The sequence below is a fragment of the Anopheles nili genome, chromosome 2 (genome assembly GCF_943737925.1).
Source record: "Anopheles nili chromosome 2, idAnoNiliSN_F5_01, whole genome shotgun sequence".
NCBI classification, from domain to species: Eukaryota; Metazoa; Arthropoda; class Insecta; order Diptera; family Culicidae; genus Anopheles; species Anopheles nili.
This window is the reverse complement of record NC_071291.1, coordinates 40,886,380-41,170,237: the sequence shown is the minus strand read 5'-3', so window position 1 is coordinate 41,170,237 and position 283,858 is coordinate 40,886,380. Positions and strand designations below refer to the sequence as shown.

General features: G+C 49.0%; 19 protein-coding genes across 19 annotated transcripts; 7 read left to right on the top strand and 12 right to left on the bottom strand.

Moving 5' to 3' along the window:
- Positions 1-69,637: 69,637 nt before the first annotated feature.
- Positions 69,638-80,739, bottom strand: LOC128721315 (BCL2/adenovirus E1B 19 kDa protein-interacting protein 3). Its single transcript, XM_053815056.1, has 5 exons — positions 80,149-80,739; positions 72,514-72,869; positions 71,800-71,870; positions 71,546-71,719; positions 69,638-71,451 (listed from the first exon to the last, which is right to left on the bottom strand). Exons 1-5 carry the CDS (start codon positions 80,279-80,281, stop codon positions 71,400-71,402), a joined length of 786 nt encoding a protein of 261 aa, XP_053671031.1. The 5' UTR covers positions 80,282-80,739; the 3' UTR covers positions 69,638-71,399.
- Positions 80,740-82,644: 1,905 nt separating this feature from the next.
- LOC128721980 (annexin B10-like) lies at positions 82,645-84,375 on the bottom strand. The gene is made up of 3 exons (XM_053815790.1): positions 84,200-84,375; positions 82,990-83,880; positions 82,645-82,916 (listed from the first exon to the last, which is right to left on the bottom strand). The coding sequence occupies exons 1-3, from the start codon at positions 84,215-84,217 to the stop codon at positions 82,860-82,862; spliced, it is 966 nt and encodes a 321-aa protein (XP_053671765.1). The 5' UTR covers positions 84,218-84,375; the 3' UTR covers positions 82,645-82,859.
- A 958-nt stretch (positions 84,376-85,333) lies between these two features.
- On the bottom strand, positions 85,334-86,814 carry LOC128721975 (annexin B10-like). Its single transcript, XM_053815786.1, has 4 exons — positions 86,692-86,814; positions 86,404-86,580; positions 85,612-86,325; positions 85,334-85,536 (listed from the first exon to the last, which is right to left on the bottom strand). The coding sequence occupies exons 1-4, from the start codon at positions 86,707-86,709 to the stop codon at positions 85,480-85,482; spliced, it is 966 nt and encodes a 321-aa protein (XP_053671761.1). The 5' UTR covers positions 86,710-86,814; the 3' UTR covers positions 85,334-85,479.
- Positions 86,815-88,106: 1,292 nt separating this feature from the next.
- On the top strand, positions 88,107-90,114 carry LOC128721534 (annexin B10-like). Its single transcript, XM_053815296.1, has 4 exons — positions 88,107-88,235; positions 88,374-88,550; positions 88,659-89,372; positions 89,751-90,114. The coding sequence occupies exons 1-4, from the start codon at positions 88,218-88,220 to the stop codon at positions 89,805-89,807; spliced, it is 966 nt and encodes a 321-aa protein (XP_053671271.1). The 5' UTR covers positions 88,107-88,217; the 3' UTR covers positions 89,808-90,114.
- A 76-nt stretch (positions 90,115-90,190) lies between these two features.
- LOC128720095 (WD repeat-containing protein 91) lies at positions 90,191-91,339 on the bottom strand. The gene is made up of 3 exons (XM_053813741.1): positions 91,096-91,339; positions 90,855-90,995; positions 90,191-90,792 (listed from the first exon to the last, which is right to left on the bottom strand). Exons 1-3 carry the CDS (start codon positions 91,337-91,339, stop codon positions 90,191-90,193), a joined length of 987 nt encoding a protein of 328 aa, XP_053669716.1.
- A 571-nt stretch (positions 91,340-91,910) lies between these two features.
- Positions 91,911-92,503, top strand: LOC128732139 (ER membrane protein complex subunit 6). The gene is made up of 2 exons (XM_053825307.1): positions 91,911-92,119; positions 92,194-92,503. The coding sequence occupies exons 1-2, from the start codon at positions 91,981-91,983 to the stop codon at positions 92,400-92,402; spliced, it is 348 nt and encodes a 115-aa protein (XP_053681282.1). The 5' UTR covers positions 91,911-91,980; the 3' UTR covers positions 92,403-92,503.
- A 10,008-nt stretch (positions 92,504-102,511) lies between these two features.
- On the top strand, positions 102,512-110,444 carry LOC128730986 (protein glass-like). The gene is made up of 6 exons (XM_053824081.1): positions 102,512-102,551; positions 103,909-104,039; positions 106,584-106,717; positions 108,532-108,654; positions 108,742-110,268; positions 110,372-110,444. The coding sequence occupies exons 1-6, from the start codon at positions 102,512-102,514 to the stop codon at positions 110,442-110,444; spliced, it is 2,028 nt and encodes a 675-aa protein (XP_053680056.1).
- A 1,165-nt stretch (positions 110,445-111,609) lies between these two features.
- Positions 111,610-114,503, bottom strand: LOC128730908 (E3 ubiquitin-protein transferase MAEA). The gene is made up of 3 exons (XM_053823997.1): positions 114,414-114,503; positions 112,982-113,955; positions 111,610-112,915 (listed from the first exon to the last, which is right to left on the bottom strand). Exons 1-3 carry the CDS (start codon positions 114,450-114,452, stop codon positions 112,744-112,746), a joined length of 1,185 nt encoding a protein of 394 aa, XP_053679972.1. The 5' UTR covers positions 114,453-114,503; the 3' UTR covers positions 111,610-112,743.
- Positions 114,504-116,257: 1,754 nt separating this feature from the next.
- LOC128721358 (uncharacterized) lies at positions 116,258-153,841 on the bottom strand. Its single transcript, XM_053815102.1, has 8 exons — positions 153,818-153,841; positions 135,096-135,319; positions 121,409-121,840; positions 120,430-121,326; positions 120,141-120,365; positions 118,591-120,075; positions 117,990-118,517; positions 116,258-117,918 (listed from the first exon to the last, which is right to left on the bottom strand). The coding sequence occupies exons 2-8, from the start codon at positions 135,244-135,246 to the stop codon at positions 116,897-116,899; spliced, it is 4,740 nt and encodes a 1,579-aa protein (XP_053671077.1). The 5' UTR covers positions 135,247-135,319; positions 153,818-153,841; the 3' UTR covers positions 116,258-116,896.
- LOC128721359 (uncharacterized) lies at positions 138,986-140,209 on the bottom strand. Its single transcript, XM_053815103.1, has 2 exons — positions 140,035-140,209; positions 138,986-139,962 (listed from the first exon to the last, which is right to left on the bottom strand). The coding sequence occupies exons 1-2, from the start codon at positions 140,134-140,136 to the stop codon at positions 139,054-139,056; spliced, it is 1,011 nt and encodes a 336-aa protein (XP_053671078.1). The 5' UTR covers positions 140,137-140,209; the 3' UTR covers positions 138,986-139,053.
- Positions 153,842-183,653: 29,812 nt separating the features above from the next.
- On the top strand, positions 183,654-223,530 carry LOC128720673 (filamin-A). Its single transcript, XM_053814358.1, has 17 exons — positions 183,654-183,954; positions 190,294-190,780; positions 191,376-191,390; positions 192,247-193,788; positions 193,897-194,135; positions 194,228-194,794; positions 195,141-196,273; positions 196,369-196,502; positions 196,588-196,720; positions 206,418-206,594; positions 206,686-206,905; positions 220,388-220,698; positions 220,785-221,733; positions 221,805-222,044; positions 222,131-222,324; positions 222,406-223,054; positions 223,130-223,530. The coding sequence occupies exons 1-17, from the start codon at positions 183,669-183,671 to the stop codon at positions 223,312-223,314; spliced, it is 7,461 nt and encodes a 2,486-aa protein (XP_053670333.1). The 5' UTR covers positions 183,654-183,668; the 3' UTR covers positions 223,315-223,530.
- A 2,365-nt stretch (positions 223,531-225,895) lies between these two features.
- Positions 225,896-226,711, top strand: LOC128730300 (probable U3 small nucleolar RNA-associated protein 11). The gene has a single exon (XM_053823339.1). It carries the CDS (start codon positions 225,941-225,943, stop codon positions 226,700-226,702), a length of 762 nt encoding a protein of 253 aa, XP_053679314.1. The 5' UTR covers positions 225,896-225,940; the 3' UTR covers positions 226,703-226,711.
- Positions 226,712-226,865: 154 nt separating this feature from the next.
- On the bottom strand, positions 226,866-228,655 carry LOC128730299 (DNA-binding protein Ets97D). Its single transcript, XM_053823338.1, has 2 exons — positions 227,254-228,655; positions 226,866-227,176 (listed from the first exon to the last, which is right to left on the bottom strand). Exons 1-2 carry the CDS (start codon positions 228,653-228,655, stop codon positions 226,881-226,883), a joined length of 1,698 nt encoding a protein of 565 aa, XP_053679313.1. The 3' UTR covers positions 226,866-226,880.
- Positions 228,656-229,120: 465 nt separating this feature from the next.
- On the top strand, positions 229,121-231,075 carry LOC128720552 (uncharacterized). Its single transcript, XM_053814226.1, has 2 exons — positions 229,121-229,216; positions 229,293-231,075. Exons 1-2 carry the CDS (start codon positions 229,121-229,123, stop codon positions 230,901-230,903), a joined length of 1,707 nt encoding a protein of 568 aa, XP_053670201.1. The 3' UTR covers positions 230,904-231,075.
- Positions 231,076-231,184: 109 nt separating this feature from the next.
- On the bottom strand, positions 231,185-235,059 carry LOC128731285 (alpha-tocopherol transfer protein-like). Its single transcript, XM_053824392.1, has 4 exons — positions 234,972-235,059; positions 232,773-232,957; positions 232,530-232,689; positions 231,185-232,458 (listed from the first exon to the last, which is right to left on the bottom strand). Exons 2-4 carry the CDS (start codon positions 232,945-232,947, stop codon positions 231,795-231,797), a joined length of 999 nt encoding a protein of 332 aa, XP_053680367.1. The 5' UTR covers positions 232,948-232,957; positions 234,972-235,059; the 3' UTR covers positions 231,185-231,794.
- A 3,039-nt stretch (positions 235,060-238,098) lies between these two features.
- LOC128723159 (uncharacterized) lies at positions 238,099-239,177 on the top strand. The gene is made up of 2 exons (XM_053816877.1): positions 238,099-238,132; positions 238,197-239,177. The coding sequence occupies exons 1-2, from the start codon at positions 238,099-238,101 to the stop codon at positions 239,168-239,170; spliced, it is 1,008 nt and encodes a 335-aa protein (XP_053672852.1). The 3' UTR covers positions 239,171-239,177.
- Positions 239,178-239,234: 57 nt separating this feature from the next.
- LOC128731058 (traB domain-containing protein) lies at positions 239,235-241,478 on the bottom strand. The gene is made up of 2 exons (XM_053824153.1): positions 241,078-241,478; positions 239,235-240,999 (listed from the first exon to the last, which is right to left on the bottom strand). The coding sequence occupies exons 1-2, from the start codon at positions 241,184-241,186 to the stop codon at positions 239,651-239,653; spliced, it is 1,458 nt and encodes a 485-aa protein (XP_053680128.1). The 5' UTR covers positions 241,187-241,478; the 3' UTR covers positions 239,235-239,650.
- A 3,803-nt stretch (positions 241,479-245,281) lies between these two features.
- On the bottom strand, positions 245,282-245,599 carry LOC128723148 (G-box-binding factor-like). Its single transcript, XM_053816867.1, has one exon. The coding sequence runs from the start codon at positions 245,597-245,599 to the stop codon at positions 245,282-245,284; it is 318 nt and encodes a 105-aa protein (XP_053672842.1).
- Positions 245,600-245,875: 276 nt separating this feature from the next.
- LOC128730724 (metastasis-associated protein MTA1) lies at positions 245,876-278,418 on the bottom strand. The gene is made up of 13 exons (XM_053823803.1): positions 277,728-278,418; positions 271,304-271,465; positions 264,912-265,019; positions 249,584-249,810; positions 249,083-249,403; positions 248,791-248,979; positions 248,396-248,668; positions 247,968-248,299; positions 247,613-247,875; positions 246,908-247,540; positions 246,710-246,837; positions 246,520-246,635; positions 245,876-246,437 (listed from the first exon to the last, which is right to left on the bottom strand). Exons 1-13 carry the CDS (start codon positions 277,753-277,755, stop codon positions 245,876-245,878), a joined length of 3,342 nt encoding a protein of 1,113 aa, XP_053679778.1. The 5' UTR covers positions 277,756-278,418.
- Positions 278,419-283,858: the final 5,440 nt, after the last annotated feature.

Below are 283,858 nucleotides of genomic sequence, written 5' to 3'. Positions count from 1 at the left end.
ACACGCCGTCCGCGTGCTGCCGCCCAGGATCGTGTCGTGTCGCGCGGCTGATCGGAGACAGTTGGCCATTTTCGGGGTCTGGTTCGGGATGGAAACGAGGCTAATGATACAAAACCCTCAGGACCCGTGCAGGCACCATGTGCAGGCGATGAACCATCGCAGCAGCCCTCGAAAAGCAGCCCTGGGCAACTTCTAGAAGGCCCTTTTAAATTGATGAACATTGTTTACACTCGCTTGTTCGACGCTCCGTTTCGCGTCCGCCATCGGTTGGGCTGATGTTTTTTTTCCCCTAACACGCTGTCGCTGCGATGCAAAACACGCTGAATCAATAAATCATGAGCCAACGAGTAGCAGCCACCGAGCTGCATCCATCGATCCTAATCCCCGTGCTGGGTGTGAGTTTTCATCTTCCCTTTCGGGTGTATGGGTCCCTATCATCTTCTGCTTCCTCACACGGTTTTTTTTATTTGACTTTCCCAGTCAACATTCCGAGAGCGCTCATCTCGCGAAAAGTGCAACGCAGTGATGGAAGCTCATCGATTCCGTTGTTTACAGTTTGTAATCGGAGTAGTGCTCCGAGGATGGGCGAGGATGTTTAGATTGGTATCGTCCGGGCCAGGTGCAACCTTCGCACAGAAACTGTGGCCTGGTGATGTGATGCCGAACCCTCGGAAAAGCGCTCCTCGCAGAATGCCAATACACTTTCGGGTGTAGCGTTTCGGCTTGGGGGCAAATGTTTATGCTTGAGCTATGATCGCAAATAGGAGAAACAAGCAAAAAAAGAAGACGAACAAACTAGCGGCTTCGAGGACAAATTTTGTTACGTCCGCTTGATCCCACTTTCGGGTAGGGTTTTTCGGGTGATGCGCAGTTGTTTTTCGTTTATGATGCTGTCGAAAAGGCATGCTTCAGGGCGGTGGTGATCGTAGAGCTGAAATAAAAATACATTTCATGTTTGTCAACCTAACCCATCGCATGAAAATATGCAACATAATCCCAGCTACGTTTGAATGCGTTGCAAACAATATTTCTTACCGAGTCCGATCAACTTTGTGCAATATTATAACCATATTATTATGATATTGAAGGTTTAACATTTTAATATTTGAATCGTGCACTAACAATCTAGCGGTTTGATCTTGTTTTTCATCACATTTAACACATAACATTCAACCGATTCAGCCCGGGAAAAGGCACACAGCGACTGTTGGGAGGAAATGCCTTTTCAGTCCAGAAACAATTATTTAAATCGCAATACCAGACCAGGCCGTCCTTAAATAAAAAATAATCACATCACATACATTGCTGCACTCCATTCAACCAAAGCCAAGCAAACTATTCTGTTAGATTATGCCTTTTTAGTTGGCGAATGCTGTACCATAAACGATAATGCTATAAATATTATGTTTGATGATTTTGCAATCATCACCTACGTTCCTTTGTGCTTTGCATCTCCGAATCCGGAATAACACGCTTCGTAAAGTGTTAGCTTTCAATTAAACGTTTCCTGGTAAAATAGACACATCGTTAAATGTAATTCGATCAAAGAGCATGGAATTTCAACCGGGAGTTTATTAAAACATAATTCAAATGAACCAATAATGCGTACCATCAAACGATTGGTATATAATTTCAATCTCACGCTTTTCCATCACGGGCTTCCATCAAAGTTAATCTGAAACCCTATCAATGTTTTTTTTTATTAAATCAAAATCCATTCAATCCGACCAGGCAGTCTTTTTAAAATTTATCATCCTACACTCGAACAAGCCACCGCCACTTGCTAGGAGAATATTGTTGGTGGCGACTCCTTTTTCTCTGTCGATTTTTTTGTACAAAAACCCCACCGTTTTCTGCCGCATCATCCACACCGCCATTAGACGCGATGGGCGCGATGGATGTTCAATTAGATTCACGCCCGCCCTGAACGGGTTTTTTGGCTTCGAGGCAGCCTCAAGGCAGCTCCGCTTTGAATAAATGCTAATTAGCTGCCGGCTGTCAGCCCGACGCAAACGACGAGCCAAAAAACAAGTTTCCCAACAAACCCACCGCCAGCTAGGGGGTTTTGCCATAATCACCGGCCGATTACCGAACAGTGGCCACTCCAGCTCCGGACAGCAATTGGGCAACCATTGTCGAAGCAGGTCGTTTAGGTCGCCGGTATTGAAGCCTTCCCCAAAGGCAAGCCATCGAACAGCGTCGTCTGAAGAAGGCTTCTACGTACGCACCCGGAACGCATCGTTCTAGCATTGGGCCACGGCAAGCGAACCCAAAAGGTGGCAGATCCTCGTGTCGTATTTGGATACAGATTTTTTTCTTTTTTTCTTCCACCGTTCCACCAGCTGCCGGCATCACATCGCACGAAAAACCGCCTTTGCCACCCATTTATCACTCCGACTGCGGTGAGCTGCCATGCCATTGGATGCTATTTATTTAGCAGATTAAACGGCGCTCGGATACGGTTCCGATCCGGTGCTAATGAGCGGCATCGACACGATAACCCACCTCCCTTCCTGGACCAAGTGGGAGTGGAAATGGAAATGAAAAATCCACCTCCAAAGCGCCACTCAACCGCCAACGCCAGAAGGACGGCTTGGTGCTGGCGACGCACCAAAGGGTCCGGTTTCACTCGCCGGGGGTGCTGTCAAACAGTGGCCATGTTTCAACGCTTCTGTTTCCGCCGAGCGAGAGAGAGAGAGAGAGAGAGAGAGAGAGAGAGAGTGAATAAAAAAAGAAAAGCTCAGTCACACAAACACACCAGAACCCAAATAAAAACCGGCCTCAGAAGCGAGCAAATATGGCATGATTTAAGGCCCTTCCGACTTTCCCGTGACGGGTCTGGTCCTTGAGCCCTCACCCAAACTCCTGGGTCGCCCATCGGATCCGGTTCCCACACCACGCACGCAAACGTCGAAGTGGATGTAATACGCTAATGGGTGTTTGTTTGGGAACGAGAATTTAATGATTTCCAAACAATTGAATTGGGATAAGCACTGTTTGCAATGGGCAGTGGTTTAATGCCCCTTCGCCGGGTGATATGCTGTTCGCTAGTTTTCTCTCTCACTCTCTCTCTCGGTAGGGTGTTCAGTTTTTCACGGAAAGAAACGAACCAAACGTGTCGGTCAAGTGCACTCGAAGCTACACTTCCAAGCAAACATGGCAGCTAATTCAACGGACAAACCACAGCCATCCTCGAGCCATTGCTTCCCGGAATCACAACCGTGAAGCCGTTCGGGCAATAATTATAGTTCGTTAATTAATTACTCACCGCTCCGAGCTAGATGGCGGCCATGATGAATTTCTTCCGACCTCTCGATGATGGTGGTTCTTGGTACGCCTTTGTAACACCGCAATGTAACGCCGCGATGTGAAACGCCACCGATTCGCAACGATAAGACACGTTCGACCGGTCTGGCAACAGTTTCACTACCCCCGAAAAAACTCACCCTTTGGGGGGATGCTTCTTTTCACGACTCGATCCTGACCCCGTGCGAAATACACACACACAGAACAGAAAAAAAAACAAGGACCCACCCCATACAGGGCCACAACCAACCAAACCCCGGGGCTGATGAACATCCATAAGTCATCGCAACTGGTGCCACGTGCGGGCACTTTATTCGTCCGCACGAACCGTCAACGGCGGAAGCGGTACGTAAATTGTCACTATAAATCGTGCCCAACCTGGTCCCCGCCTGTTTGTAACAGTAATCCAGCCTCTCCTTCCGATAAATCCATGGACCATTTTCAACTTCAACACGTCCGAACGAGCGAGCGGGTTGTCGCTGAATTATCGCACAACGCGTGCTACTCTCGTAGCTGTTAATATTGCGCTTTTCACCCCCACACCGTTTTGCCGATGCGTATCGAGGCGATATCGAAAGGATATATCGTGCGCTCCACGAACGACGCACCACGTGGGGATCGGTGATTTTTTTTTTCGCTCTCCATGCACTCTCGGGGACTCGTTGGTGTGGACTCGCCTGTGGGGTCGTCTATTGTGCGCCGACGAACCAATGGTGAAGCGATTTTGGCGTCCATCGGTCGATAGACCCAAGCTGGGTCTCCCAACGAGCCTGGTTGAGGTTAGGGATTCGCAAGTGCTGCGTTAAATTGCACCCGCAGATAGTCGGTCCGATGGATTGTGAAGAAGATTGTGGAGAGGCAACAAAAAATGGCCAAACCGTTGGGTAATACGTGTTTTTCTTTTGTGTATTGTGTGCGTTTGCGATTCCTTTCTTTTTTTGTTGGCATTTTTGCTTTCCAAACCCGAAACCATGCCTCCACCAGGCAATATGAACCCGTTGTGCATATAAAATTTCAATTTGGAGCAATCGTGGCGCGAGATCGTTTGATGTGTTTCTCTTTGTATGTTTTTTTGCTGCTTAATCTATGTTGCAAAAGGGAAATAAATATTGCTTCGAGCGTACGGCACGAATTCGCGCAACGCGAGTAAACATATTCGCTAGCATAATTTGCGCTCGATTGGAGGAAAATTGCAGAATACAGCCTTGCCTCTTCGTATGTAGATTGTACGTTTATTACAACAATATCCAGCACACGATCCACAAATTTGGAGATCGGGGTTTTTCAAACACATCTCACCGTATTTTGAGAACCTTGTTTTTCTATTCAGCTGTCAACTACACAACACACACACACGAAAAGGACCTGTCAAACAAAAGGGGCTGTTGAGCTCCAAAAACAAAAATCCCATAATAAAATCGTCGCTTCCGCTCGCTGCCGTTTAGCGTAACAATAGGCTATCGTAACAACAACAACAACAACAAACGTGAAAACTCCACCATTTCCCAACCCCATCGCAAACAGGCGCAACCTGAGCAAAACACCACCATCGACGTGCTGCCCTGTCCGGTGCGGGCCTTCAGCTCATTCATCATCCACCGACCTATCGAGCGTAATCCAGTCCGTCGTCGTGCACGCGGTCAGTGTTCCGGTGGGCCGTTCAATTTGTAGCAACCGAATATTGGCACTGAGTCGGAGTCGGGGAAAAATACTCCGGTTAAACATTGCGCCGTATCGCCAGCAAGCAGGTAAGAGTGAGAGAAAGCCCCCAAAAAGCCCCCCTTTCAGCACAAACCAGCAGCAGCAATGGCGGCGGCACTCGATCAAACGCGCCCCCCGGAAAAAGCGTGGTAAAAAGGCACCCTAAGCGGAACCCTCCTTGGCCAAGCCCAGCAGTAGCGGTGTAACGGGTCGACGCAGAAAGCTGAACGTTCATCAAAAAATGGCCGACCACGGGCGTTTTTCATCGGGCGATTTGGTTTTCCATACCCGCGCTCCATGCCATTCATGCCAACTCGGTCCGGTTTTATTTTTGTCCGATCCGCTCGCGGTGCATGAAAAGCCAGCAAGGAAAGGAGAAAAAGAAGAAGCAAAAAAAAAAGACGACCTGGAGAAGCAAAAAAAGCACCCCCAAAACGCAACCGAACGGTGCTTGCGGCCAGTGACCGGTGTGGCACGGACTTTTGCCGCGTACCGGAAGATGGAAGGATCCCGTGATTGGGCGCAACGTGGGATGAAAATGGCGGAAAATTATCGTTTTCCAACCACGGGACCGGAATGTAACCGGCCAACGTGTGCTCGAGCCCGCGCCGATGGAAATATAAGGATCACGGCGAACGCAAGCGAGCGAGAAAGAGAGAGAGAGTGAAAAAAACGCCAGTGAGAAAGGTACGCCATTCAGGCGAAACGTGAAGCGAAAATTCGTTGACCGATGATGTCATTAAGGGTGGCCGCGTGATGGCCGAAAACCTTGGGTGCTGGGGCGATGTAATCTGTCGCAAATTTTTCGGTTAAATATTTGATAGATTAAATCTTTCGCAGCGCCCGCGGGGGCTCCATCGTGGTGGTCCTCTAAGCACCACGGAACGGACCGGCCAGCCAGGGCGTGTCACACCAATCAGGAATCATTTATGCTCGCCGGTTCGCGTTCGGTGTGGGAATTGGGAATACGAATTATGATAAACGTACGCCCTCGACGGTGCTTTTCGCTTTCCAAGGACCTGTTTCGGGGGTGATGGGATTAAAAAGTTTGAGAAAACCCAAACAACACACAGCACAGGAAAATGGACCATTGGGGATGCTTTTACAGTGCAATTAACAGTCTGGGGGATATAAACTGCCTATTTTATTCTCTCTCTTTTTTTTTCGGATGATCGTTATCGACATTAACCCAGGCCAGTGTGGCGTACATTATGGTTTTTGCTTGATTCGTTTAATGTAAAACAACCGCAACCGCACGGGTCGCTCGTTGGCGAAATTGCACCAAATTGGCGTTGATAATTATGATCCGTTTGTTGGACGCGTGGAATGCGTTCGAACGGGTTGGGAGTTTAATCGAAATTAATTTATTACATTCGCGACACACGAAATGAGCACCCGTCGAACGGGTCAATTGAAATAATGCTTCCATTATGTGTGGGTGGGCATTTATTGAGGGCGTGGAGAGAAATCTGAAATTGAAATCAAAGTTGCACGGAGCAAAAATAAAACAAAAAACCCCAACGCCCACGGAATCCAACCCCGGGCGAGCAAACTTTCCACCAATGCAATTGGCCACAGCGCACTGGGCACTCGGGCCGAAGCTTCGTGGCCCAATCTCCCGGTGGAATCAGCCGAGACGAATTTATGGGTACGTTCACGTTTTGGGGGGTTTCGGAGCTGGGAAAAAGTTGATTTAGATTTAAATTGAAACCGAACACGGACCCAGCAAAGCAGCATTGGTAGTCCATCGAGCGGTGGGTCTGTTTATTTATTTATCTGTTTATTTTTACTCCAACTGCGACATCAACGATGGGTACAGGGGCTCATACCACACACACACACACACACACAAAGGATCCTTCCCCGGGGCCGAAGACAATGGACCCGGTACTATGTTGCGACTTGGAGTGCCGAGCAGCTCGCGCGAAACCGAACCGGGAGGAACTCGATTTCGTACAAGATGGCACACCACGCGCTGGGAAATGCCGCCGGTGGTGAAGATTTATTTGACACTGATTAAATCTGAAAGATGGGTTTGTTATTTCTCGCCCAGCGTCTCCCGGTGATCCTGTGCGCATCCCTTCCTGGATGGGAAAAACCCTGAACGAGATAAACGCTTCCCATCTGTCGATCGAGTGTGCTGCCGGGCGGTGGAAAATGTCTGTCCACCCCAAAATCGTCGAGGGAATCGACGAAAGAGGGGGAAAACTCCCACACTGTAGACTCACCGTTTTCCTGCCTGGTGTCCTTCCGGTGGGACCGGTTGGTGAGATTGTTTTGTTGCACATTTTCAGGTGATTTTCGGCTCGATTGCCGCGCTGACGTTTGGTATGTTCGAAGAATAAACACGACGTTTGTTCGAGAAGGGAAACGAGCTCAGCTTAGGGCCGTTTATGGAGCATCACTATCGGTGTGGATGTGTGAAATTTCTGCCGTATTTTCACAATTGAGAAGGTTGTTTTTTACCCCACAAGGAACGAGACACACTGTTGTTTTTTCTGGTACCGATTCTATCGCAAACTCAATTCATCAGAAACCTTCCATATGCATCAGTGCATGAGTCGCAAGCTCGCAGTTTATTTCAATTTCCAAGCTCGGTAGTGAAATTATGATTTTTTGTTTAAACTGTGCCGTAACAAAATTGAATTGAGTATCTTCGAAACGATGGCCAGTCGATAACAAGAAGGCAACGCATTATAATCGTTATCAACTGTCAAGCAATTTATAAATTGCTCATAAACCATTGCAATCGAAAGCAGCAATTGATGATGGAATGGCAAACAAAGCACAAAATTCCTACGAATTGCCACAGTACAATACCGTTCGAATGATAGCTTGTGGGCAGACCAGACCGGATCGGATGGAAAACTGCGTCCTTTTGCCCGTTCGTCGGAAAAATACCCTCGAGAGCTTTGTTCGGTGAAGCTCGAGCAGAAAACACGGTCGGGAAATAACTCCTTTCTAGGCCCCGGAGCCAGCTTCGAAGACTCCAAGCGATTGTCTGTCGAGTTAACAATGATATGATGCAATCAAAAACAAAACAAACAAAAAAAATGGGAACTCCAAGTGCACCTGAACTCGTATCGCATCGAGTCACAGCTGCGTGCTGCTTTCGCAACCCATCGCTAGAGGGCGCTCGTGGCAGGCTCGTCAAATTCGTCGCCAGTAGCCTAGGAGCAATTTGCTGAAACAAAAAAAAAGAAACTATAAATATTCCACGCATGCCTTCGACGTCCCCTTTTCTCACTTCCCACCATTCCACCTCCCTAGTCGAAAAACAAAATGCGTACGCGCGCGAATGAATAAATGATGGCCACCAAAGCCAAAGGGAATGGGTCGCGAAAAATCTCGCTCGCATTCGGCATACCAACCTGTAACAAGGCTACCCGCGAAGCGTCATCTGCCGCACAATACCAATCACCGCAAGGGATATTAATCCGGGATGTGTAATAAATATTGCAATCATGCATTTTATTGTTTCATTCGCGCACCAGCGTTGGTGGCGCGCTTTTTACTGCGTCCTCGCGTCGTGGTGGTAAACCGAACGAACCGGGGCCGCGCAAACGGTCGCAAACAAATGTAGCTAATTATTTTTACGTGACAGCTCGCCACCGGCCGTAAATGAGTCTACCCTTCGGTGACGACTTCGCGGCGAACTCCCGCAGTTGGCGTTTTCCAGACCCACTGTTGTTTTGCGGTCACCGTGCCACTAATCAGACGAAACGCGAAACCCTTCAACCTTCGTTATGGAGTGGAGCCTTTCCGTTCATCCGTCAACACGGTGCTGGTGGGCACGGGTTCGGTTTGGCCACACGAGTTGGGCATCATACGCGATGGCATCGATTTACATGATTGCGCCCGTGCCAGACGAACAAAGGCAACCGACGACTTCTGATCGGGCGCTCGACATCCCATCGCTTGACCGCGCTTTATTCGATTGATTAATGGTACGTATTTATGTTCGGATAAATCATCGCTTAATTATGAGCCGATCGGTTTATCGGGGGGTGGGATTGTGGGTGGTTTGGGTGGGGATGATCGCCATCATTAGCACGGCTCGGTGAAGTTAAGCAACTTGACTCCCGCCCACAGTCTAGCGCGGGTTCGAGCGCTCAAACCCCGTCAATCTATTATCCCATCCAGGGATCCCTTTTGAGGTTGGGCAGCGAACTTCAGTCGAAGGCAAAACACGACAGGGCGTCTGGGTGGAGGGTGGCCTTCCCACTGACATATTAGCATCAATCGACGGGCGAGATGATCGGCGCGATTCAACCCACCCAAATAAGGCCACGTTTCCAGAGAACGCCCCTTTGTTTATTTATGCTACAGCGATATGTTGTGTTTGTTTGCTGCCCCCGGAGTGCTTGAGAGACGGTCTTAACATCTTGCGTGCCGCGTCACTCATTTTTGGGTGACGACAAAAACGTTTGATTTTAGAATGTAATTTTTGAATATTTAAAACAGCTATTATTCTTAAATATCAAATTTAAGACTAAACAGAAATACGAATGAACATAAAACAAGACAAAAATTCATCACAAACTTAGAACATGAAGAATAAAAGCCGGTGCAACTGTGGCAATGGCATAGGAGCAAGAAAACGCTTGAATCGTGGCATTATGTGGAATTTCCTGAAAAAAACGCTTAGCACGCAAGGTCTTAAGGATGCCGACACACATTGCGCTGTTGAGCCAGATGCCCATTTCGCATGGGCTTAAAGCGAGTGCGTTCACAAAATGAAGTTTCTACAGTTTAAAAAGCCTCCAAAATGGTGAAATGTTCCGCACATCCAACGATGGTGGAACTTCGAGAGTAATGAGGTACGCTTTCACGCACTTACACCACTACCAGCTGTCATGGAGTCCTTGCGTTCACTCGCTCGAAGTTGTCACCGAAATAATAGCGATGAGCAGGCCACGGTATCAAACGCGCTTGCGGACTCGATCGCAGCTCGATAAATGACTCCAGCGCATTATTTCCATCCGTAGGTTAACCTGCACCCCACGCGAGTCGTTACTGGCGATGCTGGGTGGAAAAACAACGCCGGGAAAATCCACCTCTCCCGAAAATGGGCCTCACATCCCGATACAGCCGAGCCTCCGATCGAGAGGAAAGATCGCTTCTGCTAATGGGGCGGCTCGTTAGCTGTCAATAATGCGCTCGGCAACGGAGAAAAGGACTCCGACCCATGGGTAAAGCCAGCTTTTTCGGCCGGGAGCTCGAAATCGATGGGTCGCGTGACCCACTCCAACGGTTAACGGTAACAAGACAGTAACGATTCCACGCATGCGGAAGGATGGATGGTTTTAGCGGCTGGGAATGTCCTGAATGTCCTCCCAAACCGAACTCGATCGAACGCGTGCTCCATATCACCATGGTGAAGGTTCTCGGAAGGATCCACGTTACGATAATCGAACCTCGGACGCTCGGTCGCTTTGGTGATGTTCGTCCATCGGTGTTGCATCCGATCTGTGGGGAGACCAAAACTTTGCCCCCCCATTGGGCTGAGCAAAAGTTCCGAGGGTGGATTTTTGTTTCATTTTCCAGCCGCACGCTGTTTTTTTGTTCTCGCTCTCTCGCTCTGCCCTTCATTTTGGCACTCAAACCGAGCAAAGGAAACACCCACGAGATAATAGGATTAATTTTTAATACGAAGGAATTATTTTAGGATACGCATCCGAAGCAAAATTTATAATGCAAAGTCCTGTCCCACAACCGCACGCCCTTCTATTCGTCCTGCTGCGGTTTCGGGGGAACAAAGCATCGTTTTGGTGCGTTGAGGGTTTTTACCTCGATACCGGCACAGACAAAAAAAAGAGCACACAACCTCCCGCCTGTCCGGATGTGTTTTCTTTCCTGTGCAATGTGACAGCTTCCTGGCCGGCCGTTTTTCCGGACCAACCAGAGGGGTCAGGCTTAATAGCGAAGCCACAAAAATGCTATCATAATAAAATAATTGAATATTCCGAAGCACCCTCCCAACGTCCTGGACGGCCGGATACGCCCGAACCTCCGGAAACCATCGATTCGATGCAGGGAGTCGGCCCTCGTTTCCGGTTCAACCAACCCTGGGAGGAGATGATCGAGAAAATTGACCTGTTAACGAGTTTGAAATGTTTTCCGAGCGAGAAGGTTGGTCCATTCTAATGAAGGATTATCGTTCGGAGATTGCGGTACGGTCAACTTTGGCTTCCTCGCTGGCTGATGAAGGAACTCCTGTACCTGAGCGTTGGAAAAGGCCGTGGTATTGACGCGTGGAACCATCCATCCGGGTCACCGGGGCCTGCGTTCGGTTGAGTATCTGGAGTCCAACGCATGCCCTATTTGCTTAGGTTGCCTAGGAAGTTTTTTCTCTGGCCCCCCAACTGCTACTTTCCCGATAACGGAAGCGAGTGATAATGCGCACTCCTTACTGGCCTGCCAGGTCAGGAATTCCGGTCTAATCCAATGAGAGCTGTCCTGGTGGAGTTGTTCGCTAACCAAAACCAGAACAAACTGCTGCCAACCCACGCGTGCTTTTTTTCACTTTTTTAAGATCCGATTTCGAGTTTTTGGCATTTCGCTTGAGAGAGAGAGAAAAGAAAAAACACGCGAATGGCTCCGATGGCTGGATTACGTCTGGAGATAATTATAAAAAATACAAAGTTACCACCGTTGCGTGATCGGGATGGGTAGTTGTTTGTTACATTTCTATTTCGTTCTAATATCCCTCGAGGTTTGAGCATCGCAACCACGGACTCCGAATCCAATTACCTTTATGAGTTTTAGCAGCACCAGCACCCAGCACCTCAAAGCTCTGGATTATGTCGCCCGCTGGAAGGTGGCCGGTACAATTAGCCGCTGATGAGCTTAGCGGGAATTTACGCTGCGTGGTTTGCCTGTTTTTAATACACACACGCTCACGTTTGCTACCGTTGCAATGGGTTCGTTTTCTATCGTTGAAATGGGAACGCGGTTTGTGCGATTTGCTCTGATCTCAAGCGCGACCTGATTAGAATAATTTCAAAAGCTCTACGACAATGTAGGCTCTTAAAAGTTCATGCTCTACGTGACTTAGAATAGGTTTCTTTCCACAGAAAAACGACTCCACGAAGGCGAAGCTTGACGAAAAGTTTACCTAATTTAATAATATTCCGCTCAAATCTCGCACACATCACGTTCGGCGCTCATTTTCGTTCATCGTGCTCGATAAAAGATTCATTTTATCACCGATCACGTATAATTAAAAGCACTTTTGTGCAGCGTGTTACGACAGATTGAACCACCCGGTGGCGTGTAGGTTTACGATAACACACAACCACCGGGCAGAGCCTCGGTTGTTCTCGGTTGCTTCCTCTTGAATGAAATGAAACCCCCGAGCAGCCATTTTGGTTCGCCGGCTGGCACACAAACCTGGCCACCGATGCCCTGACAAGTTAATTTCTAACAAATCTACGCTCGCAACGCTCCGATGAAAATGAAAAGTGGCAAACTTTTCCCAACCCTTTCGCTTCCTTCCGGCACGGCATCTTTGGCCGCGTGTTTTCGCCCAGGCGCCCTGACGGCGAGCCTTCGAGCCTTTTTCCCGGAAGTGCCGAACCAACGAACACAGACCAACCGACGGAGCGTACCACCCAGGAAACAGGGCGAAACTGAGCCGGTGCGAGACACGCGGAACGAACGAAAAACGTTTAATATTACTTTCCCAGCACTCTCCCAGCGAAGCCCAGGCACGCCTCATTCATCAACGGTGGGCAACGATGGCGACGGTGGAAACACGTGAAAACTAGTTAGGCTGAATTGGCCACCGGCAACGCTTCCGATGCCACACTTTGCCCGACTTGAGCATGGGGTTTTAGCTTTGTGAGTCGTTTGTTTTCTTTTTCCTTTGTTTGTCTTTTCTTTGCGCTTCTGCTTTTCCGCTTGCTAAAGAATAAACAAACGCGCCTTACGGATGCGGCCATGCCGGGGCCACGGGCCACACGTCGGTGTCAGTTTGCGAAGCGGCAAACTTTCGAAATAAGCGCAACTGTGCAACCGAACGGAAATCTCTCTGCTCAAAAGGAACGCCGAACGGTGAAGCGCACCATGCGCCTCCATCGAGCAGGAGCTTTTCCAAGCGCGCCACGAACGCGACGAACACACCTTCCCGTTGTCATGTCACGAAAATCAGTTCCTTCCTCTGCTACCAGGAAGGCCAGAGGATGCCACAGCTGCCGAGCGACCGCACAACAAGAACACATCCAAATCACGGCCCAATCGGGAAGTGAAACCGGCACAGCGAAACTTATGATTGCGTTTGTTGTTATTCAAAGTTTTTTGCCGGTGGCTCACTGCCCTGGCTGGCCGCTGAAAATGGGCCTTTTCGTACGTATTCCCGGGCTCGGCTTCCCGGGTGACCAGCTTTGGTCCTCGAGGTCAGCCCCCAAGCGGGAGGAAGTGTTAATGCGGCTAATAGCGGGAAGATAAGCCAGGACATTCATAACGTTTGATGCACCCATAAATCATGGAAAAAGTATACAAGAACTACCTACCCGAAAGCGCACCGGTGGTTCGAGAGGGCAGTATCGGTAAGAGCAGGCAAAAGGGGCTCAAAATCCCGGACCCGGCCCGATAGGCTCGACGTTGCTCTTTCTTGTCGGGTTGTGCTTGAACCGAACCGTTCCATTCCGGTGAACCATTCGCTTTCTCTCTCATTCTCTCTGAGGTGCATCTGAGCCTCGGTAGGACACCGTGTAGAGTCCTTTTCACGCGATCCACCGGACGATGTCGTAAATTACGGTAGTCGCTACCCCGGTTTGGGGTCGTCCTTGTTCGTGCCGTGTGAGGGCTCGTTGCGTGGTTGGAGCCTTTTGCTAGGTTAATGTAGGTACTCGGGGTTTTGCCATGCATCCTGTAGCTCGATCGTATCACTTCGCGGTGCAATCGTTCGTCCTGGAAGCGCCGGGGAATTGTTCTACGATTCTACTGCAAAGTTGTGACGGGGAGGAAAAAAAGCTGAAAATAGTTGCGATTCCGAGTGCGTTTCTCGATGGAATAGAGGTCGAGATTCTATTCGTCGAATCATCATAGTGAACATTGGCTCGTGCTTTTGGTGCATGTGGAAATGCATCAGCTGGTAGTCCTACACGGCCATTACTTCATCCTTTGGAGAGCAGATTTGTGTGCTTATCGTAAATACACCTGTTGGCAGAGAGAAGATTCCCAGTGGGTAGAGGATTTTGATCAAATTGTCGCTATCAATTGACTGTGTTTGTTCACAGGATTATTTTCCTTTAATATGATTAAATTTCATCTCTAATTCAATCTTCAATCTCTAATTCAAGCTGGTTTACAGTATGCTCGGGGTAAGCTGACAACGTTAAGACACGATGAGCACGGATAAGACTGGCTTACAAGAGTGAAACAAATTACAAATCGATAGCTCATTAATCGATATCGAAAGCCTTTCATTAGGAATACTATAAGACCCGCGTGGATTTGAGCTTCACGAAGACTCCATCTCAAAAACTATGCCATCTGATATAACGTCCACTTCATAGAGTAAACGCCCCATGCAATGGGTTTGCATATCTGTCCAATAAATTCACACAAATGACGCATCTTCTGAATATCATCTTCGATCGGCGTGTGCCAAAAATAGCCCACCACCATCAGATGAGCTCCACAGCGGGTCCTTGCAGCATATGACAACGATCCCGGTGCACCTGAGCCGCCCGAGCAGCCGTCTATTAGCGGCACCATTATTCCTTGCTCGCGTGGCTGCACGCATGGGATCCATTCGACCGTGCCGTCATCGTTGGGGCTGTTTTTCTTGCATCCGATTTCACAGTTTCCACTGTGGCACGAGCGCAGTATCTCGTTTCGGCATAACGAGCCGGCACCGGCCACCTACAAAGCTACCGTCGACAAACGTCAAGTGTCTTCATAACGCTCGACCTTCCGCACGCTTCGGAAGCTGAAGCAAAAAGGGAAGCTTTTGCAATAAACACCATCAACGCGCGACACCCGTTGTACCTTTATCGCTCCACCCGGTTGGTAGACATTTTCCTTTTCTTTCCGTGTTTTTTTTCTCGTTTGCAGTCTCACATAAATCACAATCATCTCTTCGGTGCCACCGAGCGTGCCATGGAGCGTGCAAGTGCAGCCATGTAACGTGTGATTGGATTTCACCTGGCGGATCGGTGGAAAACGCCATCCTTCGACGCTCAGCAAAAGCAGCGTTGGACTTTTTTTTCTCACTTACCAGCCACGCAGTGTACCACCGGGCCAGGATTCGTTTGTTGTGCGAGATGCAGCTCGGATGCAGGCGAACAAATTGCTATCCAACCACTCGAGCACACGCGCTCATGGGTTGATTATTGTTACGCAGGCACAAAACGCACGCGAAGCTCCATTGTCCAGTGGCACTCTCTTTTTTATGCGCCAGTTTGCGGTTTATCTAAGCGCAAGTGAAAGAAAACGCACCCGATCGATGCGCGTTTGTTGCGTTTGAGCTGGTGTAAAGAGACATTCGCAGAAAAAGGCTGTCAATGCCGATGCTTTATTTGTGCGTCTAAACAACTCATGGAAGGAATTCAACAACTGATCCGTCCATCTGAATTATCGAAAAGTCATCCCCGGAGTGACTAAAATCCACTAATTCACACGAAACACAACGACAAGATGGTGACGAGACACCAACATGCGAAAAGCATTAAAGCAAACTGAAGCAAGCAGAAAAACTGACACAAAAATATGTTGCATAATGTAGTGCCGCGCTCGAAAACAATGCGAAATATTGACTCGAGCCATTTTCTCCGACCAGCGTCACGAACGCTAGCGGAAGTTGGGCTAAAAATTATGGCTCCCGATGGCGCACTAAGCGTTCCGAAAATAAATTATGTTTCAATCAAAAACACATCGCCCTTATGCGCGCCCATCCATTCATCAGCGATCGCTCGCGCGCGAGCACGCGGAGCTTAAGTTTCCCGCCCGACATAATGGATGTCGCTTTTCCACCCACCCGTGCCCGGCTGTGCCCGTGTGGCATTAATAGCGGCTCCCGGGACGGCCCGGCACAACGCTCCTAATTTGATTAACGTCACGTCTTAAGCAGCTTTATAATCAATATCGTGTCTATCATCAATGCCCGGTGTCACGTTTCACGAGCTCGGCCTCGGCTCCGAAGTCCTTAGGCCACCATTCGCTCGCGGTGCGTTCAAGTTCTCCACTTACACCAAAAACGAGGATCCAATTTATCCGCCGCTTTGCCGCTTTGCTCTCCATCCCCAAAAACCCACCCACTCGACCATCAATCTTTTGCCCAGGCCCAGGCGAGGGAGGCCCTTTCGGGAAGGACATAATCTTCCGTTTAACCTGCCGCTTCCGCACTTGTCACAAGGGTTTTGCTGTAACATTCTTCGGCACTGGGTAGGTTGGCCATGACCGCGTGAGAACTTCACGACCCCCGATGGTTTGGGAAGCGAAAACGAGCTTGAAAGAAGAAAAAAGAACTACAGACAGACACGAAAAGAAAGAAAAGTTTCAACAAACACAAAGTGGCAGCACACATACACACACATGAAAATGGTGCGGATGGTCGGTGGAACGAGTGGCCGAGGACACGTAACGGTGCTACAAAAATAAAACACCGACCAACGCGGAAACCAACGCGTACAAATGGCAGTCAATTTTTCAGATCACTGATTTTGATTGGGGTTTCGGTTCACGCGCGGCTCGAGTGTCCTTGCTCGAATTCCCGCCAGCTCGCGCTGGAACGTGGCTTATCTCCTGCCCGGTGATGATCTGCCCGGGCAAGGGAACCGACTCCGGCCACCGGGCTCTAATCCTGATAAATGCTAATAAATGTTTTAGGGCTTTGTCGCTGCCGGGCTCCCCGGGATGATTCGGCACTCTTACGGTTGATCCGTGCCTATGAATCATTGTTGACGTTTTGGGGCCCGCGTTTTGTGTGGAAAAGCCGCTCGATTTGCCGGTGATTCGCGCTACGTTAGCGACTGAGTGTTTAGGGGAAAAAGAAGCACCAAAAAAAACACGGCAAGGTGGATGAGATTACCTGCAGACTTTGAGAATTTCTAAATCCAATGTAGCCGAGCCCTGTTCGAAACTCTAAATAGCCTCACTCCTGAAAGCATGATGCAACGTGACATGTTGTTAATTGCTTCGCGTCAATTGATTCTTATTTTCTTCACTATATTCTTCACTAGAGCAAAATGAAAGACGTTCATTCGAGTTGGCTAATTATCAATCATTTTGTAAAATAAAACGTTTTCTTCCCTTTGCTAGACCATCGTCAATGTCGGCGTGGTTCGGTCACTCGATCGGACACATTACTTACGCCAGAAGGTGTTGATCGTCCAGACGATCGCTGGAAATCTAGAAGTGATCTTCTATACTCGTTCGTTGGAGACTTTGAGGCCTTACCATGGGTAGGGAGACACTAAAAGCTTTGGAATTAAAACACAAAGTATTAGGTTTACCTTCTGGACCGCTTCTCTGTCAACTGTTCAGATTTCTCTTTATTTGTGCTCAATCATAGTTTTGGTATATCCAGCTTGTTTATAAACATAGTAAATTTTGTGTCATAATAGTAATAAATGTTTTGGTTTGAGAGCAGGAAATAACTCCGTTATGATCTGCTTGAGGAAATCCTTATCTGGCTATTTGTTTAGGTGCCTACCGTGGGGTTAGTGTACCACTTTACATTACTGTATTGATCACCTTTTTTGTATTCTTTACTTGAGTGTGGGAAACGGCGAAATGGTTCAGGTTGAAAGTGTTTTAGTAGCGAAACTGTTTTCATTAAAGTCGGGTGTTTATCAGGCATGCTACAATTAAAAAGATCACAGTTGTAGTACTGCTTCAGCGCCACCTTGGCTGTGATTTTAAAGTAAAACATTACCAAAACAAGCTTAATGTATGGATTAGTTGATTGAGAGCTGCTTCAGAGCCATGTTACAGTTTTTTTTGGAATATTATGAATTGCAAAATTCTCTCCTGTAGCAAACAGCACCTTCCTCAAAAAGGCTCCTCGAAAGCCAGCGTTGAACATTGCATCGCCGATGTGCCTTCCCCACTTACTAATGCAAATCCTTCGGCTAGCAGTACCGAAACTCGATGGACAACAACGACCCACGCCGTGTGCTGTGGGCCACATTTTACGTCCAATGTCGTCGCGCACACCACCATAATGTCCTTCGAACGGTGCAGTTCGCCGAGATTCCGGGCGTCAGTGCATCATACAAATGGTAGCCGTTATGGTCGTGGTAAGACACGGTAATAAGGGATGATTTCGCCAACTCGTTACGACCGGCGCATCACTCGGATGGCAGTTAAAATAGCATTTCAACTCCACAGATAGCAGCTGTCAAAACATTCGCCCAGCACCAGCGCCGCATTCGAACGGTCGGTTCGGTTCCGGGAGCTAGAAGGCATCCGCGAGAGGGAGTGAGAGAGAGAGAGAGAGAGATAGAGTGAGGGGGGGGGGGAAAGGACCACCCAAACGCCCGAGAAAAGTGATAGCACTCGGGGAGCGGAATAGTTGATAAAGTTGAATATGCAAAGTATTTTATTATTCCTTGTTATTATGCAGTCAAAACTTTTTTCACAGCCACCGATGGGAGACGCAGTCACGCAGCTCTCCGCAAGCCCCAAAATGGCCCCAACCTTAAAGCATCCGAGAGAGAGAGAGAGAGAGAGAGAGAGAGAGAGAGAGAGAGAGAGAGTGTCGATGCGGACGCGGTTCGTCGGGGGAAAAAAAAGCTCGCCTTTTCTCGCTGCACTTTAATATTTCTGCGCCTGCAGAATGATTGCACATTTCCCGCATTCCATTCGCAGTCACAAACTAGACCTCGTCAGTTGGCGTGAGCGTGTGTGTATGTGTGTGTGGATCATGTTTGCCCCTGTTGTTTTTTTGTCTTTTCCGGTTTCAACCGCGCGCTTTTTGGCGTGTGATGGCTTTCATTTTCGCTTCGCTGCAACTCGCGCCCAAACGACCGACTTTTTTGCGCGTAGTACCATTTTCCAACATATGCAAAAGCCAAACTTTCTCCTTTTCGGTCGCGTTCGCGCACGGCCATGGACGAAATGCGAAGAATGTGCCGCACGTGAAAGGGAACGAGGGCACACGCGCGCGCAAAAAGAAAGAAAACATGTCGAAAATGGCACCGGGAAAACTTATCCACACGCGGGTGCTTCGAGGCGCATGTGGAACCGCGGGACAGACATGTAACTGGAACGGAATTATGGCCCCGGCGTGTGTGATGCATCCTGGAGCAAACGAACATCCCGAGAAAAAAAGCCCCTGCACGCCATTGTGGTCGTGATAAACGGTTGCGAATGTCTGGCGTGATAAGTTTTCTTTTTGGCTTCGTTTTGTTCGCCAATCGATCCATCCTTTTTGGGTGGTTTCAGCGTCGAGTGGCAGCTCCGGCGGTGTGCTTTTTTGGTGATAAATGCACCGTGCAAAGTGGGGTGAGAAATAACGGATAACATTAGTTAACAGCTTTTCCGGCACCACGATGCGATTGATTCATGCACCGGTTCATGGTGTTGCGACAATTAGTATGGTCGTATCTTCGCGAGAACAATTCACCACGACGATGAGTCATGACGATTCAGCTACGAGGAATTAAAAGTCATGAAAGCTTTGGCTCTAAGCATAGCAAGGTAGGCCATGGAATTACGACGTGCTCAATTGTGCGTGCGGGTTAGTAAAGAAGCAGAAGTAGAGTCATTGGGCTATTTCTATTTACCTTTAAAAACTCTTAGCCTACTTAGATGAATATGAACTACTGCAGTAATGCTTAAACGCATCAATCGCTTGCGAATTAAGTTGCAAAAGCTTCACTGTTTCCGCCCACGAACAGTGGAAAGCTTGGTCAGACCAAACCCCACGCTGCCGGGGCGATTAAATTACTACGTTTTAAGCAGCCAAAAAGCTACCGGTAACAATTAGCTACACCGAAAGTGCCCATTAAAAGCGCATCGCAAAGTTTGTACATTTATTCACTCAACAATTGTCATCATTGTCAACAGGCTGGATGCGTCGAGGGCGAGTAACAACAATTTCCGAGCCCCGGGGAACCACCCCTAAAGGGTGTAAATACTTTTGCACCTTGCAGTTGTAAAACTGTTACCGACTAAACTACGCGCTCTCTCTCTCTCACTCTCTCTCGCCCTCTCGTTCTCTTATCATCATCGCTTTTCCGACGGGGTTTTCGCAAAAACCGCACCGTCAACTGGCGTCGATTGAAGGGAATGTGCGCTCCGAACGCCGCCGCAGGAATGTTGCTGCTGTTTATGAAGTGTTTGACGCAACCGGGCCTTTCCCACTGCCACTGTGGGAACTCGGTGTGGGTTTGCTGCAAAATGGTACGTACACGCAGCACCAAACACCGACGCTGCAAAACGCTGCAGCATTTCGAGCGTCAGCTGTCACCGGCAGCTCCGGCAGCTGCACCGACAAAACGCCCGGCTGAACCAACAAACCGGCCACTCCGATGCACCACCCACTCACCCACCCACCCATTTTCCATCCCTTCTCCGAGTGATACCCACGGGTGCAAGTTAATGAACGCCCATGACTGCCGTTTGCCAGCGCCGCAGTCTCGGCAAAACGGCAAAGCATAATCCCATCGTCTTCGGCTCGACTCCTCCTGCTGCCACGCAACCGCAAACAATAAAAATGGAACCGGATTGGAGAAGGAAAGCACCGAGACTTGGGAGGACGAACGCCCTATCGCGTCGTTCGCCGGGAATTGCGCCATTAAACAAAATGTCACTACACAATGGTAAACAATATAAGATAAATATAATTTTAAGAACATCATAAACCAAATTACTTCTCTTGTCTGCCGGGTCTTGTGGCTGGGTGGCTGGTTGGGTCCTCCATGCGACTCGAGCCACATCGTCTTCGGGCGTCATCATCGTCATGTTGGTGTTCGAGCATCCCGTTGTGGTGCCGTGAGATATCTCTTCGAAACGGTGAAAGGGCTGCCTCGGGAAGGATGTTGTTCGTACGCGCGGCGCTTCGTCGGTCGAAATAATCGTTCGAAGGCAAATCCTGCTTCGTGCTACCACCAGCTATTGTCACCTTGCATCATCAGCAACACCGGTGGCTTCAGTTGACCCGCTTTCGGGCGCTTTAAAGCTGCCAAATGGAGCGGTGAAATTTTAAAAGCCAGTCACCGAGTTGCGATGGAGACGCCCAATACTTTGTACTCTGCACTAGCGCACTGGCATTTTCCCAAAAAATGGCTTTCCCTCGCTCCATTCCTCCCCCCACTCCTTCCCATGATGACGGATGAAACCCACACACCCACGCCCCGGCGTCATCGGCGGCGACAGCTGGTTCGCTTCCGCAAACCGGTTTCAGATCGCGACGCTCATAAATCATATTAATACACCCGTAAATGATTGAGGAAATAGCTTTTCGGGTGCGTTTTTCTTTTCTTTTCGTTTTCGTTTTTTTCGTAATCATTCTCTCCGCCGGAAGTGAGTGGCGAGCCGCGTGAAAAGCAACACGTCAGACGATGATGATGATGATGATGATGATTTGTCGAACCGATCAGGCGACCCGAAAGTGAACGTCCGCCATTCGTCGTCGTTGTTGGCTGCACCAACGGCCGGCAAAGAGACTAGTTTTCACGCGCAAACACAAACAAACCCACACGGCGCGATGCGGCGGGTTATAAAAATTTATGCTAATAAAATGTGATAAAAATTTACACCAACCGGCATCGGTTCGGCTCACACTCGACACGGAAGCGGCACAAAACAAACGGCACCCGCGCGCGCGATGAAGTGATCGAAATGAAAAATTCATACCACACACACATGGGGTGGGTTCCGATTGAGCCGCTCGTGCCCTTTCGGCACCGGTTGGGGTTGTAAAACTTTACGACTGTCACCCTGGACGAGCCGGGAATATCGTTCATCAGCAGGCACAATGTCGAGCAGCGGATCAGTGGTTATAAACCGCCCCCTAAACGGTTCGGTTCGCCTCGGTTGTAACTATTCACACTATTTACACAAAACGGGACCCACCCGGAAACGGCTGACTGGTTTTATGACAACTCCCACGAGCCTTTTTATGCGTGAGGTGCCTGACTTTAGAAAGCCGTGCCGAAAGTGCCGGAGAAAGCCGTCGTTCGTCCTGTCTGGCTGGAGATGGAAATGGCCGCTTCCATCATTCTCTTGCAAAAAGGATACGAGCTCGAGTGCAAACCCCGTTCGGTATTCTGTATCGGCATTCCTTTCGAGCGCATCTTCATTAGGCGTACGTCCATTAATGGTTGCGTCGGATTGCTTTCAGGCACCAAGCACCAAGGTGGCATTCCGGGCTTTCGCATGGAAATGCATAAAACATGCAGCGCCGGCTTTTCTTTTAATCGCATCACGCCCTCAAGCATGTGATTGGGACATGACGTCTTGTTTTCTCCATCCGTTAGTCGGTCCATTTCTCTGCCGGTGGTTTCTTCCATTTTTGTGAACTGCAGCTCGAACGAAACATATCATTAAAACCGTAAAATGGCAGCCAGCATCGAAAATGGCAGCAACCAGACAGGCAGGCAGGCAGACAAATTGAATTCGTTGCAAAACCGAATATGCTTCCTGGGGGTGGCACCAAGAAAAAAAAACGACGGGGGGCAAGCTTACGGCATCCGAAGGCGTTTCATATCGGTTTCCGTTCAGGGTTCCTCTTCCGGGAAATGCAATTTGTTGCCAATAACCTAGCCCCAAGCTTCCAAAGGGCTCTACCAACCGACGTTCTCTTCCACGCTCCCACACAATACGTCAAACAAAATGGAGAGGCTCGCAAACGCAACGTAGCCGCTCGCTTTTCGCGTGTTCTCCTTCCGAAACATGCACCGGTCCGATACACCGGTTCCTTACCAAATCACCCACAGCATGCTGCCTCTTCCTGCGTTCCGGTTACTTGATTAGAGTAACGAACTGGAAACGAAGCTCGCATGTGTGTTCGCGATGTTGTTCGAATGCCGCCCACGGAATGCAACGTCTCCTATTTTGCCAACAGAAAACAGAATGGATTCGGAAATCGATAAGCAAAATCAGATACCCGTTTGCTCACATTAGCCGGGGCCACGGGAAAACGAACCCTCCGAAGGGAAGGTCCTTTGACCAAAATTCCATCGGGAGCAGCGTGGAATGAGATTAGCGTTTTCTCGATTTCCTCGGTAACATCCCAACGCGGACGCTGGTGGCCAGCAGCGGGGTTTGGGTTAATGTTTCATCCGGGAAATATGAACCCCCATCAGTCCGGCTCAACCTGGCCGTCGTGCCTCGTAGCAACGTCGGAAGCTCGTCAGAATTCGAAGCCGTAAACCGATCACGTTCGTCACGACCCTTTCGGTTCGCTCGGGTCCTTCGCTTCCCGGGGGATGCTTTTGCTTCCATCTCGTACCTTTAACCTCGCGCGAACAATGCAATATCGATGGGTGATCCGCCATTCCACCATATGCGCAGTAAAACAAGCCGCTTCCGGACGGCAAACCAATCCGATAGCCATCCTGCACTGAGGTTTTGCTGAGGATCGTAAAAACGGGAAAGCACACGAAAAAAAGAGAGAAGGAAACAAAAACGGGCTCGCGCATTCGCCGTTGGGCCAACCTCCCAAATCCTTCGATGGGAATCGATGATTAAACCTCGCGATTGTCTGATTCGTGTGACGATTCGCACCAATGCGACCTAGCATTCGTCATCCAGAACCCGTTCCAGAGAGCCGACTCTTTTGCTTCCCCATTTAGGCTTCCATTCCATTTGGTGCTCGTGGCGAAAAGAGTAATGTCATATCCGAACCCCGAACGGAATCACAAGCCTCGGAAACCCTTGCGTGACAACGGTCGCGATACATCACACCGAAACCTTCGGTCTCCCGTCGGATTTAGGAGCTCCCGTGGAGTCGTTCGGCTGTGTGTGAGGTGAGTGTTGCTTGCTTTCTGTCCCTCATTTTTTCTCGTTTTTGTTTTCCTTTGCTCCACATATTTTAGCAAAACTTTCGCTCGCTAATTCCCACGCAGCACGAAACTTTTGCTCACGAAACACACGCGTGCCGGACTGGGCGAAGGATGCAGCAAGCAAAAAAAAGCTTTACAATCCGCTTTGGCTAAATCTCACAGTTATTTTTCCCATCGTTACGAGTTTTTTTCTCTCCTTTTTCTCCCTCGTCGAGTAATTGATAGCACCGGGTGGCTTCAAGTGAAGGTGGCGGTCTCCTTTGTTGGGTCATTGAAACTAATGAATTATTTTATTCCACCATCAACCGCAGCCCTTCGAGTGCGTTCCCGGGCAGCTGAAACAACCTTTTTCTCGGCACCATGATGGAGCCAGTGGCATAATTGGAGTGCAATTGGCAATTAGCACAATCGCACTGAATAAACGCACCCGCTCGATAAGACCCGCGTGTACGAGTTAAAGTATGATGGCATGAGCTTTAAAATGTTCGCAAACAGAAAAAGGCCACCCTATTTCCATGCGACTCATCCCCGCGGAGCACAAAACGATCGTTGGATCGAAAAACAAACCAGCCCTTGCCGGGTTGTTTACTCGCTCCCAGCCAGACTGGTGACTTTGCGCAAAAGTAAACCTAATCACGAGAAGTTCTTCCGCGCGGCCACTGAAGCAACTCCAAGTCGCGTGAGCGTCCTGGCGAAGGATACGCTTTTAAAACGAATGCATAACCGGGCGAGAATCTACCCTGACACGTGTTTCGCTCGAGTTGTGCCCGAGAAGCTTAAAGCGAGGCAAAAAGCAACAAATTGAATCACGCCCTCTTGCTCGTACTCCCACGCTTTAGATTTGTTTGTGTACGTGTGGGCGATTTTCTGTGCTTTTTTTTCATTTATCCACCCACTGGTCTTACTGCAAATGTAGGCCATACTCATCCACCCACCCACACGTTTTATCGTGCTGATTTGATTATAGATAAATTAACGAAGATCTGCTGGTACGAAGCAACCCCCATATTGGATCCTGTTGCCGATCAGCGTCCTTGTCTGCCCGCTCGAGGCGCTCCGGTTTCCGCTCCGTCAATCACTGCGCTGTTTCGCAAACTTTGCCTGCTGCAATTGTAGATATCCGACCCGGGGGGCTTTTTCTTTTTCCTATCCGCCACGCCACGGCGTACGTTCCTTTCTGCTCATTTCGTTTGCGCTTTGTTTCGCCCGGCCCGGTCGGCAACAATTTCCGGTGCCTGTCAGAGAATGCCCGGACTCGGACCCGACGCTTATCGGTGGGTGTTTTTCTTGTTTTGTTTTTTTTTGGTTGCTTCTTTCTCTCACCACCAGCCAGGGGTTAGTTTCGATCCGTGGCGCAACTCCCCAAACGGCTAGCTGGCGAAATCTGGCGCGAATAAGCTTAATTAAATTCACTTTAACAATACCACGCCAGCTCGAAGGGCAAAGCAAACAATTCGAGAGAGAGAGAAAGAGAAGGAGGATAGATTGGGAAAATAATCACCCCACCGAGTGGCGAGTTTAGCCATTGAAGTTTCACCGAGAATAAGGGGAGAAAGCACAAGGACAGAAGCGACACTTCGTCGAGCTATAAAAAAGAAAAATCACCACAACGCACATTTAACATCCATCCGGGGGAGATGTCGCGATTTGCGAAAGCTCGCACAACCCCGGATGTCGCCCCCGGGGTCGAACCGTGCTCGAGAAATTAACCATTCGGAACCGGTGCTTCCGAGAAGCGGCCCCTTCTGTTCGCCAGAAGCGCAGGACCCATCGAACCAAAACGGACCACCATCGAAAACGTTGCCACTAGCCGTCGTCGTCGTCGTCAGGAGGCGAACGCATTTCCGCTGGAAAAATAATTAGCCAATTTTCCACCCGAGCGCGCGTTTGCTTTTCATTGCATCAAATCCAGCAATTTTCATAACAAAAGAAAACTTTTCCCATCCCATTTGGCAGCCAGCTGCGTTCTCTCTCTCTCACTCTCTCTCTCGGCTCGAAAATGCCCTTCCGAAAGGCTGATGGCTGATCGTCGATCTCGTGCGCCACTTCCGGGACTTTTGCTTGCTCAATTTCCATCTCCCCGTTTGGTTGGGTGGCTCTGGAAAAAAAAACGGAACGGAAAGAATGAAAAGAAAGAAACATCACAACTTCCCCGTCGACGGTTCGCCACGGTCGGCACGGTGGCGCATTAGGATTGTGCGCGCGAATTCCAAACCCCACCGTCGGTCGGTCGGCGTGGGCTGCGTAGGGAAAAACAAAACGTGTGAACCGCAACTGGGGTGGACGAAGGACACGCGAAACGCCACATTCCGGTGGTCCTCGTCCTCAGGCACGTCCACGTCCTCAGGCATGGCTGATGAAATTAAATTTCGGCTTAACGATCGGTCGAGATAAATTCGCCACGCTGGCTGGCAAAGAATGTGCGTCCGGTCGAGTCGGGTCGGGTCGGTAGCCATCCGCGCGCTTTTCAGCCACTAAAATGCACGCTTTCATGGGCTTCCTAAAGGGCCGAGCGATGCGTTGGGTTGTTTTTTTTTGCTGTTTTAAAAAGGACCCTAAAGGATGTGTGGTGACATTTTTCGTGCGCAAAATATTTCAACGCAACAATGTCCCCACCTAACGCATCTAATGCAACTCAGTGCATGCTAGGCGTCACAATGCACCGAAAAAATGTGATGAATGCAGCCGTTCGGGAAATGCCACGGGACATGCCGATTTCATCTCGGCGCTGGGATTATGCGCGCCAACTTTCGTCCTATTTGGGCCCATTATCGTGCCACAGTGAGTCCTTTTTTGTTTGTTTGTTTGAACGCCACAAAATTGCCTATGCCAGCGTAATCGATTGTTTTCGTTCTAATCAGACCCGCTTTAGGAGTGTTTAAAAAAAGGCACTATTTGGAAAGCATGCCGATGCACCTATTTAAAAGTGATAACGATAGGATCGGAGTTACACCGCTTTCGAGTCCAACTAAACGTTTGCCAGCTGCATATAAACATTGTTCAAACAGTAAGTAAACATTTGACGTCCAAGTAAAATGTAGGTGTCTCACTGAACTTTGTTCAAACGCAACTAAACATTGTTTAAACGCTACTATACATTATGTTTCCACAATGTTAATGCACGTTTATATTGCCGGGTCTGTTTCATGACTTTTCATGTACTTTAGACAATGAATGATCACCTACAATTTCGAGGAAGATGCATTAGACATGCAAATAGCGATAATGAAAAAATACCATCCCGAAATCCATGAAAACGTAAAACGACTTCCAACGAAGATCGAGAACGTTTTGTGCTGGCAAACGAAAAAAGCAACAGCGTTGCTACAATTGCAGGGACCTTAAAATTGTTTACGTAGAATCCGCCTGAATTAATTTGCTTTCTATTTCCATTCCAATGAACTTTGCAAATAAAAGCAAATAAACGAAATTAAAACTCGATCATGTAAACGAATAACTTTGGATGTTTAGTGGCGTTTGGCCTATGTTCAGTTAGACATGTACATTTTACTTGGACTTGAAAATGTTTACTCACAGTTGTTACAGTGTTCTTATGCAGCTGGTAAACATTTACTTGGACTCGAAAACGGTGTAAAAATGTAGCGTAACAAACTTCACGATGTCCTTCCGTAGTAACAATTGACTAATACTTTCGCTTTATTACACAAAATCAATTGATATCTGATCTCTGTGCACTGCACTGCGCAGCCTCTATGCAGCCTTTCGTTATGCATACGACATTTCGCACAAGGAATGAAGATTGAGAGGACAGTGACTTGTGACAGGCGTTGCCCGGCATTCATTTCCATTTGGCTTCATTTGGCTGCGCCGCGTGTGTGTGTCCGTGTCTAAGCAGCGGGCGCAAATTAATACCGCCGCCAAACCCGGTCCGGTAATTAACTCGATTTGAACGCTGTTTCTGCGATCGCTCGTGTGGCCCGTTGTAATTGCCATCAATCAGATGCGAGGCGTAAAGGGGGCAGCCGCCGGACGGGCTTAATGCACTTTCCGAGTGTCGTTCGGAAAATTCGCTTAAATTATGAAAATCATTCGCGTCATATTCACCGCAACGTAACGCCAGTGCCGGTCTCGTGGCTGGCAACAAAACGCGCCAGGCAGGAATGTAATTATCATAATTGATTGAAATTGTAAACCTTTAAAATAGGCACTTTGGCTCTCGTGGCTAGCCCGTGGGGGTAGCTAGGGGGGTTTTATATTATCTCCACGGGTGAGAGAGAGAAAAAAAAACACTCAACAACATCACCACCGATAGCGAGTTCCATTTTCGCGAAACGAAAGAGTGAACAAAAAAAAAAGGAAGCCCCCATTTGTGCCGATGATGCCGCTGATGATGGTGGCGATTATGGTGTGCATTACGTCGAATTCACTCAGCCCTTTTGCCAGGGGGGGGAGTCTAAACGGGAAGAGCGAATGGGAGGCCACCCCCAGTGGCGTTCCTCGCACAAACTAAATCCACCCGATCCAACCGCATCGCGCAAAAGGATTGAATTTCAATCCGCGTTCTGTGGTCGCCCACCAAGCCGGACGATATTTTAATGCTTTTCCCTGCTCGCCCAGTGACTCGGACTTTTTTGGGAGCTGCTTTTCCTTCCCGAGCAGTGGTGGCACAACAACCAAAACAAAAAAAAGTAGGAAAAGAAAACAACGAAAAGCTACCAAATACCGAGCTGCCCGAAGCCGGAACGTTTTGATTGGTGAAGCTCAAAACACGAAGCTTGGGGCCAGCTTTTCCCACCCCCAGCAAGCTCCCACCCACCCCACTGGCACTCCCCCTGGTCAAACCCCACAAAAGGCCCCTCGATCACACGGGCCACTCGAGTGGCCACTTCAAACGCTGAAACACGACGACGGACGGTCGCCCTCGATGGTGTGATGATAGCGTTATTATAATGTCATTATTTCGTCGATTCGTATCGACCCGCCGACCCAAGTCGGAACCATCGACCAATTACCCACCCTACCGGGCTCGATTTACATAACGAAGGACGAAATTGATTCGCCCAAAATGAGTGAACGAACGAACGAACGGAGCCGCGCTTTATCACGCGGTGCACCGCGATCATTTCTTCCCACAGGGTGGCGCGGCACAGGGTGTCGCGAGGAAGGGATGGTTTTTCCATTCCACCCACCAACCCACCTTCTCAAACCCGAAATCACGGTCACCACCTGGGGGGGAGCATTTTTGTCGTAAATAATTGAATAAACGGTTTGCTGAGCTCGCACCTGCGATTGTGAAGTTAATGAACTGATTATGAAAGTGCTTTAACCGGGTGGTCACCTGGGGTGGGTGTTTCGAATTCGGGCTAACTGTTGGCCAACCGAATGGACGTTTGATCCCTGACGAGCGAGTCCTAACTAACAATGCACTAATTGATAGGCAAACCCGATCGATGCTGGCCCAATTCGTCAAACTGGCCCCCTTCGGTGCATTCACAAGTACGATTGCTGATCGACCCGTAGGAAAAGGTGGGGTCATAAATCTCGACCATACTGGGACTTTCTTGAAGCCCTGTCTCTCTCTCTCTGGTGCAAAAAAAGGCATCAAAGCCCACGCGGCGTGTTGTGGCTTTCGAACGTACAAAACTTGCGGCGCACTAAGGACACGAAGCCCTACTACGGGTCCTATTTACGGTTGCATTTTTCATTCGAACCGCAGGTGCACGAGGAAGGTTTGCTTTTTATTTCTTTCGTTCTTTTTCATTTCTCATTCCATTCACCGGACATTCCATGCCGACACGAAAATCCCAGCCCGTCAATTTGCTATCCTGCGCCACACAGGGACTGGGACTCAAAGCACGCCACCTTGTTCCCGGGCGAACCGTTTACTCAGCCACCAGGGAAAGCCGCGCGGGAACCGCAAATAGAAATAATTGTATTTCTCTCCATCACCCCTGTGGCTATAGAGAGAGAGAGAGAGAGTGCTTTGGCGAGTTTTCCCTCACTCGAAACCGGGCCCGGAAGCGAACCACAGCCGGCAGGCAACGTCCATCGGCAGGACGAGCGAACTCGCGCACCTGTAAATACAGCCCAGGTATTTGGTCTGTTGGCTGGCCTCCGGGAGGTCAACCCAACCCGTGAAAGCCCGAAAGGAGCCCTTGGGTCCTGGCAAGTGTGCACGGAACGAGCCAAAGTCCGCTTTATCACAGTGCCAATATTTGCTGACGGAATGAATGAAACCCGTCTGTGGTCCGTTGGTTTCCGGCGGGCGAGATATTGCGATGCAGCTGGTCAAGCTGGCCATCCCAGCTACCCATCCCAGGAGAAGTCCTTGTAACCTTCCCGAACCGGTCTGGAAGCGTGTCGTTCGATCCGACGCACGACGAATGCCCTCCCTCGTTGGCTGGAGCAGTCATCGATTTTTATTTTTTAAGCTGAAGAGTTTTGCTGCTGGGCGGGTCGTTTTTTTGTGTGTGCTTTTCTTTGGTGGGATTTTTAACGAGATTTTTAAAGATTCTCTCTCTGGTGCTCGCGCCAACCGGACAGGGCTATCGTCTGGCCGATAATCAATCTCCAACAAGCGCTTGCTTGTAAAAATCGCTCCTCGATCGCTGTGGAGCGGAAAGTCAAAATGGGTATTTGATTGCTGATGTCCTTTTTCGCCGCCGCAGGGACGTTTCGGCTTCTCTTTTTATTTTGTTGCATCCTTTGGGCGATTTATTACGTGTTCAATTTTGCACCACACATGTCGGTTGTCGGATTTTACGAGTGCTGCTGCATATGTATTAGGAGTGAAGGAGCTTTAAGGACGGTTAGAGTGACGAAACCAGGAATTAAGACTGATGTGGTGCCGAGAACGTATCAAGGAGCAATCTTTCATTGTCCTTTTTCGAACCGTTCTCTACACCGTCTTCAAAAGCAATCTTGAACAAATATGTTGTTCTGCTACGTATATGCTAGCCTATTATGAAACTCCCAGGAGTGTAAATTTAGGACCCACGTGATTGAGCTACCCTTCGAACTTTCTCAACCCATTCGCTTTAAAGGACATCCCATCCATCCATCCATCCATCCTGGACCGATTTCGCTCCATCAAAATCACGCAGTTTCCGCACGACTAATCAGCCGGTGGCATTTTCCGCTCCGAATCTCTCGGCAAAACTCCCTCGCATGGCTTTTTGAGGCGACTTTAAGCGCTTTAATCGCAACGAAAAGGGCGCGCTTTCAAAACGCTCGCTCGGCTTTAGAAGCCATTTGTCACTTTCGCGCCGTCTCACGGACGAACCTATGTCACATACGTCACATCACAACGGTCCTTTCCGTCAGCTACCGTCGTGGTATTTCGGGTACCGTCAGTCGTCCATCCACACCTGCGTTCGATGTTTGATCCTTTTCCCATCGCAGTATCGCAATGCAGGGAGGAATCACTTAAACACACGCGATTTGCATACCACACCGTGTGATCTCAACAGGTTAGCCGCTCAGGTGACCACCGTAAGGCCGTGGAAAACAGACAACAAAACTGACCCATCCCCTCGCAAGGACACGAAGAAGTTCATGGACCACCAACCAGCACAAAGGGAATAAAAGAGAGGCCCGAATTGGGGGTCCTTCTTTTTTTGTTTAATTACATCCTCGTCACGCCCGAGTCAACGCGCGTGTGGTCACATTATTCCACCCACAATCGCTCCCTTTAGAAAGCCATCCTCGTTATGTTTTTGTCTTTCCTTTTCCCGCCCTTATCTGTGTAGGTGATACACGAAATCCCATCCCGGTTTTGTACCGATTCCTCGAATCACCACACCGAAACCCAAACGGGACGCTTTTCTTCGACCACCCATTCGACTTCGCATTTCCCGCATGAATGTTTCAGCATCCACACCAACCACAGGCGACCTCAGGCGCATTAATTTGCATCACCACGAGGCCAAGGAGCAAGAATCTTAGGGCCAGGGCTAGAAAATAACACACACCACCGTCTGGCACAATAGCACAACTCTAAGGGAAATGGGCGCATTCGCGAGCCCATTCGGTAATTCGACGGCCGCTTCGGCCAGCAAACAAATCACACATCCATTTCGTTTGATTTCGTTCGGCTTTTCTCTTTTTCCTTCTTTTTTTTGCACGCCAATTCCCCCGGGTGGAGCCATCGATTCGCTTCTCAAGAGCACGGGCACGCCGAGGCGTACCGATAGCGTCCTGGCACGGCTTCATAACAATAACCGTAAACTGAGGGAAAACTAACAGGGCAGCACTTCCGGACCGGGTGTACTGGTTTTTTTTGTTGCTTGGGCCTTCTTTCTTTCATTCGCTCTCCCATTTACTGATGGTCTCCCGGTCTCGGGTAAGTGCTTCGGTGCGCCTTTCAGCTTTATCGTTCACCATTAGCCCTATAAAAGACTCATTTTCCGAATTCGTGTCCGGGGGAAGGAGCGAACGAGCCAAAAACACAAAAAAAGCCAGTCAGCCAGCCTGCCGGCACAAGGAGCTTCTCAGAATTGGGCCAGAGACCCCTGCATAGACGCACGCTAGACAACGCGCGTTATCGTTGGCTTGGCGTGTCGTCCCCTTTGGTGCTACAACCGACCGGAAGCTGGTACCGAAAAGCGCCCGAGAGTCGGTACACTTCCCCGGCATGGATAATGACCGATTCGCAGCCGTGTTGCAGCTGAAGGAAATAAACCCCCGGGAAGGCAAAGAAAAAACCAGCCCACGTGCCAACTTCGAACTTCGCCCACAATTAGTGGGAGAGAGATCGAGCGAGCGAGCGAGAGAGGAGATGATGAGAAAAAACGAATTCTGCTAGCCACCGGTCCCAACTGTCCACCATGGGACACGAACAGGCAGCCGGCACACGTACATCCGCCGGGATGAGCAACCATGAGGGCTGCCAGGACGAACCGTGCATTCGTAATTTGCAGCTGCCGAACGCGTTTTATTACACTTGAAATTATTTCGAATGTGACTTTTACACTCCACCTGCATTGCCCCGGGATGGCTAGGAAAGTTTTGGCCTAATTTGCACTTCACGTACTCGATTCAGGATAATGCAATGGTTGGTGCAGAAAAAAAGGACGATCTCGATTGCACCTCGTAGCGTTCCGGGGATTGTTCGGGTTTAAAGTACCCCCGGCCAGGAGCTGAGTTTTAAAGCATGCACGTGTGTGTGATTTGTGTGTGTGTGTGTGTGTGTGTGTGTGTGTGTGTGTGTGTGTGTGTGTGTGTGTGTGTGTGTGTGTGTAAGCACACCCAAATCGATTTCACTTTCGATGCCTCCGTTCTGAGTCGGCACAGCCACATTGAAGTGAGTAGATTACCACCCAAACCGGTCCCACCGAGGCAGGTGGATTTCGTGAGAATTTTTTTTGGCTCTCTCACCTTATTTCCCTCTCTGTGCGTTTTCCCCGATTCACCTCCTTGGCAGTGTTCGAGCACTTAGCTAAAAGCGAAAGCCACCGTTCCACCGATCGTGCCAGCCAAGAAGCTCGCAAATCCTCACACCCCCAAGTCGAGCTGAATGTGCAATAAAACGCTCCTCTACGCGGTGGTAAAGAAGAAAAACAAGCGCTCCCAAAAAAAAGAGGGCCCAACCTGAATCCATCGCTTCACCAATTCAGCCCACCGATGTCTCACCTTGCCAGAAACATCTCCCGAAGCGCCACCAATCCTACAGCCAACAGGACCAGGCGGGGATGATTGAAAAGGTGAACCAAAGTGCGGTATGGGAGGGCAACGCATAGATCTGGGAGGGTTTGGGAAAACCGCCCGAGAAAAGCCCCAACTTCACCGGGAGGTCGAGCAGCGAAAAATTTCCTCCACCCACACGATTGGACCCTCGAGAACTGAGGCGGCTAACGGTCGGTTGGTTGGAGAGGAAAAGCCTCGGAAAATTCCGAAAAGTAGGCCCGCACACCGCACGCGTCTCTTCAAACCGGGTCCCTTTTTCCTTCCCCATCACTCTCAAGTTAATAGATCAACCTGTTGGAGAGCCATCGGAAGACACAGGCCGACCGGAATTACCTCCAAAACCCGGGCAAACGAGAGCGAACGTCCACGCGCGCGCGCGCACAAGAACGGTGAACGATTTATTACATTAATAATGAAACAGAGAAAATCGATTAATGGTTCAGTTGGATGGTAGGATGGTGGGATTTTCCTTCACATCCCTCGGGAGCAGTAATAGTTGAAGCCGCGGGGAAAATGAGCCCACGATAGGCGGAACTGGTGGCCAAATATTTGCGCAACGAATTTCAGCGTCGGGACGCGCGATAACTTTTACCAAGTAGTGTAGCGAGGTGTAGGTTTTTTGTTGCCTTTTTGCTCCACCGATTGTACGCAGCTTATCCCATCGATTTTAAACGCGTTTTAAAGACCCGGAGCCGTGAAGGTTGAGTGATCCGACCATCGGCCAGAGTGGGTGGGAAAAAACCAATTACTCCCACCCTATTTGATGGCAGCTGGGGCTGGGATTGTGATTGGCTCGTAATGGATCTGTCACCGGTCGCGAGCAGCCACTATTAACCAACGCTTGAGCCGCGCAGCGAAGCGCCAGTAATTGTCGAGTAATTATTTTCCTACATACCCAGGCCAAAGGGCGTGCCAAAGGGCATAGGAAAAAAAGAAGACGACGTCGAGGGACACCGGCAGCTGGGATTAACACATCTTTTGCATTAAGCGATTGTCATAAATCATCCCCACGCAGCCTTCCGGCTCGACGGTGTTTCTCGACCGATCGCCCTCGAGGCTGATCCTCAGCCTGTGTTGGTTTTGTTTTTAAGTTTCCATGGTGAAGAGAAAAACAAACCCGCCTTCGGTGGTGTTCCGATCGATCCGAGATCGCCTACTGCGATGGGGACGGAAAAAAATGGCATCGCTTGACGTAAACCTGAACGCGAGTGTTAATGAAACTTCGAGCCGCAACCACTAGCACTAGGTCTTTCGCTTGCGAGATTAATCGACCATCGGTGCATCCATCGCCTGAGGCATTTCGCGAGAAGAGAAATCCGTAAGCAACCGCCGAGCAACCGTTGGTTTCAGGCGTGGCGTGGCGTGCCGCAAATGGACATTGTTCCCAGACACGCTGGGGCTTCTCGCCAACAGCCAGCGATTTCCGCAAGGGATTCCCGGCATCCCGGTTGGAGCAAACAAATCACGAACCGGTCGGGAATCAGATTACGGCGCGGGAAACACGCGCTCGGAAATGGAAAAAACCGCTTCGTTCGTAAACGTAACGGGCGGCGTGTGGATGGAGAGTGGCAAAGCGAAACCGAAAAGAAAAAGAACCGTGCGAACGGAATTAGATTGAGATTTATTCCTCGCGATGTGTTCGTCGGCCCGAGAAGGGAAAGACGTCAGGTATGAAGTTGCAACAGGCCCTTTTTGAAGGAAGAAAGAAGGGCACAGGGCTCGACCACGAAGACGGCCACACACTCGGTGAGAAAAGGGAAGGCAGACCTGGCAGGGAAATCAAGTTAAAATAAATATTAATCTAAATTTAAATTAAATTGCCTATTGGTGTAACTTTAGTCTTTAGCCGGGCGCGTGGAGCAATAGTAGGCGGGTTTTCCTGTGTCCGTTTGTGTGCACGTTTATATGTGTGCGTTTGTGTGCCGAGCATTTTCGTCTCGAACAATTTCAAACTTTTTCCCTCCGCAATCGGTCTGCCACCTAGCTGGGACTTATCTTTTCCCGGCATTCATTTTTTTTTTCATCATTTTCCCCACCCCCAGATCGTGTTTTGGTTTTCCACGCCAACCGCCGCGAGCCCTTAAGTCATCCGATGAGCGGTTGTTTATGCTGCAGGGTTGGAAGCATCGTTCCATCAAAGCTCGCCTAGTTTACGCATAGTTTGGGGATGTTTCGTCGAAACCAGCCGGCCATATCGGCGGCGATATGCTCTGAGCGTGATTTACGGTCCGCGTGCCACGTGCCTTCTCGAGTTGTTTGTATTTCGCTGAAGCTGAAGTTGTGTTTTGTATTCCCGGGAAAACCTTCACACCGCAACCCAACCGGTGCTGCTCGAGTGACCGGTGGGTGGTGCATTAGATTGCGTTGGTAGCGGAAAAATAAAAGGGAAAATGTTGAAATTGAACACTGTTAGAGCGGTGGAAAATCGCCTCGTTTCTAAAACACCCCCATTTCAGGCTGGCTCGAGATCAGTCGGTAGGTAATTTCAATCGCCATAACGATTAAGTTTTTAACCGCGTTTGATGAGCTGGTGAGAGACAGTTTGCAGATTTACAGCTGCCTGCTCATTTGACCCAATTCCGATAAAACTAATGCCGCTTTTTCGGGCACACATCGAGCTCTTTGAGAAGCACCATAACGTGTTTCTCGAAACCGCTTTCGAACGCTGATTGACCCTTTGCACCTTTTGGTCAACGATTTAACGCACATTTGTGATGGCTCGTTCGGTTTTTGCAGGCCTGCACCTACATTTGCGTTCGAGCTGTGATGCTTTTGTCTTGTCAACCGAAACCAGCACAGTATTTCATTACATTTCTAAACAATTCCACGAATCTGGTATCGTGCCTTATCATGTGCATACACGACGGGCGAGCTATGTTGACCTATAAATAATTCAATGCTTACAAGTCCCCTTATTGTTTACCCTTCGATTCTGCGAGAGCACAAAACAAGTTGTTTCAATAACGAACGGTGAGGTTGCACATTCGCATCCATCATTGGCTAAATATGCTATCAATTAGAATGCAAGCTAATGAAAAAGAATGAACAACGAATTGATGAAGTTCCTCGCCACGAAGTTTGCTTACGTATCGCTTAAAAAAGGCAGTTAAAATTCCCATTCAGGCACGGTATTTTCAATCGTCCGTTCGCGTGCTAATTTAACCTAATGGCGAGTAAATAGCGAATCGCGCTCGGTGCGATAAATTAAACTGATCCTTCGCAAACACACCGCAACTCATCGTTCACCCGCAGAGTGCCACGCGAAGTGCTCGGGAAAAGTGCCAATTCATCACTCGAACCAAGGATCAAGGATCTCGGGGCTTCTCTTCACGCGCAACCCACCAATTATCACCGTACCTGATGAGTTTGCTCACACGCGGTTTGCCCAGGCGTGGCGACGAGTTTCCCCCAAAAAACCACACCCTTTTAAGTGGGTGGCTCTCCGGGCAGAAAGCCTTTTCCAATCGAACGCCCGATTACCGTTCAGGACCAGATCGCAGATGAAATAATATCATTTATTACCCACGAGCCCACCATTTGCTTCCAACCCAACTTTTAATTGGTCTCGGGTCGAGAGGCAACCACCGAGCTAATTACGAGGCTCCTGTATGTGTGTGTATGTGTGTGTGGGTGTATCAAAGGCACCTTTCACATTCTCCCTGGGCCGATCCCGAATGGCATCGTGACTCCTTCCCGTGTCTTCTCTCCACTCCACAGCGTCACAAAACCACGGGCCAATCCTACGAAGAATCGAATTAATTTAATTGCTTCCACGAACAGAAAAAAAGCCCAAGAGCCCATCCGACACCGGAACGGATCCTTGCCTCGCCAAACCCAAATGGGTGGGTGGTGGAAAAGCCGCCGGTTTGCCAATCACGCTGGACGGAGAAAAATCGGTTTCCGGTCGTCCGGTCTCCAACAGGATCGCAAGGATGCGTTTGTGGACGCGGAAAAACTTTCACCGACGGGGTGGTTTCGCGTGGTTTCGCACCCCACGCGCATTAGCGTAATGTCGTTTCGTGCTAATGGAGTACGAGCAGCACAGCGGTGGTTGGCGTTGGGAAACCTTCGCCGGAAAACCTGATCTGGACGGCTCATCGAAGCGAATGGTAAATAAGTTTTCCCTTCATCCTTCAAGTGGTGGAATTAATGCGCTCGGAGTCGGTGAGCGACACAACACCCCGGGGAGAAATCTCGGGCTCAAATGATAACAAACGGACGGTTGGCGTGGGAAAAAAAAACAGTGTCGACGTAGGAAGAAAGAAAAAATAAATCCAAGAAAGAAAAAAAAGGTTCCGAAAATCTCAACCGAACCCCGACGGAAAACATCTGTCAAACGCCTTCGGATCCTCGTTAAAAAATTGATTCATTCCTATTTTATTAAATGTGTGCGTTCCTTGTTTTTGCTGCTTCTGGATATTTTTTTTTCTTTTGCCTTATGTTTTCGAGCGCACGAGAGAGACTAAGAAAAACTCCTCCAACCAACTAATTCCTCGACCCATTTCCGAGGCCAGAAACCAGGCAGACCAGGCAGAGTCATTAAGATGACATTGCAAACACGCTCAGGATCGATGCCGAACGCCGGAAAAGCGCCGATTGAGTGACAGTGCTGCGAAAAGCTTCGACGCTTTTCCAGCACCCCTCGTTCGGCACCTACTCCCCCAGCGAAAAAGGTCACAAAGAACAACAACCCGTCGTTGGGAAAAGCGAGAAAACAAACCTCGAGCGACAAATCCTGCGCGCAAGGATGCGAGATCCGTTGAGGATGCTCATGGGGGGAGGATGGCCAACGAATCCGCCAGTGGGTAACGATCGCAGGGATGCAAGTGAGGCGGAAAAAGTTTTCCCGTTTCATCCCCACTTGCTCCACCGGTCCCTTCGGGTGCTTGATAAGCGATTATAATCAACTGTCGCCCGAGAAAGGTGGAGGATCTGCCCGATAATGACAGCTGCGTGGCCGGGGTCGTCCTCGTCCTCGTAGGTTCAATTCCGTGTCGAACGGAAGGATGTGAGCGGTGACAAAAAAACAGCCAGTCCCACATTAGCGAAACAAAGCAAAACGGAATGGGAAAACGGTGGAAATGACAACAATGCGATGAATTTTCATCGACTTTCGGGCGGAGGGTGACACCGCGACCCCACGGGTGGAGCTTGATTTTTATCAATTGATTTTATCCCGTGTGGGAAGGGACATCGTTCCATCGGTCGACTGACAGCGCTGAAAGGAGGCAATAATCTCTCCGACCGGGCCCGGCACGGGTGACTGTTGCGGGTGTTTTTGTGTCTCGTATCCTTTTCTTCGTATCCTCCCACCAACGATAGGCGACAAGAGAACCCGATTGCCATTAAACGGAATGGGTTTGAGATGGGCGTCTTGGATGGGGTTTTGGGAGGATTCGGAACGGCTTCATGGAAGGCCGTTAGGTGGATGGTATTGCGAAATATGGCCGCCGAGATCGTTTGCGATCCCGTGGCGACGTTCAGGCGCAAGGATCTGACGCAGCAACGTCCTGGGAGCGTCCCCTCCGAATCAGTGTAAAAAAATTTAAATAAACTGATCAAATTTTCATTAGGCTAAATGGTGCTGCTAACCCCAGCTGTAGAGAAAACAAGCACCCGAGCATAAAACCGGGCGACAATCGTTACATGATTTCCCGCTAACGGCTTGGAGCGCTTGGAGATTGGCGAATTAATTAAACCCCGTCCGAGGTGGTGTTTTAATATTTAAAAATCATTTTTTCCATCTTCGTTCCCATCCCTCAACGGAAGAGACTCGGTGCGCTTTTAACCGTTCGTGTTTAATCAACGCAAGATAACGCCTCTAAAGCGTGCTGGAAAAAATATCAATCAAGCAAAGCAATCGCCGTTGCGAGCAGATTGTTTTGCGCCATCTTCTAATTGTACCCGATGTTTTCTTCGAATCGCATTCGACTGATCGAAACATTCGACGCCTGCTTGATGGCGTCCATTCGTCCTACCAGGAAAAAAACGTCAACCCGAGTAACCATGGCAACGGTGACAGCCGACAGAAGTAATTCATTATCGAGCGTACTTTCGCAACCACGCAACGGTGGTGTACTAATTTTCCACCCACCGGAACTACCTAATTTGCATGCCACACGCGCGCAGTTTTACGTTCTGTTTGATTTGTCTGGCTCCATCGTGCCAGTGTGGCACGTTCGGTAATGCCTCTTAACCGACTACTCAACGTCGGTTTACATTTCCACTTCCGGCCAGCATACACGCGCGGAAGGTGGCCGAGGTTTTTGTCACAAAAGCTACGCCACCACGCCACAGTGAAAAAAGAAGGTGCCATTTTCTTGTTTGAATAGTAAACAAATTACAACAAGCTGTCGTAACGCAATTACTGTCCCGCCGAGCCATTCAGGGGGAAAATTATGGACAAATTCATTCTCCTCTGTCTCTTTCTCTTGCCTTCTTTCCCCCCAACCGCCTTCGGAGCAACATGGAACCCAGTTTCGGCAAACAATTGCGTCCCGGCGGGGTCCCGAAGCGGACGAATTTCTTTGTTTGATTAAGTCGAACCCAAGAAAAACACCCGACTTCCCGAAATTGACCGACCCAAGGCAGAAGGTGGAAAAGTGAAGAAAAGCGCCCGGCGGTGTTTTTTTTGTGTGTTTCCTCCGCACCCACACCCGTCCGCTGCCCTCGCAGCAAACGTGCCGCATTTTTAGCGATTGTATTTGATTCCTTCTGTTCGAATAATCGGACCAAATCGGGAACGAAATCACCCTCCGGGGCTAGCAGGACACACCGAACACGATGACAACCGATGATTGGTCCAGTCTGTGGGGGCGGGGTGGGGATGGTTGTAGACTCTCCCCCTCCTCCTCCCCCACGGTGCCCAAGATTTCCTCCCTTCACAGACGAACAAACAACGGACCCGGACCACGGCAGCGGCAGGATCTTCCGAGTACGAATCGTCGCATCGAATTCCCGGGAATCCGGCGCAGATTGTCGATCGATTGAAGCGAGGTCACCCGCCGGAGGGCAAAATGGCTGAGGGATGTGAGGGAAAATGTCTTCAATTTTAAATATTTATTCCACCCGATCCGATCGTCTGGGTGCCCAGGTCCTGACCCCGATTCAGAGGCTGCCCGTGACTCGAGGCTCGTTCGAAGCCCTTCGATAAGAAACCTATTTCGTGTCTCATTTTATTCCTTCTTCTGGCACACATACACGCACATACGAACGCACGTCCGACGGCCGGGAACGAGCCTGTGCCACATTGTTGCCGGCCGCCGTGGTCTGAAGGAAAAAAAAAACCCCAAAGGAAACGCAACGCATCGAGAGCGCGCCAGAGACTCAATAACGCACGGACGCTCGACCATATTTTATCTCGGACCCGGGAATCGAAAACCGAAAGGGTATGTTTTATTGATTATGACAACAATAAACAAACAAAAGCAGCCACCCTCGGGGACAGGGTCGCGGAACAGGGACCGTTAGAACGGTGGCAGGTCGCCTGAAGCATCGACGGGAATAAAGCATAAATTTCCACTCTGGTTCGTTTCCCGTGGGCGGTCCTCACGCCGAAAACACCAATCCATCCATGACAAATGGCCTGCACGGCACTGGACAGGGTTGCCAATCGAAGCTCCGGTGCTCATCACTTGCCAGACCTCGGCACCGGAACCGGAACTGGCGCGTTTCCCGGAGACCGAAAGTGATCCCTTTCTGGCGTAAGGCGATTTTGTCGACCAACGAACCAACAGCGAGGCAGCTTTGGCCCGCAAAGTGGGACGACATTTTTATTTCTTCACCCTTTGTCCTTTGTGGGGAGGCCCTCACCCACGTCCTCCGTCGATGGGAGGCTGTTTATCGAGCCCGGTCCCGTGAATGGGAGAGAGAGAGAGGACAAAACCCTTCCGGATTCCGGGAGGCTTGATTTTTCCCACATTTTCCTTGTTGCTTCCATTCTGCCGGCTGTGCGCCTTTGAACGCGGCCCCCTTTTGCCCGGCGGGGAGTATCCTTTGCATAAAAGGATCGTCCTTTCCCGGTGGGTGTGATGTAGGGAAAAGCCGGCCGAGGAATGGGGCCGACCTGGGAAAGCCGATTTTCCTCCGGTTCCAATTCCGTGCCACGGGATGATGAAAATAATGATAACAGTCGTGTATTGATGTGATGAAGACATTTCGAGATCGAGCGCTTTTCCACCTCCCCCTCCCCCTTCCCTTTCCCTTCCCTCTTTCTCTCCCTCATCCCGGTGCCATCGGGGGCATCTTTGCGGGGGAGTTTACGAATTGAGTCGTGTTGCAAAGCAAACAAAGCACTCGACAAAAAAATAGGGCAATGGGCGGAGAAAAAAGCAAGCCAAAAGGATCCAAACACACACACACACCCACACACACACAGTGGTTGATGTCTTTGACATGTTTTTGAACTCCTTTCGGGGCCAACCTGCCCTGACCCCATTCGCCCAGGGTGCGTGGCCCTCGTGCAAAAAGGCCAGCGCGGCCTCAGGAGTCGTACATTCGGCCCCGGAAGGATTGTTATTTCGGATTGCTCCATTCCCGGATCGCATTCCCGGCATTCTCGGGCTTGGCCGGAGTGCCGGGGTGTGTAAGTAAAATAAATTGGCTTCCAAAAGGGCTTTGGACACGGAAAAGGTAAGCACGGATGGCCGCGCGTGAACCTGAGAGTATGCTACTGTCAGGAGGCCGCCTTTAAGCTGGCGAAGGACCTCATCGTTTATCTGCGCTGCGTAAAGCGTTGGGACGATGATTCACTTCAACGCCCTGGCACAATGTGCGGGACGGACTTTCCTTTTTTTCTTTTTACTCAACCCAAAGTAGAAAAACGTCCTCCCCAAAGGATGGAAATGGTGGTTTAATTTGCATGAGTGATCGTTTTTCGAACCGATATAGTTTCACTTGTCACTGGGCCTGGTTGTGGTGGGCTTTAAGCTGCTAGTTTTCCTTCCACAAAAGCCTGTTAAGGGTGGAGTTTTTCAGCAAGATTCAAGCAAAAAATTAGCCTCACAACAAGTGCTCCATTGCGTCGTTGAGTGAGGTCTGCCGGAATTCGAGCACTTTGCAAATTACGTATCGCTTTGTAATTTGCCGGAATCCAAGCAGCACAAACAAACTGATAAGCGTCGTCCGAATGAATGCGTCGCTTTAGTGTAGCAGCATCCGTTAGTGTCCATCCATTGAGCGCACATGGGAAAATGAAAGGCTTTGCTTTTTTTGAATCAGAACCCAGAGGATACCATCAAATGTTTGTTAAGCTAATCCCGAAATCAAATTTCAGTTACCTTTTGAAATAGAACCAACTTTGCAAGAGCGTTTAAACGATAGAGTGCCCAGAGTTAGGCATTCGTCTATTCAAACGTGAAGGGGCATTTCATCGCATGGATGAATACAACTCAACAGAACAGAATTTATAGTGAACAGCCTCGTTTTAAAGGGAACCAAAGGGCCGCATATTAGGCACAAATTCGAGCGCATCTTTGCTGACAGTTTTGTTAAAGAATCTTACACCCACGCCACCGGCACCAAAATTGGCTTTAACTTTCAACGAAGCGAACTACGGATTACAACCATTTTCGCACGTGACGAAAGCCATTCGATCCAATCGAGCCTACGATTCGTGCGACCGCGAACAATGGGCGCCCAAACAGCGACGCGATTTGTTAAGAGGATTTTCCTCACATTTTTCTCTGCTGTCCTTTTTGGGATGATGGCAGCAGATTAAATTTAGCCCATTGTCTCTGCCAACGACGTGCGACAAAAAGAAAGCAGCGTACGCTCAGTACAATTACCGCATTTTGATCAGTTTCACCAAGCGTAGCCGGGCTCAGCCTCGCTGCCTAGCCAAAAGAAAAGGAAAGACAAAAAACACGCGACCGAGTGACGGAGGCGTTTCACGGAGGGTAAGCCACTGGTGTCACCGAAATAAAATATCCGATGAAGGATTGGAACCGTTTTCAAACGAATACCCTAATCCGCGATTGCCAACGGCAAATGCCAAATCACAACGCAACAATCGCGCGTTGTACGCGTGGGGGAAGGCCACCCTCAGGGTTTGCCGGAAACTGGAAAACTCATACCCACACACACACACACACGCAGACACACGGTCCGGAAAAACCACATCAATATCCTCTCGCTCGGTTCGGGCCAACGAAGCGGAAGGAAGCAAACAAGTAAACCCCATTGCGCCAAATTGCAAACGAAACCAAAGTAAATAAACGACCGAATCCTGCGAACGGAGGACCCATCACCACTCCAGCATCCCAAGCTTTCCTTGCTTTCCACCCACTCGAAAGAGGATGACAATTTTGCAGAAACGACACCCAAAAAGCCCCATTCGATCCCACCGGACCCGAACGCGAACGCTGAATGTGAAAGCAGGACGGGAAAGTGGCTGCACAAACAATGGCTGCATTTTTAAACAAATTTCAATTGCGGCTCGCTCGCTCTCCTCCATCGAAAAAAAAAATGCAGGGGGGTCCGAAAAGCCGCCTGCTAGTTTGGTGCAGATGGGTGTTTTTTGCTTCTTTTTTTGTTTCCACCCGCTTCAGGTTTTCGACCGATCGCACGTTTTACGGGTCGCACGCTGACGAAATGCACCGCCGTTCGGCAAAAAAAACGGCCAGGTGACAGGTGTTACCGTTGGAATCTGGATGCTTCACGTGCAGCCGCACAACAATGGCAACAATTGGTGCTTGGGCGATGGGGAAACAAAAGCGCACAAACCAGCAACAACAACAACAACAAAAAGGCACACAAAAGCGCCATCGATTCATCATCGGATTGTTCAATCAATTCCAGCGTGTGAGCGCCTTTTGGAAGGGACACAAACCCCGGATGGGAAGCTGGCTGGCAAAGAAAGCCTTTACCATCGCGTATCGTGGTGAGAGCCACGCGTTCTTTCTAATTCCCGAAACAAATAGCGCTTCCAGTGGCAGGTCCAGTCGCAATGCCCCGTGGGTCAACGTAGAAAGCCGGCCCTCGAAGGCTTCTCGAAATTTATTCCATGAATTTTAAACTGCACCAAACAACTGTTTAAGACTAAGACCAATGGCGGCCCGCGGCCAGCGAATTATTAGTATTCTGCCCATGCCAAGTTCGACGCCCACCCACGCACGAGCTTCCGAAAGGATCGCCGTGGGCCACCATGCGAATGTAGTCAGCTGTGTGTAGGCACGCGCCAGTCCGTTTGGAGCGGCGATTTGCGTTCTGGTTTCTCCCAAAAAAAGAAGAAAAAACAATAAATAAACTGAACCACGGCAAAGGCTTGACCTGGGTTTGGAAGGTTCTCGGTTTTTCCATGAGAATGAACACCCCTGCAAAAGGATAAGCTTCGTTCATGGACCGTTCGGAAGATGGAAGCGACCGAGCGAGACGGATGTCTGTTGTGGGAGAATGCAAACATTTCGTGGAGTCGATGAAATTTTTAAAAATGTGTCCCAAAGCAGTGGATCACTTGCCTGAAAGTCCTGCCACACTGCAATCGATCGTTTTCCAACGCGATAGTGGGTGGATTAAAGGGGGCGGTAATACTTGTAATGCACGTAGGAGCAAGGGCGGTCATAAGTCCCATATTCAAGAAAAAAGCTTGTCAAAAAGCTCAAATTTCAGCGATTCAGTACCCACAATTCAACTAACTATTTTAGTTGTACTTTGAGGAGCAAAATGGGTAAATTATATACCATTACTAACATAAATTAGTCCAATTTTGAATACATTTTTGAATCAAACAAAATCAACAACAAAAAACAAAAAAATTCAAATAAAAACACGTTTTTTTAACTATTGTAATGAAGAACAAAAATGTATAAAATTGTTTATTTTCTATTTTTCTTAAAATGTACTTTAACATATAAAAATGTAATGGTGGAACGCTCCGGACCCACTTCGAACTGCAAATATGTTAAAAATTATTTTGTTTCAAATAATATTTCTCTTAATGTTCAATCAGATGCAAATGTATGTGTGTTTCATCAATAACATAACCTTTTTGCATATTTCATTGGTCATTTCACTGTATAAATTCATATGAACAATATGATATCCTTGCTGTTTTAGTTTTAACAACATTTTTAGTTTTTTTTGTATTTTAGTGAAACATTTCTAGTTATTTTGTATTTTTGAGACGATTAAAGCGTTCAACATGTTTAGGATTCAAAGTGAAAGCAAAAATCGTTGTCAATAACACTATCACCTTTAGGGATTGACACAAAATGCACATTGAACAAGGAAAAACCGTGCACAGTGGCGTCCTCTGGATGTCCAAAACGTCAAATAATACTTGGTTTCGTTAAAAAAAGCGCTTTCAAACCTATTTTGTTGTAAATTGTTGCTTAGTTATGGAAAAAAAGGCTATGACCCCCGTTTGTTCCGGACTGCCCTTTAGCGCAATGTTTTTTTTTTCCAAACGGTCTAGTTTGATAGCAACCGCATCGCGTCCATTGTAGTTAAAATAGCTTAACAACATCGCAATACAATATCATTAGTTTCCTTTGTTTGCTAAAATGAACCACAGATGCGTTAATTTGTTTTCATTGCTGGCGTTGATAACGAAATCAAAACCCCGTTTAGCCGGTTTTTTCCTGTTTTTTTTACTTTCAACATAATTACCATATTACGTTACTTCTGATAACAACGGTTTACATCCGTCAGCACACAATTATTAATGCATTCAGCATGAAATGGAAATTTCAACTCGAATGTGGCTGTAACAAAACAGCCGTGAAACGAGGCCCCATTTCGAACGCCCACATGTACAGATTAAATTCAGCAAATTAAGCCCTCGGCTCCAGCCCGACTGCAACAATGTGGGCATGTAAAATTACGGTGATTTCGAGGTGTCGATCGTAAATAGCCGCCAGTGCTGCAGCAGAGTGGGTCTAATTTTCACCCGGCAGTCATTTTTTCCACCCGTGCCCGGTGAAATGATACACGGACTCGTCGCAAAACAGGCACTTCCCTGGGAAAGGCGGGTCGGAAACATTCGCATTACAAACCATTTAACACGTTGGGCATAAAAGTGTAACATCTCACTCACTGCAGCCGGCGTGCTAGCTTGGGGCGAGTTCACGGCCAGCTCGCCGGAAGCGTAATAAAATGGTAATATATTTTATTCGAACCGTCTATGCCGTCATATCGATAGTAATTTAATTGTGCTTGCCCCATAATCAGCCGCCGGACGACGGCATCACGACGATAAAGCCCATCAATTAAAAGCTCCGGCAATAATTTACGACTGTCAGCGGCACCATCTCAGCCAACTAGCCAGTCAGCCAGCCAGCGCGGAACAAAATATAAAACATTAAATTCGGTTCCATTCCACTGAAGCACCCAAAGAAAAAAAAAACAACCCGCTCGTTAGCCGCCAGATTCGCTCCCGTGCCGCCGTATCGATGGGGATGATAAAATGCCCCCGACGGCCGCCAATGATCCCGTTGGTTTCGTTGATAATCGTTCAACATCCCGTGGCAATGTGATTCGCCTTCACCCCGTAAATGAGCTAGCGCGACTCGAAACGCGCGTAATCGAAAGCCACAAGATCGAAAGCGCGCGCTCGAACCTCGAAAAAAAAAGGAAAAACAACCCTCGCGTGGGAGGGAAAGGACCCCAAACCACCCACCCACCCACCCCCATCAGACGGTTTGGCGATGACAGTATCCCGCCGGGAGTCAATTAACGAAATTTAAAACATCATAAAATTGAAGCTTTATTAACCTTTTGCTTTCCACACATAAAACCCGGCCGACCATTGGGCTTTATTGTCTCACCATTCGAGAGAGAGAGAGAATCAAAAAGAGAGAGAGAGAATGAGTGAGGTTGCGTTCTTTTTTTTACGATCCTCACCTGTCCAGCCACCCACCCACCAGGAGGGAAGCGCATCTCCCGTGAGTCTTTCATGCTGGGCTCGGGCCCTTCACAAACATGCTTCCCAGCACGAGCCCTCGATGCGGTCCGGTAATTATAAATGCCCTTCGGAACAAGGCGAACAAGCAAGGCGTCGGCTCGAGTTGTTAATCATCTTTCGGATTAGCTGCCGGTCGTCCGTCCGTTCCTGGTTCCGTGCGGTCACGGTTCTGTTTTCGCTTGCCGGCGATTTGGCTTTTAATTTCTTGTCTCGACAAATTTGACGTACCATCCCCACAGGGATGGCGGCTGCTCGACCCAACAACCCCAACGAGCGGGCGTTCTGATTAAGTCGTGGTACCGTCGGTAATGAGATGAGCTTCAAAGGATGAGCTTTTGCAGGCAGCAATGCTCGGTCGAAGTGGATCGCGTTTCTAACGCTGATTTCAACCGACCGACAGGTTTCACCCAGGGATTGTGCCCTTCGTATCCTTGGCTTATCGTGGTTTCCTTCTCAGCCAGGTTTTGCCGGTGATAATTTGCTCGCGCGCCAGATTAACGCCCCACGCCGGTGACGCGTTCCGTTGTGTCGGCTAAACCATCCATCGTCTCGGGATGACTTTGCGAGGCCGAATGAAGCGCATCTTGGACGCTTGGGACACTGGCAAACCGATCGCAAGGGACGCATCACCGTGCAGCTGTTAAAAGTGCCACGAATCGCTCGTGTTTGATGATTATCATAAAGCTGTTAATGGTCCACGGTCGAAATGGCTTGGCGATAGCCTGGTGCCCCTTTAGCCCTTTTTTTTGGCTCGCCGCGGGTTTCATAATCGTAAAAACCTTCTCGAGCGCGTTCGTTCCCGATGTGAAGTTTCGGATTATCGTTAGTTCAGTTTTCGTGGAGGTTTTTTCTTTCTTCCTCTGGTTCACTTCACACTTGTGAACTTGTCGAACGACACGCCGTTAGAGGGCTGTGGCAGATTGAGCGTTTGGCAGTGGCTTCTTTTCAAGCACCATTACGCGGATTTGGCAACGTCAAGCACCGATGTCGCGGTACCGCGCGAGAGAACCACTTTTCACGCGGCTTTGGAACGGAAAATATATGTACACATTAGCAGGCAAAACTTTACAGCTAAAAGGTGCCGCAAATGGGTCGTGTCAAATCATCATCACGTGCTCGTTCTCTCTGTCTCTCTCTGTTTGTCTCTCGCTCGTCTGAAGCGTGCCTGCAACTGCAACGAGCTGCACGAGTCCTTGAACCCTTATGAGTTTCAACCCAATGTCGAAAACCTCCACTCGAAAAAGCTCACCAGCTTCCGAAGTGGTGCTGCTTTTGCATGGAAAAAGGACTCCCACACACGCGTACGTAATTAATTCGATAAAATACTGTCGGCCCCTCGTGGCGGGGGATTTTATTTGCGTACAGTTGCGTAAATTGAACAAAACAAAATGTGTAGCGATTAATTTAGAGTGCGGATGTTTATCTCCCATGCCGTGTGTCTATTGCAAATAAAACCCCGGGCTCAAATTGTTGATTTGTTCCGAAACTGGACGCACGTTGGTTGATTTACTAGCGCCAAACGGGGTTCGTTATATAATGTTGCACCGGTTGTGAGATGGGAAAATGTAATTACGCGTGTGTTTTCAAGACAAACTGCTCCGTTGGCACCGAAGCGCACACAAATGCACGGGCCCCATTGTGTTTGCATTGACGGACGCATTTCCTTTTCGAGCGCAGGTTGGCTCAGGCGCTATTTGATGGGTTTCTGTCAAATTTCATGTCACACGCGTCTCTTTGCACGCTGCACAGAAGCATCACGCGAGACTACTATTATCCTGCGAGCCATCCTTGCACCCGCAACATGACACTCGTAGGGAGAAAGAGCACAAAAAAAGCTGTTCTCCTCCAACAACTCGTCTGCTTGGAGGATTGCAGCCCCAAAAGAGTGATTAAATTCCCAACGAGGAAGCTTTCCACGAGCAGCTACAATGTGGGACCGTTCCACCTAACCATCGCCGGTGAACGCGGCCGCGGGATGATTTTCCATCTTTTCCCTGTGACGTCACGCGGAAGCTCAACCAGTTTGGTTGTTTAATTAAATACAGCGTACGAACCGCGGGTGACGGAAAGGCCCAGAACGGTGCAGATAGCTAGTAGACTCGGCGTGCTCTAGTCGTGTTGTTTTTTTTGGTTCTTTTGCTTCCTTTCATCGGAGCAAAATCAAACAGATTGGTTTGGGACGGTACTCGACTTTTCTTTTAACGCTCTGTTCCACTTTTCCCGGCCGTGGCTGCCGTTGGAGGGCGAGCGAATTCAAGCTACAGAAAAAAAGAAGCACAGCAACAAAACAAGCACTAGCTCTTTTCAGTGTCGAGTCTTCGGTGTCTATTATGTGCGGCCTCCACACCGGAAGCACACGAGAGCGCGTGCTCACCCCGGAACAAGCTGCCAGGGTGAAGGAAAATTGGCCCGGCACATAAAAGGCGCCGGCGAAAGCGACAGTTTGAAAATTGCTCCGCTGCACCGAAGGTATCCCGGTGAAGAAAAGGCATGCCGGTGAAAAGCGCAGCCCATACGAAGGAACAACACGGCTAAAAGAAAGGAGAGAGGCGTATGAAACCAAAAAAAAAGAAAAAAAAATATCTACGACAACAACTTGGAGGAAAACTACCAAACGGGCGACAGCAGATAGCATCGTGCAAGCGCACGAGGAAAACCCAGCACGCGCTAAAACTGGCCGCCCGAGCCCTGGTGCCAGCCCTGCTCTGTCTCAGCAAGCCGTGGAATATGAAGAAATTAGGAAACATAATAAATTTAATTAAACTATACAACGTCCATCTTTGCGGGTCCGAATCGCAGCGCTTCGACGGGAAAACTGCTCGAAAGGAAAGCGCGTTCCGTGCTTTCCGGCAAAAAGGGCCATCCAATCTCGGCGACACTCGAGACCGGGAAATTGCTGTTGCTTCGGAAAACCTCCCGTCCTTCGGAAAACTCCGCACGGTCCTCTTGTGCCTTAATTGAATACGGATGAAAGGAGCAACTTTTTGTTCCCGGCGAATATCCTGCCGCCCGGGCCTTGATCCAACCCCAGGCCAGATGCCTATTGCCGGTATTTCTCCAATAAATAAACTATCGTCAGCAGAAATCCCTCCACCGCGGTACCGGCGACGGCTGCGGCCTTTTCCTATCATCATTTGTGAGAGGCTTTATTATAAGTTGCTCGGTCACACCGATCGTGGGGTAAAGCAATCATGCCGGAAGAGCCTGGTTGAGGCTGAGAATTAAGACAGCCCGCATTCTGCGCCCTACGGAGGCGTGTGTACGTTGCACATTTTCCGTCGCCTGTGAGCACGGAAATGGCAGAGTGGGTGGCACGCGAAACGGGTGCATTTTTCTCTTTTTGTTTCGCCACGCGTGCGTTTTGTTTCTTTAAGCCGGGAGGCACAATAACCACGTGAACCGGGTGGTTCCTGATCCATCGAGCTTCGGGGATCGTTCACCGTAATTAAAACGCCACGCGTGAGGATGAATCAGGAGCACCGAACGAGTGAGGTAGATAAACCAGTCACAGGACACAATTAGGTCCGTTTCATCGATGAGAAGCGAAATCCAAAAGCCGAAGCGAGTGAGAGAAGAAGGAGAGAAGAAAAAAACGCGCCACCAGGCGGAATAGCAGCAGCTCTAAATGCATTCACGACACCGGGCGAAGTTCGGTTCTCTCGTAATCCGATTTCGACCATTTCGCCGGTGGATTGGGTGGCAGAATCCTTTAGTGCTACTTTTTCCCGACCACCGGTTCGCCTTTTCACGGGTTTGCTTCTTCACTGGGCAGTTGGTGAGGTTTCTTTGGCCGAAACGGTACCAACGGGCAAGTTTTAATCTCTCCCGGCTGCTGGCGTGTTCAGCTGGGAAATCGCGGGAAACAGCACGGACCCAACTCTTGCCCGGGAACTCGGCTATTTGAATAGATTAGTTCGCATATAAAAATTAAGCCGATTGGATCCATTCGTGCACCGATCGATTCACGGTGTGATCGAGTGGGCTCAGGGGAGTTTGGTGGATAATTTTTAGCAAATAATTTCTTTTAAAAATGGAAATGTAAGAGCAATTATATATACACGTGATCTTCGTTTTTGTGATGTACGAGCAATGCGGTTTGCGTGCATTCAGGCGCCAAACATGACGGGATCAAAATCCATCCAAAAATCCCGCGATATCCGGTATCAGAAGAGTCAGAACCAGACCATGGTTTAACCAGACCAGATGGAAACCACTGCACTTGAAAGCCTTTTGCAACACATCCCCCACGACAGGAAGTGGGCACCATAAAATCGGCTCATCCGCGAGCGCGTACTCGCACGAACTTATTACGCAAACCCATTACCCGGATTACCAGCCGCCAAAATTCGGAGTTCACCGAACGCCACCAGAAAAAGCGAGCATGAAGCAGTGGCAATATCAACAACGTCAAAAAAAACTCATTAAAATATTAAAATGAACACACAAAGCACACGGACCGGAAGCGTGGGCTACGAATTACACCCACCGTGCCGAAGCTCACTAACCCAACCCGTTCATTGTGCCGCAGCCGAAAAGTGCATCCGGAGTTCATTGTGCATCCGGCGGCGGAGAAGTGGGCTCAATTTGCCGGAAACGCGCAATAGACAATGGTGCCATCGGTGGCTTCCATCCGCACGGTGCATCCCTCCAGGACCCAGGAGCCCATTGTCCGCATTCCTCCATTTCGGCCGCAGCAGGTCCATCCGGTCTGGCCGAGGCAAACCATTAACACTCGTGTTGTAGCACAGTGTCATTATGAGATTTATGATGCGGTTTGCACCCGCACACTTGCACTTTTGGGGTTTTTCGGGTGCATGCGCAGGCACGCTGTTGCTGCTGCATTCGGGCGATGCTGGTGACGGTGGAAGAGGAGGGGAATGCATCACCGCGGGGCTAGGGGAGTCGGGACGGAAAGCTATTAAAACTTCCGGAACCGAAAAGCTCGCCAGCTGGAAACGTTCCCACAATCTTTTGGCTAAGCTGCTAACTTCCCGAGCTGGCCCGAGGATGTGTCTTCGGGATGGAATCGAACCCCCCTTGAAGTGGGTGAGGAGGAGGGGTGAGGGAACTCAAAGAGGGGAGGGGGGGGGGGGTGTATTGGACGAGCGAACCAGCTGTTGTATCGATGCGGAATGGAACTTGTAGAACTTTCTAAGCCCAACCTTTCTCCAGCCTCGCTTGATCCGATCACGGGAAATTATCGAGCAAAAACCACGTTAACACCCCGGCACTGCGTCAGTGTCGTTAATCGATTGGCATAATCAGCGTTAAACAGTGCCAAAAGCCGAACCCAAAACAGCACAGCTGATGCAACGGTTCCCGGCACATCATTATTGCGTCGTTTAAGAATTTATTAGCCTTGCATTGACGCGAGCGCCCTCTGGTGGTACTGACAGGAGTTAAACTAACGACGTGCCCGTAGTGGCACAGGAAAGGACCTCCCTTTTGGCCTATCGATTTTGCACCCTTGACCAGACCGGACCGCGGCAACTCGGAAGGTCATCGCACACAACCTCATTACCGCCAGCTGTCGTGGTCTCATTTATAGCGTCCTTTATTTTATGGTTGAATGGTTTTTTTCACGCCGCTTGGGTGTTTTTGGGGTTGGGGTTTTTTGCTCCTTTGCTTTTTCCTTCTTTCTCCAGTCGCGTTTCACCTCTCACACTTGGAACGGGAGCAAAATCACACCAGCAGCTCGGATGGTGCGAGATGCGAAAACGAACGCGCAATCGTCCATTTTTATGTCAACCCATTTGCTCTGCGGCTCACGTTAGAGCCACCCTGTCACAGGGTGAAGTTGATTTGTCACGATACCGGAAACGAATCCGAGCAAACCCTCCTTTTGAACACACCCCCAAGGACACCCCCCGACCGATCGATTCGCTGCCGCGTGCATAAACAAAACGGCGTGATTTATTTCCATCATATTTTTCTTGATGTCTCCTTTCAGGGCCGTTGCGAACGAGATTTACTGTCACAATCATCGGGCAGCGCACGGTAATGGTTTGGCGTGTTTGGCGACGGCGACGATGACAACCGATTTCGCAAGGCAGATCACGTGGAGCCCATTCGGTGTCATCTTGCGATAAGGATATGTGATTTATGCCGTGCTCCTTTGCGAGCTGGGCCTTCACTCTCGGGTACCAGCAAATGGCACACGTGGCGAGGCACGTTCTGGCCACTATGGTGCTGCTTTATGGTGGCGCTGGATCGAGAAAGTGAAACCGCACGCCGTCGGTACCGGTTCAGGATCGGTAAATCGACTTTTGGTGGCAATGATCGTGGCCATGATGAAGCGGTCTGCATGTCCTTTTTGAATATATCGTTTTTTGTGGGGGGGTGAGTGTAATTATTTGTTTATAGCGTTCCAGTTTCATTTTTTTATTGTGTGCTTCCTTTCATCCCCACGTCTGTCCGATGGGGATTTATTGATAGTGACGAAAAAAGGGCTGTTGTTGGTAGGCTTTCATAGGAATCCGCAGTAGATACCCAGCTATTGGATTCGTAGAAACAAAAAATTCCCCTGCAAATCAAACATCAATTACAGTTTGCTTTCACTCGAAAAGGATGCGCTTTTCACAATTTATTGTGCCTTTTAAGCTCAAAGTGGATGCATAATGCCCCGTTTTTTTTGTAAACATAATTCCATTTCTCTCAACTCAACAACTTCCACTAATTGTGCAATTATTTTTAATCAGCATTGAAACCCAATTCGAACGAAACGGTTTTGAACGATCCATTCCATCCAACAAAGGAACCCATTTTATGTCATGAATATCTCTCTCACTCTTTCTCTCTCTCTCTCGCAACCTAGTACTGTCTCTGTCGCACGCCTTTCACATAAATCAAACAGCAACACAAAAGAACACCGCTTGAAACGCTTTGCACGGGAATATGTTCAATGCCGGATGCTCCTTCAGCATGCAATTAATTTCTTAAGCTCACAACCTTAATCCACACGTGAAATTTGAGGCTCCACGTGGCGCAATGTGAGAAAAATAATTGCTCTCCGAGACACCGCATCGAATCCTTTGCCCGGAACGACTCGAAAGCATCGGCCACGGACACCAGGACACCAGGGGACTCGAGATGCCGGATTTATCGGCTTCTCCCGTTACAGGCTGCCTTCTTAACAGAATTAATGTCGGCTTCAATTGGTTACCAGCCAGTCCACCCGGGGCCAAACGGTTTCGGGTCCAATTTACGGCTTACTCAGGCCTTACCCACTGCGGACGGATCAAGAAATCACGATAATTGTTTTAGCAAATTTCCCATGCATCGGTGCAGTGACACAAGTGCGTCCCAGCCAGCCAGCCAGCCCGTTGGTGTCCATTGAGATGGTTTGTTCAAAGTCCCAAGCACTCGGCTTACTACCGGACAGACGGACTGCAACTCAACCAAACCGGCAGCCCTTTGGAAGCGATCTAATGAAATGCCGCCCTCATACTCAAGGGACTAACGCCGGACGACTGGCCTGGTCTTTGTCCTGGCATCCTGGCGGTACATTTGCATTTGTTTGTCTGCCAGCATTTTGCAACGGACTCGCATTTCAGACCAGGGCGGCTCGGTTCCAAACGACCGGAAGCATACGCTGGCTCCGGTTTCCCGTGTTCGAGTTGTTTGTCGGTGGATCGGTGCAAATTGATTTATTTTACGCAAATGAATCCGGGGGAGTTTTGCTTGTAAATTTAGATACTTTTCTCCCAAGCAAGCGCACCAGGGATACGTCGTGTTTGGTCAGGAGTCCCTCAGGTGTACGGTACGAAGCGAGGGACTTCAACTGCAACCAGCGTTCGCAAAGGGGTTTGATTTTCGAAACGAAAATTCCCTTTACATCCTTCTCGTCGTTGTTGCTGAGTCGTCAAGGAAAAGGGGACACACAACACACACCAAACCCAGTGCCGTTCTCATCGAAAGGTGAAGCCACACGTCACCAAGAACGAACCGGTTGTGCCATCTTGCATGAACCATGGCCACGGTCCCGGAAGCCGTCTCGCTCAAGACGCTAATTTATTTTCGCTACATCGCCCCAAGCCATTTGCCTTGCCAGATTGGTCCCGGATCACCTGGGTCTGGTTTGGTTCATAAATCTTGCACCCATCCGACGTTTCATCACATCTCGACGTGGTTTGAAACCGAGTCACCCGTTGAAGGGCGCTGTCAAAAAAGAAAGAAAAGATATACATAAATAAATTGAAAAAGAAGTGATTATTTGTTTTTAATTTCCACCGTTTTAATTACCTCCAGCTGCTGCTCGTCGGGCAGCCTCACCAGGTGCACATTCGATGGCTCGAACCGGGTAGGTTGCTCGTAAGGGTGAATCTCAAGGGCCACCGGTGAAACTCCGTGCACGAAAACTACCAACCTACCTGGTAGGCGTGGGTTTATTCCATTTATCTCACCACGAGCGTGTAGCTCATTAACATCCATCTCGCATTGGCTACCGACGTTCAGATTGCTGCCCAACGAAAGGTCGGCGTCGTTTTAATTTTTTCCTCCCTGGTGTGGTGTGGTGGAGATGGGTCCAAAGAAGGGCCAAAACCCCACTTTGCAGGGCGTTGAACAAAAAAAATATGCATCAAATTCCTCTTGCAGCATCGTCAAATTACTGAGTCACAATTCCGCTGGTGAACATCGCAACGAATCACTGGAGAAACTTTGTCCATCAAACATAACGACATTCCGTTTGCCCAAATTGCTCGATTCCAGGGAAATCCTGCATGGTTTCTGGAACCAACCCGCTCCACACGATTGATAGGATTCATCAGCGGTATCATCGGAAAAATCACTCATCATTCAGGTACGCAACGTTGTTCCAGCATGTTGCTAAGCTTCACCATAAAACCTGCAATCGTTGGCAGGGATAAAAAGCACCCAAGCTGGCGATAATCGTTGCTATCGGGTGATGCCAGGCGCACAACGATCGTGTCACAATTTCCGGGAATCAGCAGCCTGCAACTGCAACCGAAAATTGTCCCTTTTCCCTGGCACATCTCCACGATTCCGAGCAAAACCATTCCAGCATCCAAGCCAGGGATCAGCCGCCAGGCCTTTGGTTGTCCGTCGCATCCTAATTTGACTTTAAAATTTATTTCCCTACCCTTGGCGTGATCCAAAGCAGAGATTAGGGGCTTTTTTTTGTTGTCTCACAGAAACACAGAACAGAAGAACTGACTCGGGAATCCAAATCGTACGGCTCCGTTTGACCGCTCGGTCGCCTCGGATGGCCCGACAGGACCAAAGGTCACTCCAGTCACCACCCAACCCGTGTGTGTATGTGTGTATGTGTGTGTGTGTGTGTGGAAAATGGGAAGTTTGAAACAACCACACACACACACACACACACACACACACACAGGCCACTCGCTACGTCGACATAATGCATGCAGGCAGAAAATGCATGTGACGGAGTAAGTACAAAAGGCTTCTAACTGGATTTATGCAGCAAAACTATGCGGCCATGAATCTTGCCCCCCCCCCCCATTTTCGCGCCTCCTATCCCTCCCCTCCCCTTCCCTCCCCCTACCGGTCAGTGTCCGAAAGGCGCCGTATGCCACCGCTGATCTTTTACACCCTTCGTCCGCAGGATATTTGGCGTTTGGTTTTGGTTTTTTCTTTCATCCTTTTCCTCAAACACCAAGTGCACACCCTGCACTTTGTTTGTTGGTTTTTGTGCGCTGCCGTGCATTCCTATCACTCCTGCGGGATCCGTAAATGGGGGGTTTTATTTTATGCTCGGTGTTCTTTTTTTTTGCACGTGTAGCAGTTTGTGTGTGTTCTTTTCTTGTCAGACTGCCCTCAGTTCCGGGAACGCCGCAAGGACTCCGGTTTCGAGTGCGGGGCATTAAATCTTGCTCGCTTTTAATTCCACCGCGTGTGGCGCGCGGTTTATCGTCCGTTTTTTTCTCTTTTTTGTTTAAACTCCATCAGCGATGGTCGTCGTCCTGTCGTCGCTGGATTGTTTCTGACAGCCCGGTCAAGGGGTTATGCGCTCACCGGCCACAACTACCCACGGACGGAATGTTTTGGGTGCGTTTCGCTCGCTTAGATTTACATTTTGCCCTACCATGCGACCATGTGGCCGAAGGGCCCCTACTCGACGTGTGTGTGTGGAGCGTTTCAATCTCGTGTGGACATCGTTCGAGTGGAGCACGAAATTGCAACGTTTTGTGATGACCAGCGGGAGGGATTTTTCAGTTGGGCAAGTGGATCAAGATTCGCGAATTATACGCCACGCGGTTTGTCGTCGTCACCGCCGAGTCAGGCAGGCTTTTGATGTTTTTTGTGTTAAATTAATGGCAAGCCCCTCGAAGCAAAAGGGAACAAAATGGGCCCCGAAAAGGATGTGGCATGTGAGCAAGCAGATTACAAACTTCCGCAACATGGAACCGAATGCTCGTTGGGGTTGTGACGTTTGAAAACAAGACTCTTTGTAAACAAAATGTCAAACTTACAACTTTGCCGTGTAAAAGGAAAAGCTCTCGTCGTTGCTCCGAAAGCAAATAAATCGAAACCCGGTAAGGAGTCGCCAAGGAGTCCTCGGTAAGGAGTCTGATTTTGCCATATTTCCGTTCTGGTCGTACGAAACGGCAAACCCACCACCCGGAAAAGCGTCTTAGTGACTGTTTGAACTCCCTTTCCCACGCTCGGAGCGTGTGCCACGCCCGTGCAGCTCATTAAACTTTACGTGAATTCATTATAACTTTGCCCCAGGCGCTAGCTCGATTTCACCGCAGCGATCTTAGCGGAACTTTCCACTTTCTCCGGTGTGTGTGCGTTTTTTTTCTCTTCTCTTATTTCATCCTCCCTCCCCGAGAGACGTCTCTATCAGGTGCGTTGGTTTCCTTTCTTAGCCAAAGCAGACTCTGCCACACGAGCGCCTAGAACGAACCGTTTCGCCTACGGTTTTGTGCGCCCTTTTTTAGCGCAAACCGAGCTTGATGCCACATCTGCCTTCGATTGGCTGCATTTCACTTAAAAGCCCACATGGTTGGGAGGTTTTGGCAAGCATTTGCGTAGAAGTCAGTGGCAGGCCAAACCTAAGCTACTAACGCCCACGCTGCATGGAAGTTTTTGCCAGCTAGTTTCTGATCAAAAGCGGCACCCGAATCAGACACTCTATTTCAACCTCTGCCATCGTAGGGAGCATCTGCCTCCAAATACGATCACGATCACCATCTCGGCCAAGCATCGACAACGATAATGAGCTACAAGCCAGGGGAAGTGTTTTATCAATTCATCAAAAATCCATTCCAAAACACATCACAGAAGCACCCGTTTGATCTGGTGTAGTTTAAATAAAAAAAATAACCACGCTCGCGCTGGTGTTCAAACTTCAAAAAGCCAAAGAACTCCTTTCGCCACGACATCGTAATTCCCAACGATTGGCCGTTTAAAACTCGCCCCAAATGGGAACCGCCCGAGCCAACAAAAAAACAGTTGTCCCTGGCACAAATGGTGGATTTGTTTCGGGTTAATCAAATTATAGACACCACGTTGCGGCGTTCCCTTAGGATGCTTCCCTGGCCCATCCCGAAACCCTGTGCGCAATGGTGGCAGCTGCGAATTCAAACCCAGGCAAGGGCGCGATGTTGTTTTCCTCCGGCAAACTACATCCGTTCCCATCATCGTGATAAATGGGTTTTAGAAAAGTTTTGCGCCCTGCCCTGGGGCGCGCGCACGAGTGGTTCGCGGCCAGCTCATCGGCACCCAGTGAAGGCAATAAATAAACGTGTAAGCGGTTCCAACAACTGAGCTTCACTTCACTAGGGCTTACGCAAAGGGCCACCATGCCCAGGCGCAATCGACGCCATAGTTGAAAGAAGCGCACATACACACACCCACAAAAAAGAGAGGAAAAAAAACACAGCACCCTCAACCCTCGCTAGATGAATCGATGTAGTGGGAAATACGGGAGCTGGGGTATCTAAAAACACGGTATCGATTATTTATGTGATCGTGAGCAAATTTATTGGGTGGTGTTTCTTTTGCTTGCGCCCGAAAGCGCGGTTGTGACCGCGCAATCGTCCACTCGGCAGCCCATAAATCGCCGACGCCAAAGGATCCCGACAAACGGCCGAAACAATCATCGGAACGGGGCGCCATAAATTGCATGCCCGAAAAACCCGACGAGGCGCATAAGCGCTTGCGGGGTGAAAAGAAAAAAAAATAGGAAAAACTGAGGGAAGGAACCGCTAATGCAGTTGACCGCAGATCGCCAAAGGGCCAGCGTGGCGTGGTAGAAGATTCATCAAACGATCCGAGCGCGATCAATCAATACAAATTGGGGTGGCGCGTTTTCGGACTGATTTTCCGCGACATTTCGGCCGTTGGTGGGAAGGAAAGGCAAAAACAGGAACGAGCGAGCTGGCAGCGAATGCAAGCCTTTAGTTGCAGTTTGTCTTGCGATTTCTGGGGTACAACGAATTCAAAGCGATCTATTTTTGGTTGAACGACAAAGAAGTTTACATTCTGCGTTCATCATCAGACGCAAATAGAATCATCATTATCTGATTTTCAGATCATTATTCCTGGCTTAACTATCACTTTGAGAGTTTTAAAATTGTTCTTAGACGACTAAATAAATAGCTGAATGTCAAAAAAGAGAGGATATGTCTCTAAACCCACGAAATTATTAGGTTTGATTTACTGGTTTTTTTGTTGAGACAAAAAGAACGTGGCCTACTACGATGTTAGAACACAAGGCTCACTACCTCGTATTCTAACACCGTAGTAGGCCACATTCTTTTAGCCTGAACAAATAAAACAAGAAAAAAGAAACCTAATAATCGAAATATGATTAAACAAATGCATTATTTGTTAAGGTTTCAGGCTTTAAAAACAAACCATTCTCTCTTGCAATCAATATGTACCCGTTCTAATTGTAAGGCACCTCGTATCATCGTATGTTGTCGAGGCGCATTAAAAATACAACACGGGTTTCGTAAGACTGCCACTTCAATTCCCACCACGGTAGTCCATTTTTTTCTTGTAGATAAAAGAAAGCATGTGGCATTAACTCCAACCCCATCGAGTGATCACTATTGCCATTTAGTGAACCCAACCCCACCGCAAAATGGTTATTATATCCCTACTGCAAGCAATGCTCTCACAAACTGGCTAATTATCGCTTCATACTCGTTTGCCCATTATCTTTCACATGCTCCACCCAAAGATGCCTATACTCACTCGTCCTTCAACCATCGCGCCACCCAAAACCGCACCATATTGAAGTGAAATCCCTTCAAACTGCCTCAGGACGAAGTAAACAGCCGGGGCTCTATTTCCACGGTGCTTTACAAATAACGCTGCCATAATTATTAGGATGAAATTCGTCCGAATTTCGCCCCCAACACTCCGGGCGTTTGTGCATCGCAATGAGAAATTCACCCCCAAACGCAAGCATTCGATGGCGCTCCTTTTGTGTCGAGGATGCAGCACAAATTTCACCCCACGAACTGGGCTATGATAACACACACACACCGGGGGCCATTCCGGGGCAATCACAGTAAAGCAACAGAATGCGTGTACAAACCCACCCTTGTTTTTGCGCCCTGCCAGAGGGAAAATCGTCGGACAGTGATTGATTACGATGCAACCGGGTCCGGTGGATGGGTGGCCCATTACTTGCAGCTTAATTTGCGCGACTAAACGCGAGAGATCAAACGCGTGAGTTGGAAAACGGACAGCATGCAGACCCTCGGGGGCCGGTTAAAACAATCGAAATTCCTCCAACGCACTAAACAAAGAAACCCCTTCATCGAGCGTTTGAACGCGCTTTGTGCGGGCATAATAGTCGAAAGAAATGCATCGAATAGCAGTGGGCAGAAGGACCTTTTCAGCCTGGGATGGGATGAATGCAACCCATAATACAATCATCACCGATCGCAGAGCAAAGGGTGCGTTTTTTTGTTGCGTTTTCCACGCGGCATGCTTCCTTTTTTGCGAGCTCGCTCTTATTGTCGCTTTCATGTAATCAGCTGAGTGTAATTGAAATATTTGCGAGTTATTGTTGTGCTCGTTCGCGTGCACTGTCGATTGATGTGAACGCGTGTTTCCGTCGAACGATAGCCTAGTTGAGGGTCTTCTTTTTTCCCACCCACCGAACTGCATTTGAGCCTAACTCAAAGCTATTTGAAGTGAATGGAGTATGTAAAGTTTGTATGCCTTTAACACATTGATCGCCTGCATGTGGGGGCAATATTCATTGAACGATGAGTTGAATGGTATTGTTGAATGCAAAACAAAATGGAAAGAGATGATCAGTGAGAGAAAAATATGCTGCAATTTCTTTTTACATTTTTTTACAAATCTCTCTACAAAAGTCCTTTTGTCCGCGTGCCTTGTTGCTGAATTAACTTTGATTGAGATGGTTCTACTCGCTGCTGTTTTCAATTTAGAAGCAGAGAGGTTTCAAGGAGCTTTAAAAGAGTACACGAACCTATCTCTTAAAGCGATAAAGAATCTTCCAAAACTTGTGCGAAGATATTCGCCTAGCAAACGTCGTGTACAAGATGTACTCTTTAAAGCAACCACTTGGGCAGCGTCAATGAAAAAAGCGTGATGTAGCACACAACAACAAAAAAACACCACAATAAAAGCATTACCAACGCCATTGTTTGCCACGCGTTGCACTCACATCACACCAACTGCAATCGCCGTCGCAATTCCGATGAACGTGAGCGAAAGAAATTGATTAATGTCTCATTTTCCCACCGCACGGTTGCCTTTTCGAGTTTCTTCCGTTCCAGTGCGCCCGGTGCTTCCACTGGTTTCACTTATCGTTTCTTTTCCCTCTAGTTGGATCCGCCACACCAAGATCTGCACGTTCGGAAACGGAACAAGTGCCACTTGCACTTCGATGGCGACTCGCAAACCCGCGTGAAATGAAAACAAACTCACCGCCCGCTGCACGTTTGCGTTTGTTCTTCTTCTTTCGACACGAATTGCACCCACGGGGGAGCATTTCCACTTAAGCTACCCGCGGGTCCATGGCGGGTCCGTTTTCCCAGCACCCTGGGTCCCTCGCTTATCGATTTTCGATCGGATTATCCCGCCACAGGGTGGTTTTGATCGCAAGCGAACAAACTCACACACTTCACCAAAGCGCAGCTCGCCAATAAATCATCCCTTTCCGTCCGGCACGGGTTTTGGTGGAAAAATCCACCCCTTGCGTGTGTGTGTGTGTGTGTGTAAGTGTACAGCCACTCGCCCATCCACTCATTCGGGTTGTTGACAGATGCGCTCGTAAATGTAACAACAATATTTACTCAAGAGCTTGTCCAGAACCGTCCACCGTCCGTCGGTCGTCCTGGCCATACTGGACGTTTCGTGTCGTCATTAACGTCATCCGTCGGTGCTGCCAGCCATCATTGGGCTCATCATTGGGCCACCACCACCGTTACGTACATTTATTGGCACGTGAGCGAAAACCCCAACGCTGGTTCGGTCCTTGGAACCTACGCGATTCCCAACCTCGTAATCCTCCTTTGCCACTGAGTGGTTTACTTACCTTTCAACCCTTTTCCCTGGCTTCAACCGGCCATCGTTCCGGATATGTTCCGGGGAGGCTTCGAGTAATCTTACCACGACCAGCACCAGCACCACCGACTCTTACCGGTTCCGGTTCGATGGCAACAACACAAGCGAACATTATCGTGTCCATCGTCCTGCCTCTTCTGCTGGCACCGGTTGTAGGTGACTGGGGTGGTAGGTGGGGTGGGTGGGAGGGTGTGCTCCACCAGCCCAAAATAAAGGTGCAACCAAAGGTCCGTCCGTCCGTTCGTCCGAGCGAACCGCCCAGAAGCAGACATGCTCGCATCCATCGCAATATGCGCACGAGTCCTCGGGCATGTCCTTCTGTCCGGTGGCGTTTTCCCGCCGGGGAATCGAACCACTTCTCTTCTCCCAATCGACACCCACCCACCCACACCACCCCCCAAACTCGAGATGCGTCATAACCGGGGAGCCAAGCAAGCGTATCAGTGTTCCGGTTTATTTCCTGCCCATCATCCTGTTCGCATCGCATTCGATCCTTCTCTCTCTCTCTGTCGAGTTCTCACAGGAGCACAGGACAACTTCCGGTCGCTGGTGGTGCTGATATCCTGACCGGTCGATCCCCGACCTGCATATGTGCCACCCAACCACCCAACCACCCACACACACACGTAATCCGGTGACGTATGGGGGAAGATAATGTAAACAGATGAAAACTACATCCGAAGATTAGATTTTCCGAACGGGGTGGAGGTGAACCCGGATGGGAATAGTCGGGAAATATTCGGCCCGTAAATAAGTTTGAGGAAATCATTAAGTAATGGAGCGCTTTCGGTATGAAAATTGAATCCCGCCAAACCCACGAGGATCGGGTTGGCGGAACGGAAAACCGCTTTCCCGCCGGAAGCCTGGCCCTGGCCTGGAGCTGGTAGGTGAGGTAGAAAATTGTCTTCAATTCCTATGCCGGTTGGATTGCCCCGGGAAAGGCCGTGTACATCGGTCAGCAAACGGTCCAGGCACCGGCATTGTTGATTTATTGCCACGCGCCGGGGATTAGAACCAAAAGGGAACCATGAATGCTGGATCCTGGATCGGGATGGTCCTGCAGATGGCTTTGCGGATAGTACAGTGGGTTAGGCTGCTCGGGTGTGCTGTTTAATTTTGCCCACCGATAATACATTATTTATCATCGCCGCAACGGCAAACGATCTCGCTGTGCTGGGAGAATGGAACGACGGTCCCAGTGCATTGATACGCATTTGTCCACCACTTGAGCTGCTCATTTTGCGAACCACAGCACGAGACAAGGAACATTGTCCAGCGATCGGTGTTTGGCGCATTTAATCGGCACTGGTTGACACACGAACGGAACCAGCTGGATTGTGGCCAAACGCAAGCGTGAACATGAGCGTGTTTGATGTTTGCCCCACACACACAGCAGCCGAGAGACTTTTGTTCGGTGAAACATCCATCGGGTACAATGAGCGTTTGATTTCTTTACGTTGCGTTGGGTTAATGGGGCGAATTCTTTGAATCCTGGCCGAGGGCAAACAAACACCTGGATGGGATTTTTTCTTAACTTCATGAATATATTTTGAAAGGCGTATCTTTTTATCTTCAAATAAAAATGATTTATCATTTCCTATGCAATAAAATGACATTTTGAACTTTAGTTTCGACACTTTATGTGTCGCATCAGCCTTTATCAGAGGGAGATGTATTATTAGTTTCTACGGCATTGTTTAGGGCGTTTGAGCTTCTGAACAAAACTAATATTTTAAACGATAGATTCGACCACATTCGAAACTGAATACCAAAACTGTTCCCATTAAACCTAATAAAAATATGTTTCCAATTTCAAAGCCGTGTTTGTACAGGTTTTTGTAACTATCTCAAGTCGAGGATTTATTTTAGTTTCTTAAAATCAGCTTCAAGCATTCTTTCAGCAATGAGTTGCAACGATTTGATTCAGTTTTATCAGCATACTGGAGACATTATTCTGTTGCAAGTCGTCCCAACCAGTTTCATGGGTGCAAATAGATCCGTTTGAGTTACGTTTGTTTTTCGAAGCATTATTCATAAGCTGAGTTGAAGGCTCTAACAAACCTTCAAATGGAACACCATATGTTTTATGGAACAAGCTATCGTTCTTTCAATGAAATATTAACCAAGCTTCCAGCGCAGTGACACTCTAATCGGGAGTTCGCGTTCCTAAGAACCTGTGAAGATGTGCGTTCGATCACCTGATACGGTCAAACGTGGAGAGAGCAGCAAACAAAAATAGACAACCAACCAACTCGGATTCCAGCTACAAATGCATTGTTTCGAAATAAATTCGAACGCCCCTTAAGTTTAAGCCAAAATCAAAGCTCATTGCCTTTCTGAAGACATCACGATGCAACATGTGATCAACGCATAATTTATCACCTCAGTTAACATGTTCCGTCTCAGCTTCGAATGATGCTGCATGGACTGAGTGGGACGTTCTTTTGATGAAATTTCGCCTGGCTACGTCTTGTGCAGGTTTGCGCTGCTTTTTACTCACCTAAGATCACCGGTTTGTGGCAACGTTTACTCCACTCGGTACTCTCGGTAGCAGCTAAATATGATATTTAATGCATCTCATGTCCGTCGTACGTTGAGTCCGCACAAAAGACCGTACAATCGTGCGATCGATCATCCTGTGTTGCAGGTGGTAACAGCACTTCCACGTCACATCAACATCAATATAACCTATAAACTTTGCATCACACGCTGAACGAAACTCTTCTCCACAGTGCCGTGTTCAAAAGTAACACTAAACCGTATACGACGCATCGTTCGGATTTAGCATTCGTGAGGTCACATTTGAGGCAGAAACCCAAAAACCAACCCGTGGCACATTCCGCGAATCACTCACGGCCGCCCAAAGTCATCGCCGTGACCGCGCGCCTTCGAGTTACACGTGCATTAAACATGCACGGCTCCAAAAACAGAACGCTCGCGCGGGCGCGCTTCTCGAGCCAACCTGTCAATTTGATTTGACATCTTTCACAAAACCACAACCGCTGGGCTGTCCCGGTTGATGAGCAAGGTGCGCAAGATGCACACACACCCACACGAGTGTGTTCCCCGGAGGCCGCTAGAAACCGTCCGTCCACATCGACACGTGAAAATTATGCACCATCTTCCGACGGCGCTACGTTTTTGGCGGTGATATTTCACCGGTACGCCGACATTTGACGTTTGATGTGGTTGCCGAGTTATTGCCGAGGAGCAGGCCATGGCCGCGCAAGGATGCAGCTTTTGGTAGCGCTGCTTGCGGTGCTGCCCGTCGAGCGCTTCCGTGACAGTATTATAATTTCATCTCGTTGCATTATTCAACTGCGGCTCCGGAGTGGCTGTGACAAGGTGGTTACAGCACTCCGGCTAGTGTCTCCGAGTAACGCAAGGTCCTTCTTAGGGGAAGTACCGCGGAACCAAGAAAGGGAACGATTTTGTTTGTGTTTGCGAATGTGCGAGTAGGTTTTCGCGACCTGGCGGTCGTTTTGGACCGCATGGTGACCGAGCTGCGAGATTTAGTTGAATTATTTGCACGCTAAAAGACGCAGTAGCCTTCAAAGAGCCTCTTTCCCGGGTTGACTTCCGAAACAAACAGTCCAAACCACGGGCATGCTGGGAATGGTGGAGTTACCAATTTTTTTATTTTAACAACCCCTTAATGAACACCCCCAAGCGAGGGTGAACAAATGCGTATCAACAGTACACATTTGTCGATTGCAAACGATCACTCACCTTACCCGACGCTAGACGGCGAGGATTTTGCTCATTGCTTGGAACGTTTTTTGTCCCTTCGGTTCATGGAACCGATAAAGCATCTTGTTGATCGAAGATGCAGCCCGTAATAGGCAATAATGGAAAGATGCATACGATGGATAATAGGTCCAGTATCGGGCGCATCCAGCATCATTTCATTATCCATCACCATGGCAAAGCACTAATCGCATTAAGCGCTAAAACATTCGAAAGATCCTTACGCCGTTGTGGGTGCAAACTTCTTTTTTCCCCCATCGTGGCATCACGCCTACACAACATTATGCGACTCGGTTCCATAAACTTGTCGGGCTTATCTCCTACCGGCGGGAACCAGAGAAACTTTTAATAATCGGCAAAACACACGGCGTTCCGCTGTCGTAGTCTTTCGGCCAACTGTCTGATCGAGCGTCATTTTCCATCGATCTAACCCGCTTTTCCATCCCATCCGAGCGGTTTTGCGCTAGCCAATTCATTAACCTTCATTACGCACTCGTCTTGCCGACGTCACGGACATCTGCATAGCTTTTAATCCTTTCCTTTCGCGAGGGTGCCCCCTATCGAAGACGATGGTTCTTTCCACGTTTATGTTGGGGTGCTTTTTTTTTACTTCTTTCTTCCTTCTGCACTCTCGCACCAAAAACCCCACCCGGATCGATGTAAATCGCGCTAGTCTTAATTCTCCCGCCACTCGAGGGCTTACGTGCGAGCGATAGAACGAGAAAGCACGCGTTGAGGTTTCACATTCACCGGCTCAAACTAAGGCTCGCTCTGGCCTGCTCGGGAGCAGCACATCGTGCCTTTAATTAGCAACAAGAAGCTCACATTGAGGAGCCTTCCGGTGAGCCTTCCTCGAACGTGCAGGCGGAAACATGCACACACACATACACTGAAGCGCCCCACGGGTGCAGCTTTGGCCGGGCGGAATGGCGTAATGTAAATTTACTTACTTCCACCGGTTGATTTCGTATCGATAGAGAGGGCGTTATCGTTCATTAGACGAGATTTATGGCGCTCGGGATGTTAAATCAACGAAGCAAACGTGAACGACGGCCCACAAATAGCCGCAGACGCCCATTTCGTTCTCTCTCTCCTCTCTCTCTCTCTCTCTCTCTCTTTCACTCGCTCTATTTCCCTCATTCTCTTCCTGCTAGATTAAAGCCAGGGTTCAAATACAGGGCCAAGCCTTAGCATGGCCACACTAAACCCAAATGGAGGCGCCCAGTCGATGGAGGCGCCCAGTACGGCTCGTGGTGCGATTCATGAGCCCGGATTTAATTTCCAATGCGAATGTTTGATCAATTCGAAGGGCGCCATCGCAAGGCGAAGAAAAGCGGCTCAGTAACGCGGGAAACCACCAGCCCCCGGGAGGGAAGAGGACGTTTTCACTGCAGCTGCTGGAGCCACTGCGCACTGATTTATGTGTGGGTGTTTGCGTGTGAGTGTGTGTCTCGGGTGGTGTGCAACGCATTGCACATGCCGCTTTGCGTAGTCAATTATCGATGATTTACATGTCAATAAGCGTAATCAAGGTTGATTGCGGAACGAGCCGCACCGTGGGCTTGAGGCTAATCGACATGTAGACCCACGCCCATGTAGTTGAGATTCACCTTCGCCTGAGCTAGGCGTTACGATGGTCTTTCCCTGTCAGCCTACCACATGCTGGATGGATCGGGGAACGATCAAACGGAAAAGGTGGTGCGATTTCTTCGTCTTATTTGTTCGGCAACCTTTTTCCCCGTGGCCCCGTTTTCGACGAGTGCTGGAATTTCTGGAAAAGTTTAAAAATAACCCCAAATATGCCCCTGGCGGCCGACGCAATTCGATTGTCCCTTATAATTAGCTTACCGAGCGCTACAAGGGTACCAAGGTAAGGCCCTGGGTCGGCACTGATTTTCCCTCACGAGCTAACCCCCGCCAGGTCCCGGGTGGGTTCCCGAGGGTTTGCCCGTGTTCGAAGGAAAATTTCATTACGTGCTTGTAAAACACAATCGAACGCGCGTTCCCAAATCGGAGCGGGCGGCAAAAGGGCCCCAAAGATGGCCGGTGTGAGACCGTTCCGACGCAAAAGATATTTGATTATCGTTGATAATATTTCGCCTTCGTCTCGAGACGTTCGTTCCGATGGCCCGGCAGCACCCGGGTGCCGTTGCGCCGTTCGAATTCAATTATCCGACGCAACCAACATGCCAGTTAAACTTGCCCCATGATTGCAGCACGGTCACGGGCTTTCTCTCGGTTGGGTTTTCCCGGTTCGCCCGGTCAGCTTCGAGCGAACAGTTCGGGAACCGCAGCAAGCAGCTTTGCCAGGTTGCCAATGGTGACCGAGCGACCTGGGAAATCATTGATCATGGAGCGAAACGTAATCGGTTTCAATTTCGGTTTCTAATGGCAACCGATGAAAACATGCTCGATAAGTTGTTTTCTCCCTACTTCCGAATGGCCATCCGCGGTGCGTTTCGAGCCACACAAAGGACAGCGTGCATTCTTTTCGAGGGTCGAAGGAACCGTTGGTGCTCGCAAATTCCGTCGAGGGTTTGCAATAGTTTCACCCTCGTTTAGCTGCTGCTGGTCAATGCGGGTGGTACCAATCGGCGGTAATAATGTCATGGTGAGAATAGCTCGGTTTCTGAAGCAATTTCAAAAATTGCAACATGACGTGGAACAAATCCCTTTAGCAACAGGAAGGGTTTTCCGCCATTTCAAGCGCGGACTTCCGTGGGTGTCCATTGACTTTTGTACAATTTATCAGATCCCCATCCATTTCATAGGAAGTTTATGTACACGAAAATGTAACCATGCAGAATTGGAAGCAAAATATCAGTAACCTCTTGGAGCTTTTTACCTTTTTTATTTTATTACTTGATGTGTATAATGCTTAAGGAATAATACAAAGTAAAAGTCGATCAGCTACGAATACCAATTAGTGTAGGGGTTCCACTGCCCACTCGCATCTACGCGTCCTCTCTTACGGGGGGCGTCCACCACTAGATTCCTTTCGACTTGGCCGTAAAATTTATCGACGAAGGTGCGGACGTGTGTGTGTTTGTGTGTCTGTGAGTACCTCAAAGGTTGCAACAACCTTCTATCTCCCGCAAAACACGTCGACGCAAGGGATATCTTATTGAAACGAACTCAACGGGTTAATGCGTGCGTAATTGATCGATTTAAAAAAGAAATGTAAAGTATACAAAAATCAAACGTAAAAAACATGAAACACCGATTACGGTGCCTTTACCGCGTTAAGTAAATCAGAATATGAACGATGATTTTGCTAAAGCTGTGCCAACCGAAACAGCGCCATAATCGCCGGGAGGATCACGCGGCAGCGCTAATTATGCTATAAAATTACGTCCTATAATCCCGTCGAACGGTGGAATGAAATGTTTCATGAACGATTTCACGCACGCTCTCGTGGATTTAATATCGATCGATGGCGAAAAAGCGCCAAATCAAAGCCAGGAAAAGAAATAAGCGATTTAAATAACAAACAATAGAAAGTGAATATAAAAAAAAATAATGAAAAGCCTAACACACTCGAAACTTATCACTTATCGCATCGCGGAGATATTTCCCTGTCGTACCGGTGTTTGCGACTTTTTGTGTTTTTTTTCTTTACAAACACAGAGCACACCCAACGGCACACTTCTCTTGCTCCTGTCCTCCTGCATGACCTGTACTTTCCTGTAAGCGCACGTTGTTGTAGATTTGTTTTCGCACAACTACCGACATCTCTGCCTATTAAATATTGTAGGAAAAATGGAATTAAATTGTATGGATTACATCGCTGCTTCCGTTCTCCCAGATCATATCAAAACACTACTAAACCTGCTCCTCTCCTATTCCTGTCCGGAGGAAATCGTTCGAAATCTTACTTTTGTTCCCACTGCGCACGTATACCGTGTCTTTTTTTTTCACTCGCTCCTTACCGTCAAATCTCGTGTAAAATCTGTCCTCCGCCTAAAGCTATCGTCTGGCATTCGCTAGTGTTCACTCACCTGCTATCTCTGCAGCGTGTCTTTCGCTTCTTCCACAACTTAGCCTATCAAAAGCGACACGTCTGGTTCTCGCTTCCCCCAATCTGCTACTGCTACCGTTTGTATCTTGTCCACATGAGAAAACACACCAAGTATCCCAAACCAACGGTCGCTTCCTATCTCTACCATGCGGTTCAAAATCATGCGCTTGTTTTGATTTGACACGTATTGAAACGTGTCTCTCTCTTTTCCATGCCAACACCAGGCCAAGACAAGAATTTCGCCCCCAAAACGCTCCGTCGTCCTTTCCATCCCCCACTACACTTTTGGCTTATAATTTGGACTAAAACCGCACGTAGGACGCCACTTGCGCATCCCATCGCGCATACGATACAAAGTAAATGCGTTACAATGCGCACGCGGTCGAACAAAGCACTGTTTTCCGGAGCGATCTCGAGTTCAAGAAAAGCCCCAACTGGAGCATTGGCAAAGTCTACTGTTTTTTTTTTCTCTATTAGCCCATGGCGTGACGTGAATGGGAGCACACGCTACAGAGCAGAAGCTTCCGGTCGGGACACTTTCCGGCGGGATCGGGACGACGAGCGCTGAAAACCATTCGCGTCTCTACTCAATCGAAACGCGGGTCAGCTGTAGGCCCCGTTTCTGCAGCCAGGCGCTAAAAAGAAAAGCCACACAAAAAAACATGGCATCACAATCATCGTACGTTTCGTGTATTGGCACGGCGACCACAGTAGTGTTGTTTGACGTACCCAATGCCCGCACCAAGCAGCAGCGATAATACATTCGTCAGAACGATCGAGTACAGAAACTCGCGGGAAAACACCGAATATTTACAAAAACGGACCTGCCGTATTGAGTAGCCAGCGTGGATCGGTTTGTTTCGGTCGTCCTGTGATTGATTGGGATGTTCGAATTTCCAGTTCCTAAAACGAGACAGATCGTATCGTTTGAGTTTGCAACCATAGCAACCGGTAAGGTAAGGCTGATGGCTACCAATACGCACTTTGGAGGTAGCTGGTCCGGTCGACTGCTCCAGTCCCATACCCAGTCGGTGTCTTTTACGGTGTCACCATCCTGTAACGAACGAAAAATGAAAAACCATGATTAATTTTAGCGCCCTCTTAGATAAACGCTGCACGTCCGCTACGAATCACCCCGGGGATCGAGTGCAATGTGATGCAATTTCAATAAATTCTCAGTTAATTATCACAGATTATCGCCACGTCGGCCATCGAAACGTGACGACCATCTGGCTAGCATCGTGCAATAAAAGCCCGCAAAGCATAACACACAGGCTGCATCATTGCGTTGTCTGTTGATTCAGAGTAACGGCAACAGATTGTGCCATAATTAAAGCTGTCGTATCGCCAATCTGCTAAAGTGTTCATCAGGTCCCACAAGTGGGGATAAAAAATAAAACCCCCCATATCGAATTCGCACATTCGTTTTGAAGGGGATGCATTTTCACGTTGCAAGTCTGTAAAGGGAATTTCATTCTACACCCATTCCAACGCTAACTGACCACAAAAACAGCTCACATTCGATCCCCGAGGATCGCTTAAATCTCGCCGTGTCGTGGCTCACGTTACACCAACGGAATTGGGGATGAAGTGTCGCGTTTCCGTTTGACATTTGAAAAATGAGAATCCCCACACAGTGGCCTCGGTGGCCTACGACCCTCTCGTACACGTCCGGTCACACGCGTTAACGGCTTTACCTTGTTGACGTAGTTGATGTAAACGTTTCGGAGATCTTCCTCCGTGGCGGCTAGCTCGGTGTTGGGGCTGTTTGGAGGCGATTTGGGGCTTCCGCGGGGTGAGTTTTTCCGCGAACTCGTCAGGGACGCGACGCGGCTCGATTCCTTCGATTCGCGTTGGGCTTCCCGCAGCAGTCTTATGTACTCTTCGACGGACGCAAATGGTAGCGGTGTTGTCGTCCTGTCCGGGCTCTTCGTTCCGATGCCGGCCAGTGATGGTGGACCGGTAATGGCACCACTTCCGGTCACGCTTCCTCCGACCGATGATGGTGCTCCACCGTTTGGGCTCGTGTTCGATGACAGCTCGATCCAGGACTCTGCGCAGAGAGGAGAGACAAGCGAGAGAACACGTTTTAAAAACGGTGGATTAGCTGCGAATTTAAACGGCTATAAAATTCGAACGAATCGTCTGGCATCGATACAGCGAAATCGAGCTACCAACGAGCTACTCGCATTCCTTCACAAACCCAACGACCGTGTGGCCTTGAACAGCGGCAACAATGCAGCTCTCGTTGGGGTTTAAAACCGAGAGAATCTCACCCATGCAAGGTTGCTGTCTCGGGAGGGATTGTTCAGTTTCCCTCCGGCGAGGTTGTTTGTGACGAGGTGACGGTTAGCTTCACTTCTCGGACATCAAGCTCTCCCCCACTGCCAACCGGAGTGTTGTGCATGTGTATTAATATTAATCACGAAGAAGCGACACAACAACGACGATGACGTGCCTCTTCCCTCGGCAGTATATGCTGATTAGTGTCGTTCAGGAAACGCTTCTGTACACGCCACTCAAAGCTAACCCCAATGGACGGACTATTGGGACGACAGGAAGTACTCTCGAATGAGAGGACAAACCAAAAGTGCGCACCAATCGGTCGGTTTCGGTTCGATGCTTAAATGCACCTAAAACACGCAACACAGCACGCCGAAAACACCGCACAGACCCCTAGAAAAGTGGGTCATGTCCCACGAAAACTCGTTTCTACCGAACTCGAACTGTGACGCCCGAAACATTGGCCATGGCTGTTGGCTGCTACGACGATGCGACGAGAAGTCAAAAAATCCACCGGCTAAAAAGACAATGGATGAAATTCAACCATAGTTCGTGTGGGGTCAAAATGGTGGGCTCGTGACGGCAGCGTGATTTAAGCCACCGTAAAACGTGCTTCTTTGTCGTCTGGCGTCGTCAGCATGGGTGCCTCTTGGTAAATAAACACATATCCAAACTCAATGTAACCAATGTTTAACGAATCATTATTTTAACCTCATCGACGGGTGAAGCAGCGCCACCTCTTTCGCTCACTGGGTCGAACCGAATGCAACATCGAGACCTTAAATAACCACCCTCCATTTACGTGGGGTGGATATAATTGTTTAGATATCCTCGCCCATGGAAAACCCGACACAACGCACTTGTTTGCCGGAGTCGAAGAAGCTTAACGAGCGCATTTTCTGTTTATCGTCCACATACGGAAGCTGTAATTCATTGGACTTATTTTTGTTTATTTTTTTCCTCATTGTTTCATCCCCATGCAGCACCCGTGTTTCATTCGCCCTTGCGTTCACAACAAACAGAAACGCACTCGTGGTGCGGTGAATGCAAACGCGCCAAGACGCTCAAAACTTGAACGTTAAAAAAATCAAACACACTCGAACCGTCTAAGCCGCACCACTTCACGGGCGGTTCTGATAACGGCAGAGGATGGCCCACGGTAAGTGGTTCAAGCAACAACAAACAGCGAAATAAAAAGAACTACTCAAGCCAAAAAAATGCCATTGAAGTAGGAAAAATCAACTGACGCGCGTCAACGTCGTTCTGTGTTGTGGAGTGGCTCTGGCTCTCCATTGCGTCGTCCATTGGTTTCCCTTTTCTCACACAAAAATTGCATTGACCGGTCATTGGTAGAAATAGACAAAAGGCATCGCTCCTGGGGATGCACGTCAGCGCACGTCGCTGCCCCTTGGGACCGTTTTTCCCGATGACGTCAATCGTTTCCTTCCCCGTACGGAAAAACGGGGCTTTGTGTCCGGGTCTGGCGGGCCAAACACGACGCGACACACGTCCCAGAAGAAGGTGTACGCTCCAGGCGTCGATCGATGCGTCGGAAAAACTCCCAACCAAACACAAAGCGCCGGATGGTGCTGGGGTTTTTCCTTTGTCTAGTTGGCGGGTGGAAAACCCCAGAGTGTATCTAATATCCGCATAAGAAGATCGTTTGTCCCGCTTTCCCGAGGTCAGAGGGATGCGTTCTGCGCAGACACAACACACGGCGGCCCTCCCTTTCATTCCAGGTGGGAGGCAATGGCGTCCTAAAATGGGAGGCAATTTTCCGACACGCCATCCAGACGGGAAGAAAAACCCCATGAATAAGCACACGCGCCGCACGTCACAATGTGACACAATCGAACACAAATCGAGCGGCGGCTGGGCGACCTTCATTAGCGTCACTTTCGCTTTCCTCTCTGAGGAATGGCCATCCCCCTTTTTGTCTGTGTGTGGGACACACTCCGGAAAATGCCGGAAACACTGGCAAATGGCCAACCCGGCGGCCGGTGACTAAGTCGTTTGTTTCTTTTCGCTCGCGCACACTATGCACCAAATGCACCGGGGTGCAGCTTGCACTTGGCGGCGTGCCGGCTGACATAAGCTTCGTGTTGCCGTAGGTCATGTGTTGTTCCCACCCTTGGGCACGTCGTCGTAGTACAGGACCGGTATGGCAAGCGGGATGTGACTAAACACGCGCCAGATCACGTCCATGCGTTGTGCTTGTGCTCGAAAGATGGCCAGAGGTTAAAATCGGCACAGTGACAGTGTTGTGGGAAGACATTACTAGACGCCTCAGTGCGGTGTCTAGACACTCGGGGGAGTGTAGTGAGAATGTTTCCGTGTGTTTGTGTGTGTGTGTGATGAGTTCAAGGAAAACCTCAGCCAGTTCCGTTAGCGGGCTTCTAAGGATTTCCTAGCTACAGCACGCGTCCAGTGCGTGGTTGAACGCTCATACCGAACCAGATCTGAGGCGTGATCAACGACCTGGTAGGGCATGATTGTAGCGTCTATGTGGAAGCGTCCCTATCGTGAAAACCCAGTCTGACGGGAACACGGGAAGAGTTGGGTCATAAATTGCCCCCAGACAACTGACGCCACTTAAAGGCAAGGCAGGTCAAACTCATCGCACTGGCGGGCTAACTTGTAATCAAATGCAGTTGTTGTACTTACCGCTCGAAGTCTAATAATAGAATAGCTAATCAGACGGAGACCGGAGAGATTATTTTTGGCACACTTTTGTTGCCTGACGCATGCACCGTTGAAGCTTACTGTATTGAACCAAAAATATTGCTTCAATCCACAAACGCATCTCGTGCAGTTGTTGATAAGACAAAAATACTCAAAGCGCATCGTGCCGAAAGTTTGACATGCCAGCTCAGAAGGACCCCGCTTGTAAGAAAGGCCACAATGAGTGAACTCGTTCGCAATGGTTCGCTTTATGAACCTCGATACAAACGATAACCTCACTAAATGGGCTGTGAATCAAACTCTGATGAATGCAACAGACCAAAGCGGACCTCAAAGCGATCACAGCAAGTCCACTTCCGAAACAATTTTCAAAAAAAACGCATCAGTTGCAAAAAAAAATCGGCCCAGCTCTCTGCCACCCATCGGATGGCCGCAACCGATGCCTTATTATAACACGCCTTCTGCTTGCTTCAGTTTGCTTCAGCCCGATTGAGGAAATTTGCTTTGCAATGGCTTTTTTGAACGATTTTGAAGCTATTTTTGCAGACCGATTGCAAAGCGCACAGCCCAGAGGGGATGATGTTTAGACATTTCACGTGCAAGTGTGTTTGTTCGCACTCGCCCACTGCATCGTATTGGGGGACTGGCACTTCTGTAAGAAGGGGGATGGTTTGATCGACGAAGGGTGCCTCCTCCACCACCATTGCAACATTCATTCGACCGACCGATCGCCCTCCACCCGCTGGTGGAATAAAAGAAAGAGAATGGCAATCGAAAACAACACCCCCCGACGGTGGTTGCTCGTCGCATCAAGCACTGAGGGTGTCTGTGAGTGGGTGTGTGTGTGAGGGTGGGTTAATAATTTTCCAAAACCCCCCTCCCACCACTTCTCGAACAGCCAACCGAAAAATCTATTGCGTGCGCGAGACACCTTCTATGGCTTCTGACGAATTTTGGCCTCATTTTTCAACCGCCCTCCTGTGTTCCTGATTCCACTCGCCGTCTCTTTTTCTTCCTCCACTCGCCACTTTAAAGCGACACACAAATCGTTGTCAAACAACCGTCCCACACAATAAAGGAAACCCCACACGAAAGCACTCCAGAAAGCGCAAAATGGCCGGTAAAGTGTTACCTTAAGTCTCCGAATAAAAACAAAAAAAAACCGCACCCCCGAAATGCACCCAAAAAACGCGCCCGGTTTCTTTATCAGTTAGCAGTGGTTTTGGGGTGGGAGGGGGGGCAAGACTTTTTTTTCCACTAGGTCAATTAGTGAGCTCCTCCCCCCTTTTCTGCGATAAGGCGAAAAAATGGGCAACGTCAGGAAAAACGAAGCACAGCAGAGAGAACGAACGAGAGAGAGCGAAGGGCAATAATAAAAATCCGCTAAACCGCGACAGAAAATTGGGCGATTGGGGGGGTGGGTTGGTGGAGAAACTTGGGGGGTGGTGGTGAAAAAAAAAGCTAGGTCAACTCAACCAAACAAGCAACACCCGCCTCTGACCGCGGGCCAAATGAGGTGGAGGAACGCGATAACAATATGTGTCGTCTAGTCAAAGAGGGTGGCAACGCTCTCTGGCTGGCTTTGGCTGGCTGGCAAATAGTAATAATGCGAGCTTATATTATTAGCCAAACTGCGCGACCGTCACAACAACCCCACTAACTCCCCGGTGATAAGAGCGAGTTGTTGCATCCGGCCGTAATTAATTCAGCATTGAGCACGCGAGCCGAGCATCATTTCCTGCGCGCGGAGATGCACAAAACAAAACAAGAATCCACCCCCATCGTCCAATGCACGATTGCATCGGGCGCGCTCAGGTGTCTCAGGAAGGCCGAGGACAACGACGCAGCAGCAGATTGTCCGTCGCAGTCGGTTGCAAACAACCGGCAACCTTCTCTACTGGTGTTGTTGTTGCTTCCCTCTGTTGACCGATTCGTCACCATTAGGTGAGGAAATGATCGTTCAACAAACCCAACCCTCAAGCCTCGAAAGAAAGAGGATGCCCTCTCGATGTGGCTGCTGCTGTTTGAGTGGCTCTCTGATGCCTCACATCAACAACGTAGGGGTTGCATTGTCACCCACCCACCCGGGTGGTTCCAATATTGACCGATTGGGTGAAGGAAACCGTCAGGTAAAACAGGAACGCAAACGAAACCGAGACAGCCCAGGCAATTCTTCTGATGCGATTGACCTACTTCCCTGTTCGTGCCAACCCGACCCTGGGTTGGCTGGGTTACTTTTTGTGCAAATCGACGCTAACTGAGGCAGGTCGCTTATCTGCGCGTTTGTGATGATGGGCTCACACATTTCGTCCACAACTTATTCGCCCTGACCGACGGTTGATGGAGCACGGAACGCAAGGGAACACACACACGGGTAGATAGCCCCGCATCCCAGACAGGTAAAGCCCAAACGCAGTAAACACGATATTAGTCATCGCGACTTGTTTACGGGATGCAACTGCGTCTCAGCGACGACGTTTTCTAACGGCTTCATCATCACCAACCAGCGGCCTATATCAACCGCCAAAAGGTACAAAAATAGATCCTCAGGAAACTTAGAACTTTTCCCGCGCATCATTTTCCACTCGCCCTATTTACTACGCTAGTAAAATGGCGCATCTCTCTCTCTCTCTCTCTCACTCTTGGTGCGCAATTTTACGCGACCGGTAAATACCTCCGACCGGTCAGTTCATTCACCGGCCCTGGTAGGCGAGCAGCGAATAAAAGGGGGAGGTGGGCGTCAACAGCTTCCGGTTTTGCTTTATTGTGAGTTTTTGCATTTATACACCTCGGTGGTGAGCTAAATAAAAGCTACCCCATAAATCATCGCAACGCTCGCGGGAAAAGGCGACTTTTTGAGCTTAAATAAATAAGCGTCGTTTTGCGAGCGCTTTCAAAAGACATTCGTCACATTCGTCTAAAACCCGGGGGACAGAGCTCGTTTTGTAAACATTCGAAAGGGGGCAAAAGTAGAATGGCACATTCCGCGGAAAGGATGCCACATGCCGTGGGCAACGAGAACTAGGAAAACCTTCTCCGGACGATCCTTTCGCGGATTCAAAGTCATTGTGCATTCCGTCATCCGTCGATTCGATCTGGCTGACCATTGATTGAGCTCATTGGCGCACGTCATTCCCGAGGAGAAGGTGATGATCAGCTCATCGGTCTTATCGGTAGAAAACCCTCCCCACCAACATCGCCACTGAACCCTAACAGCAAATGGGTGGATGATGATGATGACGAGGACAAGGTTGAGTGGTGCCCTTTTTTCCCGCAGGATCCCGCGATGGTTCGTCTTTCTCGCCCCGTGTCGTCGGCGTCAGGAGCAACAACACCGGCTAGCCAACCGGCTTATCAACCGGGAGGGATTGGGTATTGACCACCACCGGGCGGGCGCACGCTACCTCAGACGTCCTCTATCGTACGAATCGGGGGGGAAAGTTAATTCAACCGTCGAGTGGACGTCGCTTCTTTTCTTTTTGCGTTGCAATGTGAGGGAGCGAGCTACACCATCGTCTCTTATCAGTAGAGAAGGAGGTGTTTTATTTTTCGTTTCTATTGTGCCGTGATTTCACTCAGCTCTTTTGTTGGCGATTGAAACGAAAGTGAACTAAAGCTGGCAGCTGCCCAACGCGTGCGGCGTGGACTTTTAAGCCGGACTAGTTTTTGCCTCCATTTGCTAAGGGTTTGTGGCGCGAAATGGAATATTCTGTTAAAGGAAATATAACACACACGAGTGCACGGGAGGTGCATTAGCATATTTCGCTGCGTTAATTTAACATTATTCTGCAACGAGCGAGCGCCCGTCGAGGAAAAGGGGGAGAGAGCAAAAAAAAACACGCACCAAGAATAACCTTCAATTCGTGCAACGGACCGGAAACGGAACTGCACCATCCCCCTGCCATCCCTCTCCGTGGTTTCCATATCATATCCTCACGCACGAAAGCAGGAAAAGCGTAACAAGACACAAAAGAGAAGGAACAAAAAAACACACACCCAGAACAATAAACACGAGATGAAAAGGGGGCCAACAACGAATTTCATGCCGCTGCGACAAAACAAACGCCACCCAGATCGGCGTATATGCGTGTGTGTGTGTGTGCATGTCCACGCCCGGGGTAGTGTTTTTCCGCTCCCCACTCCCCTTTTTGGGAGGGTTGAATGGGTGGAGAGACGATGAGGCGATGATGGCGATTCTCCACCACGCCAGCGGAGAGCCCAAGCGCGCTCGCGAACGCAGTAGGCTACGACGCAATAAAGCATCTCGCGCGCGCAACGCACGTTCTTGTTGCGTGAGAAACAGTATTGATTGCGCGTGCCAATGGGTATAGCGAGTAAAAGTTTGTATGCACCAGCATCGCACTTACCTCCGAGCTCGTCCGGGCCCAGCTTCGTGAGCTGGCTGCTGGTGGACGTGGCCATTGCCGCCTTGCTGGAAATGCTGCCTCCGCTGCTAACCAAGCTGCTTTTGTCGCCCGTCAGATTAATCGTACGGAACATAGCTGCCCACTTCTCACTCACGCTCTCTCTCTCTCTCTCTCACTCACTCGTTTCTTTTCCTAGATCAACTGCAACGGTTCCCGGTCGCAAGACGCAAGAAAATCGTTGTCGAGCAATGCACTAGATGGAACGTGTTTTTCTTTATGTTTATTGTTTTTTTTCTCTCTCTCTCCCTCTCGTTTGGTTTTTGGTCACGATATGTCCCTATCCTTTCCTGGCGTTCGCGCGCTACGCCCTTACCGTGCGCAGCTTTACAACTGCAGCCAAACGCGGCGCTCTGCCGTGTGTCGGGCGTTTTTCCGTGTTTTCCGTTCGAGCGATGCTGCTGTTTTGTAAACAAAGAACGCTCCAAAAGCGTTCGCGCGCTACGTCACGTAGGCGACGGTCGAAGTGAGCGGAGAAAAAAAATAAACAGACTGTTCTCTCTCTCTCTCGCGCGCGCGCGTGCACGTTCTAATGCTCTCGCTCGTTCCTTTACGACGGCTGCGGGGCTCTTTTTGCACTTCACTTGCGCTGTACTCACACACTCGCGCGTGTAAACGCACCCAAAGGGCACTATGTGTGTGTGTGCGTGAGCTCGCGCAACTGGACGATGTCAATAAAGTCGACGCTTTGTTTACAACGTAATGGCGCAGGTTTTTTTTTTTCGTCAGCTCACCCCCGGGTGCCACTAAAACGTTCCACCGGGGCACGGGCACAAAACTTCCCTACACAACGTCACAGAACTTTCGACGCCAATCGATTCACGCCTACGCACTACAGCGAAGGGCGCGTACAGTGGCCAACGCAACGGTAATTCCGGGAACGCGTCACCAATGTAAACAGCTGCTACTATCGCAGGGCAACACACGCCCGAGACGCCTGATGCGCATTTAACGAACGCAAACTCCGCACCAAGCAGACGGTTCTTCCCTGTACGCAGTTCCTTACACGCTGGCACTGGGGAGCTAGTTTTGCGTGTGAAACAAGCGCACTGCAGCTGCTTTTTTTATAAGAAAACGCGCCTCAAACATGAAACCCGCCTTAAACGGGGAAATAAATTTTGATTCGAAATAGGGGCTCTGCACGTTCCAACACGCACAAACGCGTTCAATAGCGGGTAAAATTTTACTCAAAACTTTTTTTTCAAACGCTTGATTTCAACTGCTAGATAGGATGAACTGATCGCTTCAAAATGCTGCTTCGATATCTTCCGTTTTCCGTGTTTTCCTTGCAAGATGCACCTTCTGCTTGCTGTCGGCAACAAAGAACGCGTCGAATCGGTTCGAAGGAAAGTACTAGCCCCTGACCAATGTTGCTATAGACGAGGTGAGCATGGACGGTCCGATTTGACACTTGATCGTGTATAAACATCCGCAGCTCATTGACATTAGCAGGGCTGCAATTGCCAACAAAGAGTTAACTTTTCGTAATGGATTTACGTTAAATTTTCTTGAACAATCAAATGAATGTATTGCATCGATGAACAATTTTCGTACCGTTTTACGTCAAATATAACATAACATTGATATGCTTGAACTACATACACACGCATTGTTATTTGAAATGGTAATATATGTAACATTCTCGCCCACATGACATCGGCATTCTGCTTTTCAATGAACCAACGAGAATCAATAAATCTCACTTTTTTGTATCGAAGTTGTTAATGGAAAAAGATTTGGAAAAAAACTCAAGTTTCTACATTTATTTTTAATCAGACGTAATTTGAAGGATGCCTATCAGTATTCAAACAGGTTCTTTTTTACATATCTAGTCTTGTGTCTCTGGGAAACTTTTCATGGCTTTCATGTATTTAAGCCCTCGTCACACAACATTGTTGGTTTGCAAACCGATTGCTTGTTGGGGGGGGAGGAGAGGTTGGGGTTTAAGCAAAATATCAACCCCTCCCTCACCCAACAACCCCTTCAACCCTACCAACAACCCGATTTGCAATTATTATTAAATAATAATTATTAAAAAATACTATGATGTTATTTAAATTCTAGCTACCTTGAACCCATGCTAGCATCCTGTAAGAAACGTCAAAAGCAAATTATTTGTAATATATGAATAGCTGTTAGCAAAAGTTTTCCAACTTTAATTTGTGCCCCCGATGATGATTGAAAAACACATCGCGCATATCGTTAACCCAGTCCATTGTCAAACAGCCCATATCGTTTATCCAGAAAAAGAAACTATTTTGTTCACCTTCTTTTTTTCGGGTGTAATTTGATTGTTTTCAACGTTAATACCGCTTGAGATATGAACATACATTAAACGGAATTTCAATGCACACAATTTATACTTTGATTTAAAATAATATATTTATTGACATATACCGAAAACAGTACTATTTATGATAATAATACATTTATCATTGTCATGTAAAAAAGAATGTTTGAGGTCGGCTATTGATAAATAAATTGGCACTTAAAAACATATTTGGCGGCGCTGTGTACGCTTTGTTTAAATCCTTGCGAACTTAAAACGCATACGATGCTAATAGTGCGTTTTGTTGTTTAAAATATCTTGCCGACATGATGGAGAGATATTAGAGATTATTATAATAGATTATTATCGAATATTAGAGATTACTCTAAGCGTTGCCTATCAGGCAGCATAGGCCGCGTTTGTAGTCACCGGATGTTTCGCTCTGCAAGACAAAAAAAAACAGAAAAATGTAATTTAATTTCCTCGTTTCACCCCACAAAAAAATCCTCGTTTACCTTGACTGCACTGACTAAGGTCTTGTTGTACATCTGCTCGAACTCGTCCTTAATGTTCTGAAGATCGATCTCGGACCGGCTGACGATAATACGGATCAACGTTTTGTCATCCGTGCCGACCCCGTCCATGGCCAGGAACAACTTCTTGGCGAAGTAATGCGGTGCCATCTGCACGCATTCGACGATCGCGCTAAGCGCCTCGTAAAAGTCCCCGCTCACTTCGGCCTTGAGGGCCTGCTCGATCGTACGACCGGTTAACTTTTTGTACTCCTCGAACACCATCTCGAGTTGGGCGAACGAGGCGTGTGCCAGAATCTTGTAGAACACCGATTCATCCGTTCCCATCCGACCCTCGCCGGCATCGTACAATTGCTTCGCCTGTTCAACGGCAAGATCCGGATTGCACGACGACATCGGTTCGCGCGTGCCAGTGATGATCAGTGTCAGTAACCGCCGGAAGCTGCCAGACGTTTCGGAGCACACATGCTCCGCCAGCGGGCGGTTGTACATTTCATCGTACGTGCGTACGATCTCGTGCATCCGTTCGTTATCCTGCGAGCACAATATTTCGATCAATGCCTTCTCGTCCGTTCCGATACCATCCATGGCCTTGTACAGCTGCTTGCACAGGTAGTTAACCGGTGGCATCATCAACCCGACGATGAGATCCTCGAACTTGCCGCTCAGCTCGGACTTCAGATCCTTCATCAAATCGCGGCCCAGCTCGTTCTTGAAGGCAGCCGTAATCAGCTGCCGCTGGGCGTTACTGCGCGAACACAAAATATCGATGATCGCCTGCTCGTCTGTTCCAAAACCCTTCATCGCTTTGCGAAGTAACGCCGCATCCTGCGATGGATTGAAGTCAATCTCCGGGTGTACGGTCGGCTTCGGCTACAATGGATGCGCAGAAGCAAAGTATGAGCATAAGCAAAACAAAAAGAAAAACGCCGGCAACATTGCAACAGGTGTTATCGATGCCCCTCAGAACAAGGTCAAAGAGTGCGTAGAAAAATAGCCACATTGGACACCGCGTGTATGATGGCAGCATGACCTCATTTCGGCTGTACAACTTTGTAAGGGCGGCCATGCTCCAACAGCTTTCGAGCACATTCTATGGCACCATTGAAACCGTATCAGAACGGGCCGGATGGAATGTTTCTGCGAAAATCGGGTTTCTCATATCCGTTAAAAATAGAATTCACACACTCACCACATAGAACCAAGACATGACTGATACGGGATGCGGTTGTGATCACCAAACGAGAACACCAGCTATCGGGAAACCACTTGATTTGTCACTACAGTACACGATCGCTGAAAAACACGTCAGAGGATCTTCTAAGGTGAGTGCGCTGTTTTGTAGCGTTGATTTACAATAATTAGAGGAAGGTGACCCTGACACTGCCAACGATTTGGTACGATTGGAGTCTGGCACCGATCCGCGAGAAGCTTATATGTCAGTTGCAGTAACGCAAACTGACAACCGTTGTCTGACTCTCGGTTCAGCAGGTTCTCTTTTACTCACTCTCTTTCTCTCTCTCTCTCTCTCTCTCTCTCTCTTTCTCTCTCGGTGTCTCGTCAAAAGTACTGATCCTATGGATGCACGTTTGCTAGATCGTTTGAGAGAGCCAATGTAAATGCAAAATTGCAGAAATACTAAAATAACTACTACTGCCACTACGTCAAAAGAATCGGCAAGTGATACGTGCCCAACACAAAAACAAATGAATTATTCATACGATTCATCCGAATAATCTAGTGATTATTTTATTGTCTAAATCACATTTTCAGCAAATTTTGGCGCATTTTTAGAACACTGACCCCACAAACTATATTATGGGCTCACATTTACTTCACGCATTTTCCCATAATGACGCGCCAAATGGAAACAAGCACTTTGCTAATTGATTTCGTTTAACGGCGGGTCGGCAAACACATCGTTAGAACTCAATTTAAACATATTCAACGATCTGTAGCATAGTGAAGATTTGTTTCGTTTACTGTTTTGAAAATGCGTTTTTTTTCCACCGAAATTAAACAGAATGCACCCGTAAATAGTGGAACCGATAGCTTGGGTTGATTATTGCCAACTGAGAGCCTGATATGGGCGACAAAGTATCGATTTTTTCGTCGACGAACGGCACCATCGTTAATCGATTGCTCACTTTGAAGAGCGACTTATTGGCGCCCACGCTGTCTGGCGCGGAATTTTGAAAAGATGATGAGTCTGTTAAATGTAACATTCTAGAGGATACGCCATCCGAACGAAAAAATATCGTTACGACTTCCGGATGTCGAATAACGGCATTAACAAAAAAAACACCATTTATGTTTATGATGCAATAGCTCAAGAATGTTAATTTTTTTTATTGAAATTTGACACCGAAACACAACACATTTAAAATCCGTGGTTTAAGAAGACGTGCTTAAAGACTTGTGGTAGTACAATTAAAACGCCCTCCAAATCCGTCATGACGTTGCTTGTATGCTTTAGGCACCTCCGATAAGAGCACAAAGGGCTCGTTTGTAGTCGCCGGAAGTTTCACTCTGTCAAAACAAAAACGGCATTAGATTAATATCAACAGAACTGACCTACTCGACGTGGTGCCGCAGCTTACTAACCCGTACGGCGCTCACGAGCGTTTTGTTGTACATCTGCTCGAACTCATCCTTCACGTTCTGCAGATCGATCTCCGACCGTGAGACGATGATCCGGATCAGTGTCGCATCATCCGTACCGACTCCATCCATGGCCTTGTGGAGGCGTTTCGCGAAGAAGTGTGGCGCCATTTGGACACATTCGACGATCGCGCTAAGGGCGTCGTATAGTTCTCCGCTCATTTCCGCTTTCAAAGCTTGCTCGATCGTGCGCCCCGAAAGGCTTTTGTACTCCTCGAACACGATCTCGAGCTGATCGAACGAAGCGTGTGCCAGAATCTTGTAGAACACGTCCTCATCCGTTCCCAGCTTGCCTTCGCCGGCATCGTACAGTTGCTTCGCCTGCTCGACGGCAAGATCCGGATCGACCGTACCCTGAGGATCGCGCGCACCAACGATGATCATCGTCAGCAACCGCCGGAAGCTGCCAGACGTTTCACTGCACAAATGTTCCGCCAGCGGGCGGTTGTACATTTCCTCGTAGCAGTCGACAATGGCCTTAATTTGATCGTTCGTCTGCGGACAGATGATCTCAATGAGGGCCTTCTCGTTCGTTCCGATCCCATCCATGGCTTTGTGCAGCTGCTTGCACAGATATGCCTCCGGTCGGAGCATGAGACCAAGGATCACATCCTCGAACTTGCCGCCCAGTTCCGATTTCAGATCATCGATCAGATCCTACCGATGAGGGGGGAAAAGAGTTATAAATAGAAGTGCACCGGTCTCCCTGGAACCATACAATTCCAGCAAACTCACTCTTCCCAGCTCGCGCTTGAACGCTTCCGCAATATGCTGGCGTTGTTCGTTCGATCGCGCACACAGAATATCGATGATCGCCTGCTCATCTGTACCGAAGCCCTTCATCGCTTTGCGGAGTGCATTTGCATCGCCCGATGCATCGAAGTCCTCTGCCGGCAAAACGGTGGGGTGCGGCTGTGAACGCGATACGCAGAACCATTTTCAGAGAACCGTCTTTTTTTCCCCGCTTTCCTTTATCGGCCACTTGTGAACCCAAACAGAGCTCCCTCGTTTTATTCTACTCACCGTGTAGTACCACGACATGGTGCGTTTTATTTCCCTAAGAATAAACAAACAAGCAAACACAGTTTTCTGTTGATGTTGCCGACGACGCGCTGGTTACGATGTGTTACTTGTATTATTTCAGCAGCAAACAGTCAAGAAGACAGCATCTGCGAGCCGGTTTTGTTGCGGCCAAAACGTAGGAGAGGCAAGAAGCAGCAGTTCATCGCACACACTGATGCAGCTTGCGACGTAATATGACGCTCGGAAACGGAAAATACCGGAATTCTGGCGTGTGAACGAGATGCGAGCTGTAATGCTTCGTGATGGTATGCACTGAACGTGAACACTTGTGCTGACATGCTGCGGGATGAATTTGATGAATTGCTGGTCGGAGTAAAGCTTGGAAAAACAGTTAAATTTAAACTTTAAACTACAGCTTCTCTTTCGAGATGCTTTGAAAATACACTTTGCCTATTTTTGAGTTCAAATCTTACGAATAACAATTTTTTTTCATATTTGACAAGCTATTTTGCTTTCTATCCAATGGTCTACACAAGTACATGTGTGTAAACTGTGTAAATTGTTGAGCCTGTTGTCTTATGGATCAGTGTTCATTTCTTTAGTTCATTCAATTTCTTTTTATAATTTTCAAAACATTCAAAAAAGCTGGTATATTTGAGTGTATGAACCATTTTCTCATTATCAGCCAAAATTGAAAAAAAAACTTTGAATAGTATTTAAAACATAATACGTTACAAGTATAATAAAGAATATTACGACTTGCAGCGAATTGATAGCATATGAAGCATAGAGAATGGATATTGCCTGTTAATAGCTTTCAAACTTTGCTGTTCCAAGTGCAGCTTATCATCCGAACCTGATTTGCTGATTATTCTGCCAATCATACGCCACTGATAAGCACAATTTCAATCGGAGGCGTGACGCACTGCTACAGATTGGAATATGCTCCATTCAATGAGCATAAAATGTGAGCATTGTGTGAAGAAGATTGTGAGCTCAGTTCATAAAATGAGAGTCAATGGCACCAAGACCTTTCTACGAGCTCTTATAGCTATAGAAAAGATAGCATAACAAAGCTAATGCCAATATGCATCTCGTTACATTATGCTTATGTATTTCTGACAAATTAGCATGGCCCTCATAGCCCAACATATAAGCCGCTCGTCACAAAGTCTTTGGGGGCAAGGTTTGTAAAATTTAAATCTTTAAAAAGTATTAGAAGCGTTAAAACAAACAAAGAATACTATGAACAAATTGTTAGACTTGATTTTTAATTTGGAGAGTGGATAACGTTTATCTTATTGAATATTGTGAATGCATTTCAGCATGCATTCATTTCCGTTCACTTGGATACCGAGCTCACACAGGCCCGTTCAGTACAATCATCAAATTGTTCATCGCATTCATTCCATATACGACTCCCGAGGTGTTTGCCGCGTCGCTATTTTTGCTCCACAGCTTTTCGTGTTTTAGCAGTAATTTAGCCCGGGTTTGGCGTTAAAGTGCTACGAATTCAACCGCCCAAAATGTCCTGGTACTATACGGTAAGTGTAACGTGCGGTGACCGTGATATTTCGTGACACAAAGTTGCCGTGTTTTGGGCGCGTACGGTCTATCGATTTTTACACATTCCAACGGGCGCGGATGGGCACGCTCATTACGATTCCATCTCCCCACCCTAGCCCGTCCCAACGGTGGTTCCGGTGGAGGAATTCGACGCTTCCGCAGACGCCAACGCCCTTCGCGGCGCAATGAAGGGTTTTGGAACTGACGAGCAGGCCATCATGGACGTTCTATGCGCTCGTAGTAACGCTCAGCGTCAACAAATTCTTAACCAGTACAGCAGCGAGCTGGGTCGGGTGAGTAGATGGGCAGAAATGCGTCATAAAAGGGTCGCTATCTTGTAGGGGGAGGTTGATTATGAATCATCGCGAGTGATTAAAATGCAACTTGTTGCCTTTGTGTAGGATTTAATTGACGATTTGAAATCGGAGCTGGGAGGCAAGTTCGAAGACGTCATCGTTGGGTTGATGATGCCACCGGAGAAGTATTTGTGCAAGCAGCTGCACAAGGCCATGGACGGCATGGGAACGGACGAGGACACGCTGATCGAAATTCTCGCTCCACAATCGAACGAGGAGGTGAAGAAAATTGTCGACTGTTACGAGGAAATGTACAGCCGCCCGCTGGCGGAGCATTTGTGCAGCGAAACGGCCGGAAGCTTCCGGCGGTTGCTGACGATGATCATCGTTGGCGCACGCGATCCTCAGGGCACGGTTGATGCGGATCTTGCCGTTGAGCAGGCGAAGCAACTGTACGATGCCGGTGAAGGCAAGCTGGGAACGGATGAGGAGGTGTTCTACAAGATCCTTGCCCATGCATCGTTCGATCAGCTCGAGATCGTGTTCGAAGAGTACAAGAAACTCTCTGGCCAAACGATCGAGCAAGCCATGAAGCATGAGCTGAGTGGGGAACTTTACGACGCACTTAGCGCGATCGTCGAATGTGTCCAAATGGCACCACACTTCTTCGCGAAACGCCTCCACAAGGCCATGGATGGGGCCGGTACGGATGATGCGACACTGATCCGGATCATCGTCTCACGGTCGGAGATCGATCTGCAGAACGTGAAGGATGAGTTCGAGCAGATGTACAACAAGACGCTCGTGAGCGCCGTACGGGTAAGTTGAACTTCCAGCTTCTACACCCTGTATGGTATCCTTAATAACGCTGACGATCATATTCCCTGCATTGAACGTTTGTGTATGTTTTGCTCTTTTCATCGTGTTTACCTCTGACAATGGTGCCCTGCTTCTTACGGATACGGTCATGCTCGACCGATGCACCGACAGGAGGTAATCATTGACTCGATAGTGCTAGTTTGAGATGCTACTAATCTGGACAATGTCTCTTATGTTCTATTCTACTATTTATTTCTTCTTGTAAATAAGCCATTCTTCCATCTGCTATTCTGAAATGCTGTTTCTTTTGAATGTCTTACTTTTCGCATCAACCGACCGGATGCATGATATTGCTTTCCCTTTTTTTCTCCATTCCAGAACGAGTGCTCAGGAGACTACAAACGTGCTCTTTGTGCGTTGATCGGTAGTGCCTAAATGCATGACGTATACAAGAAGCCTATAAAAGATAAACGACATTTAAATGTGGTTCTGTAATGCCAATGAGATTTAAAATGCGCACTCTAGTTAACGTTTGCAAGACAAACCGAGGCCGCAAATCGGCATTTAAGTTGTAGCAGCTGCTGCGAGTCCTTCTGAAGGTGGCCTTACCAGCAAATGGGAGGAGGACGTTACGTGCATTCAATGTTGTAGCCTTGCTCCATTCGCCTTACGCTACGTTACGCTAGCATTCACCAGTATTTTAATGCACATTGATTTGAAATAAAGCATTTATGTGACTATACACGACAATGATTCTATATTTCTTGGAAAGCATTCTATTAAAGCCACACTTAAGTATTTACAACCAGTACAATTGTTCAACTGTGTATCCAGTTGCTTCGACTGCCAACACTGCCGGAGCGTTTCTTGTTACGCTCCAGTACCGCGTCTCGTCGCCCAAGTACGGGACTTCCACCGGAACCAATGTTTCTGATGAGCGATTTCAACCCTCTAGCCTGATTTTCAGCCGCTGAACTTATGCTGTTCGATTCCTGAGCGATGATGTAGAAATCGTCCACTATGTGGGTCGGAGGAGGAATGCCAAATGGCTGGAGATCATTCAACGATAGCATGCTCGAGGACGGCCGCGTTGAGTACTTTATTCGCCCATCGGCCGTTAGTCTCTGATCACCGCTGGACGATGCACTTAGTCTGGAATGGTGACTACCGGTTCCGGCCGTCTGTAGATATTGCTGCTGCTGGATGGTGGTCAACTTGCTGCGCAATAGCCCATTCTCTTCTTGAAGCTTTTTAATGAGACACCCTTCGGATTCGGCCTTCGAAATGATCGGCTGCGGCATGCACTGATAGATCGTGGATAGAAAGTTGTGTAGCGATATAAGCAACGTGTCCTGCCATTGTTTTGTGAAGCATACAGCAAATGCCGCATGTTCTTCCGGATTTTTGCAAAATGGGAAAACTATCATAAATAAACAGATTAGTGTTCTATCCGAAAAAGAGTAATCAATGCCAATTACTTACAGAACCACTCTTTCCATTCACTTTGGCTTACGAGCTCTGGCGAAAGTTTAGTGAAAAATTCCGTAATTTTATCCGCTTTATTGGATGTGTACGCCACAATGAGATAAAATTTCAGCACAGATTGTTCTAGCTTGTTCACGGCTGGAAAATGAAAACGGCATAAAATATTACGACACGGTTCAGCGCATCGGGAAAAATTCGGAGAAACGATTGGAAAACGGTACAGTACCGTTTCACCTACCTGCGGCGAAATGGTGTTCCAAATTACGAAACAGATGATTATTTAAGTGGGCCCACAGCTCACGCAACCCACCTAAATCGTGGTTGTGTACCAACAGGAGTATCTGATCGATGACCTTATCGACGCGGAAACTTTTGTCCTTGTCGCTTTTCAACTCATTGTCGAAGGATTTTAGCGTGTTGGAAAAGCCGCGAAACAGAATGTACTCGCGAATCAACCCATCGATGTACTGGATGTGCGCCATTCTCAATCGTCTTTGGTGAATTTTTAGAGTAGCAAAACACAAAGAAATGCGCACGATAATAGGTCGTTGTCGGAAAGACTGACGACGATTAAACGCTGGAAAATCATGATAAAACAATAACTTAGTTTACTCTAATCCAACTAATTAAAAGATGACGAATGAACCTCACTTCGTATTGTAAATTATGCAAATTACGCGTTGTTTAAGTACATTGAACACTGGTTTTCATAACTTAAACTAACTACTATACAATCTCGTCAGAGAATGCACATCCAAAACATTGCTTACGAACATAAACACAAACATGCGTTTTGACAGAATGATGCCAAAAGTTTGTATTTCGTTCGTTATCCAGAAGTAAATTGGATAATGAATCTATAGTCATGAAATTATTATTAGGATATTATTAGTTTTTATAAGTTATATTTCGTGAAACTAATACGCACATTCAATTAGCAAAAGTTTAAATCGAGCTAACTACGAGATGAATTATGAACTAACCTGTTTAGAATCAATATCTGCCTGACGACTGCTGTCAAATTGACAATGGATTTGATTTGAGTATCACCCATCCAGACCAAAACATCGGAAAAGTGTCCAGAATAAATTAATATTTTCACAACAGCATTTGTGCAACAGAAATGTCGACCACCCGTGTTAAAACTAGGGAAACCAAAACCGGAGAAATTATAGCCTACAGTGACACTGCCATCCGGAACAATGCTTCGGCGGTGGAATACTGTCGCACATCGATGGCAGCGCTCTCAGGAAGCACAGCAGGTTTGCCTGATCATCCGGCTTGCCCTTTCTGAGGGATTTCTCACAAGTCATGTGCTGTTCCATTTATGTTGCAGGTGTTCTTGGTCTTACGGGCGTCGTGGGTTTCCTGTTCTACGTGCTAGCCGTGCTGTGCCTGTGGCAGATGCTGCTACTGAAATCGGGATCGAACTGGCAGAAGTATTTCATCAGTCGGAAAAGCCTGCTGACCCACGGTTTCCTGAGCGGACTGTGCACTTACGTGCTGTTTTGGACGTTCCTTTATGGAATGGTGCACGTGTACTGAGGGGAAGGAGATTGGATGCATCATCCTGCGACAGGCTTTGTTACGCATTGCTGTATAAATTATTCTTTTTTTCCAAATACACATACCATGGTTTACCAACAGCAAGTGTACGACTTATGAGTAAGGGGAAGCCCGCTTGCCCACCTGTGTTTGCACATCGGTTTACCGGTTCGTTGATAAAAGGATCGTAAAGAGGGTTGCAATTGTAGCGCTTGTATTCTTTTGAGATTGGAATATACCGGGTGCATCGGTACCGTTTTATTGGATGTGGTAATAATTTCGGAGCTACAGGTCCACAGGAGTAGTCATTTATTCAGCGTCAGTGTATTTATTCTCTCGTCCAGCTAATTAGCATGGAGGGTTATAGCAACAACACGTGCAAATGGCAAAAAAGGTTATCAAAGAAAGTTTGAATTTTTTTGAGCGCCAAGGTTACATCTCATGATAAAAGAGAATTCAAACCACATGTGGTTCACCAGGTGGTAATCCCCAGAAGGTTACTGTTTGGTGTACATTTTTGGTTGGAGGAGTCAAAGGTACGTACTGCTTCAAAAAATAATGCTAGCGAAGTCAGGTCTAAATTAGACATTATGAATGAGAACGATTTTTCAACAGAATGCTATCGAACAATCTGTACAAACGGGTCTGGATGTTTCACTCGAAAGCAAGGTAAACTGGCCACCAAGATGATGTGGTTTGATTCGGCTAGTCTTTTCTTGTGAAGTTAGGTTAAGTCTCAGATCTATTACTTTCCTAAGCTACATTACACCGGAGCCACTCGAAGTGAACATTATTCAACAATAAGAATGAGCCCAATTTGTACGCTAGTGGTATGAAAAATTAAATCTAGACGCCATTAGAACGATGTCAATAAAAAAATAAATCTAATGAATATCTTACACACCGTTTGTTTTATTTTCTACTAACAATACAAAACGCTTGCTGAAGCAACTGTGAAATTGATTGTTGTGGTCGATTTTAAAACTGATCGTAAGCGACTATTTATCAGATTGGAGATATTGAGACAGTTCTGAAGTGGCACTACGCCAATGATTACCGATTGTAAACGTTTCAATAAAAACACATGCTTCTTCTCGTATTGTTTATGTTTCACTTCGATTTCAATAAAAAAAAACGCGCGCTTTCCCATGCTCTATCGCGCTCGTGAGCACCAGCAGCACGGTTCTGTTTAGATATCGAATAACAGTGATTTGAATCAAATTAACTTATCATCCTCGTCATCATCACTCACCGAACGGCGGCCGTATAAACCGGACCGCCGGTCCAGCGGTATTATTTACATTTCCCATCCCAGCGGAAACTCCAGGAAACGAAACAACCCGCCACAAGGCGCCACCCGTGGACGAGTCCCCTTAACGGAAACCCCGGCACCCGGAGTGTCACCGAACCGCGTGTATTTCAGCCTTTACCAACCACCGACGGACACCTATCAATTTACTGGCCCACGGACGAATGTCCCGCTTCAAAACCGCGCCACAGCCTGTCCTCCCGGAGATCCGTATCGAACGTGTGGCGGCCGGAACCGCGAACCAGATCATCTCCTTCCGACCGCGCTCAAAACGAGCTAATCGCTATTATTATGCCTTCCCGGGAAGCACGTGCTTTCGGGCGTACGATTTGACGCAACCGCGCCACGTGGAACTTCCTTTCGCTTTTCCGGACACAGGTACCGTCGTCACCCCCGAACGGATCGGATCGGTTCGTTTGATTGATTAAATCACTTTTCATCACCCGTCCGGGCGGTGAAGCACTTTTTCCCTCACTTCGGTACCACTTGACGGCACGTTCGATTACGAGCGTCCCTGGGGTGCGTTAGGGGACGGAAAAACCGCAACCCGTGGTTACGCCAACCGTGGGTCCGGGTTACAATACCGGGATTCGGGGTGGATTAATAGACTCCGGTGGGTGCGCACTGGGTAAACAAATGATTAGCCGGAAACAAATCAAGGAAGCGAACGGTTGTGGCAAACGGCGCAAAAACGGAGAACGTCGGGTTTCCTTGTTCCCTTTTTCCGGAAGTGCGTACGTGTGTGTGAATTGTGGGCGTTTTTGCGTTAAATTTGCGAACACGGTAAAGAGAGCGCACCGGGGTTTTTGTTTGATCATCCAATTGGTCACCGGGACGAGGTGTTATTTGCGCTTAACGGAGCGTGAAGAAGGGTTGGGTATTTTTTCCCCTTTTTTGCGCCCCTGAATAAAGGCTAAATCAAATGAATAAATTTAAATTTCAACCTCAAAAAGCGTGGGTATTGTTTGATCGTTTAGTATACGGACATTACTTTCTATTCGCTTTATTTTGTGCATCGCTAAATATGCCATTAGACGTAGTATTCAAACCTCGATGTAAGTCCGCTGTCCAGTTAACGCTTAAACCGTGCACTTCCTATTAATTCCAACCCTTTCCAATTCTCTCCCTTGCTACAATGCTACAAGGAAATTAATCTCACCATCGCGAGGGTCCAGCCTGTTCCCGTGCTCTCACCCAATCGAACAGTCAACAGCGGCGGTGTCGATTACCGTAGCCACGAATAGGGTCCCAACTGCGTCTGGTAGGTCACTTTTCCACCGTCCACAAATCCCTAATAAAACCATGGCCCATTGCCCGTCGGCAGTTGAGAAAATAAAACCGAATCCGTCACTTCATTGGCGCGCCCCCCCCACCAAAAGTATCGATGTCAGCGGACCATCTTCAGCGGACATACGGGTTATTCGACGGTAGTTTTGATCGCACGGTTCCGAGGATGCACCGCGGGTCCAACCGCTGCAAGAACCTTCCGCTTTTCGGTCGGGAACGCGGGCTAGGATTTCGGGAACCTGCCACGGAAACGCTAATAACCTCCCCACCCCCGGGGAGACGATACTTCGTTGAATGTAACTTTATCACGGTGAGGGTCCGTTTCCGTTTGTTTCCGATTAAATTCCGTGCCATCGTGCGGACGTCCCGTACCAATTAGATCTGTATGAAATTGTATCAATTGAATGGGAGTGAGGAATTGGACGTGTGCGTTTAATGTCCTTGGTTTGTCCAAGTCAACGGATTGGGAGTTGGAAAAGTTCATAATATAACACCCTAAAGTCTGTTAAAGCATAATAAGATATGAACGCTAAAACACATTTTTGTGGAAAAATAAAACATAGATGAAGTAATATTGAATCAATCCTTTTCTTCTGCAAAACGTCTATTACCGATTGCCCTTAACCCCTTCACAGTCTTTCGATTTTGAAAACCAAAGGCCAAAAAATTGTCGCTATTTTTTATTTGTGTTTTAGAAAAAAAACATGCTCTACGCTTCGTAGAGTAAAAAGTTTGTATTGCATTTTGTTGAGATTTAATGCAAAAAAATGAAAATTGGCTCAGTATTTCAGAACATTAGTTAAAAACGACTTTGTTGTTGAATTCTCTTTTTTTTTTAATTATTACATAATTTAAATTTCATCATTATTTTCTTCTGCATAGAGCAAAAAATTCAATTCATAGTTTCATAATAATATCTACTTTCTTTGAGTAGCTTTTCACCGGATTTGCTTCTGCACAACCAACAAACTTTGCACTCTTGTCACTTGAGTAAAAAAGTTCAACTTTTTTTTATTTTGCTAACTTCCTGGCCGCATTGTTTTTAAAACTAAATTTCTCGTTCATAAATACATAATACATTCATTCTTAATCTATAATTCCACATAATTCATGACTGGTGAGCATTTCCTTTCTTCAAAAAATTGTAATAATTTGTAAAATCATTTCAATTTATCAAAAAAAAAACTCAATACATATATTCATGGAGAATCTATACATACTCATAAAAAGTGAAGAAATAACAGTGCGCAAGGCAAATGAAGAAGAATAAAGAAAAACCTAAATCAGTGGATGCTCGGCCAAAACTGTAAAGGGGTTAAACAGTAATTTGGTGTTTAAGATCAATATGGTACATTCACTTCAGAAAGACTTTTGGCACAATTTAGAAAAAGAAAAACATACCACATAAATGAAGCAATACTGCATCAATCCTTTTTCTCCTGCAAAACGTGTATTACCGATTGCCCGTTCCGCGCAGCCATTGCCTTCGCTTTTCTTCGCTTGCGGCCTGCTTTTTTCCGACGTACCGTACCGTCCCGAATCCATGTGGCCGCTTGTGGGGCTTCGACAATCGATATCGGCGGTTCCCCGACTTCACCCCGGTGGTTCCCCGGGTGGTTGGTGTGGGGGGCGTTTTACTCGCTTCATTCATCCCGGGCTTGAAAAGGGACCGACCCGCTGAAACTGGAAAGGCAGCGCGAGTGAAGCCGAACACGGGGCACCAAATCAACCGTCCACGAATGCCATCTCGAGAGGTTCGTTATCCTTTTTTTGCTTGTTTTCTTGTTTTTTTTTGCTGTTGTTGCTCCTACAACTAGGCACTCCTTCGGTAGTGTGTGGTCTCGGAAAGGCTCGAGCGGAGATGGAAAAACGGGTTTTCCGCGCAGCCATGGCAATGGTGATGCGCAGCCGCCCTGGGTGGGGGTGGATTTTTGGAGCATCGTCCTGTTCTGTGACTTTTCGGGAACAGCCATCCACCGTTAGCTGGGTTGCGTTGGAAGCTTGGCATCGTTTTGAAACGAGAAAACCGGACTGCAAGCTTCAATTACTTGACCGAACCGGTGGGAGCTGTTTGCGTGGTGGTTTGTGGGTGGTTTCCACGAAAAAGAAGAAAAACATCATAAAAAAACAGACAGTACCGTACCGACGTAATGCCACAGAATAGAACACGAAATTTGCTCTCCCGAGCCCGCGCAAACACATAACTCCTGTGTCGGGGGCGTTACATTTGTGGGGCTTCCTTTTTCATTTCCAATTTACATCACACTCCCCCGTACCCGTGCTGCTACACACACCCACACACACACACGCACGTACGCCGTCCCTTATTCGAGTTTGGTGCGAGGGTGGCAGGAAAAGCGACAAGGCGCAACGAAGGGAAAGCGCTCGTCGGGTGGGAGGGAAAAACACAATGGCGTCTGCGGGTGCGATCCCCTCTAAGCGGGACAATAATAAATGGAAATGGAAATGGAAAATGTGTGCCCGACGAAATGAGAGGGGCCCCAAAAAATGAGGCCCTGCCGGAAGGTGGAAGGAAAAGCCGATGAAGGAGCCATGAATGCAATTGTGTTATGAGTGTTTCGTTCTCTCTCTCTCTCTCTCTTTCTCTCTCTCTCTCTCTCTCTCTCTCGCGTTTGTTTGCCGACTCGTGCGCCATCTTGTTTTGGGTTGCGCGGAAAAGCGACTGGATGGCGCTGAGGGCGATTAGCGGGGTGGGTTGTATTTTTTTTGGGGAGGAAAATTTCGAACAAACTTCGGTCTGTAAATGGCCCCTTTGGGGTGGTGCTGATGAAAATGTGGGTTCTTGCGGCGCGTGAAATTGAATCCATCGACCGTTTTTGAACGTGCTTCTATATTTGGCAAAACTTCGATTCTTTGAAACACTCGCGGCAGTTCCTGATAAGTGGAAACATGAGGATGATAATGCACAAATATCAAATATGTTTTTCATCCACGTTCAATAATAGCTATGGGGATGCATTGATGAAGTTTCATTTCATGTTCGTTTAATTGCATCACGAACATCATAATTTGCAATGCTCAAATATCAATTGTTAAGGTTGCCACTATCAGTTTCAGATGGACGGAAATTATAATGAAAAAGTGATTCGTTTCATTCTGCGAATAATAAAAACCGTTGAAAAATTTATGATTCGTTCAGAAACATTTAAGCAAGAAAGAATTTTCGTTGAGCAATTGAAATGTTTGATTATATCCACATTTTATCGGAACATTTTATTAACTCCATTGGGCTGTAGCTCAAGCGGAATCGTTCTGATTAACCATTCAAAGAGTTGTGTGTAACTCATGTCTATCAGCTATAGCATTCCTGCCTAATTATAGCTCAGCATAATATATTGGTATGGAAAAATGAAACGAATCGGAAGATCAGCACACTTCAGATCCACCAACCGTACAAAAGGTTGTGCAAAACCGTCAGCTTGCAAACCAACTGCTTGCCTTCCGAAAGATCATTGCCCATGGTAGCAAAAAAAAAAAACACCAACGACAGCTTCCAGAGGAAGTCAATGTCCTGTTTAACAAAAAAAAGCCCCAACCGAAACGACACACACACTCGGCTCAGTACGGCACGGCCAGACTGCAGCTGAAGCGAATTAGCGTACGCCTCATCGGGCAAACATCGACCTGTCTGTTCCGGCTGATTTTACCCGGGCGATGGTTTACATCCTCGAACCATTCGCCTTCTGCCAAAGCATTCCGGGTTCGTCGTTTTCGGTATGTCTTCTGCGTTCTCTGCTCTCTGCGCGGTTTCCCAACACGATCACTTGGTTTATCAATGAATTTTTCATTGCAATCTCCCGCCATTTTTACACCACCGGCTACTATGTCTGGGTCTCATTCTTTGGCCATTCTTCTGGGGGCTTCCTCGGACAGCAGGAACACGGGCACCCAGGTTTGATGAACGTGACCACCCCGGAGCTGCGTGCGAAACAGAAGGAAACGATGGCGCACACATTGGCACGCACACACGCTAATACCGAGAAACCGAACGTCCATCGATTGGAAGGATCAAACCCTTCACGGGATGCTGACGGGACGAAAAGACGACGGTGGATCTTTGCGACAGTTTAAACCCCTTTTCCCCAGGGGTCGATGGGTAGCAGGTTTTTTTATGTGATCGTGCGTACGTGTGTGTGTGTGTGTTCGTTGTTGTGTTCCTTCTTCTCTCGCGTCTCGGCTTACACAACACCCGTGAGGAGAACGGACACCGGAGAAGGAACGGAACCACGCTGTGACGGGAGGATTCGTTCGGGGGTTCGTTCGTTTTTTTTTCAATTTCTTCCACAACTTTACTCCATCCGTGACGCTTGACGTTTTTGTGGCTCAATCCCCATCCCTGCCGGGGACATTTTCCGACGTGCAGGAACCTTCACCTGCAGCGAGATCCGTGGCTGCTGTTTTCCTGCCCATTACGGGATGCAACCTGACGGTTTTTGGGCGCTTGCTGTACGGTGTTGTGTCGTGAAGCATCATGCGCGGGTCGGAAAATGTGTCATGATCGCAAAAGGGGAGCAAAGAAGTCGAGAGAAACAATTTGAGGTCCACGCTAACGGGACTGCGAACTTCGGAGCACTGATGCGAGTATCCTGTTTCGTCCGATCAGCCACCGTCTATCTCGTTTCATATTTTAATGGAAAAGGGATCGACGAGGTCCACTGCGAAGATCGTTTGGTAAAGCGAAAGTGACCATGAATTCACACGGAATGTTATTCGCGAGGTAATGAAACCGAATTTGAAATCGTTCATAAATCGAGTCCTTTCTTCCCTGCAGCGCCATCCTTCGCCTTCAAAGTATCGTATAATCCTTTCCATGTGTTTGACATGGCGTAAGACAAGCGACAAGAAGGCGCAACATTCGATCGTCCTGCCAGGATTAAGATTACACCGGAGAAGGTCGCGGAGTGAAGCTAACAGAAGGAAAACAACTTGTAATCGATAGTTTGGCTGGCTGCGTTCGAGTTTTCTAATGTCACAGGAAGTTCCTGTTACAATGTAAGCGCGCTTCCTGCGGAAACAGACCGCACACGGACTAAGGCGATCGGACACGAGCTGCAGCGTGTTGGTGTTGGCGTTCGTGAGATCTTGACCCCCTTTTTTTATTTCGACATGTCCGCCTGTCCTAAAGGATGGCCGAATTTAACTCAAAACTCTACCGTCATGAAATTGAAGGAAAAAAAACGAATCATGTATCCCCATAGGAAGGAGGAAAAAAGTATCAAATTAGCCGATCACCGTGCGATCGCCGTTGGAGTATCAGGTGCAGGGATGCTCTAAGAACGCTCTTTCTCTCTCTCTCTCTTAGGAACCTCTACCATTGCCGGAAGGGTCGATTAAATGATCGCTCGAAGGGTCACATCCAAGGAGTCGTGATCGCATCGGTGATCTTCAGCGATCTTTTCGATGACAGGCGCAGGTAGAAGGGCAAAGAAACCGCCTTGAAGAAGTGATGGCTCGCTTTTGAGGGATGATGGAGCCTTTTTTTTTTGGACAATATGTCGCAGAAATGGATGTAATATTAGCACACTGTTTGAGAGCTTTCTAGGGTTGGTATTCATGTATTGAAGGCATGGAACATGCTGAATTAATGATCTACTCAATCATAACGAATATATTATGCTATCAGTTTGAGTTCGAATCTAACTAGCAGATTAGTTCTTCAGTATTTGATGGCCCATTTGATATAATTTGAATCAATAATATCTCAAGATATCCATATGATATAATTTAAATCATAAGTATCATATGTGCAACTTTTAACTCCGAAAGGAGCGGACTTTTCACTCACCATCCATCGATCAAAGCAGTAGTAGCTTAAAATTAGTGACATGAGTTCTGATACTGTTGTCTGAGTTATTGTTAACCTCATAATGACTCTTCCTCAAAGCATCAAGAGCGCTACAAAGAGCCCCAGCATAGCTTAAAGTGACTCAGACCCCCCCCCCCCCCCCCCCTCGCAAAAGAGGCTCGGAAAACACCACGAACGCGTTGCAATAGTCTCTCATTAAACATAAGCAAAAACAACACCCCATCACACAGTCAGGCGAAAAATGAAAAGTGCGGACGGTGACAGAAACACACACACACACACACACACACACACAACCACACAGCCTGTGCGGGCGATCCTTTCTTCCGCCTTCGACGCCAGCGTATCGTGTAACAACCCTCACCCGAAGGGTGGTGGGATGCATCCTGAAGCCTCCCCCGTTTGTGTCGTGGCTAGTAGGGTGGATTAAGCCCAACGGCAACGTGTGTGTGTGTGTGTTTGTGTGTTGGATAGGGTGTTTTTATGCTTCGCTCAGACCACCCCATTCGCCGGCCATGTGTGTGCCGGGGTTTGTACGAGGGCTTTTCGAGGTGGCCCCTTTGGCCAGGCGACGTTTGGTTGGTTGGTCGGCCCTTTGGGTGCGGTGGGCGATGCTTCCTTCCTTGTTGTTTCCCACTTTTTTCCTGCTTTGCGCTTCTAGGGCCTAGGGCCACCTAAGGGTGGAAACAGACGGGTGCAACCGACAACCCGGCCCGGCCCGGTACGGAAAAGAGAGACAAAAAGCAGGCGGGAAAGGCAAGGCTGCAAAACAAAAACAAAAAAGAAAAGAAGAAAACCATGCGCCTCAGAAAAAGCCGGTTCGAAAACAGTGGGCCAACCGGCCGCTACCCAATCGATGCCGGTTCGGCGTGAAGGGTCGATGCGTCCGTCGATGTCCGCGGCTGTGAGGGATAGGTTTTAGGGAGAAAAAAAAAAGTTTTCCAAACCGGCTCGCCACCGAGACGTCCTTCAGTCCTTACCGTACCGTCCTTCCGAGCGTATCGTTCGTCTTCGAGGCGCTACTAGTTCTGGCGTTTATTGTTTTTTTGTTGTTTCCTTTTACCTCACTCTCTCTCTCTCTCTCTTTCTCTCTCGCTGTCTCTCTGACCTTCTCTCGCTCGCGCTTCGTTCCATTTCTTTCGATACTTCGTCGTCGTCAGTCGTCAAGCCCCAAGTCCCCATAAACGCGTGTCCTTTTCGGTGTGTGTTTTTGCGTCTTCTCGGCGGAACAGTGCAAACTTGCGCCAATTGTGCTATCCAAACCAAAGTGTGTGATGGCCTCCTGATGTCATGGCCTCCGACATCCGGATGCGATACGGCCAAAGCAACCCGCAGGATACCAGTGCCCGAGTGCCAATGCAACCGGCAATTTCCGGTGAAGTTCCGGCCATCAAAAGTGCCCCCTTTACCGAGGGGATTCGCAAGTGTAGAACCTCGAGTGCCTTCGCAAGGAGTTGCTACGATGATTATCGCCACTCACGGGCATGATCGAAAGGATCACGTGGCTGCAGGATGTGTTGAGCCCGTTTGGTGCTAGTGCTTGTTGTTAGTGATCGTGTGCACCGAGTGTGGTTATGTTTCGACTGAACACCGGCCAACGTGCCTTATTTGTGAGTCGATCTTAGAGAATATAGTGTTTTTCGTTTCGCATTAGAAGGATTGCAAGTGATTGTGTATGTGCTTTGAATGGTACACACGGCGGAACACACCAACGAGTTCACTCTGGGTAGGTATTGCAAGTGTTTGAAAAACGAACTGCTGAAGAACAGCACAAACTAAGTTGCGGCTTTTTGTACACCTTTTTTGATCCTATCCACACCCAGTTGTTTTTATATAGTCTCAGATTATTTGCTCATTTGAAATAGAGTTAACCAAGAAGCATTTAGAGATTGACAAAAAGTCTGAAGCTCGTGGGCTCACAGTTGAGATACCCGATGTTACCCAAATTACAACAATTGTATATTTTCGTCGAACAAAAAAGATAAGTGCATGTGTCGGTAGCTCAGAACCCACTCACTAGCATAAGTTTTTATGACAATTTGCAATATTCCCCCTGTGGGAACAAAGCCCCATCCCCACACATATCTTAAATACCTTTAAATGATAACACTATAGTGTTTTTCATAGCAAAACCTAAAACGAGACCCTATCGAATAGTGAATCGAAAACTAATCTTGAAGCATTGGTGCATTTACTCATAATATCCTGTTATTTTCTTATTCAAACATAGATCTGTATAGTCATTATAACATAGGTCAAGACTCAAGCCTAGAGTTGATTCTTGAACTGAACTTTCTGCGTTTTAAGGTATGCAGAGGAGAATAATAAAGTATTTTTAAATGAAACTACAATGGTTTAGTAGGACATTTACCGCACGAGTCAACAAACGGATTCGATAGTAGCTTTTCCTTCCATTGCGGTTGATTCATACTGTGCCATTGCAAATAAAAGTAGGCGTGGCTTCCACGTGCGACAAGGAGCATTCATTCCTGCTCACGTTCATCGCATGAACACGCATCGATGGAAGCTTTCGGATGTTCCTTCTGAAAATTGGAGTCCTTTTTTTGCTCATAAAGAAATTGATGGCACGATTATGCATATTAACTATGCGTACTCGAATGTACATTTGGATTCCAAATTCAGTGTTTGAGTGATCTGTTAGTTTTTGTCATTATAACGCAAAACGAGCATTCCTTGATGAAATAATTACTGAACCGGTTCATTACGATTAGGCTGTCTTTAGGATGTCTTTTAGTAAACAATAACATTCATTGTGTACTTTTCGAGGTATCCTGCTTCCTTTTTAGTTCCTTTAGCTCCGGCTTGTTTTCACACTCCTTGTTGTCTCCTTAAACGCCTATTTTATGTAGCAAATGAAAGCGCATGCGCCAGGATGTAATGCTGTGATCTGCCAGCGGTTCAATTCTCTATCAGAAAACGAGAAGAAGAAAAAAAACATTGAAATAATAATGGCAGCCAACAATTCCCCCGCACATGGGTCCTTACCGCCAAAAGAATGTATCCTTTCAAAGCGCGATGAAATGTAACATTTTTTCTTGCGTTCTTTTCTCCCTCTGTTCCAGAGTTCAATCAAATACACGAAGGTGGAGCCATGTACATATCGTGTGGGAGTACGGATAGTACTCCCATGGAGCCGGAGACGGGATACGTCCCGAACAATCCCCTCTTCGGGATGCCCCTCGACAGCCCGCAGGTGAGTGCCGAAGTGCTTCGTACCGGATTCCGTTTCCGTGGTGAAATCCGCGCAGGACATCAAGGAACAAATAACGATACGCGGACGGCGGCCCGTCCAGCTTCCACCACCAAGGGACCCTTTTTCGTCTTTTTCAAGCGCAATGTCACCTGCGCGAGATGAAGGATCTTTCTGTCTCGCATTGGCAGAGAAATCTCGCCGATTCGGGCGTTATGAAATTTCACAGTTATTACCGCGACCACCCAAAGCATTCGGAAGGACCTAAACCGGTTCGGATCCGAATCATCTCCGGTAGTTATTCGACCGCGGTACGACATTGCGCATCGTTTATTGGCACGTGCACCAGCTGAATTTTGTGGTTCTGTAGAGGATTCTCTGGAGAAGATCCTGTGCCAAGGAATAAGGCCAAGGCGTTGGTTGACATTTGGTGTGAACTTTTATGCGTGCAGCATTCCCAGCTTTATCACAAGTGAACCGGGCTTGTATCAATCCATTTGCAACGGAAAAGTATCACGCTTTGTACGGCCGGTTGGTGCTATATGAAGATCAAACAAGTGTGTGGTTTTTTTCCCCTATTTAACGCTGGATTGCTTAAGTTTGTATAAAGTCGGCAGTTACAGTACGTTTCGTTATACACGTGAAAGTTGCAACATGTTGAGGAATGGTTGTCGTTCAGGCTCGCTTCGATTTGAAATCCTTAGCAGTGTGTCTTTAGAAGTGGTGGATTATGCAGTTTTAGATCAGTAAAAACGTTGTCTGTTGAACATCTCATTACATTGTCAGAGCCAGTTAGCTAAAGAAGCATAATTTTGTTTTCGTTTTCTTTTATAAAGTAATTCATGAAATTTAATTTATTATCAAACATTTAAGCAACACATTTTTCCATACAAATATTCTATGAAATTACCAAAACTAGTTTAAAAGCAAAACGCATATTTTTACGTAATGCAATTATATTTAGTACTGTAATTGCATATTTTATATAATGAGCTTTTAAGTTACGATAATAAAAGATAAGAAAATTTCTCTGAAGATTCAGAAAAAGATATAAGAAAGGAGAATAAATCATCCAAAATAGAATGATCCTTTGAAAGCAATGTATATACCATGTCACGAAATTACTAACTCTTAGTCAGTCTAACTCTTAATAGCTAACAAAACATGCTCGTTACATTTCCATTGCGTCCTGCCACAAGAAACTGTTTGTGAAAGGACAACTCAGACCCACGCGTTTGCATAACTATCCCCCATTGGGTAACGATTTCCGTGCGGCAATAGCGTGGATGAGGCAAACAACACTTACATCACAGGATGCGTGGTCGTGAATTGTGTGCAACCGAATGGTGGTAATAGCGTTAGGCCGCAGAAAAGCCCACCCAGTGGATGGTGGTTTAAGCAAATCAAACCGTTTTGCATCGCGGCTGATCCGCGTACCGCCACAGTGAATAATCTCACCCGAGCAGCATAAGAGAACCACAGAAAAGCGGTACGGAACGGATCCAAACCACCTCAGAGGACTTGGTTTTCCCGGAGGTCCAATGTGTTCCATCGATGAGGCGCCAACGCGCGTCAACACCGACGCGTCACGTGATGGCATGTCCTTTCCGCGCACGGCTAATGGGATTATATTTGCCTCCCGAAACGGGGCCGCGTTTGTTCCTGGAAAAATGGTGCGCGACTTACGGACCCACCCTGCGTTTGCCTACGTTTTCGCGAATATTTTCTACCAAGCGTGCCATTTATAACCGGTGCGGCGCGACGAATAAATCTGTTTGTTGGCCCAGTTCACCCACGGGGGTCTACAGGCTCGGGATGCAAAGCTCATTTGGACGTACTTCACGCCCTACGGTCCTTACGCAATATGTGCTGCTCCGGGACCAACCAGGATCCCGTCGGTGTGACGGTGTTTCCGTCCTCGCGTACGATGTAATGCACGCGTGGTGTGGCTATTGCGTTGTTCGTAATTTTATTACGAAGAACCGAAAAAATGATCCCGTAAATTTTGGAGAGAGTTGTGAAATGGGCTGGTATAATTGCATTAAACTAGCGTAACGTAAACAGGGGCAGGAAATTCATTTTTATGTCACACCAGAAGGGAAGTAAAGAATTTCGAAAAACGTTTCATTTGTCAATAGCTCCCACATGCGTTTGATTAGGGTGTCTCATAAACATTTACAAATCAGGTTCAATTTATGTGCAAAAAACAAAGCAACCGATTTCCATCGTTCTTTTTTTGCAATGACGTGCGTTTCAGAGCACAATTTTGATTATCATTTATCATTCAAAATATGCCATCCAGCTAGAGCTTACTTCCCGAACAAGTGACCGTCGGGAGAGCGCAGTTGATTAGATGTAATCGCACCACAGTTCCCGAGCTCCTGTCCATTCATAGAGGATCGAGTTCCGCGGATCACGCGCTTCCCATGATCCGCCGCGCGCTATATTTAGCAACACCGCATCATCACTTATGCTGCGCCTATCGACCGCATGTCTGATCGTATACCATACTTTTTTTTCTTCTTCCACCTCTCGTTCTCGTTCTAGGAATGCCCATCGTCCTGCGGTGGTAGTGGCTGTACCAGCTGTCAGGAGAGCACAGCATCGTTACCCCTTGCGGGACTGCACGGATCGGATTTCGGTGACTGCGGAAACTGTCTGGACCACAGCGGCGTACTGAGGTAAATCGAGGCTAACCAGCGACCGAAACCAGCGGTCCAGAACTCGAGCGGGTGCCACAAGAGAACAGAACAACAAGGGGGTGCAAAAGATGGCATTCGCTCTTAAACTCCCAATCCAAACAACAACAAAAAAATGTCAAATAAATTCATGCACAACAGCAAAAGCAAAAAAAAATTCGGCCCTCAAAATGTGCTCAAATTTTTGAGCGCAAAATGGCTGCCGCGCCACGATCGTAGTAGTTGTGTCGAGTGCTTTGGGCAGGAAAATGGGCCGCTTTTCACAGCCGAGGTACGGTTTGCGGACGCTTCCCAGCCTCGGGTGGGTAAACGAATCCCAGACTGCTGGTAAACCGCATGCCAGCGCATGTTGTGAATGAAAAGCCTCCTCTGCCTCACCGGTCAGGCCACACGTCCGGTTCGATCCCCGTCCGTCGTAACCCACCTCCTGTGAGACCGTGTGAACCGTGTGTTCCTTCGGCCGGTTCCGCTTCCACTGCCGGAGTAGCGTTTCAGCTTAATTAGCCCTTCGTTTTGCAATCGAATTTTCTCCACTTTCCGTCTCTCGAGCTCCAATGAGCTAGAGTGAGAGAGAGAGAGAGAGAGAGAGAGAGAGAGGAGGAGACCGATTTTCCTGCACTCGGGACGGGGTCCAGGAATGGAGCGATTAAGTTTCTTGTGACGACCGGCGCATATTAGCAGCTGTAAAACGATCGGCATGCGAATAAACCGACGGAATCAATGAACGGATTGGATCGGTTCGATTGACCGACGGCACTGGAGGGGTAGAGGAGTTGTTTAGATCCGCCGGGCAGCGGTCCTGGTTGGGGTTAAATCAAGTGCGAACGCAAACAGCCTTTGAGGGGATGATTTTTTGTATGGAAGCTGTTTAGTGAAACAGAGTGCGGTTGTTTTCTCCTTTTCACGGCTGTGAGCCACCGTAATAGGAAATGCATAAAAGTGGCCACATATTCTTAAGGAGTTGAAGTAAAAGTTGAGTTATCTAGATTTTTTTTAACTTTTTAAATCAATAGATTCATGTTTTTTATCGTATTGTAAATAATTTTAACCTCCTTTGTTTGAAAAAGAAGCAGAATAAATAATAAGAAAAATGATTTAGTTCTTTTTTGCAAATCTTACTGCAAGAATAATCAATTTCTGTGGCGGAAAGGTATTACTATAAAATTATTTGTAAATCCTTGGCGCCTAAAAAGGCGTTTAAAACAAGGAAAGTACTGTGTAACTCCATGAACGTGGTATATATTTAACATTTGCTGAAATGTAGAGCTTCTCGCTCAATCTTAGTTGAAAATAATGCAACTAATATGACGTTATAAAAATGGTTTAAGATATATCTTTAGCTCATAAGTAGCTACCATTAAATGACATTTTGTGGTAGTAAAGGGATCATTTTCTAAGACATAGAATTGAAGGAAGCTATGCGTATTTAAAAGATTGATTATTATCAAGACCATGGTTGGTTCTTCAAAGCACGTTGCTGTTCAGTTCAGTAACAATTCCAGAAAATGTCGTTTGCAATATCTCAGAGCTATATGTCTGTCCTTTTGCTTTGTATGTATGAAAAAAAGGTCATTCTTAACCGAGTCAGCCAGGGATAAGGCTCTCAACCGCTATTGGGGGGAAATGCCTTTCAAATAACTATACAAACCTAAATACGGCCTGGCCTTCCTTAAACAACTAATAATAATAATAAGGTCATTTTCAAGTTGTGAACTTTGTGTTTCACAAAGCCAAACCTCACTAATTCGAAATGCTGTTTCTTTTTTCTTGAATAAAAAATCCCTCCAACCCAGCAGCTCGCAAAGCAATCTCGGCAGCTACTGGAGCGAGGACATGAGCACCTTTCCCGGTCTACCACCGCTGGACATCGATCCGCTACCGAGTTTGTTTCCCTTCTCGCCGTGTGGCGCCTCCTACAAGTAAGTGTTCCCCCCCCCCTCCTCTCCCATTTTGTCACCCCTCCCCAATGACATCCCCATCGGTTCGATCCCTTTTTTCCCCCACAGCCGTCCTGAGCGACCAACACACGACGTAGCGGACGTGCTGCTTTCGCTAAAACACGCCGTCCTCAAGCAAAGCCCTGACCCACAACCAGGACTCGGACAGGGTCAAAACTTTGGCACCCCACAGGCATCCCTCTCGTACACCGTCCACCCACAAATGCTGCTCTCACCGGTCAGCCATCACGGCTCACACGCTCACTACAACCAGATGCAGTCCCAACCGGGTGGTCCGTACGGTGCCAACTACTACGATTCGTCCTGCGCACAACATTCGGGCCCTCCGCTTTACCCAAGCATGAGCGTCAACGTCAGCATGAACATGACGATGCACGGGTACGGTGGGGACGCCTCTGTCCCGATGCAGTGCTCCCAGATGCAATGGGGCGCCCAGAATGCGTCCTCATCCGTGAACGTCCTGTATCCGCCCTTGCTGAGTCCGGTACCGTACCCACCGGGTGCGACGTACTCCTTTACGGCGGATTTCCGACCCCAAAGTCAACCATCGGCACCGGTTACGGTACCGACGGGTGGATCCGTTTCACCACTCGCACACGAACCTTCGCCCACGTCGCGTAGTTCGGCCACACTCACACCACAGAAGCCACAGCCGCTTCAGCACGCGCACCATCTGCACCAGCAACAGCAGCAGCAACAGCAACAGCAGCTTCAACAGCAACAGCAACATCTGCAGCAACAACAGCAGGTTCAACTGCAACACCACCACCAGCAGCAACAGCAACAACATCAGCAGCAACAACAGTATTACCAACACGCGCATCATCATTCGCATCATACGCATCATCTGCATCATCTCCACGCGCAGACTCAAAGCTCCGGAGCATCACCGACGGATGATTGTACGCCACCAAAAAGTGCGACACCACCCGATTTCGGTTCCATCGAACCTGACCGGACACCGACACCACCGGTGGCATCGGTGGCTTCGGCCGCAGCGATGGCTGCCGCTTCGGTTGGGTTTGCGGCCGCTCTTAAGATGAAAGCGGAAGCTCGCTCCTTTGGGCTCAGCTTCACGGATGTGGGTGTTGGTGGTGCGGATGCCGGTGTAACGGAGCGCACAACGGCACCCGGTACCGGTCCGGAAGATGACGAAGATGATGAGGGTAGCGGAAGCGGAAGTGATGGGGCGGTTGGTGGGGATAGCAAGCCGAACCTGTGCCGGCTTTGTGGTAAAACGTACGCCCGGCCGAGTACGCTGAAGACGCACCTGCGGACACATTCGGGCGAGCGGCCATACCGGTGTCCGGATTGCAACAAAAGCTTCTCGCAGGCGGCCAACCTGACCGCGCACGTTCGCACGCACACGGGCCAGAAGCCGTTCCGGTGTCCCATTTGTGATAGGCGGTTCTCGCAGAGCTCCAGTGTTACGACGCACATGCGAACGCATTCCGGCGAGCGACCGTACCGGTGCCGGGCGTGTAAGAAAGCGTTTTCGGACAGTTCCACGTTGACGAAGCACCTGCGGATACACAGCGGAGAAAAACCGTACCAGTGCAAGCTGTGTCTGCTGAGGTGAGTGTCGCCCTCTGGTGGCGTGGTGTGGAACATCCAAAGTACTAGAGGGACTCTAATGGACGTTTTTCTCTCTGTTTATCCTATCGCTTGTTTATCACAGGTTCTCACAATCGGGCAATCTCAATAGGCACATGCGTGTCCATGGCAACAACGGTCAGGCGCTGATTACTTGACACCAGAAAGCGGCACAATTGTCTTCTGCCGCCTCCGTCGGACATGGCAGTGTGCTGGCTCAGCACGCCCTTCCGGCGCACTACAATCGCCATTCGTATCATTCGTTTCAGCAGCATCAGTACCACCACCAGCAGGCGCAGCAGCACCAGCACCAGCAGCAGCAACAACAACACCACCAGCAGCAGCAACAACAACAACAGCAACATCACCACGCGCAACAACAACAGCAGGCTCTTGCGGAGTCCGTCTCGACGGGACACCTTGCGGCGCAGTACTTTTACAATCAGAATGCGAGCAGCTTTCATCATCACCACCACCACTACAATCGAGCGTCGGTGGCCGCCATCACAGCATCCGGTGCCGGTGCCAGTGCGTCCGCTGTGGCTGGCCAAAGTACGGCTGGTGCGCCCAGCTTCAAGGCGTTACCGGCCGCTACGCAGTTGTCCTACTTCGAGGAGTACCATCACTTCCAGCAGCAACAGCAACAGCACCATCGCGCCAAGTATGAGGACAACCTGGCCCTGTTTGGGAGGAACAATTTTGTGAACCTTTTCTAGCCACCGGCCAACGGGGACGAAGGGCCAGTGAGCCGTCGTGAAACGGAACCTATATATGTACTCTAGTCATCCATCCGTGTGTACGAGGGGGCTTCCGAGAGGGTGTCCTGTGGCTCTTCGAACGATCGTTGTTACGAGAAGGACTAGACGAGTGTGACACCTGGGAATGAATAACCAAATGCATACTTACCACATAGATGAAGCCACTAAATATAAGCCGACGATCGGACGTTCGATGTTGCGAGCTGCAGGCCAACCGTTTGGAGTCCGCAGTCAACGTTTCGTTTTTTGCTAAAAAGCTGTCCCCAGGAGTGCGCGTTCGCCGGTGGAACAGAAGCGAGGATGTCTGGAACAAAGATTATTACCTAATAAACGTAGCGTATCACTACAATGATGTACAAAAATGTAAAGTCCTTTTCCAAAGACGATCAATGCGCGTAGTTGATGGCCAGCAATCGTTTGCGTTTAAATTTGCAGGTGAAATTAGTGGCCAGTGGAAACCTTTCTTCTCGGAAACTAAGCCTGGATCCACGTCCAGGTTCACCGAATCTACGCCTAGCACCATCTCAGCATTTCGTAGTTTTTGTTTGTAGTTTTTTTTATTGAAAATCATATAGCAAACCATTAGTGTCACTCTTAATCTCGAGAATCCTTTCGCGTCACAACACCTGCCCCTAATGCTCTTATCAGTAATATACATATTCTTGCGAAACTATACTTGTTTATTGCGTTGACGATCCGATGGCTTCATGTGTTCGCTGTTTTATCCTAGCAGAATTGCCTTTTGTCGATGTCGAATTTCGGTTCCGATTCCGGTTCAACATGTCGCTCAATCACAGCAACTCCACGATCGTTCTTTCATTACCCAGCATTAATACATTCGCATCATAAGCAACTCGTCAGGCGTCAGGTGCGTGGTCGATGCCGTGATATCGTGCATTGCCGCCGCACAACTGACCGCCCTCTATTAGTTTAGGATTAGCTTCCGTCAACGGAACCACTTGCCGGGCGTGCAGGCGTCTGAGCGTGTGGAACCGAGATTACTTAGAACTACCGATTGGAGATATCGATCGACATACATTTACATTTTTGAACAAGCAAATGTTGCAAACAAAGTTGCCTTATCCATAGCTAAGAGATGATCACACACGCACTTTTGCTTACATTATAGGTTTGTAAAGAAAGAAAATCAATGAGAGTTTGCAAAAATGGTGCCCACTTTTGTTACGAACCGTTGACGACATGTCTGTATTTTTCCAATTTTCACGATGCATTCGCACGTAATGTAACAAAACGTCAGTTGTAAATTAAAATCGTAGCATGCGTTTTGCGTAGCTCTAGAAGGGCTTGAAATCGGTAAACGTGTCTGCTACGGTAGCAAATATTTTTGGTTCATGCGCATCGTTCGCTCGCCGATGCGTAAAACATGTTGCTAATTGCTCCTTCTGATAGTAAAAAAAATTCTAACTTATATCCCTAGTTCGAAGGTAAACCTTCCTTATTTGTAATTAAAAAGAAGGAGACGAAAATTGATTGCAAATAGTTCAAGATAATAATGGTAGAAATATTGGTATGAAAATGTATATCTGCCAATGCTGGCCGAAGCTAGATCGCTTAAAAACGAGAAATTCATTAAAAGAAAAGAAAAAAACGCAACGCCGTCGTGTCTCCACACACGTGGCCATATCTGAGATGCCAAGCGATGTTTGGCCATGGTTTCGTTGGTGTACTCGTGGTGCTACTACATCACGAAGACTTTCTCTATCTTTGGCGCGCGGAACGATTCGCTTGTCTTCGGACACACGAGTACGTCGTTCTCGCGGCGCATCTGTTCGATCGCTTGCTGTCCAAAAATCTGCCCATTTGGCAACATCATCGGTAGGTTGTGCTCGTTCAGCGGTTTGCCTGTGATTCTGGAGAAAAAACGCAAATAAATACACGAACGCACGCAAACTGTAATGCCGGAGGCCATGTCCTACCTGCAAATCAAACGACTTTGGGCGCAATGCGAGAAGGGCAGGTTCTCGGCGATCTCGTTTACGTTCTCCTGGCACACCGGACAGTTCATGTTCTTCGCCGTGTACGAGTAGCACTGCGGTGTCTTGAGCGCCGAGATACCCGCCTGCACGGCCACACTCAACACCGACTGGGCCGGCAGCTGGAACAGCCGATAGTTTTCCAGCCGGAAGTGCAACACCAGATCCTGCCAGCGCTGCGGATCGAACAGCGTCTTGTACGGTTCGATCTCCGTGCTTACCGGGAACGCCAGCAGTGCCATACACTGGCGGATCTCCTTCAGCTGTTCGTGCTCGAACGCAGGGAAGTACTTCTGGGCGTGGCGCACCGCCAGCAGGCGCTTATCCTCCCGAATCAGCTCGACAAACTCCTGCACACGCAGCTGAAACTCGATGGTGGAGTTAATCTTCTTCAGCTTCGACTTGTTATCGTTACACCAGGCGATACATTTGAGCGTGCAGCGGTTCACGAGATCGCGTTCAACCTCACGCGTCACCTGGAAAATGTCGATGTTGGTCAGATCCCGGATGCCGCTACGTTCGGCCAACCGTTCCGCCGTATCGTAGTATCCGAGGCGCAGAAAATGCTCCACTATCATTCGATCCAACCGGATCTTTTTCCACTGGTTCGTGGCCGCAGTCTGCAGTTCGAGCGTGGTCGCATCCACCGGTGGGTTGACGTTTTGCTTCAGGTGCTCCAGGCGACGTTTGCACACGTACCCGGCCGACAGTTCCTCCGAGATGCTCTCCTCGGCCTTCCGTTTCAGGACCTGCAGTCGCTCGACCACACCCCCGAGAAGACGAGAGATTTCCATGCTGTTCGAACCCTCCGAAAGACCCTTCTCTAGCTCCGAGGCTACGTTCTGTATCTGGCTAAGCTCGCGGTCTAGCGTTTTCTGCGCGATTCGGAAACGTTTGTTCAGTATTTCGTACGGCACCTGGAATGCACACGGCAAAAACACACGGTTATCAGAATGCGTGCACGAAAGATGTTGACGAAGCGGCTCTGCACTCTATCATATCACGTCACGCTATCGCTCGTGTCTTTGCCAAACGGCTCGACATGAAAACAGCTGACACACACATGGGGAGGATGAAGATGCAGAAGGAGTAAAAAAAATCTTCGCAGCACGGATGGGGGAGAAAAAAAAACCCTCACAGATGTGCAAAACTGCATCTGACAATTGTCATCTCACGAGTGCCATTTTGTTTCTACGCCCAATTTAGAGTACGACGGAAAGAATGAGCCCCGTTTGCGGTAGGTACGGTGGTACCTCCTTTCTATTGCGACGCAAATGGCAACAAAAAACTAGTTTTGATCCCACACGTCTGCTGCATGGAATGCAGTAATGGCCGAAAAATAACAAAACAAACGCACTCACAGCGCAATATTTACCTTTAGCGATGGATGTTCCATGGCTTTGACTTCGGCCATCGTGTGCCTGTGTCTGCTTTGTGTTTGCTACGAGAGAGCAGAAGAAAAAAATCCACACCACCAAACGTCACTGTTGTTCGTTCGTAGGTTCTTGCTGTAACAATGGTGGCAATGAAAAGCCAATATCAAAACGATGCACCAAACGTATTGCGCTTATGCTTCATCGGAATGGCGCCGTCAGCGCATTCTAAATATGAAACTCCGTAGCGCGAACACCACCAATTCGGTCCGATTGTAGCGAAGCAGCGGATGCAAAAGATAAAAAGTTATCGCAAAAACCTACACACCACTCACTCGTTCGTTTCTTCTCGCAGGATTGTTTTCGATACTTTTACTTCATTTATGCCACCACAACACAACAACAATCTACGTTGTCGCTTCTTCGCGTTCTTCTATCCCCCTTCTTTTTTTCAGCTGGACGGGATAAGGGAGTTCGCAGTTGATTTGGGTTTCCGTTGTCAGCTCTTGTGAATTCGATATTAACTACGCTATCAGCTTACGAGCATCTCGAAAGCCATCAAAAGGTGCTCAAATGAGATTTACACAGGCAAATAACTAAATCCCTCGCCATCAACAATGCGAACCAAAACAATCATTTACACATACACCCACGCGCTTTGACGGTACGTACGTCAGATGCGAGACGTCTATTGTTTAAAAACTCTCGATCTCGTCGAATTCATAGCCGTTGTAATATCTGTAATTACACTTGCAACGTTTTTTTACGCTGTTGTATGACACGTCAGCTGATCACATGCCATTTTACATTCAAATAATATTTTTTTATTCACGAATTCTAGTGAATTGTTTGAAAACATCATAAATGTATGAATAGAAGAAACGAGCAAGCAGTCGATTTGTTTACATGGTTTACATCTGTTTTCTTTGTTGCTGTAAGCGAGATTCGTCACGATATTCGGTATCTCGCTTGCGCTTGTAATACGCGACACTGTGTAACGAAGATGGCACGGGATGGTCGATGTTTGTTTTGGTTTAGTTTTTGGTAACGCCTGGTAACGACGTCCTTTGACAACGAGGTGTTACATTAGGCGAGAATGTTCGAATTTTCGAACACAACTTGAACAAGCCGTTTTTATGCATTTTGCACCGCAGTGCATCTTACCTTTTACCGAGCATTATCCTAATTCTATACTTCAAAGCGAAGTAAATTAACGTCTTGTTTGTAGTATATTGATCATCTTTATTTCATTATCGAACAAAACAAAACAACAGGTCACACAAACGGAGAGTGGCGAACAGCATCACCTTGCCGCTGCATTTCGGTGCAATTGTTCGCGTATCCGTTTCGGCGTCGTACATTTTTTTATCACCAGATGTAGTGTAGATTCATATTTACAAATTTTCGAAAAACGAGAGATAGTTGTAGATACCACACCACGTACATTAGGGAAAGAGACTAATAAGAGCACCAAAACGTCCACCGGCTGCACCGCGAGCCGATCGCGCTGTTTCACACGAAACCAAGGGATCGGTGGCGGATGATGGCCAATGTTCTGATCGTAAGCATTTTTGTCTACTTGTAAAATCCTAACATGCTTAGAGGTAGGTCAACGAATGGATGTAGTGGATCAACACGGGAAAAGAATAAATAAAGCGCACATTCCTCGTCGCACAGTCGTCCTGCCATACCTGCGCGAGCAGCAAAGGTTAACGGCAGGACAAAGGGAACAGAAATGTGCTCACTTACAAGCTAATAGTTCTGTCTTTTCACAAAACGAACGCAAAAAAAAACATATTCCGCTATTCACCGTCGTTTCTAATTTCGAGAGATGTTTGCGTGGATACAATTTTCCCCCTGTCTTAACCTTTCTCCAACCGACGTTTGGTACGATTGAATGCGCGAGCTAGATGCGCATTGACGAGCAGAACTCTGCGTTGAAACAGTGCGTTTTTTAATTGGTTTCATTACGCGATTTATTTACACGCTCCACGGGGAAAATCCTTTAAAACAAACGCCACATCTTCTTAGGACGCAACTCCTCACCAAGAAAGAGGGAGGAAAAACACGGTCACACATTAAGGAGGAGAAGCGTCGTAAAAACTGCCAATGCAAACCATATTAAAACGGCCCGCTCCACAAAAGACGGTGGTCGGTGATCATTGAGCGGGCTAGCGACAGGACGATCCTAGGCAGCCTAACATCGCCACTCGAAAGACAGCGAAAGACGAGAACAATCCACAATATGTACAATGTAAAATCAACACAACAACGGCTCGCTGTGGAAACCATTCGGCAAACCTTGGGTAGGGATCGGTAGGGAAGCATTTGAAACCTCGTCAGAAGAGTTCGAAGCTCGAAAGAGTGCTCAGAATTTAAATACGTGCTCGACAGAGGGCGCGCTGGTGGCAACTTCGCCTCCAGCTTGAAATCGAAATCGGCTCTGTTGCAGTTTGCGCTTTCTGGAGCACCAAAATATCGCGGCTTAATTGGACCCGCCCATCTGCTGCTGGTGCTGGATCGATTTGCTTTCGTTCGCGCTCAGCACAAAGATGGGCGAGCTGTAGTCGACGTACTTGTCGGCGCCGATCGCGAAGATCTTCTCTCCTCCCGCGTAGTGCTTCGCCTTTGTCGTGCGACCACGCTTCAGCATCACGAACACGACAAAGATGGCCACCAGGAAGGCGGACGCTGTCGCCAGCACGAACACGATCGTCTGGAAGGTGTTCTCCGGGATGCCGGATGATGGCTGAGCTAGCGGCAACCCGACCGAGATGCGGTGCGCAAACCGGGACTGCGTCATGTCAGCGACGAGCTGCCCGCGGTATAGTGCGAACGTGCCATCCCGGACCATTTCCTCGATCGCGAACGCGTCATCCACCTTGGTGCCGTCGATCAGATCAAACCGCAGCGTGACACTACCGTCAGCGTTCTCCTGCACCCGGTAGTTATCGTAGATGGCACCAACCAAGGCGGACAGTTCGGTGCGCAGGGTCTCGTACACGTGCACGAGCGGTCGGGCCGGTTGGGCGTTGTGGAGCCGTAACTCGATCTCGACCACGTCGATCGGCGTATCCAAGCAGGTGCGCTGGCCACGCCGGAAGGTGCTTGAAAGCGGCAACTGGTTACCGGCTGCGTCCACGCACCAACACGTGTCACCGTTGCATTGCATCGGTTCGAAGGATCCGGTCGTCGTATCGCAACCCACCGGGAAGGAAGCCGCTAGTTGTAGCGCCTGGCAGCGTGTGACTGAGGCACTAAGACGCCGCGCTGGCACCGGTCCGGGGCCACTGCTGTCGCTGTTGATGAAGTTGCGAGCCTCGGCCGTGCGTGCCAGCTCGATCACCTTCTCCGTCGCGGACGAGACGGAACCGATGTAACGGGGTTCAGCCGCGTAGTGGGTGCTTGCCAACGACACCGGTTGGACGGGCTCCAGCAGTTCCTCGTCGACCAGGTAGTTGTTCTCGTCCACCAGGAACGTGATCTGGCGGATCAGCTCCTCCATCACTGAAACGAGACGCACTTAAACCATTAGATCAGCTAAACTTTCCGGGAACCGTAAGCCTCCGTCGACTTACCCGGATCACTAGAGGACGTCGATTCGGCCGAATCTCCGCGACGACGTGCTTGCCGACTGCTACACTTCGGTTCGGAGCCTTTCGTCAGCGATCCCTTAACCGGGGCGCCCTTCTTGTCCGCACACCAACACACCCCGACGGCTTGTTCGGTGGGACCACCAGAAGCTGTCCCATTTGCACCGGCCGGTAGCGTTCCGAGACACTGCACCGGACTCCAGAAGCCCGTCTCGGGGTCACACCGTGGCTGGAACCAGGTGTTCGGTTGTCCAGCCCGTTTCGCGGCCATTGCGTTCTTCAGACGAAGCCGTTCACACTGGGACAACACCGGACAGACCCCGTTGCAGGCCTGCTCGCTGTGGAACAGGTTCTTCGATTGACAGAACACGCCCCGAGGTAACGTTACCGGGACGCACTTGTTCGCACGCGGACTAAACCGCCACCGAGTGATACTGTCCAGCTCGTCGCTCTCACCAGCGCGCTCGGATGCTTGTAGGCAATTCTGGTCGATTGACTCAAAGCAGACGTCCCCTGGAAATGATACAAATGACAGGCATTCATACGTTAAAGTCGTCTGCGGTCGTTAGATCACACTGGCACGTACTTGTCTTGCCGCAGCACGATCCTCGGTTGCTGATCGGATCCAGCTGGCAGATGTGCGTCGAAGGACAGGTGTCCGCATCCGTTTGTGGGCCACAAACGATCTCCCGTCCACTAGACCTCAACGGTAGGCCTTCAGGGCAGACGGATTCGCGGATTGGCACGCAGATTGGCATCTTTGGACACGGCACCGAGATGCACTCGACCTGTATGAGCTGGCAGTCCTCACCACGAGGACACGAGATCTCACCACACGGATCTCGGCACTCGCAGGTTTTGCATCCGGTCGCATCGATCCGGAAGCCGTACTCGCACGGACGCGCGCACTTAAGCGCAGGACACTCGGACTGACCTGGATGCAGGGCACAATTGGGTGGGCCTTCCCCGGTCTGCGTGCCCGCCTTCTCATTACCGAACTCATCCACACACCAGCAAGCTCCACCCGGTCCACATTGGACCGTGCGGAAGCTACCATCGGGGTCACACTGTGCAATGTACTTCTGCTTAGCCGGTACGCCCAACTCAGCCGCCTGGTGCAGCTGAATCGTCTGCAGATGTTGGCAAGCGGTCTTGAGTTGCGGTTCGACACACTGCGTACCACAACCGTTCGAGCAGCACCGCTTCGGACCGTCACAATGGGCGTCAGTGCGACATTCGTACTCGCAGGAGTCTGACGAGTCGGCGTGATCGGATCCTGGCGGTACCAGGAACGGACATTGGCCTGGTTTCTTCGGGAAGCATGCCGGCACTGGTGGACAATATTCGCCCTCGCACGATACCTCCACCGAGCGGCATTCCTGTCCTTCGGGACAACCGACGGCGTCGCATGGGTCACGGCATTCACAGGACGGACACTGCGTAACCGGGTCCAGTACGAACCCATAATCACAGCCCATCCGGCAGGTTAGATCGAGACAGCCAAGGGACTCGCGCATCACCTCACAGGACCGGGCGGTTGCATTCGCACCGCGGGTTCGTGGGATTTCGGTTCCGAATCCATCCACGCACCAGCACTCCTCGATTTCGACCTCCACCAGGGGTTCCTGGGAGGGTGCTGGCCGCTTTAACAGTGCCGATGGCTTCACCGGTGGCTTGTCGAGGTTTGCACTGGCGTGTTTCGATTCGAGCCGGTTGAAGTCGATGATCTTGGCCGAACGGGCCATTGTCTGTGCTTCCATCGGCGAGTCACCTACGGGTAGCAGCTTCAGGGTGGCCTCAGCAGCCCGACGAGCCCTTCTCGGTTCTGTCGGCGTTGCCGTCGTCGTTGGTGCCTGTGAGACGACGTCTTCGAGCAGCTTCCGCATACGCCGGATGCTGTTCTGTTCGATGTATTTGCGTTGTTCGGACAGCTTTACCTTGGCTTTGCGGGCGGCGCACTGCACCGCTTGGTAACCACCGTCGGCACTGCAACCTGGAGGGGGCAATGCCAACTCCATGCCCTCCACCGTGCCCTCCATGCGGTCCGAGAAGTCCCGCAGGTACTCGCACACTGTGTCGGAAAGCAAGCGGTCAGGTGAGACGAAGTGCGTGGAAAGATATCCGGGAGATACTCACTGGTTTGTTGGCGTTCGTCTACACCGTCATCTGGCGCGTCCGGATCTGGATCGTTGGCCAGGGGGCAGCACACTCCACGAGGTTCCCCGTGTAGCTTGCGGCACTCGTGCGTCTCCAGCGGGCACGCGATGGGAGGACTGGATAGTGAACGACCACTCGCGTCCTGGTCGTCCTGTTCGTCATCGAAGAAACTGCGGCTCTGATACTCGCGACTCTTGGGCCGATCTGTGGTAAAAAAAAACTCGTTCAGTTTAGTTCAATTCTTATACGCTACACCAATGACACTCACCTAGATGGCAGAAGAGCAGCTCACCGGTGGTGTTGTCCGCGAGAGGCGTGCCAACCTCACAAGGATTCGAGTACACCAAATCGGGTTTACAGACAGGCTCAGAAGAGCACAGCCCGGATGGATAAGCGGCACAGGCCGGATCCTTGGCCACCTCGCAGTGTGACCCAGCCGGGCAGGTGTATCCTTCGCACGGTTCCGAACACTCGCACGTCGGACATCCGGCATGATCGTTTCGGAAGCCGTACTCACATACGGCCGCACAGATATTCTGGTCGCACAGTGCTCCCGGTCCGTCCACGCTTCGGCCACTAGCCGCCGTACGACCTGCGGCCAGTTCCACGTCGTCACAGTGCACTGTTCCGGCAGCTCCCATCGAACCGCGCACTTTGTGTCCAGTGCGTGGATCCACGCACCAGCACACGAGCCCGTTCCGTGAGCACTGACGTGCCGAGAAGGACCCACCGGGTCCATCGCACTGTGGCACGTATCCTCGGCCTTCGCGTTCGTTCACCGATAGGAGTTCCGAGAGGACGCGTGCCTGGTGGCATAGGGTCACGTTGTGCGGTTGCTGGCAATGTCGGCCACAACCATCCGATTGGCAACACTTTTGCAGCTGGGCACATTCTAGATCGTGGCTGCAGGGTGTTCCGCACAGAAAGCCGGTGTTTGCCGTCGATTCGATCTCGTTCGGGCGCGGACAGCTGCCCGGTTTCTCGAGCTGGAGCGACGCCGGACAGCACACACCGTAATCGTTGCCACCCTGAACCAGGCATCGGTACAGCGGAGGACAGGACGGTTTGCCAGGATCGTTGCCGCACAGGAACGGCCGTACCGTGCCAGTGATCGCTAACGGCTGTCCAGCCGGGCAAAGATCGGTTAAGCTGCGCGCCTTACGACCTGTGGAAAGTGAATCCAGAACCAGAACGTTTAGTTGAATTGAGAATGGACCAAAACGTGCCATCTCACATTGGGTACTTACAAGTAGGTACCGGTGGACAGGGTTCGGTCTTACAGTGGACTTCTTGCGGTTCACACTGTTGACCACGGGGACACTGGACGTCCTCGCAGGGATCCCGGCAACGGCACACCGGGCAGCCAGACGTGGGCTCGCGTGCAAACCCGGCTGGACAGAACATGCGGCAGCTCGACGCCTGGCAGTGGTTCTCCACGCGCGTACAGTTGACGTCGTCCGCATGGCTGCGCCGGCTGCCCATCAGCTCCACGCCGTACTCGTCTACACACCAGCATTCGGTTCCGTTCAGCTCGTTCGAACATTGGACCGGCTCGAACTCCCCAAGTGCCGTACAGCGCGGAATTCGCACCGTCTGCAGCAGGCTGTCCCCGAGGGACTTGGCGCGTCGGGACTCGGCCCGGCGTAGGTGTTGACACGCGGTGAGCTCGGTGAGCGTTTCTAGAACAGAAACGAAGGATACGTTCGATTAGTGATGATGATGAGGATCTTCCAATGGCTAGACACTATTACTTTTGATTCATTTAAGGTAAACAGTAGTGGTGTGAAAACGCTCAGATTGTATATCGTTGATTAAGTTGATAACCAGCCACTTTTGACATTTGCCGCTTTTATTGAATGCCCACTATTAGTTATTTATCTTGTTGTCTCGTTTCTAAATGATATGCTGTGTCATTGCGCTCGATCCACTTACTAGTTACTTTTATAGCTGGTACACTAAATGACAGTACATATTTGAGCGCACTCGACTCCGTGAATGTAAACGGGTGCTAGCTAAGTAGATCTAACGTCAAATTAGTGTGCACGTACGTCGCACGTAGTTAGAAGATAAAGTGTTACTAAAGATATTTATCTTAAAGTTTGTGTATTCTTGTTCCTATTTCCGCTACAAGTAGGGCAAGCCTTATCACCGGTATCGTGTTTCAAACGTTTCGTTTGCCGGTCGCAGTGTAAATAACCACTTGCCGCACTATGTCGTCACGTCCGGGATGCGCCTCTGCAACAATGGCTCACATCCGGTTTGTTCGGTATCCTTCGGCGATAAAGACTAAACCTCCCAACGTTAACCTGTTTATAATCGCGACGCGATTTGGGCCAATAGTTAAGATACGTGAAATGTTTGTTTATGTAACAGTGACAACAAGCAGTTGATTTAGCTGCAAAGTTAGTTTTGATCAAGGCCCCATTGGCTTTCGAAAGCCAAGTAAACTACCTAACAGGAAATAGTTTGGTTGTGAGACGTTCCGAGTAGTCCGGTGCGACATACATCAGTAATAGAGTGTTAATGAAATGTTCCTTGTCACTTAAAACAGTTCTTGGTCATCTTCTGGATATAGTCTATATCCACCGAACTGAACGAATCTACTAGCACCGTAAGTATTTCCGCCCGGGAGAACTGACACTAACGGATAGTAAAGTTTACTTATCTTTATCTTTAAGGCATAGTATTCCACGCAGTCCCAAGGTCTTATGGCCGGCCGGGATGATTTAACTTCAGGTAAGTGTAATCAATTAATAATTTGGTGATTGAATGATAGTTTGCTAAAATTATCCGATACTAGTAGCTAATATCTCATAACACCCCTTGTTAGAACGCTGTGGTACTGAGGGTGTAGCAAATTATCGAAATTAGGATGTTGTTTTGTTTTGATTAAGCATAGCATAATTATGTCAGCATCATCTTCTAAGCGAATTGGTACGTGACTTGCTTATACTGACCGACGGAGTCTACGAATTTGCTAGGTACAGGCTCGCTTAGCTTCCAGGTAAAGTCCTTTCGTTCTTCCAGAGCAATTATTGACGAAACGGTCGGTCAGTGTCCATGTGCAGTATTGTTTAGCAATACTGTCCCTTTAGCGAAACCTTTTACTTCCATGATCTGTTGCGTTATGAGTTTTACGTGTGTTCATGAATGGGTGGGATTCCGTTCTTTTAGATCAAGTGAAATAGTTTTTGTCATGGCCAGTTTGCCTTTGGAAGACGCCAAAAGAGAGAACGGTTAAACCACCCACTGTTACTCCCTAGGAAAATATTATATATTTAGGAAAATATTATATACAAATATTTACTCCGCTTCCTTTCTAACAGATTCTTCAGAGTGTTTATATACTGATAAGAAACGCATCCTTACAAGCACCACTTCGCAGTCTGTATGAATGTACGCTGCGCTAATCAGAGGAGAGAGAGAGAAGGATTCCCGCTTATCGGGTGCATCAATATTCTAACAAAAAGTGCCGCTTACAATTCCATTCCTGGCTAATGTTGGTATTTCAATGGAGCTGCAGAGGTCTTATTTCACTTCATTTATGAAATATATTTATTCGAGGACGAAGTTTGTCTAATGTGCCGATTAGCAGAATGTAATTGAACTACCCCGGCATTGTACATCGTTTTTTTGAAGAAACCTGGTTTTTGTAAAAAGCATTTGCACAACTGGGTTTGAGAGATACAGCAACGAATAGCGTCCATTTTCTGATATTGTTCATTCATCCAGTTCTTACTCATCCCATTTTGTCCCCAAACAGGCTCTGTTATCAATTGCTTAATATTCTCGATCTCGGTCTTCAGAGACGATTTTGCATATTTAACACGACCCTTACCAGAAGTCAATAGCTTCTGTATGGGGTTGTCTCGTTTCTTATATATGGAGTACTGCATTACATGCAGTGTTCTCCAGCTAGTTATTGTTATATCTAATGGAGTAAATGCCAGCAGACGTTTTTTTTTCAAATCACTATATCGATTTTGGCAATAAGAAAGCGATGCAGTATTATTTTTGGCAGAATTATAGTTAGCATTTATTCCACTTTTAAATCAAGTTACGGGTATTCTCTAAATTGAAAACCTATTGAACAGTCAGCCATGTGTAATGCTTCATAAATTTTACGAGTTAACAATTTTGTTATCGCGTCTGCTTGATATAGATTAGCAGTAGATAAAGCTGAATACCCAAGCACACATGTACTTCCTGGTATAAGTTCCGTCTAACAAATTCAACACAAAGAGGCCTTTGTAAACGCAGCTAATGGTTCCGCATACATAAATTCTTGAGGCAATTCCCCCTGATAAGCAAACAGTTCTTGATTCACAGCGTCGCGTATTTTTGAGCTTTTCGCGTACATCTGCCACTATCGAATGGAATGTCACGAGGAAGGATAGGCGTTCTTTCTTCCGACTCACGGATGGAAATTAAAAACAAAAAACAACCCCAAACTACTAGCCCGGTGGATTTTGCGGTAGCTGGACTGTTCGCACTGTTCCATCACCACGACGGAAGCGCGCGACCTTCGCAAGGACCGGTTCTCAGTGGAGACGCACCAGTCAACCGAGAATCGGATCCCCTCTCCACTCTTGAATAATGCATGAACCACTGCGACTGCCGGAAACACGCAGCAGCACGGGTCTCATCACGTCGAGCGCCCGCGTTTGCATAAATTCATCCATCATTCGAAAGGCAATTCGCGCGCCCAGGACACGCGTGTACAGTTTGGGCCGAATTCCCGCTCGTAAGTACCACGGAAAAGCCGCCGGTCTTACGATCCCGATTATTACCGGCTAATTGGAACGCAACCACCGGGCCGTTGGCCGGACGGGTTGTTGCGTTGTTACGGTTTCGGTGGTTGTTGCACCCGGTTGTTGGAACAGGTTCTCCGCGTTGCATCTGAGCTTGAGCTGGGCAAATTTGCGCCACTACCACCCGAACCGGTGCTGTGCCGGTTCAGATGGGTTCGTGGAAGTGTGTTTGGATCGCGGTCGTCGTCGGTAGCCTTGGGGCCGCGTGGTGCGTGCGTAATTTGCATAAATCCGCGATTGACAAAACCTGCTGGCCCTCCGGTTTTTTGCCGTTTGAGGTGGGGTTTTTGAATCCATTTCCAGCATGCCGAGGTGATTGTTTGTCATCAGCGGCAGAGTGTTTGATCCCTCGGAATCGATCGGAATCGCGGAGGGTCGATTTTGGAATTGTCGATCCGCAGGCCGCACCGGCAAATTGCAGCTCAGCAGAAATGCATTCGTCGCTGTGAGCGTGAACAACGTCAAGGTGCTGGATGCAGTACGAATTGGCGCGTAAAGAAGCGATTGGCGGGATTGCAGCAAGTGCAGAACTGTTCTTTTATGCCTGGTATTTTTCGAGTAAACGAAGTGCATAAGCACGTTCTGGTGCTGTTCCGTTTGGGGTGATTACCCACATATACACTCGCACAGCTGGGATTAAGTACAACTTTAACCACAAAGTGCTTCCATCCCGGTGGTGGCGGCATTAAAGCCATTATTGCACAAACTCAAGCAGTTTGTGTACGAGCGCCAACAATCAAATCGGGGTGCAAGAGTGAGCAAAAAAAACCCGAAAGCAGCAAAAAAAAAGCCACTACAACCCCCCTACTGACCCACGAGACCACTTCTGGGAAAGACTTTTCCCTGTGCCGTTGCACAACGACGACTTGCACGCCCCTTTCGCCGAGCGAAGATAATGTGATTACTTTCCTTACGCTGCCGCGTGCAATGTGGCAGCATCTTACGGGCGCGATCATCATCATCATCATCGCAACATGCAGCGTCCGGTGGGGGTTTTCTTCGCTCGGAAAATGGAAAGTCCACTCGGTCCGGTCGTTGGTCACCGTTCCCTCTCAGGTTGGGGTTGCGCGATGGAACCTCCAATAATGGTGCCGGGGAAAGTGCACCGATTAAGTTACTATTATCCTAGCAGCATAAAGCGGTCTCTTCCCCGGGGGGCAGCATCAAAGCTGCCGTGCTTCGGGAGAAGATCCACCTTGGCGCGGTGGGAAGTAAGTGGTAATTTGGTTGCGCAAAATAACGCCAAACAAGGTAAAAAAAGGGAAGGGAGTGAAAAAAAAACTCCAGAAATTGACAACACGGTGTCCACACGGTGGGTGCTGGGAAGGAAAGAAGGGCATGGCTCAAGGGTCGCCAATTTCACGCTCATCATTTCCGCCGGATGAACCGTTTGCACGTTGGGGACCGGCCGGAGCCGTTAGTAGCAGGGTGACCCCCTTGCCGGGGAGTTGTTATTTTGTTTCCTTCAAGTGAAGTTATCGTTTTTCACGAAAAGCAAAAAAAAAAAGCGAAGTTTTGATCAAAATTTATTCACCTCGAAAGCGGCGCCACCCGTTTCGACAGGTGTATGCAGGGTTTGGCGCGATTTGCTACCCGTTTTTCTTTTGCGTGATTATCTTCGTTTCTATTGTTTGCGGGGCGAAATGAGCGTAGATTTTAATCGTAGCGCAGATTTTAATTGTGTTCGTCAAATGCAAACCGTGTCAGCGGCTTGGATTACTCAATCGCGTTTTTTGTCCCGCATACGCAAACTAGTACAACATTGGCCAATGCATGGGTGGACATAATTATTTAGTTGAAGATTAAAATGATTTTTATTTTGAAGTATACACACTTTACAACGAATATGTAGTATAATAACATGCTTGTAAATGCTATTATCATTTATTTTAACCGAAATGTGTGTGCTCAATTTAAGTGTTTTATGGACATGTTTGACTGACAGCTAAAATCCATCTCAATTAGATTGATTGTTAGAAGAAAAAAAAAATGAAGGCCATAAGCGCGTTCTTTTTGCACCATCACCAAATCTGCATCCTTACACACCCCTGCTGGGAAACCCTGTTGTTGCGAAGCCCTCGCCGAAGGAATCGCTTTCAAGGTGTGAGATGGAAATTTGCTGAAACTTTCCACACGACACCCCGGCGTTGCTTGGCAACACGACGCCCCCTGTGCCTGCTGGGATGGAAACGAGCACTTCTTTCTTCGCGCGCGGTCGCACGGCTCACAAAACCCCATGAAGAGAGGAGGGAAGCTATTTTGTGAAAATTTTCCAAACGTCGTATAATGAGCTTAAATTATATACGATCTCCCTTCGTCGAGTGGGGGGCAAGTGGGAAAGGCTCCACCCGAGAGTGGGGTTGAACGTAAAGCAAAATAAATGGCACACCACATCCCAAAACGGCAGGCAACAACGTTCCTTGTCGCTCCGTGTCAGGTTAAAAGCATGACAACAATGACAAGCACCGCCGGTGTTTGAAAAGCACATCGTAAGAAAGGTTCAGCCTCTCCGCTTCGAAACGAACCCACAATGATTGTCCGTGCAAGGGGAAGCAGCGAACGCACGTGTCAGGATTTAGGTGGTTCACTTTACATCTACCTCATCTGAGCAATGGCTTGCTTTGATGACATTTTTCATGGTTATGGCAAACGCCGCTGCTACGAATGTTGTCACAATTTTACGACACCGTCAATGGCCGGATAGCACCAAACCGTTGTGACGTTGTGTTTTGGGGCGCGAGCGAAAGTGATTTTGGAAGGAAAATGAACCTCTTCTCTCGGTGCGGTTGCAGCACTCGTAAGGAGCGCCATAAATCCTGGCCAATCGATCGGTGGCGGGCGGCCAGCAGAGACATCGCTCTGAACTGCGCGCAGTCCAATATAGTGCAACTTTCGAGCATGACAAAAGTAATCGTACCACAATGGCACACCGGTCGGGGTATTGTGTGCCGGTTGGTTGCCAGGAGTGCTCATATTGCTGCAAACTTTCGAGCATTGTGTCCTGAAAAGCCACCGACAGAGGACCTCCCCTGAGAGGACGGTTGCCACTATCACACACAACAATGCACCCAGCCGGGGGTGGGGAAAACTTTCTGGCATTGTGGGGGGAGAGAAACTTTTCCCTTATACCTCTAAGAAATTCAATTACACATTTATCCCTTTTTCCCAAGCAGTGCGCAAAACACACACAGTCCTCCGGGGACGATCAGTGGGCTAACAATGCGGTTGTCTGGCAGATAGTTGGGAAGCATCGTTCGTGTGCCGCGTTCGAGTGATTGCGGGATTCGTACGCGGTGGAATTTGCAGGAATTGAACTTCTTAAGTGCCCACCTCTCCCTGCCTGGGTTGGGTGCATCGATGCAAAGACAAAAATGGCGCCCACCGAATCGCGAAACGGCCTTTCCATTACGCAATGCCCGTTGATTGACGCGACAACTCCCGTGGTTCGCGTGGTGGCTTCGTTATGGTGTGCAACAACAAAAAAAAAAGCACGCTCGCGATGATTTCATAATGAACCGAACCGAGGGGCAGCGTGGCGCGTCGTTCAAGGAGGGGATGCCATTTTGTGAAGGAATTTCGACGACATAGTGACGGGTATATGGTTGATGTCATCCGTTTCGCGCCACAGCACTCGACCGTTCCGGGGGACCACTGAGGGGTTTGGAAAGGCGGTAAAGGGTTGAAGTGAAAAAATAACACTGCGCCGTGTCACTCATCGACAAGCGCTGCGCTTTATCATTTTGCGCCGTTGGGTGGGATGGAAGGGTGGTGCTTTTTTTTTTGGGATTGCTAATTCCACCTTTCAGGTTTTTGTCGAATTTTAGTCGCGCTTCGATTTTTTGGCCACAGCGCGGAGATCGTGAGCGGACTCGTTATCAGAGCTTTCGAGCATTTGTTTTTCGCAAAAACCCACACGACGACGGACACGTTTCGTCCATCCGTTCGACCATCATCACGCTGGTGAAGGTGAATCGACGCAAAATCGGATTGGACGCCAGTCAATACGAAAATGCGACTCCACCCTCCGCCACGAGGGCCACCCTTTTGCCGGCTAGGGCAAGGGATGAGGTGTGATAATTAAAAACGCACACACACACACACACCTGGCCTCGAACGTGTCCCTCTCCACTGTCCCGTGGCAATGTGTTGAAGGTTTTTTTTTTCATATACATTTTACAACCATCATTACGACGCCGATTGTGCACGGAATGTGGAATGTGGGGTTTTCGAGCCACCAAGGGGTGATTGTAAACGGTCCAAACGGTTGTAAACGGGTACATCGAATACTACTCGAAGTGAAGGGAATTTTCTAGCCATTTTTATGAAATGCATAGCCCGAGTGCCCTTTTGCATTCCCAGCCGTAGCTATTTGCGTAGCGTTTTGTATTGTTTTCGAAGTGCAGCGCAGAATTAATAATTACAACCCAGCCCAGGCTGGTAGAGTTTTAGCTTCCCAGTTAGGACGCTTGTATCATTTCGCTATCGTTTACGAACGTTGCTTATTTTGTGTCGCGTTTTTTGTTGCATTGTTTCTCATTTGCACCCATTCGTACCTCGTCGCAGCGAACGGCAGCGTACATGTTCACAAAGCGCTCGCTAACAAAAGAAAACGCCCTGTTCAACGAGTGCCGGGAGTACGGCGTACGAACAAGAAACACACAAAAAAAATGGAAGGAAAAAAGCTCAAAATAAAAACTACAAATTAACACACGCGCACGCCCCCTGCACACCGAATGCAACTGCACTTTGTGTGCAGTGCTGCTGCTGCTGCTGCTGTGCACACCGTCGTGTGCCGTCCACGAAATGGGAAATTCCAGCAATGGTTGGATGGTGGATGGTTTTAATTTTCACCCCTTTTACTTTAAGGGTCCTTCGCGTCGGTCGTATGCCCTTCGGTTGGGGTGGGCCGTGCATGCTGCCCTGTCATAAGTCATTTTCTTTTCCTCCCACCGGCGCGTTGCCAATTCCGGCACCGCCAACGCCCCGGAAGTGGGGTGTTAATTATGGGGAGGAAGGCTTTAACAATAACGAACCCGGAGAGGGTTGGCTGCTAACGTGCGCAATTGTTTCGAGCGTCGTCGTCGTCGTCGTCGTTGGGGTGGCCTTTTTTTACCAACGCGTGCCCAAGGTCGCGACGAGTGTGGCGTGTGCGGGGTTTATGATGGATTTCACCCCCCCCCCCCATCATTAGTATGCCGCCCTGTAACGTATGGGCGATGGTTTTTTGTGGGACTCACGGTTCCATTGGTTCTTTTTTTCGATTTTTTTTTGTGTTAACGCTTTTCGTTTACGGTTCGACGCGAAATCGAAACGCGAGAAGCAAACGTGCCATTTTGGGAAATCATCGTACGGATGGTGGCTTCCAATTGACGAAACGAAAGCGAAAGCCCAAAAAAAACTGAACGGTCGGGGGATGGTTGGTTGATAATGGCAGGGGCCATCAACCGAACCGGAAGATGTGCGCACGATCGCGCGATGATGCCAATCATCGCACAGGGCACGGTTGAATGGCAACTCAGGGGGAGGAGGGTGGTGGTGGCGATTGGTTGCTGGAGGGCGTTTTCCAACTGTACGGGGTGGGCGCTGTAAAAGCGCTTCCTCGTTCGCGTTTCGCCGCAGGGAAACCGTCCGTGGAAAATGCCGGCAAGACCAACGGCGGTGGAGCAATTTAACAAATTTCTTTTTAATTTCAATCGATCGGAGGTGGAAACCATAACTTTTCCCCTTCCTCGTTGAGCGGGGGTGTGGACGGACGGAAAAGTGCAAGAAAAGTTTACCACGAGCAGCCGAGCGCACGACGGCATCTCAAGCACGACGGCAGCGTGCAGAAACAATATTCTCCTCCCGGCTGCATATCCCATCAATCGACTTTCGATCGTTGAATATAGCCAGAGGAGCGTAGAATTTAATGAACCAAACTCTCAAACTTAACAAGCGTTCCGTGGCCACCCTTGCCTCAGAAAGTGGGCCAAACTTTTTTGAGGCTTTTGTGAAGGGAAAGAAAAACCGACAAATGGCAGGATTTTCGCCCCAAAGTTCGCACGTTTGTTTTGGGCACGAGTGTGCAAAACGGTTGGCCACCGAGGGAAACCTGCCTCCTGGGGGTGGCCGATCGTCACATGGGAGGGAGGCGGAGAGAGGGGAGTTGAAACAATTGGGAAATGAAAAACGCCCCCTGTGTAAAGTGGCGACTCTACAGCTCATTTTACCATTGAGCATCCGCGTCCCGCTTCGTATCACCGGTTGATTAGCGGATTGGTTCGCTTTCCGGCCACCGTTTTTCCGACCGACCTCGATGTGATCGTCGGTGACGATGCCGGTGAGTGGCACAATTTTCGGGGAGAGGAAAAAGGTAGAAGATACCGGAAAGTGGCACACGACTCGTCACAATGCGCGGTTTCAATGTCGATAGCAGGCGAGTGCGCGCTAGTAAAAACCCCGATTGTAAACAACGGTATTAAACACAAAAAGGAGGGAAAATGAAAGAGAGAAAAGAAAAAAATGCACCAGCAAAATAAACCCACAACCACACACACACACACACACGCACGTGTTCGTGAAACAATAGTTCAACCGATTGTCGGTGACGAGGTGGTATTTTTCACCGTGCATCGGCCGATTTCCACGAGCCGCGGTTGAGGCTCGTTTTTTTTTTCTTACGGCCGAGTGACTTTAAGAAAACGGGAACAAGCGACGAACCCTACCGAAGGGCCAACCAGGCGTCCGGGGGGTTGTATTTTCTCCCTCCCCCCCTCCCCCCCCCCCCCGAATTGTATCCCCGAGAACCGCTACCATTCCCAAGGGATGGGAAAAAGTAAAGTAAAAAGCGACGGAGGAAAATAAATGGAAAGAATAGCACCAGTTACTGTTGGCCATTTATCCGTTCGTCAGACCGAACTGACCGAGTTCCAAGTAATCGCTCGCTATGGGTCTGTGTGCGTGGAATTGTTGCGAAAGTGGCCACCCGACGAGGCGAAGTGGCGCCACCGTGCGGTCAAGCGGATCGCTCCGGGAAGGACACACACGCCACGGGAAGGAAGCGCTTTTTGATGCCGCCTTTATGGAGCGTGGCCCCGTGTGTCGGGCAGATTTATGACCAGACTTGCCGGCGCTTATTAATGCGCCTTGCGGTGCCGCTATCTATGCAAAGCCCTACGGGGTGGATCGCGTTTTTTTTTTCTTTCTACCTCCTCTTCATCCAGGGCGCCTTCCGGTGTCGCACATTAGCATACAATCGATCGGGGTCAAAACGTGCCTGCTGCTGGGCCCCGTCGAGTCGTTTGGAGAAAGTGCGCCAGTAAGCGGCGACCAGCGTGTACTTGCTGTTTGTTTGCTCGATTGGACGGAGCTTTATTTTCTCACCCATCCACCCCAAGGTGCTAACGATACGCTCCCGCGTGAGTGAGTCCGTCCCTCGTGTCGTTGTCCCGAGTTGTTGCGTCGTTGGGGAGTGAAAATTCCCGTTCCTGCGAGTGCGTTTTTCGCGTCTCTCCCGGACTCGTGAAGCGCTGGTCTGACTCAGCTCTTCTCAGCTGGTCAGCAAACGCCACCGTGGAAACTTTCTCCCCCCGGGGGTTGCGAGTTCACTTTCACTGGCATCGGTGTGTGATGGCAACATCGTGAAATCGAATCTCACCACCTCACGAACCGGACCTGCTCAAGTGCGCTCCTACCGAACCGGTATTTCCCTTGGCTTGTGGCCAGTCACTTCCGGATATCCGCGATGTGCGTTTGATTGGCTTGCCGATGTCGAGATGGGTACTTTTGTGTGTGTGTTCGCGCGTCCGGATGATTTATTTTCGTTTTCCATCTCACGCCGTTCACGCATGGGTGCGTTCGATTCGCTGGTTCGTTTTTTTTTGCCTCTTTGCTTGCGATTTCTGTACATCGTTTGATGTTTTCGGCCAATTTTCATCTGCGAAACGCGTGTGCTCGCGCGCCTGATTGAACACCGGAATCTGATCGAGCTCCGCCATCGGTCGAACATCCGGTCGGAGGGTTTTGGGGCCCCGTTCGAGAGCCCTCGTCTTCAGCAACCAACGCTCGCAAGCATGCCAAGGTGGTCACCGTTTGTGCAGTGAAGGCTGTTCGAACGAAACAACGTCACGAAATGTGCTCTAGCGTGCTGTGTGTGAGCCCTCGGAGCCCTTGCTTCAGGTGAAGGTGGCTGCTTTAAGCGATTCGAAAAGCCATACTTCGGTTTTGGGGTGGGTGATTTGAGGAATTTTCCCTTTAAAAATACACGCCGCACGCAAGACCGTTACACATGGAGCGTGGAGAAACAAGTTTGGGGAATTATTTGTTCTATATTTTATAAGTCCGCACTCTCAATTATCTAGCCGGTATGGGCCGAACCAACGAACCACACCCAACAAGCCCTCGTCTGCTGAGGTTTTAGAATCGCGACCCAAGTTCGAGGAACGTCGGAGATTCTTTAAAAGTTCTCCGAAGAGCGTGCTCCTGCAGATCCTGCAAGAGTATCCCTACAAGTGCTCTTGGAAGCACTCGGTCTTTAGCCGAACGACGCATCCTTGAAATCGGGGACGTATTTTGCGGGGCTTTCGTGGAAAACTTGATTTTCTTGGCGTTCCAAAGGCAATATAAATTGGAATTCTTAAATTTAGTGTTTTCATCGATTTTGCGTTATAACACGATCTATGTTGCGCGTGTTGTACAAGAAAAATTTGTAAACGGAACTAACTGGCAAAACAACATCGTGCTTTCCCTGCAAAAGTCGCCGTGGAAAGCAATCATGAACTGGAGTTTCCGCACGCGTAATTGGCTTCTATTTGCCCGGTGGAATTTGAAGTCGTGAAACAGCGGAGTTGTTGCAAAGTTCTCACAGTATGCTTCCCATTCCAATGGTCCCACCCGGAGCTCAGGGATGCATTCCACGGAAAACCCCGGATCGGGCAAAAAGTTTCCCCAAAAAATCGTCCTCCGCAGGCCACTGACCGAGCTCGGTGAGCTCAAAAAACAAAACAAAAAAAGACCAGCTACAAAACTCGCAAAAGTTTCTGTTTATGGTCTGATAAATCGTTATTCGAAAAGATGTCCCTCGGCCGGGGAAAACCAGGCCAACTGGCAGCCCGGTGGTGCCCTCATTGTGGCCCCAGCGTTGGCTCCGGACAGCGCATTCGGGGGTCAAAATGGAGGCGAATACGGTTGACCGAAGTTTCCGGAACTCATTAGTGTACGGTTGCGGTAACGGCGGAGGCCGCATAAAACACACCTCCCGGCTTGGCCCTGTGTGGGCGAAACGTCCCCGAAAAAAAAGAACAACACAAAAAAAATCCCTAAAACAAAAGGGAAAAGTTTGGCGCCCCCACCACCAACTTGAACCATGGCATTTTCCGGCATACCCGGGAAAGCACGGTCCAACGGCCCACGTGGCGTTCGTTTATCGCCCAACAAACGGTGCGTATCGGCAATTACATTTTACCACAAAAGCCCCCAAAAACCTTCACGCCTACACTACCACTTCTCTCCCACCAATACACCGGCAAAGGACCCTCACGGTAGGGAAAAAGCGGTACCGCGCGAACAGCAGCTAATCTGTTTTCGGTGCGCTTCCGTTTCCGTGCGCGAGCGCGCGCGCGTTTTGCACGCCATTTCTCGCACAAATGGCACCGCGCCTTATCATTACCACGCGAAACGGTGCTCCTTGACATCGGGTCGCAAAAGTTACGACACACAGAGGCTATTGTTTGGGGGAGGACTTGCTGGTTCTTTGTTTTTTTTTTGCTTGCTTGCTTGTTTGGTTCTTAGTCTTTTTGCTCGGTTCAATTGTCTGCCTGCGCTGGTGCGTGCATCGCGCTACAATGCCGGATAAATCCTCCAATTCAATTTGCCTCTCCACGGTGCGTTGGTTGCGATCTCTTCCGAAAGAGATGCTGATTGTTGTGCGTCTTATGCGATTTTTTCGTGGGAGCAACATCTTGCCATCGGGAAGGATAAAGCGTGTTTCACCGAGTTTACCTTCATCGCTTTACGGGCGTAATCTTATCGATAAAACGCTCGAAACAATCGTTTCCAGTTGCGTTTCGTTTTATAACTCACGTTGCGTTTTATAACTAACGTAAAAATAAAAGAAAACCACACATCCTTCGAGTCGGGTACTCACCACTGCTGGCGCTTCCACCACCTGCATTTCCGTCATCTAGCGGTGTACCATCGCTGGTGGCAATCTGGAGACACAGCAGTCCAGCGACGACGAGCGCGAGTGCTCCTGGGCGTCGGAGACATTTGTCCAGCGGGCGAACGGTTGGCTTCATCCTGCTCTGCACATCGAGCTTTCTCGTGGCTTCCTCGCGGGGTTTTCTTCCCTCGGTCTTGGTAGCACCTGTCCTAATGGAAGACATAAGACAAATGGGAAAAATCCATAAAAAATAGGCACGTGGTGGAAAAGTGAAGAACTTCAGCAGCTGTTTGGAAGATTGTGGCACCGAAGAAGTGAATCACTCCATCCCTTTACGGAGGTTAGCATCGAAGCTGGCTGTATAAACCCATGTATGCTGTACAACAATCACGGCCTCCTACATAGAGACATCTCTCCATGCAATCGGCTTATGGAAAATCCGGCCAACCATTACGAGCTATCCGGTCAAAGCCCATCGTCGGCACATCAAGTAGGCCGCCCCACGGCACGATGGGTTGTTACGATGATGCAGTTTTCAGCCCTGTGGCCTCCATCTGGCCCGGTGGAACTTTTACTTTTCACCACCCACCACCCACCTTGCCTGGGTGGCGTGACGATCCGTGATTGAACTGGCTGACTGGTGTTCCACTGGCCGGCTGACGGACGCGAAACCTGCGTCGAAACGGGCCTCCAAGAGACGAGGGATGAGTGACGTGGTCGTTACGCAGCCAAAAAAAAACACGAACGGCCCTGACGCAGGTGGAAACGTTTTCCCTTCGAGTGGAACCTGCAATGAAGCCGTCACTCCTCCATGGAAACGCGCCAAACGGTGAGACAGCCGCGTCTCGCACGATTCCGATGCGCCTCGTCGAACTGGTCGCGTAACGACGAGCCAATCATATTTTCACCATCCAAATCGCCCCTCCACGAGTGTGTGGGAGGGTGAGTGGATAAAATCACGACACACGAGCCATCGCAACAATGCATAAATCACGCCACTTAGGGACTTCAATTTCCACGCGCGCGTCTTTCGCGAGGAACGTCGAAGGAAAATCATTATAAACGTCGACACAAGACGCTTTTCTTTTTGCACGCTGCTTCCGGTGCTTCCTGCAACCGGCCAGAACGATGAAATGAAAACGTCGGATGGCCACACACACACACACACACGTACCCATCCACACAACCCCATGAGCGGCTGATTGTCGTCTGTTTTATGACCCCGGTGGAAAGTTCGACCACCGACGGAACCGCAGGAAGCAATAAATGAAAGCAAGCGCGCACAATGGGGCGCAAAAAAAAAAGAATGCTCAAAGAGCAACGTTGATTGCAAGCTTCCGGAAAGCTCATCCCGGTCTGGCGACTTGGGGGAGGAACTCGGGTGTGCTGGAAAAAGGACGACGACGACGACGACGAGAAAACCCTCTCAGCATTATTAAAAACTTTGCTCGGCGGCAGGAAGCGTGGGAAGCGAACATTGGCGAGCTTTCTTAGGGTGAGTGGGTGGGTAAGAATATTAGTTTACCAAGTGGGCATCGTTGCTGTCCGCCCGACGGAAGTCGGTTGCATCGCAAGCGAAGCGGAAGCCGGCCACAGCACGTCCTTCCAACCGAAAGGCTCTCGGGGGGAGAATTGATTGTCAGTTCGCTCTAACGACTGACCGGGAACTCCAATTTGGATGTCACAATCAGTTACGCCCGCCTGGCGTTCGGTTCGAGGATCGAGAACGACGGTCGCCGGCGGTTAATTACCGGAAGCCGAAGCGGTTTGGTTTGGGACGGCATTTGGAACAAAATTTCCCAACCCATCCGGTGAAGGATTTTCGTTCTGACAGAGCACGACGCCTGGCCCAAAGGGTATTGCTCCCGGTCTCCGGTCGTCGGTCGCCGGTCTTCCCGAGTGCTACACGAGTATTAAGATGTTAGCTGGAGATAACTTAGCTCAACTCTCCATCATGTAACTGCCGGGAAAGTTAATTAAAACACGCCTTGCCGGAGCAGCAACTTCCTGCAATGGATCAATCTGTGCCGATACTCGACTCCGAGGGAAAAGAAGTTCGCAACACGAACCCGATATCACTCCCGAGAGCGGGGCGGCGCATACGTTAGGAATTTTCCATTGGCCACCCACCGATGGCGTTCAATATTTCATCTTCAAATTAGCCTCACCTCGGCGCAAGACAAACTTCGCTCGAGCGTTAAGTAATGTGTTTGGTGCGGTCGGATGTGGAAAAAGTTTACCCCACCGGATCGCGCTTCGAGAATGGGAGTTAGCTTCAAATATTTATCTCCACGGTAGGCTGCTGGGAAAGTTCTAGAGTGTTGCCGTCGACTCGACGTTGTTTTTCGGTGGTGTTTTCCCAAGGACGACTGGGGGCGCCGGAAAATCGGAAGCTAAACATCAAACGAGCTCGCGCTCCGGCACGCATCATCATTCCCAGGACGAATTTATTTGCGCCTCGATGAAGTGTTTGTGCGAGGAAACATCGCACTAAATATTATCGCCGGCAACCGGACGACATCATCTATCCTGCTTCCGGTTGTGTTCCGGTTGTGTTTTTGCTAGTCATCGAACAGAGACAAAAGTGTGGTTGGAAGCAACGCGAGACGCTCATTGCCGAAGCGTACATGAGTCCTGCGAGCCTTACCGTACATGTGCAAGAGCGACAGAGCAACATGAGCCCCCATGAGAAATGGCAACTCATCCATCATCTCCCTGACCTCCTGCTGACTTCCGTGCCTGCTCGTCGTTCGTCCCCCCTGGCTGCTGTCATTGCGAGTGTCTCGGGAAATCTTAGCCATGCTCGGTGCCCCTGAGCTTCCATTTGCAAGTAAACATGCTTGTCGTGAGCTAAAATAATGCTCCACATTTACGAGCCACCAAGCAGCCAGTCGGCGAACCCCCCGGCCCCAGAAGGAATCATGCAGAGGGTCACGTTCAAAGGGGAGATGGTTTGCTTGCTGCATACATTCAGGCGTACCGCGCATCCTAAGGCATCGGAAAAAGGGATGCCCGCAAGAACGCACCCCCTATTTCAATGGGCTGCTTGTGTGGGTGACTGGGGGAGAGTGAGCTTAAACGTCCTGTTCCGCACGACTGCAATGGCGGCGATAAAAGCGTTTTCCCTGCCCCCCCGAGAAGAAGCAAATCGTTCTATCCACATCCACTTGGTCCCCGGGACAGAAATACCGAGAGGAAACTTTTACTTTCTTGCCCTCTGTCTGCTCGCAGCTCAAAAACCAACGTCTGCAAACCCCGTTCGTGCCGCGGGCACGGTACGCTATTTTCGGTGCCGTTTTACTGGAAGGGCAAATAGCGTGATGAAATGGAAGCGGCGCCGGCTTTTGCTCGCGGACGAGTTTGCGGAAGTGCAGAGAATTAAATTTTAATTGCAATCTCCCGGCTTGCTGGCGTGCGGCCATCGTTTGTTTGAGCGCTCGTACGGCAACCGGGTCAACCCGTCTGTAGGATGCAGCTGCGGTATGAAGCTGATGCCGGTTCATGCCACGAGTTTAAACAACACCGTACCGTGTCAACATCGGCTGCAGTCGCGGGGTTCGTACGTGCTTCATTTGGTGCCATGGATATGCCCCCCACCATACGTTAATTCCAACGCCCAGCTTGCAGCTTGTTATGGGGAAAGTTATTTAGAACCCACCGGCCCGGCTCGAAAAGGACTCGCATTTTCGCCCGCCCGCAGGAAGCCTTTATCGAGCTATGGTACGGTTTCATCAGATTTGCAGCTCATGTGGCGCTCTAAATCGCCGGTCATTCTTCGTCAACCGCGTCACCGCTGCAAATGTGTGGAAGTGGTTAGCGAAACAAAAGCATACACCCCAGCGGGTGCTCTTCAAGATTTAAGCCCTCTCGCGATATGATTGCAAAAGGGCTCGTCGTAATAACGGAAGTTGCCTTCTTTATTCGATACTACCAAACCCAATGTTCAGAAGAACTCGTCCGGTTTCGAACGTTGTCGCTCGAAGCAACCCTTAACCATCGCTGACAGCTCACGTTCGTTCTGTTGTAGCAGCTTGCGCCGTTTGACCACACACTGATCGTACTTGTCCACTCGCCGTGCGAAGGATCCCGACAGTTGACTCATCTTGCTGGTGAACGTTTCCAGCGCACCAGTGATCAATTTCCCCAGGTTAGCCATCGCACCACCGGTACACGCGAGCAAACTCCGTCCAATTCCGGCATCCGGGTCAAGACATCCTTCCAGCTTGCGTAGCGAACCGTCCTGTAGCTGTTGCTGCGCTTTGGCCATATCCTGACGCTGGCGAGCTAATGCCTCCGCCAACCGGTCATGGCACTGATCAACGTTAGCCCGTAACCGATGCTCGTACTGCTCGATCTGGGTGTGCAAAAGCCGCATGCATTGGTCTTCGTCTGGTAAGCAGACGTCCCGATACTCGACAAATTCGTCACTAAAGCGCTGCTGAATTTGGTCGTTCAGTTCCGTCATCTTGTGGCGCATCGAAGTCATCGCACGATGTCGCTGATGTTCGAGCTTAGCGATGGTGTCATTGACGTATGAATGGACGCGTCCTTTAATGCCGGTCAGTAGAGCACGCACGTGATTACCGATCCGGAACAAGTTAGCTCCAAACAGACCCGACGTGAGTTGACTGAATAGATCGCGCAGATCAGGAAGGGGCAGATTCTGCGGTTTCACCGGTGGTGGTTCGAGTTCCTGTTCGAGCTTTTCGTGTAGTTCCAGCGGATCGGATGGCAGAACATCTTCAACGCAGCTCGTCGGTGCTTCGGTCCTGATGTCATCTAGCTCTTCTTCGGATCCATTCAGACCCGCTCTGGCGCGTTCGTGCTCTCGGTAGCTTCCGTCACGGAATTGCTGCAAACGGAATCCGGGGTCAAACTACATGAACCGGTCTGTTAACACACGCGTGGCAGACTATTAGCTGACCTGGAATATATCGACATGCTGAGCACCTGTCACCTGTGGTGGCATTGATCCTAGGGCGCATGCCAGCACCACCAAAGGCCAAACTGACGTTCCGAGTCGCATTTCCCGGACTTCCGATTTCACGTTACCCAATGGCGACGGCTGGTACACTTCTAAGAGACGTACTAGCTCCCGGTAGATCCCGAGAGACCAACGTCAACAGCTGGCAACGGTTGTGCCTGCGGTGATAAACTGCTTCCTTGCAATGGCGCAACTGCACAAATAGTTACTCATCGTTGCGGTGGATTGAGTGTTGTGTTGACTTTTCCACGTGGAGGACGCTCGGGGTTGGAGTTGGAAGCCACGAACCAACACCTGGGTAGAACTACATCGTTGCTCACCGAACAAGCGAGAGCAGAGTTGGGTCGATATCGGATAACTAAACGCGCCTCATCGCTGCCATATCTCTTTCTCCGTTCCGATGGGAACAATCTGCTCCGCAAAGCCCTCTGGCGGATGATAGAAGAACCAGTAGGTGGATGCTATCGCAGGACTATTGCGAGTTTTTTTGCTGCTGTTGTTGTTGTTATGAAAAACACTACAGAAATGGAACGTGTTTTGCGAGCGAGCAACAACGTGTACACGTCGACATCGATCCGTGACCAAAATCTGCGCCACCCCTCGAAGGCACTCAGCGTGTTGGCCTTACGCACCGACGGAAGCTAACGTTTGGTGTGTTTTTTTTTGCTCAAAATTGATGCTCAACAGTTTGCTCTTTGGTGGAAACGGCAAGAAAACGAGATAAAACTCCGGGCCCCCTCCCAACAATACCCAATGGAGCGGGAAGCTTGAAATGGCCAAAATCCAATCATACCGCGCTTCGAATGTTGCACAATTCAATTTCCTTGCCCGCCCGCAGGCGCACGATTGGTGGAATGGAAACTTTTACCGGAAAATCGAAAGAGTTCGTCGATGGGAATAATTTATGCAGACGCGCTGTGATTTATGGTTCAAGCCCTTTGGGGTGTTGTTGCTGTTGCGGGTGCGTTTTATTTCGCTCGTGCTCGAGTGGCAGCCGTAGCTTACCACGGGATGGTTTCTCATTTCGCCGTGCGGTTGGAAATTCGTTCGCCCACGACCCACGACCTTGGCGAGTTTTCCTCCCGACTGTGTTGCGCCATAGACCCCGGGGAAAACGGAACCTCTCGATGGTTGTTGATTTATCATTTCGGCGATAACTGCTCGCTCTCTCTCTCTCTGGGTGTGGGTGGTATTCCACAAAGGATAATGCAGACAGGCCCCACGCAGAGCGCCTTGTAACACGCGGTGTGTAATCTAATGCAAATGAAACGCGGACGTGTGTGAGTCGTTACAGCTGCTCATTTCGAGCCGGGGCAATTTATCAGCTCGACGTAATGAGCTCGCACGTGGGGGCTTGCACTGCATTTGTGTGCTCATATTTGATGCAGCTGTTTGGCCAGGATTTAATTACGGCATCGCAGCATGCGCTGCTAAATTCTGCTGCCGTTTACAAAGCGTGCTCGAGTGCTCGAGATTTGCGTTTCGTTTCGCTTGCGAAATCGTTAGCCCTAGGGTAGCTCACGCACAAACACTCATTGTCAGTAACTCCCTTCACACCTCCCACATTTTCTCCTCTTCTACAACCTCCTCCCCCCCCCCCCCCCTTTGCCCCTTCAGCTCATTGCCTCGCACATACGCGGATTATCACGGACGCGAATATTTAAGGCCAGCCTCGCTCGCACGCGTGCCACAAGGATCGGAATCCTTGTTCGTACGTCACGGTTGAATTCCTTTTCAATAAACCATTGCATGATTCCCCGCTCGCGCCACACTCGCTCCTCCGTCCGTGATGTCCCGACGGCGTGTGATTCCAGCAAATTGTTATGCTAACGACGATGTTTGCGTTTCCACGTGACGAGTCTTTCGCAGGGCCAGACAACCGCTGGAGGGAACTGAATCACCAGAAGGTGGATAATACGCAATGAGCGGCTCTAAGATTTCACAGCTCTGGAGAAGGGGCTCCCACAAGACGTGACGCACCGTCCCTGGGGCCGTAGGTCGTTTGGTGTCGACAATAAAAAAGCTTGCTTTATACCGTCCGGAAGCCGAGGGCCGTCTTGGGATACTCGTCGTCGGACAATCCTACCAATTAGTACGTGTGGCTGTCGCTCGCGTCCGAGGCTCCGGGTCCTGTTCGGAATTCTCAATGAGGCCTCGCTCGAGCTGCGCCTGGGTCGGGATCAATTTATGGCCCTTCCAGGCGTGCTCCTTGCCACGGTAAAGCGCGGGTGATGTGGTGGGTTTCCCTCCGCCGCAACCTTTGAACTGTAAAAGGAACCCCAAAGAAGAAGGGGTCGTGTGCGCGTGTGGGGTCACCATTAATTCTTCTCGCTTGTATGCACTCCGTACGATGGGCTGGTTTCGACGGGGAAATTGAACGAGATTAAACCGGTCGCTTTGTGTTGGATGGTGTTCCGGTCTCTCTCTCTCTCTCTCTCTCTTGTGCCAGTGGTTCATGTCACGCCATGCCACGGTGTGAAGATGACGGTGCAACATAAAGCCCCCGCGGTGCTGAGAAGAAACCGAAAGTAAGCCGTCCCAAGGAGCAAGAGACCGAGGGATCGTGAGATCGAGGGTAGGGCATCGAATGTAGGTGGTTGGGTAAAGTATGTCCGCATCCGGGACTGTGTTAAAGAGAGAGAGAGAGAGAGAGAGAGAGAGAGAGAATGGTTGCTGGGTGGAGAAACCGGACGACAGGCGAACGAAGGAAATCTCCTGGGCTTCATCGTGAGAGCTGGAAAAGCAACGAAGACGACGAGGGCGACCTGCCAAGGTTTGGCTTCGCGTCGGGAAGCATCCCTTTTGCCGATGGGAGTGGATGTTTATTGCTTGCCATCGTAGAGCTGCATAGTAGTCGGAAAGTGGATTTTTTTTACCTTCTCTGCCTTGGTATTGCGCTCAGATGTACCGCAGCGATAAAATATAATGTTTAATACGACGCGTGTTAAGCATGTGCTCTCGCTTCATGACCATTGTCGGTGTAGCTGGGTGGATTAAAGCGTGTCATGCCATCGTTTAATTGAAAATGCTCACCCAAACCCCGAATGTGCCTAGCTTCAGAGAGTGAGGAATAAAATTCCAACATCCAATTGAATTCGATCGCTAATCCGAGTTCGACGGCATCACTAATTGTAATTGGAACGTTAGCCGCCAAACAAAGCCAATTGATTGACCCGCGGTTAACTGCACTCATCATAATTTAAATCTCATTTATCCGGCCTTTCCACCCAACCAACCCACGAACCGACGAAGGTCCTTTCGTCACGATCGTAACCGCCACTCAATCACACGTGCCGATGGAATCATTTCATCCTGGCCCGCGAAAAGCGACCTATACCAGCGCCATTTTGCAGCCGTATTGCCGTAACCCGGGAATGACGTGTAATTAAAAGCAACGTTCGCTCGTTTCGCAACGCAATCTAATATCGATAATGTGCCTTCGATGGGTTGAGGGCATCTTTCCTCCCAAGGGAGTGAAAAAGGACACCAATCTCATTGGTTCGCATTTCCACGGTCTGATTACCGTCGATATCAGCTTCCGCGCCAGAAGCCGCCAGTGTTTGCTCTGGCGCTAGATAAGATGATTGCTGAAGGATTGTGTGCTAAGAAGCGCACACAAACACACACATCGTGAAACGCAAACTAATTAGCGCGAGATCTTTAGCGCGTGCGGGATGGGTTTCATCCTTCGCCGGGTAACCCAATATCAACCAACCCAACCAGTCAGCCTGCTCGCGAGTAAGCTCAATCTTGAATCTCGTGGTTCTGGGGCCACATCGGGAAGGATAATGTCAACAAAAGCACCCGAAAGACACACAAACTCAGCGATAACGATCACCGCTAATGGGATGGGCAATAAAGCAAGGTTCCTTTTTCGCACATCGCAAACACCCTGTGCGCAAGGACCGGTTCAGTTGGTACGATGATTCATTCACCTGCTCCTTGGCCCGTTCTACGGCATCACAAATAGAGGTCGCTTCGATATTAAACGGGTACTATTTAAGACTTCTTCATGGGAGAATAAACTCACGTGGCATAATTAGAATAATAGGAACATCATATTTGTAGATTAATTCATTTCCCAACCACTCATAAGCTCAACACGAGTGCAGCAGCTTTAGGTGTTGTTTGCAAGCGTTGAAAACAAACAGGAAACCACATCGTCCCGAGAAGCCGAGGACATTTCTCCGAGTGCAATTGCAACTCGGTCTGAAGTGGGAGACATTCGTTTCCGATTTATGTGCCTCCTCAAACCCACCCAACCCTTCTCACAGGAGCGCATAAATTCACCACCGTCGCATTCCCACCGGCCAGTAGACTGAAACCGAGAAAGGAAGTGGCACATCGAGTGGTGGCGAACGGTGCCCTGGCCTTAGCAAGTAGAAATTTCCACCATCGAGAAGGAAGACCAGCTGGCCGGTGGGGATTGGTTCGAACGCCAGCAACGGAGCTTACACGAGCTCTCCAGGAGCTGTTCGCTTGTACATTTCCAACGCTTTTCCACGCCTTGCCTAGGTACGGTACGGAGCAGATTGAAACTGCATCTCAGTCACTGCAACCGACACTTGTGCAATGCATTTAATGCAATGAGTGTAATTAAGTTTCTTCCCACTTTTCGTACGTGACTGTGATTGCAGGCGAACCGAGGCGAACGAGTTTGGTGCCGAGTTGGAGCCTAGTGTGTGTGTGCGTGTGTTTTTGTTGGTTTTCGTGCCGTTTTTGCACCCTGCAGAACAACTTAACCGTTGTGGCGTCTTGATATCACGCCGGAAGGCGGAAAACAGCACACCGATAAACGAACGAAGGCTAAACTTCTATCGACACCTGCAGGGCGAATGGGTGAACCATTGTGTACTGGTGCTATGGGAATGGCTGTGTGAACCCTTCCGAACGGTTTAACTATTCCTGGCCAAGGAAGTGTGGCCCGTGACTGGGATATGGGGGAAAGCAAACAAGCTGATAAAACATCGTTTTTGTTCCCATTACAACAGGGAGCGGAAATGCGCCTGTTTTCGTCGTTTGTTGATGTAAATCCGAATTTGTTTATTTGCCGCTCAAAATCGAACTTCTCAACGCCCTCGTAGCCCCCGGTTGAACTTCAATTTGGATGAGCGCTGGGTGCAATAAATGGAACGGGGTCGAGTTAATTTTAAATGAAGAACTTTAGTGCAGAGGTCGAGCGAGTCGCTTCATCCGGCGGACACCTGCGAGAAGGCGAGCTGCCAAAGTGGGAAGCAACGCACTTGACGCACCTGGGCCTGGAGCATGATTGCCTTTCATCTCCTTTCATTCCATCCTCGGCACACTGGACTGACAAAGCGCCCTTCAGACGTACCCTTGAAGTGAGTTCTATCGTCGTTGCTGAGGTCCTTTTTCAACGGGGCCAGAACCGGAAAAACGAAAGGCGTCGAGTGGTGGATGGAGGAAAAATAAAGCAGAGCACAGAAGCGTGCTATCACAGCAGCAGTATCACTTCAGTCCGGCTTTGCATCGCAAACGGGGGTGAATCGAAAAGTGTCCGTGTTGTTTTGAGAAAGGATTTTTTTTCTCTTCCATTTCTGTTTTATATCGTGGCATCGACCGATGTAAGCAGAGCCAACATGAAAGGGATAAAATGTGGCTAAAATGTTGGCACACTAAATCGCGTAAAGCATTGCACCGTTCTGCTAATGCTGGTGGAAATTTCACCGATTCCCATGCCGACCGTGAGACCAACGACCAAACGAATCATTTCGATCGCTCCATGCCATTAGAGTGTTGCTTGGTTGGAAGAATGAAGCTCGACCCCAATCAACCCTCCTGGTGGTGCTGTGCGAAATCAATCGCTCAGCGTGAATTAAGACACTCGCAACGTTGCTGATCCAATTACGGCGACAAATTGAGTAAAAACATTGCTCGGCCATCACCCAACCTGGCCTCCGTGAGGTTGATTGATATTTTATGACCGACTGACGGGAAAAACTAATTTCACTCAACCGTCATCGCACCCATCGAACGGGAGCTCAAGTGGAGCCTGACAAATCACTGAATCGTACGACGCCGTTTCGAGCGGCCGTTGAAGGATGAACATTTTCCACATGACCCTTGTGGGGGCACAGATCTAGCGCAATCGGAAGCGATACCGTGGAAAGAATACAACATATAAGCTCGTCCGATCGAGCCATCGATCCGGATTGATGCTGCCTGGCAACGTGGGCAACGCTCCCAAGCAAATCGTGGGGCTCAACATTCCGGATTGTGAACAAAGAATGTGTTTCACAAAACACCAACCTCGTCGAAGAAAGCGAATCGACACGACCCTTGAATCGAAACGAGCATGAATGGAAACAAATTTCTATAATCCTTTTAGGGTGGTCGCTCGCTTCGTCCGTTTTTATTCTCTCAACCTTTCGCTGGGGATTTTGGCTTATTATTTCCGTTTGTTCGCATGTTTGCTTGTATGCTCGATTGTGACGCAAATTATGTGCAAGTTTTTTCTTATTTGTGTTTGACAACCCTCAACAACTCTCCTCAAACAAGCTTTACACCGGTAAGGTTCAGCACGCAGAGTGCAACCGCAGGGCGCAATTGCAACAAAGCGTGGGGTTATTTTTTTTTTCGCCCCGATGTCAGGGCGAAAAAAGTAGGTTGGTGAATTTACAAAAAAAAAACAGAGAGAGTCCCCTTTCAACGGTGGGGTTTTTCATTTTCATGAATATTCATGGCGGATTATTTTTCGCTTCGCAACGGAAGCGAGCGCACAAACGCGCTCCTAAAACCATCGCCAGTTCGAATCGGTGAATTCGAGTAAGCGCATTTCAAACACATTGACGTAACGCAATGCCTTTTTTGTCTACTGCAAACCACTGCAAACGATGCACTACGATTTGAACGTGAATTTTGGTTTCTGCTTGTGGCACAATAATACCATGGTAACTATTTGAATACTGCGCGAAACGGAGAAACGAACATCCTTCCTAGGGATGAAGGTGCGCTATTATGATTGTTGATCCCCGGAAATAAATTATAAAGTTTTGCGCAACTGCATGCATAAACAAACACACTGCAGTAAACGAATTGCTTCTAACGTTCATCCGACTGCGTCTTGGTGGTGACTGTCGTGGCAACTCTGTGGCCAGCCCAGCCAAACCTAACCGCAACCGTGTCCTTTCTCGTCCAAACCGAAATCGATCGTAACGAGCAGCTCAGCGGAAAGAATGAAACCGAAACCGGGACGGGCTTTTCCACGAAGCCACGAAGGACAGCTGTGTGTCCGCCCGATGGGAAGCGAAAATCTCCGGCGGAATCATATCCTTACCGGATGAATTATTCATACCGCGGCCACGTGGCAAGGAGACGCACGGAAAAACGCTTATCGCCGGGATCATGGGGTAGCTGTGGGGCAAGAGAACACACCACCGGTTACGCTAATGAAGTGTATCACCCAAAGAGACTCGTTTCTGCTGCTGCTGTTCCGGGCGAGCCTTGTTAGCGAGCTCGAGCAGGACGGTTTTCTCATCTTCACGTCGGTCGTGTCCAGTTGATGGAGCGGAAACTTGGACTGGCATTATCACCGGCATAGTTGGAGGCGTCTTGCTGAGGCGAGCCATTTTGCCGCCGGTCGGAAAAGCGACCACGACGTTGAGGTTGTAGCGAGCCGTGCCGCACAATCGTCAGCAGAAAACCGACCGGCGATGGAAAACCATTTCCACCAGGCTCTAGTGGTCGCTGTTGCAAGCCGAAAGCTGCCCTTTTTTCGCCTCACTGCGTATTTTTAGTTGCTAATATCCTCCCGGTGGTGCAGATGCGACCATTGCAGTAGGGCGAACTATTGTAGCGAATGAGGCGCCTCCATTAACATGCACCACACGCCGGTGGTGGCATTCGTCAAACTGCATCCCGTCCAAAAGCCAATCAGAATTTATCCGATCTGATCCTTAATTAAGGTGTGCCCGGTGCTGCTCCCGGTGATGCATTCAGAGGGCGGTTGCAGGATGCGATGCGATCAGAAATTGTAATGAAATATGCAGTCGTCCTTGTGAAATATGGACATGTCCTTTGGCTCACCCATGCACTGCAAGGGCTCGAACTGGTGAGTGACCGCAATACGAGCTATGTTCATAACTACGAACAAACCTGACTACATGGCAAGCAGAATAACTTTACAACCGGTACGCGTTTCATGTGGGATTTTGAGAATATTGCTCCATGGAAGTATATCCTATTTTGCAACACACTTTTGTGTGAGTAAATATTTAAGTCGATTGCTAGCACCTTGCACTGATGTCCTCATAAACGATGGACGTCTCCAAAAAGCAGTTCACCCGTCCGTCATCACGGAAGACTCGCTTCCGGGGCCCGCGTCAATCCATTACGTCCCCTAAAAACTCACTCGCGCGAGGATGCGCCAGAATGGTTTCATCAGAGAACGTTGGTTGAGCAATCGCGCTTCCTATCTCGCATCGTATCGGGTCTGCAGGTTTGCTGGCGGGGGGATGCGGACAATTTTCATCATTTCCCAGACTGGCAGCCCCGGAATGGGCCGCCAGCCCTGTCGTACAATGGCGCCAACCGGAAAATGCGCACAAGAAAAAAAAAGGCTGACTAGAAGGATGACAAAGAAAAGGGTTCTCGTTGGTGCGCGCGTGCGTTTTGGTAGCGAGAGCGACGCATTGGAGGAAGGACATCCGAACACACCACCCAAGCAAACCACCCCCCATTCGACTGGGAAATGGCTGGTCGGAGAAATATTGCTTACACTCAGCCCTCGCTAGCTCAAGGTTCTGGCGAAACAATGAATAGAAAGTGGCCTAGTGGTCTGGTGGTGTACCCTACCGACTATGGGAGCGAAAGGACCAAGCTGGGTTTGCTTTTGATGAGCGCGTTATTGGGAAACTTTGCACACGATAGCTTCCGGCCTGCGTTCGAGAGACCATGGCAAACGAGAGTCGTTTTGGGCGCTGGATAACGGTGTGTGAGGACGCCCAGTTTGGGGAATTTATTTTTATGCGATTTTTTTTGTGGTATGTCACTCGAATCCTTTCGCAACCATGAGCACCCGTCAACAGCCACCGTGCGAATGGTCGCTCCCGTCCAACGGAATGCTTTTGCAATTTAATTGACATTCTCCCCGTGCATGCGACGAAAGCGGCGTTATTTGCCCTTTTTCCGCAAAGTCCCGCGCACAGATCAATCGCGTACGGGGACGCGACCCGGACTTCATTTCTCCCGCACGCGTGCAGGATGCTCGATCAACCGATTGAGTGGCGGAAACGATGACGATGAATTTTTGCTTGATCGGGGAGTTATATCCTTTTTTTGTGTGTGTTGTTGCTTCGTTCCCGGAGAAGGTCCACTTGTGCGCCGCATCATGCGAGCTGTTGACCGAACGGTGGTAGATATTCCATGCCGGGCAAGGACTCGTTCACCCTTGGACGAGCTGCGCAATTTGGAAAAGCGTCCCTTTTCTTTTTTCGCGACAGACGCCAAACGGGCGGGTCATTCACACCCACACACACACGGATGCTTCCGGTTTCCGGTTTGTTGCGTTGAACCGCGTTTTCCGTCCGTCTTCATGTCTCACTCATTCAGTGGGCAAGTGATTTTTCCTTCCGTGCTCCCACCTCCCCCCACCGTTTCCATTTGACGATCCGCGAAGGACATCGGCCATCGTCGTCGTCGGTCGTTTCAGCCCAAACACGTTCCATTCCATTACCGGCGGGAACGATAAGCTTTTCCGGAGGCGCACGAACGGGAGGTTATTTGTCGCTGGCAAGCTGGCCCGTAAAGAGGTGGCTCTTTGTGTACGCAGGATATCCGGCACCACACACACACACACACGCGCGTGTGTGTGTGCGTGTGTGTTTGTTGTAAGCCATCATGATGCCGCACGTGCGAAAGACGTCGGTGTGTGCCGGTTCACAAAGCTCATCTCGACGAACGTAAGGGAAAAAGAGAGAAAAATGACACACATACACATACGTATGTGAGAGAAGAAAATGGGGGTGGGGTTTTGGGGGAGAGGGAAAGAAATACGAGCCCCAACGGTAGCGATGGAACAAGACCACGAATGGTGATGGTGGCTGCTGCGAAAAGCTATTGCGTAGCGTGCCAGGATGGCAAAAGCGGGGGAGGGCACCGGGAAACTGCACCGGGAGGCTGGCGGGAAAATTGATATCCAGCGCGATCGCTACTTATCAGTGTTTATGGCATCCCGAGGTCGGGGCATCGCGTCGCCGGTACTTTCCGCGGAAAAAGCCACATAAAAGATGGCCGCGGCGTGGTCGAAAATGCGACGTAGCGCGCAGTTCGTGCGTTAATCACCGCAACCAAGACTGGACGGTCGAAGGAAGGAGGAGTGGCAAGTCAATAGGGGGAAAAGCCTCGAAATAAATCTCGGCGCTGTCTGTGCCTGTGGGCAAGAAGAAACGCGAGAAAGCACCGACGTTGAGGCGCTCTTGTATGGCTTCGGCTCAGGTGGGTTTTTAGTTCTGTGAAAATCGACCCCGAAGAAAGAGAGCGAGAAGAAGTGGAGCATTATTTCGTTAAAATTATCACATTAATTTTTATAATAAGATTACCGTCCGGCCACCAGGCTCGGGGGTATTTCGTCCTTCAAAATGCAGAAGAAAAATGGATAGAAAAGTTTGCCCCGTGGTACCATTTCGCTGTATGTTAGCTGTTTTTTTTTCTGTTTCGGGGCTATCGTTCTCGTTTCAACATTGATCAAATTAGCCTGGCTCGTGTTGAGGCTGGAAAGCGGGAATGGAATTTCACCTCCCTTTCTCCAGGCCCACCCACTCGACCTATAAAAGCCGAAAGAAGACAAAATATCTACCCAACATCGTACGGAATGTGACAGTACTTTGGTTCTGCCGCTCGACCGCTCGAAAGCAAGTGAATGAATGGCAAACGGAACGCTTCATTAGCTTGGGAAAATAGTATTAGATAAAGTGACCCTCTTTAGTGAGAAAGCAAGAGAGAGAGAAAGAGTCAGGCAAAAATAAAAAAAGCCCAATTCGGAACAGATTGGGCGTCATTTGGCGCTTTATGCCGGTCGGTCGGGGTCTGGGTCGTCCAAAGCAAGCACACCCAGGCTCGGTTCTCATCAATATGCAGGGGCGCTCCAATTTGCGCCAAGGTTCAGCCTTTTTCGAACCTGCAAAACTCACCGCCGGCCCCCGGTGGGTGGGAAGAGGGTCCATGTTTTCCCGTCCGGATTTGTTGGCGTCCTGCAAACACCAAAAAAAAAAGCCACCACCCTTCGAAGTGCCATTTGCCTGGGGCGATGGAACGCAGTGACATAGACTGCGTTACTTTACGCTCTTTTTTGGTGGTGGGGCAGTTCGCAGCACCCACGTGGGAGGGTTACGAAGGGCCAACCCTCCCGGGTGTAGTTCCCGCCGGCTCCGATCCTTGCTTTGTCCTTTCATCGAAGGATGGCAGGAGAAAAAAATGCCCCATGACCAGTGCCAGCGCCAGATGGAGGGAGCCTTTTTTTTTAATTCGGTGTGTTTCATAAATTTGATCGTCCCGTTTGTTCGGCTCCACGCGCGCCCCATTACGGCGACACGAAATTGGATGTTTTTCTTTCAATTTCGCTCACCCCGCAAGGACACGCTGGTGTGGGAGGCTCTGCGTATGCCGCCAAAGTTCTGCCATGGACGGAGAAGAAGTTGCTTATAAGGTGGGTGGGTCGTAAAACAAATACGATCTATTGTCTGTTCGTAATTAGACGCCCTCTCCGACGCTCCGTTTTTCGTGCAGTGTCGAATTCGTGCCACTTTTTTGCTCCCAAAATGCGCGCCCTTTTATTTGTGGGCGCGTGTAGTGAAGCGCAAAATGCACGCTGTCGAGATTGTTTGAGCGTTGTTTTTAAAAGCTTCCGCTGATTTCAGTAAACATCAGCGCAAAACAATACGCTCCTTGGAGCGTGATAAGCGTGCGCCACCGACAACGAAGGTAGAAAATATATTCCTGGAAATTCGCTTCGCCTTGCTGCTGAAGTATTTCATGTTTTCCTGTAGCGAGTTAAGCGATATTATTCCTACTATTCGCCTATTCCATCCGTAGAGTTTGCAGAAAGGTTCTCGCAAAAAGGAGTACATTTTTGCAATATTTCTCGGTATTTTAGCCCCACGCTCCGTATGCTCCGGTATTTTGAATGAAAGTAATAAAATCGGCAAGAATTATAAACATGTCGTTAAAATGCGGAACCCTGTGCGAACGGAAACCACCCCGAGTTGGAGTTTCGCGCGGAGTTCCGGAGTTGGTACCTTTTCGCGTGCGTTTGTCCTTCCGACGCTCGCTCGTTCTCATCGGCGAGGATGCCGTCGCCGAAAGGACCCCCTTGGGGCTTGTAAAGTCTGAAATGACGGGCGAGTCGACGGTCCTTCGACAGGGCACCAATCCTCGGCCCAAACTGGATCCGCTTCGGGTGCCTCTCAGCGGCTCGCTGAATTCCAGTCTATTCTTGCGCGTAAACTCGAGACAAACGCTCCGACGTGAAAAGTACGAACCGAAGCAGAAGCCTAAAGTGTGGCGCCGATGGTGGAAAAGCGGGATTCTGTTTGTTCTTTCCGACGACCCACTTCGCGCAGGAAAAGTGCGCCCCGCACGAAAAGAATGCGAACCGACCAGAATGACTGGTGTATTTTTTTTTGTTGCTTTCGCTCACAGGAGCGCGCCGTTTGCAGGCATTTTTTTGTTGTTGCCCCAACACGCCTAAGTGAAAGAAATGGTTCCTTTCTCGTCGAGGAAGGGAGACTTGCGAGAAAAGCCTTTGTTGGGCTTTATTTTTCAAAACGATCTGATATCAGCGTCCTTCCGCCACACAGCACCGAATGCTTCGGACGGTTCGAAGAGGGCGTCTTATTGGGTGCGTATTTTTGTTCCGGGAATGAACGAGGAATTCGAAGAAGATGAACAGAAATAAAAAAAAAACCCCGCACACAAAAAGGGCAAGCCTCCTTCAATGCCAACGGCTAGCCGGCCAGTTCGGTGTTGGTGGGGTAGAGAAAAAGGATGATCGAAATATCGGCGCAAAAAATACACATGCTCAATCCCCGCTGTACAAATAGCATCCACCCCTAAGTGGATCAGTTGCGGATGCTTTCTTGCGATAGAGAGAGAGAGAGAGAGCGAGCGAGCGAGAGAAAGTAAAAAAATGGTCCGGAAAGGATCCCCAATCTCGGGGTTTGACTTCGGCACGTGATGGAAGATAATCGAATTTTTCAAGCCCAATTCTAACCCAATTCCCCGCACCGATACCAAAACCATGGCCTTTCTTCACGGGATCACACAGCAGCCAGGATAATGCGCAGTAGCTTTACAATGTACAAATTATCGCCACGTGTGCTGTCAATTTGACCTAATCGAACGAGTCGGAACCCTGGCAGCCGTTGCTTCCCGGGGACATTCCACAAATTGGCGGTGAGCAGATATTTTGAATCAATTACGGGGCGCTCAATGCGGGAATCTTTGAACACGTGCTTTACCCTTCGGGAAGTTGAATTAAAGCACCCCAACTGGCTGATAGCGTTATAGCAAAATGTCCCCTCGAAAAATGGTGCCCCAATTTGCTCCTGCGTACACATGACCATGAGATGAGGCAAAAAAAGGCTCGTACACACACACACACACGTAAAACAACACCCCCTGACGCATGGTAGAAAGCCGTGGCCTCATTTTCCCTGGGCCCCACGGTGGAAAATGTTAATCCAAAACCCGCGTCCACAAGACTTACCTTTCCCCGGCAGGTGGTTAGCTCGCGCTAATGCGTCGTCCTCGCCGTCGTTGCTCCTTCCGTGCGGTGGGGGTGGATCCCGAGGGTAGTTAGCACCCTTGGGGTTGTTGTTGATGGGCACAACCGGCTAATAAATCAGGGGACGCCGATATCACTGCGATATTTGCGTTCCGTCAACTGTGGCACCGTTTTGCGCTATTTTCACTCACTCACTTACTCACTCACTCCTGTGGCGTTTCGTTTCGGCTTTCGTGGCTGTTAGCGGACGAAAAGGAATGGCTTTTTTTACTTTTTCGTTCTCTCTTCCTCTCTCTCTCTCTTTCTCTCTCTCTCTCTCTCTCTCTCTCTCTCTCTCTCTCCCTCTGTTGTCCACCCAAACCCCGACGACCACAAACCGAGCGCGAATCGCTTTTCACTGCCAATTCACAACTTTCTTATCAACGGCACTAGTTCACACGCGAACCACGCGCGGCACTGGCGGAAAAATGGGAACGAAATGAAACCACACATGATCGCGCCGTAGGGGAGGGGGGGGTATATTAACTCCCCTCGGATGGGAAACTCTCACTAGGGAAAAAACCAAAGAACCAAACGGGCCCTTCGTCGTTCCCACTTGAGTCTAAATGGGATGGAAAATGGGTGGTGGTTTTCGTTTCGGTTTTTCACTCTTCCCACCGGGCGATCTCTCCGCACCACCATTTTCTCGGCCGTCTCCTTCACGTTTTCCGGCTCTACCCCTGCCGGCGGTTCCTCGGGGCATTGCTGGATGACCTTCAGCGGTGTGGAACGATTTAATCAATCGTCCCGTCAAATCACGCAGCCTAACTTTCATCAGCATTTTGCGCGCCAGTTTTCCTCGATGCACGCAGGCTTCGGTGGAGTGAAAAGCAAACCCGGAACAGGCCGAAAACAACGAGGCCCGTAGGCTCTCGGAAGGCTTCACTTTTTAATCATAATCAATAATCAATTCATCGATTTTCGCGCTCCCCACACCACCGAGCGGTTCGATGATTCGACCTGAGATGGCGCCAACCGAGAGTGTCTATCGTTTCCGTTCGATCCGCTTTTGCCGTCAGATTTAATCTGCTCCTGTCATTCCCGACAATCCACCCCATAGTAGTACGGGGCTTCAGTTTCTCTTGTGCCGTCGGTGCCTCCTGCGCCAGCGATCCGAGGTTTTCGGTTTCATTATTTCTGCCACTTCTCAGCAGCCTCCCGGCTAAAAAACAAACGGCCACAACTCAGGTAGGCAGCCGCGTTGCGGTGAAAAAGCCACCGCTACACTTTTCATCCCCCAAAACCACGTCTCTGTGCCAACCCTGCAAGGCCCGTTGTCGCTATGCATCGTCGTCTCCAGTGCATCGACAGCTTCCCAGCATTTGCCCGTTTTGCTTTTCCAATTCGATCGAAATTTTCCCGCTCGATCGGTGATGGTTTTGTTTTTGTTTTTTTTTTCCTTCTGTGCTTCTTTCTTTTTTTATGGTTGGAAAATTTTTGCCCCTAATCAATATTCAATCTTCAAACTCGGGCGAGACGATGGGGGCTCGTTTGCATAACCGAGCACGAGACGCGGTGCGGTATCAGCAACACAACAACAGCAAAAAATGGCCGCTCGATGGCTATGATAATGATGGCGAAGTCAATCGCCCGCCCGAGGCTGTGGCACCACGCGCGGACGGTTTGTGTTGATTTTTGTGCCGCACTCTCCCGCACGCAGGCTGATAGGCTGCAAGACGTCGACGTGCTGTAATGATGATTACTTCGCTGATTACAGAAGAGCAAGAAGCAGCAAGGCCTGCGAAGAAGCGGAGGGCTGACGAAAAACCTCCCATCATATCAACCGCACGTGCGAAGGATTCATCGCAACCGTGATGCTCCTTTTTGGCAAACGCGCATTACGCGTGAGGCTGTTGGGGTGATTTTTGAAACCGCGTGAAAACCGAACCACCACGCGTTACGCTGGCACCGTGGAAAATGGTGACTAATCAGGCGCGAAAGGAAAGTGAAAGAGAGTGCCGCGAGTTGGCGCATCTAATGGCTTCGATCGGTTGATGATCAACCGATGGCGTGCGCTGAGAAAAAAAAATACACACACAGACGAGGCATTCGAAATCGAAACGATCGCCTGTCCGGTGCTGAGATTGAGCGCTCATTACGCACGCGATGAAGATTACGACGCTGGTGGGCTGTGGATGCATCAATCTTCTTTTTTTTTGTTATTACATTAATTGAAAGCCAATTCGTCGAAGCTGAACCGTTCATTGTTGCGAATGCGTGCTTCCCGGAAAAGCTTCCTGAAGGGCGTGAAACCTGACCAAGCGCCACCCGTCAAACCCGGGCATCAGATGCTGCTCGAGACGGACAAAGAAACACCTTCTTTCGTAGGGCTTCCTTCCCCTATCGCGACCTAAAATTGCACGCAAACCACCATCGCATGTGTGCGGCCGCGAACGATGACCTGACCACTTTCACCTGCAGCTCAGCCCTAGGCAAGCTTTTTTGGGTGGGGGTGTGAGATTAAAAAAAACCCATTAAGGACAGCCGTTTTGGGCTCTTGCTGACTCTCGGTCATGCGGTCGAGTTCCACCCTGCGGGTTTTGACGGGAACATCAGCCATCTCGAACCACTATCGAATTTCGCAATCGAATCCTGGATGGTGGTGGAAATTGCTTGCCCACGTAGCACAAGCGTTGTGTGTCCGTTGTGGGGCGAATCGCGTGATGCATCGTAGCTGCAACTATCATTCGTTGCACTGCACGAATGCAATCCTTCCCGGAGCTTCACCGATTAGCTGTTGTTGGTTTTTGGTTGATGGAACAAATCTCGACCGGGTTGTAACGTGCACGCGAGGAGGCGGTAGGACAGCAGAGGGTTTGAGGGGAATAAAATGCACACACACGCACGCTCACACACACACACACGTGAGACACACACGATCGAACAGCTCCCCACTCGCGAGGTAGGCCAACGTTCGCGACGGTTCCGTTTGTTTGATTTCTGCGGTTCGCTTTCGCAACTTTCTCTCTTGTTGGAAACCTGTTTTTTTCTTTTCTTTTCTTTTCACTTCGCGCCCCGCAGGGGGAGGGGTGATGTTTCTCTTTCATTCCAGACACACACAAACACACACACGCGTACGCGCACACGTGATCCACAGCCTACTGCAACGGATGCGATGGGCCGAAAAATGCACCACGCGCATGCACCTTCTCACTAAGCGCTGCGCGCCATCTTCGAAGCCATCTTTTGGAGGCTTCATTTCACGGTGGTCGAGGGTGTGTGTGTTTTTTATTTTGTACGGCTCACAGCCACTCAACCATTTCACCCATGCCTTTGCGGACACTTACGTAGGGAGCAAACCTCTTATGGTGATTCGTTGGTGTGTTCCCTCGGCAAGATGGGTCGTCGTCTGCACCTTCGGCACCAGAGAGGGCCTTCCACGATAATACTTGCGACAAACCGGTCCGAGACTCGACTGCGAGCGACTGCGTTCGATTGCGCGGTTCAAAAGCGACTGGCGTGTCGTCGGCGAGCAGCTTCCGGGGCCGCCGGTGCGTGCGATGGGCGAGCTTTCGAAGTTCGGCGCTCGTCGTGGCACTATGGTGGTTTGCTTGAGTGAATGGTGGGGCGAAGTGATAGCGAATGGACAAATTGTGGCACATTGGAGTGAAAAATTAAACCACAATGGTTTGAGGAAGCCAGAGAAGTGCAGTTTTTAATGTTATCTCATTTGTTTTAAAAGAAGCGCTTGAATTAGTTACAGTAATCGTATTTGTATGGTGGATGTACGAGGATTCCTGTACGCATCATACCTGTATGGAGCTAGGGAGTTGCATTCCAATTGTAGTATTTCAAAAAGAAGAAGACAAGCAATGAAGCAATTAAGCTATAAGCACATGAAGAACCTCATAAAAATTAGTGAGCTATCCCATTCGAAAACAAAATCGACCATCAAACAACACATAGCACACGCTTTTGTAACTACAAAAACAGAAGTTGATTGAAAAGATAGCTCATTGTCCGATGGCACTTGCCCATAGTGCCTGCCGTGAGCTTTCGGCTCCAAAGGGGGGATGCGTTCGTGCATTTCTCGTGCGATGGGTTTTCCTTCGCATTGGATCGGCTCAAAACATCCGAAGCGTACATCCTGCCGACGAAGAATGTGCGCTATCACCGGCACGAAGCCCCACCAGGGCGCCTCTTAAGAAAGCTCCGGGTGCTTATCAGTGCGTTTGGGACGCACCGGGAAACTGGCGCTTATACACACGCGTTTTGTTTCGCCTGTTTTCTCCCCGGCTCGATTCGTTCTGCCCAATATAGCGCTGGGATGGTTTGGGAAAAAGTTGGACAAACGCCAGGCAAAGGATGCTGCATGGCCGGAAAGAACCGACCGGCTAAAGGTTAGGGCCTTTCGTTTCGTTTTTTACGCCATCTTGCACCGGCATCATTATTGGAGGATGTTTGAGTTTTCGCTCGTCCGGATCCGCTTCGAAAAGGGGTCCCATTTCTTACGCCGACCCGAGTGTTAGTGTGGTGGGTGTGAACTGCTGCCGTTTTGGAATTTCGTCCTTTCTTTTAGGTTAAGAACCCAGGCCCTCTTCAAATCGTATGGTCGTTGCAATAGTGATCGAAATAAAAATGCGACCGAAAGCATTTCACCCGCTCGCCGGTCACTTGCGGAATCGGAAAGGAAAAAAAACTATCGGTCTGAAGTAGATGGGCGAAAAGCGGGAACGAATACCGTGTGGCCGGCTTTGAACAACCGACTTTGATTCGTTCGTGACTTTGCATACCTCGGTGCGTCTTAGCACCGATCAAGGTCAGGAGAAAGTAAACGACCAGCGCCAATTTATTTTCAGCCTTTCCCCCAGCAACTGCAGCGACTGGAGAGCAGCAGGCAAGCAGAAACAACGTGTTTTTCTTTTACGCGAGGCACGATCGTTGTCAGGGACGGTAGAGTTTCTTCTACATTTCCGGTTGTACTTTGCAATTTTGTCCTGCGTTTCTTTCGTCTTGAGGATAGACGTTTCATTTTGTTCAATGACGTAGCGAACAGTGTTTACTAATTGAATTTGTACAATAATAGGTCCTTTACAAAGACACACATTTATTGAAAAATAGTTGTTGATTCGGTATTGAGTTAAATTTTTTTTTTAATATTTTGAATTTTAATACGGGTTTACGGAAAAGCTGGTAACATACAATACGGGAAAGCTGGTAAAATAAGCAAACAGTATGCTAGACAGGGACCGAATCCATAACAGGAATGTAAACCTAGTTATAGGAAAATATGTTCCACATTCCTCGGCACCCGTAGCAGATAAAGCTGAGCTTAAGTCGATCTTCTTATAAAAGTGATCGAAAATCAGAATGCCTAATTTCGAGGAAACGATTTTTAGGGGCCCTCATTCCAATATACGCAACTTCCGTTTATCGAACCAAACTCGGAGCTTAATTCACTTCCGAGAAGGCCAAGCCAGGGAAGTGATTCCTAGCAGCCGAACTTCATCTTGCACCGGGTGTGGTCCGGCTGGTTGTGAATTTACGAGTCGCCGGACGAAAGTTCGTCCGGTTTAAAACACCGTACTAGCGTTTGCCAATTGAATTCCAAACTCCGGCAAGAGTCTGGCGCGCCAAGCCTGTCACAGGCCCCAAAAACAACTCAGAAACCCGAGAGGGCGCCCGTTTAATGTTCCCCATTTGTGACTTTTTCTCCCGCGGACTTTTCTGGAACCGAGGGCGTGCGTCGTCACGGTGGCGCTAGCAGGAAGGAAGACAAACTTTCGGGCGGGATCGTAAATTTATAAACGAACGAGAGCGTACCATCAGCTGGCTGTGTAATCCTTCCCTTTCCGGCGTTCTTTCGGTTCGGAATTTATCTTCCGGAAGAAAGGATTTTTGCTCCGTTCAATCTACGAACTGATTTCTTTTTAACTGCCGCAAGCAAGCAAGGGAATTAATTTGCTTAGCAGTTTTTTTTTCGTAGCGCCAGGGGTGGACAATAAAAAATTCACAAGCGCTTTCTTTCGTCCCTCAGCTTCATTGGGAATTTCAGATGATTTCACCAATCCGACGCGATTCAACCGGATATCCTTCACGCCATGGTCGATGTCAATCACAGTATCCTTGAAAGCTGGTTGTCATCGTCACCATGGCAACCACCGTTTTACCGAGCGCCCTAAGCTGCTGTAGATGATGTGTAGAACTCGAAGCTGCATACGATGGTCGTATGAAGCGCACTTCGAAGGGATTACGTTTGTGGTGATGGCTACTCATCCCTTTCATGCTAACCACCTTTCGTTTATGACCATCGGGTCTATTATCGCGAAAGCGAGCCGGCCATTAATCACAAAATGTGCTCGTGATGCCCGAAATCACAGTGGATGCGTCACACAGCTCCCAAACACCGAGACCTGACCGTGTGGCCAGCTGTGGGAAAAAAGTACTAAATTGTCGCATTACCGACCCTCCCCGACTGGGGGATTCCTTTCAGCGTTGCCGCTCCAACGGGCCCACGAGGCATGAATAATAAACGCACCATTTCCTCTTGTTCCGGTTCGCACCGGGTCCGAGAAATGGTCACACGGCGAAATGGCACAAAAGTGTTAGTGGCTTGCCTCGGAGCGGTAACACAAAGCCGCACTCGCAAGTTAAGTTGGTCACTCTGGCTGCGTTCATTAGTGCAGTTTCCTTCTCCCTTTTTTTTTTAATTCCTTTTCATATTATTAATTTTTGCTTCCATCTACCTATCGGTCCTTTTTTTTTCTTTTAACGTTTTGTCCGCCATTTAACGCGGATGTCCTTATGGGCAGGCTATGGGGGGGGGGGGGGGGGGATGAAAAAAAAGCGAATGAAATCGCATGGCATGAGTCAGGGCAGAAAACGGATTTAGCTCGTTATGGCATTGTGACGTTTAGCTCCTTTTTCGTTTCCTCGTGCTTCTTACACATTCTCCCAGCGCCCGATGCTATTTTGTTTGATGCAACGGAATGGCTGCGAATGGCGACAATGGCGGGTAACGGTGGCATAACTCACGCGCGTAAAAGAACCATCTGAGTGAGCGCGTTTTGCGCCTTTGACGATGGGAACCGAGGACAATGTTTTGGTGCGCGCCTTTTGCACCCTCAAAACACCAGATCCGGATCCGGTTCGTTCCATCCGCTCGAAACGGAACCAACGTGCGGTATTCTCTCTCTCTCTCTCTCACTCTCTCTTTCTCTTCGTTTTGCTCGCTCGCACACCACATCGTCATCGCATGGCCGAAACGACTCTGGGGATTTCCCGCCCGGGCGCCGGCATCGGTGGCAATGACGCCATGCGTGAAACCACGCAACCCGGCCTCGTTAGACACGTGACCATTGTTGGGCAATGTTTGCGACGCGATGGGGAAGCACGGACCTTCACGAGATCCGCCCTCTGGGGTCGAATGGGGTGGGGAAAAAATCGACTTCACCGCGTAGCTTTTTCTTCGGCAAAGCGCTTTGTAAGCGATTCACACCTCGCGTGCAAATCAGCGGTATGATGGCGAAACGCGGGTCTCGTGGGAGAAGGGATGTTAATTTTACTTTAATTTGTGACACACACACACAAATGTGGTCGCTCGCTAGAAGGTTTCGTTTCTTTATCGTAATGAAATTGGTTTTTGCTTAAGCTGTGCAAGGAAAATGGGACGTGTTATTAAAACGACCTTGCCATAGTCTTATCATGCAGAAGTATATTTGTGTTAAGCAAATAACTAGAAATGACCTCGAAAATGTGTATTTTGTATGTTATTCGGAATAGGATCCTAAATTCCCCAAAATAAAACATTACAGTCTCATGCTGCTGAGCATGCCGCATTTAGCTGAGTGACCTCGAAAATGTGTATTTTCGCCTCGCCGTACCATTCTCCGGCTAGTGTCCCACACGAGAAGGGCCAGCATTTGCATAAATTCCCTCATCATGCCCGTTGACGGAGCCGAAGCACAAATAAACGCTCTCTCCGATCTCTCCAGTTCGATTGCCCGCCTCGAGCGCTTCTTATCGACATGCGATTGACTTTCCATCCCATGGGAAAGGCAGTGGAAAAACGATGCGAAACTGCTTTTGCTGCAAGCCCCTGCGGTGTAGCAGCCCACTGAAGGAAGGTTTTGGACGAGTCAAAACCCAAAAACAAAAGCATTCCAACAGAGAGAGAGAGAGAAAAGCCTATAAAAGCCTCCGACGACCAAAACGGCGGAAAAAAATTAAGACATCACGCTACCGGAGCTTATCGTTTGGCATCGGAGTTGGCCACCCGAGTGGAAGCAAAAGCAAAAAAGGGGCCCCAAATCCCAGACCGACGCATAAAAAAAGGTTCGATAAAAAAAAATGAAACAAAGAAAAGCGGACCAAACTCACTAGGTAGCCCACGTTGGTGACCCTTCGGCTGCGATTGAGATTGCGGCCATGCCCGGGCACGTCACAGGCAATAAAACCGAAAGCAGAACAGCGCGCACGCCTCAAACAAAGCCATCACATGCTGAAGGTTTCCGATTTTTCCGACGGACGCTCCGAATTCCTGCGCTTGTGGAAATTATGCCACCAAGCATCCCGTTTCCGGACAAACGTGCCTTCTACTCACACGTACACACAAATACACACACGCATGCTTCCGTCTTCACTGTCCTCGGTGGCGTGAAAAGCTTCTTTCGACTGCGTTGACTTAATTGCCGACACGCCGATGGTGGCGTACTACTTCTGGGAAGCAGCTGTTTCCCGGCAGGTTGAATCGAGGCTCCGGTCAGCTCGTCGGAAAAAAATCCCGGCCACCATGGCCGGGATTTAACGGTATTTAGGCGGATTTTATTGTTATACCCGCGTTCGCCCGACCTCGTTCGCGAATTCCCTGCTGCGACCCAGAGAAGGGAACATAGCGAGAGATGAAAAAAAAAAGAAACAAAGACAAAACATTGATGGCCCCCTCGACCGCGGTCACATCCCAATATTAATAAGCGCGGTGGGGAAATGGGAAAAGCCGCCACCGGTGCATCCGGCCGTAGAATCGTTCCCGCAGGTTCACGAGACGCTTTGCGTTTATTGTTTGGCTTCTTTTGCGCTACCGTTTACGTTCGGGAAACCCAAATAATAGTAAAAAAATACCCTATTTTCCATCCCCCGGCGACGCCGAGGAAGGCAACGGATGACGGATTAACTCCCCCCGGGGGATGGGATGGAAAAGATGAAAAGTTCACCTGAAGCTTTCGACGGGTTTGCTCCATCCCGTTGCGTGGGTCGTGATTTATTTCCTACGGCTTGTGTGTTAATAAATTACATAACGCTCTGGTTATCCGAGACGGATAGCATGAAGCGGCGTTTTTTTTTTTTACAAAAATCACTCCTGCACGGGAAATTTCACTCCACTCACTGGCGGGCGAGGAGTGGTTGGTTGTTTTTATTTTTTTTTTGCATTTTCCCGTTCTCGATTTCCCAAACAACATGCTGCCGCACACCGTTCCAGGAAGGCGGTCGGGTTTTTCTTCGCTTCGTTGTACCTAGATTTAATTTATGTCAGCATCCTTCCCAGCGCCGGTGAATATTTTTCACTCTAAGCTTCCCTCCGAGAATGGACTCGAGATGAACGCAAAATTGCTCCGGAGATTAGCACTAGGGTGACCTTTATTTGGTGCTGGAATCACAAAACCCTGAAATCGGATTTGGCGACGGAAAATCTCGTGCAGAGCAATTACAACACCGGAGGAGGGTTTATGATTTCACGCAAAACGTGTTGTTGCTTTATCGCTTCATCAACTCAGCTGGCGGTGGAAAAATTAATTTGTAATCGCAAAATCTTGTCCCGACCAGGCGGGCTATCCGGTCGGTAGCCGGATAAATGTGTGCACCGAGAAAGCTTCCAGTCGCAGCGGAAATAATAACGCTAAGTGCCACCACCACCACGTCAACCCGTTGCCAATGGGAACGGTGTTCACGTTACATCCGGACCGTTCTGTGGCTACTGCGATGCTTTCCCATTTCTGTCCGAAGCACCATTTTGTGTAGCCGCTCGGAAATCAATTGCAATGCCGGGCGAAAACAGTTGGCCCTTCCGTGGCCGTGGTGCAGTGGCAATTCGCAATCGAAACATTTTCAAACCCATTCCAATCGAACGGACACGAATGCTCCCGATGCTCGTTACATTCTCGAGTGGGTGGATGATTTATGAGCAGCATAATTCGAGCTCGGTACACGCTCGAGCACTCTGGATTCGTATGCGAACCCTTAAAACCTGCAACCGACAGCGGCAGCATTTTCCGAGTGGCGAGCAAAATCAAAGCCAATGTGCGTGTTTGAAGTCCTTCCGCTTGGTTCGGTTCAGTACCGGCCGATATCGCACACATCCCAAACCCTTGCGGAATGCATTTCAGGACGCGCTGGTTCTCAAAACCAGGGGGCTAATAATCGATGGCAGATTAAGATTCCGTCCAATTCCAGCCTTCGGGCTCCAATGCGGTGGAAATGCGAACATCCTGTAGCGGTCGAGGGATTAAACGTGGGGTAATCAAAAGGTTCCCGATGCGCTGGAACGAGGTGCGGGAGGATGCTTTTGAGGGTGTGAGTGAGGCAACACATTTATTGCTCTTTGATTGGGGGCCGAAATTCGCCGGCAGATTCATGTCCCATCGGCATGGTTACGATGGAATGGCATGGTGGTTCAATTGCGATATTTCGCACATGGGGGTTGAGCATTCACGAGCAGGTTGAGCAGCGCTTTATTCGTTGTGGTGTTGGTTTGGGAAATTGAAAAGAGAGGAAAATCTCTTCGTGGTAAATTTTTCGCGTAATTAATTAAATTAATTTTCATCGAAATGAAATTGAGCACCCGTGAATACTATTCGCCCATTCGCGATGGCTTTGCATTCCGTTCGTACATGGAAAATATTGAATTACGTACGATCAAGCTGCTGATCAGGAGAAGAATAATGTACATGATGTGTCCATGACGCAGATACGCGAAAAAGTGAACCAGACGTAGATTGATTGCGCCCCGTTTTAGCCCTTGAACACTCGTCAACGCTCAAGGAAAGCCGCTAATGACGCGAAACTAATCGATTTTGCTGCAGGTTTTCTCTTGCCTTTTTTTTGCGGTTCTTCTTTCTCCTGCTTATTACAATCCAATCACAAGAGAGCGTTTATTAGGTGCGATAAAGACTAATATCCGGGAAAAAAGCTCAACCAAAAGAAACAAAAAAACAAACGCACCCTTAGCCCAAATTTGATGTCCGGTTTTGCTTCCACAGCATCCCTTTCAACAGCAACGGTGAGTCCGGCTCCACTCAGCACTGTTCCGGGACGGTTTCGCTTTCGTTCGCTCTTTTTCATCGCTCAATCAAACGCTGCCGACGTGAAACTTGAAAAATGTCGTCACCACAAAGTATGAGATTCGGGTTTAGTGACGTCGCCTCTTTTAGGCCGTGAAACTCCAAACGAACACGGCGAAAACATCCGTTCGCGGGAAGATGAACTCATGCCGATGATGACAACGCTACTTGCGAGGGTTTGAGAGTTTCGCTCCGTTTTTTTTGTCCGGCATGGACATCATGTCCTCAACAGGACATCGCCCGTAACCTATTTTCAGTGGCATGTTGGGGATCCGGTTCGGTGTACTTTCACTAGCCGGCCAGCTTGCAGCGAGGCTTTTTCGTCCGATGATGCCAGTTTGCTCGCACTCGAGCTTTGCTGAGCGATCACAGGACAAAGAACAATTAGATTAAAACTTTTGGCAAAAACTTCCTTGTGGCTAAAACACCCGAAAGACGCATTTTCCGTACAGATCTAGCAGCTTCGAGGACTCACATCTAAATTGGGGTGCATTTGCGTAGCAACATCGGTTTTAACAACTTTCCACACCGTCACAAGACACTTTCGATGGAGCTTCGACCCTCGAAGCGGGGCAGAGAAAAAAAAAGTAAGCGCAAAAACGCACGTCACCGATCCAGCCTCCATGAGCTCTCCCTTTCGTTGCCATCCTCAAACACCCGATCCACCCAACTCCCAACGCCCAAATAAATAGGTCGCTGAACTTGAAACCGAACACCGGCCTCGCGCAGGGTGAAAACGCAATCGAAAGTGACTCGTCAGCTCGCGCTCTCGACCCGGTTTTGGGGCCGTTCGCGTGATCTGCGCCTTCACAACGGAGAAACAGGATCTCCATCCGGGACAGGGCACATCCCCGCCTCTCGAGAGGGTGGTGAAGAAAAAGAAAGTGAACGTCTGCCGAAAGTGTGGGCAACTCTGGGGCGGGTGACCTCAAAAGCAAAAAAAAAACGAAGAAAAAAAAAAATAACCCTCCGCGAACTCTCGGGCGTGGGATGCTTTCGCTCGTCCCTGCCACGGTACGCTCTTTGGAGCGATCAGAATTTGGAAGCACCCTTGACATGAGGCGCCTGAATTCGCCATTCGAAACGGTGTGGTGGGTTTCGCCGGACGGAGCAAACAAAACCCAAAAGGACTCGAGCGATGCGCGCAAACCATCGTCGATCGACCCGTCAAAGTGACCGTCCGTGTAAGAGAGAGAGAGAGCGACCCGTCGCTCTAACCGATCGGCCTGGGGCTTGGAGGAAAAGAACACTCTGCGAAAAATAAAAGCCGAACAACCTTAATCGAAAATCAGCAACGGGCAATCAACATTCCGCGATGGCTCGCACGAGGCGTACTTCTTTGATAGATCCTTCGGATTCTTCGCAAGGTGGGCTTGGGCGAATCGTGAAGTGGCACCAGGCGTGAGAGGTGGCTTTTCGTGGAAATGCGAAATTTCAAATGAACTTCGCTTAAATTGATGGAATGCGCTTTTGGGTGTACCAAGAGAGTGTGCCCTCGCTTGGTTTGGCACAAGGATACACTTGCGCGCGTAATAGGAATAACTGTAGCCGGCCGGGGAACCGCATCCATATTCAAGAAGCACCATAAAACAAACCCATTTGGTTGGGAAATTCATTAAAAATTAATGACGGCAGCGTTTGTGGGTGGTCTGAAGGAATCGGAGGAAAACGGTCTGTTTTTGATTCGCGTAAGATCGTGCGCGTGTGGAGTGAGTTGACGGAATTTTGCAATAATATCACCATCCGATACGCAGAATAGAGGCGAGTTAACAAGAATTTTCCGACGCCGATGGGAAACGTTTGCTGAATAAATTATGTCGCATCGATTTCTTGGGCTTGTGCATTGCCCCACACACCGGTGTGTTTGATGCGCCACAGTGGCACTTGATGGTGTTTGTTCTGTTTGCTAAATAAACACATGAAACGGTGTTTTGATTTGGCCTTTTTGAGAGGCACCATTTCCTGGTGGCAATGCTCAAACTATTCAATGATCCTTTTTAATCTACCATTCATTTTGTTCTATTTTTTTGTTGTTGCAACAGTCCCATCTACAAACACTAGCGCTCATCATCAGTCTAATTGCTTTTTGGAATAAAAAATATATCACCCAGCTTCCGGATAGTCCGGATGGAAGATTGATCCAGTGCGAAAAGTAATGAACCACTCACACAGCCACGCACAGGGGACTACCGAGCATGGAAAAGCCGCCCCCAAAAAGCTGTCAATTAAAGCGGAAATGCGTCAACGCAGCAGCGACATCAAAGGCGATCGCGAGCGCTCGCAGCAATCCAATGCGGAGCTAATTTTATTGGATTTGAAAGACTACCCCAACTAGCGTGATGACGAGGATGATGAGAGAGCGGTGAAAGAGTGAACAGGAGGAAAGAGCTCGCTTTAATTTAACGCTTTAATCGCTGTCACGCGCGCCCCAACCGGCGAAGGACGATGGTATACGATAAGAGAAACGCTTCCGATGGTCGAATCCTTTCAGTAAAGCTCGTCTCATTTTTCCCTGCGGCACTAACGTTGGTAGTAACAACGGAACGATAGGCAAACCTCACTGGGGGAAAGGATCCATCATAAGAGCGACCGAAGTTGTCAACGAAGTTAGCGTTGTTCTTTGGTCCTTTATCCCATCGCTCGACGTTGCGAGTCCTGCAGGTGGCTTTGTGGCGGGTGCGTTATTAGATTTTTGCTCCTTTATCGCAACCAAACCTTCCCGATAAAGACCAGCCACCTTCCGGCATGAACCGCTGGCCAGTATCGGTGGAAAATTGATGCTAATTTGCGTGCACCAACGAACGTCGGGGAAATTGTGGCCGCATAGTCCAAGCATGCCTTGTCCGCAGGACATCATCATTAGATGGTGTGGTGGAAACTTTGGCGCATGTTATTGAGCATAAATTGGGAGCTTAATGTGACACCCGATCTATCGGCACCTGGTTGGAACTACCCACACATTCGGGGGCGTGTTGGTCCGTTGCCAACCCAAACCACAAAACCCGTGCCCGGAAGCTGCAGCACGTCCTGCTGCACCATCAAATTGCCAGTGAAAACTTCGCCGACGGCTGCGGGTGGACCTGTTGCGCTTGGGAAACGTGCGGATGGTTTGCCAGCGTCGTCGTGACGGGATCGTAGGTGGAAATTGACTTCGCACGAGTGCGCCGATTTTTCCGATAGGGTGTTGCGGTTTGGTGCAGACATGCATGTCCTATATGCCGGTGCCATTTAGTGAACCATAGCACGAATGTTTGAAGTACGTTTTTTTTTTCTTCTCGTCTGTCGTTTCGCCGATTGATGTATATTCGACAGATTGAGCTGTTTTTTTTTTCCTATGTAAGGGTGCAATAAATTCATCTGCAGTGCACATTAACGTTATTAAAACAGTTCGGTCCATGTGAACGTAGAGCGTAACGTGTGGTGAAACTACTGAAAATCAATCAATAACTGCAATCAATTCTATTGCCAAAAATGGTTCTTTGAATCGGAGAAATTTAGCGATCAATCCAGCACAAAATGCTACCATCAAAGTCCCGGAGAGCGCAAGGATTGATTCATCGGTGAGGCATTGAAATAACCAGCAAACACCCGAAGAACATTCTTTCTGCCATCAAATTGCGTTAGCTTCAATCTCAACTTCTCTAGTCCCATGATAAACGATCTCTCGATGCCGGGGTTGAAAGGAATCCACCTGTCCGAAAGGATTGCGTCAACTGTTGCTGCCACTCACGGTGCTATGGTTGCCATGAGCCATTCATTGTGTGTCTCAAAACCCCCGAGCACACCGAAAGCCACGTCAGAAAAGTCTCAACCTGACAGCCACCATGCTTCTTTGCGGCACACCGGAAGCAAATACGTTCCGAATGCGCACCATTCGCAATGCAGCGTGTCCTTTTTCGCGATGCCCGTCGAGTTCTGTACGCTCAAACGCGAGCTGCCATCCGGAACTGTTCCTCCGACAGGTCAGCGACTGCGAGCTTAATCCCTTGACAAACATCGCACGTTTTCCCTTGAACGTTCCGCGACGGGAAGATTCTTTTCCGTTTTTTCGCCCGCGCTTTTCCTTTTTTACATACCAAAGCTTTCCACCGGAGCGTCGTGTGTTCATTTATCTTCCTCGATCGAGGGCTTGAGCTTGTCGCCCGTCCTATCGCACATGATGCTCATTTATCATCAGCTCGCTAGCGCTTTCTACAGTGGGTGCGCTTTTTTGTGTATGTATTTCGCTCCTCATTAAGGACACTCTTCAAAGAAAATCTCCCCAAACACACACACACGCTCGTGACGGGGTCGATGGGGATGTGCTTAAAGGCGTGATTGCACGCTTCCGGGGTCAACCAACACGTTGCGCTGTCTTAAAGTGGTTGAGTGCTAGAAAGAAATACAAACCCACTCCGTCAATCCACCCTTGGAAGTAAGCTCTCCTTTCCTTTCTTCCGGTTGCGGTGTTCCTCTACGACATTCCAAATCGATCATGAATTATTCAAATGCGTCGAAATCATGCATCCCACAATCGTTCGTGTACGAGTCGCATTCGAAAAATCAACAAAAAGCGGCATCCATTCTAGCAACCTCTTCGCTACCCAGGCGCGTCTTCGAATGCGCCACATGAGCCGGCGTTCTAACGGCGGCAAATCCAGGCTGGCTTAATTCTTGAGCACATAAACGACCCGGGCACAGAAACGCCCAATCAATCAGTTGCGATAACTAATAGCAAGCAACCCGGACAATGGGCAGGAAATTATTCAGTTCATTATGGGTTTCCTAACGACGTGCGTCGTGCCGATTTGTGTGGAGCAGAAAAATGCTCTCCGATGGTAGAGAGTGTGAAATTTAATAAGTTTTCTTTATTGCTTTTTGATTGCTTGTTGCATATGTGCAGGCTAATTTTTTTTAGTAAAATTATTGCTAAGATTTTTGTTGGAAAATGAAGTAACAATTTATGGAATTGGCACTATTATACATTTCACATATTTTATATACCTTCAAACACTTTCTAACAAACTTTTTCCGATAATATGTAATTCTTGTACAGACTGTATATCCTGCACGGTTAGCTCTTTCGTAACAGAAACACCTGATTTCAATTGCAAAAAATAACATCTCAAGTAGCAAGTTGCTCTAAAACCCACGGCAGGTTAACATTCTGTTCGTTTCGTGAGCTCCCGTTGCATTACAGGCCAACGACTGGCCTGAAATTAAATCGATCACCCCGTCAAAAAAAAACACCACCGCCTCCGATAAAGCAACATTTGGTCCAAACGATTCTTGCGCAACCGGAAACTGCACTCGGCTCGCTCGAGTAGGTTCGTCAGCGGCTTCCAGGCTTTTCCAATCCCCAGGACACGTACGAACGGACACCGGCTGACCGAAGCGCACGGACATGCATAATTAAATTTTGGATCCAAACTTGTTTTTCTGTTGCTCGTCGTTGATTTTTTCGACCCCACTTTAACTCACCCGACCCCATCACTGACCAGTCGACACCGCACGGACATGCCCGGTTATTGGACTTTGGGATTGGGAGGAGTATTTTTTTTATTATTATTGCATGGTCCAGATTCGTCGCCGGAAACATCCAACTGGTGTGGTTTTTATTTTGCCGTTTTTTGTTTGCGCAACATTTTGCTAGCACCTGCACTGGCTAGGATGCCTCGGGGTGTGCCAGGACACCGGAGGAGAGATACCGCAAGGATGGGCCATACGAGCCGTAGGGCACGATTTCTCGTCTAATCGGTTAATGATAGGAAAAGTTTATCATTCCTGCGCGAGTAACAACGGCCGGTTCTCCTCGGTGTTGGTTGGGTTGGGGAAAATGTAAATGCCGGCGAGTTGATCGATGGTTCAATTGATGTTGTATTGGTTTTCCACTCTTGAATGGGGTGTGTTTTTCCAACTTTTCCACTCCACCGGCCGGTGGTGTATATGTGGGGTACAGCAAATAAGCCACATTGTCCGAGGCCGGTTGGTGGAATTGATGCGAAATTATGTTGTTGTTTTTACATGACCTGACATTTATCAGTTGCAGCGTGTTGAGGTACAAACCATGAGATGGGTTTGTTTTTATTTTCAAGCAACACGTTCAATGGTGTAAATGGTTTCTGGTGAACGAAAAAAAAAATCGATCGGATGGGGTTGGGTTGGGAATAAATTGTGGCTGCTTTAATTGATAGCTTAAAGTTCCAGCTTAAACTGAAATTATTACGAATCATTATGCTTATTGTTTGTATTGTTTTAATTTATTTTGACAAAACATATTACAGATTGGCAGACGACTCGACCGCGAATGGTTTCACTTTCTCATGCAGCAGCATTACGGTCGTTTCGACTGATAAGTAAGTAGCAGAACATAGCGGCAGATAGTTTTGAAAATAAAGTTCTACAGAAATTCTAAAGTGTCTCAAATATTGTTTGAATGAAAAAAAAAACATACTGTCCCATAGTTTATATTTCCAGTAATTCAAAATGTAAAATGATCTAACAGTTTCATAGTTTGGAAAATGGACTGTGTATGTTTCGCGCCATCTAGATGTGAATGTCCGAAGCTTCTGTATCTCGGTAAGATACTTGACGAACAATCTAAACAGCTGTTATACCACCGGCTTATTCTTTGTATCTCTAAATTGTTGCATATAATTTGTGTAATAATGATTATTTTATCATTTCAATTAAGTTGTCAATGTATATTTTATTATTACCCTCTAAAAATCCCAACTTATACAACTTTAAAACAGTATACAATGTTCAATGAATTGCGATTAAATTTTATTTTATTTTATCCTATTAGAAGTTTAAATTGGAATGTAATTCGTTATAATATGTTTTGAAATAATTAGCATAAAGTACAGATGCTACAAGGAATATAATTTATTTTCCAAACTGTTTCACATTATAATTTAAATAGTTTATCTAATTCAATGATTCACAAATCGCAACAGTAACAACTTTTGACAAGAGATCAGCAAGAGAGCATGCAAAATCAAATTGCGAGAAGTATGGCAAATAACCATCGTACAACACATAAATATTACAGCGCCCTGCTTTACATTCGGCCTGCATCATTGTACAAGGCACAATGTGCGATAAAACATTGCAACACGATTCAATACCCACTTCCGGATCGTGAAGCTTAACCATGTTCCAAGAAGTTACGATCATCTGTGAAAACCCAATCCGTCCTATTTTCATGCAAACCACGTCCCTGACCGTCACCATATCTGAATTGTTTGTGTTATATCAACACTAGCTCTACTCCTAGAAAGATCACCCCATGCCGTGAGCACTCATGGACGTTCTTTTATGGCACGGAAACAATTTCCAAATGATCGGAAGCGGGCTTTTTTTCTTCTTCCCCAGATCACGATCGCGATCATTCCCTTGCCAGAGCCACATTAACCCTTCAGAGGAAGGAGCTTTATCTTGACGCTGCTGCTGCTAGCGTTTTTTGTCTTATTTATAACATTCGGATGTCCTTTAGATTTGAAATAGGCATACCATTGCCCTCACATGGTATGAATTGGCGCCCATGGCGCCTTCAGTCGAAGGTCAATGGAACAGCAACTCAGTGAGGTGAGGATGCAGAGAGAAATAAATAATCCATCCTTCACCGGCTGACATAACCGGTCGCCCAATGCTGCTTTCGAGGCGCTCTGGGTCCGGCTATCGGGTGCCATGGTTGAAGTCTTTTAAGGAATGGGCACCCCTTCCATTCAGGGATGGATTGGGCTCGGTGCAAATCGTCACCACCGACTGACGGCATCGCGAGGTCACGTCTGTCCGGGGTAAGATTCGCTGCCTTTTAAGGGTGTTCCGAATGAAAGCGAGTTTTTTTTCTTCTTCTCTGTTGCTCGCCTTCCATCCTTCGGCGACCTAAAACGCCGCGGTTGCGATGCGATCTGGCTCCCTTCGTGGTGGCACATATTCCCAACGGCGAATGCCTACCGATGGCCTTTTTTGGCGTAAAAATCGAGCCCGAGGTGTCCGAATTTTTATGACCGCACCACGAGGACATAGGGCACCACAGCCTCCGTAGCCATATGGGACGGAAAGCGTCCGGAAATGGGACTCAGAACGACCAAGGGCCTCGGGAAGTGGCGCTAGAACACGTGAACATGCACGAAATGCGACATCGTACGTAAACAACATCTGCTTCCCGTTCGGCCATCTCCTCGCGGGGTGGTAAACAAAATGTTCCACCTCACCCTTCACGTGGGGAGGATGAGTTCGTAGTGGTGTGGACGATCGTGGTCCTTTGGGGCGCACGCGCAAACCCTTCCGCGCGAGTTCAGAAGGGAGGGCTCGTTGATCACTCGCTGAGAAGAAATTCACTACGGTCGCACTAAACCCTAAGTACTGGTCAAAATAAGTACAAAAGCATCTTGAAATAAGAGGCTTTCTTAGCTATTAAAGGTGATGTAAGCATAATTAAAACAGGGACCTTAAATGTGTACAATCCATTTAGTAAGTGAAAATTTAATGGTAAAGTTTGATATCAATATCAACGCAAATGCTTTGATCGGAGTCTAATATTTCAATGATCAAAATAGTCTTAGCTATACGTGATGGATTAAAGCAGAATAAATTTAAGATTATCCTGACTTCAGTTTTATTCTCTGATAATAATCTGTCTCAAAAACAATTTGTAAAACCTGACTCAAACCCATCATTAAATTTGAATAGATTATGGTACCTGCTTGTCATCTCTTCTCATTCTTTGTATCATTTTGGATCCATACCAACTAGTAAAACATGCTTACCAACATTCACAGAATGCGTCGTGTTAATCTCACCATCATCACATCTTGCTCACTCAGAACCGCCCCGTTTACTTTTGATCAATCGAGTGCAACCACTTATACCACTGTGCGACCAAACCGTCATGACACCACTACCGGTCGGGAAGAAAAGCCTCGCCCTCAGGTCGCTCAGGTGCTGCCGACCATCGATGCGACCGATCGTAGTCAACGCTCTCGGTTGGATCGGTAAGCACGCGTTCTTAGGTCCTAGTGAAAATTGCCCCTTGTACGGTCGCTCTTCTATGTGCTGCGCAACTGCTCATCTGCCCAGGTGATCCGACTTTTCACCACCGTCGCAGGTGTGGGCGAGTGAGTGAGCGCACGGTTAAGTGAGCGAGTGAGAAACGTTGGTCGGAAAAACGGCATGGAAAAACGGCGACATTTTGCGGCACATTTTACGCATCACTTCTTGTCATCTATGCGCCACCCACGGTCAAGTACGTTGCAGTCAGCAACGGTGCAGTGAAGGACCCGCGAAGGTGCACGTGCGAACATATAGAGGTCGGAAAAGTGTGACAAGTATGACGCAAGTGTTATGAAAGCGAACGAAAGAGAGGAAAAAAAGAAGGATACACCATAGTGCAAAATCTCTAATGGTGGATGCGTTTTCGAAAGGGTTATAACCACCAACCGAAGCGATGGGAAATTCGTCCAGAAAATTCGTCGACCCAACGTCCCGTTCTTCACTCTTTTTTTTTGCGAACGCCTACCGTGACCGTTTTCCACCGCACGCCGGTCAGTTGAGCACGAAGAACCAGGCCTCCCCACACGGTTTGCCGAGATCATCGCGCTGGGATCTCATTTTCTATTCGCGTCCTAGCGCCGCGTGCGCGAGTGTACCGAGTTTTCCGCGAGAAATCCGTCACGCACACGATCGCGATCGCGCGACACTCACGCTTGCGCTCGTGCATTTGTTTGTTTTCCCGTTCTGCCATTAACGGGCGTCCGGTTTTTCTCGGACCGTTGGAAAACCGCTGGCCAGCTCTCGGGCGACGCTTAGCGAATGGTGGCCAGCTGCTTCGAGGGAAACCGAAGCCAAGAAGATGCCAAAACCCCAACGCAGACCGTCAGACGATGGTGTCTGGCGTGTGGGATCGTGGCGATCCAATTTGGCACCGAAAAGTGCTTAGCATTGACATATTTGCGCCGCATGTGAGGGGTTTTTGCTCCTTACTCACCGTTGGCAGTGTATTTTTTTTTTCTTCAGTCCAACCGCAGGATGGGTTATGAGCGATGAATCGGCCGAATTTCAGGGCCGGTAGTCGAACCAGGGTTGAAGTGAGCTCCATCGCTGGTGCGGAATAATATATCGTGACATGTGATCACGTGATAGGAAAGGACGATAGAAGGAGCGTTTTTGATTTCTTCCCACGTCGTTTTTTTGACGAATGCCTTGTTTTGGAAATTTCAAGTGATCAAAGAAAAAGGTTCTCTCAAAAACGTTGTTTGTTCACACTTTCTCTATGTCGAGAAATTTCATAAGAAACCGTTGAAAATTGACCACCAAATTCTCGAAAACGTTCACGTTCTGTATCCTTCCTATTGTAGATGATCATGATCCTCATGATCAAGAAAGCAGCATTTCGAAATTGGTGAAAATATTCGATCAGATTATAAAAATCCATCACACTCTCTTTATTCTCCCTTTAATATGTGTAATCCCCCACATGGAGAGGTTGCATTTTCGACTCCAAGCCAGTAGAAACAGATCTCAATTTATGACCCAACATAAACTTGCCGTAAACAACGCCACCGGTGGGTGGCAAACTCTAAACATCCGTTTCGCCGGCGCGAGCTCAAGCGCAACACATCGAAAGTGCTCGATCCGGGTACTAAATAGCGCGTACAACAATGTCTTCCCTCGAGAGACACTTGCCGATCGGACGGTTCGAAATCCGGTCGTAGCAAGCGACAATCGATTATCGGCATTCTGGGTGGATTCAAAACAAAACGCCCGAAATAGATAGGAGTTTCTCGATCGTTCCTACGTCACCTGTTTGTACGGTGCGGTAGTGCATCCAGTTGCGCATCGATCGAATTCTCGCTCTCTCACTCTCTCTCTCTCTCTCTCTCTCTCTCTCTCTCTCTCTCTCTCTTTCGTGGTTTTTCATCCTCCGTCGGGTCGGATTTTTCCTTAGCAATCAAACACAGTGGGTAGACAGACGTTGTGGCTAACAGTTTGATGGTTAATGCACCCATCGAATGCACGGCGGGAAAAGTGCATCCTAGCGGCATTATTTCTCAAGCCCCCCTCGAAACGAGTAGGCAAAAGTATCACGCAAAAGAAAGGAAAATCCACCCCACCGCGTGTCGAGTGGTTGATGTGTATTTTTAACCCACCTACGTCCTACGGCTTCCACCTTCAATCCACCTTCCGCCACGGTGGGGCGAGAAAATGGAGACGTCGAGCCAAGTGGTGTTGATCGTTGTTGCCGTTCGTTGACGCGCGACATCTGACAGCTTCCGCACCGTGGCATCGGTGAGCGCATATCAAGTGTACGCGATTGCTTCTAATGTGCTCTTCACCACCCGAGTGGCGAATGTGGAGGACGCGCTGTTAAATGACTCGACGATTGCCACCCCAAGTGGACCAGTGAAGCGGACAGAGAGTGTACGGCTCCAGGCAAGCGACCGTCGCGGAACTCACGATCGACGGCACAGCTGAAAGGTTCATAAATTATCCTTCCCAACACCGCCCACCGGGTGGTCCGTTTTTTCGTGTGTCTGTATGTGTGTGTATTTGTGTGTGGGTTTGTGTATGTGTGAAAGTAGGAAAAACGTTTTTTTTCTTCCGTTTCGCACGTTTCGCGACCGATTCGCTCCCGGTGACTAAATATACACAACACCCGCAGGGCAATTAGACGCGTCTTTCGTTGTGGGTGAATTTTCCACCCGCAAAAACCCCTATCTCCCACATTGTGGGTGGTGTAGTGGGCGTGTAGTGCCTGAAGCCTTTCCACCAACAGCCAACGCCGCGCGACCCTTGTGATGTGATCCTTCTTCCGAGTATCCTTTTTTCCGTTCGTGTTCCGTGTACGCTGTGTTTCCTTTCACCCTTTTTGCATGTTTTCGCGCCCTCAGCGGCCAAAGCGCGTGTTGTGCGTGGAAGAAACGTGACATGTGGTTCATGTAGCTGCGTACCTTTACGTCTGCAGGTGCCGATCGGTGTTTATTTTTACCTCCCGCCACGGTGTGATTAATTGTGTGAGGAGCAGCCGCAGTGGTTTGCATGTAAACAAAATAATAGCACGACTATTTTCGGGTGCCCTGAATCACTCACCCCTAAACGGCACACCGGCATCGATACACACGCGACGGTGCACGACCTTGCTGTTGGCGTGAATCATATCGTTGCGGTGCAGTGATGATGGTGTAGCACGGAGCTGGCTGGTGTACGAGCTAAGGAAAACATACATTGTGAATAGTGAAAAGGGGGAGGTACGATACGATCCTTGGACCGAGGATCCAACAAACACACACACACAGACAGTCAAACGCACACCTTCCAAAGGAATCAAAAGGACGAACGCACAGCAGAGCAGGACACGCAGCAGTAACTTGCGCTTCAACACCTCAGAAACACACTTCGTTACAGCAGCAACAGCAGGACGATCTTTGCAGACAAAATGGACGTACAAGTGCAGGTATTTACGACCGAACCGGTAGATGCTAGGACGCTTATTACCAGGCTTTTCTTTCTCAGAATACTAATGATTGCAACTTTTTGGTGGGTGGCCATTTATTCATGCTATTATCAAGCAATCTAATAGCTTCGTTGAATCATTTTCCACAAAGAACCTTGAATTAAATTATTATATCTGTTCAACTCATTGTGGATTTTGTAATCAATATTTCAAAATGCCCAACACTGCATAAAGATACATACAATTTGCTGATGATATGGTATGGTATTCGGACTTTAAATTCAACAACAGTCATATTGGACAATGCAATTTTGTAAACAAATTCAAAACAATTCCAAATGAATCACCGAACAAACATTTCCTTTAGCTCACCATAGGTCATTCTTAATACGCCATCGGAATACATCGAAACACGGCTGTGGCTCATGTGCCGAAAACGTGTCATCGATCAAACCCCGATCCTTTGCTCATTAAACTAAAAATAGCTTTTTTTTTCTTGAAAATGGCAGATCAAATAATAGTAAAACATTGTCATCGCTGAGCCACCGAATTGCATCCGGTTCAAAATGTTTAATTGCCATGGTTGGCCACTTGGCAAAACCAGCCTGGTTGTAGAGTGGATCGGTACAAATGAAACATTGCTTGATGGAAATGTTTACCAGCTCACATCAATTTCGTATCCATTTTGCTCGTAGATGTGCTCTGGCAATCGTATTATTGCTTCTTCAAAGCGGCCGAATAATTCAACTGCCGTGGTTCTATCCTTGACGTGAGCTCTTCGATTTTGTGGAATGGCCTACTAGGATGTGAATCAGCTGTCCGTCGTATTTTAGCCAGGCATGGAACGCACAAAGAAGAGTTTGGGAATATGAAAGCAAGAATGTGAGAGCGAGAGCGCATGTTTTGCTCTCTGTTAAATATTTATTTGAATCATCGCCGAGCGTCGAGCACACGAAAATACACAGCGTTAAACATGAAAATACCGCACAACATCTGGGATCTTGACCATTTGTCCGCAAAATACGCAGCATCGCGTCGACGGTTTGCGGAAACATTCAATATATAACCCGACACAGGAAAGGACACGCGTGGGTGTTCGATATATGAGTAGGTTGTAACGCTGTGGGGAGAAAATCTCCCCGCAAAATGAACGAGATGTTCAAACACTCTATCAACAATTAGTGGCCACTTTTCACTGCATCCTAACGATCAGAGATTCTTTTTTTAATGAAGTTTTTGGATATAGTTTTTCTATTTTTCATTTGTTTCTAGTTGATCGTATATTATAAACAATGAAATAATTGTATGGAAACTTCCGATTATATTTATGTTAAATTGTGAAATTCCAATTACAGTTAATCCTGGCCCCGTTACACAAGTCGCGTTATGTGTAACATATGTAATGCTTGTTGCCTATCTGCGGGGGTTTTTACTAAACGTTCCATAAAAACGTTAATTTCTCTCGCAATATAAAACCCTAAGAATAGAGATTATGTACGCTGTTCATTGATTTGATTTCTGATAAAGTAATTAGTTATGAATTTGAATACTATACATAATATGCTCGTTTATTATTTATCAAAGAATATGCTTACTTTATCATGAAACTATGTTGTTTTTAAACATCTGGGCTATTTAAAGAAACACCTGTGTTATCAAGTTATTCAATGTTGAATTTGTGTTATAAAGTTGTTCAATATAACTCAAAACTATAATTCATAATTGCATAGTATTTTTTCCCGATTTCTTGATAACATACCGATAGACGCATTGATTGATGCAGTCATTACTTATGTCTTTGAAAATTGATAACAAATTACATCGATAACACTGTCATTCGACCGACAGCAACTTTGACCTTGGTCATGTTGATTTTTAAAGATATGACAGAGAGCATGATGCCATGATGTTTCAACAGTAGTGAAATTTAGTTTAAATACCATGGTTCCTAATTTACTTACAAACCATAATGTATGCTGAATTATTCCTTTATTAGGTGATTGTCTTTTCCTCCTGAAAACAACATTTTGTCTTTCTAATCTAGATTAATTTTGAATCAAAGTGTGATTTAACAAAAAGGTGTGATCAAAATCACTGAAAAGGTGTGATTTAACTTTATATGATTTTAAATTTATTTAATGTTTATTTGTTTATTTCAATTTCATTATTTTTTTCTAATTGTTATGGGAAAATAGACCTTTTTTGAAAGTAGTATTGCATTGATGAAACGGATGTACCTATTGATATTCTATTTTTACACTTTTTATGTCAAGTATTATATATTTTTTAATTTGAAGAGATGATCTTTTTTATAAATTTTTATAAGACGTGTATCTACTTCGATAGAAAATGGTAATGCTAAAAAACAACGCGTCAAACCCAAAATCAATTATGGTTATCCGGTAAAATTATTAGTTTAGTAGAAATCATATCAACACTGTACAATGATAAGAAATTATTCATATGTTCAAGCACAGAATAGATGCGCTATCCTTAAAGTTTCAGTGATATGAACAAACCATGTGTATTAAAAATAATCTCTTTATAGCATGATAGCACCTGTTGCAGTTGATTATATAGATGCTATCTTATCGTGCCGTAAGCGATATGTTTGATTTGGATTCAATGTATCTTATTCCTTCTATTCGGTAACCATCAAAATCGAAATGTGGCTTACTAATCAAATCCAAAGTGCGTCCTCAAAAAACGTTTCGCTGGATTAATCACAGCAGAAAATAGCCATGAATGATGAAGAAGAATTTGAGCCGGAACAGAGAGCGTGGTGCTCAAGCAAAGAGCGAAGAGAAGAATTCTGACACAGCCAAGTATACAGGTACATCAGATGAGAGTATATCAAGAGAGCAACAAGAAAGGCTTCATGGGCTGCGAGAGCTTAGCCTACAAGACATGCACCATGAGTCGGCTGGGGACAAATGCGTAATGTTCTTTTTTTACTTTATAAGTACAGTTATACTTACAATAAGTAACTGAAAACTATTTTTATTTTATTTTTACTCTTTATTTAAACAACAACAAACAAACATGTTTACATTTGCATGTTGTTAAATAAAAAATCAGAGCCACAAAAAGAACATGATTAAACGGCCACCCCTGGTGCAGATAAGTAGGGGTTGTTGATCATTCGTAGCATAGGATTCCGCTTCACCACAAACTGCCTAGAATGTTAAGGGATACAGAGAAAAATACAATGTACTCGTGCCTTAGAAAGTTGTTTCCCAAATTTTGCTAATAAGAAAGTGTAAAACAACCCTCAACAATTGTCGTCCTTTGACAACAACCTGTTGAACAAAATGGCCCCATTGGCAGGGGACCAGTTTTGAATTACCGCTGTCCCTCAAAACAAGTCAATAGTTAGTTAAAACCCGAAATGACATCCCCTGCCCGGGAACACCGTTACCGTGTACACGGTCCGGGAGAGATGGTCGCTCGAAGGCTCTGGAAAGCCACGAGAGCATAATAAATTCCGTTGTTACCGTGCGCCAGAAGAGTGGCGAGAGCGACAGCAACAGCAGTCCTCCGGAAGCGGCCAGCCGATACGATCGCCGTACGCACCGCGTCGGAGCCCGCGATCAGCTTCCAGCACATCAAGCACAGACCTAAACGAACCATCAGCCCGTCCGGACGCGCTTGGTACGACGTTCCGCGTGAAACGTTTCCCTTTCGGTGCAAAGCGCTTACGTTGCGCCGTCTCTCGCAGGTGGTGCTGTGTGCTATCATCCTTCGCGTGGCCATTGTTGTTGGCGCGTGTGTGCGTGCGTACGTGCGTGTGAATTTGTGCCGTCAGCTGCTGCAGTCGCTTTCGTGGCGCGATTCGCGTTTTATCGCAACCAAACCGAGAACAACAACAATCCGCGTGTTGGCAGCTGCCAAAAGGTAAACAAACGCCAACCGCTGTCACTTGCAATAGCCGGGCTAAATGGAGCTGTGGCCTTTTTGTCGTCATCATCGTTATTGTCGGTGCTAAGGTGCAGTGAGATAAAAAGATGAGAAAAAAAAGGTGTGCAACCGGCTGGATTCGGTGCGTGTGTGTGTAAACCGGATCCCGGATGAACTTCGGTGGGCTAGAAGAGATTCCATGGGTCAGTGTGCGGGTGGGCCGGAACAAGAAAGCCACTTCACAACCGGCGGCACAACCGTGAAAGTGAAACAGATAAAAGAGAACGAAGGCGGCTCTGTTCGATCGAGTTATTTTCCTTCCGTGGTGGTCCGGTTCGCGCTGACGGTATGAGGCGTTCGCGGTTAAGAACAGGATTTTGGGATGGGGAGGACAATAAAAAAATATGAATACGCACACTCGCACGCAGTGGCATCGGACGCCGATGGTGTGCTCGGAACAAGCGAGTTTGGGAAGAACCTCTCGCGGGGTCCGTTTATAGTGCATGATACAGAAAAAAAAGGTGTAGCCCGTTTTTCAAAGCCAACCCCGTTGATGTTGTTCTGTGCTCTTCTCGTTTCATTTCGAATCACGGTTGCCATGGTTTCGTGGCGGCCTAATTAGTTGCGTCTTCGAAGGCAGCTTGCGCGAGAAACGCTGCACAAAATCAAGCCAGAGACCTCGCAAGAAGAACCCGGAAGGTGTCCATACTTGCGGAACCACCTAAACCTCGACCTAGGCTTCCATTCCCCCCGGGGAGGGTGTTTCGGATTCCGGAACAAAGTGAATTATAGCCAAAAAAATCCACAACACCATGGGAACGATTCCCATCGAGAGCCCGCAAAACGAAAGTAGCCCCCGGTGAGGGAACTGGTTGGTTTGATTGTGAGCAAACCCAAAAAAAAGTGTGACTTCGACATGCGTCTTCTTGTGTTTTTTTTCGCCACCCTCCCGACAATATGCATCGCGCCCCGGTAAATTGTGAAACCAACAAAAACCGGCCCGCACGGACAATCGCAAACAAAAACCGTCGTATGCAGATGTCGGTCAAGTAAACGTCGTTCGAGGCGGCGAACGAGATAAAGCCTCAGCTGTGGTGATTGCATGCCACGGCGAGAAATGGACGTTTTATTAATAAACGTTTCGATCATTCGCCGCAGATAAACACGGTTCCCCCGAATCGTCGTCGGTCAAAATTGGCGGCTTATCGGATCCGCTTGCCGCTTCCTCGAGGCTCAACTTTCAGCTCGCTCGCCTCGCTGCACATTATCGAACTTTCGTGAAGATGGGGAATTTTTCTTTAGACAATCACGCACAGTAAGCATGATACCATGAACGCGCTGAGTCAAGCGATCTTCGCGGAATCGTCCGCAAACCAAAGCCATTTTAAGGTGGCTGACTTTGTGACTCACGCTTTTCGCTCAAGGCACCATTCCGTGCACCGGAATTTGTCATTAATGCTGTGGCAACGGTGAAATCGACCCGTGGTTGACAGTAACTAAACGTCTTATGGACCGCCCTTTACTCTGGAAGCAACTTAAGGGGCAACTTTCGGGCAACATTAAACAAATGGATCCTTGGATCCCCGCGACAGAGCGAAGTCCTGCCGGTTCGATTCGTTACCCGTCAAGTGGCCTAACAATGATGTTGAAGTAAAATAAAACAGGTTCGGTCGTCCACGTCCGTATCCTGTACCCTCGTCGCTAGTCCTTCTCGAACGCCACCCCAAACCGGAACAATACCCACCCGAACTCAGGCCCCGATCGAGTCTGCTGGGAAAAGTCGATTAAAGCAACCAAAGGGCTATAAATTATCGACTCCTCCCTCTCGATATGTTCTCCCCGATAACCCACCACCATCGGCAAAGGATAACAGAGCATGCCGCCGTACCATGCGCCTTAACAATTCCTCCTGCTCGGCTTTTTTCCATCCCTTACCCAGTGTGTGTGTGTGTGCGTGCATTTACTTCCCGCAGTGCGCAGCTAATTCCAGGACCACGGCCACGGGGCAGCGTGTGCGCAAAATAGTAACGTTGGTTTTTTTTTTCATTTCTCGTTTGTTGCTTTCTTTCAACCTCCTTGATGGGGTGGGATTTTGTAGGGCGCCCCGCAGTACTACCAGGAACTGCAGCAGCAGCAACAACCGCGCGACTACGACGATCCGGACGCGGACGAGGAGGCCGAGATGGAGGCCGAACGGGATCTGGCTGAGGACGCGCAGTGGAAGCGAATACAGCAGAACACGTTCACGCGCTGGGCGAACGAGCACCTGAAGATCATCAACCAGACGATCGCCAATCTCGAGAGCGATCTTGCCGACGGATTGCGCCTGATCGCGCTGATCGAGGTCCTGTCACAGAAGCGCATGAGCAAACACAACAAGCGGCCTACGTTCCGCAGCCAGAAGCTGGAGAATGTGTCCGTAGCGCTGAAGTTCCTCGAGGTTGAGGGCATCAAAATCGTCAACATCGGTAAGTAAGCAATCGCAAACGTTCAAATTAGGCCTCCGACAGGTCTCCCCAACTCTGAAAAACACCCTACTCTCAATGGAATGGCTCGCTGCATCCAAACACCAACACCAACGCTGGTGTCGAGTGCTGGGAAATCCCAAACCAACTCACCCGGTCCACGTACACATGGGCAAGTGGCCGAAAATGAAGCATCAGAAGAGCCTCTTCCTCCTGTTTTCGACATTGTTATGCTGGTCGCGAGGGTTCTTCTCGCTTTCCGCGACCATTCGGTTGGCGTGTTCTGACCATCGCGTCCTTCGCCATTCTGGGTTTGTTCTTGCTGCGCTTCGGTGGTTGAAAAACAGTCGAAGCAAAAAAAAAAGACCGGCAGAAGAATGTGCCTCCAGTGGACGGAGAAGAGGTCGCACGAGTTGCAAATTGTAACCCACCCCTTGCGCCAGGACCAGACCTGGAACCTGTTTCTGCGCATCTTCCACGTGCCTTCCTCGGTGGCACTAAATGCGCTCTCCATCGCAACCAACTCCAAACGGCTGGTGGTTCGGAAGAGCGATAAAACTCCACTTCCAGCGGGGAGAGGCTCAAGAACGCCATCCCACGAACCCGGGGGAGGGGGGCAATGGAGGACGACGATGAGGGTGGACCGTTTCGTTCCGTAGAAGCCTCCAGTGGCAGCCCCAAGGTGTATAACAACAAACAAGTCGGTTTGTTGTGTTTCGTGCACCAAAACCCAACGCTTGGATACGCACGCAATCGCGCGACTGACAACGGATCGTCACACACACACGCACACACATGCAAGAAAACGAGGAGAGGTCAGGTGCGGAGGGAACGCAGCAATCCACACGATCGTCTGCTTTTTGGCAGAAAAGCATTTTGCAAGCTTCGCTTCTTCGCTCCTGCGATCGCTTTCGTGGCGTTTCGGCGTTCTTTTGGTCTTTTGCACAACGTTTTGACGATTTATGTGTGTGTGTGTGCGTGTGTGAAGATGTGTGAATTTTTGGACCTCAGTCTCTCGAGATTCGTCTACACCAAAAGTCCCCTCAAACCGAGCGAGAGAGAGAGAGAGAGACAGCGCGAATGCCTTCAAACGAGGCGGCTGGAAAAACGTTAGACTTCAACGAACCGGTGGCGACGAACCCGACACCTTGGCCCCCGGGCCATTTCATCCGAATGGCACCCGTTTCGCCAAGATGGTACGATACCGCCCCGGCCAGCTAACGTTTTATGGAAGCGTGTTGCTACATGGGGTGTGTGGTGTGCCGCAAAAGCCGAAGTGATGGCGAGTTGTTTTACAAATAACTCGGTTAATTAGTTGTGCGTTTTATCGCTTCACTAGGCACCGAATCGAGCGAAACTAAGCACTTTACGGACACTTACTTATACGGCGATTGCGGTCGATGCGTCGTAAATATGTCCCACCGGCTCGGTTACCGCAACCGTGGCCACTCGCCTCTCCCCTTCTAGTGTTGCCTCCGCGTCTTGCGTTGCCAGAGAAAGCTTTGGCACGAGAGAAACGACGAATTTGCACACCTTTGGCAAGCCCGGCGTAGATGAGTCTGGGGTGGCACTTTTGCCATGCAGGACCAGTCCGGAACGGGGCAGAGAAAAGTCGGTCATCCGTCTCGAGCTGCTGCTGGCCGTGGAATGCGTTTTATCGTCATAAAATGCCCCGGCCTGCGGCGAATTTTTCTCGATGACTCAAACGCCAGCACTCTACCGGTGAGATGTCTCACAGGGGTTTTGAATTCGATCCAAACGCGCGTATCTTAATTTACGAACGGGCACCGAACAGTGTCACCGGCCGGATGTTACCGGATGCCAGGATTTTTACAGTTACTGCCGGTGGGTTGCGATTGGGATGTTTTCGCAGCACTGACACAAACAAATTAATTACGGACGGCATCCGGGCTTTTGTTGGACTAATGATGTTCATAATTTCAAACCATCGCCAGAATGCGAGAAAAAATGGCATGTATTCATTTCCGCCTTTGAGCGTCGGTTTTTGCTTCACATTTCTCATGATGATGAATTGGAGAACTCCTAAAATTGGATCAGCTTCCCAAGCCAGTGGATCTGCTGCATGATCTTCTTTAGCTCAATCCGGCCTTTCGATCCGGTATCGTAGGCCGAGGTAAAGTTATTGACCAGCTGTTGGATGTGGACCTGGCGCACTTGGCATTGCTAGATGATATACCTTTTAGTTTTGGAAGATTTGTGGACAAAGTCTGTACCAAAATCTGCACCACAGGATCAGTAACAGGATCTTACAATCGGTATGGAGGACTGAGCTCGAACAATCCATTCTGTCGAGCTTTCAGTTGACCAAATATGTCACATCCTGTTTGCACTTCTTTGGTAGTTCATCTTGCTCTCTCAGATATTCTCGATCTTTTAGATCTATGCGAATATTTTTTGGTTTATTGAGTTAGTTTAGTTTAGTGAGGCATATTGTGCACTACCCGCTTATTATGTACGTGTCTAGAGTACAATTACTGTAACACTTTGTGCGCTTATCTTGGCTGAGCTTAAAGTGTGCTGTGTCAGTGATTTCACATTTGAAAGCGATATGCATTCCAACCGCGCTAGACAGTGTTTGTGTAGCTGCACTGGATTTTCACTGGAAGGAACCTCGCATCGTCTATTTGCTGCTGTAAGCCGCGCACCCAACATGACATCAGCGACAACCTGCACGACACGATCGCAGTCTTATCGGTCACAAAATCGCCACCGCCATCAGTAACCGAGCGAAACGGCGTCCCATAACCCCTCAAACGAGCGCTAACAAAACGCCTTTCATCCTTCGATTTGTCAGCGTGCATTGGGTGTACATATTTGTCCTTTCACGGGGTGTGGCGTTAAAGTGATGCATTCCACAAATTGCACCACCCATGTCCTTTAGCACTCTCTGCCCCCAAAGCGAGTGTGGGGTTTAGGGCACGTATCGACAAAAGTGATCGCCATCAGCACCGGCGCCCCAGATGCCGGTTCGGTGCAATTTTGAGGCCAAACATTGTCAACAGGCAGTTCTCGCCTGATCGATGCTAACGACCCACATCCACAGCTGCGAGCCACAAATAAGGGACGCCAGCCAGACATTAGGTCACTGAAACGTTGGCTGACGCGCGATACAACGTTCATCAGAACGCTTTTAGCCGATGGCGTCAGTGTGACTTTTTAATCGACAAAACGATGAGCGGCTGCGTGACGCAATCGATCGCGCTCTTCTCCGTGTGGTGCAGGATGCAACGCGTGAATCATGTGCACTCGATCGGGCTGCAGTAAAGGTGATTAAGGAACGGAACGGAACGAAAAGTGCACGGATCGATGGTGACTGGCTCTGATTGACCATCAATCACCATCAAACCCGGCGTTGGGTGTAACGAGTGTCTCGCGGACCGTCTTTCGGTGGTCGAGATTGATTCCATGATTGATTAATCGATCAGTCTGTGGAGGAAGAACGAAAAAGAGCCACACTATGGTACGCGAATACCCCTGACCCTTGATAGTGCTCCAGCTACCGGGTAGAAACATTGTAGCAACACTATGTTCCATGCGCGACACCCTGTGGTTGATAATCGCTCAGTCATGGGGTTTTTTTTTGTCTGTTTGGCAGACATTTATTTTTGGACTCATTTTGGAACCGACAGCGTGAAATTTATGCGTGTCCGCAACAGAACGACATCACCCCCGTTCGCTTGCACTAATTTCCATTGAATCGTTCTCGTAATGGCACCGAATTGTAACACCCTCACACGAGGGGATGACTTAACCCCCTGAAGTAAAGCGCTTTCCTACTGGCCATTTTTTTTTCCCGCATATAATTCTCGACCTCAACGATGACGACTACCGCCACCTGCTGCTTGTCGTCGTGCGTTGCTTTGGCCTTGCCACTTATGGTCTAGTCATCGGGCACCGCGACCGGGACAATTCGTTCATATTTGGGCACGAATAAAAAAAAACCCATCGCAGCCTTGAGTCCCTGAGCCGCCGATACGCTCAAACAGGTTGTGGCAGGAGAATGACGATTATCGCCGATGCTTCATGTTCTCCGGCGTCGTCGATCGAGATGTCGAGGTTATACTTCTGCGATCGCGCCACCACGGTGACGTAATCGGTGAAGATTTCGCTCGAGTTCTGATCACGTACGGCACAGGAAACACGTGCCAAAGGGGAACCGTGGCGTCAAAATGCCATCCAGCCAATAGGCACGGCGGCCACGGAGAACATTTGCATGTCTGCTTACGTTGCAATTGCACTGCGAACTGGCTCTCAGTTACGGCACTGGTGGCTTAGAATAGTGGCGAGAATCACGGTTCTCCTCGTGAGGGTGGCTTTGGAAGCAAAAGCATGATATGGAAACGGAAAAGCTCATCCCCTATCCTCCATCGGTGCAGTAGACCGTAAACGTACATCCCTGATTAAAATTCCGCTTGTGCCGGCTCATGCGCTGATTCTCTTTCGTTAACCCTGAATGGTACCGGGGTAGCTCGTGGTTGGGTTACGTCAATGGAAAGCATTTTGTTTACTGCAAAAACGACGCTTAATTGACGGTTTGCGTATCGGAAGCATTTATTTGTATATACCATGATTATTTTTCATACATTTTAATGGATAATTTATGAAATATATGAAATTAATCGGCATGATTTGGGAAACTATGCTTCAAATTTCGCAATCCTTTACGGCTCATCCTATTAATTAATTCTTTTTGTATTTACAAGATAAATCGCTGGGTATCTCGAGAATATTCGAAAGTCGTATGGATTTAAATTCAACTTGTGGAACGTTCACGCACTTTACAAATGCCGTGCTTTGTGCATCTTGCGAGAACCTAAACTAAAAGAGGCTTCAAAAGAGTCACGCCTATTGAATCTATAAGAGTCAACGACAAAAAAAGTAATAATTTTGATATCTTTTTTTACAAACCCACTTTGAGCCATTCCTCACCTCGAAGGGTTAGTTCCTTAAAAAAGTGAACCCACGTAAATTCCCCGCCATAGATGATTTGCCGTGTCTGGAACGGACTGCCCTCGCATTCCCGGCCGACTAGGGCCAGCTCGCTTGGGTTGCTTTCGCTTTCGATCGCACCATCCACGACGGCGACGCCGCCAGCTTAAGGGCATCGCTAGAGCCGATAGTGTCTGGTGTACGTGCCTATGTGCCTTTTCAGATCGAGTGCAGCCAAGAGAGGATGCCGGCGTCCGCGGTCATGCTGGCCGGATCCGCGCATAAGCATAATCGCGTGGCGAGCGGAACGCGATGTGGGTCGATATACATTTTTTTTCCTCCTCCACCACTGTCCATTCGTGTTTCCGGAGGAAGGAAGAGAGAGTGAGAGAGAGAGAGAGAGAGAGAGAGAGAGAGAGAAAGAGAGCCTTGTCCGATGGCCAACTGCAGGCCCTGACTTGATGACTCAAATGCTAAATATAGGCAAAACAGGCTCCCAAGCTAAATTGGTGCCTTTTTTGCGCCACCCCTCCGAGGTGCGTACGCGTTTGTACGAATGTATGTGCTTATTCGCCTTCATTCTTCTCCCCATGCCCTTTACTGTCGGTCTGAGGCACTCTTCCATACCTTACTCATCCACCATAACCAGTTGGGCTTTTTTTATGGATCGAAAGCCTCGAGCAATCCATGGCTAGTTTGCCAGTGGGGAGAATCTCGCGATCGCGGCTACTCGAGGTTGCAGTAGTGCCTTTGCACAGAACCCCAACGTTTTTTTTTATTGACAGACGAGTGCCACCGAGCGATGCGGTTGGCATTGGCTTCAAGGAAAGGCGCCATAAAACGCCGACCGCGCACCGATGGCTGTCCTGCGATCAATTGCTTTCCAAGGTGTCCCTACGCACACAGCGCGCCTGATAACAGTGGGAATGCAGGGATTGAATGATGTTGATGAACAGAAGAGAGAGAAACAAAAAACCGAAACAAGATAACGATTTTTGTTTCATGCTTATTGCAGCGAAAATGTGAGAGAAACACGTAAGGGGTTTTGCAAGCTGATTATGTCGGCTGTTAAGGAGTTTGTTAGGTTGAGCCTTCGGAGGATTGTTGCTTCCGGTTGATATCATTTTCACAAATCGATGGAACAGCAAATACCCCTTCAGATAGCTTTCACAACATTCTCTCTGAGCGTTTCAATCAACTGTTTTTCTTTATCAACCTTACCCTTAGCAACATGGCGAGTTGTTTTTTCTTCGCCATGAAGCGTTAAAAAAAGAATAATTGAACTGAATCTTTCCACGAAACGTTTCACCAATCGCAACGAAACGCAAATTAGCACGTCCCCATAGCATCAACCAACCACATTTAAACGGCCTCTTTTTATGACACCGGCAGATTCCTCGGACATCGTCGACTGCAAGCTGAAGCTGATCATGGGCCTGATCTGGACGCTGATTTTGCACTACTCCATCTCGCTGCCGATGTGGGAAGGTGACGAGAACGGAGACAACCAGGCCAACGGCAACGGAGCCTCACCCAAGCAACGACTGATGAACTGGATACACCGGCTGGTACCGGATCTGCCTATCAACAACTTCACCTCGGACTGGACCAACGGCAAAGCCGTAGGAGCGCTGGTGGACGCGGTCGCTCCCGGTCTCTGCCCAGACTGGCCCATGTGGGATCCGAAGGATGCCGTTCAGAATGCGGCCGAAGCGATGGGTCTAGCCGACGACTGGCTAAACGTTCGTCAGCTGATCCGGCCCGAGGAAATGGTCAACCCAAACATCGACGAGCAGTCCATGATGACCTACCTGTCACAGTACCCGAACGCGAAACTGAAGTCCGGGGCTCCACTGCGTCCACGCACCAACCACAGCAGGTAGGTCCCTGGGCAGCAGAAAGCGCTTTCACGATTCCAAAACCAGCGCCAAAACCGAAAGGGATCGAGTTTAGTGAGCACGTTTCGTAGTCCCCCTCGTAGCACCTGCCCATATTCTGTTCGTTCTAGTGGAATGCCGTAGAATAACGACTTCTGGGATTGTTCGAGCGAGTGCGTGTCTTTCCTGTGTCCTTCGTTCGTCTCGTTTGAAAGTCTCCGTTTTGTTCATTAGAGCGAGTACTTCTTCCAAATTTTCTAACTTCTTCCAAATTTTCTCATTACCATCGCACATCCATCCGGCACATGTTGTGTCCGCCTTACAAGCACACAATTACTATTAATCTGATCACTTACATCTCGGGACTACATCACTTACAGCTTCTTATTCCGAAAAACATGCAATCACCCACATACACACACCCACCGCCATTGCATTCGGATGCGGTTCTACCAACCGGTGCTGTATCTACTTTTCTCTGTATGTTTTTCTCTCTGTTATTTTTCTTTCTTTTTACCTGTTTTTATATTCTTTTTTATTTATCTCACAATGAACATACACATCCGATGTATGCACACTCTTACCATTGCGTTGCAGTGTTCCACCGCCGCGGTAAGTTTGCTGCTGCAAAGGACGATTAGCGATAATTGTTGCTTTTAAAACTGTTGTGTTGATCCTTGCTGCTGCCCGATTACCACATTTTACTAAGATCGTATCTGTACCGCCCGCGCTAGAGCGTTTCCTTTTCACACCAGCACCCGTGCCACATTCGGCTCTCATAGCATCTGCAAATCGCAGGACACACTCTCTTTCGAATGCCCACTCAAAAAAAACTCACCACGGAATGGTCCGGTTGTTGTTGATTTCTTTGTCTCGTTTTGTATCTATCAAAATGCCGCAACAATGCCACTAGCTGACCCACGGGACGACAAATTGACGTAGGTTGTCGTCCTCATTAAGATCCTCTTTCGAGTTCACTGCCTACTTTGCCCGAAAGTGCATAATATTTTCCACGGCCTGCTAGCGCATCTGTGGCTTATCTGGCGTTTGGTCCCCATCCTCTGCTTGCTGGGAAACGTGGAAGATTGCTGGAAAACACAGCCACCATCCGGCTCTCCAACGGTTGGAAGCTTGAATCTTCAAAATTAGTGCCCGGGCCGGGTTTCGATGTTGAAGTTAAAATTACAGTCTCGTGTAACAGTTTTCGTCAGGTCGCGCCGGTTGTCTTCTCTGTTTCCTCAAAAGATGCGCGTGCGTGTGTGTGTGTGTGCGTTAGCGTGTGTGTGTGATTTTAATGTAAATACGTTTGGCATCCAGTAGCATGCTTACTTGCCAGGGTAACGATTCCTGGACTGCCACCATCAACCTCCTCCAGATGGGTTGTTGATGAGCAGTCCAAGGCAATCACTCACAAACGCCACAGTAAGCCTCCTTACTAATGGTTTCCTTTTTCTAATTCGTCCACCAGGGTGCGCGCATACGGACCGGGTATCGAACCGACCGGTCCCACAGTAGGTGCTCCGGCTAACTTCACCGTCGAGACGTTCTCCGCCGGCAAAGGCAACGTGGAAGTGGCCGTTCACAACCCCAACGGCAACCCGGAGAAGGCGGATTGTCGCTTCAACAACGACAAGAACCTAACGTACTCGGTGTCGTACGTTCCGAAGCTGCAAGGTCCACACAAGGTGTACGTGAAGTTTAACGGTCGTGACATCCCGAAGAGCCCGTACGAGGTGGAAGTGGCCGGGCAGGCTGGCGACCCGTCTAAGGTGACGGCTAGTGGGCCGGGTATATTGCCGGATGGTGTAGTTGTTGGAAAGCAGACATACTTCGACATCACGACGAAAGACGCCGGCAAGGGTACACCGGAGGTAATCGTGCTGGATCCTGCGAACCATAAGACGGCAGTTGCCGCGAAATTGCGCCAAGTCGGTACGGACCAGTGGCGATGCGAGTATACGGCCAAGCAGGTCGGATTGCACTCAGTCAACGTGTTCTACTGCGGGCAGCAGATCCGTGGCAGTCCGTACGGTGTGCGAGTGGCACCTGTGTGTGATCCGCGCAAGGTGCGGGCTAGTGGACGTGGCCTGCAACCAGTTGGCGTGCGCGTGAACGACGACGACGTGACGTTCCGCATCTACACCGAGGGTGCCGGTGAAGGTATCCCGGAGGTGAAGATCTTTGGACCCGGCGGTGTCGTGCCGGAGCACAGCATCCGCAAACTGGACGCGACCACGTACGAGGCGCAATACATTCCACTGAAGGAGGGCCGCTACAAGATCCTGGTGCTGTACGGTGGCCAGGAGATCCCGAAATCGCCCTTCGAGGTGACGGTTGGGCCACAGAAGCACACGTCGATCGTGGCGTACGGTCCGGGTCTACGGTCGGGTATGGTTGGCCAGCCGGCATGTTTCGTCGTCGAAACGAACGGTGAAACGGGCAATCTTGGGTTCAGCATTGCTGGCCCATCGCAGGCCGAAATTGAGTGTCACGACAACGGGGACGGATCGGCACTGGTCAAGTACCATCCAACCGCACCGGGCGAGTATGCCGTGCACATCCTGTGCGACAACGAAGACATCCCCAAGAGCCCCCACATCGCGCACGTGCTCCCGAAGACGGACGACTTCCACCCGGAGCTGGTGAAGGTAACCGGACCGGGTGTGGAGAAGAACGGCAGCGTGATCGTCGGGAAACCCACGGAGTTCACGGTCGATGCGACACGAGCCGGTTCAGCACCGCTAGAGGTGAAAATTAACGACGTTTTCTCCAACACGATCACGCACAAAATCGCCCAGACCGAGGGTGGGGCGAAGAAAATCACCTACACCGCTCCCACGGCCGAACCGATCACGGTGGAAGTAAACTATGGTGGTGTGGCCGTGCCACAATCGCCCTTCCGTGTGAATGTTTCCACCCCACTGGACGCGTCGAAGGTGCAGTTCTTTGGGCCGTGGCTGGAGCCGGGTGTTAAGCCTAACGCGGCCACTCACTTCAACGTGGACGCCAGGTAATGTAAGGGTGACACCCCACCCACATGCATGCGGTCAAGCTGAAAATTTTAACGACCATTTTCTCTCTTCATTGCATGATGGCGTTCACCACGATCGTCGTAAAGGGCCGCTGGTAACGGGCTGCTGGAGGTCAATCTGGTGCACGAAGAAACCAAGCAGAAGGTACCGGTACGCATCATCGATAACAACGACAACACGTACGCGGTGGAAGTCATCCCGCCTCTGCCAGGCACCTACTCGACGAACCTGCTGTATGGTGGGCTGAAAGTGCCACTGGCACCCAAGGTGACCGTTGCACCACCGGTCGATGTGTCGAAGATCAAGGTGGACGGACTGGAACCGAGTAAGTATACCTTCCATAACCGTAACGAGTACCGATGGTGGTCCTCCATCGTCGCCCTTTACGTTCGTACCCATATTGACGCACTCTGTTAGCCGCACCGTTGAACAGTCTGCAGCAGTTCCGTGTGATAACGAACGGAATCGGGAAGGCGGACCTCGCCGTCACCATCACGAGCCCTTCCGGGAACCGCGTGAAGGCACACGTCATTCCGACTGCCGAAGGCTTCCTGGTGAACTTCACGCCCACCCAGCTGGGCGAGTACCTGTTGAGTGTGAGTTTTGGTGGCACGCCTATCACTCCGCAGCCCTTCCGGTTGCAGTGCCTGGTGGGTTCGGACTCGCGCAAAGTGCAGGCCAGTGGACCGGGACTGGTGCGCGGAATCATCAACCGACCGGCCGAGTTTATAATCGATACGCGAGGTGCCGGCCAGGGTGGGCTGGGCGTTACGGTCGAAGGTCCTTGCGAGGCGGCCATCAATTGTCGCGACAACGGTGACGGCACGTGTAACGTAGCCTATCTACCGACGGAGATCGGTGATTACACGATCAATATCACGTTCAACGATGACCACATCGCGGGGTCGCCCTACCAGGCCATCATCGTGCCGGAACCGAACCTCAGCAAGATACGCGTCTCGGGCATGGGCATCCAGCCACACGGTAAAGTGCGCATGCACTGGTCTTACTGTGTTGTTGCCGGCTTTCGCTAATGGATTTCGTTTGCCGGGTGTTTTTATTTGCTCGACTAACCTATGGCCGCTCAGGCGCAAACGTCCCCTCCTGCCGTGAGACATCTATTGGGGGCGGGGGGCTTTCGTCAGATGTTTTGTTATTTATCGCTTGCCACAGATTGATTGCATGGTTCGCTTTGTTGCTCTCTGCGATAAGAGTGTGCTGCCCATTTCGCTAAACCGTTTGAGTTCGTTTCTGTTTGTGTTTTTTGAGCCCGTTCCGATAACGTCCAATTAGCCGGTATAGTAATGTGTCGCTTGTTGCATACTTTTAGGTGTCATCATGAACGCGCCCACCGACTTCCTGGTCGACATGAGCAAGGTCGGCAACGACGTCGACCGGTCGAAGCTTTCGTGTAACATCTTCGACCCGCGAGGTAACGAAATTCCGAGCAAACTGGTGCCAAGCGAATCGGCCGATGATGTGTTTCGTATCATGTACACGCCGTTTGAGGCAGGTCGGCACACGATCGACTTGCTGTACGATAACGTACCCGTACCGGGATCACCGTTCGTAGTGAACGTCAAGTCGGGTTGCGATCCGGCCCGGTGCCGAGCGTACGGACCAGGTCTGGAAGGTGCATTAACCAACCAGCTGGCTACCTTCACGGTGGAAACTCGCGGTGCCGGTGCCGGTGGACTGTCGCTGGCCATCGAGGGCCCATCCGAGGCCAAAATGAGCTGCACCGACAACCGTGATGGCTCGTGTGATGTTGAGTATCTGCCAACGGAACCGGGCGAGTACGACATCACGATTCGTTACGCCGACAAGCACATCCCCGGATCGCCGTTTAAGGTCGCAGTGAACGAATCGACTCGCCCGGAGAAGGTGAAGGTGTACGGACCGGGTATCGAACACGGTCAGGTGTACGAGGGCATACCCGCGCAGTTCTACATCAACTGCGCTGAGGCCGGACCCGGCAAGTTTGCCGTCAAGTTGAGCTCCTCAGATGGCAAGCCAATTGCGGTGCAGGTGCAGGACAAGGGAGATGGTGTGTACAGTGTAACGTATGTGCCTCCGAAGGAGGGCTCCGTGCTTACTGCGGACTTGCGATTTGCTGACCAAGACGTCAGCTGCAGCCCCTTCGTGATGACGGTGTCCCCAGCACCAAATGACGCTCCGGCCAAGGTGTACGGAGACGCAGCAACGAAGAAATCGCTCCCAGCGTCATTACCGGCAAAGTTCCAGATCGACGCACCGACGACCAAGGCCAAGGAAGACATCAACGTCAGCATTAAGGGTCCGGATGGGAAACCGCTCGTGCCGAAGATGGACCAGGAAGCCGATGGAACGTACGCCGTTTCGTTTGTGCCGGATGAATGCGGTCCCTATAATGTCAGTATTAAGTGCGGTGGAAAGGACGTCCTTGGGTCGCCCTTCTTATTGCAAGCCATACCAACGGGAGAGGTGAGAATATTCCATATGCCAATGTAACAACGACATAGAACGCCGAATAATGGACAATCGGGTTAATAATGTGTCAATTTTCGTGTATCAAACAGGCTGAAAAATGCAAAATGGTGCAGGCCATCCCGACAAACCAAGAGTACGGCAAGAAAAATCACTTCGCCGTCGATGCCAGAGAAGCAGGAACAGGTGCCGTAACGTGCAAGATTGTGTCCCATTCAGAAGCGAGGTGAGTACAGGCGCGGAACAGATCGCCCTTGTCAACTATTGCTAACTGTCTTTTCATCCATGGCCCATTTTGTGCATTGCATCAGCGATGTGGACATCGATATCATCGAGAAGGACGGATTCTTCGACATTTTCTACGTGCTGAAGGACCCTGGCGATTACGATCTGGACATTAAGTTTGGCGGACAGAACATACCGAATGGGACATTCACGGTTAAGGTAGATTGATCTTTCTATTACTTACAACTTCCACTCATATTCTTTCGCCCCTCTACGGATGCCATCCACCGCAGACGGCTACATTATAAATCACTAGTCCTTTGAAACAATGCGTTGCAGTGTGGCTCGGTACTTTGGTTCTTGTTTGACATCAGTTTGCTTTTGAGTGAGAATCAATTCGTGTTGCACTTTTAAAATCTATAGAGAAAAAAAGCATAAACCCTACGCCGGGAGATTTGGATTTTTTGCCGTGCCACATTGCAACGTTGCGATAGTTTGCGATTCTAGTCAGCGAGTTCGTCGATCGTTTATGAAACAGAAAAGAGTGCGCCTCGCCATACGTTCATTCGAGTTCCTTTTGGAGGCTTTTCCGGTAGCTTGCATTGCGGTTCCGGAAGTTCATTCAGCAGGAAACAGCCTTCACATAGGCGGTGCATTGTTTCCGCCGAATTGATCGCCCGGTTTCTGCGGTAGTCCGCTAAACCTTACAGCTGCATATTGTACGTTTCGGCCAACCAATGGTAGCCAATAAACCAAAGTTAGCAACGCATCTCCATCGACGTGACGTGCACACACAAAAACACACTCTCGTCCTGAATGTCCTTGTTGTGTTCGGCTCTTCGAGCTCGTTCGTGTCGCCACTTGGCGCGTGAACCAAGCGAACTGGAAAGAAACGTTTGATTTCCGCATAATGCTTCGCTTTGCTTTGCTCTAGTGTCACCGACACGCAGTTTGGCGCTTTGCAGAGGATTTTGCATGAAATCTGATAGCGCATTAGCTAACACCAAATTTTGCCGTAGCCGTTCCTCAGCAACGGTGCTATCTGCGCCTCGCAACACCGATCGGCTCGCGTTCTCAAGCGGCCGAACGTCCCACACGGCTCCTGCCAGTGGAATTTCACTTTCTCCCGGTCCCGGTGCGATCGTTCGCGATCTGCACCGCGCCATGTGACACTCTGTTTCGTCAAGCATCACGCTGCTCACATTTTATTTCCGCCAGCGCCCACATGCCACGGTCGCCACACTAACTCCCGCCGCACGATCGTGTCCCGGTGATTCGGCGTGCGTCAAGAAGAAATATCTTTTGAATGAAAATAAATCTTGAGATGTATAAATTTTTACATATGCCGCTGGTGCCCGTTGCTGGCACCGTCGCCTTCCGTGACCAATCTTTTCGCGTGCCATTCTTATACAAAATCGCATTTCCATCCACGCCAGGCCAGCATCCCCTCGCGGCACGGTTGGACTAAAAATAGCATTTCGCTGGCGTGGAACATGCGCTCATCTGCAGCAACCAATAACCGCCAGGTTGTCATATCAGACGACCGACAAGTGGCAAGTGTCCTTCTCCATTGATGTTGCAGCCACTTGAGGCGGAACGAAATTTTGTGTTTGTTCAAATCTTGCTCCTGGTGGCGATATAAAGAGTGGCAGAGAGCTGCTTTTAGAGCTTTACTTCTGCTCCTTTTAACACGCGCATTGTTTCGAAAGTAACGCCACTCGAACAGGATGTTGTGCGAATGCCTTCATAATAGTCAGCTCGTTCGACTGTGCAGAAAAATGCAAACACATCACATCTCGGATGTATTGTGTTATGACTGCTTGTGCATAATACATTCCGCATGTACCCGGCAGTGTTGAAAAACAAGAAAAAATGGCTCAGTAGATCATGCCACCTTGTTCCCGGTGCACTCCGCAAGGAAGCGGTGATGTGTTTGTTTGTTTATTTTTCGACCCGTCCGTTCCATGTGACGGGCGCAATTTATTTAGCACGATCGTCGAAAACTAGAGCTCGTCAAAACTCATCATCGTCAAGTATCAATTTTCTTCTTTTAACAATCTGGCGCCATTTTTTACGAAAAACAAAAACGAAGTGCTTCCCACACTCGCAGACGAGCGATCAGCCGCATGTCGTAGATCAGATCACTCGAACGCACCCAACCGCGCCACTTGCACGAACGCTTCTCTGTTTCATAAATGATGCGAACTCCCTACTGCTCTGCTCCGTGTGTCGCTAATGTTGCTGCTGCCCTGCTGCTAGAAGGTCCGGTTGTTTAGCCAGGCCGCTGAATGTTGCTCGCTAATCCCAGCTCATGCAAACGACGCAGCTGCTCTCGAAAGAAACTGGCCATCGACAATAGTCGTCAGGTCGAACGGCTATACGGTTCTCTGGCCAAGGCTACAGTAACATTCGGCGACGGTGATGCATGAGCAGGTAGGCTATCCGGGTGTTAAGCCGTGGACATTATTCTTGGAGCAATTTAGTAATAATAATTGGGTTGGTTTCTTTTGTTGCCAAAGGCAAAGCATATTCAAAGAGGTCCCCCTTTTCTTGTTTCTCGTTTGAGCACTGTTGCACGCTTGAAGTTATTTAAAAATTTCCTCTAAACAATCTTTGACCGATCTTTGATCTTTCAAGAATCAACGTTCGTATTAGCTTACTCAATCATGAGGCAAGCAGCTAATCAAAAAAGCAATCATTTTGATCCATTTCTTCTAAAAATGCTACTTAATCAGGTGGTCGAAAGATGAAACCAAATTTTATGGCCAATAGAATTTAATTCATGAAAGGTTCTATTTTAGTTACTGTTCTATATTCCACTGTATAGCCTTTAGCTAACTTTTTAGTGTCGATATGGTTCTAAAACCCTGTTTAAATTCTACATTATCAATATTATAGTGAGTGTTTCTTAACCAAAAATAATTAGTCGTATAATCAGCTATACAGATTGAAATCTAGAATTATAAACATTCGTACAACCGAACCGAACGTAAAGTATCTATATTCAGAACGTGCAGCACACTTATAGCGTACCCGTCGAGCCGTGTGATTCATGAGCATAACTCATTAACATTTCAAGCATTCAACTTCATTGTGAGCAATTGAAAAGAGATATACAAGCGCAATTGAAGCTCAGCGTGCAAAAGAACGAGAAGCAAAAGACACATTTTAGCCAAATCCTAGAACTGGGTAGAATAGTAAAAACATCACGATGATACATTGATGAGAAACCTGTCAAGCCAAAGCACACAAATCATGTGGGATACTATTCTACTGCCCATGAGACGTGGATCCCCCTGTCAGTGAAGTGTGTGCCAAGTGCTAGGATTCCACGAAAGGCAGGAAAAAAGCTGTGAACAATTAAACAGCCGCACAGGTTCGAAAGCGATCTCTAGCGTCCTGCGCATCCTTGTCGACTATTTGCTTATGTTCCACAACATAAAGTACAACATAAATTTTCGGCATGGTGGCAAATCGACTACACCGCACACCAGATGGTGCCGCTCAATGCCTACGTAATACCGCCGTTCATATCACGCAAATATTGCGACAATTAGTGCAGAGTGCCTGTTCGCCGGGGCGTGCTGGCACTAGACGGGAACGAAAATGCGCCAACTATGCATCGCCACTCGTAATTAATGTATCGCTGGGCTGGGCGTGGACTTCCTCAAGACGGCTTCAAACGGGACATCGGGACAGGACGGTGGCCGCGATTGCAGTTAAGCTGTCGGTGTCGGTCAAAGCGAGCTGTTCCCAAGCATCTTAGCAGGCAGTAGAGAGTAGTAGAGTGGCACTTTTAAATATACATGCTCGCGCACGTTCACGATCGCCGACGTCTTCATGCCAATGTGACAGACGCAGGAATATTCTAATCCCGCAATTTGTACGCCGTTTTGGGAGGGATTTTGCGATAATGTTAATCATGCACGCGAGAGCTCGCGACAAGCGAGTACAGCTGAACAATTAGTAACCCAACGTTGCAGACGTGCGCCATTGCTGCCCGGTTTGATACATCCGTGACGGCTACATTTGTTAGGTCACTTGTCGGCGAGTTTGCGGGTTCTTTGTAGCACTTGCACAAACATCGATCTTTCGTCGGTCGGAATGCTTTTGAACGGCTTTATTTCACCCACCACCAATATTTGTTTGGTGCCAGCAGCGAAATTGGCGTTTCATACCAAACACCATGCGCCTCCATCGTCGAAGTCGAAGCTGCCTGTTGTTTTGTGGTTTACGGGGAAAATGTACTCGAGTTTGTTGATTTAACTGCAAGCGGCCCAGGCCATGCACCATGCATTCCTACGTAGCGTAACAATATATGGCTATTTGTTTCACCTTTCGTGGCTCAACTCAACCGAGAAAATATCGAGCGATTTATTTAAGCGGTACCAGCTGCTATTTATCGCTGATAGTTCCCTCCGGCTATAATGATTCGATTCCGCTGATGAATGAGCGCTCGGCTATTAGTCAGCTTTATTGGTTTGGCTTACGGCACGGAATTTTCCACCGTTCGATTGGCAGCATGCGTTTCCACGGCACAGTGTTTACGACGTTTATTATTTTACATGATTTTACCCGTCCTGTTTGCCTCGCCACAAACTACACGAGTTGGCGCAAGGTACCCCCTAGGCGGTGTCAGTTCCCAGCCGCATTCAAGCCAGAGCGTGTATTTTTCCGTTTCAATTTAATCGAATGACCGACGGGTGTTGATGAGAAACCACACACGGAGAGCGTAGCATGCGATCGTTTGGTTTTCCACCGGCACAGCGCAAAGGGGGTGGCATTTTCCATACCCGATCCGACCCCACATCCGGGGTGTGAGTATGGTGCAGGCGACACCCACACACTCACACACGTGAGCGGCTTTGATGTGGTGACACCCGCACACCACGCGCACAATTCGACCGATCGCGATTTTCCAAACGATCGCGTGTCCCGGGCACGCGCGTTCCACGATCCATCGTCCTCTCGGACCAAATGGAAAACCAACCCCCGCGTGTTTTTTGGGGACCGGCACAACACGAACCCACACGAACCGAGAACCCCCGATGCCGATTGCGTTGCGACGAAACCGACTCGTGTGGCGATCGTATTTTCCAAACCGAACCCAACGATCGGCTCACGATCGCGGACAGATCCCGCAAGGGGCCAACTATTTCAACCGCACGCGATTTCACCCGAAAGGAGATCGCTTTTCCCGCGATCGGCTCCTTCTGCGTCCTCCCCAAGATTCGCCCCCTCTGCCAAACAATAGTGACCACTCGCCCTCCCGTTCCGCCTGCCATCTCCGCAGGTTGTTGTTGCGAACGATACGCCGCACTTGATCGGAGCGTGATCTTTCTCCCGCACTTCTGTTTGGACGCTTCGGAGGAAAAGTCACACAGCTAGAGGACCGCTTCACGCACAGGTTTCTGCGAGCAGCACAAGTAGCGCGTTAGACGTATCCCGTGATCGAATTTCCCGTGTACGTGTGTCCGTGCATGTGAGTGTGCGTAGGTGTGTATGGGGTAGTGTGGGCGTATGTGTGTGTGTATGTGAGGGTGTGCATGTGTGCGCGTTTTTGAACTGGAGAAGTTCAAGGAGTCAATGTTTGTCCCACCGAGCCGTGCCGGAATTTTTCTTCCAACTAAGTCGATCGATCGTGCTTTCGGTTCTTCAACGCGATAAGTACCCATTTTAGCGTTTGTGACCGAACATCATCCTGTGTGCTACGCCTAATGGGCCTGCGCCTAATTTCCTACTAGTATCCTTCATTTGGCGAACATGGTTCGAGAGTGTGATCTACTTTGAGCGGAAATAAAGTGGCTCCGCGTGTAGTAGCTCGATTGGAATTGAAACCGGAATGCGCCTGGTTGGGACAGAAGTGTGGTAAAACCTTGGCAACCTTTTAATTCCAACCCCCGGTACGGTTTCATCATCCTAGCGCTGCTGCGTAGCCAGAGGTGACTCTGGTAATGTGACTAAAAACAAACATAATTTTCGGACCGCTCGTAGCGTGTATTTTCTTTTTTTTTATTTCATTTCGCTCCACCTTCCATTTCCCGTCTAAAACCTCGACCACCGGCCAAAGACGGACAGCTGCTGCCGATGGTTGGTTTGCGCCACATCGAAGCGTGGCCGGCTTTTCCAGCAAGTGAGCGACCGTGGTGTCTGGCTTTGGCCCCGGACGGTCACGTTTGGGGTCCTCCGGTTTTAGACGCGATGAAAAACGAACCGTTACGAATGGACATTTCTTTTCCGCTCAAACGAACCGTATGGAATTGGGGGAATTTTTGGGAACCGTAAAAACCATCGCTCCGGCTCATCGTGACACGCGGATGTGGTGCTTTTTTTGCGCGCGCGGGAGTATGGTGAAATTTAATCGAGAAGAATTTAATAACTCCCGAACCTTGCGCTTAGGTTTTTAGCTCAACTGTGCACCGTACCCGGGACGTTTTGGAATTTTAGTCAGTACCAGCGCATGTTGGAATTTTTGTTTTAAGTTACGTTTGTTTTACGTTCATTGGGTGTTCAAATTGTATTCTAACTGTCAAAAGTTATTTTATGCTACAATATTGTGCAATACATTTGCGCAGTTGAAAGTTATTTGTCGAGCAGCTGTAACAAGTATACTTAACTTATTCACAGTGATATATTTAGAGCCAATTAACTCTGGGTCGTCTGGCCAATCAAAACTATTTAGTATATTACAATTGGTACATTTTATAGTTTTATCTGGGATTATTTGTAGGTTTAACAGTAAAAAAGTTGGTCGTATTAAATGCACTTATTCCGAGGAAATCATATAATCCACAATGCTCATTGCACACTGGCTATTAAACTGCAATTACAGAGATAATGAACCCGACTGTTTACTAGCAATTTGTTCCCTTTATTCTGACCATCAATTTCCTGCTCCTATGTGGTTCTCATTCAATCTGCCGGTCTTGCGACACATCACAAATCCGGTAGACGTATGAATAATTAATCGCAAGCCGCTACGGCGCGTGTTTGCTTAATTGCAGCCTTGCCTTTTCCCGGTTTCCTAGCACCGCTTTCGCGATTTTCCCATTCTTCGGCTCTCATCCGTCAAACAGAGTAAATGAGCTATCACCCACGGGTGGTACCATTTTGTTTCAATCTGTTGCGGCAGGGTTGTTTTCGTGTTGCAAAAAAAAAAAAGAACACATACCTTGAATTCGGCCAGCTACAGCTATTCCATCGAAAACAAACACGAGCAGCGTTGGATCTGCCACAGGATATGCGGTACAACCTCCGACACGGAGATCGTGTGCACCGCTCCACCCTCCTGGCCTCGCACAGGTGGCCACATTTGGGGCCAACAAAATTTGCGCATTCTGCCAGGCTGTCAATGAGCGAAGAAAATTCTGGCATGCGAATCAAATGCCCTTGTGTCCCGATTCGCACCGTTGCGCAAGCTCCTATTGGGTGGGAGGCACCACAAGATGCACGATGCCATGATAACTCGCAGCCGGGAATCGGAACTTTGTTGCTTAGCTCAGGAAATTTATCATGTTTTCGTAGCAATCCACATTTCGGTTATATTTAGACCACTCTATAAACCCGGCTCGATGCTATTGTATCGGTTTGTTGTGAAAACAACGTATTTGTAAAACAAGACCGCCACTTCGGCAGGTGTCCATCATCATGGACCGTGTTGAGCCGTCCATCGATCGGTGCAGCAAGATTAACGACCGGAAATTTGACCAATAACCTCGATCAATTGCGTGAAACGCATCGCGGGAGTCAGGACGGTTGATGGTGCTTCTTCAAAAGACACCTTTCGTTGTAGCAAAGGCACCTAAATGATGCCGAGATCCATCCGTAGGTTGCGATGAATGCGAGCGCATAAGTGACAGCTTCGTGTGGAGGCGTTTGGAGCTCCGAATGGTACAGCAGACACACATTAATTTCATGCCACTATGAGTAAAGCCTCGGAACCAAGCAGGAGACGAGGGACGTATCTTGTGGCAGTTCGTTAGTCTCGCGCTACTAGGGGTCATGCGTGAAAGATTTAGATCGCGGCTGCCTCGTCGGACTACGAAATTTTGTTTTGCCGGAGAAAAATAGAAGTTTGATCTAAATTTATAATGCGTTCCATTCCCGACGTAAGAATGAATGTAACAGCCAGTTGGACACCGCAAAGTGGCACGCGCGACAAACGGTTACCACGGAATTTCATGTATCTGTGTGTATGTGCGTTTGTGTGCTCGCTTGCCGATTGATGTAACTAGGTTGCTCAAGGTATGGGCGTACGGGTTCGAGTTCAGAGCTGGCCATTTAAAAAGGAGGGTCCTCGTTGACTAGCAATTATATATATTTTTGCTTTGGAGCATATTGATCAACCCTTGATGGGAAAAGAAAGAGACATATCGTAGAGCAACCAATTTTTTGTAGTATTTAAAGTCTGTGGTTTTAACCTAAAAGCATTCTATGAAAAAGACCCTATGCAATATTAAATTAACATTAAATTTGTTGATTTTTTTTTATGATCAAGCTCATTTACTCACGTGTGAACGATTGCCTGTAGAATGTACCTAGAGAAAGTTTTTTCAAAATATCATTCTCAGAAAAGCTCGTTGGTTTTATTTCAAAACAAAACCATTCACTGGTTTAAGTCTTTTGTGAAAACATCCTTTTACGCAGGCTTAAGAAAATCGAGCGATCAGACATGTATCCCGGTTGCATACCTTCCAGGTGCTCACTGACAGTGCTCCCCATAACCGGTTCCCCTGTGACCTTGACCCAGTTCTATGGAGGACGGGCGCAACAGGTGTCGGTCGGGAAGCGCCAGAATCGACGAAACGCCACCCAAATGGAGCCAATTACGCTAATTGCATTGTTCGTGTGCCACCCGAGCGCGCACCGCCGAGGTACAATTAGTGACGCACAATTAAATGTGCATCGCAAGAAGTGCAGCGGCTCCGTGCAACATCCACCCGGAAAGCCTACCTTTAGGCGGTTTTCAAAACGCACCATTTTCTTCGCCGTTGCTCCGCCAATTTCCACCAACCACACAGCAAGCATGTGTGTAGACTCGTGACCCGCCTGGCGATTGGCGTACGTGGGCGAGCTGGGAAATTTTATTTTCCGATGCGAAAAATTCGTCGCCCGTTATTCATCGTGCCTAAGGGTTTCTTAAATTAGCCCCCCGGGGTTGGTTCGAGCTCTCCGGTCGGCATGACCGGCGACATCTGTGCACGCCCGCAAACAAGCATGGGCACACCCCGGCCGCAAGCACTGTGCGAGGTCGCAGCCGTGCACTTTTCTCCATCTTGCCGAAGGCGACACAGCGAAGGCGAAAAGAAGCACGCGGACCAGGCGACCCCGGTGTGACACCTGTCTCCGATACGTCTTATTAATATGCGCCCGGGTATGCGTCCGTCCGCAAGGAAAAAGGCACAGAGGATAGAGAACCGAGCTCCCGGATCCCGGCAACGGCACAGCACTCGGGGTCCGGTTGCCTTTGAAATCGCATTTCGTTGTTAATCGTGCTGTTCAACAGCGCGTTATTTCAAAGCTAATCCACCCGAACCGGGAACCGGTGGAGCGTGTGGTGATCCCCCTGGCAGGATGCAGGAAAGGGACCATCCAGCGGCGGAATGGAACGAACGGAAACGGCGTGGCCAATGTGGGCGATCTGCCAAAGCGACCGCGCGCTGGTTCGAACGTTCATCGTGTTGGGCTCGCGTGTCCGCGCACGTCCGTTGCTGGTGTCGCACCCGGTGTACTAAAATATAGAACGACAGATGCCAGGCACACTCGCCTGGACGCCGCCGGACGCTTCGTATGTGCGCGGTCGCGGCCATCAATGTAGCGCGAATGCTGGCGGATCGCTAGCTCGCGAAGGAATGACCCCATTTATGTATGCTTCCATTGCGGGTTTTTCATGTTGTTTTCCTTCATCCTTTCACAGGCCGTCGACAACGTCGAAGAGCAGGTAACGAAGAGTACCACCAGCTCCAGCAAAACCACTTCATCGGCCGTCTCCGAGAACCACAGCTACCAGCACCAGGAGTCGTACGTCGAGCAGGTGTCATCCGTGTCCAAATCCAAACAATACATCCAGCAAACTGCCAGTGAAGAGTTCCTCGTAAGTAACGCCTCCCCGAGTAGGCTAGAGTTTTCCATCGATGGTCACAGTTTCTAACGGTGGATTTTCATGTCCTTTTTTCCCCACCTAGGTCCGAGAGCGACTCGTAAACGGCAAACACGACAGTGTGTCCACGCACAACAGCGTACAACAGTCATCGGCCAGTAGCACCACCAACAGCAGCGCCACAAACGGCAACGGAACAACCGAACACGATAACCGCCTCAACGGTACAGCACAATCGTCGAGCCGCTATCGCGCCTTCAAGCTCGATCGCCTGAACACCCCGCAAACCGGCGGTTCGGTAACAGGTACGTGCTAATCCGCGAACCACATACGGGCACGTCCGGAACAGCTGGTCCCGTCAATGGGCCATCCAAATCAGCGGTCTTTATTTACAATCCCCCGTCAATAAGATATGAGTCGTGCGCGCGCGTTAACGCCAACCGTCCATCAAACCAAACACCGTTGTACGCTCGTCATACCGCACCGGATGACACATTGTGTCACCAAGTGACGTTGACAGCTTTACCGGTTGGCACCGAACCGAACTGAGGGACCACCGATCCTGTCGATCACGCCACTAACCGGACCGAATCGGGTGGGGACAAGCGATACCGACCGATCGAGCACTCTCGTCAGCAGATGGTCGTGATCGTTTCACTTCACTCGTATCCCAGGGTGGGGTTGAGAATTTAAGGAATGTAAATGGTTTCCTTCGGCAGGGTGCTCGAGACACGAGTCACACGCGCGCTTGCCCGTCCCTGGTGGGTCGGGATATTCTCATTCGCCCGCTGGGTTTGGCGTTGATGGGTGAGCGAAAGATTTATGTTGCATGCCACCAACGGACCGCTTTGAGCCGCCGGGAGGTGGTTCTGATTGACGGCTGTCGTGGGAATTAATGCTCCGGCGCTCGTTCTAATTGCTCGGTACGGCAACCGCCAATTGTTGTAAGCGCGGTAATTGATGGATCGTAAAATGTGACCACAAAACCGCAGCCGCTCTACTGGGAGTTCGGTGTGTGTGTGTGAAGTGGATTAAATTATGATCTCTGTTATGTGCATACAAAAAAAAAGATCCCGCATGCTTGAAGTCATGTTATTTCGAAGTCATTAATACCGTACACTGGGTCGTTTTTCGTAATAATTTCGTTTCGTCCGCTTGACTCACGCGTTTCGTGTTCGCAATATTTATGGTAGAACAAAGTTGAATCAACGTGCGTTCCACCACGGCAAACAACGGCACACCAAGCATGCCAACATGCTAATGGGAACACTCATCACGCGCGCTGGCACCGGCTCGAACCGCTCCGGAAACATGTCACATTCCACCGGACCGGTTCCACCTCGGTGCCACATCTTAACACCCACCTTGGGCTTGAAACGGAGAGAAGCGTTATGATTGTTCGCTGCCTAAATAAACAACCGAACCGAAAGGACATGGAATGGGGATCAACAGCAATTCGCATGACTGTCGCCATTTGTCGTCGTCTCCATCGTCGGTTGCCCGGTTTTCGGTGAGTGGATTATGAACCGACCTGAGGGTACGAGAATGTCGCTCGTTCGCTATCACTACTTCTGTTGGTGGGGGTTGCAAATGATCGTCTTTAATCCACTTCCCTCCCCAATGGGGGTGGTTTATTTTTTCATCCCAAGTAAACCTGCCTCAGCGGCATCTGTCGGTTCTCTGTTGCGTGCTTACGTAACGGCTTGGTTGGTGAAGGTCTTGTCCTTTCGCTCACAACGTGGCGGAAGTCTCGCCTTTTTTTTTCTCGAGCGACTATGGCACATCAAAACCAGCAGCAGCACAACAGAACAACCGGAGACGAAGCAAATCATATGAAATAAGAATGCGCAGATGGCGCATCGGATCAATTATTTTAATTCGCTCGCGGAACGGAACAAGAAAAACGCACCACCCGCGTGTGTCGTATAACTCGAGTCGACCAATCGCTGGCAGAGGACGGATTATTTATCTAACCGGCCAACTGGCAATCGCGTTCCGGTCGTTGGGTTTGCTCATCAAAGATTGCGCCCCGGTCCGACATCCGGCCACGGGGGCAGATAATCGCCTGCCCAACGGGATTGGATCATCGCAATTCCGTACGTTTGGGGTTTTATTTTCGAGATCTCAGATGCACGCGTACAGCAAATCCAGTTTGTAAAATGCATTTCAGCGAAAAAAGGGCCCTCCAGCTTTCACCGAGTATCTCCGGAACCGGGAGAGCGTCCTTGTCGAGTGGTGCGGGTCAATTAAAATTTCCCTCAACATCGCGGAAGCAGACAAGATCCATGGCTCGCACCAACGGCAACAGGTGCGCGAGGTGTCCGCTGCGTTAAAAGGATAACGATGACGCATCCCCACGCTGGTGAAGCAAAACGAGCCACACATTATGGGACACCGTTCCGTTCCACTATCCTCAGAACCTGGGGGGATTTTTCCTGTGGATAACCTGATCCTCGACCGGACGAGAGTGGCTTTTCAATCGGCACCCTTCGACGACGGGGTCTAACGGGGACATATCTCAGCGAAACGGCGTCCAAACGAGAGGAAGAGACCGTTGAAGAGAAGGGATTTATCACGACTCTTGGCCACCAAAAAAAAAAAAGAATCCCACTCGACCCAACGGGCCGTGGCAACGGCGACAGTGACGATATAAATATCCGCTCCGGCTACAGTCCAGCAGTTTGGTGGCCGCCAGGTCGCCCGGGGGCCTATAAAAGTTCGTGTCCGCAGCTGCCACGGAAAGAGTTAGCACCGTTCGGGTTTGGCCAGACCCTGGGCGCATTGGCCGCCCGGGAAATCGGTCGGCATATCGGTTTGTCGCCGTCTCGGGACCATCGCTTGGTGGCGTTTTTTTTTTTGCCTCCCCGATCCACGGAAATTATGACACGCACTGATGGTAGATGATGGAAGATCGTAGACGTTTGCCACCCGCGTCCCGGGGGCGATGTCATGCTCATGTGAATGGGTGTTTATGTGCTCCTTCGGTCGAGATAAATCCACGTGATCGGAGACAGTCCATCGCATCGGATGTGAACACACCCGAAGGAAAACCATTCCACTTTGCCCATTGGTTCCGTTCGCTGTGATCTCTGAGCGCGGTTGTGAATCACACCAAGTCGTGGATCGTCCGGTGGCGGGTCTCCCACCAGATGGCGCTTTTTAATTTACGAGTCCTGAATAGTCACCAAAAGAGCGTGCGAGTCCTTTGCGACATAGCGCCGAAAATATCGCCACTTCGAGCTATTCGTCACATCGCTCACGAAAGCAAAAGCAAAGGTGCCATTAACGGTGGAACCGGCTGCTGGCTGCTGTTCCTTTGTTTTGTACGCGGGTCCTGCGACTTGCCGGTGACCACCAACGGGCCGAAATGTATGCCGCGGGATGAGAATGAGCCACGCTTGTCGGTGGAAAAATGAAACCCACTAAATCAACACATTTTATTATTTTCCCGGCAACAAGCTGCAGAGGCCGAAACAGCTGTACGGAGCCGTGTGTGGCAGTTCTTCATTTATTTTCGCTTCATTTATGTGCGTTCGAATCATCGGTCGAAAGGGAATCATGTTTATGGGGTGGATAAGTTCCGTAATTTAGCTGCGCCTCCGCACACGCATTCGATTATGTGAATGGGAATGCGTGGAAATGAGAACAAAAATTATTTATATCTACAGCTTGAACAGCCAGTCGAGCTAAAACCATTTGTGAAGCAGCACAGGGTGAAAGCCAAGCTTTGACCTTGGGAAGTGCACAAAAGCATTTACTGATGGACATTCCTTTGGACTAGGAAGAGGAAGGCGAAGAAAGGCCAAAAAGGTTCTCCGATTCGTTCGTCAACCGTCGAAAGAAGGGAGGGATCGGACCGCTTTTGTGACCGGTTGGCGTTAATGGAGACGCCTGGTTGCTGTCGCAATCGTTCATTATCATTTCGTTTCTCGTACCCTTCGCGCGTGGTCTGTCACCGTGCGATGCCGTGTGATACATCGAGGCAGCTGTGAAGGTCATTGGATCGGTAATAAATCATCACAGGTGCTTCACGCCAAAACGAATGGCCAATAGCGCACACCGTAGATTAGTTTGTATTCTTCGTTTTAATTTAGCCGCTACCCAGGAGCAATCTCGATTGAATTCTGCCAAGGGACTGATGGCTGGCGTACATCAGGTTTAAAGTCACACTGAGAGGTATAATTTGTGCAGTGTAATTTATAGCACACAAGTAGTAGTACAATTTTTTTTAACTGATATATATTTAGCATTGATCAATGTGAAAATATATCATTATAAACCAAGTTGAAGGATTTATTTCATCTCAATCACTTCATCTGCTTTTAATATTGGCTCAAATTTATTGTAAACGTTTTATTATATGAGTTCGTTGACCAAAAAATGGCACAAAAACATCAAAATAGCAAAAAATGGCACCAAAAAGTTACAAAAAAAATATCTCGCAAAAAGTATGATGATGAAACTATTATTAGCCCCATGTCCTTCCATCGTGCATTGGCTTCACAAATGTTTGCTCCAATGGCTGGTAGCACACGATGCAACATGTTTACAGTACACGATGCACATCTGCATCTGTGCGTCCGTGAGGCGAAAGTGAAGAAGGACACGTTCTCTGTAGAAGCGTACTGTTTTGCTTGGGTTTTTTTCTCCTCTCTCTCTCAAATTTAAACTCTGATCGTTCAAAGATCACAACATTCACCATACGAAGGACGACAGGTGATGGTGAATCTGCATTATGAACCGTACAATTGATTGGTCTTCGTCATATGCGTGGTAAAGAGCAAGATTGTTTGGACACATTTTACTGTGAATTAGCATAAAGATAGCATCATTTTAAGCTGTAAAAATTGCAAAACACCTTTGTTGCATGATGCGTGATTGCAGGGCACAAAATATGCGCTTCTTACCCAACTGGCCACCCTGCTTGCGTCAGCAATATTGCGCAAAACACTCTTTCGCAATCCGATGCACCGATGATAAAGATGTTACTTTGCGCGAATTAGCGGCGACCACTCCATAAAATATGCATCTGCTCGCTGGGGAGTTAGCTGTAGCTGGGTTGCTGCCGCCGATGCAGATCCCTATCGTGAGCTTGCCTTTAACGCCATGTTTATTATCGTACCCCGCCAAATGGCATACTCGAATGACGTTCGGGCCGGTGGGACGCCACGCACGAGCAACGGAAAATGTTAATTAAATCACCAGCAAATAGTATTTTAATTAAGGCTACTAATTTGTGTCGCCCTCAGCACACGAAGGGCAGGCCTTTCTGCTGGAAGCTGCCGGCTGTCACCCTGGGCCGGTACCATTTATTTATGCCACCTCGCAGGGGCAACGCGGGAAAAATAGCTAAGGATGTGTTTCTGCGTCCCGCGCTTCTGGTCGGGAATTGCCCACCAGCTTGCGGCTAATGGTTGTGCAACAAGGCACAAAGTCTGGATGTCCTATTGGCACATTCAGCTCGTCGCAATCGCCTTTCATTTTGTACGCGATAATCGAATCGAAAGTGAGGCAGACAACGGTCAAGAGAATTCATCACAGGTTCGCTGTTGGCATCCATGTAAGGGTAGAACCGTGCGATGAATAATAGATCGAAATTAGCATCGACCAGGGCGTCCACGTCATATTGTCACGTACACGTCATCAAATCAACGATCGTGTGTGCCATTCCGAGGATCATCACTAGGCGGCACCCACGGTCGACGGAGAACGATTAGCATTTCTCCAACGAAAACTAACGACCTGTTCTGTTCGCGCTCTTTCTTTTTCCTCCACGCTGAAGATAAGACTTTTCCAAAAGAAAAAAAACGCGTCGCGACACTCACCGCTTTTTGTTACGCTTCAGCTAAGCTAACCGGCGGTTTCGTGTGTATGCGAGTGTGTATGTGTGTGTGTGTTTGGTTTTTACATTTCGGCCTAAAGTCAACGATTACGGCATAACGCGAGCGATGTGTTTGTGGCTGCCTTCGAATCCTATTTTTTCCACCACGCAGGCCAGGGTTTTTCTTTTATCTTTTTTTTTGTTGCCCTGCGGCCCGCACACCCTGGATATCGTCGGCTTTACGGGCGCCAAAGTGAGCCAAAGTAAAAAGTGGGGAGGGAAAAAGTATTCGAGAAAATAAAATAAAGACCAGATTTCGTCCCGCGACGAAATGATTGAGCGGCGCGAGCGAGAAAAATTGATCCAGCCGGTGGCAGCAGCAGGAGGCGGCAGAGTGGCGTGTTCCCGTTGGATGGGTGGGTGGTTGGGTGGTTGGGTGGTGGTTGCGCAGTTGTCACCCGTTTCATCGGATCTCCAAAAATATATATAAATATCGCCAACCACTGGCGACTGAAGCCGATGGCGTCTCGCTGGCCCTCGCAAGCTGTACAGCTATGTTCTAGCCGTTCCCAGCATGCTTTTGGGGAAGCGTAAGGGTAGCCGGTAGTATGTGGGAGAAGGTGAGGAGAGCCACGAAGGGACTCCGAATCGCGCACGGTGTATAGCCGTTTCACACTCGATGGCGACGACGACGACGACGACGCTCTTAGGTGGCGCACGCACCCGTCTTGTTATAAAAATGCATAAATTTATGATCCACCGGGAGCGCGCGAAACGATGGGAAGGAGGAGGTGGTTGGGGAAATGAAAAAATCCACCCACCACCTCTTCCTGCCGTTGCCACCACCCGCGGAATGCGGAATGTCGCGTCGGCTCGCGAGAAGGAAAGGAAAAATATACATTTATAAAACATAAAGCAAGACAAAAAAAAACAAGTTGAAAGGTGAAAAAACGAGAAACAACCGATACACGCAACACAGCAGGCGCCAACGATATATTTGTCACGGTTGCCACTGAGGTGGGTAAAGGTGGAGGGGGGGAGGGGCGAGGGGGAGGGAAAACAACCCCTCCCAAACACCCCACATCAACTCAACCCACCCCAACTGCGCTTGCCTAATCGGAAGTGGAGTGATCGGAAGCCGCTTCCTCCTAACACGTTGCGATTGATAAATGCGCTACACGTGCCATCGAGGCCAACGACACGTGGCGGCCTGCCTGAGGGTGAGGGGGGTATAGGGGGGAGAAATCCTCGCGATCACGATCGGTTCGGATTTCCGTTTCCCCCAAAGGAACGAACCGAGTGTACCGCGGCTTGTACCTGCCAAGCGAATTTGTGCATCCTGTGGCGATTGATGTCGCCACTGCACCACGATCACGCGATCGATGGGCCCGATAGCGTCATTAGGTGGAAAACTCGCCCCCCCCCCCCTCCCCACCATTGGGGTGTTGAAAAATGGCTCCCATCCTGCGTGCGGATGCGCTTGTCATATGCGCTTAAACCGTCGCCTAAATCAACCCACTCCTCCATTCGATGGCGGGAGGTTTCCGTCCTCGCTGGTCCGGAAAATGCTGCATCGGGTGCGGGAAACAGTGTGTAAGTATGTGTGAGAGAGAGAGAGACAGAGGGGTTTGTTCATTTTTTTTTTTGGTAAAACAGACTATCTCTTTTTTTTTTGCTTCGCCCAAATGCTTGCTAGCTCACATCGGGCGTGAAAAACGTCGCCCGAAAGCCGAATGGGCCGAAAGGAAACGAACGCTCACCCGCAGGAATCGCTTGGCGATCGCGCATTTCGTGTGGAAAGTTCGGAACCTTCACTTTTCCACCCGTCCCGCCGCCCCGCCATGGGGAGTTTTTCCGCTAGGTGGATCGGTCGTGATCGCTTTCTCCATCTCACGTCTCCGGGTGTTTCTCTCGCTCACACACGCTCAAGAGTATGTGTGCGTGCGTGCGTGTGTGCGTTGGCTTGTGGAAATTTCTATTTCACCCTCCCGGACATCTAGCGCGTGTCTTCCTTCCGTACGATCGCTCCGATCGCTGGTGGAAAAACGGGGCAACCGGAGTTTTGGGGGACGAAAATCAAAAAGCCGATTGGGGCCCTGGGGGGGGGTGGGCCGAATAAAAAAAAACGCTCGCTTCGGGCGTGCTCGGGTTGACCACCCTCACTCTCCCCTCCCGGAGACACCACCCCTCGGGGTCCTTCGGTGCTCTGGAAAAAAAGAATATGCCGACGAAGCCGTGGAAAATCCGCACAGACTCGGAATCTCGCGCCTCGGATTCTCGCACCCGGCCGTCCGTTTATCAGTTGACGTTCGGTATTCAGCTCATCAGCACACGCGTGCTCGGCGCAGGATAGGCTCCTCAGAGGCATTGGTCGGCGAATGCCAGACACGCACACACCGCTTTATTCCGGCTCGACTCGAACCCCTCAGATCGCTCCGGTTGCGCTCTCGTGCTCAACTCACGGCCTCCTACCCAGAGCCCAGCGGTAGTTTTGCGTGAGTGCGTGCGTGCTACTGTGTCCTTGTGCGTGTGTGTGTGTGTGTGGGGGGGGGGGGGAGGGGGAGGATGACAAGGGTTGTGATTATACGGGGGTGGTGGGGGAGGGTGCACAGTTTGCGATTTTTGGGGGTTGTATGGTGGGAGGTCAAACATCACACACCACCTACCCCCATTGATCGGTTGTATTGAGGTCGCCGATCGCCGATCGATCGCGAGCTTTTGTGTGTGTGTGTGTGTGTGTGTGCGCGTGTGTATGAGTGGCTCCGAAAAGAGGTTCCGATTGGGAAGCGTTATGTGGTTGTGTGTGAATGTGTAAAATTCAATGCGTAGTGGTCGGCTGTAACCGGAAGTGATTTCACTGGATTGTCCACTCTCTCTCTCACCACGTGGCACAAAGGCCCTCACCAAATGCATTTCACGCGAATATCCTTTCTGTGTCCTGTGGCCGAGGATTGTTTGCCAATTTTGAAAACCGTTTGGTGCAGCTGTTGAGATCCTTTCCTACTCCTAGCCTAGAGGTCACAGGTCATTGAGAGCACATAAACGGATAAAACGTCTTAAAAGTTTCCCGACCATCCTCGCCATGATGGATCTTTTGCTAGAAGGAGAAACCGAAAACCAAACCAACCGTTGCCATTGAAAGATATTTTAAGAACCCCTATGCTCCAGTTTTTCGACATTTTCGTTTTGCCTTTTTTTTTTTAGTTTCAATTTACTTTAAATTTCGCTTTCCATTCCGAGGGTCTTGACGTTTCCCAGGGCGAATCCTTTAAGCAAATGACCAACAGCTGCCCTACGGCTGGTGCTAGTCCCTCAAGGGCTGGACATTCTTCTCAGCGAAACTCGCAGTTAAGATCTCCATTTCTTCCCCACATTAGTAGAACTTTCGCGTCTGTGGATGTTCTTTTTGGACGTGCTCTTTTTTTCTACTCCCCAACTCTCGATTGTGTTGAAGCTGAGAGTCCTTTCGCGTCCTTGAGTGTCCTTGGTCTATTGCTTGTGCCGTGCGGGAGAGAGTGGTGACTCTACGTGACGGGCTCAGGAGCCATAATAAGGGTCAACGGTGTTGTTCAATTTCTCCTATTCCTTCCTCGTGTTACGTGATTGCGCGCGTGTATGTGCATATAGCGGGTGAAGCGTGGTGAAGAAGAAGAAGAAGAAGAAGAAAATTCGTTCAAGCCGCACCCCACGTGAGCAGTGAAAGAAAATCGCGCGCCAAACGTGCACCACGAGCCTCGAACCGAACCATGTGGTGTGACGATGAGGACCAGGGCTCGACCGAACCGGTCGAGGCGACGTGGGAAGAACACAGTCAGTACTATCGCAGCTTTCCCCGCTTTCTGTCCGTGTCCGAGCACGATCGGCGCGAGACGGTGCGTGTGTTCTTCATCGAGCAGGACGTGCCGGTGATGGAACCGTCCGAGATCGACTTCGTCCCAACCAACATGCTGAACGCGCTGTTCATCCACACGCATAAAGGTAAAGCGGGTCCTCACTCTGAACCGGACGTTAGAGACCCCCAAGATAGAGGTTCTTTCCGGCCCCCTAGATAGAGGTTGTTCCTGGCGCAAGGACGCGAGAAACTCATCGTGTGTGGCAGGAAAGGATATCGCTTCATTTATCGCCTTCACGAGCACGAGCAGGTTTATGTTTTCTCAAATGTAGTAACGGAAATTATTGGCACCCAACCAGTCTTACTGAGTCGAGTTTCAATCGTCCTCTCGCTAAACCCTCAAGTGGTGCTGCTCGAACTGTGTGAAGACGATCGACACCTCTACTCGCAAGAGGCACTTGTGAATGAGGCGCCACTTCAACGGGGATTTGATTTCATTTTTGCACCATAAAACCGCAACGTGGCGGAACACCCATTCGCGTGTTGTGAAGTGCTCCCAAGAGGATCGCCAGCTGGCTACGATTCGAATGAAGCGTGCCAGGCGTACGTCCCGGATCGAACGAGCTGCGGAAAAATGTCACCACACACGACACACCCATGTAGCTTGGGTTGTTGAGAATAATCCCTCACATCGCGATCGTCAACGTCTGTTTATCGTTTTCGACAACTTCTCTCTCGCTACTGCGTCGGATCAGCCAGAGACCACATTGGGGATCGAGTGTTTCGAGTTGGAGGTTGGAGGCCACCACAAAACGCGGTGGAAAAATCTCATTATGCGTTTTTTTTTTTCTTGGGGAACGGGGTACTTAAAATAAACAACCACCGAGAGGAGATGTTCCGCTGGCACGCGGGAAAGCGAGTAGAATTTTAATGAAAATATTCCACGCCCTGGAAATGGTGGTGGAGTGATTTTTCTTGCGCATTTGCCAGCATGTAAATCAATACGGAGGTTCAATATGGGGAGATTTTTAAGTTGCTGTTTTTTCTCTTCTAATCACGTTTTTTTCTTCCGCTTCATCAACTCAGCCCATCAGCAGCGCGAAGGAAATTTGTTTTTGATCCAATTATTATTTCGACACACGACGCAATCTCTTCACCGATCGTGTGAGTGGCGATCTAGTAATTTATGGGTGGCGGCCATTTTCACGGGTGCCCCGGTGATGGTGGTGGTTTTTCCCTGCTCAAGCGGCACCCTCAAACATGCTGCTGGTTCAGTTTGTGTGACCCCTTGGAAGGGTTCAAAACATAAATTCATCCCCAAACGGCCCAGGCCCATTGCCACGCGGAAATTCAACACCACGCGGCTGTGTATTTTGGTTGGGTTTTCTTTTTTTTGCGGGATTTTAGGCCAGTTTTTCCTGCGCTAAAGATGGGGGATGTAGCGGAATTGTGCCACTTCGATCGCGTGGGATCTTTATCGTGGCATTCTCTCCGTAAACCATCTTTCCCAGGCGCGTTGGTTAGGGAAAAGCGGACGCCCAGTACCTCGTAGCTCACGTGGTTTTTCCCGTTTGGAAAATGACGCCGCGCTATTAATTTCATTGTCGCCTTCCATCAGGGGCCGCGTGACTAAAAAGCCTGCCGGTTTATAAATATCGCTCACGAATATGGTATTTATTTGAAAGCGAGCAAAAAAAACACACACACACACACACACACACACACATTTAATGTTGTTGTTCCAGAGAAGCGAGAAACCCCGCTACTTCCCGGTTGGCGCGATAAATTTTCAACATAATACCGGCGGCATAATATTACCCGGCGGTACCAAATAAATTGTGTGTCCTCTCGCCTTGGGGACGCCACACCGCCACGCGTTCCCTCGAACTCAAACAAGCCAATAAAAACCCATCGGAAGCGTACGCTAATGCGTAAACAAATGGGGTGGATGGAGGGGAGGTTGTTTACTCGCCCCAGGGAGGTGGTCCTTTACACACGCAAGCCCGCACCCAGTTATGATTGCCGGAATGAAGGCGAACGCTCCCGGAAACAGGTGAAACGCCGATCTTAAGTAGCGAGCAGTGTACATATAAACGGTACACACGATCCCCCCCGATGTACGAGTGAGCAAACACACGCCAATCTTGTGGGGTGATTATGCTGCCTGCCGGAAGCAACAGTTGTTCGCGTGGGCGACAACACATTGTAGTGAGCACCTCCACGGCGACATGGCGTTGTTGAACCATAAATTTTCCCATCCAAAGCCAATGGAGGCGCCTGGTGCTGCTCAGCCGATTGTTGAAACCCACGCCAACATCCACCCAATTCCGCGTGGTGGGTGATGATCATCACCCTCTCATGTGTGAATGTGTGTGTGTATGTGACCCTGGTGGCCCGGGCGCGCGATGGATGAGCAAGCGATCGTAGAACAAATAAACAAACATCGGCGGACAAGGAAAACAATGGCTGCTGGCGTGTGAGGAGCAAAACCAACAACAATCGGGATCGTTGGAAAGTGCGGTTTTTTTCGCTTCTGCAGAGAGCGCGATCACAACCAAAGAGCGATCCTTCGAGGTCAGAAGAGCATGATGGGTTCGCTGGGTTGATGGGCCGGAAAAATCACGCTAAAATGGTACCCGAAAATGATCGAACTCGGAAAAGTCCCACCCTGGTACAGCAGCGGAAAAGAACCCGCACGAAAAGATGCGAGAAAAATAAACCACCAACGAAATCTCGCTGCTTGCTACCTAAGCGATGATGTATGAATGTATGCACGTGCGTGCGTGCGTGTGTGTGGCTTCCACACCCCCATCGAGGATCCTCCACTGGACCGGCCGTGGTGTGGAGCGAAGGCCGTCCCAACTTTGTCATTCGACTGGCCCTCCATTCCTCGCGGTCTCGCGCTACCAGCAGGAGCGGAAGTGTGTATGTGTGCGTGCGTGTTAGTAGTGTGTGGCCAGATGATGTGGCCCCACCCAGCATCTCTCGGCACACGCGATGTGGTGAAGTATTCGGTGAAGATCCATCCAAATAAATTGTGCCAAAAAAACAACAGGTGTACCCCATATGTATCTGGTCGGTGGTTTCCTGCCCTTTCGTAACCGCAGCACCGCATACAGATACCAGAACCGAGTGGGACAGAGTGAGAGAGCGATAAAGAGAGAGAGAGAGAAAAAAACACCGAAGGCTGACGTAGCCGAATCTGCGACTAAGCGCGAAGGAATTTTTATAAAAATACCCCTGGAATGGATCACACTTTTTACGTTCATTATGCGATGATGGCCGGGCGATGATGATGAGCGCAATGGCGCGGCAGAAGCAGCGTTGTGTAACGTGTTGTTATTTCCTAAGCTCACCACCAGTGCGATTGTGTGGTGACACTCGTTTTGATAGGCGTGGGAGGATATGGTAGGATCCGTTCCGGCGGTTTGCCAGTTGCGTGGAAGCGGTTCTTTATTTTGCGATCAAACGAGCGCGACGCTCAGGGAGGATTTGATATAATGGATGGTCTCTTTTGGGTGGATGGTTTTTTTTGGGGGGTAGAAAAAGTGGCATTCTCCGTCCCGCTACCAGGAAGGTGATGGAACAAATCTGGCCAATTGCATCACTCACCAACGTCCCGGGTTGAAAATGTGTTATGGGATGTATTAGAAGGGAATTAATCTGGAATTACTTCTCATGGGTGTTGCTGCTGGTGTAAAGCATACTAATTTATTCATCTAATTTAATGCTTCAAACCATGAAGCAATAGGATAAAGAAATCCTCACGAACATTGTTCTTCGAGTGCTTGGGTTTCAGAATTCATGAAGGTTTTTGAGGACGGAAAAACAGATGCTACATTCATGAGGGATTTTACTTTATCCTTAGGTATTATGCCTCTGACTGTTCTAGTTCTAGACGGACAATCTGAGTAGTCCTAATATATCTCAAAAACACTCATGCCAGAGATATAACAAAATTTGGCAGTAATTGCAATAACCTATATAACGTTCGACGTGAGTTCATCCTCCATCTTGAACGTCCACCGATTCACCCTTATAATGCCGATCGATCGATCCACCCTTATAATGCCCCCAACTAACGTCGTCTTTATCTCTCTTTCTCTCTCTCTCTCTCTCTCTCCAACTCCACAGCCGAAATCAAGATGCCCAGCGGACAAGTAGACAAGCCAGTGGTGGACGACAACCACGATGGCACCGTGTCGATCCGGTACGATCCGAAGGAGGAAGGCATCCACGAGCTGGCGGTCAAGTACAACGGTGAACACGTGCAGGGTTCCCCGTTCAAATTCCACGTCGACTCGATCTCGTCCGGGTACGTGACGGCGTACGGACCCGGTCTCGTGCACGGTGTCACCGGTGAACCGGCCCAATTCATCATCTCGACCAAGGGTGCAGGTGCCGGTGGGCTCCAGATGGCCGTCGAAGGACCCAGCAAGGCCGACGTGAGTGATCGTACTTCCAAGGAACTGCAGCTTGAACAGCAACACTAATAGCCTTCTCTCTTTCACTGTCTCGATGCCCTTTGTAGATCACGTACCACGACAACAAGGATGGAACGGTGTCGGTATCGTACCTGCCAACTGCACCGGGCGAGTACAAGATTTCGGTTCGTTTCGGTGACAAGCACATCAAGGGTTCGCCGTACTTCGCGAAGATCACGGGCGAGGGTCGCAAGCGTAACCAAATTTCGGTTGGTTCCTGCTCGGAAGTGACGCTACCGGGTGTGATCAGCGACCAGGACCTACGGTCGTTGAACGCCTCAATCCAGGCACCGTCCGGTCTCGAAGAACCGTGCTTCCTGAAGCGCATGCCAACCGGCAACATTGGCATCTCGTTTACGCCGCGTGAAATCGGTGAACACACGGTCTCGGTGAAGCGGCTCGGCAAGCACATCGCCAACTCACCCTTCAAGGTGAAGGTGTGCGAGCGCGAGGTCGGTGACGCCAAGAAGGTCCTTGTGACGGGCGGTGCCCTGACGGAGGGTCACACGCACCAGGACAACGTGTTTGCGATCGATACGCGCAACGCCGGGTACGGTGGGTTGTCCCTTTCGATCGAGGGCCCAAGCAAGGCGGAAATTCAGTGCACGGATAAGGACGACGGCACGCTCAACATCGCGTACAAACCGACCGAACCGGGGTACTACATCGTGAATCTGAAGTTTGCGGATCACCACGTCACCGGATCACCGTTCACGGTGAAGGTGTCCGGCGAGGGTACGAACCGGCAGCGTGAGAAGATCCAGCGACAGCGGGAAGCCGTCCCGATCACGGAGGTTGGCAGCCAGTGCAAGCTGACGTTCAAGATGCCGGGCATTACGTCGTTTGATTTGTCTGCCACCGTGACGTCACCGGGTGGGGTGAGCGAGGACGCGGAGATACAGGAGATCGAGGATGGGCTGTACGCGGTGCACTTCATCCCGAAGGAGCTGGGTGTGCACACGGTGTCGGTCAAGTACAAGCAGATCCATATTCCCGGTAAGCTGTGGCCGTTTTGTTGACGTTTTAAGCGTTTTTTCAAGCGTTTTTCTCTCTCTGATCTTCGGCAGGATCGCCATTCCAGTTCACCGTCGGTCCGCTCAGGGACACCGGGGCGCATCTGGTGAAGGCGGGCGGTCCAGGACTCGAGCACGGTGAGCAGGGTGTTCCGGCGGAGTTTAACGTTTGGACGCGTGAAGCCGGTGGAGGTACTTTGGCCATCTCCGTTGAAGGCCCGAGTAAGGCCGAGATCGAGTTCAAGGATCGCAAGGATGGCTCGTGCGATGTTTCGTACGTGGTCAGCGAACCAGGTTGGTTACTCGATGCAGTCAAATAGCAAACACCCACGCTAACCTAACAACCACCTCTCTTTCTCTCTCTGTTTCACTCCATTCAGGTGACTACCGCATTGGGCTGAAGTTCAACGATCGCCATATTCCGGACTCACCGTTCAAGGTGTACATTTCGCCGGCGATGGGCGAAGCGCACAAGCTGGAGGTGGCCCAATTCCCGACCGGTTGTGTGCAGGCGGACAAACCCGCTCAATTCATGGTGCGCAAGAACGGCGCCAAGGGTGAGCTGGATGCGAAGGTATGTGTGTGAGAGAGAGAAAGCAATCCTGCGAAAGGCGAACCATCGATTAATCCCCCCTATCGACATTCCCATCCACAGGTGGTAGCACCCTCAAACAACGAAGACGATTGCTTCATCCAGCTGATCGACCAGGATCAGTACTCCGTTCGGTTCTACCCACGCGAAAACGGCATCCACGCGATCCACGTCAAGTTCAACGGTGTCCACATACCGGGCTCACCGTACCGCATCAAGGTCGGCAAGGACGACGTCGATCCGGCAGCGGTGCATGCCTCCGGCAAAGGTCTCGGTGATGTGAAGACGGGCGAAAAGACGGATCTGATCATCGACACGTGTAATGCCGGTGCCGGAACACTCGCGGTCACCGTCGACGGTCCGGCAAAGGTCGCGATGGACTGCACCGAGGTCGAGGAAGGGTACAAGGTGCGCTACACACCGCTTCTGCCCGGCCACTACTACATGACGATCAAGTACAACCAGATGCACATCGTCGGCTCACCGTTTAAGATCAACTGCACGGGCGAGAGCCTGGCGGAGGCCGGTGGTCAGGAGACGTCCTCCGTGATCGTCGAAACGGTCGCGAAGGTCTCGAAGGGTGGCAACCGGACCGGCGTTATCCTGCCGATCTTCAAATCGGACGCGAGCAAGATCCAATCGAAGGGTATGGGCCTCAAGAAGGCGTACATGGGCAAGCAGAACCAGTTCACGATCAATGCCGGTGACGCGGGTAAGTGGACGTTTTTTTTTCTTTCGCTTTACCGCTTTGTTCAATTAACAACCGGTCTCTTTCGTTCGCCCGCAGGCAACAACATCCTATTCGTTGGCATTTACGGACCGAAAGGACCGTGCGATGAGGTGTTCATCAAGCACACCGGCCGTAACCAGTACACGGTCAACTATCTCGTGCGTGAGCGTGGCGATTACATCCTGCTGGTGAAATGGGGCGACGAACACATCCCCGGCTCGCCCTTCAAGGTTGACGTTTAAGGACCCCACAGCACACACTCTCCCCGTCCGCACGAGCACGAGCGCCAACGAGCGTTCCTTTGGTCGGCTTTTAATTTTCTCAAAAACACCTCCCGTACTCCCGCTTCCCTGTTCCCTTCTTTTCCTTTTTAGTGTGTTTAAGTTTTAAAACAAAAGAAAGCAAAAGCGGAAAAAAGAATTTTATCCATACGTCGTTATCCTTTCCTTTTGTTTGTTTTTTTTTTCTTTATCGAGGACACGCTACTCGCCCTCGTAGAAAAAGGAAGGGACACGGAAAGGACGCGTTAGACCGACCTTCCTTATTATTTTTTTTTGTTACATTATGCGGTTCTTCTCATTATGCGGTTTTTGCGTTTAAGTTGCTCGCCTCCGACTTTCGTGTATCGTATGTTTAACATGTTGTTTCCACAAATACAACCCCCCCTCCCTCCTCCCTCTCATACAGACACCCACAGCCACACACATCGTTTCCGTTTTCGCGTGTAGCCACGTGTAGTGCGGCGTATTGTATTTAGTTTAGCCCTAGGCTGGTAGAGAGCGCGATCCGACGACCTACCCACGGTTTTTTGTTTGTTTGTTTGTTTGTTTTTTGTTTATTGCTCCTGAATTCCGAGGCATCGGGAACCGCTGATCGCGGTTCTCAACTGTGCCGCAACAGCCACGAACCGCGATCCCGCTGCTCCCGTTTGTTGCTACTATTTATTACGCGCGTACGTTCTTTGTTTTTTTTTTTAATTTCCTCACCGCCCACACACACAAACACACTCATACATCCCCCTTGAAACCTACTACTTCCTAGTGGAAACGACGATCACAGTCTATGTAAGGTTTAAGTAAAAGTTGTCAAATCGAAATATCCAAAAAAAAGAGACAAAAAAATAAATAAAGCGATTGTGTAAACGTTGATTTATGCCGTTTTTTTTATCGCACTAAATTCGTGCGGAAGTGGAAAGAAATTGCTGAAATTTGAAAGAAAGTTCCTTCGGTTGCAACGTGTTCGCATAAAAATTTCGTCCGAAATTTTCTTCCAAAATTTCACCCGAAAAAATCCATTCGTCCGCAAAAAAAAACGGAAACCTCTTCGGGTCATGCTCTCCTGTTACTCGGGTCGAAATTTTGTTTCAAAAATTCGACCGAAAAAATTGATCCGATCGCCAAAAAATCCGGAAACCTCTTCGGGTCATGCTCTCCTGTTACTCGGGTCGAAATTTTCTTCCAAAATTTCGACCGAAAAAATCCATCCGTCCACAAAAAAAACCGGAAACCTCTTCGGGTCATGCTCTCCTGTTACTCGGGTCGAAATTTTCTTCCAAAATTTCACCCGAAAAAATCCATCCGTCCGCAAAAAAAAACGGAAACCTCTTCGGGTCATGCTCTCCTGTTACTCGGGTCGAAATTTTGTTTCAAAATTTCGACCGAAAAAATTGATCCGATCGCCAAAAAATCCGGAAACCTCTTCGGGTCATGCTCTCCTGTTACTCGGGTCGAAATTTTCTTCCAAAATTTCGACCGAAAAAATCCATCCGTCCACAAAAAAAACCGGAAACCTCTTCGGGTCATGCTCTCCTGTTACTCGGGTCGAAATTTTCTTCCAAAATTTCACCCGAAAAAATCCATCCGTCCGCAAAGAAAACCGGAAACCTCTTCGGGTCATGCTCTCCTGTTACTCGGGTCGAAATTTTGTTTCAAAATTTCGACCGAAAAAATTGATCCGATCGCCAAAAAATCCGGAAACCTCTTCGGGTCATGCTCTCCTGTTACTCGGGTCGAAATTTTGTTCCAAAATTTCGACCGAAAAAATCGATCCGTCCGCAAAAAAAACCGGAAACCTCTTCGGGTCATGCTCTCCTGTTACTCTTGTCGAAATTTTGTTTCAAAAATTCGACCGAAAAAATCCATCCGATCGCCAAAAAATCCGGAAACCTCTTCGGGTCATGCTCTCCTGTTACTCGGGTCGAAATTTTGTTTCAAAATTTCGACCGAAAAAATCGATCCGATCGCCAAAAAATCCGGAAACCTCTTCGGGTCATGCTCTCCTGTTACTCTTGTCGAAATTTTGTTTCAAAATTTCGTCCGAAAAAATCGATCCGATCGCCAAAAAATCCGGAAACCTCTTCGGGTCATGCTCTCCTGTTACTTCAAGCCAAAATTTTCGACTGGCTAGCGACGGTTAAATTTCGGACTTGTACAGTGCGGAACAAAAAAAATCACACAAGTTGAACGGTTTAAATTTAAAGACGAAACAAAAATATTTCTTTTTCACTTATCTTTATTGATAGATCATCTGAATATCACATTTGCTTTACATCATTTACAATAATAGGATAACTCTTAAGTCGCAAATAACGCAATCTTAAAATAAAAAGCTCTGTACTTTTCCGTGTACTAAACTAGCTGTTATAGCTCGCATTGGTCTGCAACTGTCAAACTACCTATCAGATCTGTCAATATAGGATTGTTTATTAATTTTATATTACAACCACGCTGTATACTTCAAACATTTGTTCTCTACGCATTAGATAGTTTAGTTTGCGGTCGCAAACCACCGTAAATTGCGCCTTCCGGCACCGATTACGCCACTGTTTCTGTAGTTTAATCCTGTAGGCACAAATAAACCGCTACCAAAATGTCGAGCTGGAAAAAAGCGGCCAAATCCAACCAGAAGGTGCACCGCGAGCGCTCGCAGCCCGCCGCCCGGCAACATCTGGGATTGCTGGAGAAAAAGAAGGACTACAAACTCCGTGCAAAGGATCGCAATGAAAAGGAAGCCACACTCAAATTGCTGCGCAAACGGGCCCTCAACAAAAACCCAGACGAGTTCTACCACCACATGATCAACTCGAAGCTGGAAAATGGTGAGCACCGTGAGCTGGACAAGGGTGAAGATTTAACCCTGGACCAGATCAAGCTCATGCAAACGCAGGACCTGAAGTACATCGCGATGAAGCGCACCGTCGAAGCCAATAAGATCCGCCGACTGCAGAGCAAGCTGCACATGACGGACGTCGTAAACGGGACGACCAACAGCCACACATTTTTCGTAGAGGACGACCAAGAGGCGGCACAGTTCGATCTTGCCAAGCGGCTAGATACCCATCCCGACCTGATTGGACGCCGCACGAACCGGCCGCGACTGGCTGATCTTGAAAAGCTCCAGCTCGCCTCCGTCAGTGAGGACAATATCGCAACACTCAATCATGAGCGTGAGCTTTCCTACCGCGAGCTGATGAAGCGGATCGACCGTGAAAGAGAGCTAACGGTGGTGCAAAAAACGATCGAAATCAAGCGCGCACTCAAGGAGAAGCGAGCCCTCAAACCTAAGCTTATCAGGAAGGGAACGTCCCATCAAGCGCCACAGTACAAGTTCAAGTACGAACGGAAACGATGAATCAAAGCAGTGGATCCCTGGCTGCTGAAGCGTATTTTTCGTTCTCTCGAAGGAACCCCCTCCGACACGCCCTATTCGATTAAACTAAGCTTACTTCCGTAGGGTGAGCAAAAAGAGTAACTTTATGTAAAAAAAGGCTAAATATATGCAAATAATAAACCCCAACGCCGACCGCGAATCATTCGAAATCGACGTCGTAGTTCTTCAGCTCGTACTGCGTATCGACGATTACCGGTGGGCCCTCGTTCACCAGCGCCGACAGCTCGGACGCATCGTACCCCAGCAGCTCGCGCAGGTCACACACGAACTTGTACACGAACCGCTTCCCGTGCACCTTCGAGATCATGTCACCGTCGTAATAGTACCGCAACGCTCGGGACAACTTCTCGTAGTTCATCGTCGGTTTGTTTTTCCGTTCGCCCCACAGCTGAGCCACAAGCTCCGGGTTGCACAGCTTAAACTCCCCGTCGGTGCCTGTTGGGTGAGTGGAAGAAAAACGGCGCACAGTCAGTACCGATGAACGTGGGTTTGTTGTACCCGGTTGTACCAACCGATCCACTGGATGATCGCGCGATGCTCACGATCGGTGAGGATCTCGAGCAAAAACTGCCACAGCTGGATCTGGCCATTGTTTCCCGTCCGATTGCCACAGTAGCTGGATTCGTCTGCAATCGAAACGATATCGTTAAGCCGCTTGTCCGCACGGATTACGCTCTTCGCTTCGTACTCACTTCCCAGGTTGCCCTTGGGGATTTTCCTACGAATGGCCATCTCGTCCAGATCTTCCCCATCGATCGGTTTCTGCAACGTGGCAACGATCTTGTGCTGCCGCAGCAAATCCAGATGCGTCCAGAACATGCCGCCCGGATCGGTGGGCACCTTCAACCGGAAATCGTCCCGCTTCAGCTCGCACAGCTCCTTCCCGGTGACGTTCCAATCCTGTAGCTTGATGCCATTCAGATTGAACGTCCGCACCGCCCACTGGATCCAGTGTTTCACGTGCGCCACCGTCCATTCGGTCGGTTCCTCCGGTATGTTCAGCCGCTGCTGGTCCCGCTTGAACCCGCTATCGTACACCCACGGCAGGGCAGCCGCCGGTTCGTCGGTCCCATCCAGATCGGACTCGTCGCAATCGTCCATCGAGTTGTCCGCAAAACCCAGCGCTTCCTCCTTGATGAGTGGAACAAACTTTCCGACCACTTTGTCGCCGCTCTTCTGCCGGTCCTTTTCCTTCTTGCGCTCCCGTTCGCGCTCTTCCGCACTCACTGAGTTGATGATGGCCGCCACCGCGTTGGCCGTTTCCTGTGCTTCCTTCGTGAGGCTTGGCTTTACACCACCGGTGGCCAGCGGGCTGTCACCGTCGTTTAGCGAATCGCTGCTATTCGATGGGAACATCCGGCCACTGCTGGTGACGGGTGACGTTCGCGCGCTGTTCTTCGTACTGGCCGCTTCCGGCTCGGGAACATCCACTGCGGGTGCATCGGTGGTCGTCGCCGTTTGCCACGGATCATCGCCAATTGCCACCTGTTTGGCCACGGCCGCTGCCTGTTCGAGTTCGCGCTGGTACGACTCAAGCACCTCATCGGTCGGTTTCAGCACGTCCGCTATGTTGATGCGACGTTTGGTCGGCTGCACCTGCACGTTTATCTGCACCAGGCCCTCGCCCTGCACGCACTGGTCGACGAGATTCTTGTGCGATTCGAGCATCGTCGAGCCCTGGAGCCAGAACTCGTAGTGCTTCAGCGACAGGCCTATCTTTCGCTCCACCAAACCCCGCAGGGTGGACAGATTCTCGCGCAAATCCATGTGCACCACGATCACGTCATCGTCGTCATCGCCCAGGAACAGGTCGCTGCCGTTCGGGAGGAAATCCGTGCCCGCCATCATCAAACCGTCCTCGCTGAGGGGCAGCGGTAGATCCGGCACCTCCAGCTTTATGTTCAGCGAATCCATCATTGCTACTAACGCAGGACGGCCGCCCGTGTGGCCGTGCTTCTGTTCGACGATGAAAAATACCTTTCTCCGGGCGGGGTTTTCTTTTCACTTGGTGCGTTTCCGGCGGGCAAACCTACGAACTGATCCTACCGTGTGCGGAGAAATCACACGCGTCTTCTTTTTCGTTCGTGACGTGACACAAGAAAACATGCAAACCTGTTTTGGAGCTGTCAAACGCGCGGGTTTGTTATGAAATGGCTATGGGCTGTCAAAACCGCGGACCGATCGGATTGGCGTCACGCACGGCTTGGCATACTTTGATCGTTTCAGTTTGTGTTGCGTTTCATGTGTTATGATTTGACGATTCTTTCATCTTACCACACGGGGATTGCGTGCCGGTTGTGGGCGGGATTTTGTTCGTTCCATTTTCGTTGCAATGACACAGGAAGCCTGACCAAAAGCGCAGCACGACGCATCTGCAAAATGTCTTCCACTGTTAAGGCTACCAACGTCGAGGAGGTGCTACCCAACGATGAAGACCTAGGACGCAGGAACTGTCGTTGGCGGGAGCTGGTTAAGGTGCGTACAAGATTCCATCCAACCATCGGACACGAAGCCTAAGCCTGGCGCGCTGTCTTGTTCCGTGTTGTTACAGAAGTATGAGCAAAACGCCCTGAACCAGTCGAACAACAGCATGGACATCGACACGGCGATAGGCATGCTCGATCAGGAGATGAGCAACGAAAGCTCGGTCAGCGACGTCGTTGAGGCTTCATCCGAGGAACACAGCGCCGAAGAAAACCCGCAGGAGATCGAACGGCAGCTCAAAGTGGCCGTACCATTGCGCCAGCGCCAATGGGAATCAAACGGGCTGAAGGAAATCCTAGAAGACAACGAATTCCGCATGCTCAGCCACGAGAAGGTCGAAAACTGGCTGCAGAATCACATGTGTAGCATCACCGGCCACTACAACGTGCGCTACCAAACGCAACAGGTTACCACGGTAACGGAAACGCACATGGACGCCGATGCCGACTCGCAGTATTCGGTTGACACGGCGCAGTACATCCGCTCGAACAAAAAGATCAGCAACAAGCTGAAAGTGACGACCATGATCAAGCAGTACTCAGTAACGAGCTCCGTCCGCCAGTTCTCCTCTCTTGGGGTCATTCTCGACGAGCCCAGTGCCGACAAGCAGAACAATCGTCTATCGCATCCGCTAATGCGAGCCCTCGCCAAGTCGGACAGTGCGTGTGACGGAAAGCGAGCACTTCCACGGTACAGCTGCGTGCTTCCACAGAGAACAACAGCCGACAGGCACGAGCGGGCGGCAATGGTAACCGAAGGACCCGCCGAATCACGGCGTAACAGGAGAAAAGTGTTTAAAAAAACCATCCCCCGCAAGCGGCCAGCCGCCCTAGCAGCCGATCGTACGATCTCGCCGCAAAGTTCTCCTGTGGCGGCTGCGAGCAAACCACGCTACGATTCGGAGCTACTGTACGCCAAGGCGATGGAACATTGCGCGAAGATGAAGAAAACTAAAACGCCTCGGCGAAAGGTGTCGAAAAAGTTTGCCAATCGCATGTACACTACGTCCACGTCGTCCTCCTCCCCGAGCGACAGTGACGAAGTGTTTCTCGGTCCAGCCGCATCCCGGGAGAAACCGTCCGTTAATCGCCCCGCCATGCAGACTGTTGCCAACAGCGCACGTACGCCCACCGTGTGCCGGTCAAAGACGCCTTCGCCAAACAAGGCGTCCCCCACGGAGCGAGAGATTGTCGAACCGTTTCAATCGATCACGCTCAATGCCTCTAAACGCCAGCGGCTGCAACCGGCCGGTCCGGACGCAACGGCCTGTGGTTCTGCGAAAGCGTCGAAGAAACGCGTCGGTATCCAGCGGGACGGTTGCTACCACGAAGAAGGAGTGGTGATCTATCGCCCTTCCACGATCCGGCCTCATCTGGCCGCATCCGAGCGTATCAATCTGCGCGTGGACGACCTCATGCTGCAGGGTGTCACCAAGCAGCGGCACCTGGCGAAATTCCAGCAGTTCAATCATCGCATTCACCCGAACTCGACCGTTTGTTTCTACCCGAGCGACTCTGCAGACAGTGCCGAGGAGGCACCCAACGTGACCCAGGGCGAAATGGATCACACCGGGGCGGGAGAATCGTACGATGACGATGATCCAATTCTCACATTCCATCCTCGCCACACCAAGCTACTCAACGTGGTGGAGATTCCGCATCGCCGGAACATTGCCTAGCACAGGGACCGAACGGGCGGGATTTCGAAGCCAGAGCCAGCCGCCGGATCTCACCCGGAAGCGCCCGATGTTCAACTGTCTAGCGCATGTCATGCTTCGCGTCGTACTTTAGGAGTTAAGTTGCGTACAGGTATCGATCATCAGTTAACATGGGTTTTCTTTGTGCATTATATCGAGTGTAAGTAAATCTCGGAGGCGTCTCACTAGAGCTAACGGAAACTGCGATAGTAAATAAATCGTTTTTCTATGTACCTTTTGTAACATGTCGTGTACTTGCTCTATAAGCCTAATCAATACCTATATCACACGTCTGTATATCGTAAAATTCAAAGCCCCATTAGAGAACGAATTAAAAACCCATACGTCGTGTGTTCTTGCCTGTTAGTAAGGAGTGCTCGACTTGACCGCTGCACATGCGGGAGCTTTTGAATATAAGTCCTTCCTTCCATCTGTTGAGCCTAGAAAGCACGAATCTTATACATATTGGGTTATCATTTTATCGGAAAATTCAGACACATTCCTTCTAACCTACAAACGGGGTGATTATACAAGAGCACTTTCCATGGGTCCTTCTAATAGGCATAGATTTATTTAAAAAAAAACACCACGCTCTCAAATGGTACACAAAAGACGTTCAATGGTATATTACGGAGAGCCCTACAAAGTGCCTTGCCTATCGAAGAGACAATCAGAACCAAAGAAAGGATTGTTGGAAATTAAAAAAAAACAGCTTCAGAGATCGAAAAACGTGTAGGAACCTAAACTTGAAGAAAAAGAAAATGAATACGTAATGCTATACAAGCCAAGCGCTAGTCACACTCAAGCGTCCTTAATGCTACAACTACACGTATCTCGGTATTCTCCGCTTGGTAACACTTGCTCCGGGGTGGTTTAGTCGACCTCCAGCTTCCGGAAGCTACCGGCCAATCCGTACGTCGAGTTGTCACTGGCACCTGGACATCCATTCAGCGGTTCCTTAAGGGCACCCACCGATCCCTCCTTGGCCGCATCCGAGTACATACCGAGATGAACCGACATGGCGTCATCCGCTAGCAATCGCTCGCGGTACGCTTCGACCTCCAGCTTCCAGAGACGGATCATCTCCGCCATCGGTACCGTGCCACCGTACTCCTGCGGCAGCAACCGCTTCTCCAGCTCGATGTCCTTGATGTCGGTGTAGAACCGGATGCGATCGCGCAGTTTCTGCGAGATCAGCGACATACCGAAATCGACCACCATCTTCATCGTCGGGTTGATGTTGCAGCCGTACATTTCGCGGTGCCGCATCGGCAGGATCTTTTCGCCGTTCTTCGCGATCCTGACCGCTTCCTTGATCGTGAACAGCGTCAGGTACTGCGGCCCAATGCCGGTTCCGACGCCGGCATGCACGAACCCCCGGATCTGGTTCTCTTCGTTCGCCATCAGCGTTTCGTAGCAAATACCGTGGATTTTCAGCATGTCCGCGTTCGTGTACTCGCGCAGATCGAACACACCAGGTCGGTAGAAGATCACCCGACGGCCTTCCCGGTCACGCTCGGGTAGCGCAAACATGTACCTGTGGGCCAGAATCGATTGCATTATTAGAGGATGGGGGATTGCGCGTACGAGCCGGTTTACGGTACTTACCCTTGATCGAGCAGCTTCGCCATTTTGGGTAGCCTGCAGTCCAGCTGCTTGAACGCACCCTCGAACGCGTTCTTCAACAGCACGTACCGTTCGATGTTTTCCTGCACGACCGGGATCTGGAACTTCTTGGCGCGCAGAAACTTGAGGAAAAAGTTTGCATCTACGCGGGAGATAAGAACGAAAGAAAAAGGATGAGTCGGTGACGTTAGCAGGAGCATAAGGACGAAGAAACGATGGACCTACCCATGCGGATCTTGCTGATGCGTGGATTCTTCTCGGCCCAATCACGTAACATCCGGAGGGCATGATCGCGGGAGGCATCCGTTTCACGCAGTTCCTCCTTTGCCATCAGCCGCAGCTCGTTCGACAGCGTGAACCGGTAGTCATCTGGCTTCGTGATCGCCTTCGTGCCCTTCATGTTGTGTGGGCTGAAAGTGGGAAGCGTAAATGCACACGTTAATGGACAAATAGACATTATTCGTTATAAAATACTAAACTGCTATACATTCATCGCGAACGGAAGGTATCAATTTTAGATCTAAAAGAAATCTGGAGCATTAACACTACTTGAATAAGCAGGAAATATGAGTTATTCATTCATATAAAAACCCCTTATCGCGCTCAAATATACTTCCCACTTGAGCAAGCGCGTACGACGCACAATCCCTTTTCATTATGAAATATTTTTGACGAATGGTGACACACAAAATATCACAAAATCCTTGGCCCCTTCGAAGCATTAAAAAACGAGATCCAGTTCCAATTTCTTTTTTAAAAATCACCCGTAGGCGACCTATTAGACTGTTGTTGTATAACCGTTTGCTGTGTCTTTTGTGATGCCCGTTGAAGTCAAACGATCCGCGAAAACTAGTCACGATCAGCCATGGGCATAGGATCGATATCGCTGTTTTCGTTTTTATCTATTTCACGTCCATGCTAAAAGAGGAAAAATGATTAATTATCCCACATCCAGATTTGTCAAATTTTGCTTTACCAAGCAATTAAATGAACTATAAATGGTTTAAAATGCTATATAATTGCCCTCGAGACCCGACTTTAATTGCAATGCAAAAGACCAACACTTTGGGCATCAAAACACGGTTAAAATTTCGTCAACTTCCTAGCAAACGCCCATGTTTCGGTGGTTCAATGTCATCGTGTAGCCGGTCTCCCGTTGTTACTTCCTTTTCTAATCTCACCAACCACCACCCCAGACGAGCTTATACAATCAACCTGATCGCGCGCCATTCCCCAAATTCCCAGCGAAATCGAACGCACAATCAAAATAACGCCAGCAAGCAAAGTAGGCGATAGCGAGCCGACTTCCAAAGGCACGTAGCAAAGGACTACTAGATCTGCAAGTCGCGAAGACAGTGTAGCTAAATTGGGACGTTCTTGTGTGGTGGCGGCGATTCTCCGATTTCGTGCAGAAATTAGGTCACCGATCGCTAATTCGGTGCCCAAAGATTAAGTGTAACGGACCGTGCTGTCTATGAGCTAGCCCTCTCACCCAAAACGAGTGATCTCCCACCCGTCCACGGTCCTACACGTTAGGCACGTTGCATAACCCGACGCAAATCAATCTATGGCGGAGTTTCCTCGGGTCACCAACCGGCACAAGTTCGCATGGAAAGGTACACAACGTTGCCTTTTCTTTTTCTGCGTGGCAAACCACGTTCCTCGATAGTCAATCGATGGAATAAAGCCTTAGCTAGGGCTTCTCAAGCGATGAGGTTTTTTTTGGTTTGCTTCATTTCCGTCCACCACAACCATGTTGCTGTGTGGCTAGCACTTTTGCAATCTGACAGCCGGGAGAACTCCTTGTGCGCGCGAATATTTGCACAAAACCCCCACAAACCACGCAAACAAAAGCAGTCGCTGGGTATGATTCAATTCCAGCACTAACCGCGAGTTGCAACACACTTACAGGTGGTGATCGGATAGGCGCGCCCGTTAAAAAGTGCCGATGGACAAAAGATTTCAACGCCACGATGTGACACGAACTCGCGCGTTCGCGATGGAGTGAAAAATGATTTTAAGAACCAAACATGATGGCTTCTAAATGCTTCTTTTTTTCACAACCTTTGCAGCACAAGGCAAGACTAATGGCGAGTGTAAGCTGCTTTTTCTGGGGTGAATTGAATTACGCCATCACGTCGAGAAAAGCGGTTTTCGAATATCCTTCACTTGCATGGAACAAGGAGGGTTTCTGGAACTCGATGAAATTCAGGCAACGAAGAAATGCATGCACAGTGCTCTAATTCTGTTTCTTCAACAATCTCGACGCACTAATATGCAAGATTAAAGCTAGTGTTTTGATACTGCGCCACGTGTTTTGAGCATTACCGGTTTTTTTACTAATTCGGTCTCCGAATAAATCCGAATAAATTACGGATTTTGCGCATCTCTATTTCCGCTTTGCAAATAATCTTAATTTCTCACCTCAAACAAAGTTCGATGTCTTCTATATGTTGAACGGTGTTGATCTACCTCCGCAATTGCACCACCATCCGATCACTACCAATGCATGTGCACACCTGGGATGGAAAATTAATTGCACGGCTTCGTATGATGCAAAAATTAAAAAAAAAAACGAACACAAGAAAAGCAAAACGATTGGCTCATGGTCAAGCAGGGCCTCCCTGTGCATCAATGCAACAGTTGTGCCATTGTGCTAGTGAATTACCAGAAGTGCATCTCGCCAGCCAGCTTCCACCCAAGTGGCATTACTCAACGACTCCTGAGCCGTTCCTTGCAGCGATCCTCAACGAAACCTAACCACAGCCAGCCAACGAGATGCGTTTCTTATGCGAGTCCGCCTTTTCTCGTCGGGTGCATATCCCTTTGCGCTTTGCGCTCGTTTCAAGGTTAGCTGCTCTCTTGCCCTGCAACAGGTCTGCCTCTGCGCGGGCCAAAGGGCAAACAACGGTTGTTGGCACAGCTTGCGCAACCGCCCCAGACCGTCCGGTGTTCGAAAGCGCAAGTAGCGTGGCCTGCATTCGATGCACTTGAAGTGCAACCCTGCACGCCGTCATCATCACCATCATCATCATCACCATGGTGTTTGCGATCGTCGTCGGGAGCAGGAATTACCCCCAACTGAACACAATCAAACCAGGCGCGCAAGGGGTGTAATCAACGCCACACAGCGTGTATTAGAATGAAATGTGTTCCGGGTGAGGAAAACCAGTCCTTGATGGAGAGAGAGAGCAAAAAAAAGCACACACGCTGCTAATATCGCCTCAAACCTGAAGGCAGCAAGGCTGATGTTACCTTCGCAAGCCATCGTAATCGATGTATGATCGTGTATTGTTCGCCAGAGACGCGGTAGATTAATTTGTGTAAAAGTGGACACCTCCTTTCCTCCTTCAGTACGATCGTTGTTCTTGGATATGGCACCGGTTGGGTGAGTATCGAAACATATTGATCATGATTTACCGATCGATACGTGATGAATATGCATACACTTTTACGCACTTTTAGCAGGGGATACATTCAAAGGCAATTATATACAAAAATTAAAAATTCAATAATTTTGCGGGTAATTATCTCAATCAGGTAAATGTGTGCTGTGATTTTTGGTGTAAATTTGGTTTAAACATTAATAATGCTTGCCATAGATTACATCTTTAGAAAACTTTAGTTTGCTCTGCTATAAACAAAGCCAAAGAATTTCACATAAACAATGTTTTTTATCCTTTAAAAGAAAGAAAAATCCTCTCATACTCATAAACTCTTCTCCATCATGACTTGTTTAATGGGCATCTCAATCGAATGCTAATGCAATTCGCTAATGCCACCTGTGTTTCTTCAAACCTTCATCGCATCCTCGTCCTCGCTAGTTGGGGATCAAAGGGCGCAGCTGTTAATCGTGCTAGGCGAAAAGGTTCTTGCCATAACTCAGCAGAACGCAAACGCACGCGGATATGCCACCGACCTTGCCGGGACTGCCGGAACGGTAGGAACGGGGGGACTCTTAAAATAATAGTGATTATCTCCGCCAGGCCACAGGCACCACTAACGTGCTACACGCTTCCAAGAGCCGTGACCACAAAGCACCGTCCTGAAAAAAAAACCCTCATGCCGTTTGACCGCCCCATTGATCAACGATTGATCATTACCTACGCAACCCGGATAACGTGGATTAAAGAAACTTACCTAGACATAATTCCGTCCGTGCGATGATAAAAATTCTGCTGCAGCGGATGAATGTATATCGGTTACCTCAGAGCAGCACTCCACAACGAAAGAACGGATCTGATATCACTACGCGGAAATCGAACGGAACGATCGTCACCGGTTGGCTGAGGATCACATTCACCAGAACACACGCACACACTCGACAGAATTCACACAGCACCGATTATTTGGTGACATAAATCTGCGGCTGTAACATTCGCCTCCAGCATCAATGGCGCAGAACGTCGAGGATCGCCTCTGTCAGCTCCGGCGGACAAACAATAAGTGAGAGCTCCTGCGCGTGGAAGAGCAACGCGACGGACGACTGTTCCCCTTCCATGGCGATCGTGATCAACAGCTGCCAGTGGAATATGCCGGCTTGCACTATAGGACGACCGCAGTGGGCGCGAAAATTACGTTGTTGCTGGCTTAGCGTTGGGGACCGTGCCACAACGGGGGGATCGCATAAAAAACAAGAAACTTTACGCGAAATAAAAACAAGGAACCGGTGGGTTTTTGTTCTACGCGTGGTCTGCTGAGGCAGGCTGTTTCATTCAGTGGCTTACGCCGCATGCGGCAACGTTGTTTGGTTTGTTTGGCAACAAAAAAAACTGCGCCGGGTTTTGAACAATTTCTCCTGGTTGACCCTGGATGGTCGGTGAAGTTGCTACAATATTTATCCATACCAGCGAGACAAAGGTATACAGCAAAGGTGAAGCAAATTTTCGGAGAAAGTTCTCTTTTGCACTGACACATTCTATCTATCCTATACTTTTACGAGTAGAAAACGTTGAGAATATGTAGCTAGTGTTCCATTGATCTTGCCCATTTTCCACCGGCTAACTTATCAAACATTGAGCTGCAACGAGTTTGGCAAAACTATGATTACTAAATACATGAGGCTTGCAGTAGTAAGTTAAAGGAATATGTTTCTAACATCCGAACAATCTTACCATCCATCAGAGAACCTACAGTCATGTCATGGATACACAGATACAGTTTGTGGGAATAGTAAAAGTTTGACAGAGCTGGAATATTGTTTACATTTGATCAAGAACCTGTAGAGTTAAGACCGCTTAGGTTATTTCCTGCACCAAACATTTAAAATAAAATAACTGCAAAAGACGTCCACTAACGTTCACGATATCTCTGCACTACATTTAAAATTTGACATTCCGATACTTTACTTTCAACGTAATATTTGACAGTTGTTTGTTTTGGAATAAAACGTGCTGCAAGCATATTTCAAGTGAACATATGGCCTATAGTTGCAGGTCCTGTGAATAATTAGGATTGCGAAGCATTCCGTTAAACCACTGGTTAATACATGAGGGCCTAGCGAAAAATAAAAAGAATATTTCGAGTGTATTATTTCTTTGTTAGAGTAGAAATGGAAAGTAAATCACGCAGCTTCGTTAAAATAGGTGCGTTGGGAAACGTATGTATCATTTCAACATAAATATTAATTTTGCTTTTCGCGCTCCTCAGATCCTGATGACAAGGAATCCGAGTCGGAAGACGATTTCTTATATCCTCTGAAGAACCTCAAGGAAGAATCGCTAAGTCCTACGCGTTTTGAACAGAATCTCGATGACGAGATGGCGGGGTCACTGAATGGTTTGAAAGAAGTGTGCAAGCAACGATCCATTTCTAGTGCGGTTGAGTTGAATTTGCAAGATTTCTTTAAGCAACGACCTCGGATTACACCGTTGCCGCCATCACGATCAAGCGTGGACATCAATTTGACTGATCCGGACGAGGAAACGTGGATCATCGAGTGCCCTGCTAGCATCGACATTCAGAATGAATTGTTGGGTAAAAAGATAAACCTCTCCGCACCGCAGTCTAAAATCAAGAACTGCTCTATTCCACTCGAGGTCGACGTTCGAACTAACAGCACCGAGCAGATAATAGGTATGCTAGCCGGACCGCGCATAAAATCGTTCGTTCCGACCGGGTTTGTGCGCATTAAACAATCGCTACCGACGCTAGGCGAGCCAGATCTTTCAGGCATGATCGAGAACAACAACGTCGTCGTGCCTTATCCGGTGAATATTCGGCAGCGCCATCCTATGCTCGGAAATAATTTCAAAGAGTGCCTGGCGCTGCCGAAACGCGTGAAGAAACTGCTCTCAGTAGCGCAACAGAAGGCTGCTCTGCTTTATTCGGAAACACCCCTAAGAAGTAAATCGAAGCGAACAGATAAACCATCGAAGAGTAAAAACGCACCACCGGTATTAATAAAACAAGAGCCTTACGATAGTCACGCTCCTTCGCCTTCAAAGGCTAAGAAACGGAAACAACCCACGGCTGCGGATGTCACAAAGCCGGTTGATGTTAAACAGGAACCGATGTCGCCATCGGCAAAAAAGAAAAAGCCCGAGCCGCAAGAAGCTGCAAACATTAGCATTAAAAAAGAACCGTTGGTGGAGGACGATATCTCGTGGCTGCTGAATATCTAGCTTTCAATAAACGTCATGTTGTGCCTGCTTTTGGGCACGAAAACCAAACAAGAGCATTCTATTTTCGCCCTTGCACGGCGAACTGAGACTTTTTATTATTTTTACTAGCCATTTGTTTCTCCGCGGAGACCCGTGTCGGATTGTGCTTCGTTCTGGTGTGGAAAAATTCTCTGGAATGGTAGTAAACCATGCAGTTCCGTGCTTGTAGCGAAAAGAAAATAAAATCTAATGTTCCCTGCACCCACCACTAGTATGTAACGTACGCTTGATTATGATGTATATTTTGATTCTCTCCCTCAGCAGGAAAGGATGTTTGGTTCTACCGTAAGGGTTGGTTTGTTCCAAGCCGCGATAAAACCAGCCCCTTCGTGAGCAGTGTCTCTATCCTACGCACCGACCACCGTGGCAAGTAACTCTCTAGAACAGCCACCGATCAATTTCGAAGAATTAACTACCGTAAACGACAACGACCAAGTGCAATCAAAGCAACAGGCGGGACAAACGCGGTCGTGCAAACCGGAACACACCGTAAGCGGCAAGTCCCAGCAGGCCGTACTTGAAGGTATACTTCAACACCCGATGGCCCAGGCTGGCCGGTGGAATGGTGACGATCGACTCGATGCTACTCGCGTCCACCTTGCCCCAGTGCTTGGCGATTCCGGCCGCATGCCCAATGCCAACCACACCAACAACGTTCACAGGCTCGAGGCTTCCGTCTAAGCGATTTATCTGCGGCAAAGCCGCCATCTGCAACGAGTGGCACAAGTACAGGTCCCGCTCGTCGATGAACACCCGCCCGAACGCAGGAAACTCGTCCGCCATCTCGAGCATGATCTCTTCCAGCAGGTCCTTGCGCTTACACTGCTCCACCTCCTCCACGCTGATGTCGTCATCCATGAACAGCAGCTTCGGTATCAGCTTGATCGTCTGCCACAGTGACAGACCGCGCAGGGCACGATGCAATGTCACCTTGATCTGTCGATCGCCGAGCTGTATCACGCAGTTCGGGATTTGCTGTGCTTCCTTCACAGCGCACCGGAACTCGCCGCCCGGTGCCATGCCGAGCTTCTTCGTGAACTTTGCGTTCATGTTGAGCAGCAGCACGTAAAACAGCCCGTTGATTGTCCCATTCGTGCGGATGATGGCACGCATTTTGGCCAGATTCATATCCTTCGCTTCCTCCAGGAGTGTTTTCTCGTCGTACTTGAGGATGTGCACGCGGGACGGACACAGCTCCAGCATGACCACCTGCGGGCGCACGTTCCGCATCACAAGCGCAACGTCCCGTTGGGAGCTCTCGCTAAAGTGCGCCGTCCCGACCAGATATACCTTCGTCCCGTCCGGTTTCGTCAGCAGCGTGACCGTCTCGGGTAGATTCCGATCGAACTCCTCGAGCGTGGCATACAGCGGGATGGCCGAGTCGCTGCCACTCTCCGCTGGGAGCTGGGACACGTTCGCGGTGGTATCGCGGGAATCCTTCTCCTCCTGTGAGTTCGTCGTCGACGTCTCGGACAGTGACATGTTCACGGAAACATCCGGTGCCCGGGGTGTGCTGGCCGTCAAAGCATCCTCCTCCGAGGAGCTCACATACGATAGGGTGATGTTGTTCATCGTATCCGACAGCTCGCCGGCTGCACTTAGGTCAAGGCTAAGCGTGCTAGCCGTACTGTTAAGGGTGCTTGCATCGCCGACCGTTTCACCGGGCTGATCCATATTGTTGTTGCGCAGACTGTCCAGTAGCTGATGGGTGGCCTTTTTGACGTTTTTCTGCTTCTGCTTCCCTAGCAGCGTTTCGTTCCAGTCACCCGCAAGATTCACATTTTCGATATCTACCGAACCGGGGTTTGAAGGGAAAATGTTAAGCCCATCGCTACCTCCCACACACATGCGAGGTCCTGCCTACTCACCACTGCTGCTCATGTCGGAGAGGTTCAGCTGGTCGGAACCCAACGTAGAGTTGAATGTTTGATCTAGGGCACTGTTGTACTCGGATGACGAACTTATCGGGGAAGACATTTCGTCCTTTTTTGCGGTACCACCACCAGTACAAAGTTGCGCCGCTTATTTATCAACAATCCACGTAATCAATTTTGCCTCGCGGGCCGCTAAAGCGTTGCAGCGCGGAACAAGGTCGTTGCACGCACAAACAAAAGCCACGCATCAAATGCGTCTTTTGTTATTCACCTGGAAATTTTGTTTAGCCAAAGCAACTGCTTCTTCCTCTTTGCTTCGTTAGGCAGGACGTGGCCTCCTATGTCAGTCAGATGCGGCGCTTACTCATTAGTATGTAATAAACGAAACATGCCACTTCTTTTTAGCTTTTTCTCACTTTTACAACGCGACAAAATAGCATAGGAGAGGAGTTTAGGTATTTTCAATTAAAAAAAATCCGATATCCCACAAGGTGGCATTACGATCAAAACAATAGCACTGACTTACACGCGCTTTGACGTATTACACGCATGACAAACGTCACCTCATATTCGAAAGCTCAAGACTGTTATACAAACGTTCGGTAGCACAGTTGCAGTATTTGAGCATATTTTTGGTTGATTACTAGAGGTATTATTTACTGTCTGCTAAATCATATTTACTTAGTCCTGTTTTTTTTAATTCACGTACAATACTACAAAACATATTCAAAACTGCAATTCCAATGTAAGATTCGTGATCGTAATAGATGGCTCGTGTATATAAAATTGCTTGAATCTCCTATCATCTTCGAGCACATGTTAGGAAGAACGAAAGGAAGAGTGTTAAATCATATAAGAATGAATCGAAATGCACTCCCCTACTCTCCACAAACAGGGGAATAGCTCTGTTTCAATAATTGATAGCCACGGTTTCTGACTATATGCATGTAGCACATTTTCTCAACACCTTAGGAAGCAAACAAACAAAAAAATAAATTCATATTATATTTTCTTTTTATCATGTAGGGAAAAAGTTTTTTTATGCACCTTTGAACCATTTGGCGACTGGGGCAGGTGATCCTGCCAGAAGCCGACAACCGCTGATCGCTTGTTGTAATTCGTTTTACAGAGTTTTCACATGTTTCTTCTCTCTCTTTTTCTCTCGTCTTCGCGTCTAGTGCTCTTTGTGTATTGCCTTCTGCGCCATCAATTCATCATACGACACGGCAGTTTAGCTTCGTACATAATATAATTTTATCTTTTCTACCCGGATCACACACGCGATCGTGTGTCCTGTTCGTCGATCGCCCTGCACGTGATGCATGCACTCACATGCAGCTTGCTCCTTTTTTCTGCCCTTGAGCGCGCTTACATCTTCTAGTTTCGCTAATCGAGCGAATCGCCCTCTGTCTGGTTAACACGAAACAGCCTCAACTATTTTTTTACCTTTGTTTCTCCATATGCTGGTAGTGTATTTCAGTGTAGGTATTTTACAAGAAAAACAAAAAATAACCTATTTTGGAGGTTGATACTTCAATTTACTAAATTACTTGCTCAACGTAATAAACATAATACGACTTTCCTTGCTCTTCGTTTGCTCCTTCCATTTGTCTCGCTTTTGTTTAATCCACCCGGTGGCCGGAGAATGGTCAACACTTAGAAGTAGGAGTTTCGTGACAGTGTTTGCGTGTAACCTATGTAGAAAATAGTTATAAAAGTAAACGTCTAACAAAAATCGCCCTCGCTAGAGTACGTTCAAAAGAGAGAGGTTTGATAGGAAGGTCGGATTTGTTTCGTTTAAAAAAGCATCCTTGTGCGTTTTGTTACCGCTGCGCGCACCGCAAACGGCTGCAAAACGGAAGAAAAATCACAACTCTCCCTAAGCGGTACACGCTGCAGACGAACGGAACGATTGGAAGAAACGGCTGGATGTACCGGTACACGATCGAGGTGTTAAACAAAACATTTACTAAAAACACGGTTGTTCTTAAAACAGATACTGTTCAACGCGCCCAAAATGAAGCGAAACCCCGCAGCCACGGCACGCAGAGTTTCGAAACGAAACGCTGAAAGCATATGCTACTGAAGCACTTTAACTCGACGGAACTCTGATCGCCCCTTTTCCCTGCACTCGACACACCCTTGCAACTGGTGGCGCTCACTCGCTAAAAACAACCGACCGACAACATCCTTACACGCGACCCACCTCCTCTCGCTACTTGTTTTATCATTTCGTTTTGCTACTCAGTCTTTATTCGGCATGGTAGGTTCCAGTAATTCAACGCAATACGACACAGATACTAACAGGGCTAAGCTAAAAGGATAGGATACGGGCAGTAATCTATGCTTGGTGTCGGGTTTCCGGTTTCAGCACCACGGAAAACGTATCAACTGAAGCTTAGGTACGTACATAATTTGATAAATTTTGCCACATAACTTCAAAACAAGGGTTTACCCGCCATTAAAATAGTTTGTCTCTCCGTCTATCATTGGGTTGGATGTTGCCGGTGCCTGCCGTTGTTCCGAATTCTGCTATTTCCTGCTTCGTGGTGGTCATTTCTCAGTTCCAAGGGCAGCACAGCACATCGGGCGACAATATGTTGCCTGTGTGATAAGACACGCGTACGACGCTTGTGTGTTACTTATTTTTGAGTTAAAAGTGCCAGAAATCTCTCGACGAGTAATTGTCGCAACCGCTTCTCTTTTAACTCCCCAAAGCAACAGGGGCAAGAGACCACGACCAGCTGTAGGTTATTGCATTCCTCCACACACTTCCCTATGTGTCCCACCTGCCATTGTCCTACGCCCGATCGCTTGGTGTTGCTAAGCCTTATGTGACAAAATTACAATAACGAAAAAAAAAATGGGATCTGAGATAATCACATGCCCGCGCGCGTGTGCACTTTTTGATCGGTTCCATTTATTCTCGCACATTCGTCTCTCATTCGAAAGCAGTCTTGTGTAAGGCTGCCGCTTGCTGTTCGCTGGTTTATCGGGGGACCTAGCCTACACGCTTAGCTATAGGCGTGTTTTTGTTTATTAATCTATGAGAAGCTGTTTTATTTTTACACTTTATCCACGACTACCTTCTTATCGAGCTACCACCCTCGCTCTGGGACAGTACTTGCCGTCCGTTTACACCCACTCAACCATTCCTGCAACACTACCATGTACACACACACACACGTCTTTGAACGTAGGGCCGCGTTTGTAACTCTTTCGTGTTATGCTTTTTCGTTTTTCTTTCATTACCGTCTTTCGTTCAATTGTGTTTTGCTTCATATCTTTGCAAAAGTGTAAGTTTGTGTATTTCGAGACATTTGCCCAATTTTCTGTTTTTTTTAGCTAGTGGCCATTTCTATTCTGAACGCCACGTACGTCCACCATCTTCGCTTGAGTATGCGTATTCCATTACCAGCTGCAGAGCTGGAGCTGCTGCTTTGTTTCACTTTCACGTGCTTGAATTCCTTCTCTTGTGCTACCTGCTACTCGTCTACTAGAAAATGTAAATGGGTCTGGGTGGCTCGCGGACCCATTTCATGGTCCTTTATTTCATACATGCTCTCCTCTCCTCCCGCACAATTAGAGCTCTCCTGCTAGTGCTCCTTCATTTACCGCTAGATCATCCATCTAATTTAGATCATTACATTACCAACTAAAATCGAGTGCGACGGTTTCACCAACCGCCGCACGGTCCGTGTCCTACTCAAATTTGTCCATGCGTGTCCATTTTGTTTTAGCGCCATTATTTTGCTTCGTACTATCTACTAACTTTTCTCCCTGCGGTGCCCTGTGCCCCCCTTCTTTCTTCGCTATTCTACTCTGCTCGTGATCCCATCCATTACGTTGGTGCGCGCTTCGGCGGTTGCATCTTTGCTTTACTTTATCTTTGCCGGAGGTTTAAAACAACAGAAGAAGAAGAAAAAAACTAAACCTATTTGAAAAGGATGGGCTTACGATGCAATGGAAAGAAACCCACAATCCATTTCGTCGCTAAGCAGCAAACTATAGCTTTACACATTCGTTTGTACAGCAGGTTGTTAATCGATAAAATAAGAAACAACAACATTTGGGTCTCATGCGCACGATGCCTCATTTAGATCCCGAAGCACAGGTTTTCCTTCCCATCAGCTCGACAACACACGCTTTTCAACGCGTTTCGTAACAATACCGTCGTTTCTTAGTCGTATGTAACATATTAATTGAGCAGTGCTTCCATGGTGTATGGATGGGGTGGTTGTTGCTGGGATTGGTTCTGCTGCCGGTGTAGAAGGTGACTACTGTGCGGGTGATAGTTGCTATTGTGGTGCGTCATCGATGATGGTGCCATTGGCGAGGAATGCTGATGGTGCGCTGATGATGGGTGCTGATGCTGGTGCTGCTGATATTGCTGTTGAAGCAACAGCTGCTGCTGCTGCTGTTGATGTAATTGATGCTGCTGTATTTGGGAGCTACTGTAGTGCCGCAAGCTTTGTTGCTGCTGTTGTTGGTGCTGCTGCTGCTGCTGCTGATGCATGCCTTGCTGAGAGGCTGCGTGTTGTTGCTGGTGGTGTGGCAGGTGCGAAAGGTGAGAATGATACTGTTGCTGTTGTTGGCGATGCGAATTTAAAATATTGGACTGTTGCTGGCGATGCTGTTGCTGCTGCTGCTGCGATTGATGATGCTGTGAATGCTGCTGCTGATGATGGTGGTGGTGGTGGTGGTGGAGGGGATGATGAAGATGCTGTTGTTGTTGTTGTTGCTGCTGCTGCTGCTGCTGCTGAGAAAAGTGCATGTTCTTCGGCGGTTCGGGTCAGTCTAGGATTACAACCTGTAGATCACTGTTATTGCTGTCGGAGGCGGACATACCTCCACCACCGCTACCACCACCACCACCGCTACTACTGCTGTTGCTAACGTTGTTGCTGGTGCCGGTGTTGTTGGTGTTGCTGCTATTCGACAGTGCGGACGATGCTAAGGATGCTGCCGACGAGCCACCACCCGGAGGAACTCCTCCGACCGGGGACAAACCGGGGCCCCCTCCTGTGCCTCCAAGCGTCCCGCTAAGAGCCAACGAAGATGCCGCGGCCAGTGGATGAACACCGGCGAGTGCTGCTGCTGCTGCTGCGGCGGCCGCCGTTGCGTTAATATTGAGATTAAGGTTCGCCAAGGTGGGATTTTGCGCGGCATTCGCCACGGCTAGCTGTGCCGCGTGGCCTAACTGAGCGGTCAGCTGTGCTGGCAGGCTGGTCGGGTTCGGAGTGGTTACCGGCATCAACGCGGCCACGATCGCCGAGTACTTGGGATGTAAGTTTCGCCATGGTTTTCGTGCCGCACGGCGCAGCTCTACGATTGGAATCTCCCGCCGTAATTTACTGTGGAAAGATGCACCGAAACAAGCGGAGATATCCAATAAATACCACATACGAGAGTTTTGGTTTCCGTTCAGTAGCTTACCGGCCGGCTTTGGTGGAACGGTAGAACACATCATCTGGAGCATCGTTCCAGCTGATCACCTGCTTTCGACCGGATCCAGTGCGAGCCATTTGGGCAATTTTTGGTTTACCATTCATCTGGAACAGAAGTAGAAAAGGAAGGAAAGAGTCACATAGCCGCACGGTTTTACAATCATTAACCAAACACTCACATGATGCCGTGGAAGAGGTTGTCCTGCCGATTGAGCCGCCGCAATCATTGCTGCATACTGCTCCGGGGTAGGCCGATGCGAGGGCCTTGGGTCCTTGTTCGGTCGCTTCGCTGGTGGAGCTGCAGTAGCTACAAGGATGAAACAACGAAATGCAATAAAATACTAAACATTTCGACCAAGAGGGAACACTCCACTTACCATCAACTCCATTTGAATCCTCGTACGGTCGGCGCTTTAATGAAGTGGCTCCGGTAGAAGAAGAGATACCACCGGAACCTGGGCCACCGGAGGAGCTATTGTTCGTGAGGCTAGTTGCGTGTAGACTAACCGATGGGACGCTACTGCTAGCGGCACTGCCCGGAGTTGATCCAACACCACCACCACTGCTCCCCAGTGAGCAGCTGGAAGCGGCCGAACTACTATTATTTCCACCCAGGACGATGGGTGTTACGGCCAGACCACCGGAACCGACCAACGGCGCAAGCTTGCCACTGAGCGCACCACCGACCGTTGCTGGCAGACTTGCCGTGCCGCCAAGCACGGATGTCGTCCCCGCGGTGACCGCATTCAGTGGTTTGCCCGGTTCCTCGCCCTTATTTGGTATCCGCTCGTACAGCAACGTGCCGTCCGGTGCTTTCGGTGGCTTCGGGAATGCCACCACGTCCGGCTTTGGCATGTTTTCCTTCGGCGTCAGTACCAACCACTCGTTCACGGTGACACCCGGGTTACCGAGTCGGTTTGCGATCTGCGTTACGCTACCGCGATCCTTCTTCCGGAACGCGAGCAACCGCCGGATCTCCGATATGCTCTTTCCGGTTTCGGCGAGAGCAACTGAAAGCAAGAATGTACACAGGTGAGAGCACGAAAACCAAGCAAACCGCCAAGAGCGGCTAGTTTACTTACACTCCTGCTTCACACTGATGATGTTAATCGCGTACGACGGTTGGCGGGCGGCCTTTTTCGAACGGATGATGTGCCTGCACAAGCGCCGTGACAACCGGGCTTTAAGGTTGGCGTGCAGATAAAATGCGGTACGAGTTTTCATGATGGGCCGCGGGGAACCGGACCGTATCTGGATACCGTGCGCTTGCGCGTAGTGCCTGGCCAGGTGCGCCTTCAGCTTAAACTCCTTGCCGCAGTTCACGATCGAGCACTTGTACGACGGGCTGTCGGTAGAACACGTGTCAGAAGAGAAGATCAGATTCGTCCAGCGAAATTAACCCGCCAGCAGCTTGTGCACAGTCCCCCGTCCATTTACCTGTGTGGTCGATGATTGCTCATCCCCCCCGGAGAACCAGCGGCAGCGGTAGGAGCGGCGGGTGTAGCCCCGCCAGTAAGTGCCCCGATCGGACCGGAACTGGCTACGATCGTCAGATCGTCGTCGATATCACTGCCCGCGCTTCGTTTCTTCAGCGAAACCGGTGACGCGTTGCTGCTGCTGTTGTTGATCGTGGCTGCCGCCGCCGTCGGATCGGTCTCGCCGTTGTCCGCTAGCCTGGATGCAACTTTAAGGCCTCCGTAACGCTTCCAGTAGTTCCAACAGTTCTGACACAGCCGATTGCTAAGGTGTACCGGACCCCAGGAGTACCACTAGCGAAGGGATGAAGAAAACACACACAAGACTTAATGATCTTTTTGTTGCTAGGCGTGATTTCGTGATCATTCGCGATCAGCTCAGGATCGTACCTGCGGCGAAGCCATAGTGGCACACGATTCACACGCCTTGCTGCTACTGTACATCATCATGTCGACGCTGCCCCCGTTGGAGTTCCCGTTCAGGATGCCCTTGTTGTTGTTCGTGATCAAGGCGGGGCTCGGTTTGGTGTAGTTCGGAATGTAGACCTGCTTCAGCTTGGATTCCGCCTCGACCGCCTTCACGCGCTTCTGCTGCACGTACCGATCGGTCGTTTTCCACATGTAGTAGTACTCCACTATGCTCTTCAGCGTTTTCCACGGAAGCTGCAAGAGAAAAAGCAAATGCTCGTCATCGAAGATGCCGTTTCTTTTTGTGTGCGTGTGTGTGTTTGCGTATGCGTGTGCAAGAAAATGCCTCGAAAGGTACTTTACTGCCGTTTACTCACAAAGTCGTTTCTGATATCGTTGAAGTCCTTGCCGTACTTTTCGAGCGCGTCCTCGAACAGATTCGCCTCGGAGGCGCTCCACTCTTCCATCTCGTCCCGGCACAGGACGGGCCCGCTCGACGGGACCAGCGAACACATTGCAGTCTCTATCGAATAGTTGTGTTTATGGAGCGTATCCATAGCATGAAACTGTGGCAAGGACGAGAAAAGGATCAAGTGTCGTTAGACTTCAGGACTTCAGCATGGTGGCCACGACTCGCACGCAAGTCCGTGACACTGGGGATTCACTCACTAAGGTAATATCACGGCTGGCGGCGGCTGCAGACATGTGCAGGGACGGTTGCTTCACGGAGCTGGTACAATCGAGGGCCCGCGCAAAGGTACCGACCGATCGCGACACAACCAGAAACTGGTCGATCTTCTTGTCCGTCAGCGAGTGCTGCGGTGTCCAGACGAGCGTTTCCAGCTCCTCCAGGTTGCGATCGTCCTTGTCGCCCGGTTTCAGCATCTGCTGCAGATCCGTCTGGTAGCGGGCACCGACTCGGATCTCGCCCTTATCCGCCAGTAGCGTTTTTTGCGTCGGATCGAACACCAGGCAGTAGAAGAACGTGTCCTGGGGAAAGGAGACAAAAAAAAGGACATTACCAGCCACGTGGATCATTGCAGGGACGGGGCGGAGCAGAAAAAAAAATGCACAAATTTCAATCGTTTTCTCGCCACCAACACCTCCAACAGAGCACCTCCGCCGCATCATCGTCGCCGGGTTGGAAATCGATCCTTTACTACTACTCACGTCTTTGTTCAAGTAACTGAGCAACGATTCCTCCTCGTTCAGCAACGTTACGGAGCACTTGCCCCGTATCTGGGTGGCGGGGAGGGTTTCGACTTGCCGCGACAGGAACAGCTCCCGCTGCTTCATCTGATGGCGCTGCTTGGGGTTGAGGTGTTCTCCTCGCTCGCCACCACCACCACCGCCTCCACCACTGTTGGTACTGTTGTTTCGTTCCTCCTCTAGTGCGACTGTGAAACGAGAAAGAGAGAGAGGAGAAAAAAGGACACGAGTTAAATAAATTGCTTAAGAAAAGCGAGAAGCGACTAAGAGACGACTTCCGGATTCTTTGATCGATCGACCACATTATTGCTGGTTAATTGTGTACTGAAACGTTGAGTTAGTTTACCTTTACAGGTTTACAACACTTAAATGAATCAAAAGCAACGCTTTTTTTGTGTGCCACCTCTTGCGACCAAGTTCGCTCGTGGCAAATTCCCATAAATCAATCCGCAACATCACACGCAGAAGTTGCGTGTGTGTACGTTTTTTTTTGCTTCTTTGCTTCTTTTCAAGCCAACCCACAACAACAGCATGTACTCTCTCCCACCCACAGTTCAGCCTCGAGGCCTCGTGTGGCGGACACCCGGCTCGTGGTCCGATATTTGTTCGAGTTTGTGTACGCTTCACTCTTCCGGCGATGCGATGATTCTGCTCCAACCCAGCTATTGGGGGGGAAAACCAGCATCCCACCCTCCTACTTGCTTTTCTCGGCTTTTCCGCTTGCAAAAAAAATAAAACATCCAACCAACCGTCCATCCACGGTGCTGCTGCTGCTGCTGCTGCATCAACATGCCACCAACAGCCGGAAGGCGACCGTATTAATTAAGCATGCATGCAATCAATTTCATGCATGTCCGCGTCATCGTCGCGTTCGCGTTTTGTTTGCTGCAACGAGCCAGCTCTCGGGATATCAGGGCCATGATTGGATGCACCAGGGTGTGCATGCATCATAGAAGCATAGCATCGCCGAGGACGGCGCGTTCGTGATCTTCTATGCTAGTTTATCCGGGTTTATTGCGTAACGTTTGATGACGCATATAAAATGTACTCCAACGGGATCTACCATCAACCACCAGGGGCGATCGGTGTTGTTGCACTACTGCCTGTAGCTGTTAACGTCCCGGTATAGATGGCAGATTTGCTTATTTCTACGCGCTTTGATGCGCACTTGCATTGTGAGTGGCTCGTTAGTTCATCATCGACAAATCTATCTTTTACAAAGAGACACTAACCAGCCAACCAAAACCGGTTCGCTCGACGTATAAAGCAGCATCCCAGAGGCAAGTATATAAAGGGACATAAATCTTGCACCTAAGGAGTTAGAGGAGAATCGATTTTTCTCGGATACTTTCTAAACACAAGCAATATTGTGCTAGGACGTTATGGAAAGTCATGATACACGGTGTCATGAACGAGGGATTTCCACGTTACAAAAGACAATTGCAATCTATTTCCAAATCTTCACACCCAAAAGCTAGTTTTAGTTACATTACTTTTGTTCTTCGAATGGCCCTTTTTTTACCGTACCAGCTAAACCCATAAAAATTAGCAAAAAGTTAGCTAAACGTTAGCAAAAGTTTATCGCGACTGATTAGTCCTTTGGCTGCCTAATGTTACGCACCGTAAATATTTAACGCGATAACTCGAAAGGCTGCCTCGAAATCGAAACAAAGGCGAAGCGAGGGTCCCTTTCGCAAAATGACAAACTTTCCCAACCCAAGCAAGGGAGCAATATTTATTAAAGCTACACATTTTTCTGCGGGTGCGAAAAACTTCAACCAAGTTCGTCCCGCCCCCCACCACACGTCCGCGGGACGACTTTGCCGCAACTGTAAAGGATTTTTCCGCCCCGGTCACCCACGTTCGTCTTGTCTGCTGCGATTCCTCCCTCTCGGACTTTGTTTACGCACACCATTACGCGCGTGCAAGGAGAGAGGAAGGTTCACACAACGCGTGTGCTTTGCTTCGGATTTCGGATTCCGGCGCACAAACGCACAAATCAACGGATGTGTCCTTTTGTGCCTCTCTCTCTATTATTTTTTTTATAATTTATTCTCCCACCCTCCCATCGGGTGGCTTCTTCCCTTGATGCTAACCCCTGTGAACCACCCCACGGAGCAAGTGAACACAGAGAGATAGAGAGAAAGAGAGAGAGAGAGAGAGAGAGAGAGAGAGAGACGGGTGGCCAGTGGAAGCCGATGTGGTGCGTTGGGGGGAGGAGGGATTTTTCCTATTTTGCGAGTGCAATTTCAAACGCAACTCACCCACCCACGTCCTTCGGGTTCGCAACGTACGCAAACAAAATACACGCGCACGCGATGGCGCACACACACGTACGCGTGCGTTCTGTCGAGAACCTTTCTCCCGCATTCATCCCCGTTTGGCCAAAAAAAGGGCACTAACAACGCCATCGTTGCGCGTTGCTGCTGCGAAGGTTTCTTTCCGAGGTGGAAATGCGAGGATTCAGGATCCCCACGCATCGGCTTCCCTTGACCTTTTCTTCATCCCTCGCCCGTGGAGGGAGCGACTTCAGAGCCGAAATTTAATATACGCTTGTGTGTGTGCTTGTGTTTGGCGAATCGCACTGTGCGAGCGTCGTATTTGAGAGAGTTTGTTTATTTTTTTTTTGCTCACAGTTTGAGAGGAAAAGCATGCCATGACGCATGGGGGTTACGGGGAAAGGAGGGGGCGAGGGGAATAGAATTGATGAGCCTTTTATTTTTGTATGTGTGTTTGGGTGTTGTTTTTTTGTTTTGTTTGCCTCTTTTGCTAAAACCTTCTGCTATACCGAAACGAGTACGTACCGGTGGTAGAGTACCAAAAGAACGCGGCGAAATTCGATTTTCAGTTCAGTTTGCCACCCACCACACCCCTTCCACCCTCCCATAGCCACCCCCCAAATCAACCCCTTGCCCAGGACGGCTTCACACAAAACTCGACGCGCTTGGTCACCTTGGAGAAGCCACCGAAGCGTGGAAAAGTTTGACAGATTTCCATGGCAACCGCGAGCTCGTCGCAAAGGGGATGTGTGAGTATGTGTGTGTGCTTGTCGTATGCATCATCCACATCCCCAACGAATCCCAGGGGGTGGGTTGGTTGCGTTTTAATCGAATGAAGGGGGCAGCGCACACGGAGAGGTGGTATCTCCCGGTATCCGGTGACGATACTTCCGGTGTGTTTGTTGCGGCGGCCATTTGCATACCAACCGGGCGAAGGTGAAAATTGAAACCAGAGTGCGTCGTGGGGGGTTGGCTGTGGGTTTAGAGCTTTGCATTTGGGAGTCGAAATAATGATTCGATTTGTGCGGAACGGAACCGCGGCCTCAGGAGGTTCGATCCATTTTACCTTTCGTTCGTTAGGATTTTTACACTTTTTCTTCTCTTTAATTGGTTCGACAACAGATATACGGTCAAGGCCTACCTTGCTAAGCGAAGCCTTTCATGACTTGGAATATTTTACGTAGCTGGATAGTGAGTCCTGCGTACGGAGGAGGCTCAGACGAGATTCGAACTCGATACTATCGTGTGTTTTGTGCCGCACGCTAACGTTTCGGCTATGCAGCTCACCTTTTATACTTTTTACAGGATAAAAATTACACCACACATCTCCAGAAGGGTAGATAAAAAACACGCACGCACAAGGAGTCTGGAGCATGGAGTTCACGGAATGATTAATTCCATGTCCATGCGTCGCTTACGTTTCTCCTTTCTCCTTTACCCACCCACCCACCGGGGGCCTTATTTTTATTCTTCCCCCAAAGTAAACATCACAAAGATAGAGGAAACAGCAACAACAGCAGGAGAGAGCGAAAAAAAAACTGAACAAACTATTAAAACAAATTCACCCCGGCGTGTACGGGCATGGACGCAACGGCGGTGGCATTATCCCTACGGGGTGAACACACCGTGTGGCCTACCAGCAAAAGCAACGAAGGAATGAAGGAAGGAAACGCCACCCTCACCCCCCGCTCCAACCCCATCAACGCACGGAGGCTCAGGCAAGCTTTCATCTTTCATTTTGTGGCCGAAAGGGCCGCCGCTGTTATCGGGTGGGTGGGTGGGTGGGTAGTCGGGGTGTAGACGAGACGGGCAGCAACCCCGAAGGAAGCGGAAGAAGGAAGTGGACCGACGGTGGGATTCACGTTTTTTTTTTCTTTTGCTTCACCTCATCCGTTTTCTTCTTCCCTCAAGTGGGAGTGGGCGCCACCAAAAACCGACCGATATTGCGCGCGAGGACCACCCGGCGACCGGTGGGTGGGTTTGTGAGGGGGAAAATTTTCCTACAGTTGCGTTTGCGTTTTGCGAGCGGTACAGCGATGGATGGCGCGTGGCAGCCAGGACGAAGCAAGCAAGGAAGATGATTACACCGCCGAGATGATGACGTCGTCGCCGGGTATCGAGAATGCGGGAACGAAAAACCGAAGCGAGGGGAGGGTGGGGAAGGGTGTGCTAATAGAACGAGCGGGGGAAGCGGGTGAAAGAGTGAACGAGAGGTGACAGAGACAGAGACGAGAGTGCGCAAGGACGATGGGTGGGTTGGTTGGGAAGGTGGGATGAATGGGTGCTCAATATTTAATGAAATTTCTCCCACTTTTCTAATTGCGCGCAGGAACAAGCGCACCCGGGGTAGTCCCCGCGTTCCCCTTCCGAATGACGGACTTCTGGGTCTCGTGTGTGTGTGTATGTGTGTGTGTGTGTGTGGTGAGAAAACCTTTCCACCATCCCACTGGAGGAGAATGGTGAAAGAACGCGGCAGGGATAACCCTAGGGGTGACGTGGGTGGGTGGGTGTGCGGCGGCGGCGGGGTGTTGTGGGAGGGACGAGAACCAACCCGTGAAAAAGCAGGGGTTTTTGTGTATCGAAAATTTTCGTATAATCTCTTCTCGCGCCCTCTCTCACAACACACTCTCCCTTCTCTTCTCGTCGGCGGATCCCTTCGTCAAAAAAGCAGCACCACCATCCTCCCCTGGGTCTCGACACCGGCTGCTGGTGGATGGGTTTGGGTTGAGGTGAAAACCCATTTTCGCGAGTGAAGATGAAAAAAGGATCCGGGCACCGAACGAACGAGCGAGCTCAGGGCGCGCGGCTTTAGCTATATCCGGAGTCGCCCCCTTTTGACGGCCCGGAGGAGGATTTACATACCACCAGACGCACCAGCAGCAGCAGCACACTTACGCAACACACGCACACCATCATCACCCACGCTGTGTGTGAGAGAGAGAGAGAGCCTGCCGCTGGAGGGAGAACGCAAACGACAAACGCACCATCCGCCGCCGATCGAGCGTCCAGTGGATGTGTCCTGAGGTGGGGAGGGAGAATTGGTGGTGAAGGACGAGGGGAAGGACGATGGCCAGTAGTGCGTGCAATCGGCGCTAGATGGCGCGTCACAAAAGTCACCACCAGGGGAGAGAGAACGAGAGAGAGCCCGAGTCTATGCCATCCCAAAATCACATCAGTCGTCGTTTCGCGACGCAACGGCGCATTGGGAAACTTTCGGCAAAGGGGTGCTTTTTCCCGCGAAACTTTTGCAACGAAACACGCCTGCATCCTTCACGGGAAAACTCGTCGATTACGACGATGAAACGTGTCGAGAGGCTTTCGATGGCGCGCCTTTTTTATTTCGCTTTTTGACAGCCGATTGTGCGGCGAATGAGTGCGTGGAAATCATTTTCGTAAAGCAAGAAATTTGTTTTGAAATGGAATAGAACTAAATATGAATTTGATGCTTAGTCCCCCACAGATATGGGGCGAATTATTCTCGATCCTCTTCTTGATCAACTTCATCGAATGGAATAGCTCAATCGAATGAGGATTATACTGTAAAAAAGCGATATAATGCCTTAACGCGTGTCGATTTATTCTCATCGTTGCATATGCAGCAAGAACAAGATTAAATTCATCACAGCATTACCATCAAACGGAGAAGAAATATTAGTGGTAGAAAATTAAAAAAAAATGAAAAGCTAATCCCTTAAACAACCGGATAACGTTCAACGTTTTCTGCTTAATCAATCAACATAGAATTCATGGCATTCTCGCGATATGACGATTCACGAGCGATCGCAATCGATATGTAATTTGTGTTAATGGGTGAACGTTTAAATATACCCCACGCGGATAAAAGCATCCACACAAAAGCTGGACACAGGAGGACGCAATCGAGGGGAGTCAAACCTGCGGTCAACCGGGCACAACCCATCATCACTTCATCAACACGCAAAAATGAATAAATCAATGACCCACTTTGGCCGATCGATCACCCACCGATAAGCGCGTGGTTTTGTAACACATTTTAAAGCGCCCACTCGCCCGTCATTTAAACACGATGAGGTGGTAAATCTGTGGTCTGTGGAGCGAAAGAGAGAGAGGCAGAAAAAAGCCAACACTTTGCCCACGTGCGCGGTTGACCGCAAATGCCGCAATTTTTCCCTCCGTGCAAGGACAACACCCACCGCCAATCAACAAGTGACGATAAAAAGGGGACACCCGCGAGTGAGGCAAATTAAACAGCAAAAAAAAAAAAAGAAATACATGCAAACCGCACCGGCCGGTGCAGTATTATAATAATTATGGGCTCTCCCCGTTCTCTTTCTCTCTCTTTCTCTCTCTGTCTCCGGTTTCACCCACACGGCCACGCGCGGCGACCATCCTTCCGGTTTATTATCCTTGCACCCACGCATGGTGGATCCTGTTGTCGGTGGATGGTGATTTATTCCACGTGGGCAACGTTGCTTTTCGATTGAGGTTCGACGATTCGCTTTCAATCCAGGACACACACACACGCACACGCACACAGGAGGGTCATCATCGCGATTCCATCATCGTGACATCCTCGACAACGACCGTGAAAAAAGAGGCTATCGGCGGCGGCACTAATTATCGACGCTCAATTTTTGCTCCCTTAATGTCTGGCGCGTTTGTTATTTTCAATTTTCACCATTACCCCGGGGTAAAAAAAAACTATTACCCCGATTACATGACCGCGAATGTGGTGTGCACAACGCTTTTTGCTTGTTTTCCACAGCACAGACCAACTTTTTCACTCAACTCTCCACGGTCCATCATGGTCAATGGGTACGCTGCTGTTTGGTGGTTCCACTTTTAAGCAAGCCAATTAAAGTAATTGATACGACTTAAAAAGGTGTTCTTTTGGAGTCCCAACAATCAAAAGGGACAATTATCATATTACCCATCGTGTAAAGCTTTTGCTGTATGAAACCGATAAGGCATATTGAGCCAATTGCAACCATTCCATATACATCAAAGATGAATGAAATGAAACTTTTATGTTCGCTTTAATTTGATGTTTTGCACACGTCTCTCGTTTTTTTTTGACGAAATCGATTCATTATGTTTCAAATTTGTTTGTAGCTATCTACTGCACGATTGATGAAATTGAGCAAGAAATTTGGTATGATGCAAGAGCAGAACATGACGGGATTGAACACCAAAAAAGTGTATATTATTCATTACACATTCGGTTTTAAAGCTTAAAGCATGCCTTTAAACCGATTTCTGTGATCTGCATTCAATAAAACATGAATAAGCGATGTTTACTGACGACCAGTTAGAACTGATTTCCCTCCATTCGGTTCTGTTTAATCCATCAAGGATACGTCTTCTATCGGAAACCAGGTACCGCTTCTAACCCACCAGAAATCGATCCGCATAAGCTAAGTATTTTTCCGCCATGCCATTTTTTGAATTCCATCGAACGTCCACAAAGAAACTCACTGTTGGCTGTTGGCCAACCCTCGGTCACATGAAATTCGTCCTTTCCGGATCCACGTGACCATCTTCAGGACGGGACAAGCCCTACGAGGTGTTCGATTTGCTGTGACCCTCTTGTAGCACACCGCAAGGCGTCATACATTTTGCATTTTGCTTGCGCGAAGGAACACTCTACAGGCCTAAAGCGGTGGCACAAAAAACAAGGAAACACAGATGTTGGACATGAGCGAGAGCGAGAAAGAACACGCGAGAGAACTCGCCAAGAAAAAGGGAGTAAAAAAAACCATCGAACCAGAGTGCGTAATTTCATTTTACTTTCCACTTTATCAACGAATCGACGAAGGGTGGCACATGATATTTCTTTCTTTTCTTTTCCTTTCTGATTGGGAAGGATGTTGTTTTTGGTCTCCCTTCACCGCTATTCATTTAAAAAAAAAGGCCGCCCCACAAATCATGACCTCCCCGCCCGCCTCGCTCTATGCGCCATTTCTTCTTCCACTTGCTTCCGCAGCACGCTGGTCCATCCATTCGACCACCTCCGAGTACCACGCGCTCAGCATAAAAACGCGATACGAAAGCATTTTCGCGGAAGCAGGCATGCCTAGGCCGTGGGGTGAAAGCGCGCATAAAGTGTCCCTTCAGCTCACCGTCCCGGGACAGGCCATCCTGTGGGGGGGGGGGGGCGAGTGAAGCTCTAGCTTTGTGTGTGTGTGTGTGTGTGTGAGTGTTGGAAGGGTGGCTTGAAGGGTGAGAATTATTGGGCGAGTGGAGTGTCGCTACCGTGCCCCGGTGGTAGCAGGTTCATTGCAACACTATCCCTCCCCCCCCCCCCCTCAGCCGTCCTGCTAACCTATCACAAATCACACTCCCCCCACCCCCGCGCTTTGCAAACCCCCACGACGACGATCATCTGCTATTGAGAGCTGGCTGCCTGGCTGGCTTGGCAATGTGTGTTTCGCTTGCTTGGTGTGTGTGTGTGTGTGTGTGTGTGTGTGTGAGAGAGGTAGGGGGGGGGGAGTGTAAGTGCGGGTGGAAAGTGGGTGAGGTGAGCTGGGGGGATAAAGTTTGTCCAATTCCGTCCGAAGTTCTGGAGTTGATGATGCCAGCGAGAGAACGCAGCGAGAACGAGCGAAAGTGTGAGAGAGAGAGAGAGAGCGCCTTGCAGAGAAGGACTCCAGCAGTTCTATCGCCGCGCGCGCGTATGTGTGTGGGTGGGTGCGTGAAGGAAGCTGCGAGAACGAGCCGGAAATAGCGCAAACACACACACAAACACACTCAGGCGTGCGCACATATACACTCTGGCACGAATCGAACGAAGGAAGGATGCCACCCCATTCCGCGAGTGAGCAGAAGTGAGATTGTTAAAGCAGAAAGTCCCTCCCCCTCTTGCAACCGCAACATTGGAGACTACCACCCACCCACCCACCCATCCCCCAGCTCCCCTCATCCCCCCAGGAGCAAGTGGTTCCGGTGTGGTAAAGGAGTTGGATGGGCGATGGAGGTGCCCGGTTCGAGTTTACATTACTCTCTCTTTTTTTTTACCACACATTGAACAGAGCGCGACGGTGAATGGCTTCTGACCGTGGGGGGCGGAGGGGGGGGGGGGGTGGTGGCGGGTGGGGTCCTGAAAAACGGCACCAATACTTTTGCCTCCTCATCCACCTATACCCACCCAGCCCGTGAGCAGCTTCGAGTGGGTGGGAATTGGGAAAATTTGTATTCGCCCGGTGGAAAACGCGAACCAAATCGCGCGAGATGTTGCTAAGGCTGACGATGACGGTGATTATGATGATGATGATGATGATTATGCGCATCCCAAGGCGGAAGCTTGGATGCAAAAAAAAAAGGAAGAAAGCCAACGCACGGCGATTTTCCCGGGTTACAACCGAACACGCCGTCGATGAAGTGAGGCCGGTGGTCTGGTCTGTCTCTATGGCATTGACATTGTACTTGTTCGTTCGTGTGTGTTGTATGTGTGCCTTAGATACGCACACAAACACTCAGACACCTCACACCACACCAAAAGCAACCTCGATGTCCTGGGCGGGTATAAAACAACGTTCAACGACGCTTCAAGTGAGAAAATTCCGCGACGAAAACCCCGGAAAGGAATCATCGGATGGGTGGTTGGGTGGTGTGCAATACGACGCTGGGTGGACACACACGGCCGACCCCATCTGAAAACAAAAAGGACGGCACGAAAAGCGCGCGTGAAAGAGAGCGACAAAAGCGTTCTCGACGGGCTGCCCGCCGGATGCAAAAGCCGGAAAAAGGGGGTACAGAAACAAACCATCCTCGCGCAGGAGAGCGCGCGCGTATTCCCTCCTGTACATATATGTGTATGTATGTATATATTTCGTCGCGTTGCTCGCGTGTCCCCCATTTGGTACCCCTTTCGCCCCCCCACCCCGGGAAGGAGAGGCAGACCCTTTCACGGTAGGGAAATTATTGAGGGCTCGCAAAAAAGGGACGGAAAGGGTCAATGTTTGAGCCGCGCGACGATCGATCTGCCGGTGTATGTGTGTGCAAGGACTCCAGTGGGACATGATACCCACTACCCACCGGACGTTGGATTGCTAAGTGACAGGAATTAGCCGATGCTTTTCGTCCTTGAACGAGCGGGTTGCATACATGTAGGCGTAAAAGTTCACTTTTGCTCACAGCCAACGTGTATCAGCAGCCCACCACGGTATCGGACGGGTTTTCGCGGTATCTTCGGGTAACTTATCAACCCATGCAGCAGCAGCAGCATCACGCATCGCGAAAGGACGACGACGGCGATGGTACACTACCACCACAGACCAGACCCTTCGTCCTTTTTGGGGGGGGGGAGAGCTTTGTACCGCTGCCCATGAACGATGGTGGTTGGTGTTGCTGGGGCTGTCCGTGTGACTTCAGTGTGTGTGTGTGTGTGTGTGTGTGTGTGTGTGTGTGTGTGTGTGTGTGGGTGTGCCAGCCACCACCAGTCGTTGTGTTGGCCGAACCTGAACAAGAAGAAGGCACAGCGCACATGGTGGCGGAAAATGGCTTCACTCTCACTCCAATCCTTGTGAGTTGAGGGTTGGAGAAACCCCCGGAAAAGGCGGTCGGGCAGCAACCGGGATGAGAAGGGATGGAAAGCCGGCAAGCGACCACACCACGCGCGATTGCATGGGACGATGGAGATTGCCCGGCATGACAGAAGGGTAAAAGGAAGGACATTTCGCGCAAATGTGGAAAAGCCTCGGTTTATTCCGAAAAACCCGGCGCGCGTTGTACCGAAACCACAAGATCAACTCACTCACTCCCCAGTCCTCCTCGCCACAAACCCGGCTGGTGACCACCAACGTGTTTGACCAAGTCGGGAGTATCATAAAGAGTGTGTACCGGCAGGTGGAACCGGAACCGGACCCGAAACGGTGGCTGGCAGGACGTTGAAAGCAACAAAAAAAGAAAGAAAACGAGAACGAAGAGTGAAAATGTACCACACTACGCGCGCTCAGCTCAGGCGAGTTTCGGTTGGTTCCGTGGTTTTACTAAGAGAAACACACACACACCTTCACCTCCTTCACACTCCCCGTGTCACCGCACAACACACTCAACCCATCGTTCGTGTATCCTTTCGCCAACAAAATGCAAACAAACGGATACATTGGCATCTCTGCTTCCCACACGCCGACATTTCCAACGTTCAATTTAACCCCCCTCCCTTTCCTTATCCCTTGCCTACCTCCCCCCCGTTGCACCCGGTCGGTTCTGGAAGCGCCGATGTCACGGCAACGAACGAGCTGAGAAAATGAGCCAGCCAGCGTGCAATGGCGATGGCGATGGCGCTGGTGGTGTACATTTGCGCTAACAAAGCCTCCTGATCGGGTGGTACGATGCAGCCATGGAGCCCAGGGATGCGCACGTGTGCGTGTGTGTGTGTGCCTTTAATTTTCAGCCCAACGGAAAACACCCCCGTCGCGCCGCAAGGTCCTGACGATGATGCAGGGGGGCCAGCCAGCCAGCCAGCCAGCGTTTTCTATTAACGTCGTATAAATGCATTATACATACGGTGGTGTGGTGGATGAAAGGCACGAGATATCAATCTTCCGTTGGTGGAGGTCTTCCGAGCGGATGTGCCGAATTTGTGCACACATTCGTTCCCAGACCGGAAGCTTAGGATGGGACAGGATATGTAATGGAATGATTGGAAGGATCTCAGCCCCCGTTGCGAGCGTACGATCAGCTGCACGTTTGAACAAAAAAGGGAACTATGTCAATGAGCAGTCGAAATTAGGCGTTGCAATTTCCGGCTTCATTAGCGGAACCATCCCACTGCTGCTGCTGCTTGTGATGTGGTTGTGTGGGTTGAGAGCGGAAAAACTGAACCTTTTTTTTGTGGACGACAAGCTTTTGCATACGTGTGTCCTCTTTCGCTGTGATGGGAAGAGACTAAAAACCACTAAAAATGTAAAGCTGCAACATTTCCATTGATGGCGTTGAATTGAAATGTGCATCATGCTTACGGGGCGATGATTTCCCAAACGATTGTTAAACAAATACACTCTAATTATGATCATTAATTTATTTACTACTTTATCCGTTCGTTATACTTTTGTATTGTGCACTCGTCGCTAAGGAAATATTTCTACAACGAACTGCGCAAAAGCAATGGTAATTCACTCGATTCAGTGAACGAGTGCATTCCTGGTTTTGTATAACAGCATTTTTTTAAGCCCTCGGTTGCTTGAAAGAAGAAAATTACACTCGAAATGTACGAAAATACTCGGCACCAACAATCTATGCGCTTGCGAGCGTTCGCAGAAGCTGCATCTATTCATGTTTTGTGTTTTATTTTATTCCCATTTTCATTTTATATTTTTTTCGTGAGCCATCCCAACTTATCCCATCCGTAGTAAAAGCGAAACGGAACCCCATCCGAGAAGGGGAGGGCAAAAGAAAGCCGAGAAAATCAACCCACCGGCACACCTTCATCTTTTATCGTTACAGCGCAACCGATCGGATGGCGAGAGAAAAATACACAAAAGCCATCTCTATCACCAGATGAGGATCAGGTGGTGGTGCACCGAGTGCTGCCTGACTTCCCAGCAGCATCCTTCAATGCCGTAGCGCGTTGATGGAAAAAGGAAAGAAAAAAAAGAGCGCTTCTTCCTGTGGAAAATTGGTAGTTCCGCCGGGGCTATAACCTCCACGTGACGTGGATTCTTAAGCCCGCTAATACCGCGAACGCAAGAGCGAGAAAGAGAGAGAGAGAGACGGAGAGAGCACGTTGTGCCGAAACAAGACAAATGGGACCAATATTCGGTGGGCAATGTTTGCCGAAACTTTATCGAAAGAGAGGAAATTTTGCACGACGAAAAAAAAAAACGTAGACAAGAACCTAGTCAACCAGAATAGAATGAGAGGAGAAAAAAAAACATTACACAAAAATACACTCCTTTTTTCCTCCTCTCATTTTTTCATCATCTCTCTTATCCACGACAAGCACAAGCGACAGATTTTGCACCCGATAGCTTCAGCTTCAGCTGCCTTTTTCGTTTTCCATACCACACACACTTTTCCAGAATTTTTGTTTAACCTCCGGCAGGGTTGTCAAACTAGCGAAAGCTGCCCGCTCGTAGGAAGGGTTGCTAAGTAAAGTTTGAAAAATTGAAAGGCTTCTAAAGGACATTCCCTCCGTGAGTGGGGGTAAAAAACGACGAAGGATAACCCCACGAAATCCATCAGTGTTCGACACGCCTGCGAATTTCCAGAAGCACAGAAACCCCCATTCCAACACCCTCCCAAGGTTGTGCTTGACAAAAGCGGACGAAAATTTGGCGCTTTTCTCACGCCACGAACAACCGATTGCGGGCAAAACTGGGAAACGACGCTTTCATCACTTCGTCGCCGGCGCAAACGACATTTTCTTCCCGTGGCGTCGTCGTCATTGCCGAGGTGGATTTCGTCCTTTTTTTCATACCCCCCCGGTTAGGTGGTGCCCAGTGCGAAGCTGTTTGAAAATTCAGGTCCTGTTGCGCCCATTCGCGGTTGATTTTTTGCTTGTTTATTCAGCGGCAGCGAGCAAACGAACGGATGAAAGGTTTTTTGACGATTTAACTTTGACGAAAACTTTGATTAGACGAGGGGGGATATGCTGCTGGCGCTCACGTGAGAAAGCTCGTCACCGTCAAGGTCGTCGAATGAAGTTGAGATAAAAAAAATGCAACCACCACACGATGTAACCGGCGAACATTATCTTCCCTTAAAAACGTCACACCAAGGAACTACACCATCCTCCACGAGGGATGTCTTTCGACCGTTTTGAGGGACACGAGATATAAAGGGTGAGCCGGCGGCCGATGATTAGACCCCGTCAGTGCATGTCGGTGAAACTTTGCATTGATCACAACGATAATCATCCCCAACCCCAAATTGCCCCCCAGGAGATTCTCGAATGAAGGAAGGTTGGTGAAAGATACAGCACGATAACTCACGGGCCGGCAACTGAACGAGTTGCGCCGCATGCAAATTAACCACCGACCAGGAAAGCACCCCAACAAGAAAGCAGTTCGAAGGGAGACCCCCACACACACACATACACACACACAAAGCGAGAGAGAAAAGACCCAGCACAGCCACCCTTGAAACATTCCAACCACGCCCAAAAGGCTGAGCGAAAAATCCACCTTCCAATATTATTCCCACCGAATCCGCGGACGCCGGCTCTGCTCCGGTTGCTACTCGAGGTTTGCGCCAGTTGGAACCATACGAGAGGGCCTGGCCACGCGGACAGAGGGAGAGTTCGGGGATTCCAAATTATGGCTGCTGCTGCTGCTGTTGCCACACGAGAGAAGCTGGGCAGCAGAGTAGCGCGAAAAGTTCGACTACCACCGCGCGCGACTGACTGGTGGAAGAAAAATGCAAGCGATACACGACGACGACGACCGTCGCTTGGTTTCTTTGGCTGTAATTATCTTGCTGTTGCTGATGCTGCCGTCGGAATGGATGGAAGCGAAAGCAAAGAAGAAGAAGAAGGAGAAGAAAATGGAAAAAAAGCTCGCCATCCCTGTACTCGTGCACCGAACGATGCGCGCCGCTTCTGACCCGAAACCTTCAATCATCAAATAGCAAAACTTTAGCCACCGGAGTCCTTTTTCGCCCCCCTCCCGGCGAAGGGCAGCTTCTGCTATCGCGTTCCCTCTATCAGCACGGTTAACGCGACGCCCATTTCGAAACTGACGCCGAGGAGCGTCTTGAAAAGAGATGAATAAAAAAAGAAGCTCCCAACGAATCTACCATCAAAATCCGGACCCGATGGGGGTGCTTCCTAAGGTGGGATGGATGGATGTGTCTTAAAGAACTTTCACACACACACACACCCAAGCCGGCCGGGTCTCCTTCACCCACCACAAAACAGCGTCGAGAGTGAGCGGAATTTATCCTGGGCTTGTTTAAGCGCAAATGCAAAATTGAAAAACCAACCCTCCTCGTGGAGGAAATTGTAAGGTACAACACAAATAGCGACACAGAGAGAGAGAGAGAGAGAGAGAGAGAGAGAGAGAGAGAGAGAGAGAGCGGGATGGTGTACTAACCTAGGGCAGGGTCCAGGACCGCCTGGGCCGCTTGCTCTTCGCTGACCGGCGTCTTGAGCCACATCTTCTTTAGCTTCATCGCCGCCGGCGAGTCCTCGGAGGTGGCCACTGGAACGAAGAAGAAGAAACAGAGAGAAGAAAGGATAAAAAAAAACGTTAAAATAGACAGCACTCTCAGATTAAGCAGCATCCGGTGGGCTGATGGAAAGACTCATCATGCAGCGCCGATCGGCCTGAGGGATATAAAAGTTTGCTAGCCGAAGATAACGAGTACACACACCATACACGAGGAGCTTGGTTAGCAGCTCCATTGCAGGGTGGTGCTTGGTGGGTGGTGTTGTGCACGGTGAAAACTCCCTCCGATGGTCTGGGTAAAGTTTGATTGAAAATAACGCATTTGCCAGGGGAGCACGATGGGGAGAGCTTTGTTATTTGCTGCCATTTCTTTTTCCACTGGTAAAGGTCGATGTTAAAGTGAGGTGAGTGTGGGTGCGCACAAGCGACACTACATTTAAATTGACAGTTATTTGAACACCTTTTCTTAAGCTTCACACCGATGAAGCTTTTATAGCGTTTCGATTTAGAACCCTTCATTATAACTTCCCATCCTCGAAGTGTGCATTTTCTGTTGTTCTTCTCATGTAAATTGTACATGTTAGCTATCAAATCCCCAGGGAGTTTAGAGCACCTTTCAATTGTTCTCGAAGACCATACAAAAATGTGTGCCACTCGCAATGGAAACACTTTCGCACACATAATCGTCGAAAATGAACTCGAAACTCCAGCTCGAAAAATGGGACGTTCAATGCTTTCAGTCGCCCTTCTGGAAGGTCCCAAAATCAAAACCTTCAGCTTTGGGGGGTGGTGCATTTTGTCCCTCTGCTGTCTCTCTTTCACTCGGACTCACTCACGGCCAAAAACAAAATCAATATCCTGACAGACCCCCGACAGAATAATAGATTCTCGATAGTAGCGCACGCCGAGAGAGGCTTGCCGTTGTGTATGTTTTAACGAAAAATGTCCAAAAATCAGCCGCCCAGTCCACAGCCACCGATCGTCGTATGTGTGTGCGTGTGTGTGTGTGTGGCCAGTGTAGTGTGCTAGTAGCTTCTTGTGCGTTTGGCAACAGGACGCACTCCGCCGCTTTCAGCTTCACTGCTGGAACAAACGCTTCTCCTCCATCATACGCTCCCCCAATGAAATTTGTTGGTCCACAAATAAAAGCATCCCCCACCCAACGCTCCACCCAACTTCATCCCCCCACGAACGTTCACTCGCCAGGATGCAACGTGTGCATTCTCCCCTGACCAGGACGCCAGGATTTCCATTTCAGTGCCAAAGAAAAGCCCCCCATCAAGGTGCGTCGTGTGCGTGTGGTTTTATCATACGCACAAAACTTTCCCACCCACTTCCCCGGCGGGGTCAGGTGGGGAGTGGAGATGGTGGTGGTGCCCAACGACCCCTTCATTCCGGAAAACCCCCCGCACCCCACCTCAACCCCATCGCTTGAAGCACACTCTCGCGGAATCAATTCAAAATCAAACCCAAACTCTTCCGGACCCGCGCGACCCGGGATGGTTCCGGGAAAGGATCTCGCGGGTGCACAGGAAGAAGGATCTCCCCTTTGTCCTCTCCTATCCCTCCCTCCCTCTCCCCCTCTCCCCCAGCTATCCATTCTCTGTCCAAAACCTCCGCACCACCATCGAATGCATGCGTGCGTGCCGTGAAGTCAGCCGATGGAGAAACGACAAGAATGGGAGTGTGAGTGGGAGGTGGGTGGGAGTTGCTTATGTGCAACGCAGCCTCTCTCATACGAACAGGCGACGTTGTAGCACAGATGCAGCAGCTACATATATGCATGGAACGGAACGATACGCGAGTGACGGTGCGTAGCGGGTTTTCCACACAACGGTTTGCAGCAGCAGCAGCATTGCAGGAGAGCTTCGGTGTCCTGCTCGGTGGAGAATAGAACGCAGCGAGGTCGTAGGGGTGGTGGAAGGGGGGAGCGACCCCCTCTTTCCACTACCCACGTACCCGGACCGGAAGATTGCGCTTTTATATAAACATATTTCGTGAGGAAAACTTCCGAATTATATGCACGCGCTACCATCACCACCACGACATGGCCGTGGAAAACCCGTGGTTCGAAAACCGAGATGGAAAGGAGGGGGGGGGGGTTTTCCCTCCATGGCTCCATACGTCACCGATCGCGGAAAATGCCGCTCGCACATACACACACGCGCGCGCTCTTTCTCGCTCTTTCACGCGGCGCACCACCCTAACAGCTTTCCCGGAAAATGCTCTCGAGGACCTTACGGCTCTCGTCGTCGTCGTCGAAGCGGTCAGGACGAGTTGCCGCCGGGATCGCGGGATTGTCCACTCCACCCATCCCCAATCGGTCCCTCCTCCTCTCCACGGACCGGCATTAGGATGGGACCCTAGCGCTAGCTGGATGGAACGGAGAAGAAGAACGGTTGCGCATTCGCAGGTGGTTGGAGTTGCAGCAGGAAAGGGGTGCGCGCTGTTCCGCGCAGTTTGTGAACCGCTCTCGCTCACAAGCTGAGAAGAGGCAGCTTTTTTCGAGAGGAATTGAAACGTTTCGCGGAACAATCTATCGCTAGCGCATGGGAGCGTTTCATTGGCATCGCGTTGGGTTTTCCTGTTATTTCCCTTATGTTTTTACTCGCAAACTTATTACTATTTCATTACCACATTTCATGCACATGGATAGCGTCTACAATTTGCATTTTTTTGCATTTAATATCCCCGAAATGAAGTCTTTCTACTATTATTTTACTTACATTTTTATATTAATCGGCGACATGAAGCATATTCTCTCCGACTGGTCATACTTCACCGATAAATTTCATTTATTATGCCCACACAAGAAAAAAAAACCCTCCTCTACAATTAAAGATAAGGCAATAAAGGGGATGCGCGTTAGCTTTCGCTTTTCCTTCCACACACTGCTCAATCCAGCTCGTGGAGCGGTGCAGCACGTGGTAGACGCGAAAATGCATTTCCTCTCTCCCTTGTCGTGTTGTTCCCGGGAACGCGCCTATCGATCAGAAGACGATGGGTGGTCCTGGTGCGACGATGGAAGGGCCAATCCCTTTGGTCGTGTACCACGAGACCTGGCCTGGTGATGAAGCTACAGCGCGTGCAAACGACCGCGTCCGCGAAACGAACGAGAAACCATCGACCGTTTGCGGTTATCGAAGTCGTTAGCGAGGGCCTCTGATTTGGAACCCGAAAAGCCCAAAAGGCGAGCGAAAGGCAACGCGGTTTAGGACGACCACGAGAGAGAGAGAGAAAAAGAGAGAGAGAGAGCACGCTTTCGAATGGCGCGAGAAAGCGAAAGGACAGGAAGTAATATCTGAAACACATATTTGCACTAAATCTCGTACAATATAGCCGTCCGCCGTCGTGCTCGATCCCTGCGATCCGCCATCGCTTCCACACTCCCCCCCCCAGCCAGTCACCCCCCCCCCCCCACTCGAAAGGACGACCAGGCGCTTCCGTTTCCGGGGACCACCGAAGAGGCCACCAACGGGACAAAATAATTGCGGACAGCGCGATGCGAGAAGCCAATGCAAATGCGCGTCCTCTCCGTGTGCATGTATTTGTCTCAGGCATGGAACGCATGGCTGGCGGCGAAGAGGGGGTCGCTCGAAAACTAGGACCTCAACAAAAGCGCACGCACACAACACATAGTACATCACACGCCTGTCCTGTTTTCCCCGGCACATGCATTCAGGGTGAGAAAAGGTGCAAGAGGACGTACTAAACGCACGCACACGCACTTTGGGATGCAAATTGGAATTCGATACCGAGTTTACAACTATAACTTTATATATATATATTCTAAAACCTGACCGTTCCTGACGTCCAAGCGCTGAAAACTTCACTACGGATAGGTAACGCACACGCGCACACACCGTTGGAAATCCTTAGATGCGTTTCCCCGTGCATGTCCTGGATGGAGCAGGTTTGGCGCTTTCGAAGGATGGCAGGACGCGAGTGCACCAATGAGAGGGTACCGCGTCACGGTACAGGACTTCACCTACACATCCACACACACATGTCCTTCTTATTGGCGTGTGGGCGCGCGATCCTTTTCCCGGGGAACAAATCAACCCCTGAGAGAGCCACCTTTGGGGGTGGGGGGAATGAACACGACAGCCTGCCTGCACACACCTGGTCGAAGAAAGAACCGACCGGTTGGAATGGGACGCTGGGAAAAGCGCATTTTCCACCTCTACGGTCGGCCGTTGCAGCATTCCCGGTGCATCATTACAGGCCTCGAAACCGAAACTGGCCGGTGCCGGGAAATGGGAGCGCGTGCCTTCATCTGCACCAAGAACGCTGGACGATCCCGGGGATAATAACGGAGACACACACACACAAAAAAACCATCATCGGAACAAGGCTAATAATTAATTAAAACAAACCAACGGAAGCGACGTAAGGCCTGGACAACAATGGCCGACGCTGTGTCGTGTATGCCACCGGCCGATTGCAGCACACGAGAAAGGGTTCTCGAGAACACGCTGGTGGTGCATCCGTTCGTACCGGGACCGTATTATGCAAAGAGCCATGTCCATGCATTAGACCGACGAAGTATGCTGCGCTTTTCATATCTACCCCGGAACCGAGACACCTTCCTTCATCAGCGTGTTGTTCATTGGACCGGGAATGGTTAGATCAGCGAGCTCCGCCGAGCAACGGTTGCCATGGAAATGCAGCTCGGCCGGAAGGCAGGAGTATAACAGCAAAATTAGCACACTACCAAGAAGCTACAACGGCAGCAGCATTTAGCTTTTACGATTAATTCGCGTAGCTTAATGCAATTAATTGTGACGAATAATTGGCTTCCTCTGATGCTAGCGTTACCGGAAACTAGGGCGAAGTTTCGCGATAATCTTTGCAAAATGCGAGCAGAAAGTGCATGGTGCTCTAAAAACTATTCGAAACCTGAAAACACTACAAAAAAATGTAGGCTTCTCAAATGCAAATGAACCAAATGTGTGTAAGAAAATGAACGATTCTACTAATCAAAACAAATCAAAGAGAAAACTATTACATAAATAATGTATGTGACGGAACTCATTAAAGAACGAAAGGAACTGTCAAACCACTCCGTTGACAGTGTCCATAATTTGAAATCACAAGTCTTCTACTCTATGTACTCCTCTAAACGCAGTAAATACCTTGGATAATCTTACCAAGGACGCGTAGTCTCAAGTACAATAAAACATCATATAAGGAAGTAAAGAAAATCGAGAGAAAATTATCTAGCTTCACTTTTTAAACTCTACACAGCGTAGTTAAGGCAAAACAGTATGCGTTAGTCTTGCAACTTATTTGCGTACAAATATTCCATATCGAATGACTCACAACTCAATTACGGTAGGCAGGTTTACGGTGTTTTAGACCAGAGTTTATACCACGCTGTAATAGGCAAGAACAGCATATTTTACTTCCCCTCAAATAGGAGAGATCCTGTGGGAATTCCATGATCATTTCCGAATGCCAATTGCTCCGATAGAATGCATAATACATTCTGTTGTGGTGAAACTGGCAACGATATCCGCTCACTCACTCGTTATCACTGAATCGAAAAGGGAAACAAAACACAAACCAACAACCGACACTCTTAGCAATAGAGAGCATTATGTTGTGTTGCTTGCTGCCAGGTGCTGCATTTTGTTAATCACACAAAAGCATCTCAATAATCATATGTTGTGTTGAACAAGCGCACCCGACTTATTCACGTGAAAAGAGAAGAAAAACCTATGATCATTAGCATCATGGAATGGCAATTGAAGCATCGAATCGCAATAACAAATGATCAATAATTCCACCGTGATCGGTATGGTAACCGAATCGAAAATGAGCATACTTATTGAAATGCTTCACATCATTTGACTGCCGCGGTGAGGATGGAAATAGATTCGTATAGGACACGAAAATCGAGGTGGGAAATTTTCCATTTCACAGAAAAAAGTGTACAGCAATACAAATCACCCAGAGCTAGCTTGTTAGCTGGGTGTGCTGAGCTCGTAAATTCATTACCCTAACTTTTTTGTGCGTTATCACACAATGCCAAGGAAGGTATTGATAAGGAGTGCTGTTCTGCTGTTTGCTTTGCGTTGCCGAATGAAGCAGAAACATCATCAACCGACAGAGCAAGAGCATTATTGTTGACGTAAAAATTCTTTCGGTATATGAAACACGTGATACATATTCCGATCAATAGTACTCAAATAAAGCTACAGAAACTCTTCGGGATGCTGCCACACCATTTTCACCTTTTTTTTTAAAGCCACAGCTGACGAAAAATGTTACATACAAACATACAAGCGAACTTTATACTCAAAAACAAAACTTACTCTGGTGCTTATCGGCTAATTGCACGAGCGGTGTCGGAAGATCCCTTCGCCTGTAGAAGCACATGACTTTCGCCTCAACGTTTCCGGTCGGTGTCTTGTTGAGTTCGTCGATGCGCCGAATCTGGAACGGTGTCGTCGACGATGTCTCCACGTAGACATAGTCTGCAAATACATAGAACCATAGATGCGTGAGACAAAGAGAGTGAGAGATAAAATACAAGTACTTAATTATGGAAGCGAATTAAAGCGAGTTCATCATGGAACACATCTCCTATCGGCTTGGGCGGCAGAAGATGGAAATTGAATGCAAATCTATTTACTAAAACCTTTTCCGATGGTGTGCTGTAACCCCGAGAGAGCTGGCGTTCAGCGGACAAAAAGAAAATCAATAACGATGCGAATGTACTGAGTTTCACTGGGTCCTGAAGCCACCCGTAGCCACCTGCGGCTGTGGTGTGTTGTGGCTGCCTGAACTACACCCAATCTCACCCACACAGGCTCGTCGTCGAGGTGTGAGGTGGTTTGTTATTGATTCTTTCAAAAACCAAAAGCAATCTAAACCCCTGTCAACTGCAGTTGGCCACGATTTCGATGCAACGCCTCTCCATTTGCTGTGGGTCTCAAATAGGACGAGGTTAAAGTCACCGCAGGACTACCTCCTGACGGAAGAGCGAAATATTTCTGACCCTTCGGAGGGCGCATTGATTTTTAATGGCTTCTACAACGCAAACTGCTGCTGCTCGGGAAACACCGAGGACGTGTGCGCGAGACTCCCCCTTTCTGTGTTTTTTTTTATTTCGACACAAAAACCGAACCGGTAAAACGTATGAGAGAGAAAAAATGGCGTGACAAGAATGCGGGTGCGCGCTATCGGTTGTGGAAACCCCACCGAAAATCAATTACATTCCAGTGCCACTGCGGCAGGGAAGCTTTTACGGTTTCCTGCATTCAGGAAATGTTAAACGATCGAACTATATTACTTTAAGGAATCATTTTGCTGTATGATAAAATATCAGCGTTTACACAATGCTGCTTTATGCCGGCATAGATATATCACACGGTAGATATTTAATGTATCACAAAACGAGAAGCAAAACGGAGAGCCTTTAAATGTGATTAAATCACTATACAAGCCACACATATGCATTCGTTTATTAATGCTGGAGAAAACCGCCAATATGCATTTGATACAAAATCCCAACAACCTACGGGAGGGCTCAATATTTAGGAGTTGATTTTTACCCACAGAAACGAAGGCAAGTTTGAACATGTGTGTTTTTTTTTTGTATAACCACAAATGCCAGGCTGTTATCAGATACCAAAACCCAAAACTACATGGATGCAGCCAGGTGGCCATTAGCATATAGAATTGGCATCTGATAAGCTTTAGATACTTTCTTTCACTACGGCGTGTACAGACAAATTCATATCCAAATTAATCAAACAAATAGATAAAAAAGACAGCATCATCGATAATCATGCGATTAAAAGCGAACTAAAGCAAAACTAATGGATATGATTCTTATCGAACGGGAGTGACTCGTGTGTTTTACGTAATAAAAAAAGATTTACACAAAATAGAAAAAAAACGGTGGACCACTTCATGATACACTTTGCGCACAAAATAATTTCAATGACAAAAGTAACGACCAAATTAAAAACCACAGCAATGCAGCACTCTATTTCGGTACATCCTTCACACAAGAAAGCGAATTACCTGCAATTTAATGCGTAAGGAAAAAAAAGTGGCCAACAAAAAATAATCCCAACGACCAGCTACGCTATATACGCTCTTCAAATTGTTAAATTATGATAATGAAGACCTCACAACCGTCAGTGCAAGCCGGGGGAAAGGAAAAGGCACGGGTACAAAAAATTAACAATGTTAATTCTACGCTAGGATTAAGCACAGCTCAAAACTATTCTGTTCTGGAATCCAACTAACGCAACATGACTAACAGTGGTTGGTCTTTTCGTATGCAAAAGCAACACCCATTCGGCAACAACTTCCACAAAGCTGGTTTTTGTACCGTTTCGCTAATTAAAACACGTTAGTATTATGAAAAGAATCGTTTAGAAACATTATTTCCGCACTAATTTTTTTTCATTTGTTTCCTTCCCCATTATCCTCCATCGAGCTCATTCATATTTGAACTTTTAACATGCGGTTTAAAAAAAAAGCATTCCGAGGATTCCGGAAAGAATGGCCCCAATCTGTTTCTTCGAAAATACATATACATTTAATTTTATGGTCACCTGTCTCTGGTGCGAATGATACCTTTTCAACAAAAGCTATCACACGCCTTCCGTAAGCGAACATTGCCCGTTCGGAAATGAAATGAGCGCATTGAAATAGCTACTCGCATTAAAACAAAACAAAAGTACATGCACATAGAAAAATGAAGAAAAAAAAACAAACTTTTGCGCAAAGACAGCATAAATCTGATCGACCGCAAGCGGAAAATAGAACATCGAACTCGACAGTGGCAGGGCGAAAAGGAGCACACACACACACACACACACACACACACAAAAACGAGCCTAATGCTAACCCGTCCGCCCACCCTCCCACCTCACACTTCAACCCCCAACACCCATCCACCCCCCTCCCCCCTTTGGCGTACTGTTTCGCCCTTTCCACGCAGTGAAAAGCGGTACTTTAGAAGCAATGGGGATAGGAGGGGAGTTGCTGTTCCATCGTCCGTTTCGAACACCGCTCCAAAACCCGATGACGCAAACAAGAAAAGCCTAAAAATCAGCCACCATTACCACGGGCCGCCACGGTGTGGTGGCAAATGCTGTGCAAAATAAACGCCACGCAAAAAAGAAGACCAGTTTTGCGAAAGTCAAATAGCGTAAATCGCACGACTTGCGGAGAAGTGTATACAGGGTGGAGAGACACATGTGTACGGGGGTGAATCAGGTTGCGTAATACGCCTTGCGATCGCCTCTACAGACTCTACAAACAAACGTTTAGACCCTCGGCGTTCGGTCATTTCAGCAGCCGCCGTGCTGTGGGGAAATGTTACGACGTTGACCGTACAGGAAAAATTAGGGACCCCGGCGAGAAATTGGCGATTTGATAAATATGCGCCCATTAAAACCTTCGAAACAATGAGCGGAAAAGGAAGCTAAATGTGTTTTAACTCTAGACACAAGACGAGTGAGATCAATCTGACTTCCTCGCAGTGAGGAGATTCGCAAGGATTCTTTATGTTCCTAGACGCTAGTGGTGTAGTTTGGGAGCCCACCTATTTAAAGGGGTCTTTCTCACGCCTATCACGCCAGCTTCCAAAGTCCGGTGGATCGGTGGTTTCGAAAATTAAATCACGGATGCTTGCCACGGAGAAGATAATAAAAACAAGATTAAAGAAAAAGCCCTGCACGGCGGCGATGGGGCGATGAACTCGCCATACCGCTAATGATCGCTCAGTTACGGGCCAAAATTACACCTATCTTATCTTTCGGGCTCGACCGAGTGTTCAGGGGAAGCGTGAGGAAAACAAATTTGACTCTGTACGGAACTTTGAGCGCTAGCCGGTTGATGGAAATAATTTTCCCACCGTATGATTCCAGCGTGCGTGTGTTTTTTTTCATCCAATATAAATAAGTAAAATCAACATAGTCCAATAACCAATAACGCATTGATACACATCTCTGCACCTTCATTAAGGTTTGGCTAAACACATTGTGCTTTGGTGAACTATGAAGATATCTATTAAAAACCAACAAACACAAAAATCTATTAAAGCTTAATCGACCATAAATCTACCATATCTATTTCGCCAATGTTGTCATAGAATTCGCTATTAAAAATATAAAAAAATGAATAAAATCCCTAGCGCCAAGATTAACATTCATCTATCCTGCTTCTCACTATCTCGCTTCCATTCATTTTCTTTCGCCGTTTCCTGGAGTCTTTTTCTTTGCATCTATCGCTCTCCCTCTCTCTCCCTCTCTCTCTCTCTGTCTCTTTTTATCTACTTCTCTCGCTCCATCGTAGCCCGCCCGGGCCGCTTACATTTTCATATCGAAATCAGTGTTGGAAAGTTGTTGACCCTGAACCGAATGGGAACAGGGCAGCAAGCAAGTCACGCAGGAAAAGACACCCGACCGATCCCCAGACGAAGAACCAGCAGCGAGCGAAGAAGAAGAAGAAGAAAGAAAAATAGATAAACCGAAAAGCGTACATCCCAAACGCGGACTAATCCAACGCGGCGAAGACGTGCAAAATCGGGAAAGGAAGCAACTAAAACCCAAAAAACAAAAAAAAAAAGAGAGCAAGATGTGGAAAGCAAACACAGAATGAAACGGGTGGCCAATGGCGACGAAGCGCGGCGCTACCTCCTTTTTTTCTTCCTCTTCATCATTCCCACCGGGATGGGTGCGAGAGGTGGTGTTCCACCTCACAACCACCCAAACCCCCCGTCACCAAACGAAGTGAAGGAAGAAGGAAAAAAAAGCGTGAACCTGTAGAGTAGGGTATGTCTCTCCATTCCTTGTAGGCCACGCAGTCAAGCGGCAACGAAGGAGACCTGTAAAGGAAACGACTAAATTTCGGGGGAACGAAGAGAAGGGAAGAGCACGCGGGTACGCAACGAACGTGGTCACTTTCGCGGCAAAGGTTCTTCTTCTTTCGTTTCGAGCACCTTTTCGAAAAAAGAAGGGGGAAGCAAGTTTAGAATAACGATCGGTAACAGTTCTCTGATCTCATGGCAAGTTGGTTCGGGGAGCTTCAAGCTTCGGCCCCGAGGGTTTCCCGGCGTAATGGTGGCTCAAATCCAACCGTATACCGAATTGCCCATTTTCCAGCATCTAAGAGCTAATGCCACGTCCGCCCAAATAATCGCGGGTAACGACTAGAAGGGCAAAATGGGAAATGATCGTCAATTTTAGGGCTCTAATGATGCTCTACATCGTGCTTCACGTCCATCGAGCCTCGGTGATCGAATGGATGATCAAGAACGAGCACGAATTACCAGCTCGTATTTGCTTTCTATAATTTCTCTTCCCACTCGAGGTTCAGGGGCAGAAGTTTAAGCCAAATAGCGCTCCATCGTCGGTACTTCTTATCGTCAGGATGGAGATTTTCGAAGATCAGGAGACGGAGATTTTTCACATGGGGGTTACGCTCCTTGCCCGCTTGAAATTAAACGATCGTGGCTGGCTTATTTTTAAAACCATCCATTCGCGGAGAGTCAACGAATCCAATATTCGAATCGGAGCCGTCTAGCTCGTCACCCGTCGTCACGCAATTTGCACATAGCAGCTTTTTGTGACAAATCGGGAACGGTCTGGCTTGACAGCCACGTACACGCACGCAGCAACCAGGGCAAATATTTCGTGAAGTGAGAAGGAGTTCTATTTTAGGCACGTCTTCCTTTGTCTGCCTGTGATCGAACGGCAACAGCGATTGATCCTCGATGCAGCGGATGCAAACGAATGCCGAAAAGAAGATGAGAAAAAGAAAACAAAATGCAATTCAACCGACCCTTGACAGACAATCACGGACGCGCGCTGGGACGAAATTGTCTGCTGAAGGATATTTTAAGGGTCTACCCGCCGTTAGCATTCGTTGCATGCAACTCCTCGTGATGTTTCCATCATTAGGTTTCTGGATAGAGAATTCAATGCGCTAGTCCTGTGAACCACTCATGATTTACTGTCATGTTATGTCAAGGATCTACTTCGATCCTTTTTGGCAAACTGATTTTATCCTCAACTTCCACTTTTCTGCTCTTAGTAACGGAATAAAAAAGTTCCGCGAGTTGAGTCTTCGGGTGCCATTATAACGAACGTGACGAGCCCTTTTTGTGTTTGATGAAATACAACTATTAAATTGGAACCTTACGTTTACAAGGTAAACCCCCAATTCTAGTGCAACAGTGCACTGTGAATCCGATGCAGGTTTTGGACGCGCTTCTGGATCCTTCATTTGGGGTCTACAAACTGTATCGAACTCTAACAATAAGTGTTCAACACAAAAAGAGTGGTGAAATTCCAAACTTTTACTAAATACAGTTCTCATCATTCTTATTCGTTAGATCTACCATCACAGGATTAAACAATCTACTGCATGAATACATCTAAGAAACATGTGGCTAAACAGCTGGGTGAAGTTTAAAACCTTTCAAAATATATCTCAGACACCAAGTAGTAGACATTGTCGCGTTTCAACAAAGTCTAAAACTAAATTCTCCTAACTCCTCCATCATCCATTCAATCTTAGGCTCTTCGGAGTAGTATCTTCCTTCCTCACGAGACCAAACAAATTTTCGTCCACTTTGACATAACGCCCTCAAGGCTCATGGCTTGCTGTGTTCGACACACACACACTCGCCTTCCTTGTGCGTACCCATATCGTTCCAAATTTCCCCATTCAGTCCCTAGGATAACAACACAGTTTCTTCCACCATTTGCTTACCTCCGACCCGGTACATGTTGGTTGTCATAGTGCTGCTGTTGTTTGTGTTGCTGTCTCTTTCGAAAGCACCCGGGCAGCCCCTGAATGTAGACAATCGTGCGGCCACGCGTCTAGTCTTCGGTGGCTGGAAAAATTGTCCTCCTCTCCGTCTTCGCTTGAAGGTGTGGGGGGTAGGTAGAGCGTTTTTCCCACCGCGAGCGAGAACTTTCTTATCTCACACTTAGGCGCCACACGCACACCAGCACACACACGCACACACTTTGCACTTTCGCTGTACCACTCACCCACGCCGCTAGCTGCGTCGGCACGTCCCGGTTCGTTATCAACTTCCCGGTTTTTTTTTATCAACTCTTCTTTTCTCCTCTTGCCAAAGACTTGTCCGGCGTACAACACACGTTTTACGGATCGCGAAGAGAACGGAACAAAACTGGATCAAGCACCAACACTACGCACGAGAAATCGCACCGCAAGTTCGGCAAGCTGGAACTTTAGCATCCCTCTTTCTCGCTCTTTCGTGGCACTCTCGCTTGCGCTGCTCGGCCAGTTGCACTAGTGGTGCACATAAACAACGCACCTTTCTCGCCCAAACCCACCACAAACAGTGGCCTGGCTGCGCACATCAACTTCACACCGAAAAACACACACAAACGCGCCGGTCACACAAACATCGGCCCTTATCGGTACAAACACAAACACATATACACACACACACACACACACTGTGGAAGCCGCCAGCACACTAAGCGGTTATACTAGGATCTGCTCCTTCCCACGGGGGAAACCTGCTTATTTGACAGCCTCTAGTGAACCCACAAAATGGCGCCACCTGGTGGCGTTACCGTCGCAGCATAAGCAGCTAATGTAAGCCAACGACACGCGCCTCGAAAAGATACGGGAATGGAATAATGAGGAAAAAAACACAAACACACACACATGCACAGCCACAGGCGCGCGTTTTCGTGACACACACACACACACTACACGAGAGCACCACCGTGCACTTTCTTCTCGTCCAGCGGTGCTTTCTTTTTTTTCTTTTTGGCTTTTCTTATGCTGCGCGCGCTAGTGTTGCGGTCTTCTTCGCGATGGTTCAACCGGCAACACCTCGTTGTGGGTGGTGTCTCGCCGTTTGCCTTCGCTGCCGGTGGTTGACAGCAGCAACTCGACAGTAATTGGCAAACCGAAAAACCGTTTTGCTTTCCGCCACCGGTAACCGCATACACTCTGCTGCCTTGGCCTTGCACTAGAAACACACCACTGCGCAGCGTTCTGTCTTCAGCTCAGCGGATCCGACCGATGCTTCCTGGTTCCGGTGTCAGTCATACGCACTGGAAGGGCAGGCGAAAGGTGCTGCAATGTGGGAAATTGATTGGCTACAGATTACATTGCAAGCGTGTGTGTGTTTTTGAGGCACTTTCCCAATCATATCACGCTCCTCCGTTGGTTTGATCATTTGGTGCTGTGGTGTTTTTTTTTCTCTTTTCTTTACATATCTATAATTTTCAATAACATTCAATTGCGCAAACGAGCATGATTACAGTTTCCCAAAATTCGCTCGTTCGGTGTATTGTTCCCACCATCAACATTGCGTACTCTTTAATTGTCTTCTTTTCGCACGAGCAACGCACAACTGCCACGGTGGTGTTGTCTGGTGTCCGCTTAGCTCTATTGCTACATCGAACCTTTCTCTTGTTGCGCAAAAAAAACACACACACACACACGCACGCGAGAAAACCGCGTCGTCGATCGTTTTCCCGCTTGATTCTTCTCTTTCGCGCCTTCACACGCGCGACGTCGATCGGTCGCCTTTATTCCCTTCTGTACCGTTTATCGTTTTCCGGCCCGGGGCCAAGGTACAACCCAACCCAACCCAGTGGACAGTGGACGAGGGGGGCGAGTGAACGAAACCCAAAGAAAAAAAAACAAACCTACCAAAGTGGAGCACATTATTGCTGCGTTGCGTGATTTTCCGTACTATTCTCTTTCCCCCTAGCCGGCTGACTCGGTAAGTTAATCGCAGTGGGAAAAGGTGTACGAACAAATCGCCAGCAACGGAAAACTTGCCGTGTTTAAGCACATGCCCTGTCCCGTTCAACCCCATGCCCCGGGAATCACATTAAAAGTACGGCAAAATGTACGATCGCCAGTATTGGTTTCGATCGAACTCTCAAAAAGCGCAAAGCGTTACGTTTCCGTTACGCCAACAAAACAGCTAATAATCGCTAAACGCTCCATGGCCTGCTCGGATGACCGATACCACGCACCAACAAAACGGCATGGAAGGAATGTGTTGCGTTACACGACGTTACGAGTTTTGTGGTGTTATTCCGGAAACCATCCACCCGTGAGATTCAACCCTCCATCCGACGATTTTCCGGGTGCTCTGGCCAGACGATTGTCTCTTCCTACGTTTGCATTCTTCCCCCTTATCTTCCCAAACATAGCGGCACATAATCGGCTGCCTCCTTCCATTGTCCGAACGTTAACCCTTCCGTGCCAGGACACACAAACACGTGTGCACGAGAGAGAAAGAGAGAGAGAGAGAGAGAGAGAGAGAGAGAGAGAGAGGAAGCTCGCGGTAGGCAACCCCAAAGGATTGTTTCAATCGCAAAGCCTGAAATAGTCTGGGATAACTGGAACAATCAATCAGCCGACGTATGTTGCACCAAAGGGACCTTCGAAAATAAAAATACACACATAAAACATGTGGCTAAAGAAATGCACGATGCGTTATTGTTCTACCAACACACCCCAACCGCGTCCCGTCTATCATCATCGCAGACGTGTCCGTGTGTCAAGCTAAATCCATGTGCGCGCGCGTTAGGCTTATCTCTGCCGAGTTCGGGTGCTCCGTCGCGTCCCCCCACCCGTGGCACACCTACACACACACACACACACACACACACGCATATCACCAAGTGATGTGGTGTCGTCGAGACGCACCATTTCATCGCGACAGTTTTCGCACCAACCCCCACCAACCAACTGCACTATTGGGGGGTCCTTCATGCGTGAAGTACCGCGAGAGCGCACGCCTCTCTCTGTATGTGTGTTTGTGCGCGTGCAAGCAAACTGCTTCGAAAGGAGCCTGCTTCGGTTAATGAAAAAAAAAGCGAATGGCAGTGAAGCGGGAATGCAGTGTGTCCGCGGAGAGAGCACCGCGATAAGGGTTGTTTTTTTTTCTCTACTTTTTCTCTTCTTCCTTATTGCACGCGCGCGTGTTTGTGAGTGTGTATTCGTACGTGTGTACTGCACTTTCTGGGGCTACGCTTTGTTGGCCCTTTCGCCGCCCTTGTCCAGGGAACGAAGCCCACCACCACCGGGGTAATCGTTTCGTTTCCCACTCCATCAAGTCTGCTTTCTCCGTCCGTTTGCGTACGTCGAGAGCAGTTCCAGTCGCTTCCTGATTCCCTCCGATGGGCTTGTGAAACGTGCGTACATACGCATGCACTTGCCCTTCCAGGGCCAACGCTGAAATCGGGGGCCTTTTTTTTTGCTGCTCATCTTTACACCGACGTTCCGAGAGCTTCAGGGAATGGGTTACAAAACAAAAAAAACCCTAATCTACAACTCCCAACGTCAACCGATACCCGCGCGGTAATGCAGAACCTTCGCGCTCTCATTACCCCCTTTTCCTCGTGTCACATCCGGTTTCATCCGCATCCCGCCCGCGCACACCATCCCATCCAAAAACCGATGCGCACCGGGAAGGAGAGGTTGATATTATGCTAAGAAAATTCGCAAATTTCCCTCCAACCCATTATTGCGCTATCGCTTCGCACAGCCACACGTACACACACACACATACACACGCGAACGCGCGCACACACCAGCCACATTTCGCTGTCAATGAACGGGGCCAACGAACACGAGCCATCGGGTGGCCGCCAACAAGGGGAGACACATGGTGGATGGGGAGACGGTGGTGGGGGGGGTCGCACGAAAGAAAAGCACCAGAAAAGTCTCATCGAACGCGAGGACCACCGTTGCTCGCGTTGTTTTCTTCATTCTTTCTTTCTTCTTTCCCCTTTGTCACTTCGAGGCTGAGGGGGCCGATGGCGATGTTGGATGAAACCCCACGTCTCCTGCGTTCGTGATAAACGCGCTGCGTTGGAGGTGGTGATGACCATTTCCTCCCCGCTCAACCGTAGCGAAAGCGTCTCCCCCTCCCCTTCCCCCCAACGGGTCCACGGGCTCCCATGCACCAGTGCCGCCATCATTCCTAACCCGTTCCGCTGCTGTGCTTCCGCACTGTGGCCGACGTCTCATCGCGCTTGGCCAACGCTACAACGGCACGGTTTCCGAATTCCGGACACTTCCGGCACACACTCGCACACGCACACGCAATCAGACACACACTGTCCCCCAGCGCGGTGATACGAGCCGGCCGCATTCGCCACCATCACCACCGGAAAGCCGCAGCGTGAAAAGTTAAGCACCACGGATTAAACCACGGAGCGGATGGTTGGAAGAAAAAAAACCGTACACCAAGCGGAAGAAACACACACACAAAAAAAACCGAAAAGAACCGGGCACGAAATTTTTCACACACCCGCGTCCGCACACACGCACGCAGGTCGCTAGCCACCGCTTTTGCCAATGCCAATGCCACCGCGGACGGTCGGTGCTGCCTGCTGCCACACGGGATTCGTGCACCGCCACACGCTCGCCAGACTAAAATCCCCGCGTACTTCTAATTGTTTTTCCGCAGCACGCACGGCAGGACGCGTCGTTCGCTTTTTCCAAGCTCCGCCATTTTGCTTCTTCTGACGGGATGTATGCGCTGCTCCGCTCGCTTGGCCGCGTGCTGTCTCGCTCTCGCGCACGGCCCCCGTTGACGGCTGTCGTCCGGCAGGTGTCGCGACGGCCAGCTGTCAAACGGGCTTAGGCCGTGCTCAAAATCAACGATACGATTTACGACGGTTTCTTCGTGAACTTCTTGAAACCATGCTAATTTGAGACAGCTTAACTTTCGTGGGATTCAGGTGCTGTACATTGGATAATAATCGTGAAATATTCGACTACGACAGATTTAAGCGTTACCGGCGACTGCTCGCACGGCTAATGACAATACTGGAAACGCTTCGAGCTGTCAAGGAAAAGCCGCCCGGTCAGACGATTTCTTTTTCTTTATTTTGCTACAGATTTTTGCACATGTTTGGTAGCTTATAGTAAATTAGCTTATTATTAATCAACTGTGAAATCAGTGGTCGACATCGTGATAATTATATCAGAAAAATGATAACACAAACCACCCTGAAATAAAAAAAAATACTTCATACCTGCCCGGGGGGTAGGAATGTGCAATAGAACACAGCAATTACATACATATTCGTTCCTTTTGAATGATGTAGATGATTTCGGTTGTAGAAGATGCGTTCTATTCTTGGACGTTGAAGATAAAGAGTTAACTTCCCAATACAAATCTCAATAATACAGACAGCTACCAACGCAACGTACAATTCTTCAGTTTAGATTTTATTTTATCTCTTTTCCATAGTCACTTGATGATAATAGCAATTTACTTATTCCGAAAATACATAAAATATAAGGAAAAATGAAATACTGTACAGCTACACAGTTTCAGTGCTTAATTAAAAACAAAACCTTGCCGCTTTTACACACGCACACACATTTCCGCCAAAGACCTCTGTCTCCTTTTCTGCTAAAATGCTGAGTAATTTGCCAACAACCCGCAATTACAACCTGCGAAGGCAAACGCCCAGACGATTGCCCGCTCAGGTGCAAGCTTGCTTGACGTGCAAAACAGACGGAAAAAGGAAACCGAAATCAATGACTTAATAACAATGCAACGCACTTCAGCATAGAAATGGTTGAGCTTCTCCATTAGCTAAACGCGACAAATAACTTAGGAGCAAGAAACAAAAAAAAGTTCTAATTTAAAAAAAAACGCAAATCCTAATGAAATCTTACAGTTCCTTTCAGTGTCATTTGTCTTTACATGCTTCTGTACGTCCCCTCGGGAGTCATTGACAGGGATGACCCACGGTAAGTTTGCCACTGGCGGTGAACATGGGCATTTTGGGAAGCTCTCCATCAAGTGGGCAGTATATAAGCATCCATGACTCACGGTGCTGCTCTCCCATCGTTTACTGTTTGGAACGGGACCT

What these genes read in the sequence shown, in the direction of transcription:
- LOC128721315 (XM_053815056.1), bottom strand. Translation starts at nt 80,281, where the DNA reads ATGTTCCGTACGATTAATCTGACGGGCGACAAAAGCAGCTTGGTTAGC. An exon ending in GGGCCCGGACGAGCTCGGAG is followed by an intron (nt 72,870 to 80,148) that starts GTAAGTGCGATG and finishes CTCTCTGCGCAG; the next exon opens with AGTCCTGGATCGAGCTGTCA. An exon ending in CCGGACCAGCTACCTCCAAA is followed by an intron (nt 71,720 to 71,799) that starts GTGCGTATTGGT and finishes GTCTCGTTTTAG; the next exon opens with GAACTGGAAATTCGAACATC.
- LOC128721980 (XM_053815790.1), bottom strand. An exon ending in CCTTAGTCAGTGCAGTCAAG is followed by an intron (nt 82,917 to 82,989) that starts GTAAACGAGGAT and finishes TTTGTCTTGCAG; the next exon opens with AGCGAAACATCCGGTGACTA.
- LOC128721975 (XM_053815786.1), bottom strand. An exon ending in TCAAGCGCGAGCTGGGAAGA is followed by an intron (nt 86,326 to 86,403) that starts GTGAGTTTGCTG and finishes CCTCATCGGTAG; the next exon opens with GATCTGATCGATGATCTGAA. An exon ending in CGCTCGTGAGCGCCGTACGG is followed by an intron (nt 85,537 to 85,611) that starts GTTAGTAAGCTG and finishes TTGTTTTGACAG; the next exon opens with AGTGAAACTTCCGGCGACTA.
- LOC128721534 (XM_053815296.1), top strand. An exon ending in ACAGCAGCGAGCTGGGTCGG is followed by an intron (nt 88,551 to 88,658) that starts GTGAGTAGATGG and finishes GCCTTTGTGTAG; the next exon opens with GATTTAATTGACGATTTGAA. An exon ending in CGCTCGTGAGCGCCGTACGG is followed by an intron (nt 89,373 to 89,750) that starts GTAAGTTGAACT and finishes TCTCCATTCCAG; the next exon opens with AACGAGTGCTCAGGAGACTA.
- LOC128720095 (XM_053813741.1), bottom strand. Translation starts at nt 91,339, where the DNA reads ATGGCGCACATCCAGTACATCGATGGGTTGATTCGCGAGTACATTCTG. An exon ending in GGAACACCATTTCGCCGCAG is followed by an intron (nt 90,996 to 91,095) that starts GTAGGTGAAACG and finishes TTCATTTTCCAG; the next exon opens with CCGTGAACAAGCTAGAACAA. An exon ending in TGAATGGAAAGAGTGGTTCT is followed by an intron (nt 90,793 to 90,854) that starts GTAAGTAATTGG and finishes TATTTATGATAG; the next exon opens with TTTTCCCATTTTGCAAAAAT.
- LOC128732139 (XM_053825307.1), top strand. Translation starts at nt 91,981, where the DNA reads ATGTCGACCACCCGTGTTAAAACTAGGGAAACCAAAACCGGAGAAATT. An exon ending in GCTCTCAGGAAGCACAGCAG is followed by an intron (nt 92,120 to 92,193) that starts GTTTGCCTGATC and finishes TTTATGTTGCAG; the next exon opens with GTGTTCTTGGTCTTACGGGC.
- LOC128730986 (XM_053824081.1), top strand. Translation starts at nt 102,512, where the DNA reads ATGGTACACACGGCGGAACACACCAACGAGTTCACTCTGG. An exon ending in CACCAACGAGTTCACTCTGG is followed by an intron (nt 102,552 to 103,908) that starts GTAGGTATTGCA and finishes CCTCTGTTCCAG; the next exon opens with AGTTCAATCAAATACACGAA. An exon ending in CCGTGTGGCGCCTCCTACAA is followed by an intron (nt 108,655 to 108,741) that starts GTAAGTGTTCCC and finishes TTTCCCCCACAG; the next exon opens with CCGTCCTGAGCGACCAACAC.
- LOC128730908 (XM_053823997.1), bottom strand. Translation starts at nt 114,452, where the DNA reads ATGGCCGAAGTCAAAGCCATGGAACATCCATCGCTAAAG. An exon ending in TGGAACATCCATCGCTAAAG is followed by an intron (nt 113,956 to 114,413) that starts GTAAATATTGCG and finishes TGTGCATTCCAG; the next exon opens with GTGCCGTACGAAATACTGAA. An exon ending in CAAAGTCGTTTGATTTGCAG is followed by an intron (nt 112,916 to 112,981) that starts GTAGGACATGGC and finishes TTTTTTCTCCAG; the next exon opens with AATCACAGGCAAACCGCTGA.
- LOC128721358 (XM_053815102.1), bottom strand. Translation starts at nt 135,246, where the DNA reads ATGAAGCCAACCGTTCGCCCGCTGGACAAATGTCTCCGACGCCCAGGA. An exon ending in TGGTGGAAGCGCCAGCAGTG is followed by an intron (nt 121,841 to 135,095) that starts GTGAGTACCCGA and finishes TTTCTGTTCTAG; the next exon opens with AAACGCTCACCGAGCTCACC. An exon ending in GACGTCCTCTAGTGATCCGG is followed by an intron (nt 117,919 to 117,989) that starts GTAAGTCGACGG and finishes GTCTCGTTTCAG; the next exon opens with TGATGGAGGAGCTGATCCGC.
- LOC128721359 (XM_053815103.1), bottom strand. Translation starts at nt 140,136, where the DNA reads ATGCGACTCGGAACGTCAGTTTGGCCTTTGGTGGTGCTGGCATGCGCC. An exon ending in AGCATGTCGATATATTCCAG is followed by an intron (nt 139,963 to 140,034) that starts GTCAGCTAATAG and finishes TTCCGTTTGCAG; the next exon opens with CAATTCCGTGACGGAAGCTA.
- LOC128720673 (XM_053814358.1), top strand. Translation starts at nt 183,669, where the DNA reads ATGGAGGCCGAACGGGATCTGGCTGAGGACGCGCAGTGGAAGCGAATA. An exon ending in GGTGGACGGACTGGAACCGA is followed by an intron (nt 194,136 to 194,227) that starts GTAAGTATACCT and finishes GCACTCTGTTAG; the next exon opens with CCGCACCGTTGAACAGTCTG. An exon ending in AAGGACCCAGCAAGGCCGAC is followed by an intron (nt 220,699 to 220,784) that starts GTGAGTGATCGT and finishes TGCCCTTTGTAG; the next exon opens with ATCACGTACCACGACAACAA.
- LOC128730300 (XM_053823339.1), top strand. Translation starts at nt 225,941, where the DNA reads ATGTCGAGCTGGAAAAAAGCGGCCAAATCCAACCAGAAGGTGCACCGC.
- LOC128730299 (XM_053823338.1), bottom strand. Translation starts at nt 228,655, where the DNA reads ATGGATTCGCTGAACATAAAGCTGGAGGTGCCGGATCTACCGCTGCCC. An exon ending in CGCGATCATCCAGTGGATCG is followed by an intron (nt 227,177 to 227,253) that starts GTTGGTACAACC and finishes CTCACCCAACAG; the next exon opens with GCACCGACGGGGAGTTTAAG.
- LOC128720552 (XM_053814226.1), top strand. Translation starts at nt 229,121, where the DNA reads ATGTCTTCCACTGTTAAGGCTACCAACGTCGAGGAGGTGCTACCCAAC. An exon ending in GTTGGCGGGAGCTGGTTAAG is followed by an intron (nt 229,217 to 229,292) that starts GTGCGTACAAGA and finishes GTGTTGTTACAG; the next exon opens with AAGTATGAGCAAAACGCCCT.
- LOC128731285 (XM_053824392.1), bottom strand. Translation starts at nt 232,947, where the DNA reads ATGAAGGGCACGAAGGCGATCACGAAGCCAGATGACTACCGGTTCACG. An exon ending in CATCAGCAAGATCCGCATGG is followed by an intron (nt 232,690 to 232,772) that starts GTAGGTCCATCG and finishes TCTCCCGCGTAG; the next exon opens with ATGCAAACTTTTTCCTCAAG. An exon ending in GCGAAGCTGCTCGATCAAGG is followed by an intron (nt 232,459 to 232,529) that starts GTAAGTACCGTA and finishes TCTGGCCCACAG; the next exon opens with GTACATGTTTGCGCTACCCG.
- LOC128723159 (XM_053816877.1), top strand. Translation starts at nt 238,099, where the DNA reads ATGGAAAGTAAATCACGCAGCTTCGTTAAAATAG. An exon ending in ACGCAGCTTCGTTAAAATAG is followed by an intron (nt 238,133 to 238,196) that starts GTGCGTTGGGAA and finishes CGCGCTCCTCAG; the next exon opens with ATCCTGATGACAAGGAATCC.
- LOC128731058 (XM_053824153.1), bottom strand. Translation starts at nt 241,186, where the DNA reads ATGTCTTCCCCGATAAGTTCGTCATCCGAGTACAACAGTGCCCTAGAT. An exon ending in CTCCGACATGAGCAGCAGTG is followed by an intron (nt 241,000 to 241,077) that starts GTGAGTAGGCAG and finishes CCGGTTCGGTAG; the next exon opens with ATATCGAAAATGTGAATCTT.
- LOC128723148 (XM_053816867.1), bottom strand. Translation starts at nt 245,599, where the DNA reads ATGCATCAGCAGCAGCAGCAGCAGCACCAACAACAGCAGCAACAAAGC.
- LOC128730724 (XM_053823803.1), bottom strand. Translation starts at nt 277,755, where the DNA reads ATGACAACCAACATGTACCGGGTCGGAG. An exon ending in CATCAGTGTGAAGCAGGAGT is followed by an intron (nt 247,541 to 247,612) that starts GTAAGTAAACTA and finishes TCTTGCTTTCAG; the next exon opens with TTGCTCTCGCCGAAACCGGA. An exon ending in CGTTCCACCAAAGCCGGCCG is followed by an intron (nt 246,438 to 246,519) that starts GTAAGCTACTGA and finishes ATCTTTCCACAG; the next exon opens with TAAATTACGGCGGGAGATTC.